The 288,358-nt window shown below is 46.4% G+C and overlaps 1 protein-coding gene across 2 annotated transcripts; it reads left to right on the plus strand.

The window, feature by feature from the left end:
• Positions 1-7,477: 7,477 nt before the first annotated feature.
• Positions 7,478-220,588, plus strand: RBPMS2 (RNA binding protein, mRNA processing factor 2). Of its 2 annotated transcripts, XM_069624709.1 has the most exons (8): positions 7,478-8,120; positions 88,494-88,571; positions 97,015-97,053; positions 105,844-105,906; positions 106,292-106,442; positions 126,289-126,437; positions 158,959-159,033; positions 219,547-220,588. In XM_069624709.1, exons 1-7 carry the CDS (start codon positions 8,070-8,072, stop codon positions 159,022-159,024), a joined length of 597 nt encoding a protein of 198 aa, XP_069480810.1. In that variant the 5' UTR covers positions 7,478-8,069; the 3' UTR covers positions 159,025-159,033; positions 219,547-220,588. The 2 variants fall into 2 exon arrangements, with proteins under 2 accessions (XP_069480810.1, XP_069480811.1); XM_069624710.1 differs by lacking the exon at positions 158,959-159,033 and having other exon boundaries at positions 7,532-8,120.
• The last annotated feature ends 67,770 nt before the right edge of the window (positions 220,589-288,358 follow it).

The raw sequence follows: 288,358 nt of genomic DNA on the forward strand, positions 1-288,358 counted from the left end.
ACAAGTGTCTTGTACATTCACAATGTCAAGAGAAGGACACCCTCCTCTTGATTCCTTTTATAATATTCACAAACACCAGGGGGTATGTCTTGCTTTTCCTGGCCTAGGCACATGGAACAAAATGTATTGTATCTTTACAATGATCACTGTGTTCACAGCCTACCTGGTTCACTATCCCGCTAGGCACTTTGATTTTTACAAAGGTTTTGTGTGTGGTTTGTTACTGACTGTGAATCTCAATTCCATCTTTACTTTTCCTGTTTCTTAACAGTTTGTACCAGTTAACTATCCTGCCAGGTATTCTTGTTCTCGGTTCCCAGACCCCTGTTGTATTGACTTTTCTCTCTTGGGTCCCAGACCCCTTTGCATTGTACCTGCTTCACTATCCTGCCAGATATTCTTATTGTTGCGTCCAAGACCCCTGTGATATTGACTTTCTGCTCTTGGGTTCCAGACCCCTTTGATTTCTTGCTTTCGGTTCCCAGACCTCTTCGGCTTTATACCTGGTTCACTATCCTGCCAGGTATTCTTGTTGTCGGGTCCCAGACCTGCCTTTCTTCTCTTGGGTCCCAGGCCCCTTTGGTATCTTGCTCTTGGGTCCCAGACCCCTTTGACTTCTTACTCTCGGGTCCCAGACCCCTTTGGTTTCTTGTTCTTGATTTGGGCAGCCCTGGTCTTCCACGCCCACAAGAACTGCCACGAGGAAGATGTTTCTGGAGGACACTCCTTATTGGATGCGGGTCGCTCACCTGTACCCAACTGCAGTATAGTCTTTCTGGGTTTCCAGCATGGCTCATGGTTTCCCAACCATTCTCTGATTGCTCACTGGTCTCTGTTGGCTGCTTCTGGGTCTCTCACCCCCGGTCTGAGACCTCTTCCTGCGCTTGAGATCTGTGGTGGCTCCGCAGAGCCTTCCTACTTTTCAGCATCACGTCCCATGCAGACCACGCTCCTCAGCTCTTTCGCTTCAGTGGCATTTCGGTTTCCTGCCTCCAGACACATTCCGACCACAATGAAGTACACCAAAGCTTTTCTACTGTCGGGTAAGTGTCCTGTCTGTGCTAGTTTTCTCAGCTAACCGCTGGCTCTGGGGGCTCCCGGTTCCTCCAGTGAGGATCTCTCACTTAGTTTGATTTTCCCTCTTCTATTTCCCTCACGTCCTGGCCAATAGGAAGTCCACAAAGACTAAACTGCTCAGTATGATAACAGAGGTGTTCTCTATGCTTCTGTACCCCCCCTCGTCTCAGTACTGATCTTGAAGACTCCTAGTGAGTTTGTTGGATCTTTCCTTGTCTCTGTACTGACCTTGAAGGCTCCTAGTGAGTCGGTTGGACTCTTCCTCTTCCCAGTATTCCTTACCTTACTGATTTTAGGAAAACAGATAGGAATATTAGGGATGTGGTGTAGGGGTTAAGAGAGGAAGGCTGATTATGGTTAAGTGGGCTATAGGGATATCATGTTCTCTCCCATATTGTCACTAATGCCATAGGGGGCTCACCTCCCCATGGGATTCAGCCGCTGAGTACCATCCCCAGAGAGACTATTGGGTAGCGGCCTCACCTCCCAGGCTTGATGGCGAGAAGTGACGATATCTGGGATTCGTCACGATAACAAGAGAGAGAGAGAACCAATGGGATCAAATACCTTAGGAAAGGGGGAGAACAAAGAGCTATCTTGCACAAGAAAAAAAGAGTATTAAAGTGAAAGAAAGACAAGACTCTGGGCCTCCTGACATATAGCAGATACAAACCAGAGTAATCAAGGAAAACTATACTCCTTCAGAAGGGCCCAAGCAGGTCTTTGACCAAAAGTATAAGCGACCCAAGAGAGAACCAAAAGAGATCCAAGGTGTAGAACGAAAGTACAACAGCCCTCTGGGAGAAATAAAGAGATTAATACAAGAAGTCACGAAAGACTATTTAAGAATCATATACTATAGACTGATACTAGCAGTATCCTCAGTAGAAGAGACTCATTTTCAGGACCCAAGTTAGTTTTCTTATGGTGGTAGAGTCATTTAGGGTCGTTTTGGACAGCAACTTCTTTCTCTGGACATTCACGACTGACAAACGGCACACCAGTTATTAATATACGCAGGGACTACCCATAGACATAGGAAGAGTTAGGCCTTTTATTTTTGTATTAATAAACAAGAGTTAAACATGTCCTCTGAGAAAGTGTGCCCTTTTCCTGACTCGCCACAGTGGGCCAATATCCAAACAACACCTACAAGCTTTGTGGACCTCATATACCATTTCTCCCCATTTGTACGCTAATGAAAGGTTTTGGTTTATAGGGGGCTCTGCCACCTAATAGCGCTAACTAATAAATTGTCTGGTCCCATTGGTTCCCCTCTCGGCTGCCATGGCAACTAAAATCCCCCTCCACATTCACCTCAAGATGCATCCATCACCATTGCCTGCTGTGCCTTGTGTTCAAGTGCTGAAGGGCTGTATGCACTGCTTTGAGTGTTAGCAACAAGGTGCCTAAAGTATTCCCACTTGAGCATAACATTTAAATGAAAGACCTTTTATGAGGGATCACTGAAGGAACCATTGTCTGGCAAGTTCACCAATAGGTGTCGATGGGAAAATGTTCATCTAAAAGCCCCCAAAAGCTTCAGTTAGAAACCCAAATATGTGCCTGCTATCAAGACCATAAAACTGGGTAAAAAATAAGTTTTCATTTGTTCCATGATGCCTTCTTCTAACTTGCATTTTCTGATGGAACTATACATGTCAAACAATTACTACAATCCGGTGACCACATCACAGTTTATTATGTCACGTGCCCTTACGTCATTAAAGTACATTTGAAATACTGATGGAGATTTTTTATGGCTGCATCACTATGTATTATGATACTTATAGTTTTCCATTCAAGAAGGGCAAAATAACACTACAATCATACTAATTGTTTAACATATTTCAATACAGATTTATATATTTTCACAGTGGCTTATTATGTGATTTGGGCACTTTTCAAGTTATCTCTATTGAACAGAGTATTCTTGAAAGCCCTATATTTCTACCAACTTGAGCTGAGAAGATATGTGATCAAGTGCCTAAATTGCTGTCTAGGCTCAAAGCACACCTTCATCAATTAAATTAGGGGCTCTATTCATGGAATTTTTTGCACGGTTCAAAGTGACTTTGCTCTGCTGAAAAGTGACTTTGCACTGCCAACACAAACCCTGATTCATACAACTATGCATAGTGTATTTTTGCAGTGCAAAGTCTGTGCAGTCATTTTGTACTGCACACGGTTGCTGTTGGTACTCTTGTTCAGAAGCGAATTGTCAGGCATTTCGGTGCTGGACTGCCCTTGGGCAGGACAAAGACTGATGTGTTGTGGAAATGTCTCTTCTGTGAAGGGATGGTGAGCTAAAGAATCTGGTTGAGACTCTAACCCGAGATATAGGCTGGTAGAGAGACACTCCCGAACACCCGTTACTGATGCTTCATATGTTAATGTGAAAATAACAATAATAATTAAGCAATATGCCCCGAGCAGCGGGGGCATTACTGAGTCAGGTAATGCCCCGGGGCCCATAGTTACAGGCCGGAGCGAAGCGAGGGCCTTTATGAAGGCCCCGGGGCATTACCTGACTCGGTAATGCCCCACCGCGAGGGGCATATTGGTATTAGTACCCCGGCCCACAAGACCGGGGTTCTAAAAGCATTTTTTTCAGTCCCGAAACGCTGCAGAAATGGCCTGCGGAAGGGAAAACTGGGTCCTTTTTCCCTTTCCATGGTGGCCATCGGGAGGGGGCGCACTGGGAACTGAAGTGTTCCCTCCGCTTTTGCTCCTGAAATGAAAGATGTTAAGGTAAGTGGGGTGGGGTGGGGATAATGGGGGGGAGAAGGGAGCGAGGGAGTGAAAAGAAAAAAAAACCTACCTGAATCCCCGGCAGGAGACGATGGCAGCCTCCAGCCGTGTGGAGGCTCAAAGCAGGGATGGCCCCGCTTTGAGCCTCCTCGTTGGCTGTGGGGCTGCCATCGTCTCCTGCCGGGGATTCAGGTAGGTCTTTACCGGTCGGGTAAAGACCCAGCGAGAGCCAATCAGAATGTGTTTTACATTCTGGTTGACTCTCGCCGGGTATTAATAATAGGGACTTTATCGCACACCACAAAGTTATTTGTTTCTTAACTTACTCATGGCGACATCTTGTAGATGGCGACGTCCTGTAATGCCACTTACCAGCATCCCAATATTGATACTGTGATGTTACAAACAGTTATGTCGATGACTATGCAGCCTAGAAGACCTATTGTTTTTCCACACCTAACCGCCACACCTAACCTCACAATTCTTGGATCGACCTGGGCAGCGCAATTGGAATTCTTTTGTTTTGTATTTTGATTGAGCTTTTATAGTGCTTGCCGCCTAAGCGCTTTACATAGAACCTGTCACACGTCCCTTCTTTTTCCGCATATGGGATCAATGGAGAAGCGGCCGCCATAGAAATGTTCCGGCACGTTATTCCAACAAACGTCTGCCTGCGGTCTAGTCTATTCCATCATAGCTGCCGCTGGGTGCACTTAGTTCCTTTCAGCCCGGCGGCAGCCGCGTTGCAACTCCACTTTCGTTGTGGTGCTCTGTGTGTTTTCGCTTGGCTTAGGTAAGCCCTCTTTACCTGGCTTGTGCCCCCTGGTGCCCCTCTCTAGCTTTCGTTCTTCGGTTTCCGCTTTGCTCTCCCGGCGTTCTCGGGCGCCTTTCATTGCTTTCTCCCTTCCTCCCCTTTCTGCCTTCCTTGGCTCTCCGAAGCCTCACTTGCCTCGTTGCGCTTCTCTAGCGTTCTACTCGGCCCGTCTCCTTCTGGGCTTTCCGGAGCTTCTTCCGGGTACTTCTCTCCGTTGTGATTTCCTCTTCTGTCTTCTGTGTGTGCACCTCCTCCGGATGCTTCTACGGAAACTGCCGGTATACTTCTGTCATCACGAAGTTGGAATACTTATCAACACGCATTTTTCACGAAGGAATACCTGGGTTTTTTTGCCTATTAGGCTTTTTCCCCAACTGGCTGCTGCGGAACCGGGGCCCCTGGTTTCCAGTATTTCCCCGACAACCATTGTGGCTTTGTTTCGTGACAGACCCTATCTACATAAAAAGAAATCCTTATTCAAGGGAAGGAAGAAGAAGACAACTGAAGACTTCTCGGGTGAGGAGTGGAGTGAGGGGCCTGAATTGGAAGGTGATATTGACAGAGCCATAATGGTACAATGAAATTCACAGCAAGTGGAGCGTGAGTTAGTTGGATAGTAGGTAGAGTTTCAAACGAGATTTGAAGAGAGGAAAAGAGGATATAGAGCATTGAGACAGTGGGAGAAGGTTCCAGTGCTTGGGAGCTAAGAGTGAGAAGGAGCGAAAATTAGAAGAAGCCCATGGGGCACCGGGAGCGGACAAAGGGAAAAGGGTCTGGGAGCTGAGAGAATGAGGCAGAGTGTAAAGAGACCAGAAAAGACAGATGGGGAGGGGCTAAACCATAAAGACAATTGAATATGATACAGAGGAAATTGAACAGCAGACAAGATTCAAAAGGTAACCAACGGAAAGGGAAAAGGGCAGGGGAGATGGAATCACGAGGGGTTAATCTACTGAGAGTTGTAGATGGAATGAAGAGGAGCGAGTTGATATGGTTGTAGACAAAGGAGAAAGGAAGAGCAATAAAAAGGCAGGAAAAGATGAAAGAAGAAATATGGAGCATGTGCAGCCTTCTAGGTAGGAAATCCACGGGACTGGCGCATGTTAAAAGCATGAAAGCAAAAGGAATGAGAGCTCGTCAAAATGTGAGTAGAAAGGGAAAGACAAGAATCAAAAATAACACCCAGATAACATGCTGACGAGGAGATAGGAATAACAGAGTTGTGTGGTGAACCAGAAGAACGACTCGGACAATTGGAGTTCATTCTCAAGAGGATTGGTTCAAATTAAAAGGGTAAAAAAGTCCTAATTGGCTGTGAGGGGTCAGAAATGAGAGACAGGCACCAAGTTGTAGGGTTCTCAACATTCTTTATGTTTATTAAACAAAAAGGGTGGGATAAACGCCTTCCTGTCCCTATTCTAACGAGAATATCCCTACCTGTGAAATAAAACTAAAGCAAATTGACCTTGTGTTCAAATGGTATCTGACCCTCACATAAGCATATACAACAAGTTACTCTGATTCCACCACAACAAATGATCATGTGAAAGCTAAAAATAGCTAGTTCCAATAAAGGTAACCCTTGTACTCAGGAATTAGCTCCCTTCCCCTGAACTATTTCAGGAAGCCTGCTGAAATATGTGGTTCTAATAATGTTCTTGTCAAATGAAGGAAAAGTGTCTTTTCCACACAAAATGTCTTCCTTGATAAAGCAAAATGTCTCATCCACAGAATACTTTTGGCAGCACAGCAAAACATCGAGTCCGATGTGTGTGGCATGTTGAGTACATGTGTGTATTTGTGTGGATCATATTCCCAACACATTGATAAGGAGTCGTTTAAAACTAGGTGCATATAGGCACCTGTTCGTTTGTATTGCTTGTACCCGGTTAGTACAGCTGTCAGGTTGGAATGGATATACCTGCCCAGCCACGATTTCGCATCTCTCTGGAGTGAGTTCGGTATGGGGGTATTTTCGCCGACAAAAGATTCAAACGTGTCAGTAGGTCATTTTAAGAAGACTGTTTAGTGCGTCCTCACCAATATGTTCTGTTTTTGGTGCTCCGAAAATGCATTTGGACAGGAATAGGAGAGGACCCACTTACGAAAAAAACAATAATGACAACAGGAGAGGGTGTATTGCTTGAAGGCAAGAAAACTTTAATTAATGCATGCTATTTGTGCTTAGCACTAAATGGCTTCAAAGCGCTCGGTAACATCAAGAAGATCAGGGCACCTCGGGTCCCAGAACTACAGGCGTCGTTGTAACGGGGGTGTGGCAATCGGTAGAAACAAGAAAACGTACATACATTATAAACGAGCCAACGTGGATAGTCATAACGCGACAAAATAGTCGTGACTGACAATGTCCTTGGTGTTGGCTATTGTACCTGATGCAGTTAAGGAGGGAGACACGGGTGTACGGAAAACGTACCAAATTGATAGTGGTTGATTTAAATAATTAATGATTGGGTGTACTCTTGTTTCCTTTGTTTGCCTTCGAGTACAGTGACATCTACAACAGTTACAAACTAACCGATTAACTCGAACGCTATTGCTTTTATGACGGGGCTATAGTCATCTGTTTGTTTTACACCTCTGCATGTTGACTGTATCTTTCGTAATTGCTGACCGCCTGCTGCAGCACACAGAACAGCACCGGACGCATAATAAACAAACAAAACTACTCCGATTAAGGCACAGAGCCACTGACCGGAGCTGCGGCTTTAAGAAAGTTCAATCATATAAGTTCATCAAAGTTTACAAAGTTTTCGTGGAGAAAAAAAAAAGTTTCGGCTGCTTCCCGTGATTGGGCTGGAGGTTCCCAGGGAGACAGTGATGCAGTGGGGAGGGCGTCTGGATCCCAGCCCAGCTGAGCTGCATTTCCAACAACACAAGCGCCACATTTCCTTGCCCCTTCCTCCCACTCCTTCTCCAATTGATGATCAAATTGAAAAGCAGCCGTAAAGTGGGCTCGCCGCTGCAGACCGGACCGTCCCCTTCTTTGCTGATTAGCACCTTTTTTTTTTTACTCTCCATTGGGGTTTAGCCTCAGCCAACTCCATGTGAGCCCAGGGGCTATAAAGCAGCCTCCCTCCCACTCCTCTTCTGCACCTTCACAGCGCACTTTCACACGCACTCAGCACTTGTAACGTGTTTCTTTACTTTTTTTTCTCCAACGAAGGGAGTGGGAAGGTAAACCAAGCCACCTCTTGGAACTGCACTTGAGGCACACACCGTCTCCAACACCGCATACCCGCACCAGGCGCACACCTCTCCGGGAACCGTCACACACACGACCTCACCGTGACCTTACAGTACCAAGCCTGCATCCTCCACGCGGTGGGGAGAACGCTGCACCGAAAGATAACCCGGAAACTCGAGCACCGTGGACACTCTGGACGGAGCCACAGCCGACCTGTTCACCATGAGCAGCCACAAGCAGGACGGGGAACACCTCAACATCGTCGAGGAGGAGGTGAGCGCGTTCCCCTCTACCAGTATTTTTTCTTGGTGGTTCTACTGTTCTTTTACCTTTACACCCGTGTCCCTTCCGTTTTTTTTTGTTTGCCCTAATTTCTCCCCAGTGTTTTCAAACCGCGCCCACCCGCCTCTTTGGCTCTTGCTTGGCAGCTGCCCTCCTAGGGTCGCTGTCGGGTGCTTTCCTTGATCCCGTCAGCCCCCCCACCCCCAAATTACATATGGTGTTTTAGCAGGAGCGTTTATTGGTGTTCATTACATGTAGGTAACCGCTGTATTACATCTGCCTGCGAAGAGAACTACTTTTTGTGGTATTGTTTCATCACGAGTTATACATGATGGAAAACAAATATGCCAATCCGTCGTCCTGTCAAAAGCGCCCCAAGTAACGGTGCAGGGAGACGTTTGTCTGCATGTGTTGCTTTGGGAACATTCCAGCAACCCCTCTTTGGAGTTACTTTCTGGGGGTATAGCTTGCTGTAGCGAGTTTAACTTTTTTGCAATACGCTGTTGGCTGGCGTTTGTTTTGAGGGTGTAGCTTAAGGGGGCGGGTGGGGGGAGGGTGGCTCCCAATTTGCAACCCTCGCTTCAATGCCTCGGCCGCTTCTCCGCGACTGCATCAGCTCATTAGCTGGCCCTGGGGCCGGTGTGCGCAGCGCTATGCACCGGGCACTAATTGGGCCCGGCTGTGGGTGGCCTGCCACTGACCAGTTTTAGGAGCGATTTTCCCTACGTCTTACTTCGGTTGGAGACGAAAGTTTGCCTGCGTATGTACTTCCTGGATGAGGTGGGGGCAACTCATAATCCGGGCTGGCAATGGCCTCCTGCGTAAAGCCCCGGTCTGAAGCCTTCATCCCTACCCTTGATCTGTGAGAACCGTCGCCCCGGATTGTGTTTAAAAATGTTGAGCAGCCGAATGTCTCGTGTGTAGGGAGCACCCCATAACCATGGCTCCCCATAAACATGGTGCCACAGTGAGGAGTCTGTGCGCATTATCTTAATATTTGAGTACTTTAAGGGAATGGGATGGGTCTCGGCCTCTGACAGTTTATTGTCGTTTACTCCCCTCGAATATTCGCTCAAGGTACTTTGTTTATACAAAGCACAATATGTAGTGTTGTGCTACGGCACCAAAAAATGATCGAATAATATGCTTTCACACCATGCCTACGGTGGTACTATACTACCCCAGAACCAATTCCATGTTTCCCATTAATTGAGGACTACGAAGAAGGTAAAATACACTTTCTGTGGAAAATATACTATTTTTTTTTTTATCGTGCTGTTTTGCTTTGTAAACAAAACATTTTCGGAATTTAAAGTACAGATTGCATCTTCTGATTTTTCTGAGTTATGTAATTTAATAACAAATCTTACCAAATAAACTAGTTGTGCATTCATTAGATTTAAGAAAACCATAAACAGGCTGGCATAATATATCTTTTCATTCGGACTTGAGCATCTATAAACTCTCCAATGCCACATAACTGACCCCTTTTCCCTGACGGATATGGCAAACTGATTAACAACTTTGTGTATTCAGTTGTTTTTGAAGTGTCTTTATAATGTTTTACCATGGTTGGTTGCAAAAGTTAATACTTTGGGGTTTTACTTTTTGGTGCTTTATCAATTATGTCTGGAGAAGTTAACCAAGTGCTACGCAATGGGATGGTATGTAAATCTGACTTTCAGAATTGTGAAGTTGTGTGATCATTTGAGCTTAAATCACTGAGGCATTTGCTTTCTCAGTCCTGGCGCAGAACTAGGTTAACAGGACTAACTATTGAAGCCTTACTGAATATCTAGATCCACCCAGGGGAGAAAGGTTGATCTGGCTTAAGCAGCACAGTACTTAGTTGCCATCTTCAGATTTTGCATATGTTAAATCCCAATTTTGACCTTGCTAAAGCATTTGTGTCCAACCAAAAGTGCCTCAGTCTTCAATTTATTTTGAAGAGTCGTTGTGCTGGCTATAGAATGTATCCCAAAGCCCTCTTTATCCCTTGCCACCACATATGAATTTGCACTTTAAAGGCATGCAACGTACCTTTTTCTGGAGCAGAGAAATGGCAGATAGTAACATGCCCAGAACCTTTGCTTGTCTTTTAATAAAATGCGCAGAAATGGTTAAGAATGCTAACTATTAGGGCTGACTTGGGGAGATGAAGAAAGAGATACAGAAACCAGAAGAGTAGCCAGCTTTTGTCATACTTTCATATCTGCAGCAGTTCCACCTTCTCCCAGATTTGCTTATACTCCCAAAACACTAACCTTGAGGGGTCCTGCAATCTGGCCTTCCAATTTTTTCATATTGTGTTGATGCCTTGACCTGTCCAACACTTTTCAGGGTTCCTTTTAGCTAATCTTACTAATGGGGGGGGTTGGAACCCTCCATTAGGTACAATATTCAGAATCGCATATTGTCAAGTTCATTTAACAAATCTGCTCTTGATAAAATTCGTTTAAGAAATGATCCTTCAAGTGACACATTTCAGTACTTCTAAAATGTCAGGATTGTACTTTGTTTAAGGGGACTTTAGTGGTGCGTTCTGGTAATTTTTCATATTGTCACCCAAATATCAATTGGTTTGTAAAACTAATCCCAGTGCCTTTTTTTTTTTTTCTTTCGTGAAGCAATATTCCTAGACCTATGCAGTTTCTGATTAGGTAATTTTCACTTTACTTTTTAATGCAGTACTACGTTGTGCCCTGCTGATGCAAGCTCCTAGAATTCTTAACTTGTCCTCTAGTCTAATTGGTAGAAAATATTCACAATGGAAAGACATGATTTAAACCTTGTTGTTCACAAGTGGCAACAAAAATTTACAAACTTTGTAACAATGACACAAGTAGAGTTTGATTACCACTTGAAAAACCAAGTGGTGTCTAGCAAATCTAAAAACATAAAATGGTAAGCCTTTTTTTAGACGGTGCTGCATGTTTGGTAGTCATGAATCGAACATGCAGAGAATAACACTTGTGCTTATTCTGTACTGTTTTAATGTGAGAACTGCATAATTTAACCCCCACGTCCACATGGGTATCTGGTCGTGAAATGGTTGTTGTAGAAATCTATCTAAAAACAATGCAGTGTATGAAGTTGGGATCCTCTGGTTTTGATGCCATAATAAATCCTGGATGTCCGAGTGGGTATACTTGCTACCTTGAGAGGCGATTACAATTCGGGGATTATCAGGTTTGCATGTTTCTGTGAACCTAGGATCTCGGCGGTAATCTTCTGTAACCATTGCAGTCTCATGTCAAATCGCCCTTCCTAAATAATTGAAGGGGATATTCAATAACTTAATTTTTACAAAGGTACCATTCCACCTTCAGATTGCTTCTCATAAATACAAGATTCAGAAATGGTTTCAAAGGCATGGGGAACCACTGAGCAATGCATCCTAGGCAAGGATGCTGAATTGGGTTGGCCATGTACATGACCCTTAGTTTTTTTTTTTGTCCCTGGATAATCTACTGGTATAATGCAAGACCACCACCCCCCCCCCCCCAAACCCACATGTTACCGATTCAGTGTTTCTTTCTTTGTTCCTTTGGGGTATATTGTTTTTTGTTTAAAAAAAAAAAACTCACATTGCTGCTCCATAGAACTGTGCCTCTGTTCTGCTTCTATTGTATCTGATTGGTTAGAGACCTATTGGTTCTGGATAAACTGATCTGAAGAAATATTTGGCACTTAGCCCGAAGCCACAAGCTAGAGTATTATCTTGCAGAGGCTGCTACAGGTGTCCGTCAGCATAAAAAGCCATTGTATCCATGTTGCTCATATTTGATTGCATGCATGACAGTTGGGGCATTTAATTGAAGCTGTGCCCAGGGTTTACTTTCCAGTCATAGTATGCATAATTTAAAGCATGTAGTATTTTTCACTGCTTTTAGTAGTAAAGTTAGAGTACTACACTTTCTGAATAGCTCCTTGACCTATTTGGATGCTTCCAAAGGTCTAATATTGGCTCTTGCTGATCTAGTCTTCACCGTGGACTGCGCTTACAAGAACTATATGTACATGGGGATGTCGGTAACTACTTATGCATGTACAAGGAAATTGATACTAGATTGGACATTCTTGTTCTCACAATATAATAAAAGGCCAGATGTGTTTGCCTGATGTAGTCGTGCACAGTAGACTGTCCGCTTCACCTTTAGCGACAGCTAGAGGGAGCTGTTGCCCATATAAAGCCAGATGTTTGTCTGCAGTTCTCTCCTCGTACTTTCTCTGAGATTGAGGGGTGGGTTCACTGGTCACAATTTCAATTTCGAATGTATTTTGCAAGGTGTAGGGGGTCAATAACATGGGGCGTTTTTTAGCGATTACTTGCAATCAATTGCAGTAAATATAGCAAACGGAGCGGCTATATCGCCCACTGGTGTGCATTGGCACATGGAATTTTACAGGAGGTGTGTATGCTGACTGGGCGGGAGCATATATACTTGGGTTATAGCATGTGCAAATCAAAGCTGCCAGCTTTTCGGCAATGCAAGCTTGGCTTGGAGGCAAACTTGCATGAAAACAGAATGCAGCAACATCCCATTTTACTGCTAACCATAATTTTGGCTTAGACTTTAGCGTTTTCAGTTCTAGTAGGCATGATATATAAGGTGGCCTAGCCCAAGATGTTACAGGAATATATTGTGAATATTCAGTAATAAAGGCGTAAAGGAAATGGTTAGGATTCCATGGTTAGTATAATTGTCCTAGTATTTCACAAAATGGACATAACAAGGCTGTAACAACTTGGGTGCTAGCCCAGCTTCGCTTGGGCAATGTTAATATATGATTCAGGGTGCTAAATCATGCTCAAAAGTACAAGCGGTATAGTTGCAATACATTTCCTGGAAGCAACTGCTGCGCTGTGGTTGGAAGGTCGTACCGTTGGCTCCCATTGTCCGGCTCCTTTTTCCACTGGAACAGGAGAAGGTACCCACAGTGGAATGTACTGCAACAATCGTACATCCCTTCAGGGTGATAAATGCAGACACGTGAAGGAGCTTATGCAGGTTCTCGTCAAGCAGCTTTTTCTGCTAGCCAGGCATTCAACCCATACCTACTGCAAAAAAAGGCATTGGTAGCAGAATTTAAGATAAAGGACGTGTACCAGGCTAGCTTTAACGAAGCGAATGCAGATCATGTCCATCCTGAAACTAGTGGTGTGCAACAGACTAGTTTGGATAAAGAACAATAGAGGGACTGATGGGGACTGGGTATGTAGGGGTGTGTGGAACCCAGGAGGGGATTTCAGCTTTGAATGACTGGATGGTAGCAGCGTTTTTGAAACTTGGGTCCCGTGGGGGGTGGGTTGGGGGCAAAAGTGGATTTATAGTGGTGTGGAGAGTGGACAATTTAGACGCATGTGCTGCTAGCTGAACAGGTTAGAAAGGATGATGCACGTGGAGTGTTAGCAGGAGATGTCTCGAGCCAGGTTAGGGTTTGCGAACCAATGCCTACACCTAAAGCCTAGGAATGACAACATTTTGCATAGAACTCCAGCTGGCATGGAGTCGGTGATGGGGGGGGGGGGGGGGGGGGGGAACTACACAGCAGGGAACATGGTAAAAGATGTTGTCCAGGAATGGTGAGGGGCACATGGGGTAAGCATGGTAGTCCAGTTCATGAGTTAGTATGAGGATTTTGGTACTGGTAGGTGAGTAGAGAGCAGATAGTTCAAATAAGTTGATTCAAGAGGTAGACCTGAAGGCTGAGATAGCCGACGACACCCAGCGTTGTGTGATTCAAAGGAATGAGCGTCTGGTGAGAGTGGAATGAATGGGGAGGGGGGGCATTGGAAGCAGGCTGATAATTCGGACATTGGAGGAATTATGCATAAGAAGATTAAGCGCTGTCCAGTGGTGGACTGCAGAGGCCCATGGTTTGGGGAAGGGGCAGCTTTTTCCGTCATCTGTATGATGGGAGAAGCATGTTATAGGGTCAAGAGTAAACTACGAGGGACAGCTCTGTGGGGGGGGTCAGAGGGTTCAGTGTTCCAAGAGATTGCTTATTAGATTTCTAAGCCAATGCCCTTGTCCACAGGTCAGATGGTCTGGAGGAGGGTGCTGTTCACTGCATTTCCCACTGCAACCTCTACAGCTTAGTAGTTTCTGACATTTGCTCACCATTGTAATCAGACATTGGCCAGAGAAGAGTATTATGGAATCAGATGACGTTTTGGTGGGGGTGATCACATACTTTGTCAAGTTGGAGAGCCTGTTAAAAGACGTTGATGGATTTTAGAGTAGTGTGGGAGGAGAGAAACTGGCTGATGGCTAACTGGGTTGTTCAGAGATCAGCCAAGGGCTTAATAATCTAGGGCAACTTCCTTGATGTGGAGTATTCTATACGAAAGGTTTAAGATGAAGAATAGATGGGAGCAAATGAGGTATTGATCATTTGTGGGGCAAATGGGCCAAAACAGGGCGCTATATGGGATGGCGGCTCCAAGGATGGGTACCAGCTTAGTAGGATAAATTGGCAGGAACAAGCAAAGCAGAGCGGTGACCAGTGGGGGGAAATCAAATCGAGTGTTTGCATACATAGGTCTTTTTATATATAATTTGGCACTCTTTAATGATAAAATGAATAAATAGTATGATTAGGCTGTAGAGAATAGGATATCCTTGCAGGAAGGTGGGTGGCGGTGCACAGCCCTTGGTCCATCTGTGGTATTGCAGGTCTTTCTTCAGAAGGGGGGCAGGGGTGGTATGATGGGTTGACTAAACGGTAACAGGAGGGACAGTGTTCGGATTTGCTGGACGAGGAGAGGCTCTGATGTAGCTAGCTTGGGCTGGGTATACTGGTTTGAATTTCTTTTTGAAGATGGGAGGGGAATGTGATGACACGTTGAGGTGGGGTTTAGTGGTACACGTGGGAGGGGTAGACTTTGAGTGGATGTGAGTAGCATTCCTTTTGGGAAATCTAGGGTGGGGATAATCTGTGTGGGCGAGCACTAGCAGGAAAGAGTCTGACATTTAGTTACCATGGCCTACCGTTGACCCTTCAGGCCAAATGGTGAAATTGAAATCTATCTATGAGAAGTCTGGATATGGGAATGGCTCTTAAAGAATTGGGCCACACCAGAAGACCTTTTAAAGCACAAGTGGTCATGATATACTGGCTCCTTGTTTCCTAGAGTAGTCTTCTACTTACTGGAGGACTGATACCCGGGAGTTGTGTTGGCGCTTGCTCAACAATGTCACTCTCCTGTTGTAGCTTACTGTACCTTACTGGCCCTAGATGCAAACAATGGGGGGGATTACACAGCCAGCTGAATGCAGAGGACCCAAAACAAAAGATTAACATTAAGAGTAGATGGTTACCAAGAGTGCCATACATGCTTGCCTACATGCTGGGTTACTGGTGTATATGGGTAGGATTATTTCACGGACTAAACTACTTGGCTAGCCTACTATCATTATTTTTCAACCTTGCTCCATAAGACTCCAGGAGGACCCCATCTGGCCTGTATGCAATTTTGTAGTGATCCCAAGTATGACTCGTGGTGATCAGACTTTAAAGCCTGTAGTAAACTAGCACAAGAGAACAGCAATGCATGTTTTACAATACTCTTGCAAAGAACCAAGTTCTATAGACCTGGAAGTACGAGCAATCTAAAATGAGATGATATTGAATTGTGGTTCCTCTGGGCGCAATACCCTTACAGGCTAGCCAGACTTTTCAGGCCTGCTAGCTTTGTTTAATGCCCCTGTGGTATTGGTTTGATGAAGTTTAAACTAAGGTCTAGCTCAGTCTACGAATTCTAAACCGGAGTTGCTAGTATCTTGTCTAGTTGGGTAAACCACATAATCTCTCATTCTGCTTACAGCCTAAATTTGAAGGTCTACTTTGGGAATTTAGGATCTTTTCAAGAATAGTGCTGTACTTGTATACCACTCAACCAAAATACTTCACAGCCCTTGTTGACCTTAATGTGAAACGTAACAAAGCATGACTTATGCGACTTTGCCAGTAGGTTTATTTGCACCCAGCTAGTGTTGGGTGATGCACATTTATGTTGAATTACTCGTGTCTGCAAAATGATGTGAGTACAGGACTGTTCATGTTAACTTCATTTCTAATCTCTTAAGTGCCCAGAGCACACCCTATGTTCCTATGGTTCAGGGGAGAAAGACCACCCTGACACTAGGTTGTGTAGTAAATTGGATAAACAGCAGATGTGTGGACACTCCTGTCCCAGCACACCCTTGTATTGTAATCGAACAATATCTTTATGTATATCAATAGTTCACAAGAATACTCGTGATTCTATTTCTGTAGTAAATAAGGTTTACTTTTTTCTTCTCATAAACCAGTTGTGAAATTTAAACCAGCCTGTTTTTCAAAACAATCATTCATTGTTAGCTATCCCATATCCAGATATACATTAATCACAATAACTTCTTAGAAACACAGATCATTTTACATAGGTATTAATAAACCAATAATATCCCTTAGGGCTTGCTCTACGCATTTAGGGGAGAGCATTCCCTACATCTGGAATTCCCTACATCAGGAGCGTTCTATTCAATTACTTGTGTTCCACTTTCATATCTAAAACATAATGATTTGGCAACTTGCTCCACTCTTGTCAATGTCATAAATCCTATATTAATCGCATGTATGATATGATTCTGCTTGTGTCTATTTCTCAAAGGTTCCTCCCATCAACGAGCCTCCTATAAATTAACAAGGTAGATTCCATCAGTGTGACCTATACTCGTACTGTATCATAACAAGGAATCTTCATATATTTTAAAGGAGATGAAAAAATAATGCAGTAGCTAAAATACTACATTGGGTCCCACAACTGCGGTTTCTGAAGGTAGTGACTTAATGTGTGATTCCGTATCTCCTTTCTAGCGGTAGGCTTGTTCCCAAATGGGTCCCCTGTCGGTACATTGGTTGAATACCTTTTGGAGCCATCTTGATTCAACATGGAGTTTACCTCTAGTCTAATCTGTGGCACTGGTCACTAATCCACGTTTCACACTAGCTACCAATGCCGCCTCCACTTGGTCCCCTGTGCTTGAAAGATTAGATGAATTCTACTTGGAGCCCTCTTAGCCCAATATGGGTAGCAGAGATAGATATATATATATTCATTTAAATAAGGAGCTTACCTGTCGTCCTATGTCAGTGATTTTAGTCACTAATGCACGTTTCAAACTAGCTGCTAGCGCAGCCTCCAGTTGTGGCCTGTCCATATAAACAGGGCTGTCAGTCTCTGTATGGTAGGTACAAAGGGATACTAAACAATATGGGTCGAAGCTGCCTTTCCAGATACTTATCGATTTTTCGCTCCCCTTTGCCTTTACCGTGTATTGAAACCCAAGATGAGCTGACGTGCCAAAATGGCTGCTTTTTGTTACTGTTGCGTCATGTTAAACTTCATGACCACTACCATCATTACTGCAGCTGTGATACAAGTGTTGACCAACACGAACTGTTACTCCTATTTCTTTGTCCCGCTTCTGTCGATAACATCGTGCCTTGCTTTATTATGCCATATGATCGGGTGTGATGGAAATGTGTTCTGGTGGGGACCTGTGCATGATGGTTCACAATACCATGGACCGCATTAGCTTCTGCTTGAATGTCCAATGTGAATATTATCCTCCACGCTGCCATATGCAGAGTGTGATGCACATTTGCATAGAAGCGTTCTATTGGAAGATCTAGGATGTTGTGCATGGTGCACAATGTACTAAAATGTGCCATCTCTGCATATGCACTGGAGGTAATGCTGTGGTGTTTGGGCAGGTTCTGAAGGTGGTTTTGTATGCAACTAGGATGAATTGGTTATCAATTAGCATTTGCTGTTTATGAGTAATCGATAATGGGTGCAACTTGCACCAGTCATTTCAGGTTGTGATTCTCTACAGCGTAGTTTTCCTTAAGCAGTTATTGATGCAGCCAATGATGGCATGCAATGCCTGGTGGATAACGAAATCTTCAAAACTGATAGGCAAAGACCAGGAGCAAGTGGAGTACAGGAGGTACTTGCAGACTTGGACGTGGTCATTGTTATGCAGGTGTTCATCCAATGTTTGACTGCCTCATCAGGACATTCCTTGCATTGGAATATGTATGTATAAATGCTTCAAGGCCACTGGAAGGTTGTAGTATGCCAGACCTCTAGGGTATAGGAAGATTTAATTTGTCTGGCATGTTCAGGGGATAGGGAAAGTTGCTCAAACGGTGAGAGGGCTGTTAACCAGAACACAACCTGCCACTACTTTTCATTCGAAAGGAGCAGCCCGCAGCTCAATGTAGCAAATCAACTGGTCTAATGGAACTGCAACCTCCATCTGTAACAAAGTTCACCCTGTGCACGTCCACTCAAAGACCAACTGACATGGACACAGTGAACACGTTACTTCCACAGCTGAAGCGCTCTCTTGGGATTATACAAGAACCATTATCTTGGTTCAGCAGAACCAATATATCAGCTAGCATTTAAGCTTTTCCTTGCGGTGTACAGCTAGCAGGTCCAGGCAATTCCATGATGGGGGAATTACCAATTTCAGGATCACTACTAATATTAGTATACCATGGTCTTGAGATTCCAAAACAGAATGAATGTAGAGCAATGCAGCAGACTTGCTTTAAGCACCACTTTGAGTCATGAAATATCACTGATCAGGCTATACAAAGACTGCTTCTCAAAACAAGTAGCCTGATTACGCTGGTTGTTGACCACTCTGGCCTGTCTTGTGCCCATACAAATTGAGCTAGCCTGAAACGATTTAGCATTGGAGTAAAGTACATGACCGAGCATGTGTACAAATTCGCAATGTAAAGTTGTGACTGTAAATACGAGGCTAACTCCATCTTGGCCTAACTTTTCTGAGAGGCTGTTACATTGGCATCAAACCATCGCAGTTTTTTTGCACACCAGGTGGAAAATTTGAGTTGCGATAACTGCTGTAGTTTAGATTTGCAAGAAGCGTCCGGTACCCACACATGTGCTGTTACTTTGACAAGGGGTCACATTAGCAACTTGTTCTGAAATGGTGTACAAATGAGCGGCTTTGTTAGAGGACCTTCTTAGCAGTGACTTACCATGGCAGATGACCACTTGCTATCCTTTAAGCTACTTTCCGCTGAACCAGCATGGTGCCCCATGACTACAAGTGGCACCACCAATGTAGTGGAATAATGAAAAAGATGAGGGGGATCTAAACTGATGTTTGCATGGTGAGACTATTCTAGGCTTCACTTAAGTGCACTCACTACTTATTGGAAGTGATTGATTGGATTCAAGAGCTAATAGTCTTTCATGGCGAGACCTTATTTCTTAAACATTTTCTACACCACCAGAATCTGCTGTAATTACTGAATATTTGACGACCAGAGCCGCCTCATTAAGGAGAATAAACTCAAGAATGCACTAAGAGCCCTGCGAGCCAAGATCTACCAAGTTGATGGCGAGGCTGTTAACTTCCTTACGTTCAAAGAATGTTGCAAGATCCTGGTCTCACCATTCGCAACCAGTATCCCAAGCTAATGTTCCTGAAACTATCTGGGTTACTAATTTTTCCAACCTGTACGCAGTGCCCCTAAATTCTACATCTGTGAATCTTGGAGATGACAATAAGTGTGTTCCTCTCAATTTTGATCTGGCGGACATTCGGTTCTATATTAATAAGATCAGCAAATCAGGTGCCTGTGGCCCGGCAGCCTTTGAATCGAATGTTTAAACAATACCCAGACCTATGGGCTCCCATTCTGTTCAAAATATTTTCTCTAATCAACATCAACAAGTGCCTGCCTGAATCGTGGACTCGCTCTGTAATAGTCCCCATAACATAACATAACATATATAAGAAAGGTGACCGTTCTTTAGCGGCCAGCTATAGACTTATAGCTCTGCTAGACGCTGCGGGGAAAATCTTCTCAATCGCATTGAGGGACCTAAATCAATGACTTGTGACAACTTGAGGGATCATTTTCAATCTGTTTGTTGCTGGCCTCGGAACCAATCCCAACCTTATGGTTCTAAACATGTTAAAATCTAAATATGCGGCAAAAAAAATCAGTTATCGTGCATTTATAGACTTCAAAGCCGCTTTTGATTCCATCGACCGACTCATCTTACATCACAAGTTGTCCAGCCTCGTTACTAACTTTGATAATGCGTTTGCATAATAACACGACCTTACAAGTTAGATTGGCATTAGCTGGAAAACTTATCAAAACTTGCTGAAGCCTCAAGCAAGGCTGTATTTTTAGTGTCTTTCATATTCAACCTGTTGTCTGATTTTCGGTTTAGCATTGCCTTTATTTCAATGTGATTCTCCAAAATTAGGCTCCATCTATTTGTCATCTTCTTTATGCAGACGATTTGATACTCGTATCGCAACGCCCATGGACCTACACAAAAAACCCTCGACTGCCTAGCCTCATACGTGTCTGTTAATAACCTCGATCAACACTCGACCCAAATCATGGTTTGCAGACCTCATGTAAGAACTAAAGTGAAGACTTATAATTGGCACTTGCATAATGTCCCCAAGTCCAGCAGTACAAATATTTGGGCATGATCATTCAAGCAGTGAAATCATGTAATGGACGATATAATGTACACAATTTCAAATGCTCATATCACAGGCTAAAATAATTAAAGCAAAGTGTGCAAAAATCACGATTAAGCATATTTTACAGTTCTATCAGCAGAAAGTGATACCCACCATAATCTCTGGAGTAGAAACTTCTAGACCTAGAGAGTCTAAGTGGTGGATCACTTTGGAGGCCCGCTGTTGGATGCAATTGTTGCATCTGCCCAAGAGCACTCAAATTCCATTAATTCGTCGCGAGTTAGGCCTTCTCTCTTTGGAGTCACAAATCAAATGGATAATGTGTGCCCTGTTAAGGAACTCTATCTTGGGGAATCACAACTCCTGGGAATCTAGGCATCAGTCCTTACATTTATTGGCACAAGATCACACATTTACCAAGTCCTGGTGCAATTTCGTATTGGACGTTCTAGCTGATGCCTTAATTACTTTGGACTTATTGTTACATAATCCGCAATAAGCAAAACAAGTTACATCAGCATGACTGGGTTGAAAACCGCAGGCAGTGCCAAAAATACAAGATTCCCAAGTGTTTGGGCATAAGGCACTCAGTGAACCGGCTGACTATTTAGATGTCTGTCATCGCACATTCGGCAGAAGTCATTGAGGTTTCGCTTAAATCTTTGGCTGACTAGAGAAATCGTGTCTCGGCAAAAATTGATTCCAAAAGAACTTGACTATTGCCGCTTTTGCACAAATAAGTCAGAGCGAAACTTTAAAACATTGTCTGTATATGATGCATCTAACAAGCGATATCCAACAATCCCAAATTGGGCATGCATGTGGCAATAGGGCACTTTCTGGAATCAATATTTCCAAATTGTGACATCAATGAGCTGGCTCCAGATAAAATGCACTGATTGTTTTAGAGGTAGATTTTACTAATAGTACATTTTTGCTAATTCAATGCTTGTATTGTACTTGGTCACCTTTACATTAGAATTGACATTTATATTCTTAAACTATTATATAATTTTGTTTACTTGCGGATGATTGTATTATCCAAATAAAGTGTATAGCAAAAGTGTATAGCAACTACTGCAAAGTTATGGCTTCAAGGCTGAAAGGACCCGAGGCAAGAAGCCTAGCATTGGATGCAAATAGTGGTACTACGCAAATGTACAATTTGCAAAGATGACTAATGGTGTGACATTATGGATGCCATAGCGTGAAGTGTTCAGGAGCAGCATGAACTGCTGTCGGACCACATTTCTTTTGGTGGGACTCGTCCTATGCGATAGGGGGGTTAGGGAGGTGCAGAGCTAAATGGAAAGCTAGCTTGTATAAATCGGTGTCATCCCAAGGGCACTAGACTACATTTTGAGGGTGCTGCTAAACTTTACATGCAGAACACATGATCAATGAATGCTTGCATTTACATGCACCATTTGTCGGATAATTCAGATAGTTAATGCATGTTCACTTGTCTGGCCATGGTGGGGAATGAGCCGAGCTAAAGGACACTCCAAGGCTATAAAACATGACGAGCATTATGCTTAAAGTACGTAGTCTGCACCAAGTTACAAAGCTGAACTGGAACACATCAAACAATTCATAGATGTAAAACCATAATTGGTTCAGATTTTCGGCTAAAAACGTATCCAAGGCTGGATGCCATTTCTGCATTGTTCGGCTCAAATTCTAATGCTGAGACAGTTCAAGGGCTAGGAATTCAGGAACCTATCCCGGCTATGAAGCTCCACCCTCCCTAAACCAGGTGTCCCCAATCCAGATTGGCATAAACGGCATATTGAAGTGGGAGTATTTCACTCCCTATTGAAGGTTGCGGAACAATTTATTTGAAGGAGTAGGTCCCCCCCCACCCCTCGTATAACCGGAAAACACATCTTTGCACCTAGATGCCTGTCGAGTTTTCGGATCAGGTAGTGAGTTTCTCCCTGTGGTACCAAGTTTGGTTTCCAAATATATCCACGGACCTGTGTAAGTGAAGGGAGGGCACAAGATCGGTTTCCCATTTCTTTTTCCTTGGAGTAATTATACTCCTGGATTATTTTTGGAGTGCACTTGACTATTTTTAGAGTTCAAGTGGCTGATGCCCCCAAACCCCCCGCCCCCCCGCCTTGTTTAGGGCTGACTTGACCCTACTGTAGAGGTTCTTTGTGTCCAGACCTAAAGGCTGAACACTTTCTGGATTGACAGACTGGACCCAACAGGATGAACAAGGAATGGCCCCTGGATCTGCTCCATATTCAGCAGCAGTAATGTTCAGAGCTCCCCACTTCTACTGAACAGGTACGTAATTGTGCAATATCAACAATGGCTATGAACATACTTTATGCAGCCTTACCGTATGCAACATTTTTGCAGCTTTGAACTACCACGCCATGATGGGCGCCTGATCATGTTCAGAAACCAGTCCAATGCACGCTAGTCTGAGACGCTCCCCACAATGTGTTTGTACCAGTAGTACAGACAGCAGTCTGCCTATAGTCCTCACTGTAAACCTCAATACCACAATGTATGCTAGAATCATTAATAACCCGGCATAGCAGTTAAAACACGACAGGTCTGTCCTAGACGCAAGCGAACTATAGCAGTATTCCAACCACCATTCACGGCAAAGATCGTTTAAACGCTATTGGCACTAGCAGTTGTGCACTTATACCGCTCATGAATAAGATCTCCTTTCTTCTCTTTACGTTGTCTGTCTATAGTGTGGCCCATTACGATTTACATTTATGTTTGCATTATGATTTTATCTTTCTATTGATGTTTTGTATCGCTATGATTCAGATTCGATTTGAGTTCGACTATCTTTTGGCATTTTCCTTTTTGGAATACCATTTGGATTATCACGCATGTTTTGTCTTTAATTTTCAATTTTAAATCTTCATTCGTCTGACTTCATTATTAAAATGGTATCCACCTCCTTATGTGGGTCTAAATACAACATGGGGGGGGGGGGGGGGGGTGTAACTTTTACCGTACCAACATAGGATTGGTATGATATCCCTTGTACAAACATGTATTGAAACCGTTAGTTCGGCCCCGACGAAGGACCTGCGAGTCCTAAATGCATTGACATGAACGGCATCTGCGCACTAATGTGGTGCAATAAAATGTTCACAGAAAACCATTCGAATTTAAGATGGTGTCTTTCCAAGGAATGATGGTTATTGGGGTGTGCAGGGCCATCAATGTTTTATTTCAGTGTCTTGGCACAGACGCAAATAAGCAAAACTGATACCAACACATCTGTGCCAGCCTCCTTATTACTCCCTCAGGGATTTTCGATCTATCCCTTCTCTATCCAGAGGTTAATGGTGTAAAAGCAAACGGGAGTGTGCCTTACAGACCGTGCGGCAGACTGTCCTCTATCACGCTTTTACACTTTCCACGCTTGCTCCCAGCACACTTCTTAGCTCCAGGCTCAACCCTCTGGTCCCAATACCAGTGTTACTCAGCCTCGACCCTTTATCACTACTACCTTCCTGATAACCCTGACAACTCCTTCCTTCCACCCACATCCCACTCAAACCTCCTTTCACATACACTCCATAACCCTTTCCTTCCAACTAAATGTTACCCTCTCAACATGTACTACTTGAACTCGCTAACAATACTTCACCCGCTTTAGCCTCCACACTAGCTTCTTACTTCCTGCTTGTTTCTTGGTCTCCCCCCCCCCCCGCCCCCCTCCTGACCTTGCCCCAACAACCCACACCTTCCTGCTGCCCTCTAGTCCCCCCCCCCCCCCCCCCCCCCTGCACTTGACCTGAGCAGTCTGGGCCTGTCTTCCCCACCAGAGGTGTTACAGCAAAGATGTTAAATAGCAGGCTAAGACTTGTTTTTCCTCAAAACGTGCCCACTGCAGTATAGTGACTGCCGTCTCGGGGTAGAATGTGAAAGTTGGTGTTGGGCTGACCGTTTCCCTAGGTAAAGTTTAGTCTGTGGGGGATCTGTGCCCCATTACTTAGTCCCTGGTGGTCTAGCGAGCTAATCGGCAGCTGCAGGTGTTTGCTGTCCGTGCCTGGGAGCATTGCAAGGATTCTAGCAGCCATGCAGGTAGTCGGGCTAGATTGTCTGCTCCCCCCCCCCAACCTGGTTACCCCTAGCAGAATGAGGGATGCTAGAGGGTTGCTCTCACTTAGTTGGGTCCAGGTCTGTCATGATGTAGACAGCGTTTGGTGTTGGAGGGCTGCTCTACCCTTGCAAGCTTTGACTTGTTTTTAAATTTGGTGAGCATCTTGTCTGGCATGGTGAGACAAGGGGTACTGAATATAAACCCGCTGGCACAGGGGAAGGGGACCAGAGTTCTACTTCCGCAATCGTCCTCTGGGGTAGGATTAGCACTGGATTTTTGTGGTAGGCCTCTCGCCACAGGCTTGGAGGGTTTACCATCCCCTCTTGACAATGTCACCGTACTTATACTGTGCTTTCACTACCTTAGTGTTCTAAAGGCACTTGCACATTTCAAATCCCGCCAGGGTTTTACCAGACCATAGTCTGGGAATAGGGGAAAAAGTTGAGTAAGGGAGGTTATAGAATGTAGGGATAAGCTCATAGAACACATGGCATGAGGTAGGGCAATATGGGTCTGGTAGCAACTATCAATTTATTTGGCAAGCATGTAGGTAAATATTGTGAGTGTAGCTTTGTTCAGGAGCAACGCTCTTCTGTGCTGGCTTACAATACACTAGAGCTAGTGTTGGAATTTGGTCCTTGTTGGAGGGGTGGTCTTCTCCAAAGCTGGAAGCAGAATGTCCATTGTGCTCCCCACCTTTTAGGTTGTGTATCAAACTTCATTGGGGAACTTTGCACCAACTGTATTTAGCCAGGTATGCTCAACCATTGTGACCAACTGACCCCACACAACCACCTTCCTGCTTGGTGTGACAGTGCTCTGATAAGGGGGCTTTAAAAAAATAAATATCTAGGGGGCTTATGGGGATTCCCTTGTCGGTGCATAAGACGTGTGGGGCAAACCACTAGTGATTGTGGCCCCTGCTCCAATTGCAGGAGTCTGCTTTACCTTGGTAGGCTTTTATGCTTTGCATTATTCCTGGTCAGTTATGACTTGCTGTATGTGGCTTGGTTGCTTGCACCCCTAACCCTAATCCCAGGTGCCCCACTGATCTCCCTACTCCCGTGACCTACTGTCGTTTTGCTATCATGATTTTAACCTTGGTGGCCTAATGTCCGGATCTATGATGCTTATGTAATTTCACTAGATTGCCTCATGGAGCAGGTGGTTTCCAGGGACCTCACCAGGAATCTGCCCCGTGGAAACGCTTTCAGTAGGAGCTAGTGTCACCCACTTTCTAGTTGGTGCCCTCTACTGCATACCCATGTTTTTCATTCCTACCTTGTGCCTGCCCCACGGCCATAAATGGCCAGTTGCTGTCCACTGCCAGATACCTGCCTGCTCAGGGTATCTCAGGACAGCAAACTGCTACATTAAATGAAGGGCACCACAGCCGCATTGACATGCTCCTGGTCCTCCACTAAACTTGACTTCTACACGCCAACAATACTTATACCAACTAAGCCGCTCTGTGGTCAATTGGAATACCATCTCCCAAAAGACTCAATCCTTCACTGCTACACTACAAACCCCCTTACAGATCAGCCCACTAGACTCCATCTGGACAAATGCCTCTACGCTCTTCCTAAGGGGCACCTTTGTAGTTCTGGGCTACATGCATCAAAGCTATAGCTACTTATTGCAAAACTACCTTGCACTTTGCCTCTACCTTGTAACTTGACCCAGTGCCCCAGCTTTCAGATCCACTTGATCCTGGAGACCATGCAGATGGCAACAGTGCATGGTACAAATACCAATAGCCTACCTTCTGTTCAATGTGTAAAATGACTCTTACTAGACGCAAGGGTATTGGTTTGTGTATCTGGTGTCAATTTTTTTATTTGGTAGAGGCATTGGAAAGTCGGGGTTGCACCTCACCTCCCTTTTGCATGCCCCTGACTCGCTTCTGAGACAGTCAACCTGGTAGCCTCAGTACTTCACTAGCCCTGCACTTGGTCAGTCTCATTCGTAATATAGAATGAAACCAACTGTTACCACTTGACATATCGCCTGAAATCTCATCTTACTGCTATATTTTCCTATACTGTAAATGGGAGGGGACTTGTGTGGGCAGCCTCAAATAACTGCGACCCATTTCTAAGATGTCTGTGCAGAGGGAGTGGTGAAGGGTTCTTGGCATATATTCTCCAGGCATAGTGGCTGAACAGTCCCAAATATTCTAGCCTCTAAACCTAGTAAAGGAGGTAAAATGTGGCTGGACTAAGATTGGTTACTCTTAACAGTGTAGATTGTGGTTGGGCGGGTGGGGGCTGTAAGGCTTGCTATGCAACTACCCAGTGAAATACTGCATCTCGGCTGACTGTCAGCCAAGTCTGTCAACAGCAGATTTTACTAATTTTTCCACAAGTATCAGGGATTGTAACAGCCAGTCCCTCACTTATCCTGGGCAACAGTGGGCTAGAAGCTGGCAAGATGTGCTTGCCCTGTAGGTCTGCTGCTCTAGATTGCCCTTGGGCGCCTAACTAGTGTGCCAGTGCATAGAAGCTGTGAACATGTACAGGGCTCGTCACCCATTTAGTTGCGACGGGCTCACCATGTAGTACTACTGTTATCAGAACCACATCCAACCTGTACAATGAAGGTACTTCACTGGGCACTGAAGATTTGTGCTAATGAGATTTTTCATTGCATTAGGAAGTGTTGCGAGGCTTTGTAGAGGGCATGAGCAGACGCCGCCCTTAGCCTAGCACTCCTGGTGTGATTGGTGCTTGACGTCAATTACTAGTTAATCTTGTCCATGTTATATTTTAGGAGAACATTGCTTCCCGTAGGAACCCAATGACCTAATTGGAATGGTATATAGTAACTGTTCTGTTTTTGCATCCAATTTTTACAATTGGGTATTTGGCTCTTTAATTTTATTTGGTTGTTAGGCAAGTATACTGTTTCAAAGTCGCTGATTTGTGTGCTTTTGACCAACTTGCACCTCATGCCTTTGAAGCCTGGCTCTTGTCCCGCCTTGTGGGATTGCAATAAGGTCTGCTAGTTTGTCTCTGAATAACCCACAAGGAGGGGCAATGTCTTGCAGTGTTGCAAAGTAAATTTAATATTGAGAGATTGTTAATACTTACCAGGCACCCAATTTGCTGTACATAATCACCCCCGAGTTGAGGAATCTTACCCTTGATAGAATTGAACACGTAAACACCATCTGCTATAGAGGAACGCTAATAGAAGCCCAAAGATCCAATCTCCATGTGTGCAAGACTAATGTAGGGGTTACTCATAATTCTTGGGTAACATGGCTCCTACCAAAGGGCAAAGACATTTGGTGACGGAACCTGAAACCCTAATCTCCAAAGGCACATCACTAGGAAGTGTGCAAATATGCTCTACAGAACATTTTGTACGAGATGACCATTTGCACCAGTTTTACAGAAAAGCTTATGTTCAGGGATGAAGGCTGTCGGAGTATATGCTGCTGTCCTTAATGCCACCATACATCTTCAAGGCTGGGCACATTTCTCTAGGGTATAAGTGGATAATTTTTAGAACATGTGCCCAAAGACTGGTCTACTTTATTCTCCAGACTTGTTTTCCCCAGTGTTGCATCTCAATGGCCCTTTCTACTGTCTCCTGATTTTCTGGGGTTGCCACGAGTCTTGTGCAACTCTACGCACCCACAGGGCTTATAGTAGCAAGTCTGTTGGCTTGGGAGGTGGTCCAATGTGGAAACATTCCATTGCACGGTCTATGTCCATTCTTGCTTTTCTTCATCAGTACTTTAGCCCTGTAGCTACTTGTATTAGTTCTGTAGCAGTTTCTCTCATACATTTGAATGTCTTATATTTGTCTTGTGCAATTTCCTAAATATCCTTTGATTTTAACTTTCAGTTCCTGAGGCTTCTTACTCCTAGGATTCTGTCAGTGATCAAGCCCTCTGCATAATCTGCAGTCTTCAACTTCCAACCATGCACATAAACTGATTAATACTAATCAATACTTTTTCTGCTATTGCCCACAATTCCTCCGTCTGATTTTGCAATGGTCTTGCTGAAACCTGGTTACATTTCTGGGCCCTCTAAGCTTACTATTACTCCCCTGAATACTTGTACCTTTTTAGTCCGGTTGGACCAAAAAAGGTGGTGTCTTGACCAGGATTGACTTACTTGAAGCTGCTAAAGGTTCGAACTTCACCTCTAGTGAGCTCCTAATTGGTAAATGGTCTGTCTTTCTGTGACTAAATATTGAGCTACTCCAACCCCACCTAGTGTATCCAAGAATTATTTTGTGGATCCTTCAAATGACTTGGATACCCCGCCACACCTCACGCCTCTGGGTGGATTAAAAACTTGACACAACATCACTCCTGAACTGGGGTTTAGTTATTGAATGCATGCCCTACTCCTACAAAAGGCCATCTAGATTAGTATTGCTTGTCTCGGTTGTTCAAAACTACCCCAAGGCTCGGTAATACCTCTACCTCAGCATAGTCACCAAATATTCTTCATAAAGCCTGTGCCTTTGCTACTTCTCATACATTTGTCTTGTTGCATTAAGACTAAACATCGAATGGAAATCTACGATTATTTTTTACAACTCATACCTTGTGCTCTGAACTGAAGAAACATTGACAGATGGCAGGAGTCTGATATAAATGGTGAAGCTCTCGCATCAATGAGTCTCTCTAAATGGGTTTCTACATACTCGCAAGACACATGCAACTGAGACACTTAAACTGGTTGCTGCTGAATGACTATAGACATTTTATGGATACCCAAATCCAACAGTTGGCTTTTAATTAGCAACCTTAACACCACCTCTGAAGCCCAGCTAGTAATTCACCTATTCCAGAATTAGTTTGTCTAGCATGAAGTACGCTCTTTAGTTTGTATTCCCCCCCACATTAATCCTAGCACCATGCAAATGACAAAATTCCATATTATATTCCTCTTCTAGTAAACATTATTAATACTACTTTGTCTCCTCTTGCCCTGAAGCTTCCTTGGGCTACTCAATTGTGTGGAGAAACCTAATCTGGATTCAGACTTGTCAGCAGCTAACAGCTTGCTTCTCATGAAAATGCTAGATTATGGTGTTCCACAAAGTCTAATTGTGAAACGAACATCTACTGGGAATTCCTCTTTCCATTCTCTACATGGCAAAAACCACTTCTAGATGGTGCTTGCTCTGGAATCTGGACAAAGTCACTTCTCCACTGATGCTTGATCTGTCTGCAGCATAGACAACCACCAGGTCCTACTCCATAGACTGGACTCTGTGGCCTTAGTGTTTGACTTTGCTCTTCACTGGTGCTTATCCTTTGTTCTGGATTTAGCAAGTCCAGTCTATGGAGTAGGACCTGGTGGTTGTCTATGCTGCAGACTGATCAAGCATCAGTGGAGAAGTGACTTTGTCCAGATTCCAGAGCAAGCACCATCTAGAAGTGGTTTTTGTGGAGGACACAGATTGGGCATCCACCCTCTGGGAAGTCACATTGGCTTTTTGAAGACATTTTTATGGAAATTCTGAATATAAAGAGCAAACTGCTCTAATGCTGATTTTCAAAACCAAATGTCTTGTCAGACTCTAACCTAAAACTCTTCCCCCTCCCTGATCTGCTTAAGTACCTCAGTCATTTTACATTTGAATCTTATACTTTGAATACTCATTTCTTGCACATATGCAAAGTACGTCAGGATGATAATAGTCGTCAAACATATGTTCATACCAGTTTAACCCATTATCTTTTTAACACCCTAGGTTTAAGGCACTCATGCAAACACACCCTAGTTATATTAAGGATAGCATCTGTCCCATTTGCAGCTAAAAGTTGTTGTATGCTGCTTTTCTGTTAATTGTTGTATAGCTGGTTTGGGGTGGTCTATGTTCTCCACAGGGTTCCTATGAACTTTGCAGCTAATAAGATGTTGGCAGTATGTCTGGTTGGTAATGCCTACATCTGTTTAGGAAACCTTAACCGGCTCCCCTGACCCCTTTTGGGTCTCTGCTCAAGTGTTTCACCCATTTCCCAATCACCTTAAGGGGCCTCTGCACACTCCGTGACCACCATATATGCAACAGTAGCAGCTTTTCCAATCTCGTGTTGTGTAAGATTTTCACAATTTTAGTGTGGACATACTATCACCCTTTGAAATTCTCTATAGTGGGATGCAGTTAACTCATGTCCAACTGATCTACCAGTTGTCGGATGAGGACCCTTTATGTCGGTTACCAGATGCTGTTTTTATTGCAGTGATAACCCTATAAATCCCAAGTGTTTGCAGCAACAAACTTGTCAATGGTGTGGTAGGAAGTGTGCTTTTGCAATACCAAGTGAGAAAAACCTGTATCTTCGAATTCAATCCATTTGAGATTATACCTCCCCCAAAACCAGTCTGAAGTTATTTTAATCTTTTCCCCCCTATAATTCTGGAATGTATTAGTTTGGCTGGAGATGGATTTGTGGTTTGAGTGAATGGTGAGGGTTAAGATGGTACTTTGGGAGGAGCTGAGCGTGGGCTCCCTGTGGCACTTCGAACAACACGTTTGCAATTGGCTCAATATGAGGGGATGGGTTTATTTGCCCCAGAGACCGCAGAACCCTTGCCTCATTCATCACACTAATTGTATCTCCCAAGAGGACCTCCATGTCCCACCCCCTTACCATTATGTAGGTTTTGCGTATGTTGCATTATCCATCTAAAAGGTTTTCCCTACGCCCATAAACACTTTTAGGACAGAGCCCCAGTCCACCCTGTGGAGGGGTTTTTTTTTTTTTTTTTGTTTTTTTTTTAAGTATCAAAGCCAACCAGATGGTGCCTAAACTGTAACCTGTGATAGATTTGATTGTATCAAATTTGGCTACAATATTAAATTGTGGTTGCTGGTACTTTGTGCTAGGGGCCTGTAAGATTGACAAACCTCTGGGTCCATCACAGACTTGGTATACGTTAACCCTCATTTATACTGTTAATCCCCAATTTCAAAACCTATTGCAGCATTTTAGAAACAATTATACGCTTTAAAGCAATGTGCACCTCTGGTGCTTTATTCAACGATTAAATAGCTTGCAGGATTTATTTTTCAATTGGCTATCTGAAATCCTTTTTGTGCCTCTGCAATGTGTCACTTTTTGTTTGGAGTGTGCTGTCAACATGTTTTTGGTTTCTTAGTAAATACCTAGTCATCCCATCCATGGTTATCTCTGACCAGGATATTTTTTTTGCCTAGCTCTTGTATGAACTAGGAAAAACTGTTAATACTAATTTTTAATAGTGCTCATCTGTCCTCTGCCAGATGTTCTCACAGCCTGCTTTGTGTTCATCCATCAGTTTTTAACTCCTGGGCTCTCACTTTGGTCAAGTTTGCTCCCTCTGATAGCAATTTGCCTGACTGGGCTTCACCTGTCTTAACTTTGTTGGTTTCTTGCTGACCTGTCTTGGTGAGTTATTTTTTGGGTTCAAATCCCAACCCAAGGTTTCTCACTCAAAACATTCTTCCATCAGTGGAAGACCATGGATGGTCTTCAACTGAACTGGAAACCTAGGAGTCGGTTGTGAAGGGGTTGGTGGACGACAAATTGGCAGGTGTATACTTATGAAAGGGTCCCAATCGGTGTCTAATAATTTAAATGGAAAGGTTTTTGATCCCTGTGTTTTTGGACAGACAAAGCTCTGTATTGGGAATTTACCGTTTCATCTCATGGTCTGATTTCTTTAAAAGCGGGCTCTATGAACGCAATAACCATATTGTTAGAATCCTGTAATGTGAATCTTCCCATATTGCTAGTTGGTTGCATGGTTTCAGTGCATCTGTCATGCAGGTGTACATGACCATTAATCCCAACCACTGGCTGAGTCTTAGCCATGGTGATGAGCTCCATATCGTCCCCTTCCAAAATGAAATGTATTTAACAATAAAAAAATGGAAACTAACTTCAGTTAAAAAAAAAAAAATGGAAAGGTGGGGATTCGAAAGGAACAGGCCTCCCATTGGCAAACTGATGCTTTTATGGCAACCTTTTCATTTGAGGGGTGGTGGACTGCCAATCCATGCACATGAATAAGGGTGAAGGCTCACAATATCCTGGTCTCTTTGGCCCCCGAGAAATTGATTTGCTTTCTTGTTGGCATTCTTGGGCACCCCTACATCTGCATCTGTCAGTACAGATCAATACTTGAAACCCTTCCTGCCTGGCTAGGGGCACCCTGCTGTGGTGGGTGTGGGAGCACACTTGACTCTGCATTTCTCTGTGGCTGTAGAGCCTCTGGCACAGCAGAAGAACCATCCAGCAGTAGATGGTTCTCAGATATTGTGCCAAGGACATTGGATTACGGGTGACTAATTTTCTACTTAATGTTGCTCTTCTCCTCCCCCCAGTGCCACCAAAGGGTGCTGGCTTTGGAATCGAGTAGAACAGTTTGGCTGTTTGCTTGACCCAAAAGTTGTCAGGCCTATATGGAGGAACTTGCCAAGAGCTTTTCAATTAAGTAAAATCATGGTATTTAAACATCCACTAAGGAATCTAAAATCTTTTGTTTGGCAACTGACTCCTTTTCTATTCTATGTACTTATTTAGGCTCTAAATTAAAAGCTTTTCCCCACTCAGTACTCCAGACCATAGAACTAAAGGTTGTAACTTTGATTGCCCAAATGAGATTTGTTTCCAATATTGTAAGTTCTCCATGCTCCCACTCAAGTTCTATATTGGTAAGGTGGTCCCTCACACTTGGAATGTAATCTGTTGGCCTTACACGTGGAATGGAAAGTAAAATCTGGAAAAGACACTGCTGAACAGTGTCCCCATTTCACGTCTAAGATTCGAACTTGGCCGCCTCTGTCTCGGTGCATGGATGGAGTGGAAATGGGTATTGATGTACAGGCTGATATTGCTCCTCCAAATCATCATTGTATGAGGAAGTTGCAAACAAACTAATGCAACGTTGGCTGTGGCCGATACTGACATAGACACTCTAAGTGAAGGAGGCGCTTCATTGTATGGATTGGATCGGGACTATAGATAAAATGAGGCTATGCAAACTGTTGTCATCACCATCTCTAATGGATAAACCTAGGTCAACGGTCCCAAAATACCTAAGGGAATTTCCTGATTCAGTTGTACAGATTCATTTTTTTGAGATGTGATGCTTAATCTGCTCCCCATGAGGGAGATTCTGCATGGCCGTCATTGGGGGGGGGGTGAGGGGGGAGAGGGCAGGGGGGTGTCTATTTGACACATTTCGGTGATCTGCTAGTCATTTGCTGATGGAATGTTTGGGAACTTGGCCCGAGTACTGAAATTTCAAAGGTTTTTTCATGACACTCATTCACTCCTCCCAATGACATTCTGGAACAGGTTGATTTCGGGAATGGAAATCTTTTTTATTTTGGAGGTGGGTGCTCTTAATCGGACTACCAATAAGGAAGATATGAATCTGAATGTCAAATGCTATGTTCCACTGAAGTGATATGTGGCCAGATGAATTTCCTTTTCCACTTCCTTGTTATGAATTAGTTAACTAATGCTATGATCGATCTTTTCGATGGGTATGAAGACCTGTTCTCTTTTTTGGCTAATGCACAATGAACAAAAAAACAAACATTGGGAAGAATCCAGCAAGACCATGGGTGGTGAGAATGCTTGGTCAAGATTAACTTTTTGTCCAGGCTGTTTTCTGCAGTGCAAATGGACAACAATCCTAAACTTGCAAAAAAAGATAATTTGGTGTGTTGTGCAGCAAAGAGTGTCAAGTGAGCTGACCTTCTATAACCTCTATGAAAGGCATTCAAGACTGTCGACCCTTGTGCTACCTGTAAGGCTGCCCCGAAGAAGACCTTGCACCCTAAACCTCTAATAAGGTCTGTGGATGTGGGACACTGTCAATTGGAATTCTCTGGCCAATTCTTTCTGCAACCCACTACCCAATCCATAGGGAATCCACAGCATATAATGGAGGGAAGATGCTAATGTAAATGGGTACATTAAGTCTTTCCACATCTTTTGGCATAGAGAGGACCAAGTGAACCCGAGCAGCCCTACAGATAAGGGGTGCATCGGTCACTTACTCCCAAAAATTGGCAAATTGAAAAATGCGGAGTAAAAATATGCCCTAGAAAAAAAAGTTAATCTTGCGCTCCTGCTTTCACACTCGCTCCTGCATGGTGGTTTGCTTCACTAGGGCATTTCGTACCACAACAATGATTGGTAAGCCTGTGTCTTTAATGTGCATGAATAACTGGGTGCAAACATTTCCGTTTTTAGTTGAAACCTATTTTACTTGCTTATAAAATACTTGCATTGGAATAGTTTTTACTCCCTAAAAAATCATTTCACTTAAAGATACACTCGCCTTAATCTTATGTGGAGCACTGAACCAGTGTCTCATTTTCGGTATTTGGAAGTTGGGGGTTGCAGCCCCATTTCCCCCCCCCTTTCTCCCTTACAAAGCGAGAATGTATAACTTGTTTGCAAACTGCGCCCAGGTTTTCCCAAATAAAAGCAAGACCTTGGGATCTGGGGGAAGCTGGCTGACATTTAAGCCCCCCTCCCCCCGTCCCCCCCTGGGTGCAAGCATGTCTACTGCATGGAGAATAGCTTTACAAAATGTTATATTGGTGATACAGAACGACTTTTCTTTTTTTGTGGACAGCAATAGGACCTGAATCCCTTTTACAAACCTGGTCTACTTGACTGACGTTGGTTTCTACAGGATTTTATTTTCAAAGTCCAGCTGCTTGGTAAACTATTCTCAAAGATTTGTTTGTGGACAGTACTAATAAATGAAAATCTAAGTCTTCCTTGGGAAGACGAAACCGAATTGCGCATTTGGGACCCGTTCTTAGAACGTGGGAGGGCACATTATGTCATGTGTCAAACTTCAGGATTTAAACCTGAATAATTTGGAATGTAAATCAACTTGGAAACCACCTAGAAGCACAGTATGATCCCTGGTATGTAATGCACAAATGATTTTTGGGCTAAACTCTGTTTAAACTGCATGGATTTTTTTTTTTTTAAATTTATTTTAAAGCTCCTGTTGGCACTTGCATTTTTGATTTGAGTGAAGTAATAGTGGGAACGGGAGGGCACTAAATACTGGACAACTTGGCCATGTGGGAGCGGGGTGTTGGCGGTCCCGCAGGGTCCTGATTGTGGCCCAGGAGGGTCTCCATCATAACACTGCATCAGGCCACGCCCCCTTCCACCTACATGGACCCCAGCCCTGCAATGGTGAAGCCTGCGGGACAAAGGGCATGGGGTTCTGGCATTCCCGCAGGGGTGTTAGCAGACCCACAAGGATGGTTTGGAAGGCCTACCTTTCTTTCAACTTTGAGGTGAGGGCAAGGAGGAACTGGTATTGGTGGGGGGGGGAGGGAATCATGGCCCATTGCTCCATTTGGGGATGGTACTTGTTGCCTTAAGACCCGGAAAGTTTGCTCCTAGCAGGAACTATAATGGCAGTGGACCCCCCAACCCCTCGTACCTCTATAGTCTGCTCTGATACAAACCCACCCAGAGCTTGAGTCCAAATCTCAACGCCAGATCCTGGCAGTGCGATGGTCTGGAGCATCCACAGCATTTCTTCTGGGGCCTGTTTCTTCTGCCTGTTACACTTTGCCCCTAGGGTCCAAGCTATTCTCTTAATCCCATGGGGGCAGCCTACCCCAGTAATCGATTCTGGGGTTAACCTCATTTGCTGTGGGTGAGGAAACGGGGAACCCATCCAAGAACTTGGTTTACTCTCCTGTTCGGAGTCTCGCAGGAAGTTCCACAAATCTCGACCCAAGGAGAGACTGCCTCTCATGAAATCCAACCCGACACCATAGGGATCCAGACACCTTGCTTTTGGCCACTGAATCTTCTATTGGAATAGAACAGATGTGACTCGGCCCTCCCATTGGCACCCTTGGCTCCTGATGTGATCATTTGCCCTCTGTGAGCCAATGCTCTGCCCCTGTTACCCTACTTGCTCACCCTTGCCCCTCCCCTCAATCCGCTGCATTGGACCCAATGGACAGACTGACAGGGCAATTGAGGACCGCTCCCTCCCATTCCCATTTGTAGTTTCTGGAGCGAGATGCTGGCCACAATCTCTGGGACCAGTTCCTTTCTCTGCCTAACACCTGTTGGGGGGGGGGGGGGGGGGGGAGGGGAGAGGGCAAAGCCCTATTCATGGCAGCCATTCCTCTCCACACAAGGAGACTCATAATAGCAGCAGGTGCCCCTGTGCGCTCCAAATTGGCGATTTGATGCCCGGGGAGGAACTGGGAAGCTCCACATTGAGAACTGTCCCTTTGTGGCTAAGGTAGCAATGGTGGGGTGCCTTAGAATGGCTAGTGAGGCCAAATCCCTTGGTGTTCAGTAATGAGCAGATGGCCAGGGATGTAAGGGGTGTATCTTGAAGTGGGCTTGTAATTCGCTGTTGGGCCCCCAGGAATTGCTACAATGCTCCTAAATGGAGCGAACTGTACACCGGCGGGGTGGTGGTGTCGGCGAAGGGAAGGGCCATGACCATACAGCTGTGAATAACTATATATTCTGCATTCCCATTTTGGTTGCAATGATTTGCTGTTTAGAAATGTTGCTGAATGAAGTTACTTTAATTGGTTGTGATTGCAAATTCTATGAAACCACTCCATCTTCACCCTTGCTGTTGGGGTGTCCAGTCATAATTTCGAAAACATAATTTCGAAAGTCAAAAAAGTCGAATCAAAAATGTCAAAAAAACAATGTCGAATTGTTTTTTTTTCGATATTTTTTTTGGGCTCTAGTTTCTATTAAAAAAATAGGTAAAAATAAAAAAAAGGGGGGCTGGGGGGAACCACCATTTCGAAAAAAAAACATTAAAAAAAATTCGACATTTTTTTTTCGACGTTTTTGACTTTCGAATATTTTGTATTCGAAATTATGTCTATGAACCTGCTGTTGGTTGTAAAGGTAAATCAGCCTTCCCTAACTTGGCGACTTTATGAAATGCACAATATACGTTAGACTCGAGCGAATGGAGACAAATGTGATGGGCCAAGTATTTGTGTTGGCTAATTGCACAGGGGACACCCGATCTACACAATGATCTTAGAACTATTAAAGCAGGGCAAATATTTCTTAAATTTGCCTAGTCCACAACTCATGTGGACAGCAGTTTTTCGTGATGGGCTTATATCTGGCAGCAGTCATTGACTATATACAGTAAATGGATCAAGGATGAGTATTGGTGAAATTAGTTTTTATAACTGCACAATGGATATATTATATAATTTCGATGGCTCCTTTCAGAACACATACATGCAAGGACCATGGCAGTCGGCACTACAGTTGCTTGCCAATAGCATTGGTGCCTTGGCGCATCAAAGGGGAGCTTGGGCGGGGGGGGGGGGGCGCCTAATACTAGTATCGCTTTCATTTTTTAGTTCTAAAAAGGGTACTTCAATTCCTCACCTCTGGAAAGACTGACACTTGTCCTGATAGGCCTCCCACTGATTTGGAGGAGGTCCCCCCCCCCCCCCCCCATGGTGAAGCTCTAGACCCGTCATGCTGTAGCACTCGCGTTTGCCGAAGTCGTGCTGAACATGTCCTTCATTTGACCAAGGCCACCATGTGTTTGGGTAGTATTGATGTTGTTAAGTGAGGACAGAGTAACTAAACGCACTTCAGCTGCTTCTGCATTTTTTTTTTTTTTTGTGCTTGACTTGGCTAAAAGGTTTGCATCGTGACAAATGCCTTCTGGCTGCTTTCAATTATTGATGAAGTGCTGAATGTAAAGTAGTCCAGGGGGGCAAGGGACTAGTAACTTTCTGTGAGAATGGATGTTAAAATGCCTGTACACATTCCCATCGTTTCTTTTAGTAACCTTGAGTATTCTCCGCATTACAGGTACAGGCGTCAGTTGTGCCTTTATTGGGGGTGGTGGGGGGGCGGGGTGTTGTAGACTAATGTGGCGTTTTGGGGTGGAAGGCTCAACGGGAGCAAACATTTAAAGGTGGACATGTTTCATCCAATTGCCAGGAAAGGGCTTAAACCTTCTAGCCTTGAGTGCTAGATCTGGCAATGCAGGGGACGTTTCTATGTATGGATCTGCTATTACAATGACACTACTAAATGTTAATTCTTGGCCAAAGGAACCTGGCTTAATTATACAAGAAAGCAGATGATTTCTCCGAGACCAGGATTGCAGCTGCTGGGAAATATCCACTTGAGGCCCATATGAAGGAGGGGGGCGGGGGGCAAGGCAATTAAGAACACTGATGTAGGGCAGGGCATTTCAAAGGCTGAAGCGTGTTATTGGCCGTCTCTGCTAATGGTGTTCAGGAGCATTCTGCCAAAAGAACGGCATGTTGTAGACTTGAAATCATGATCTCATATTCGTAGATTGCTAATTTTTTGGTGCTCCCACCCATTCAATTTATGGACTGGGTGGACCAACGGTAATAGCAGTACAATGTCCTTAAATTGTGAAGTTTCTGAGTTTTATGTTTGCGTGTCCAATTGGGCCAATCATTAGACTTGCTTGATTTGGAAACGAGCCATTTCATTAACAAAGCTAGCTGTGGAGACTTGTGTACTCAACAATCATACAACCTAAAATGTAATTGACTACTCCTAAAATGGCCGCCGGCGTAGGGAGACATGTATGAACTTCGCTCCTGCTGGGCCGTCCAGAAGCACCATAATGAGCACCGACCCAAATGTTACCTACTCCTAATTATGCACCTTGCCACCTCCAGATGCTGCCACAACAAAACACGCCCACCAAGGGGAAAGAGGGTTCATTCGAACAAAACCATAGAATCGATCAGTGGAATATACTGCTCACTGTGAAGGAGCTAAATATGGGGATAGACCAGGTCAAGGAATATAGAAAGGTATTCAATCAATCTTTAATAAACACATATAATTACCATACACATGATAATTATGTGTTTAATGCTGAACATATCCAGTTAAAGTGCATATTATTTTAATAGCCATCCTAGGATGTAAGCATAAGTGCATTGTGCATAACATAATTCAAGAGTACATAATATCCGTAGACAGCAAAAGTCCTCAGTTGGTGCCCAATCTGTATTCAACCAAAGGGATATTTTGTAACCAGAATACAACCAGGCAAGGGGAAAAAGATATATATGCAAAAATTAATTAGGGAAGCTTAAGGAGGTATACAAGGCAACATAACCACGCAGATCAAAATAATCAATATTTTCTGCGGGATAGAAAAGGTTGTACCTTAATCAAGCCCACCAATTCGTTATTGAAAACAGACAAGCGGGGTAGCATCAATATATACTACAGCAAAACCTGTGCTTGTCGCCAATCTGACCAGTAGTCCAGATGCTGCCGGCACGGCAAGAAAGTAGATTCGCCCCAGAGGAATGAACGAAGGCAGCACTCCGGGAGTGAGCCACCCGTGAGTCAGCCCCCCCCCCCCCCCCCGGAGCCACAACGCATCCCAGGTGAGGGAGGCCGCAGCAGGGACCCCATTGGCGCAGGATTCGGCCCTGTGGGGATACCAGTGCTGCAGGCACCCCAATGGGACAGAGGGGAGCGGCGGGGAAGGGGCCCGCTGGCGGTCCCGACCTGCATTGTATACGTGTCGGGAGATCCGCCCTCCCAAATACGCGACCGGCAGATCATTCCGAGGAGAGGAGCAGAGGAAGGCGTCGCCGGGAACCTGAGGCAGGGACTCCCTGTGCCGCAGTGTCCCCAACGCAGCAAGGAGAACTCGGCTGCATGAGCGGGCGGGGGTGATCCGACTCCGACTCCGACTCCTGCTCCAAGGGCGCGGTGGGGGTTCGAATAGTAAGCGGAACGAAGCCACAGGTGAGGGATTCTCTGCTGCGCAGCTACGCAAGCTCTGAAGGCCGGTAGGCCTAGAACCAAAGGGTGAAAGACTCCCACCCTGCACACAGAACCCTTCCACGGAGGGGATAGGAGGGGTGGAACTGGACTGTCATCTGCCAACGAACACATCTCAAGCAGTGGGATTATATAGGGGCCCCCGGCGTGGCGGGATGGCCACAGCCTGCCACTGAAGACAACGCTTTGAAAATAAAAAGGCTTACTACTAAGCAGGCCCACCCCAACTAAACGGGAAGAGGTCCACGGAGGCACCATCAAGTAGGCATAACCCACTCATCCCATAAGAGATTGGTAGAAATTTTGTAAACCACTTACATTAAGGGGGCAATGTCCAAGGGGAGAGGGGTGCCCCCACCAAACCTGCAAGCGGCCACAGGATTCGAGCATTCTGCAAATGTGGGCGGCGGATACCCCAGTGACAAATAGGGGAAGGATGCAGTAGGCCCTCACAACGCCAGTACCACCAACTCTGGTAACCAACCCCCGTCGAAGGACGATGGGTGCGCCTGGTTCGTGGAGCTGCAGGACAAATTCATGTTGACAGTACAGGATCAATTCGCCACATTGAGGAACGACCTGAAGCAGGCAGTCCAAGAGATAAAACGGGATGTAGCCAACTTGGAAGAAAGGACGGACACCCTTGAAAAAATTGTGCAAAATGCTGAAGACTAAGCACTGAAGATTAGTGAAACTGAAGAACACTTGGTACGATTAACCCACAACCTTGAAATCCAATGTGAAGATCTAGAAAATGGGTCCTGCGGATCTAACATTCGCATTAAAAATATGCTGGAGACCATTTTGGATAAGGACCTGAAAAAAACGCAGTGCAGGAAGTGTTCAGAGACCTAATCGATGCACAAGAAGCGGAGTCAATAGGGATTGACCGGGTGCAGAGTGGGCCCAAAACGAATTGGCGAATCTGGGGAAAGACCAAGAGACGTGTTGGTAGCTCTCCTCGTACCTGCAGAAAGAACAATTAAGGAGAGCCAGGCAGTTAGACCAGATAAGGATGAACGGAGTGGCCATTCAGCTTTACCAAGATCTGGCAGCGGTGACTCTTCTAAAGAGAAGAGATGGCCCCACTGACCAGGGAGCTGGTCACGAAAGAAATCTAGTACAAATGGACATTCCCGTTCGGCCTGCTCTTCGAGTGGGAAGGAAAGCCAAGGAGGGTGACAACATGTGAAGGGCTCCACTTAATGGGCATACATCCAGAGGAGGTGGTAGGCGGGGGCAAGTTGGCAAAGGGGACCTACAAAAAAAGTGGGGGGGGGGGGAGAGCAGTCCGGCAGAAAACGGGAGGGGGAAACTCCAAACCAGCATCCGTGGAATAGCGGAAACATTCAAGTAAAGTGAAGGTAGGGACCTACCAAAACCCAATGAACATGGAGGTACATGGATTTGGGAATATTCGCACTGCGGCCCGGTTGGGGATTGGGAATGAATGAACACACAGTAAGGTCTGAGGAAGATGTGGGGTTTAGGACTCCCCGCAAAGTTGGACTCTAGTCTACTGAGGGCTGGGAGCGATGGGCGTAACGCCATAGCGATTAAAGTTGGTTCACTGTTAACGGTTGGGGGGCTGGGGGTGGGGGGGGGGGGGGGAAATTTTACTCCAGAGAGATGGGTTCTCAGCGATCGGGCTTAAAAAAATCCAATCTGGGCTGGTTGACATGGCGAAGCTCAGAATACTAACCTTGAATGTAAGGGGCCTAAACTCCCTGGTCAAGAGGAAAAAAGTAGAACGACATATTGCTGCTCCAGGAAATGCACAGAGCCCAGGACAGGGGGAAGATCTTTCTTAGAGGGTATACTGTACTTGTACAATCAAATGCAGTGGGGGAAAAAGAGTGGGGGGTAATAGCAGTAAAGAGGGGGAGCAGATGCAGTATTCATGGACGGACGGAGGGGAGATGTGCATTCGCCAAAATCAAGCTAGACAATACTAAATTCACTCTGGCATCAATGTATGCACCGAACTCTAGCCAAGACGGCTTCCTGCGGGACGCATTGGAGAGGTTGGAGGGGGTTTGTGAATGGAGAGATAATAGGGGGCGATCTGAATATGGCCTGGCACCTGCGGTTGGACAGGAGTGTTGGAGGGGGGGGTGGGGGGGGGCTGCACGCCTGGGGCAGACCAGAGTGCCCCATCTAAATCCCTCAAACAATGGAATGAATGGCGCTAGGCGATGCATGGAGGGAACTGCAGGGTCAAAACCAGGGGTTCACATATTACTCGCACGTACACAATACGATGTCGAGAATAGACTGTTTTTGGGTGTCAGTAGGGATGCTTGGCAGGGTACAAGGAATGGATCTAGGTCCCATTGTTGGACCATGCCCCGCTCTGGCTAGATGTCTCGACCCCTAGGAAAGGAGGAGGGCTATGGCGGTGGAGGCTTCCGCAGGACTTAATCTCGGACCCGGTGATGGCAGAGGCAATCCAAGACAAAATCTTTGAGCACAGGGGAGGGGGGGTCCCTCTGGGAACAGTATGGGAGGCGTTCAAGGCTGTAATCCGGGGCATATGATCTTCTTTGAAAGCTACCAGAGGCATGGTTGGTAACGAGAGCTGGAAAAGACAGATTTGTGAGGAGCTGTTGACTCACCCCACTAGAACCCTAGAGAAGGGGATGAGTCATTTACAGGGGCAACTGGACCTCCATGGCAGAGAAATCCCTCCTCTACCTCGGACAAAGACACTTTATCAAGGCCAATAGGCAGACAGATATCTTGCAAGGCAACTTTCAGCAAACTAAAAATCTATAACCATCCTAAACATCAAAAATACACAGGGAGAGACACTAATACGCACCAAAGATATTGGGGACGTATTTAAGGGTTCTATCAATTTATATGCGACGGATCACCCAGATGAAAATGACCAAGGAAGTTTTGCATCTCTTCCCCATCCCAAAAATTTCCGAAGAGGCCAAATTAGCGCTGGACGCCCAGATTACGGAAATGGAAGTTAAGCAGGCAATAGCGGATCTCTCATATAATGAGGCACCCATCCAGATACCCTCACCCCAATCCTAACAAGACTCTTAAATACCTTCAAGGACAATGGAAATGTAACCCCATCCATGAATGACGCAACGGTCTTGGTGTTCCATAAACAAGGAAAGGATCCCTCTCTAACAGGCTCATATAGACCCATAGCATTGATTAACCTGGATTCTAAGATGTACAAGAGAATTCTGGCTGCTAGGCTTTCTCCGCTCCTGCCCTCCATAATACAGCCCAACCAATCCGGCTTTATCCCGGGCAGGCAAATGCACGATAATCTAAGAAGGCTAATCCACCTAATAGAAAAAAGTGGGCATTACACACACGCCAGCAATACTAATATCACTAGATGCCGAAAAGGCTTTTGACCGGGTGGAATGGTCCATACTATTTAATGATTTGGAAACATTACATAATTGTGGTCCAAGCCAACTACACCTCCCATTCAATAAGAATAGCGGTTAACAGGGACGTCTCAGACAGGGTAAGGATCACCAGGGGAACGAAACGGGGATGTCCACTCCCCCACCCCCCTTCTGTATGCTAACTTTTTGGAACCATTAATCAAAATAAGGGAAGCAACCGCATTAAGGGGATAGAGCTGGCAGGCAAACACAAGTTAATAGCCTATGCAGACGATATGCTCCTGGCGCTAGCGGACCCAGGGAAGTCACTACCGTATACACTAAATGAGCTAGAGGCATTTGGGGGAGATATCGGGACTAAAAATATGAATCGGATACATCTTGTGGGGGACAAAGAGGTATTGGAGTGGGAAGCGGGAATAACGGGCCTAAAAATTGCAAGAGGGTATCAAATACCTGGGTATAACTCTCACTCATAGGGTGGACATGTTGTATAAAGAGAACTACCCCTCACTATTTGCCAGTCAAAGACACGCTGGAATCCACTAAGGATTTCATGGTGGGGAAGAATCTAATCGGTGAAAATGAACTCTTCCCAAGCTGCTGTACTACTGCCATGGCCTCCTGATAATGATTCCTAAATCTTTCTTTAAGGCACTGTCTAAAACTGTCTCTGCATTCATATGGAGCAGGAAGCCCCCCCCCCCCCCCCAAGGGTTGCAAGAGTTGTCCTCGCAACACATGACAGAGGGGGAGGGGGGGGGGAACTGTCACTCGCACAACTATCATGCGGCACAACTCGGTGTTGAAAGTGGCTGGGGATGATCAATGAAACATCTGGGTAACCCAGGGCAGGGCGGTCGCTAGACCCCCCCCCCACCCCCCAATTAGAAGACGTCTTATGGAAACCCAAACAGCATAGACACCCGAATCTCAGCATTAGCAAGATCATAAGAGCCACTTTGACCACCTGGGACGAACAAACGCAGAAGGGCATCATGACCACGGTGCCTGCCCCATTCCTGCCCATATGTAGAAACCCCCAATGCCCACTGGGACAAGAAATTGTGGCCTTTGAGAAATGGGAGGAGGCTGGATGCAGAAAGATGGGAGAAATGTTCAATGACAAAGGTGAACATCATTTGCGGAATGCAAACTCACCTTTTAACCTCAAGACTAGGGACAGATTCAAATATGAACAGCTCAGACATTGGTTAATGACCCCAGATATAGTTCATGCGGCTTCCAGGGAACTGACCCCATTTGAATAATAGTTCCTAACCAAGTCAGGTGACAAGAAGCTAGTCTCTTCACTCTATAATTTCATCAACACACAGGAGGAGGGAATAAAATGGGCATACATGAAAAGATGTTGGGAGGAGGGGGCATTAGGGGAAGAAATTACACAACCGCAGTGGCAGGCGCTGTGGGCAGACATCCCTATTAACGCGAGCAGTGCAGACCAGGGAAATGTGGATATAGTCACCCAATGGCACTACACGCCTGAGAGACTCCACAACATGTACCTGAATACGCCTGACCGCTGCTGTAGGGGCTGCCCAGAGGTAGGCACTTGGAGGCACATCTGGTGGGAATGTCAAGGGGTCAAAGGGTTCTGGAAGGCAATGATGTGGGAAATGAAAGATGTTCCCAGAGGCGGATCAGATTGGGGGGGGGGGGGAGAGAAAGTGTGGTTCTGTGGTATGAAAGGGCAGTAGGCCAAGAGATACAGTAAGGCACAATGGAGAGGCTTCATGGGCCTGGTCAAAGCAGCTTGGGCTGCAATCGCACAGAACTGGAAGAAGCCTGACCCAATATACACCTGGCTGCAAAAGGTCTGGTCACAAATGGCCATGGATAAAATCATGCACTTCTTGCAGGGATCGAAAGAATCCTTCATGAAGGAATGGGGGGGGTTCTGGAATATTTGCAGTCGGACTATATGGAACAATGGTGTCCGCATAACATCAGAATCACAGATATATTTGCCTCAGTCAGCCCGAAGAACGTTTGGAACAATGAGCTGCATTTCTGGGGGGGGGGAGGGGTAGTACTCAAGGGGCTGGGGGGGGGTTATTTGGTTAAATTGCTTTTGGTCTGTACTATGAAAATGTTTTAAAAAAATGTTGACACTTTATCCCAGAATGGTGTGGGGATGGTAATACATGAAGACCTAGACCTAGAGCTGGGATCTGCAGCCAGCGGTTATGACCACCACCACCATGAGCCCAAACCATTCACTATGCTATATTGATGGGAGTTGTAGTACAAAACATCTGGAGAGCCTAAGGTTGCAGACCCACTGACTTTCTGCAAAACGGAAAAGGCAGAGTGAAATTAGCATGTTGCTAGTCATGGTCCTTGTGTTTTGTAAAGTTGTTTTTTTTGCATGTGGAAGGGCAGTTGGTTTACATGAAACTACTGCGCAAAGATCTCAGCCCATATGCTGGCTACTTACACTGGACAACGCTCTACTGCTTTCAAGCTAGGTCTGTGCTTTAAACAAGGAAACATGTCTGATCAATTTTTAATATGTTGTATTATGACCAAACCTGGAAAACGTGCAGGCATTGATGGTTCACTACTCCCCGTGGTATAAATGCTAACTTCACTTTGAGGTTTAGTATTTCCAACAGGTCATATAGGGCAGGGACTAAATTCCACTCCCACCCCGGATCTTCCAGTGGGGTTGCGTTTTTATAAACTGGTTTGTGATTCAAAGCCACATTAGTAGTGTAGAGGATTGAACACTACTTGACAGCATTGTGACCCAGGTTTCAACCTCCCCACCAGTGCTCTCCTTTTTTTGAGTTGTGCGTTTAATTTTGGCGCAGAGGTAAAAATCAACCTTTCTTGAATCCATTATTGAGCCAGGGATTGGATGTAAAGCCTCTTGCTGGTGCTGGGCTTTCATGAGGCCCAACTCCATGTCATGTTGGGGGAAGCCTGAAAGGGGATGCTTTGCAGTGAGGCTTCGTGGCTGTTTGGAATTTTAATTGTATGCCCTACCCTCCCTCATCCATGACTCTGCCACCCAGTCCTGGTGCACCTCCAATGATCTCTGCCTCAACAGCTGTGAAACTGAGATCCTTCCCATTGGGACTCCTGCTCCCCCTCACTGTGGCCTGCCTCCTTGGGCTCTTCCCCTTACCTTCAACAGAAGCCAGAAACCTTGCTCTTCCTCCTCACGCTGGACATTGCCAAGAAGTCAAACTATCGGCTCTTCCTTCTGTAAGGAATTCTACCTTTTCTGACTTCCCCCCCCCCCCTGAGAGGATCAATTTGACTCCAGCCTTGGTTCTCTAGACTTTACAGCCTCCTTCCACTCTGCAACCTCTTCAGCATATCCAGATTAGGGCAGCGGGACTTATCCTTGGTCTTAAGCCCAGGGACCACATCTCTCCTGCACTAAAGTCTTCACTGGCTCCCGGTTGCTGCACTGATTAAAATCCCTCTGCATCCACAAGGCTGTCTGGGCCAAGGGACTACACTATCGTCTCACTAAATACTCTCCCTCCAGATTCACTCCTCTGGCACCAACTCCTTGTGTCTAAACAGGGCAGGGGGTTGCTCTTTCCTCTACAGGCTCCCTCCTTTTGGAATAGCCTCTCCCTGCGCCTTGAGATTCCAGAAGCTCCTTAAGGATTTCCTCTTTCCTCCCCAGCTAATCTCACAGGTGCTGTATTGGTTTCCCTGGCACTTCCTTCTACCCACATCACTTTCCATCTGCGCACCCTTTACCCTGAAACTTGCGCTACCACCTCCCGCTGCCCAGGCTGTGTAGCAGTCCACCTTCCTAGCACTTTGTACATGGCTCACCCTTGAGCTGACTCCCCAGCGCTTACACCCCCCCCTCCTTCGCACGTTCTGAATACTCACAAGGCATAGTAGGTTCGCCCCCCCCCCCTTGCTCTTAATATTGTACTGTAATCGTATTTTCCACCCTCCCTACCCTGTGGGCGCTCTGAAACCTTATTTTGCATTTTTAAAGCACTCACAGTCCGTGGGCATCGAGGCGCTGTTAAAGGAATTGTTTTGTTTTAGTTGCGCTTATTTATAAAGCGCTTAAACGGAGGTTTCTGAGCGCGGACCTGGGGATCGAACCTGTGGTGCTTCGTGTCATCTTGTTTCCAAGGCGCGCATGTTGCAGCTAAGCTATCCTCCTGGGATATTATAGGTGCCTAACAAATAAATTGTAGAGGGCTAGGAAGTGCTCACCAAAGCCTGTCCTCTGCAGGACCTTTCCCATGTAGCACCACTCCACTCGGTCAAAGGCTTTCATGGAGTCAAGACCAAGTAGGCCCCCATTCCCTCATTTTGTGCCACATGCATTAAGTTGCTTATTATCCTCCCCTGGCACTACCCAACCCCCTTTCATGCTGCCAGTGGTGTCGAGTATTTTCTCCTCAGTAATAGGGACTTCTAATGCAGCCACTTTGTCTGGGGGCAGGCACAGGATGAGAGCTAAGGAACTGGTCGACATGGGATCCCTCCTACCTGAATTAGGCTTTCATAGAATGTGCGGAATTCTTCAGCTATGTGGGCTTCATCTATTTTACCACTAGTTGGTTGTATTACTGCCACCCTTGGCGCACAACAGCCCTCTGTCATCGCAGCGCTGTTACAGAAAGCTTACTTGGTTGCATATGTGCTTGCAAAAAAAGTACACATGTTTCAGGGTGGCAGTATACAATGCAGAGTCAAATTGGGTGGCACAAACCTGTTTCTCAACCCCAATGCAGAGTCCTAGTGTGTGGCTAGGAGGTGAGTGAAAGGGGGGGGGGACAAGGAGGGTGGGGGCAGCACAACATCACAACTGGTGAGGGGCACACATCACAGGCAACTGGGGGGTGGCACACATCACAGGTGACCTTGGCGTAGCTGACCGGTGCCAGGATCGGGCCTTTGGAGGACTGGCCAAGCCTGCTGGCTCTGATTGGCCAGAATAACCAAAAACCAGGACTCAGCCATCAGGGGCAGCTATGGCAACAAAGGCACCATGCACTGCGGGCAGTCATCATGGAATGGCTCTGCCTCGCATGGTACAAAGGGAATGTGTGGGCTGCCTCCAGGTAACACAATAATTCAATAGCAAGTGAACACTGCTTCGAGCACGATGCCAGCAGCATGGAAAGCTGGATGCAGGCATACAAGGTGAGCAGAGAGTCAGTGTTTATTTGCTCCCTTGATCTCCAGGCTAGGATTTTTCTATCGCTCATTTTTCCCCCTTCTCCATGTATTGAGGAACGCCAACTTGCACTCAGTTTGAACTAAGAGGGCTTTCATTTCGGCTCTATTGCTTGCGTTTTTCTGAGGCAGCTGGCGTCAGTCCCCCCGACCCGCTTGTGGTGGTTTTTAAACTTCTATCCCCTTGAATGACTCCCGAACAGAGTCCCCATTTATCGTTGAGTTTGAAGAATTCCCTGATTGACTGAAGTGTTTGGGCAAGCACCTTGTCTTTTACAGCAGGTCATTACAGGACCACCTAGATTCGTGTTCTCCTGGTCCCCATGCCCCTATTCTGATTTTTTTTTTTTTACCAGGCCATGGTCGGACCACGGTATTGATTTAGTTGATTCCAGGATTCTATTTTTCAATGGACTTGGGAGGTAGTCTCTTGAAGGTGTGCACTTTCGAGTAAACAGCGGGTTCCCAACCATGAATCTGAGAGAATCCACCCCACCCAACTCTACTTCTGGGTTCAGGACCATATTGAAGTTGCCTCCTTCTACTGAAGACTGCATCTTGCCCTTCATCCCATCCCAAAATTGGTCCTGGCCGTCATTCAGAGCAAACGCGGAGACTAGGGTTATCCATCGCAAACCGCCCCTCTGGGTCCTTCGACACCACTTCAGGACGAAGTTTAGTTTCCTAGCCACCAGAACTGCCACCCCTTTCTTTTTGGACATATTGGAAGCCTGGAAGACCCGATCAATAGATGGTTCCTTCCCCCTTTGCCAGTGTTTCCTGCAGAAACCTCGTTGGGATCTCTTGGAGTTGGCCCTCTTCACATTTAATGAACCCAGTGCCAGTATAATCTGCTTTAGCCATACCGACAAAGTCGTTGATCCTCCTCGTACTACTAGAATGGACTAGTGTGTAAACTGACCCCTGTAACTTAACCGGCAAGCTCTTTGGAACCCCACCACACTGATGAATGGCCTTGTACAGAAGCCCCTTGCCCCAACCCTTCAATATTGCTTATCACTGATGTGGTTGTCTGTCAGATCCCTGTTGAAGAAAATCGCATTTTCCTTCTGTCAATAGCAGCAATAATCACTGGTACAACAGATTCACTGCCTTTTCAAGATGCTAGAGGCAATTAACGCCAACACATGATTATATTGAAAAGCCCAGAGCAGCTCAATCTAAAGGAACAGGTGAACTTTCCTCGACTTTAGGAAACAAATGCCATATTTCCTTTACTGTACTAGTATCTGAAAGTTGCCAAGGAGTGTTCCCCTGTGCCCTTCTACCTGGAACTGCCCCCAGCTTATGTGCTAGCCTCCAGTATTAGCTGATGGGGCGCAGTAAAAAGTGAGGGACTGTAGTGTAACACTAAATGGGATATTTGCATACCCACAATACTTGCAAGCAAAACCCATTTAAAGCCTCCCGATGACATTCTCATGAATTGGCATGTGCACATTGGCTATGACGTGAATACAAGAACATACCCCCACCGCCCCCCACCTTTACTGTTTTTGTATAGCAGTGATTACCAGGTCTATGCCCCAAAGAATTCAAACTTGTAAAAAGCATTCTAGTTATCTATATATCTTTTGCCAAAATATATACAAATAATGCCAGGCATACTCCATGCCCATTATTCCTTGCAGGCCAAGTAAATGATGTTGCAGTGTTGCTCTCCACTTTGGCAATGCAAAAGTAGGAGGCACGGCACATGACCTCTTTAGAGGGCAACAAGTTTTATAATGCATTAATTATAGGGGCACTACAAAGTGCTTGACACACGTACAAACACTAGGAAGCATGGAATGAGGTTGCACATCCAAGTAGCCTGCTTACTTAGTAACCGACATTTGATCTGACAGTTGGGTTACATAGTCTGGGTGACGCTTTTGCTAAGGCACCATGAGGAACACATTTTTCGTGCTTTAACATCTTATAACCAACAGAAAACAGTGTATGTAGGTACATGTCTGACCTTTTGCAGAGACAAGGTAGGCATAATCAGTTATCTGGTAATAGCTGAACGTGGCCTGAGGTGGAAATTAGTTATTAAGTGTCATTGTGGGAGATATAGGGGTCATGGGGTGTGAGAAGCCTATTTGGCTAATGTGTGCAGGCATATCTTCTGTTCGTGGAGCCACCTTTTTGTAGGTGTATCCAGCTTGCACAGTAGAAAATAGGCTAGAATAGAATATCAAGACTCGTTAGTCCACTTTAGCTTTATTTTGTGAGCAAGGAAATATTAATTGCATGCTGCAGCTAATGCCTTCCTAAATATTTTTGAGAAATTGTCTAGAATTCTTCTGAGCGGCGCACAGAAGGAAGCTGGGCAATTGCACAGCTACATTGCTCTTGACACGTCTATACACTGTACCTGTGCTTTGTGACCTTACTGTGTTACGTTATTTGTAGTGGAATTTTTTTGGGTGCGGCTGACCAACACACGGATATAGGCCCACGCTGGCAAAAATGACAACCTGGAGGCAGCATCCTGCTGCGCAACTCAATCCTTGAAATGGTGAACCTGCTATAGGATAGCGAGCACCATGCTGCTGTGGGGGATTCTGTACACTGATTGCAGGGGGGGGTTAAGGGGCTCCCGGTTGGTGGTCCGGGCTTCAGTTTCTGGCATGAGGTCCCCGCCTGCCTGGAGCTATGCTCATGGTGGCCCTCTTCCCAGGCTAACAACCCCTGATGCTTGGAGACGGTGGGCGAAGGAAAGGGTGTGCAGCAAAGCAGGGTGGCGTGGCCCTGCAGTCCCTGGGGTTGTTGGCAGTGTAGACCTCCCGCCACCCCCTTCCTGAGTGCAGCTTCACACTCCGGTGGTTAGGTTGTTGGGACCTTTAGATCACTCCTACAATTCTGCTCACTCGAGCTGCTCCCCTCCTGCAATGGGCTCTGTTCCTGGCTAAAAACAATGTTTCCTCCTGCCCCTCCAGGCAGGGGGCTGCACCGTATTGGAGTCTGGGGGTGTGTGCCCCGCAGCCCCCTCCGCCCTGAAACAAGACATTCACTCTGGCTCTTCCCCCGGGCCAGCTCACCCAGCAACACTGCAGGCAGGCTTTAGCTCAGGAGGGGTGAGGGGATGCCGTGCCCTCACTCCTCACCTCGGTCCCTGCGACTTCACCTGGGTGGGGTCTCTAGGCTGCCAGGTGTCCGCTGCAGTGCTCCTCAAGCCCTTCCTCAGGCCATGGGCACTGGTCCCTCTGCTGTGGTTCAATCACCAGTACAGACACTGGGCCTTCCCTGGGCCAAAGATTGCGGACCGAATCTCTGCTTTACTGATGCTTCGAAACTCAGGAAGGCTCCGGCAAGGCACCATGGTGTGATCAAGCCTCGGCTGGGGGTGTGGGGGAGAGCAAGTGCACTTCGTGTACAGGTGCTTGTCTGTCTGTGGCGGACTCCTGTTCAAAAAGACCCACTGGGTGAGGAGCAGCACATGTGTTACTCCATACCTGTGCCCCCTGATGGGCAATTTTTTTTTAATCTGGAGCCTGTCCAGGTTTTGTCCACGATCCCAATCCCTTGTGGGATTCGGCGATTTTGGGGGGGGGCAGGGGGAGCTTGAAGTGTACAGGAGGTACATTGTTTGAGATTTGTGGCAGGTTAGGTACCCAGTTGTGTGCTTTGGATTTAATATTGCTTCATGATTTTGATGCAAATTAGGGTGTCTTGAATATTGCTGCACCATCTTTGGTGAATGGGTGTGGTGGGGGTTTGTTTAGCAGAAGAAGCTTAAGCTCACACAATCTGCTGTTATAGGCTGCCTTAGTAGTGAGGACAGATTATTTAGATTTACCGACTGAGCATAGCTCCTTGTTGGATGCACTTGGATCCTCCGCTTCTGAAGCGGTTTTGCTCGTACAGGATGGGGTTGTGTGATGTCTGCAGCTGGGGTGGGGGTGCTAGGGACTCCACTGCATTGGATAGTGCCTTCTAACTTCAGAGTGAACCAGACTCGTTTCATGTAGCAGGCAGTGCTTATCGCTATCCCAAATAACTGATCCACACTTCCTGCTAGGCAGTGCCTCCGATGTGGGCTGAATGAGACTAATGCAGAGTGCTGTTGGGCAAAAATACGGCAGTGGTGCCTGCAAATAAAATGGGGCAGTGTTTCATGCAAGAAGTAGACTGAAGTGACTTGCCCAAGTCTCGATTACCATGCATGTCTGAAGCTGTTGGCACTGGCCCAAGTAACTATGGACACAAAATACCAAAGCATTATCAACATTTAATTGGCAGAGTAAAATATTCTATGACAGGATTTAAATCGGGACGGCTTGAGCTATAGTAGCTCCATGCTTCCTAGAGGTAGCTCATGGTCACTTGATAATGCTGGATTTATTTTATTTCTAAAGCCCTGGAACAGAGGCCCGGAGGCATAAGAGCACTGACAAAGACCCACAATATCAAACGTGTACATCAGAATAGTCTAGGGAGAGAACCTGAGGGAGGGTGGTAAGAGGAGCATTTTATTCCAAAAGGGGTTTTCAGGCTGCACATGAAATTGGGAAGACTAGGGCACAGCTTAAAGTCCAGCAGAAGGGTGTTCCACAATGAGTTGAGACTGGGAAGCCTTCATTTTTCACCTGCACCAGTTTGGACTTTGGTGTAAAAAGTAGACCGGTGTTGTTGGCTCTTGGGCTAAGTCTGTCCGGTAGCCACTTCAGCTGTGCTGCCAGATATGCAAACGGCATGAAATGGGACTCTTTGCTATGGGGTGTCGGGGTCTCAACAGCTTACACTGATCTGTTTTACGCAGACTCATTATGACCCTTAATGCGTTGTTCTGAACTTTCTAGCGCTTTAGTTCTTTTCCTACACCTTGTAAACTGCTGGCACAGTAGTCCAAGCAGCTCCCAATGATAGCCCTGGCCTAAGTGGCACAGCTGGATACCTCAAGGTATGTCTGATTGTGCCAGAATTGTAGAGTTTGATACTACAGCCGATATATTGAGACCTCTTGGCCAATAGTGACTACCAAGGTTTTAGCTTTGGAAGAATGAGTAGGCCTGATCTAGAAGGTGCGGCTTTGGGCCAGGGCCCAAGATAATGGTCTCGGTTTTAGGGTTCTTCATTGCCAGGCTGTTATGGATTTGGTGGCATTGATAAACCTGTTTAATGTAGTCAGCTGAAAGGGAAGACCAGTATCGTCGGCATGATTGGCATAGCAGGTGCCTTAGCATCAAGTTGATCAAAGTGTGAGCATATTGAACAGGGTAGGAGACAGACTTGAGACCTTAGTCCACACTGTAGGATGAAACCCTCTGACATAGCGTCTCCTTGGCTTCACCCAGCTGACTGCTTCTGGAAAGTAGGCCCTTTCTAGCAGTCTGCTGGCTAAGGTGGGATCTACCAAGTCAAATGCAGCCATTGGGTCTAGGAGCTTCAATGTTTTACTCTTGTCCATATTGGTTCAACAGTGTGGACGGTTGTATACGAATTGTTCGTTTTACAGCTGTTCGAATTACAATTGACCTTTTCACAATTGACCGAATTGTGAAGGTCAATTGTAACATATATGTGGGGGGAAACGCCCACCCCCACCCAACACCAACAAACCCCCAAAACATATATATGTCAATTGTGACCCTTTAAATTCAGTCAATTGTTCGTTCGAACAATTTGGGTAATACTGGGTGCTATGCATAATCTGAACCTGATTGAGTGATCGTACCATTGATTCTGTTTGTATGCTATTTTGTCAAACGCCTTCAGAAGGAGAGTTATCGGGTGGTAGCTACCCACCAAGCATGGCTCCAGTGAGGGGTGATCCATGCTTGCTTGGGCACAGACCTTAACTATTTTGGCAGGGCAAATATCAACCTTGCAGATGGTGGGATTTAACCTGCTTCCAGGACCTTGACATCTCAAACGGTTTTGGTGGGGCTGGCTGACGTCGAACACCAGAAGGTGGAAGATTCAAATGAGCAAGCCTAGATTTAATATCCTCTTTGATTAGTGATCTTATTGGACATGGTCTTTTCAATTTGGGTACACCAGTCTGCATCTTTCATGACTAACCTTGCTGGGACAGGTCTTCGACTCCAGACACAAACTGTTTAAGATGAAGTGGCCTCCATGATCCTCTGTTCCTAACTTTTGCAGCGCATATCGTCTCATTGTGCTCCGGCTCTAGTTGGACTTGCCATCAGCAGAGTGATATAACGCAGGGTTATAATTTCCTTCATGTTTGTATAGAGTACCAGCTTTTGTCATCTTAGTATAAGCTGCTGACAATCGGGTGCTGAATTGTACTGATGGGATTGCAAAGATTTGACTCGGAACTCAATAGAAGCCCATGGTTTTAACTTTGCGGAGCATAAGAATGGGACAGCCATCGATCACATTCCATGTAGAGGGAATCCAATTTGGACCTTAACAGTAGAGCTGTCGTGGAGTTTAAGCACATTGGTGGGTGGTCATTGACTGCTTGACCTTGTGAAAGATGTGAGTTATATCTCCTTCCAGGGTAGTAGAAGCTGGGTGCAGTCTGCATAGTTTGAAAAATGGCTTTGTCCAGATGAAAGCACAGCAGCTGAGAGCAGGGAAAAGCAAGCCCCCGAGGAACCCAATGGATGGCGGCGGGATTGGAGCAGGAGCCACCCATGCACCGGAAACCCTGCCAGATTAAACGGTCAGCTGAGTCACTACTTAAGTGATTTGAGGAGGAAGTAGTGATCCAACAGCCCGAAAGCTGCAGATAAATCCAGCAGATTGATGTTATCAACCATGTCCAGCATATTAGATGAAGCTATAGCAGGGGTGCTCTCAGTACTGTGGTCAGCCCTAAAACTTTGGTTGGATGATGGATCCAAGAAATCTAACTGCCTAGTGGCCGCTTTGCCTACCACCCTGAGCAGAAAGGAGTTTGTTGGGTCTGAGGTTGGGAGGGTATTCCGGACTTGGTCCATCCTTTTTAACCGAAGGTGTAAATTAATGCAATCTGGAACAATGTTATGTTTTGAAGGAAGAATTAACAATGAGTAAGTGAGCAAAGTGGGGTTTATTACGCAAGATCTTAATGGGCGGGGGGGGGGGGGGGGGAAACATCCCCTTGACATGTCAGAGTGCATACACTCCAGGGTCTCGAAGTGGAGGAGATGGTTTTGTTGAGGTCCAAACGTTCCCCTGCCTGTTCCTTTTTCTAACATTGGAGGGGTGTGAGACTGAGAACTGGGGCAAGATTTAAATCTGTCCCGGGGACAATATAATTTTTTCAGCAGGGGTGTTGTACATGAACTGATTTTCTTGGTGGGCAAGAAGGTCTGAGTGTTTGGTTTTTCCAGTTATACAAGAGGTGTAAGTAGGAGTAGATTTAAGATGGTTAATTTCACATCCAGGGCATGAGATGGCTAACTGGGGTATTAGTAAAGGTTACTAAACAGTGCAGCAATCTTCAGGATTTGCATCAATTGCTGGCACTATCGAAGGTTCTGGATCTGGACAAAATCTTCAGTGGTCAACTATCCTGTCCAAGTTGGGTGATGAGCCCTCTTGAGTCTGAGGAGAAACGTGCAAGACTGGGGACGTAATCTGAGCTGCATTTGTCAGAAGCATCGACATCCTTGGTATTAAAATGAGGTTGATCAGGTGGTGTCCTGACTTCGGAAATTTCTATAGAGGGCGCAGAGATGGCTGAAGTATGAGTAACCAACCGTTTCAATTTGAAGTTATTTTCAGGTAATTGCTTCCTGTGCTGCCTCATGAGCTGCGAGATCTGAGGGGGAAGACCAATAGTTTATTCTGGAGTGGACAAGATTAGAAGTGTAAGTGTATACAAAAGGCAAGTGATGCAGAATAGTAGCAATGAGGTAACCTATACTTGCGTATGTAGTCATGGAAAACTTGGGCGTATGAAAGGCGATCAGTCAAATACAGCCCAACGAGGCAGGGAGATGTAGTCCACTAAACTACCGTGGAAGTGTGGGCAAATATTTTATTTGACACTATCTCTTTGCAGTAAGAGTTCAGATATAGCTTCACAATTCAGTTAACAGGAAAAGCAAACCTGCGCCCCAGAAGGTCCGATTTACTTGTGTGGCAATGTGCACTACAATAGTGCAACTGAGAATCCAAAATGCCTTGTCCTTGAGACCAAACTTGACAGGTAGCATGACTTGCTGGTCATTACCCATAGTTTGCAAAAGCTGTGATCCTGATTAATACCAACAGTACCAGAATTACTGCTACCCTTAAGCCAATCATTCGAACTGTCGCAAGGCTGCTTGCTCCCCAGTTGTGATGCAACATAGGGTGATTGCCAACTAGGGGTGTCACTAATGTGTTCAAGAAGAGGGCAATCGATCAGCAAATAGTGCTAGTGTAGGATAGTCTTGACTTCACTGATCAATAGATGTTCGTTTAGTGTGCCCATTCAAAATGTCAATAGTATTTGGAAGAGACATGGTTACGGTATTGCTATCCCGCCCTTGGCTATAATTTGCCTCTTGTGAAGGCTGGATGCAGTTGCATAAAGCCCAAGTTTATAAATGGCTTGTACTGGAGGTGCCTGCTCATCCATGTGCATCTCCTGAACTGGTAGTTTCTGTGACGCTATTCTTCTATGCACTCGCACCCTACTGCCTGTACACACATCCACGACTGTGCCCAGCAAGCGCCAGTTAGCCCCACCTTTTTTCTCAACTCCTCACCACTTTGCAAGTGCCTTGGGTTGTCTTGAAGAGATGGTTGGGCACAAATGGAATTACTTTTACTGAAAACGTTGTGTGCCTTTTGTACAAAGATTACTACTCTGGCTTTAATACATAGCTCTCAACTCACACGCTTTTGGCGGGTGTCACCCGCCTTGTAAAAGGCTCTCACCCGCCAAGCCTCCAGCACTCCCATTCATTTCAGTGGGCGTCTCACCCGCCAAAAACAAAATCGGGTGATTTCACCCGCCTTTGCAATACAAATGGTTGAGAGCTATGTTAATATGAACCTTTTAAATGGTGCGTATTGGGTAATTTGCGGTTACAGATGGTTTTCAGTAGCGGCAGTTGCACATGGGGTAGGTCGGAGTGGGTTAAACTTGTATTATGCCATGTGCATGGTATTAATGCCATGTGCATGGTATTACTGAGCCATTGAAGGCTCCATATGGCATTCAAAACCAGGTATCTTTGCAACTAGCTTCAAAGAAAAAGTTCAAACACTTTGTTAGGCACGCCAAAGATGTTTATATTTGATTCAGTTCTTAGAATATCTGTTTTCACAGATGAAATTAAACAAAATTGTCATGTTAAACCCTCAACACGTGTTTCCCCACTTACAATGCAGTGGTTCTTCAGGAGGTAAGCTGTGATGGAAACGATATGCAAAAGAAATTATATACACATAGCATTGTGAACAAGAACACAAAATATAGTTTTCAAATTGATTATGGTTGGTTGTGAAACAGCATAATTGCAGTGTAAACGTTCATTTCATGGCACTTTCATATTGCCTTTAAGATTTCAATTATGTGTAAAATTACATTTCAAATAAAACCATTCATTGACTGGTGCAATATTTTAAAAAAATACCCACAACCAAAATTTGTATGTATTGACTGAAAATATAACAAGTTGGTTCTTAAAGCTTGTTTGCAGCTTGTACTGATAGATCGACTTGACTTCTGTTCATTTTAATAAAGTTCTAATCTTGTTACATGCGTGCTTCTATAAGGAGCAGTCCCTGTTGATGCTAAGGCTCCTTGTTATAACTTGGAGTCCTGCATCATTCAAATTGTGTAAATAAAGATTCTAACCATTAGATCTAGTCTAAATCAATAGACTGGAACTGCTCCTTTATAAACCAAAATGGCTGCTATTATTTGCGTACCGTGATGACGTCATCCACACGCTTGCGTGATGAACGTCATCACATTAAAACCGTTTAATAATGGCGTCTGTATTTCAAACCGTACTGCTTCTCCTGATGGGCATTTTCCTTAACTAACACCCAAATTTAAGAGCGCTTATTTTTAGGCGATTGCCTTTAGAGCGGTGACCTCGTTTTCCCTAGATAACTCATCGGTAGTATGGAACTATAAATTAGCTGATCTTAACCTTGTATGGCCAATTTTGTTTGCCGTAATGTGATGACGTCATCCGCACGTTTGCGTGATGCGCGTCATTCCGTTATGGACGCCATTTTTAAAGTTTGATTCTGTCTGTGCTACTTGTTCTCTATCTACCTCATCCATAAAGCTATGTTTTACAAATGCTTAACCAGTGGGTATTTAGAACTTCAATAAACTTGATATGGTGTGAAATCCCAAAGAATTCTGCAAAATGATTTTTATATAAAAGAACTGATATATTGCACCATGGGATAGTTGTGAATTGGATGCGATAGTTAACAATACTTGGTGTTGCATCATTGCACTGTGATTAATTATACATGTACAAAGAATGTTTTGTCAAAGATTTAAATTACCATCATTTGAGAGCATAGTTGTATAGTGACATATTAGATCTTAGTGAATGTCCTCATTTATAAATGCTGTCTAGATGAAAATCATGCACAACCAAAAAAAGACTTAATTATGCATGCATGTGCTGATTACTGATCGCAATTTTGTTCATAAGAAATGACAGTTCATGGTGTGCGTTTAAACGGGTTTGTGCTGTCCATGGGAAAAAATCCAATTTGCTTTTACTTTACGTAGTTTCTTTTCTCTGCCCCCCTCTGTTTCATATGGTTACTTGTGATATTCTCATTTCTGTGAAGTGTTTGCTAAGTGGATAGCGGATATCATGCATGTTCATAAATCCGAGTTTTGAGTGATCTGATTGTACTCCCTATATATAGTTTGGCACAGATGCATTTGATTGCCTAGACTATATATCTGGAATTAGTTTAGAAAATCTTTAATTTTGTAGGTAGAGGCATCTGCTTTTTTTTTTACATTCCTTTAGTCCATTGGTTGCAAAAGCGCACATCTTGCACGTCCCACATTTGTAGCATCCTGTCAGTTGACCATAATTGATGTTGACCTTTTGTAGTTTTATTTTCCACAAAATGAGAGGGGCACAGAATGTTCAGATTCGGCGCCTTTCTGCACGTTAAACATGGGGTTTCCGGTAAATGGGGAACTTGGATCCTGATCTGTGGCCAGTATGTTCCAAGATTTTTTCAAGGATTTTGCTTCTGTATTGTAAGTTGTTACAAATATGATGGTTTGAATGCTTTGGTTGGCCGCCTGTGTGTTTGTGATTTTGAAGTAAGTAGATCAAGTCTATTGCGTTCTTTGCTTTTATTTTTGGCTGAGGTAAGTAGATCGGTTCTGTACCCTCTATTCAAAAGCAAAGTTTTCTTGCTAATTGCAGGTGTTTGTGCAGTTCTTCTGTGCAACTTTTTTCCTTTTTTGGAAAAGGCACCAATGGAATTTCAGTGCATGACACTACAAAAGACCAGTGACCAATTCAGAGCATCACTTCGCTCTGATTTCGTCCAGCGCTAATTTCAATGTATGGAATAAATGACAAATGCCAGCTGCGTCCATCACAATTACTTCCCTCTAACAAACTTTCCTGATGACTGGTTTGTAGTGTGTAGCTACATGGACTAGATTTCACGGCTTTAATAACTTTTTCAGTTTGGCCCTGTTAATACTTTCCATGCAATTTAGTTGAGATTTCTTTTTTCCCCCTCCACAGGCCATGGTGATAACCATTTGGAGCCAGAAATTCCCTCTTCACCGTATATTGCCATATGCGGGGTTGCCAAGCCCTCTGTACTTGGTATTTTGCAAAAGTTCCATGGACTCCACAGGAGGCTCTTCAGTATGACGCTTTCCTTATGCAAGTTCGAGGAACCATGGTTTTAGACTGCTAGTCATAACATGTTGTAGACCATTAATCTAGGTCTAGCCTTTTGTTTACCTGTTAGTAGCTGAATCTTCTGAACAGTGGCAAATACAATTGCTCTACGCCAACTCTGTTCCGTGTTATTTTGAAAACATTTTTAATCTTGCCTTGGTAAGGGATGGTAGTCCGAATTGCAAACGGTCTACCTTGGTCCAAATATAGCTATCCAATAACTCGATGCAGTGGACTTAATGGGTGGTCCTGATTTCGATTACCAGTACGAACTATCCTTTTATGAGACTACTCTTTAGTTTCCTTATTTATGTGTCACCCTTTTCCAGGGGATACCCGAGTGAGTTAGAAAGTCAAATTGTGAAGAATATTCGGGTTCTGGGTTGTTGAGAGGATTGACAGTCCTGTAAAAGGGTTCATTGAAACTTCATAGTATGAATTGCATTTTGAGCAGGCACGAATGTGATGCAACTGTACAGAATCCAATACTTGTCAAATTCCAACTAAACATGTATATACCAGTTATCCAAGTGAACATATATTAAGCAAAGCAAACTTTAAACTGTCGAAAGGGGTTTCTGCATATTCACAGCCCTAGAGCCTTAATTATGGCTATGTAGTTTGAGGGACAAGGGTTCAACTCTCAATGGTGTTCACTGAAGTGAATGGTGACTTAACTTTATGATCATGTTTGCTGGTCATGTGGTTGTTGGCTTGGTACCAAGTGATTGTAAGTGAGCTGGAAATCGTGGTCGCTTAATCTGCAGCAGGTGTATTTAATTTTGAGGGTTAAAGCAATGATCTCTTTGATTAGTTTTAACCTACTCCACTGCTGTAAACTTGCGATACAAACGTTTTCATTCCAATGGGAGTAGTTCACGATTGGAAATAAGTGCAAAGGGGCATACTTTAGTGCCACAGTAATCCACTGCAGGCAAGCGGGGGTGCAGATGTGGAATTGAAACTATTGCTGAATCTTACAGGTTGTTACTTAAACCACTAAAGACCACAGATGTTTACTTGCATGTAAAATGTAATCTGGGGACACCAAAGCACATCTGATACATGCTTCCGGAGGGAGGGTTAATCAGAGCTAAATATAAAGGTTTATGGATTCAAGCAGTATGTTTAGGTGTTTCCTGGTGATCGTATAACCATGAGTGGCATTCTTCTGTAAGAAGGATGTGGTGTAGTATCAGTCTTGCATTGGAAGAGCTATAGGTGATTTTCAGCTGAAGTGTTTGGGGCAGGCGAGCAAACTGTGTGTAGAGTAAGAGCAGAGTTTTTTAGTGAGGCTGGGTTTGGTCAGATGTCCTGGGGTGTGGGGGGCTTTTCGGTGGGTGGTCTGTTTCTCAGAACTGCAAGGCCATGATGTCCTTGGTTCGTATTTGGGGAGGCGATTGGGGGGGGGGGGTGTCAGGCTTATTACCTGTCCCTTTGATGCATGAATATGGTCTGATTGAGGGAATAACCATTTAATTCAAACACTGTCCATGGAACCTTTAGACTAGGCCGAGCATTTAGGGATTTAGAGTTGGACTTCAACCCTTGTCCATATATTCATGGCTGTCCTATGCATGGGCTGCCTGACCAGAAGTGTGGCCCCCAACATATGCAGCTTGATTTGCTTAAGGGTTGGAGGGATTTCAGGGATTTCTTCCAAGGCACAGCATCTATGTGCATGGAGTGTCAGCATGGAATTGATGCTTGTTGCCACAATGCATTTCCAGTAGCATAGGACTGCTGCCTGTTGCACGTTGAGGCCAGTATCTGAACTTCATGGAGAAATCTGGGCCCATACTGTGTAGGGCACAGTGCAGATTACCTAGGTGTTTGAGCTGTGTGTTTGGGGAGCAGTTAGTTTCTCAGTGTTTGGGTGAGATTACCATCCTTCCAATCTCGGCAATCTTGCTGCTTTTAATTCTACAAAATGCGTTATTCGGACGTGTTGCTGATTGCCCTGCTCACAACACAGCAATGCTGTAAATGCGGCTAAACTGAGTAATTGGTTTCACTTGTTTCTCATCTGCAGGGTTGACCGGGGAGATGATTTTTGACATGGGTCAATGGCAGTAGTTTGCCTGAAACCAGTGCCTCACTATACTTTAAATCGAGGGGGTGCAGCCAGAGACGAAAGGATTGTGGCTGGGGAATACTTTTCTAGCCAATTTATTACTGAAGGCATGCAGAAGGCCACAACATGGCTCTTGGTATCTGTCCAATTCATCATTGTAAATAGTATGGCTCGGTACTTTGACAACCAACTTTTGAAAATCCAGATTAACAAGTTCGAAGCCTTGCGGAATTCGGAGTTGGGGGTATAATATGCCTCCTAGCCCATTTATGCATCTCTCGGTCTTAAATGTTCTAGGAATATATGGAGGTAATTTTGGAGTTTTCAAAGGGTCCCCTTGGTTCAGAGACTGACTACTAGCTTGCTTCATGCCAGTGTACTTTGTCAAGTCCCACTAAATGACTAATTGCTGATTATAAATACCCTAGACATTCAGCAGCTAACTGCTGTTCGCATGGCTGTCACATTTGCATTGGTTGAGCTACATTTTTTCTCTGGCAGATTGCACATAAAATGGCGGACTTGGGAGAAGCTGCCTGTCCAGTAAATGGGAAGCAGATTTGGTCAGTGGGGAGGGGTGTAGTGTTGTGTGGGGTTCTGTTGCCTGGGAGCTTGAAATGGAGAGGCAAGGGAGCAGCTGGGTGTGGGTGCTGCTCAAGAAGCAAATAAGTTGGTTGTGCAGCTTCGAACCTGAATTGCTGCCTCTGTAGCAATTCACACAAGCGTTTAACTGGTAATCAAGAGGACACTAGTGTTCCCCAGATTTGCATTTAAATGTTTGCTGACATGTACCAGGTTGTGAAGCTGATCGCTTTCTAAAATGTGCTGCTCTAAACCTGACTCATTGATGGGACCTTAAAGCCCTTTGTCCCCCACACATGGAATGATTTTACTTTGAGCGAAAGAATGCACGTCACGGAAGGCGTGCATAGTCCCTGTGTATCATAACCTATGGTTTATTGCTATCTTTCACGAGAGGAGTGATTGGCTCTAATGACCACAAAGGTGCTGACAGTACCTCTGTGTGTGGAATTTGGATGGAGATATGTCTTTAGGTTTCCAAATTAAATCGTAATGGGCCATATATCATGGGCGCAAGTTAGTATGTCTGAAATGTAACTTGCATATGGTGAACTAGCAAAATACGTTTTGCCTAAGTTCTGCTCCTACCCATTTCAATAATTGAGGGCTTTTACAATATAGGTGCTTTAAGCAATTTGCCCTTTTTGAATACTGCATAGCTAATGACTGGTGCTGTAGCAATAGAATGCCCCAATTGCTGCAATTGGGGCTGGGGTTGGATTTCATTTGGCTCAATCTGGAGGCCACGGGGATGGATTTACTTAACCGACTTAGAAATCAATTACTTTCAGATTTGTATTGGTCTGAAGGTTTTCTAGTTTGGAAGGTGAGCAATCCATTGCTGGATCCTGTTCACGTCTACTCCTGATGACTGTAGTTCAGTGCGTCTGTTCGCTCTCAGCTGACTTGTCTTTGCTAAAATGAAGGCGGTGGTGGTTTTCTTGCCTTTGCTTTAAGAGGGTTGGGGTTGGGGGTGGGGTTAGGGGGGTGTTTAGGGGAGTGTTTTCTGGTTGCTGATTGACCTGGAGCTTGCTCTACACTGAATTGCTAAAATGGCCCTGATCGTTCCTACTAAAGTGTCTGCATATTCAGTGCTTGCAGGCTTTCTGGACTAAGCTGGTTTTTCTGCTTGCTGGTTCCAGAAACCTTTGGGTCAAGGGCCACCTCTACCCTGGAAGTTTGCTAAAAAGCTTCAACTTTAATTTGGGCACCCTGGTAAACTTCAGATCTGCAGTCGCCTGTTTTGTTTTGACGTCTGGTTAACACGCTGCACGGCCTGATTGTGGGAGTTTGAGGCCTTGCCATTTACTTTCTAAATTTTTAGAGACCTGCCCGCAAGCGTTAAAGCTAACAAAACAAACACACTACATAGTAGGCATTCAGCACCTGGGTATATACAATCCCTGAAAGATAAATATCAAAATGCTGTCTTCGAACAAATTAATTGCAGCTAGAATAATTTGCAGAGATTAGATTAGCAATGCCTCCTATCAGTAATGTAGATGACCATTATCTGACTCGTTTGCCACTGGTCACATCCTGGTCAAGAGAAGGACAGTGTGTAGAATATAGTTGAATGAATATTTAAGATAATCGAGCAGACATGCGATCAGTGGTTTTGCCATTACAAGAAATGGGTAGTCTGACATGGATGAGGCTAAGGGTCTTGTAGGGATTAATCTTTCAAAGCTACACCCTTAATGTCATTTCACATAGGCTGAGAGGCAATGAATTGCATTGTAGATGCTCCATATTTTCTTTGCTGCATTTTGACTCATTGAGATGTAACTCGATGAAGTAACTACAGGTTGAATACCCGTCACTACTTTATGGTACAGGAACAGTGACCACCTAATTGCAGCTTCATGTAGATCTGTTGAGGCAGTTACAGCTCTTATCACATCTGTCCTCCCTCTAGTTGTGCCCTCCGGTAGTGGATGATATTTTGCAAATTGCTGGGGGCTTGCAAGCTGCTGTTACACCCATCAGCAGTATTTGATATGGTAGACCATAGCACACGCTTTTCTTGGCATATGAGAGGTAAGGTCCTTGGGTGATGAAGGATTTGGACAGTTTATAAGGCCTCAGTTAGCACTCTTCCAGTAACCGTACCCAAGCTGTCCAGCTTGTCCCCAATCTGGGAAGCATACAGTATTGGTGGGGTTTTCATGACCTTTCTGAACATGACCTCACAAGCCAACATCCATGCTTGGAGGAGTTTCTTGCATGCATTGAGCCTTGAATGGCTCCAGTAGCAAGTCATTTTGAGCGCTCTGAACCCACTCTTCATCTGATGCCGGGTTTGGCAAGAAGACCAGTAAGGAACCTGGCTAGTTAATGCTCTGTTGCATCTAACAATTTGGCCGAACTCTTTAAAATCTGCAAGGAGCTGGCCAACCCTGCTGCAGTCTCCACCTCTCCTGTCCCCTCTCTGGCCCTCTGCACAGCTCTGGCCTCTCACTTCATTTAAAAAACTCAGGACATTGTAACGCTCACCTGGTTCCCATGGGGGCGCCGCTAGTCTGGATTGCTGTGGCCTCTTCTAGCGTGATGCGCAGGACCTGGAACACCGATTGGACAGGAACTCCAAATCGTGCTTGCCTGGCCCGTAGGAATATCCTTCTGCAGATGAGAAAGGGAATTAACAGTCTGCAGAATAGTGTGCTAGCCCCCCCCCCTTCCCCCTTCGTTCCTCTCTAACTTCTTCCAAACCCCGATTTAAGCTCACCTTATGGTTTGGAAGGATGAACTCTCCATCCTGCTTCTGGTGCAGGGGCGCGTGTTCGTCCAGTTACTTCACTGGTTTTCAGAATGGCGCTGGCAAAATCCACTTTACTTTCCTGAGCGATGCGCCGTAAGTATGAAAGTTCAAAGTTCAAGTGAGGCCCCCTTTATGTTGTCTTTCTAACCTGTGATCTGTCCTTTATTTCAGGTGCAGAATGAAGGCGATGCGGCGAGGGGTTAAACTGCTGAGGTGAGTAGTGATGAGGGCGATCCCTCTAAATGTCCTTATCATTCCCCAGAAATGTCTCTTGTCCTTTCCCCATATGGGCCGGGGTACGGTACCTGCCAGCGGGGCGGCGCCGACCCGAAATGTGGAAGAAAAGCCGGTAAGTATTATGGCTGTTAATCAGGCTTTCCTTCTGCTCACCTTTTGTTTCTTCCTCTCCCCTAGGTGCAGAGATGTGGCGTCCGATGCCAACAGCCGCGATGGAGCTGGGAGATGTCTCGAGGACAGGTGAGTGAAGCGTGGAGCTGCAGCGAGCAACGCAATGCTTTTAAATGGAAGTCTTTCTTCAGGGATGCTGGCGAGAAGATTCCGGATGTAGGTAAGAAGTTTGAAATAGTCCTTGGTTTTCACCTTTCTCTTTCCTTGCAGGTCTTCCAGGTTCGAGGCGGACGTGGCTGGAGTCCAGGAGCAGACACAGTGAGCGTTAAGCTGCAGGAAGCAGAACAACGCGAAGCATGAGCTGCTGTCTGGGCGTGGCTTAAATAGCCTCCAAAGAAGTCCCAGGTTTGTATCCTTCCCTGGCCACGCCCGAGTGAAAAAATAGTCCCTTTCAGGTCTCAGGGAGGCCTGAAGCGTGCAGCATGGTCTGCATCAGGTAAGTGCACAAAACACCTCCCTTTATGAGCCTGGCGCCTATGGCGCCAGGACTGAGTCCAAAGAGCCCCTTATAAGGGCCCGCTGGACTTTTACCCGAGGGCATGCCTGCTTCCGGGGGTGCTGGGCCTGGCCTGGTGCTCCGGGGGTAGGCATCATTAGACATCCTGTCCTCACTCTCCTACTACCTCCCCCTCTATTCCCTGCTCTCCCTCTGGCCCTTCTGCAGCCACCCCTTTCCCTCCTTCTCTGCCTTTCCCCTTTTTTCTGCTGATGAGGTTTCGAGACAAGTCCGATCTATGAAAGTCTCGTCAAAACAGGTCCACCCCTGTTCCTCAAACTCAAGGACCACATCGACTCCCTGGCTCCTGCCATGGCTGACTTCTGCAATCGCTCATTCGCCTCGGGAGTCCTCCCACCCTCCCCCTCTCAAAGCACTCCCTTGTGGACCCCCTTCTTAAACCCTCTTCCTACCCCTCCTGCCCAGCTAACTATTGCCCAATCTCTATCACTCCCTTCCTGGGCAAGCTCCTGGAGAAACTGGCCATCTCCCAGCTTAATCTCCATGCTGAATCTGTTGGTAGTCTTCATGACCATCAGTCTGGCTTCAGAGCTGCCAGAAGCACGGAAACTGCTCTCCTGAATGAACATCCGTGAGGACCTGCTCTCTAACCTTGAACACACCCCCTGTGTTCTCATTTTGCTCAACCTCTCTTCTGCTCTTGACACTGTCAACCACACCATCCTGCTCAACCGCCTCTGTGATAACCTGGGTATCGCTGGTCAGGCTCTGGCGTGGCTGACCTACTTTCCCTCCAATCGACCCTCCCAGGTCCAACTGGGTTCCTTCCTCTGACATCTTTTTCTCTACGTGTGGTGTCCCCCAGGGTTCTAACCTCTCCCCCTGGCTGTTCAACCAGTATCTGGCACTTCTTGCTCACCGCATCGCCGCTCTGTCCCAACTTTCAGTGCTACACGGATGATACCCAGCTCATTTTCAGGCTACCCTCGGCCTCCTCTTCATCTTCCCCTTCCCTCATCTCTGACTGTCTCTGCTGTCCAGGAATGGTGTGCCGCCAACGACCTCTGCCTTAATGCCAGGAAGACTGAGATTCTACTTATCAGCACAACCACTCCCTCCTTCCCTGCAGCTCTCTGGCCGGCCTCCCTTGGCCCTCTTCCTGCGCCTACCTGCAAGGCAAAAAACCTTGGTCATCTTCGACTCCACACTCTTTCTCTCCTCACATATGAGGTCTCTAAGAAGTCACTCTCCTTCCCCCAGAAGCTCACTGTCTCCAGAGCCCTGGTTCTCTCGAAGCTGGACTACTGTAACAGCCTCTATCTTCCTGCCTCTACTCTCCGCAACTCATCCAGAACAGGACTGCAAGACTTGTCCTTGGCCTCAAGCCCAAGGACCGTATCTCTCAGGACTGAAATTCTAACCCTCTGCATTGTCCACAAGGCCTTCTGGGGCCTTGGGCCAAAATACCTTCAACTCTCTCTTCCCAAGTCTTCCTTCTCGAGCTCTTCGCTCATCCACCTCCACTACCTCGGGGTCAGCCGCTGGGGGTAGATCTCTCTCCGCAGCAGGGGCCTCCCTCTGGAACAGCCTTCCTGCCTCCCTGAAACTTGAGGAGAACCATCTCTGGTTCCGGAAGCACCTCAAAACCTTCCTCTTTGCCTCTGCTTTCTCTCCCTCTCCCCTGCTAAAATCACTGAACCTGCACCAAATCTGCTACTGGGCCACTCACCGATCTCAGTCCTTGGCCAAGCCTCTCTTCCCTGCACTGCCTACCTGCACTACGGGACTGTCTCTGTATCCCACAGCCCCTTCTCCCGGCACTTACCTTGCACTTGCCACCAGCTGGCCCTATTAATTATCTTGCATTCTACTAACCATGTACAGCACTTCACGCCTCTCCCCTTCCCCTTTTCCCAGTCCTCTCTCCCCTTGCACTTGCGCGGTCTGACACCTTGCCTAGTAGGATCGTTGTCTGTCTCCCTTTGTCCCCCCGCCTTGTCGTGTATAGGCACGTTACAAATGCCATATCATAATGTAAAGATCTGAAACCATTTTCAGCTGGAAGGGTGCATGTGGAGCACTACCTTGTCATTACGGAACGAGAAACAGTTTTTCAATAAAAGGAGTTTGTAGATTCTTCTAGCTGACATAAAGGCAACCAGAATTGCTATATATTTGAATGCACTGTTGCTATCATGGGCTCGAACGCATTGAGAACCATGTTTAGGTCCTAACGGCTGGGATTGGCTGTCTTTAATGCTGTCCAGAGAATCAGTGGTTTTCCCGGGGTGCAGTTTTTTACCCAGGACTATCTGGTAACCACTGGTAAAGTTGGGGCTCAAGGTGGGTATGGTGATCTCGGTCCAAGGTTATGTCACCGTTAAGGGCCATGGCGTTGTGTAGCCCTCATTCCCAACTGCACCTGCCTCATGAACAGGCAGCAAGAGTGCCTTGCAGAGTTGAGGATTATGGTCAGACAAGCTGGTGGTCGACTAGTGGTTGGACACTCTTCGGTAGTGCACTTGCGCGACCAATCTTGTAAGGGGCATGCCCTTGCTGGAACTGGAGTTTCAATTCACGATCTTGGCAGACCCTTCCCAGATAGGGTGGGGGGCGCACCCTGACAAGTCAGATACGGGGCCTATGGTCTCGGGAGGAGACTTCGTTGCATATCAATGTGCTTGAGTTGAGGGCATTGCACTGGGTCATAAAGTTGTATCTTCTGCGTAGCAGTGATGAGGGTGTTGACAGACAATACCACCACCACAGTCTATTTGAGGAAGCAGGGCAGCGCGCATTCTTGAGTCCCATCAAAGGAGGCGCAGGATGTTTGACATTGGTCTCTAGCGATCAATATGGCACCTTCCATCTGGTGGGGTGGGGGTGGTCTGAAAGTTCAGGCATACACGCTCAGCAGAGACGCTAGTCAGCTGCACGAGTGGAGGCTGAAGACGCACCAGGTGGCAAGAATCTTCCGGCAATGGTGGTTTCCTCCAATACACTCGTTCGCTACGATGGAAAACCGGTGGCCAGCAGGACTCATCCGGAGTCAAGGGGGGGGGGGGAGATGGGAGAGAGACTATTTTCACGTGGACTGGACTCTGCGTATCCACAGATTTGGAGGACCATCCAGTGGATGCAGAAGTGCAGGGTGATTTTGGTAGACCTGTTCTGGCCCAGGCAGATGTGAGTTTTCAGATCTGCTTAATTTAGCAGTGGTAGAGCCGTTTCGTCTAGGAGCGGACCCAGATCTCCTGTCTCAGGACGACGGCAGAGTGTGGCATCACATGATCCAGCATCTCTCAGCCTGGCGGCATGGCTCCTGACAGTTGTCGTCTCGGTATCTCCTGGGAGTGTCCCTGGATGTTGGAGGCAGCAAGGGCACCTTCTACCAATGTCCTCATATGGTCATAAATGGGCAAGATTCTGTCCCTGCTGTAAGTGTCCCACTGAGGTGAAGCCTTTGGACATCCACCGGCTCAGGTTCTCCCGTACTTTGTACACCTTGCACAAGGGGTCCTGGCGTTATCCTCGGGTGCATGTGGCGGCGATTTCTAGGTTCACGAGAAGGTGCCATGCTGCTCCTGTAAGTGATCGCTTGGTGAATCCTTTTTTTGAAAGGACTATTTCGGATTTTTCCCTTGGAGAAACAGTTTGCACCGGTGTGGAGCCTCAATGTAATTCTTGCTGCTTTGATACCGCCATTTGAACCCATGTCGACGGCTTCTTTCAAGTTCCTCTCATGGAAGGTGGCATTTCTAGTGGCAATTGCCTCGGCCAGACTGGTGTCAGAATTGCAGGCACTGGTCATTGACTGACCTTATCTGAGGATTATGAAGGCCAAGGTTCTCCTGACTACTAACCTGCACTTTATCCCAAAAGCGCCGGCTGTGTTTCACAAACTTGCCTCTATTGCCTTACCCTTGTTCTTTGCTAATGCATCCACACCGGCAGAAAAGGCCCTTCATTCTCTGGACATTAAGAGGGCACTGTAATCTGAACTGTACACAGGACTTTCGGCAGTCAAAGAATCTGTGGTATTTGGACCCTCCAACAAGAGGCAGTCTATTTCCAAACAAGGACTTGGGTTTCATCTAAAATTTCATTTTGTCACGCAAAAAGCTGGCAAGCCTTTGAAGGGTGCTCCGAAGGCTCATTCTACATGGTCCACAGCGTCGGTGGCGCTATGTCTGGGATACTGCTGGTAGACCTTTTCCTGGCAGCTTCTTGGGCAGTGCTGCATACCTTCACCAGGCACTGTCTGGGCAGCATGTGCAGGTGGAATGGGTGGTCCTACAATGCCTGTTTCAGTAAGGTAGGCCCCGCAGCTTCAGGGGTTTCCTTTTTCACTCTTGTCACTTGCTGGTTTTGTAGTCTGTGGTGAAGGTTTGCCTATGATGCACCACCACACATTGGTTATACTGCCATGTAATCTATTCACAGCATGTGAATTCATGAAAGATCCAATGCTGGAGAAGGGAGTGGTTGCTTACCTGTAACTCCATTTCTGAATCGTTGGTATCTTTTCATGGATTCACATGCGCCTGCCTGCCACCCCTTTAGGCAAACCTTGATTTGATTAAAATCTGAAGGAAGCTGTGGGGGCAGGGCTATTTATATCGGGTGTCCTATTGGCGTGGCCTAAAGCATCCAAAAAAAGACAGTCGATGGGAGTGTTGCAGTTTTCCATTACTGAGGGCTCCCAGCCTGACTGGAAATATTCACAGCATGTGAATCCATGACAGATGCAAAGCTGGAGAAATGGAGTTAAAGGTAAGACTACTTCCATATGTATGCCTGTAGAGGCAAGGTCCAATGGGACGTACAGTTGATGCCTGAGGGGCTACTGGTTTGTCAACAGTGACCAAATTGAAGCAACTTTCTCCTGTATTGAGTCGTGTGGAGGGTTTGCACGCTGCTTGGATTTTGCGCCTATGGTCTGACAGATTGAACTGAGCTAGGGAGACCTTGGGACTTGACCTCCAGAACCAGGCAGCTAAACTGAGGGATTGTGGGGAGGGATGCCACTCTGTGCTTGCTCCGGTGTAGGAGATTGGGAATCTGTGGCAAGTGGATCAGAGGAAAGGCTCAGGAGTGTTCTGGCTCTGAAAACCAGAACATGGCTGGCCACTTTGGGGTTCTGAAGATTTGTAAGACCGCTCTAGTTTTAATAGAGCACAATGGGTCAAGGGGGGGGGGCAGAAAAGGGAATGCTGACATTCTGTTCCAAGAAATCTCCCTGGAGGCAAAGCGCGTGTTTCCTGTTGAATGTTCAAACAGCTCCACGCTTGGGAGCCCCCACCCTGACACCTGTGCTCAAATTCTGGGACCGAACTTGAGCGTCGATTCCCACTCGTGATTTGCTGAAGATTGGTGACTGAGGGAGCCGAGCCGGCATTGTGTGCGAGCTCCTGACCAGGTATATGGACTACCATGAAGCCAAATGTTTACACCTCGTAATTTGGAATGGGCAGTGCAGACTTGTTCCTGCCTTGTGAACACTGCAACAGAGTTCACAAGGCAGGTCCTGATGCAACTGTTTGTGGATGTTCAGTTGAAAAGCTTCAAGGCAAGAATTGCCTGAAGTTTGAGGTAGTTATGACATGGGTGGGAAGGGGCTCCACATGTCTGGCTCATCTTTAATCTTTTTGGGGAGGAGAGAATGTCCAGATCAAAGATGGATGTGACTAAAATAGTGCACAAGCCTTCTTTTGGTTTATGCCACTAGACAAAATGCAGGCATAGAAACCCACAGGCCTCATCGACCTCATGTCCAGAAGCTTCGGAAACCTCAGGGTAGAGGGGAGATCCTGCCAGTTGTGTGTGGGGGGGGGAGAGGGAAACAGGCTGGTGGAATCCACAGCAAGGTAAGGTGGAAATTTGTTGGTAGCCTGTTCAGATCTTAGGTGATGGTCTGACATGCATTCCAGTAAGATGCATGCCTGACCTGCCCCCCCTGTCACCCTCAGTCGTATTCAGCCAATTTAAATTGGTCCAGGATGTAGAGGCTGCTGACTGGGAGGAAAAACTGCCTCCTGGTTTTGGGATCTTTTCCCTAGGGCTGCTTGGGTCGGGCTGATGCATTTTGTGATCTTGGAAACCATGAACCAGAAAATAACCTAGATTGATAAAGGAAAGGACTTTGTAGCAGGCTGCTTTCGTCAGAACAGACTTTGCTGTGAAGGTACATTGGGTTTCGCTAACTCGTCAGTTCTGTCGTATTTACCTTTGGGAAGGTCTAGAACCTTCTCCTGCACCGCTTTTGTACATTTGGTTGCATGCACCCACGTCTGCTGAGTAATGTCAATTCCCAACATAAGCCCTCGGGCAGAAGTATTCGCGTGATGTGGATTCTATTCCTAAACTAGCACTCTAGCGTCTGACAAGCTGGTATTGATTTTCTGAGGGGGGGGGGGGGAATCTGTTAATGACAGTTCCCTCAATAGCTTTACATTTGCTGCAGAAATACATGAGTATTTGCCTGATGAAGCTTGAGGGCAGACTTGGCAAAGACTGTCTTCACTAGTGCCTTACAGGCCTTATCCAACTTGGAGAGCACCTGTGCTGCAGAGGAAGAGGAAGCTGAGGACTTGTAGCTGCCGCAATGACGACGAGTGGATGGGGGTAAAAATCTTCAGACTCTTAAACTCGACCTGGTATCTATTTTCGGTTTACATGCTGGCTCATGTGTGGCTTCTCACCTTGTGAACTTCTGCCCAACGTCTGAAGGAATGCCTTTGAGACTTTAAGTACCCCTGACCACTCTGGTTTGCGCCGCAGAACCAAAGGCGTCTTGAGATTCAGACCTGATCATGAAAGGCTTTGCCTGAGGACTAGGATTGTCATTTTCGTAGAGCCACCTCTGGTGAATTAGACTGTGAGGGTGGAGCAGGAGACACAGGCTCAGGCTCTTCAACCTCGGATACATTACAGTGGAGGAAGAATAGGCAAAAGTGGATCTTCTGTTGGGAGGTGGAGGAGACTCGGGCTTTGGGACAATATCCCTGAAGAGGCCTGGGAATAGGTTTTGGAAACTGCAAACCAATGCTGTCTCGGTGGAACCAGCCGTCAACGTGCCATGACTCGTGAAGCCTGGTTGACGAAGGACCACTGAAGTATGGATCCATGTAGTGTAACAGAGTGGATATGTGGTAGTGATTTAGTTGGTGGGAGGGGCATTGGAGTTTACAGCAACTTTGAAAAGGGTTTGTGCCTCCAAATGGCAGCGGCAATCAATTGGACCAGGCACCCATATAATTGCCATCGGGGGTGCACACTTGCTGACCCCAAAGGGCCCAACAAAATGGTTGACGCTAGTTGAGCTGCTGTTTTGAGTCTTGAGGTAACCTGTGTCTCAGGTTTGTCGGAGGCAATGGTGGTTTTGGTGGTTCTAACTGGAGCTTTAAATAATGGTTTAGACCCTTCAGCCGCAAACCTGACTAGCCTGCAAGTCCACTCGCCAAGAGGGAGTGTCTCAAATGTTTCAACAATGGTCTGGGCTGAGGCGCGCTAATCCAAGATTGATGGTCTGCAGCAGTGTAGTGACATCACATGAACAAGAGGCAAAAGCCGCCTTGTCTGACAAAAGACCTGACTGCAGTAACGAGGCAGGAAGAGTAATTCGGACAAAGCAGGAAGAAAAAAGCAACTTGGAGTCCAAGCACTTAAGGCGATATGCTGGGCTGGGCTCAGGAAGGTGGGGTTAAAGCCACACCAGGGCCACAAAAATAACGTATAATCTTTTTGTTATTATCAAAGTGCTCCCACCCCAGGATGGAATTCCCACAAGAATGGAGGAAAGGGGAGTGGATTTTAGTTGTACATAGCACCTGCTGACCTGGGAGGATCACGTTACGTTGGGGCTGAGGTAACATCTAGAATTGGTGGCTTCCACCTGACAGGCATGCACTGGGATCATACAATCTAATGCATTGTAAATTGTCAGAATTTACATTTAACGGAAAGCCTTGGCCTCCCAACAAGCCCATACTCTACTGGGGACTGAGGTTTGCACTTGTCTGACCTGCTCCCTGGGCAAAATGCCTTCATAAATTAAGTTCTGCCACATTTATGCATGAAACTTAGCCTGATGGAGGTGATATTCCTGACGGCGTGATCCTCCTGACAGATGTAGAGAGCAATTATGGGGAAGGCAGTATCTGGGTGAGGTGGTCTGTGGTGCCAACATCTTACCATGCAACTTTAGCATGCCTGTGGACCAAACTGAGGGAGCTTCAATCTGGCATGGGGTGTATGCCTGCTGGAACATGCTGCAGACCTCACTCTATCGTAGCAATGTATTCCTCGCACCATAGCCCATCGGGAACACCTGCGTTAGGGAGGAGGTGCTTTGCTGGACGAGAAGGGACTCGCCATATGCCCCTTTGAAGGGGAAAAACAACCCTTGAACTGTGAGGCGTGAAGTCTTTTTGGTGCAGTTTGTGTGGTACAAGGGAGCTGGTCGAGTAAGACTTGAAGACTGGAATTGGTCACTGTGATAAAAGCCAGTTTTATTTTTCTTGGTTCTTCTGGTAGAACCTGTTCCCCCTGATTGACACAGGAATATTGCAAAAGCATTGTTCCCCCGGCATGTGTGCAATTTCAGTGTGGTTTCATGAGGTGAAGTTCAGGCCATTGAGAGAAGTGTGGAAACTGGGTTTGCCAAATGGTTTCTTCCTTGCAGGATGAACCTCCCACATCAAAGCGGACTAGATGGCTCAGGTTTCATATCTGGAGTATGGTATACTTTTTGAGGTCCTACCTAAAATGGGTTGTCATAACCTGGGCATACTGAATTCAGAACATTCTACCTTGGTGAATGCCAAAATGAAGTGTTCTGGTACCAGAAATCATTAAAGCACTCATAAATGGAGCCGGGGGAACACCAAGACTTTACTTAACTTTACCCTCTGAAGAACATGAGATTGCTTTACTTCTATGACCTGTCCCCTCCTCCATACTTGTGGGACATTCTGTCTGACGGGACTGGAGCACATTTGTCAAAGCATCACATTTTTACACTGGACCAAAGCACGTGGCCATAACCCTGCCCTCCCGAGTGCCACCCCACACATCGCCCTTCAGTCCTTTAACATGGTCGGGACTGGATGCATCACCAGGATTTTTTTCTTTTTGCCTTTGTCCTTCCTGCTCCGGTTCCACTGTCTTTTAGTCCTAGTGTTTGGGATTCATGTCCTGTTCATCCTGCGGCTGTTTTGCAAGGGTGGACCCCATTCTATTTGCCTGAAGTGTCTAGGCCCAGAACATTGTTGGGACTTGTGTTTTTATTGCGACTCCTCTCTGGGCACTCAGCGTTGTTTTCGGTGGGAGGATGGGTTTCAACGTGTTCCTCCACCACATTTGCAGCTCTTCATCGAGGAAAAGAAAACTCCCAGTAAGTTCTTTTTTTAGGGTGCCCCAGCCAGGGGACTCCTTCCCAGGGTCTTCCAGGACCGGCACAAGTAGCTCTTCCACCAAGTGCATCCCTGAGGTGCACCAGAGCTCCCTCCAAGGGTCCCCAGTGGGCCTGCCAAAACGGTACATTCTTCCGAGGTTCCCCGTTTGGGGGCTGGAGTTCAGTGTTGTTCCATGGCTCTGGATACCAGGTTTTGCCCTGAGGTCTCAATCTCTGGAGCTTTCCACACCAAGTCGCGACTCGCGGCCCCTCTTGAGGGAGCTAAACATACCAGGTGCCGTCCCGAGGTTACCCTTATTGGGGTTAAATCCAATACCAGCAGAAATCGAGGGTCCCTCAACTCGCCCATGCTCAGGGGTGTGGTGGTACCAGTCGTGCGGGGTGGACGCAGGTCAATTCCTAAGGTGTCAAGTAAACTCCATACATCTGCCAGTACTGCTTGGCTGAGGGTACTTGTTTCAAGGCTCATATGTCACATTGCCTCACTTCTTCTGTGACGCAGTTCACCTCAAAATGGAGGGCTCAATCTACACGGTGGCTATTTTACATCAACATTCAATACAGCTGGTGCTGGGGATTCCTTTTGGAGCTGAGCAGTTTGTTCCCCACGTCATGTGGATAACAAACCTGTTCTGCCCTTCGGTCAATTGCCGTGCTCGGGCACCGCTGCCTCATAGTTTCTCGCTCCCGCCTGGTTCTTTGCCCCTGTTCTGTGACCCAACCGCTAGTGGACCTTATTGGCAACCATTCCCGTTACGTTCATGGGTGTATGCCCCTTACTAGCGGCCTCTGCCCACTCCTTCGTCCAAGGCTGCATTTTTCTATTTTTTTTGCGCAGGGGAAATTTCAGACAATGCATTCTGATCCCATGAGGGTGTACTTTAAGGGTCTTTTTTCCTGGACCTCCTGTACATCTGGCTGATCCTATGCAGGCCAAAGAGGTGGGGGGGGGGGGGTGCTTTCTGGAGACTATCACCTCAGGAGCGCACCAGCCTTCAGAAGGACATCTTGGCTGAGGCCCGCAAGGTCTGGGTAAAACGTCAGCATCTCAAGAGGGTTGACGCTCAATACAAACTTCATGCCTCAGAGTCCACTGGTCCGCTCCATCCGTCAACTGTAGTGGCAGCTGCCACCCTCCAGTCCAAGCCGGCACCCACATCCTCCACTGCAGCGGCCCAAATCCTCCAAGGAGGACAAACCTCTTGACGCCATTGGCAAGAAAGTCTTTTCCAATTTGACGATTAACTTCGTCACGCTAACAACGAGCTTATCCTGGCGGTGGCCAATGTCGAGCTGTGGAGGGAGCTAGCAGATTTCCAGGAATGTGTTCCTGCAGATAGGCTAGAAGACTTCAAAGTCAGTTTATCGGATGCCAGAGTGTTGGCACAGGATCTACTGGAGGCTGCTGTACACTACATTAATGCCTCCACCCCAAGGCCTTGTGGTTGGGGTTGACCACTCCCTCGAAGTGTGGCTCCATGCTACGAAGTTTGCAAAGGAAGTGCAGGACAAGGTGCTGGAACTTCATTTTGATGGTAATGAGTTTGTTCCTCTACAGATGAGGCACTCAGAGACTAAGGTGAGTACTCAAACAGCCAACCACCCCGCAGAGCCAAGGTACAGAAACTTCTAGACCTCAGAGCGGTAGAACCTGTCCCCCTCATGGAGCAAGGGGAGGGCTACTACTGCACTATCCACATCTTTCCCAGTTCATCTTACCTTGAGTTTCTCTTGAGAAAGCAATTGATCACGCCTTCCCACATAGTCCTCTTTTTAAGGGTGACTGGCTCAGCGTGGTAGACTTCCAGGATGCATACATGCACATTCTGATTTCGAGCCCGCATCAGAATCTTCAGGCTCTCCTTCAGCTCCTGTTCCATCTTGGGCTGTCAGTGAATTGGCGAAAATTGTCTGACTGGCTGAAGACCTGATTTTCCTGGTATTCTGTTGGAATACAGTTGGTACCAAGGTGTTCCTAACGGCAGACGGGATTGCGGATCTATCGACCATGTGTCGGCTCTTCCTCCAGTCCTTGCACATGATGGCCTGGTGGTTCCAAAGACTTCTGGGTCTCATTGCCTCTTGCATGCTAGCTCTACCTCTTGCATGTCTGAAGATGAGGTGCACTCTGCTAGCTCTTCAGAGGTGCACTCTGCTAGCTCTTCAAAGCTGCTGGTCTCGGGCATCGGATTCCAAGGTAATGCCAGTTCCATCCTGCATGACAGCGGATCTACAATGGTGGTCCTCGACCAACACGGTTACCACAGACTTCTCCCTTCTGAGGTGGGAGCGATGCTGCGTCATCTTGAAGAATTCGACCTGTGGACGCCTCAGGACAGGCAGTTTCATATCAATTATCTGGAACGCCTGGCTGTGTTCCTGGCGCTCTAAGCTTTTCAACCATCTATCACCAACAGGGTAGTCTGTATTCGCACAGACAATTCTGTTACGATGTTTTACATCAACAAGCAGGAGGCGACCAAGTCGCCTCTCCTTGTGGACCTGGCCATGCAAATTTCAGGACTGGGCCAGTCAGCACAAGGTCTGGCTCCAGGCTGTACACATCCCGTCATATCAATGTAACCAACTCCCTCAGTCAGCAGCCAGTTATGAGTGGGAACAGCGATGGTCCAACATTTTTGGGCACTCCGGGGGGGGGGGGGGACTGCTTTGTAACTTCAAACTTCTTTATGCATCCAGGGACCGGCTCGGTGTCTTCCTTGGGAGATGCCCTCAAGAGTCCTTGGGACAACATGAAGCATTATGCCTTCCCTCCCTGACCAATGTCAGTGGCAACTCTGCAAGCTCAGGACTGCATTGAACTGTACTAGTCCTTTGGTGGCGGGACATTCTGGTTTTTCTAAATTCAGCATCTCGACTAATCAGATTGCCGCTGATACCAACCTTCACCAGAGCAATCCCCAGCTGTGGCACCCCTCCCCTCAATCATTTTTGGCGGCCTGGTGACGGAGTTTAGATCTTTAGTGCAGTTTAATCTGTCCAAGGACAATATGCGCATTATCCAAGCGGCGAGCAAGCCGCCTAGGAAGGCCAATGTAGGAGCAAATGGCCCTGTTTTTCCACTGGTGCTTTAAACAGCTTGCCCAGACATGCTACACGTCAGAAACTGCCAGGTGTGAAGGCTAGAATGGTCGGTCTTCATGTTCTGTCTTGCAGAACTTATTCATCCGTCTTGTAGCCTACCTGTCCATGGACCGCTGTTCCTGCTCATTAACTAATCGTCATCAAAAGGCATTTTGCAGGACTTCATCTCTTCCCACCGGTACACTCCCAAATGGGTTTAAATGTAGTCCTCACCGCTCTATGCCATAAGCTGTTTGAACCCATGGCCACTACTGATCATGGTATGCAAAACCTGATCAGCATTCCTGTGCTTTTAACTTTGGTGACGAGGCAATTTGAGAATGCAGTTCCATGTTTAGGAAACATAGTACAGGATGACACCAACTTCCAGGTGGACTTGATTGTCTGCGGAGGGATGGTAATTACAAGTTGGCACAGCAGATGAAATTTCCTCTGTCCTGGCAGCTGTTCAGGCCTAGCACACCTAATGCCCCAAACCCTAGCTTCCTTAGACTATGCTCTCCTAGTTTTGACATCACCATTGACCATAGTAAGAATTCCAGAATATAGAAGTTTTCTCATTTACAGGGGGAGGAGCAAACGCAAGTAGCTATGGTCTGGGTCACCTCACAAGGAACTTTGGGTTTACTCTAGTACAAACGTCCTAGTTCACCGCTGGCCTAGATCTGAAGGAACTCGACCTCTACCATACCACATTCTATATGGCGGTGTCCAGTATATCGACATGCTCCTAAGTTTTGATGCCAGCAACACACTAAAATCGTGCAACCAGAAGTACCAAGGTCAAGATTGGCAACCTAAAAGAATAGTTTGTAGCCCTTCCATTTGGGCTAAAAACTAAGGGCCTTTTTCATCCACCATTACTTTACAGAGCTGTTTTTATTTACATATGAACCTGTTTGTGGCTTTACCAATTTACAACTTCTGGCACAGCTGCATTCCGAAGTAAGGGCAATAGCTGTGTCCCAAATACTGGGTACTTTTGGGTAGTAAACATCAAACCCACACTGAGGTCTGAAGAGGAGCAATCTTTTCTGCACTTCTTAGCTGTCGGACAATGGTGGGTTAGTGTACATTTGGAATGTGCGCCATGTCCGAGTTCCTTGCTGCAACTGAAGCAGATGGCTCAGTCTGCAGAACTAGTCCAAGATTCCACATGTGGCTCCCTTAAATGGAGGTTGGAATCTTCTCCAGACCTCGTCATCCAGCCTCCATATGGGTGCAGGTCTAGCAAAGGTTGGTTCTCAGCAGAAGCTACCAAATTGGACATGCTCTAGGGATTTGCACTCGCTGCAGGAGTGAGTGCATGGTCCCTGTGATCTTTGCTGGTTTCAACTAGTCAGTTACTTGTACCAAGTTTTCCACCAATTAGGGAAAATGCTTTGACCCGAGGTACGGAATGCTTTCTCCTCTCCAGTCCTTCAGGGCAGGTCCACTCAAATGGTTGCTGATCTGAAGAACTACAAGCAGCCACTTGGGTAGCTCCCTAATAGGTGTGCTTGTTTGCGAGTTCCTCGTTCCATCCCTTTCATAAGCCTGGCTTGAACTAAAGTTGAGCTTGTGATGCATGGGACTGGGATTTGAGGAAATGACTACATGCAGTAGCTTGTGTTTTTGCTGCTGAATGCAGGGATAACTATCCAGTTGTCTAGTTTTGCAGTCCCGAAAACCTCACTCCTAGTCTTCCTTTTGGTGAAATTCTTCAGTAAAACAATCAAATATTCCCCCTCCCCCTCCTCAAAGGGAGAGATCTAGGAACTTCTCCCGAATTACTTTAGCACACTCTGGTGTGCATCCATGCTTGCCTGTCTACTCAAATTGCCAGCCCCCCCTCGCAGTGCTATCGACCGGATGTTTAAAGTCATCTTTGTATCCTTGCATCAGATAAGCCACTTTGTCGGATGGAGTATGTTGCTGAAACGCTACTTTTTCCAGAGTTAATAAGCTTCAGTTAAAATACCCTCTATTTCTTGCCTGAATTTAGTGGGATAAAATGTTACACATTCATATTCAAAAGCTATGGGGTGGAGGCTGTTGAGTAAAGTACTGATGGTGGCATTAAAACCAACTCCACAAATGGTCCAGAACTAAGCAAAGCTTGTGATATCCACCGATGCATGCACAGGATGCAAACTGGGGGGTGGGGGAGGTGGGGTTTAGGGGGCAACACGCCTGCAGGTGGTACTGCTGCAGGAATTGGGCAGTAAGTGCCAGGGGACAAAGGAGGGGTGGGGGGGAGCATGCAGGTGCTAGTTGCTGATCCCGACCGTACAGAGAAACTGAACAGGCTCTGGGTGGGGCACAAGAAGACTGGCTCTGGGCACACAAGCACCGGCTGTCATGTAAAATTATTTGAGTCGTGTCTTGGACAGATTGCCAGTATGGACGAAAGGGGACTGGATTTGTGAGTACTCGTGAAACTTAACCAGTCCATTGCCACTTTGTATTGTTACCATTGGGAGTGATGGGCTGTAACACCACTTTTTTTTTTTCTTCAGCCATACTCCACAAATGCCCAAATCAAAACTGCAAACGCTACTAGTAGCATGAATATCGAGCTAGGATATTACGCTATGATCACCAGCAGGATTTCAAACTTGTGGTCTTTGAATTGGACCCTCTAATCCTTAGCACAGCAATCTTGCGTCTTAGTGGGTCACTGGGAAATGTATGCTGGGGCTCAGTAAGCAAAGGTGGTGGCGCCCCAGAGGATATGCTTTGATTTTGCAGTGGTCTAGTTGGGCAGGAGCCGTGCTCCCTAAATGAGTTTTGTTTTACTGTTCCTATACCTCCTTTCGGGAATGGTTAAATGTGAACGAAGAAATTGAAACTTCAGTGCACTGAACATTCACTTAAACAGCAGGTGTTTGGGGTGGGGTGGGATTGTGTGGATTGTGGTTATGGGGTTTATGGGGGCGTGCCACTGTTAAGGAGCAGAGGTACTAATATGCAGTCCACAAGGAGTTTGTGATGGGCACACTGAACTTTGTGACTTTGGAGGCTAGTTTGGGGCGAGAGAAGGGGGTATGCAAAGTGTTGCCTAGTTGGGTGCTGGTATTTGAACTACTAGAGAAGGTGCTGCAAGACGAGCAGGTCCTAATCTTTGACAAACTATGGCAATCCCGAATTGTTGACCGGGTTCAGTGGTTTGTAATCCAGTTTTCCCCACATAGCATGGACCTTGCAGTCCTATTTCTGGGTTGAGTGGAATTGTGGGTCACACCTATGAAATGGGCAGTTGGTTCTACTCTTGCCAGGCTATGAACCCTCTCCACATTGGCATTTAGCAGTCCTGCCTCTAATCGGTAGAGCCTGCCACAAATGCATTGATTGTTCTGATGGGGTGACTGTAGTAGGAACTCTATATAGTATCTGAAGTTGCATGCATTTAGTTGCGAAAAAACCAAGTTTAGACACTGTCCGAGTCTGCACAGCTAATGCTGTACCCAGTTTGAGGTGTTAATTAGTGTGGTCGAGCCGAGTTGGCTTGCCTTAATCCATTCTTGCAAAAGGTGGAGGCATAGTCTTAAATCTGACAAAGGACTTAGTCATTTATGGTCTCAATTGGAAAGACTAGTTCTTTGTGATTCACAGATTTTAAGCTAGCTTGGGAACCCAGGGATGCAATATAAATTGCTTTTACAAAGCTGTAACTATGCTGAAGTTGGAGCAATGAAATGAAGTTGCTGGGATGCATCCAGCAAGTGTCACAAATGAGATCTATAATGGCAAAACTAGACGCAACTATGCCAGTATCGCATAAGGGACTAGACAGAGTAGATGTATGAAACACTTGGAATGAGAAGTAATATTGTTACACCTTAACAGGCAATGTACTGGCAGCTAGGGTCCAATGGATCTTCAAGATGAGCTACTGTAGGCCATGCGATGCACCCATCACCAACTTACTCTGTTTGAAATGGCTGGGAGGTATTTGGCTCCTGGATAGGGCCTAAAAGATCCTGGTTAGCTTGATACCAGGAGGTACCTTTTGCTCCCCAAGGCAACTGATGAACACAAACCAACCGATCAACTGTCTCTTGACATGCATGGTCGTTTGTAATGTACAGTTATAGTTGTGTCTAAAGTTGCGTCTAATTTGTAAGTGAGCAGTGCTCAGATTACTCCCTATGTTTTAAATTTGGGAGTAAAATGATTTTTTAGGGCGTAATGATCGAAGTCTAGTTTGTATTTTTGTAAACAGTTAATTACAAAAACGCTTCAGTTAAAAACATGTATTTCTTTCCACCTTATTTGTCATATTAAACAGGTTACTACAAGTGATTAATGCACGACTTGTCCAAACGTATCCTTGGCGCTCTGAGGGTGATGATATTGTTAGTATATTTACTGAGTATTTGCTTTATTTTTTTTGGGGGGGGTAAAAAGTGGCTGATGGCACCTGGATCACAATGAGTAACTTCTGGTCAGAGGAACAACCTGACACCGAGGAGCTTCTTCCAGCTCTTGCTCTATGAATTCCAATTTCGATCCTTGTTACTACAAACATACCAAGTATGGTCTGGGAGGCAGGGGTGTTGTACATTAGGCTTTTATATTGGCCTACTACCACCGACTGTCCTGTTGATGTTTTGGAACCCGTTAATTCCCAGGATCCCTTACTATAGACTAGAATGGATAGCCTCTGGTTGCGGAGCACTGCTATACAACACCAGTCACCATCTCCTAGGTATAGTTATTTAAACCTCAAAAGTACAAAAAATATCAAGCACTGTTGTACATGTTAAAGCAGTTTTGCAGATTAAATACATTTCTCCCTGCCTTTTTTAATCAAATGCCCCCCTAGTCACAGCTGTAAATGCAATGTCTTTCATATACATGCAACCTGTCGACATGACGACAAACTGTTTTTGTCTGTATGGTAGGCAGTTCCTTTATCTAACCCCCCTCCCCCGCCTCTCCGCGCGCAGTGCCAGAACCATACCAAGTGCCCCAGGAAGCACAAGTTTTAAAGACGTATAAGTTTTGACTGTAACAAGTCCAGCTCAGTCTACAAATGATCTTGTTAAACATGGAGGCATTTCGGTTCAGTTGTAGCCTGCTCACATTTTGGCTTCAAGCATCCAGTCCACAAATATGCCTTCACGTTTCCTTTTACATGAAATAATTAACTTGTGTGGCAACTATTGCTCTTCAAGCTTAATTTCGAGGATACTACCATGGAAGATGCAATTGCCCTGGTGTAAACTTGATTGCATATCTTTGATTTCATTTAATGCACACTTTGAGAATACGCCAATATATTTAGTATTTTGGTTCCTAGAAAACTTTTCTATAAGTGATGGATTTTTAGCATGCTTCCACACAATGGCCACTTGAATGACTTCGCCTGCTTTTAAATTGACTTTGACTACCCTGATTAGAGTTCAGCGTGATAACCTGTCCATCAAAAGTGTTGTTAAATGACATTACCCATGACCTAAACCCATTTTTTTTCTTTTTATATAACCAAGATGCAGTTTGGCTGCCTTTCTTGGATGCTTTCGTAGTATCGTAATTGCTGCTTGTTTGACTTTGCTTTCTGTATTAGCATTGTTATCTTGCATTATTAGGTAAGGCAGGTTTTAGGAATACTAGCCCAAGTTGGGGAGGGGTTGTGTCAAAGTTTAATGCATTTATGATCCGTCTTCCATAGTTGAATTTCAGCCATTTTTTTTCAAGTGCCAAGAGTGTCCCTTCCTATCCAATGAACATATTGGACAAGCTCTTAAACAGTGCTCCCAGTTCATATTTTCCAAGCCCGTTTATTGGCCTTTTCTTCCTGCAAGAAGTTGTCTTTTGCAAAGGTGTTGATGGGAAGCTTACCACTACACTTCAAACCTCACTGGAACAGTGGTTTCATATTGAATGGATCGTATGCAAGTCTGTGTAGAAAGCCATCCCCATAAGAGTCCATGCTCTAATCTGAAAGTTGATGCCATGGTGTAGCTTATGCCTACAATTGGGGACTCGCCATGCTAAACTCTGGGCAGATCTTGTCGTGCACAAAAGGCTTAATTGTGCTTGGTATTTCCAGACTGCAACAACTTCATTACTTGCGCTACAAATCATTTAACTAAAAACTGAGGTCCATCCCTTTGCCCCCTTCTCTAGCACTGCTCTGTATGCTATTTCCCGCTTTTTGTAATCGCTTGGCAGGCAAAGAACGATGGTCGAGGGTTGCCCAAAGTTTTGCCCCACCCCAAAAGAGGCAGTCCTCTCTGAACTGCTTCTGCACTTGACCACAAGCAACCTCTGGCATTGCCGAGGATGCTTGTGGTCAAGATAAACTCTACACCTTACAGCATCATAGTACACCAGAGTGGGGGACGGGTATACCCAGATGTGGTTCCTGGGCCTAGAGGCCCCTGCTGAGGCCCAACCTGGACAAAAGGTTTTTGGGGATGCTTGTGCAGAATGTGACCAAGCAGTAAGGGCTGGACTCCCCCATTGGGGGTTGGACCATGTCTGATTTGCATATCATTGCCCCCTTAGCTTGGCAGCTGGAGAACGATGATCTGGAGGGTTGCCCAGAGCAATGCCAGAGGCTAGGCTTAATTCTAAACCTTCCAGCTATCACCTTGTTTTGCTACAGTGGCATAAGCAGCACATTGCTTGTCCTAGATATCTGGACTGGTTACCGGTGCTGAAACGACAATTGCAACTGCCGTTGTCGAGGGGTAAGTTGCCCCTTTGGCGAGCAAACGTTTTGAACCTAGCAATTACCCTAACTTAGTCCAGATATGCAGAGAGGACTGGCTGGAAGAAATTCACCATTTCCTGGGTCAACAGGATTCGAGTAATTCAAATATTGCCCAGCCTATATTTTCCCTTTTTATAGAGCAATACAACACCTACATGAGATATAAAACTACAAAAAGATGTCACCTTCATATGGTTTAGATTCAAAACTTCAATGGTATTTGCACAGTGAAGACCTAAGAAGCAGCCCATCTGGTGATGCCCGTGGAATGGTGCAAAATGTGTTCCACGATCTAACTTGATTGCCTTGTCCCGGGCACTGTCTGCCTACAGTCACTGCACCTGAACCCTATAAATTAGTACTGGAAGTGTGGGATATCTTGCGTTTCTGCCATGGCTTCATTACCTCACCCTTGCATAAAAAACGACAATCCAGATTTTAAACCAGTCTTGCCCTTCAGCCTTACAACCGTGTTACAATCATGGAGGCTGGTGTATATTAACTTGGACAAAAACAGATTCTTTCAAGCGTGTAAATGATTGAGAACAGTGGTAGTTTCAGAGGTGACATTATGTCCTGCGTTACTGAAACATCCACAAGATCACTTGAGAAATTGTCCTACACCCCAGTCTCGGGAGGATAGCTCGGAGGCAACGTGCTCACCTTGGAAGCAAGACGCAGAGCAATTTGGGTACAGTACCGAGGCTGTTCTTGGAAACATCTGGGTAGTAAGCGAGTGGTTATAACCAATCATTAGATTTACTGTCTACTTTCCTTTCAGCCTAATGTGGATTTTATGAATTAATGGCAAAAAGTTGGTCGGGGGGGTCATCAATGCAGAGAAGACAGTGAAATGGCCTAGTTGATGTAGCTCCTGGAATGTAATTTGCTGTGAGAATGCTGGCAAGTATGTGGCTATCTTGGACCTTGTGGGACTGTTCCAAGTTAAAGCGGGTTTAGCAAGTCTAATTTTTACTACAATTAGATGGTGTAGTTCCCCAGTTTGCAGGAAGCAGATTTTGATTAGCATAATCACCATGTACATATTTAATACTGAGCACCATGTGTGACCATAACTCTCTATAATTGACCCAGATATTTACTTGATACTTTGTAGCATTGGCCAAACGAGATGCTCCTACGTGAGGCTGTTAGGGTGGTTTAGGGGGAGATTAAATTATATGCTGTATTAAATGAGCCTGATCCGCTGCTAGACTTGCTGGTGAAACGTTTGGTTGTGAGAAGGTGGATCGGTTTCGAACTGCAACTCGTAGGCTCTACCATCTGGCCTAGCAGGATATGAATTGTGGATTTTTAAAGTGGTGTAAATGTTGTCCTTCAGTGAGGGAGTATAAAAACCACTCTGTGGTTGTGCCCATGGGGGAGGGGGAGTGGTAATTGATGCACAGTACACACATTCTGGCACCCCATTTTTAAAGCTAACAGTTACCATTACCACAATTATATAAATGGTGGTTCCACCCGTTTTTTGGAGGAACTGCGTCTCAAACTGCTGCTTTATTCCTAGTTTGGTACACGTTTAAGGATTTACTTTCATGCAAGGTGACCTAAAAATCACCTTCGTTTGAAGCATGGGGGTCACAATTCGTAGTGATGATGCTGAGGGAACGTCTGCTGGCATTTTATTGTGACTTCGTTGTAATGTCTGAGGCAACGGTGATCCTTCGAATAGTGTCTTTGCATTTTGGGACATTATTCTGGGGTTTCTTGGGCAAATCCATTTTTTTCTGCACAGCAAATATCCCATGGTTGTCATTTTATTCCCTTCTTCGAGAATCCCATCTGTGGTTTGGCTTTGATCTGTCGAAACCCAATCCTCTGCATTATGTGCTCTAATAGCTCTGGAGGAAGGGGACTCTGGGGTCTGACCCAGTTGGCGTGCGTTTGACACGTGTATAAAAAACGACTGCTATGTTAATTTCAATCTGTAGTGCTTACCTGACCCTAGGGTTGTGTGCATTGGGACTTTGCCGGTGTTAATTGCTTCTCTAAAATCTAGTGATTTTTCTTTGCAGGTGCGTACTCTGTTTGTCAGCGGCCTTCCAGTTGATATCAAGCCTAGAGAATTGTACCTGCTCTTCAGACCATTCAAGGTTAGTTATAGCACCAACAATATTTAGCATAGGCACGCTGCGCACCAAGCATTGGTTAATATGCAGTTATCTCGTGGTGGGGAGGTAGACTCCATGCATGTGTAGTAGTTCTTTGGGTTACTTCAGATCGTGCTAAAAGCTGGTAAGAGCCCTTTGTGGAAATGCTGATGGAAAATGTAATGGAAGTCAACACATTGTGTTGGCGTTCTTAGACTGGTGGAATGGACCAAGTGGGGTTGGGGGGGGGGCTTTCACAGTGCCAGTATATGCCATGGCTACATAGACCAAATTAGCAGGTTAGTGTGTAAATGAGTTTGTACTGTCAATACTTGTAACAGGGAGGCTCCAACCCACCTCATGCAACATAAATGCAACGGTTGGAGAATCTGAATGACACATCGCTGAGCATGTCAATTGCCTGACTGAGGGAGTTGTGGGGCTCTCCTGTATGATTGTCATCTTCTGACATGCTTTGGCCTGCTTCTGGATGGTGGTAAGAAGGGGCTGGGGATTGGGGCATATTAAAATACCCTCCACTGTATGTAACCTACTTCTGTGCCCTTGTACAGATGGAACCGGTCAACTCCTACTTGGAGTAGCTGTCTGTCTTGGTCTTTTAAATAGAATGACGTGGAGAAACTCATCTCAACGAATAGTTGGCCACAAATATGATGCATTTTGGGGAGGATGCATGCTATTAGAGTAGCGGAGACCATGGTATAGTTTACTCTTGAATAGGAGATTCACAAGAGTGGGCAACTGTAATGAAGTTTGCAAGTTATAGTCAGAGTCTCAGTAGCCCCCCCTGCCTCCTTGGCAGTGGTCGAAATGTAAGATGAGCAGTTATGGAACGATGTTCCCTGTTGGCCTGCCCTTGTACCCTACAAACTCCATTGCTAAGCCCCTCCCACGTGCAATCCAAACACACACCTGCTGTTTAAGGGACTTGACTTCTTCATAAAGTTAATTTCTGGAACAGTTTATGCATCGCTCCTTGTCCTCTGAAGCAAGTGTTACAGTTCAAAAGGTGTTGCCTCCTCTCCCCCTCCTGCATGGTTTAGCCTGGTGTCTGCCTGCTGTTACTAACACAATTCCTTGATCTCACTTCCACACCTGCTCACCACTTGTACTGCATCCTGGTTCCTGCCACTTCCTAATCTAGTCCTGATGCGCTCCCCTCCTGCAACTAGCCTCCATGTACCTGTGTCCCTCATTTAACTTCTCACCTGTACTCTGCTGTTTAACACCTCACTTTAATTCCACCTCTTTAACCCTGTTGGATCATCACGTCCTATCTCCACTGTTGCCACATCACCACGCATCCATTTTACTAGCCTCTGCTTCTTGCACTCCACCCTTCAACAGCCTGCTGCATCTGCAGTCAACACTGAGCAACTTGGGCTGGGTTCTTTGTATACTGTTCCCGTCTCACTCCGTGAGGGTCTACGCCAGTCTTCAGGCAGGGGTGGAGATAAATTGTCCCTCTGTGCACAAGGGTATGCCTTGTGCTCCAGGGGGTGGACAAAGCCTATAATGGTTATTTACTAGCCTGCCTGACCTTTCCCCAACTCTCCCTGTGTAGAACTATGGTTCATGTGTCCACAGCATGTGGATTAAGAGCTGGAAATACTGGGTATGGTTTGTAAATCTTTCCTGTTAAACTTGGGTGCAGAGGTAGATTGAAACATTTTGAGTTCCTGTACTGTCACTTGCCTGAGAACAATACTTCTGTAACTTTAGTACCTGCACCGAAAGCATTCGGGTAGTCGCGATTATGAACTTTGGAGCTGAGTTCCTTGCATGGCTTGCAAGCTTTTCATCCAAGGGTTCTTTATACAATCACTGCTGTTATCTGTACATGTGACAATTGTGAAGACATTTCTGTTAAAGATGTCTGGTTTGAGCTTTAAATCAGCCCAGAAAAGCTTTACTCTCAATTGGGGAGAAGAACAAGTTACTTCTTACCTTGTAACGTTAGATCGATGGGATGTTCCTCCGACTTATTCCTTATCTTTGATAATTTGTCTCCAGCTTGCTGGCCTCAAATTATTTTGTTTCTCTGTAGAGGGCGCTGCGCGTCAATGTCCGGTGTCCCTCGACAACCACCGTATCGGCGCTGACGTCGCCGTGCCCATAAATAGCCACGCACGGCTTCCGTTGCTCAGTTCCGTTTTGTAGCATAAGATAAGTCATGCCTGAATTGGTTATTGCCCTTGAAGGAGCATAAGCTGCAACCACATATTACTGCGGGGATGGATGGGAGGGGTGATAAGGAATACGGCGGAGGAACATTCCATCGAAAGAACGTTACGTAAGAAGTAACTTGTTCTTCGAAGGGATTGTGTCCTCCGACGTATCCCTTATCTTTGATGGACTCCAATTGCAGTGGCATGTAATTGGAGGTGGGAGTAAGAATGTCATGTATCCCTTTTAGGAATGAACCGAATGTAATACGGCTTTGCCAAATCTGGTCTCTTGACTAGTGGAGGAATCCAGGTTGTAACATTTTGTGAATGTATGTGCGGACGACCATGTGGCAGCCGCACATATGTCTCGGACCGGTACCCATCTTTGGAGGGCTGAAGAGGCTGCGATACCCCTGGTTGAATGAGCCCTAAGATTTTAGGGTGGCTCTTTCCCTGCCAGTTTTTAACATTCCAGAATGGCCAAAATCCACCTGGAAATAGTCTGTTTTGTTATGGGTAGTCCCAACTTGTGACCCGAGTATCCTACAAACAGTTGGTCTGCTTGCCTAATCCTAGCCAGTCTGCTGATGTAAAAGCTCAGAGCTCGCCTTGGGTCCAGCCTATGTAGCCTTTCTTCCTCTTTCCCCGGATGGGGAGGAGGGTAGAACGAAGGTAAGGTAATTTTCTGAGTGATGTGAAATTCAGAAACCACCTTTGGGAGGAAATTAGGCTTCACCTGTAGGACAACTTTGTCCTTATGGAAAATTGTGTGGGGGGGCTTACAAGAGGGAGTTTGTAATTTGTTTACCCTTCTAGCAGATGTTAGTGCTACCAATAGGACAGTTTTAAGAGTGAGAAATCTCAGCGAACAAGAGTGGAGTGGTTCGAATGGAGTACCCATTAGGAAATTTAAGACTAAATTTAAGTCCCATAAGGGAACTTGGAATGGTCTTGGAGGATAAACATTAGTTAATCCCTCTAGAAATTGTATTACTAGAGGTAGTTTGAAATACGATGGTTCCGCCGCAGTGCGCTTGAATTGAAAGCGCTGCGAGATAGCCTTTTACAGTGCCAACTTGAAGCCCTGAGTTTGCCAAGTAGAGTAGAAACGAGAACACTGTTGGTGTACCACATGAAAAAGGGTCGATATTCTCTTCTCTACACCAGCTGCAAAATTTGTTCAAACGGCAGCGGTATAAAGACTTTTTTGCTGGCCTTCTGGCCGAAAGCAACACCTCCATGACGTCATCGGAGAGGTCCCAATCCTTGTACCTCACCCTTTCAGAAGCCAAGCATGAAGGTTGAGGGTTCTGATGTCTGGATGGAGAACCTCCCTTCTGTGAGAGAAGATTCTCTTTGTGGGATTGGAGGACAGATGGACATATTTAGAAGGTCCGGGTACCACGTTCTCCTGGCCCAGTCCGGGGCAGTTAGGATCATGGTTTTCCGGAATCTTTGCAACCTCCTGTCATTTGAGGAATAACAGAGACTGGTGGAAATGCGTAAAGGAGTGGGAACTCCCAGTCCACTAAGACGCGTTCCCTAGAGCTCCTCTCGGGAAATTAGAACAGATCGCACTTCCTGTTGGTGCTGGTGGCGAACAGATCCACCTGAGGGGTTCCTGAGCTAGCTCCCACTCGTGGGAGACTGTACTCTGCCTGCTCAGAGCGTCCACTGTCAAGTTCTTCTCTCCGGCTAGGTGGACTGTCGATGGAGAGATTCCTTCCTGAATTGCCCAAAACCAGAGCTGCATTGCCTCTCTGGACAGTGGCAGTGCACTACCTCTTTTGTTGAGGTAGTGCATGGCCACCGTATTGTCCGTCATTATCGGGACATACTGCCCTGTACTGATGGCAGGAAAGCTTTCAGCGCTAGTCTGATCGCTCTCAGCTCTAACAGGTTGATGTGTAGTCTGGACTCTGATGGAGACCAACGACGCTGATGGTCAAGTCGTTGGCATGGGCTCCCCACCCCGTGAGTGAGGCATCCGTGACTAATGTTCACTCCGGCCATGGTTGCCAAAACAGTTCTCCTTTAAAGATGTTCTCTGGATAGGCCCACCATTGAAGGTCGTGGGCTACCTTGTCCAGAATCCGGAGGAGATCTGTCATTCTCCCTGAGAATTGCGACCGCTGAGTTCTCAGTGCCCACTGGAGAGATCTCATTCTCAGGCAAGCCTCTGGCACAAGGAAGAGGCAGGATGCCATGAAGCCTAGCAACCACAAAGTTAAGGCTGGGAGACGTTGGGCATTTTGAAACTTGTTGACCATCTGCAGAATATCTTGAGCCCTCACATCTGGTGGCGAGGTTTTTCCCAGGGAAGTGTCCAGGACCGCTCCAATGAACTGGAGTCTGTGATTTCTAACTTCTTTAAATTGAGGGAGAAGCCCAGTTTGTGAAGGAAGTGGCAGACATAATCTAGCTGGATCTGAACTTGTTCCGAAGATACAGCTCTGATCAGCCAATCATCCAGGTAGGGGGTAGACGTGGATCCCTTCCCTCCATAGACTCGCAGTCACTACCGACCTTAGCTTGGTGAAGACCCTCAGGGCGGCTGTCAGCCCAAATGGCAGAACTCGAAATTGATGAGAGCCGCCAATTGCGAACCTCAGGTATTTCCTGTGTTTGAGATGGATTGGCACATGGAAATAAGCATCCTGAAGGTCCAGAGATGCCAGTCTTGGAGCTGGAGGGCCTGAAGGATCAGAGAGTTACCATCTTGAACTTGTCCTTCCTGAGGAACTTGTTCAAGTCTCGTAAATCCAGGCTGGGTCTCAGTCCGCTGTCCTTCTTTGGTATGGGAAAGTAGGGGGGAGTACCAGTGTTCCTGTCCACTACAGGTACCGGTTCTATGGCACCTTTCTCTAGCAGGTCTATAATTTCCTGCAAGAGGAGCGGATCTGGAACCTTTAGAGAGCTGTGCCCTGGTGGATGACTGAGGGATGTGTAGAAAGGGTAGGCAGTAACCCTGGACAACTGTCTCCAATGCCCAAGCATCTGACGTAATGGCCTGCCATTCTGTCAGATGGTAAGTTAACCTGCCCCCTACAGGTGTTGTGTGGAAAGAGCTCAGTGGTTTGGGGGGCGGCTGATGCAGATGCCGAGGGTAAAGAGGCATCTGCTGCTGCGGCTTTAGTACTTTTGACCCGTCCACCTCAGGTGGATCTCCTTTGGCCTCTTTGAGCCGGCTGTCCTCTGCCTTTCCCAAATGCGGAATAAAGGCGAAAGGACTTTTCCTCTCCCAGAGGTTCCTGAGGGGCGAAAAGGAGTTTGGCGGATAGCAGCTCCTAAGGATTTTGCCGCTGCCTTAGTCTGTAACTTTTCCAGAATAATCAATCTTTTTTTACGAATAACGAAGAGCCGTCAAAGGGCATATTCAAAAGTCTGGCCTGTAAATCTGGAGCAAAGCCAGACTTTCGCAACCACGCATGCCTGCGGATTGTCGTACTTGCCGCCATGGCCCTGCTGATACTGTCAGTGGAATCGATGCCAGTTTGAAGTGACTCGCGCATGGCTTCTTTGCCATCTTTAATGATAAGGAAGGCTTCCCTTTCTTTCCGGTATGCAGTCAGCCGCTGATGACACACTCAGTGTGACTGAACCTGGTGAGCGTACAGGTGGCGTTGATGGACTTCAACGCCATACTACAAGCAGAAGACTTTTTTTTTTTTGCCATAGAATCGTACCTTTGTCATCTCTATCCTGTGGGACAGTAGGGTAAGCGGATCTGCCGCTTGAACCACCAGGCTCTCTGGAGTTGGGTGTTTATTCAGGGTCAGCCGCTGCTACCCTATACTTGGCAGACAATCTTTTATTGACTGCAGGGATAACGTCAAGCGTTTCCCAATTAGATGACATCTTCCTTTGCAAGGCTGCATGGAAGGGGACCACGGGATCCTCCTGTGGACCTTTGTCTAGTATGTCTGTTGGGTCATCCTGTTGAAAAACGGGTGAAGGCGCAGACCAACCCATAAATTCAATAATTCTTGCCATCAGGGTTCTATAGGGTATTTCGGCATGTTCCCCTGGGTCTGGTTTGACAACTTCCACTTCTGGGGAAGTGTCCAGCCCACTTGTCTCATATGATTCCTGTAGGTCTTTCAACCTTCTTTCAGAGGATTTCACCTCTGAGGAAACAGGTAGTGTGGTCCTCTGCAACCCGAAGGTTTCCTGGTCAGAATCCTCCCCTTCATAGATTGAAGATAATCCGGGGTACTCTGACCTCGGATGGTGTAAAACCCATTTCTAAGGCAGGAGGAGCCAAACTCGTCATTGGGTGAGAAAACGTCGATGTCGACGCCAATGTGACAGGCTTCAAAGGCGCCGAGAAAGGCGTCAAACTGGAAGAGGCCTCGAAGAACTAGAGAGGATCGGGATCTTACTCGAGGATGTCGACGACTGTCTCGGCGTCGTGCCGGAGGCTCTTGGTATCACCGTTGGCTGTGAAGTAGCCATGGTTTTCTCTTATCGATCGCTGCATCGAAGAACCCTTTGACAACGGCGTCGATGGCACCGATCCATGCGTCGAAGATGGTGCCTTCTTACCCGATGGCCCGTGGTGCTCTCGGGTGGACTCTTTCGCCGGGTGCGACTTGTGGCGTTTCGATTTTTTTTTTCTTTTTTTTGTCTTTGGGTTTTTCACCCAGGGAATCACCCTCAGCTGTCTTCGAGGGGGTCAAGGCCGCTTTCCCGAAGACTCTTAGCATTTTCTTCCTGAATTCCTCCCACTCAGCCTGAAAGCTGTGTTTTGTGGGGCAGGAGACCCTTTCTGGGGGAAACGGAAGATGAGGAAGGGGATCTTCGTCTCTTCGTGTCTAGATCTCGACAAATGGTGGGAGCTACTTCGAGACCTAGAATGGGAATGCTTTCGACGGCGAGGAGACGAATGCCTCGGCCGAAGAAACTTTCGAGGAGGTTTTGACTGACGCCTCTCTCGAGCTTCCCCTTGCGCTCCTTCAAGGCTTTCCCCGTCATGGACATGCAGTCCTCACACGTCGAACAATGGTGCTCGACTCCCAAGCACCACAAGCAGATCCTGTGTGGATCTGTTATTGACATTTTCTTTCCGCAGTCTCAACATTTTTTGAAGCTGGACCGTGGAGTCCTCGGTTCCGATGAAGAAGCCATTGAGAACGAGTTGGTATTTCGAGTAAATAAAGAGGTTTTATCCGACTGAACAACGATATTCTGAGGCCCACGAAGCGCGGAAAAACAGAACTGATCAACGGATGCCGCGCGTGGCTACGCCGATACGGTGACTGTCGAGGGACAGCAGACGTGGACACGCAGCGCCCTCTACAGAGAAATTCCGTGGCCAGCAATCTGGAGATGAATTATCAAAGATAAGGAATATGTCGGAGGACACAATCCCTTTGAAGTATAGTTCTGCTTACCTCGAGGTATCGGACTTGACGAGACTTGGGGCTTTGGGCTGACTTGCCCAATGGGCCGGGGGTCAGTCCAAACTCGGGACTTGGAGCAAGGTGAGATGTTGATTCTGACACTGCACTAAACATCCACAGGTGCTCAATAGCACCCAATCCATGAATTCAACTGGGGTTGTTTCTAAAGTGTCAACATCCTGTGGTTAAAAACTCCATCTGAAAGACCTGCTTTCACAAAGGCTAGACACCGACTTGTAGTATGAAGGAATGACAAAATACAGGTTTTGCTGTAGGTTATAGTTGTTATATTGGGCTTCATTAAAACAGGTTGCCTACCATCTTGCAGAGTTTCAATAGTTCTCTGCACTCCCCAATGAAGTCTGGTCGGATTTTAACACCAGGTTACCATCGGATACAGCTGCTTTGCTTATGGTGTGGGGCCCCATATATGCTGCGTGCAAGCCATACTGAGCAAAACTGAAGTTGACCTGCAAAGCTTCTTGGTAGGAATGTAACCAGCTAATGCATGTTGCTCAAATGTTTTTAAGTGCAAGACCTGATGGTAGAAAATTGTGTGGTGGTCAAACAATGCCTTGAACTGGGCCTGCTGGTATGTAGTGCTTGGACGATTTGACAAGGTGACATCTAAGCCCCACACCAGGTGTAGCCGTGACAGTCACTCTAGGGTGTAGAAGAAATGGTTCTTGAATTCTTTGCCATGAAAGGAAATGAGCAATGTCACTGTGCCAAGCTACCAGTCGAATGCAGAGCGCCTTAGGTTGTAGGTTATTAGTCTATGCAACCATGCGCTCTCATTGCTGAGTGTTGTGCCTTACATTTTGTGGTCTTCATTGTTTTTGATCCCTTTCACAGGGCTATGAAGGATCCTTGATCAAGCTTACATCCAAACAGGTAAAATTGATTATTTTACATTGACAATTTTGATTTCCTGTTATAATTTCCTTGACTGCATGGCAGGCAAACTTTAGAAAAACCACTTGCATTGTCAATCTTGTGGAAGATCCAATTTCTAATACTTGACCAAATGGTGACCTTTTTATGACATCGCAAAGGGTGTGGCTGCTTTCACCTGTATTTGAAGGTTTGTAGCACTCTTTTCCTTTTCTTGCGTAAATTGGCTTCTTGGTGTCTAGAGCAGGGGTACGACTTTTGAGTTGCATGCTACTAATGGGGCAAATTCCCATGTCCCTCAATCCACCAGACCTCGACCACCTTCCCCCCCCCCCCCCGATCCACTTGCATCTACTTCTGGTGGATCGTAGGCCTCTGAGCAACTCTGCATCGCCAGTCAGGTGTTTGGGGACTTTAGGGTGACTGCCTTGTAGGGGATGCTGCAGGATTGCAAGATGGTAAGGCTTGCATCGGGAGCCAGTGCAGTTCAATGAGGATGGGGGTAATGTGGTCGAATTTGTGAAGTCCTTAGACCTGCTGAAGCTGGCAGGACACATTTTGGAGAGGGGGTTTGTGGGGGGGACGGAACAGTGTGCCAGGGTTGCCACCATCTAGGTGGGGAGGATCAAGACTTGAACAGCAGCCCTGAATTGGTATTTGTCTGCAAGAGTTGATACAGAGCCATCTTTCTTGCATGTGCTGGTTGAAGGAAAGTTGTATGTTGAACCAAAGGGACTTGGCACAGGTGGCCAGCGCAAGGCCTGGATGTTGGGGCGTTTGGTAGTGTTGGTCAGGGTTGAGCTTAAGGTAAGCACTGGACATCCATGACTGGATCATTTTCAGGCAGTCTTTGAGTCTGTAATGTCTAAAATGGAAGATATCTTGCATGTCCTCTGCATTGTCAAGTAGGGTTTAGCTCATGGCGTTTGAAGATCATGGTGAGGAAGGATCCTTGACTGACTACACAGATGGGTAAAGTTGATCTGGACAAACTAGTGGCATTTGGAAGGTACAAGTTTAAACCAGCTGAGACTCTCTGGTCCCCCATGCAGCGACGTAGTTAATCAGTGTCAAATGCTGAGGTCCAGGACCACTAGGAGGCCAGTATGACCAAGGATTAAGGGCATTGTCGATTCCCCCTTGATGATAGCAGTGTCTGTGCTGCATCTGAAGGAGGTTGGTGGGACTGAAGGAGGTGGTTGGGGTTGTTGGCTTAGTGTTGCTACTGCTTTTCAAGGAGCTTAACTAGAAAGGGAAGTTGGGTGATGGGGCAGTAGTGTCATCGAGTTCCAGTGCTGCTTTCTTGAAATGAGGGAGGATGTCTGGTCTTGAGGGTCAAGTGGAAGGTCTCTTGATTTAGAGAACTGTAATTTCAGGTAAGGCAGGAGATTCAGTCGGAATGGTCTTGTGTAGGGTTTAATCCAAGTATGCTGTGGCCTTGGAGTCTTGAAAGTTGTCAAGTAGTTGTGAGATGGGATGTGTAATGTGATCAGTTATGGCATTGGTGCCTGTTGGCAAATGCTGCTATGTTAAGGGTGTAATACATTTTAAACCTGTATAATTCGAGGGGCTGGTGTCCTCCCGACGTATTCCACCTCTATGACTAGTAATGACCACAGCTGTGCTGCTTCAAAAATTACATTGTTCCTCGAGCGTCAACATCACAAGATGTCCTATATATAGGACGCACGGCACCTGTAACCTCAGTTCCGTTTTTTCCGCAAACATGTTGGCTTCAGAATCTCAGTGCGCTCGATTCTTCTACTATGAAAGCGATGTATTCCACGCCGAAGTCGGGCTTTAAAAAAATTTCGGACTGTGGTTCATCAATGTCCATCACGGACCCGCACGACATCTGCCTCTGGTGCCTTGGCGAAAGCCACGCCACCGATGACTGACTGCCAGTCCCTGACATCAAAGGCCTTGCGGGAACGGAAGAAAATAATGGTAGGTAGTCTAAGCCCCATAAGTCAATCTGCTGGGCTTTTGACCGACTACTCGAGGGGCGACTCTCTGCGTCAGTGAAGTCCAGGGAGTCTGAGCGGTTCCCGCCATTACTCTGCACAGTTCGGGCCGCATCTTCAAAAGAAGCCGGCAGGGAACGGGCTTAGTCCACCACTTGCACGCCTTGGGCGGTCTGCATGATCATCGGGTGCCGTCTAGGTCCCGACCGGACAAGGAAGATCGCCGTAGCCATGCCAGATCCAGTTCCTCGACACCATCGAGACTGTCCGAATCTGTGAAGCCTTCGAGGAAGGTGTTGGGCGCCGTGCCCGTCAAAGGTCGCTCTCGGGGCGCCACCCCCAGAAGTTGTCGACACCTCGTTCAACGCCGATTCCCTCAGTGCCTTTTGTGGAGGATTTGCCGGAGGTGCCCTGCAGGGCTGCAGAAGCTCCGAGGAAGGCTTTCAGTAAATCTGTGAGGCCTGTTTTTGAGCCCTACTCTGTTCCTCCCAGATTGGATTTGTTCCAACCTTTTGGATTACATTTCAGAGGTGGAGGAAGGGTCCGATGAGGAGACGGTTGTGCCTCCTGATGACCTTTTGTCTGGTCAGTCCGATGGAAGAACTCAGTCAGTCCTTGCATGATGGCAGTGGTCTCGACACCTCTCCGGAGGTGGAGTTTGGCAGGCCTGAGCCTGGAACACATGCCGAATCCTCCTATAGGCGTCTCATGTCCAGGGTGACGAATAGGTGGTCTGCTCACCTGTTGATTTTGATCATGATGATCTGACCGACATCCTGGACCAAGGTCCACCCACTGACATTTCATATGGCTTTGTAAAGAAGGGTGGCGGTGGCTTAGCAACTGCTGGAAAACTCTCCGGAGCAGTCTTATTAGTTTCCAAAAAAATAACGCCCAGCCAGTAGTGACCCCTGCTACTTGTCGACGCAGCCTACTCCGGAGAGTTTAGTGGTGCAGGCAGCCACGGCCCCTGCAAAGCAGGCTGCGTACCCTACCATCCATCCTGATGGGGACGATAAGCGCTTTGGTGATTGGGCAAAGAAGGTATTTTCTTCTGGAGGGATGGCTTTGAAGGCAGCCAACTCCGTTTGTGCCTTGGCAAGATTCACTCGCACTCTGTGAAATTGTGTATCATTGGCAGCTGAGCATATTCCTGAAGGGGAAGAACGGGATGGTTTTTTAGCCCTCGTGCAATGGCAAGGATGCATATGTGAATCCGTGCAGGCGGCTTTGGACACGGCATACTGTCAGCCGGTCCATGGCTGCAAGCACCATGATACACAGGTTTGTGTGGTTGCAGAAGTCGGGGTTTGCTCATGATGTACAATCCTGGCTTCTCAACATGCCCTTTTGATGGTAGCCATCTTTTTGGCAGCAAGGCTGACGAGAGCCTTGACAGGTTGCAGACCCCCAAAGCTGCAGTGAAGTCTGAGCACTGCAGTACGTCAACCTACGCCTTTTCGTCCTAGGACAGCAATGGAGGGGAGGTTCCTTTCGGTTTTACTCTACCTTTGGTAGATGGAGAGGAGCAGCCAGTCAAAGGGGACACAGGAGTACCAGAGGTGGAAAGCAAGGTACTCTAAGTGCCAAAGTCGCTTGGGCAGTTGCCCATTTTGCCCTCTGGCACTGCCGCATCTGCTCAGTCATGAGGCCATGGCCTATGGTATGCCGGTTACGGGCAGACTTGCGCAGCATCTTGGAGAATGGCGAGCAATTACTTCAGATGTGTGGGTTCTGGAGATCATAACCCAGGGAAGCTCTTTGAAGCGTCCGGATCCATTCCTTGCGCAGGAAATCCTATCCCTGCTGGAGAAAGGCGCCATAGAACTGGTGCCTGTAGCAGAGAGGAACAAGGTGGGGGGGCGGGGAGGGCTGCTTGAGACCCATCATGGACTTGCGTGGGCTGAACAAGCTCATCAGGAAGGAGTTCATGGTGATTCTCTCATCCTCCAAGCCCTTCAGCTTCAGTTGGTGTCTCGACCTCAAGGATGCTTACTTTCATGTGCCAATTCATCCCAAGTACAGGAAGTACCCGAGGGTCACAGTTGGCGACTCACATTTTCAGTTTCGGGTCCTGCTTTTCGGGTTGACCTCTGCCCTGAGGGTCTTCACCAAGCTGATGGTGGTGGCAGCGTATCTCAGGAAAGGGGTATTCACGTCTACCCCTACCTGGACGATTGGTTGACCAGGGCACGCTCTCCCGAGCAAGACCTGGATCATCTTTCCGTCACCTGCCACTCCCTTCACAAGCTGGGCTTCTCCCTCAAGTCCCATTTGACACCTACCCAGCGGCTCCAATACATGGAGCATTGCTCGACCCATCCCAGGGGCAGTGTTCGCCTCCCCAGGTGAGGGCTCGGCACATTCTGCAGATGGACAAATTTCAACGTGCCTAGAGTCTCCCAGCGTTTGAGTTCTTGAGGTTGCTCGGCCTCATGCCATACTGCATTTTCCTGGTGCCAGAGGCCAGGCTGCAGATGAGATCTCTGCAGTGGGCTCAAGATCCAGTGGTCGCAGTTATCCAGCAGGATGTCGGATCCCGTTCAGATTCCACCCTGTCGCACAGTATCTTCTGTGGTGGTCCGTCAAAGGCAATCTGAAGGGTGCTCCATTTTTGGCAACCTTGGCTGGAGGTGACGATCGTGACAGACGCATCCTTCACGGGTTGAGGAGTTCATGCCAACGAGTTGACAGCCAGCGGCCGTTGGTCTCCATCCGATTCCACATCAATCCGTTAGAGCAGCGGGCTTTTCTGCCGTCTGTGCGGGAGAACAATGTTGATCATGACGGACAATACAGTGGCCATACACTACCTCCACAAAAAAAGGGGATGGGGGATGCATTTGGAGTGGTCCTTCCCACTGCTGTATGTTTCCTCCAGTCCCCGTCATTCTGCAAGTGTTGTGGTTATGGAGGTTCGGTTCCCGGATGATCCTCCTTGCTCGGGCCAGGAGAGTGGTACCCGGACCTTCTATCCCTGTCCATCTGCCCTCCACGCCATCTTCCCTACCAAGACGATCTGTTCTCACGGGGTGGAGGGGGGTGGTCGGATTCTCCATCCAGAGGTCCAGTGTCTCGGCCTTCATGTTTGGCATCTGAAAGGTTAAGGTATAAGGATTGGGACCTCCCCGAAGATGTGATGGAGGTGGTGCTTTCGGCCAGAAGGCCCGCAAAAAAAATCCCTGTGCCGTCGGAGAAAGTTCTGTGTCTAGTGCAGGGTACAGAACGTGGATCCTTTCCCATGGTCATTCCTGTTTTTTCTTTCTTGCTTTCTTTAGCCCACAAGGGCCTGCAAGTGGGGTACCATTAAGGGTTACCCTGCAGCGCTGTCTATATTTAAGCGCTCATCTGAGGAATTTTCTTATATTAAGAGTCCTTTTGATTTCAGTTTCTAAAAGGACTAACTAATGGGTTTCCACCATCGCCTTTCCAGGTGCCGGGATGGGATTTGAATTTGGTTTGAAAGTTCCTGATAGGAGCTCCGTTTGAGCCCTTACATTCTTGTCCATTGCGACTTTTCTCCTTTTAACTGTATTTTTAGTTGCAGTTACTTACGTACGCAGAGTGAGTTGCAGGCACTTTCTGCCAAGCCGTCCTTCACAGTGTTCCATAAGGACAGGGTTATCCTTAGGGTGCAGCCTTCTTTTCTTCTGAAGGTTGTGTCGGAATTCCATTTGAGCCAGAAGGTAATTCTTTCAGCGTCTTATCCTCCGCCACATCCTGGTAAGGAAGAGAGGCTCCATAGGTTGGATCCTATCTCTCACAGATGTCCCAGGTCAGAGTGGACAATCAGCTCTTTGTAGGTTATGCTGGAAGGCGTTTAGGTCAGGCTGTTTGCAAGCAGACCTTGTCCAAATCGATAATTTTGAAGAATCTGAGTGTTAACGTTTGGTGGGAAAGGACCTTCCAGTCGGTTTATGGGCTCATTCAACTAGGGGTATGGCGGCCTCCACTGCTTTACAAGGGGCGTTCCGATTTGCATAGCAGCCACATGGACCTCTGTCCATACTTTTGTGAGAAACTATTCCTTGGACTCCGGCCATGGGCAGGATTTGGCCTTTGGTAAGGCAGTCCTCTATTCAGCAATTTGATTGGGCGTTCTAATATTCTAAATTCTTTTCCCACCTCCATACGTTGGTGGTACTTTGGGAGTCTGTCATAGATGTGGAATACGTCGGGACACAATCCCCTCTAAGAACAGGTTACTTACCTTATCTGGTAAGGTTCTTTCGATGGGATGTTCCAAAGTATTACACATCAAACCCTCCCAGCCTGCCCCTCTAAAGAATTTCTTATGCGGTTACAGCTTGCGTTTCCGCAAGGCTTTCTGCAGTGATACTGACAGGAGATTGGTGCCACACGTTCTGGGAAAAACTGAGGCTACGGGCGCCATACGTCCTATATATAACATCTGGTGACATTGAACCGCAACAGAGGCCCTCAAGGGACAACGTATCGCCACATTGCGCCTACGCAGAATAATTTTCCAAAGCAGCACAGCTGTGGTCATTACTTGTCATAGATGTGGAATACATCAGAGGAAAATCCCATCGAAAGAATACTTACCAGATAAAGTAAGTAACTTGTTTGGCTAGCTTTAAAATTTATAGTAGCAAATTTACTGAGCTGCATTTTTAATTCTTGCCAACTAATTCTTGGTGAAATTATGCTACACATTTTTAGGCTCAAATCTTCATGTATTTGTAGCTACTTGGGTAGTGTTTTAATGTTTGTTGCTATGTAATTGGCCGGAGCAGAAATGTAGTTTCATTTGCCCTATCCCTCAGACCCCTCAAGGTGGTATGGGGCTGAAGGCAGGTTATTCCTCGGGATGTGGGCCAGTACAGAACTGTATTGTAACAAAATAAAATGTCCAATTAAGGCTCTATGAATATAGGTACTTAAAACCAACTAATCAAACCCAAACCTACCCATGTGAAGTAAGACCCAGAATATGCGGCAGAGGAACCATTTCAATAGCAATGTCCAGTTCACTGCCGTTAAATATATAATTGGTTATTTAGTCATTAGAGCCCTTAGGCAAGGGGGAACAAACACTTTGAATACAATTTGTGCTTATTCTTGGAGCTCTGCAGCACCCTGCCCGTATTCTAGGTGCTTTGCAGTGGGTCAAGTTAGCATTGTTTGAAGTTAGTTCCCAGTAGATTGCAGACATTGAGTCAGTCCAGCGATGCTGTCCTGTAGGAATGAGTCTCTAATCTGGTGAATACCAGGTAGGTGATGGCTGGTGTAGGGAATACTTAAGTCTGCTTGAAGAGGGTCAAAGATGCAGGTCGACCGGCTAAATAGCTTTTCCGGGTGCTTGCAATGGGTCCAAGCATCTAAAGGTGGACAAATCGTCACAAACTGATCAAAGCTAGACAATGGGGACCAGGTGCTTTCTTGGCCACTTATGCCTGCGGTGGTGTGAAGGGGGAACGGGATCTAGGAACAAGGTACGTCATTTGTTTTGCACTTCCCAAATGGAAGGTATTGGGATTGCTTGCAGGTTCCTGGGTACTAGTGGTCTCTGCTTGCATTAGCCCCGTCCTGCCAGCATATCTCCCAAATGTTCCTCTGGGATGCATGAGGGAAAGGCCTGCCTTTTTTCTGTCTTCGCTTTTAGGGACAATAACTTTAACTTCGTTCCAGGTGCAATCCTTCTATGGTCCAAAGAGGATTCAACAATAGGGGAGGTCTCTGCCCCTTTACAGCAGGTTGTTTCCCTTCTAGCCTCCTGTAAGGGGTCCAGTCCCGGCTTCTGAGGCAATAGTCTGCCTGGTGATGTCATTACCAGATGGCCTTGTCTGTAGGAAGTGGGGCAGACAACGATTTCCCCTCTGAGAATCTGATACTAGAACGTGGTTACTGGAACAAACCATTGCCTCCTTCACTATTTTCCATCCTGATGTGATTGCTTGAGGACTGGCAAAGCCTGTCCTTTGAAGCACTGCTCTCTGGGGCATCTAGTGTTACTGGAAATTACCAAACCTTTCCCAGGGAAGACTAAGGCTTTTTGTGGTTCTGAGCCCACATAGGGTGTTTTGTCCCAGTCCCTACAAACCAAGCCATACCAAAAAGATCTTGCCCAGTATAATTTTGGATCCTCATGACCATAGCAAATTCAGACATGGCTTGCATTTAGGTGCTTGAACAACTACACAATGTATTGTTGGATCAGAGGTGCCCACAGTTAAAAAGGGCAGTCACTGGCTGTTTGAACTTTCGCTTGAAGAGGCGGTCGGCAGGAATGCACATTCTGGCATGGTGCAATCTGAGACAGCTGTTGTGGGGGTTTGGTAGTCGCTGCAGAGTTGCATGCTTGCACTAGTTTTTTAGTAGGTAACATTATGAAGGGGTTTAGATTGGGAAATGTAATTTTCAGAGAATTATCAATGTTTTATATTGCAAATTAAAGCTACGCCCTTGCAGGTGACACTTGATGCAACAATTTTAAACCATATTCCAGATCTATGAAGGAAGGGGATGGATGTGATGTTACAATGCATGCTATGCAGATGCCATCTAAAAAGTGCAGTGGGGGGTAGCCTGAATTTAAATACAAACCCAGAACTTGCCAAGTCTACAATGAATTCTGCTTAAGCAGAGGATGTATATGCAGACTAGCTAAACATGTGAACCAGGAAGGAGTTATTTTTATGGCTGAACCTTATTAGCACAGCCAAATCAATAGTCATTTGACTAAATGCTTGATTTCAATGGCACACCTGCTACTATATGCTGGTGGGTTTAGGATGAGTGCATGGGGGACCTACCTTGGGGTTAGGATATTATGGGTGTTGTAACACTTTGCTTTATCTTCTAGCCCGTTGGATTTGTTACCTTTGACAATCGGCCTGGTGCAGAAGCGGCAAAGAATGCCTTAAATGTGAGTAGTCGCCAGGTGACAATGGAAGTTGCTGCCAACATTGGCAAACCAGTGAGGTATTTAAGTTTCAGTCTTGTGATGAGCTAGTTGGGCTTTGGCCAGTCCAATCCATGAAGGCCTCAAACTTCAAAAAATCAGCGAAGTTGAATAAGCTGGTAACGGCAAAGCCAATATGTAGCTATACATGGCCTCTGCATGTATCCCACTTTGGGGGAATAGGGACGCGAGTGCAGGAGGTTATACTCAGTCAGCCTTGTTCAACATGTAGACTTGGCCAATTTCCTTGCTCTGTATATTGCAGGTTAATTTAAATTCACCATGTGCAGATATTTTACATCAAAGGGGCTTTGGACCGACTGGTATTAATGCATTCCTTTATCTGCAGGGCATTCGCTTTGACCCAGAGAATCCACAAACCCTGCGGCTAGAATTTGCAAAAGCCAACACGAAAATGGCTAAGAACAAGCTAATGGCAACACCAAACCCCACCAATATGCACCCTGCTCTAGGTGCACACTTCATTGCACGGGACCCATGTAAGTGTGCTGCTAATGCTTGATTGTTTAGGTCAGGATGTGACTATTCACTGATTTGGGTGCATGGACGAGCATCCTTTGGTCTCCTTCCTTTCGCAAGAATATGAAAATGTTGGTTGTGTACTGTAATAGAATTGCAGTACAAAGCTTCAGTGAAGAACTGTAAGTAGATTGACTGCGAAATAAGGCACAAGCCATTAAGCACTTTAAATGTTCATTACAATTTATTGCATATCCACATCTGTAATGCAGGGATACTTTCCCTGCAGGTGTGGCAGTAGTGAGACTGGGGCAGAGGTGGGAAGGGCTAGATTGACAGATGTAGTTATACATGAACACGTATTTCGTGAAGGGTTGGGTGCATGCACTGGTTGTCAATGAAGGTTGGTGTAGTGGCCGCAATCTGAGGGTGAAGTAAATTGCAGGTCTTCCCAACATTCAGTTTTAAAGAAAACGAACAGTGGGAGAGTTATGGTAGTTCATGCCGCAAGACTGCTGTATGAAATACAACCTTCACATTGGGTTGCATACTGTGAATTCAACCCATCCTGCATCATTTATGTACTGCTTGCACACACATTGTACCAAATGTAATGCCTTAAATGTTATGAATTAATGCTGACCCATTTTGTGTAACTCTGCAGACCTGTTGCTGTTGGCTCTGCCCAATGTGGTTAGTACCTAGGAGCATTTTTTTTTGTGCCACTAGCTGTCTCCCTTGACGAGTGTTGCAGTGGGGGGGGTTCTTGGACCGGTCAATGGAAGTTTGTAGTACACTGCACTGATGGCTAATGTGCCCCTTTTCAGGCTCCCTCAAATTCTCAAACCTTGGAACTCCTTAAGCTGACAAGAGGACTAGACTGTACAATATGTAACCTTGCTTGTTCAGTCATACATGGTACTGGCTCCGCGCTACACCAGCTGCCTTTTTTTTACTGCTTAATTCTGTAGTTTAAATATTGTATACAGAGCACTTGAGTTGAATTGCTTCAGGAGTCTGTATTGCAAGCTAAATGTTGGTAATCTGGACTATGCAGTGCAGAGATGTTGGCTACATCTCCTAGTTCTACAGGTCTCCTGCAGTGACATGTTAAGTCATTGGTTCAGTAGGGTGTGTTTGGATAAATATGGTTGGTGTGCCAGAGCTCTTTAGTGAACTGAATAGCCTTCTCAGCAACCTGGACTTAAATATGCCCATGTGATTAGAGGAGCCTATACAATTACTGTGCTGGTTAAGAATTCAACAATTAACAAAGTTAAATCACTGTCCTTGCTGCTGTGCAATAAAATGATTAGCTTGGAGGATGCAGGGTTCAGCCTGGCATGCCTTGGAATTGAGACCTTGGTGCCTTCAAGTATGCATTGAGCACCTCATGGCAACAAACGACTCTCCTAGAAGTGTTAAAGGTGTGAGCTCTTATCAATCCTAGAACATTCATCCGAAGGATGTTGATTTGCATGGGAGGGCATGGTTTGAAAACTGCCTCGAATGTAAGAAATTAACAAAATGCAGAAATAAGCATTTTTTCAATCTTGTTGCAGTAATTTTCTTTCCTCACGGGGTAGTCTGCCTACTCATGACCGCCCTGGTTTGGTATAGATTCAGTTTTAAGAGAAGAAAATCGCCCATTTCCTTTAGTAGAATCACTTCTACTAGTGTTGTCTATTACTACTGCATACAAAAAACGTGCATTATGAACCCAATCCTCAAGCTGCAGTTATAACTTAACCCCTATTGGATTTACAACGAAGTCCTGAGAAGAAACATTCACTGAATTTAAGATGGTGCTACATTTCTGAATCCAATGATTAAGGGCCAGATTGCATACAGTTAAACGGATCAAAGTATAATTAATTCTGGGGCAGATTATTAATTCTATAAAGAGCCAGTTACCAGTTGATGCATTAAACTGAATAGGTACAACCACCCAATATCAACTGTTGGGACAGTATTTGGAAGATTCAGGACTTGTTCAAAAATATAGATTCTACTCGCCCAGTTCAGAGTTCTGAAGGCAGTACTACACCATAAATTACTTTAGATAGGACTAATCTGCTTGTATTTAATACAAAATGTCCAATTTTCTTCTGTACCTCCAAGGCTGTGGAAGAGCGGCTGAACCTATAACTTTTTGATTTTATAGAATTATTAATGGTAAACCTGTTCTAGTCTAGTGACAGCAACTCCGTTTTTAAGGACCACTGAAAACAATGTCATTTCATTTTGTGTTCTCCTTCATGAAGGGTTCCAAGGAGTTTAGACTGCACTGTAGACTTGGTGGAGTCTAGTCAATGATTACTGAATCATCCACATACTGTATATTTACACTAGCTAATCAAGGAGGAAAAGAGATGCTGCCCAAGGCAGGGGCATGATTGACAGTATAGATGTTAATGGAGCCAGGGTGCAGCCTTTTCGCAGGCCTCTAAAGGTCGAAATAGGAGGATCCCTTATGTTCAAGTGCACTTGTAGCTGTGGGAATCTTAAGAGAAATTGGATGGGCTGAATTGTCATGTCCCCAAAAGAAGCTCCCTGCTAACAAAATCAAAGGCCGAAGTAAGCTCAATAGCCAGACAGGATGACTATGTGAAGAGTGAGGATTAAGCCATTGTGGGAAGTACGCTGCCTTTGTCTAAAACCTGTGCCTTAAACTAGAATATTCGATTTTAATTGCTCTAAGATAATGGCAGAGAAGACTCGACAGGATGAGTCCAGCAGTGCAATAGGCCGATCGCTCATCTTGGAAAGGAGAATATGATGCAAAAGCTTCCAGGAACAAGGCAATTTACCCTTGGAAATTATGCAATCGTATATATATATTTTTTTTTGTTTGCACTCCAAATCTCTGCAGCCTCTGGCGCAAATTTGGAATGCCGATTTGGAGCCTTTAATTAGACACTATCTAGAGTATTTTAGGATTTCGTAACCACTAAATTGAGCCCACTCCTTGCCTTCAGAAGTATTAGTCGAGCATACAGATCAGAAAAGTATGTAGACCAAGATGTTTCAGTGATGGGATTGAACTGAACCTCAATGAACTGGTATGACTCCCTTCAAATTAAGTACCAGAAACAGTTCTTGAGCTCAGTCTCCAACCTTTAGTTGGCATCATTTTGCAGTAAGAGCTGTTATAAGCCAAATTTTATTTTTAGTTTGCAAAAGGATGCAGAGCCTGCCCGCGTATTTCTTATATACACACACCTCCTCATCTACCTGTCTGTAGAATCACAAAACAGACGATTGTTTGAATGGACATTGGAGAATAAACCTAGTTATATTGGCAATAATGGAATAGGGTACTTAACTAACCCTGGAACGATTCACTCCTGTGAATGTTGCACCAACGATCTGTATGTTGGTGGTATTGTAAATGTCTAGCTCTGTTAAAAATAATTATTTACAGTAGAGGTGGTATCAACAATTAATGTTAAAGCATTTATTGAATAGTGGTTTTGAGGTAAAAATAATCCAAGGTTGAACCAAGTGTAGCCTCTTCAAGTAGTAGGGTTGGGGCAAAGGGGCCTCTATGTACTCTTCCTCCAGGTGAAGGTTATTGCAATAAGGAAACTTTATTTCATGACCTGTAACTGTGAAAAGCTGGATGTCGGTACAGATTTTTTTCTCTGAGAATTGATCTCTTGCTGGTATGGCTCAAATTCCCAAATGGTTCTTGGACCACAGCAAATAAGACATTGGAAGTTTAGCAGCAGAGGCACCAGAGGTGTACATCCTAGACTGCACAGAGCTCTGGTTCATGGATGGATGTGGGTTTGCATGTTTGGTTTTACCTTCAAGCCACTTAACATTCCAAGCAGTGGTGCTGGTGGTGGAGGGCAGGGGGGGTAGCGGGGGGGGGGGGGGGTCTGGAGAGAACACGATCACAGATCACTGCAACCAAAGCTAATGGCTTTATACTTCATGGCATCTTTGGGAAGCTGCATAATTGACATTTTTGAATTATTAAACCGAATACTTGGCTCTGAGCAGATTGGGGAGAAAGAATGCCTGGGGTACTGTTAACGCAACTTAAAACCCAAAAGCAGGGCAGCACCCACTAATTGCAAAACATCCTGTACTTTTACACTAATGAAGACTCTACCTTGAGTCATTCCAACACTTTCCAAATATTTCATCCTGAACTGACCTTTGTCCAGTATGTTGAAACTAGACTTTCTGCCACAGTCTTATGTGGAGGACAATCTCTTCAAGACTTCATGAACCATTTCTAGCCCAACAAGTGGCAGAATTAGACCCGACAGCAATTTAAACTCAGTAGGAAAATATGTAGCCAGTAATGAAGGACTAGAATATCTTGCTATGTACAGACTAGACACCAACAAATCATTCGGCATGATCTGCTTCCACCAAGTAAGCTTACTTGATGCCCACCTGCTAGCCAGTTATCTGGATCCAAGTGGATTTGAGATCTACTGAGTAGATGAGCCCCAGATACTGTCAATGGGCCCATCTGCAGGAGCTGGGGGAATTGGAGTGGTTCTAGACTGGGTTAGATGAATCCGCTAAAACCAAAAAGCACTGGGCCCATTAAATTGGGTCTTTGTTCTACTCTGAAGACTTCCATGATGGTACTTTGAATGTTGACTGTGATACTTGTGGGCAAGAACGAATAGATCTAAAAGTCAGGGACTGGTGTGGATTGGACATGAATGTGGCTGTAGAGTAAGGACATTTTGAGTGTGCCTGGGTGGTACTTGATGATTGCAGCAGACATGGGGCTCGTTTCAGGTTTGCCCTGTTGAGTGCTATCATGACATTCGTCATTCTTCAACATGCTCATCACAGATTGAAAACCTTTAAATGGTTGCAGAAAGTCTTTCCCTTTCCTCTGCCTTGATCTAACGTAGCCTAATGTACACCTGGAGCGCTCACCGGAAGTGAAGTAGGGAGCACATTGGTAAACCAGCTTAGAGGGGTCTCAGAGTACATGGAAGGGTCCTACATTTTGTGCTTGCTTGTGTTGGAAGTGAGTGGGTAAATCAGTCTCTGGGCATTCGCAAGTTCTTATAATGGCCACCTCCTGCCTTTAAACTGCAAGACTGTTTAGTGGTGCAGTGCAAGCTGTACTGTATGCTAAGTAAGGAGTGCTAGAACTGGTAGGAGGATCCAACTGGGTGGAGAGTAGGTGAGGGACGACTGTGACGTAGACACAATACAGTGACTTGGTCTTAATCCCAAGAAACAAATCAACTGGAATCCATTGTCGGAGACTTGTGAAGGTTGCTTACAGGGTGATTTGAAACTGAGGCTGGATCTTTAAAAAGTGTGTACACATTGGTAGTTTTGTGATGGCTATGGTGGATTGAACTGGCAAAGTGACGTAGGGTGCTGGACACTAACATTACAATTTGTGAGGATTAGAGTTGAAAAATGAACTGTATTTGGTCATTGGCATTAGATCTACCTGGGAGAACCACCCGCTACCAGCATAGTAAACAGCTCTGGGTGTTGTGAACCTATAGGCAAACAATACATTGTCCAGTTCCCAGGCCACTGCATTTGAGCAATGTTTGGTTAATTATCTGTATGCAAGAAGGGAAGGGGGACAGTATGGCATATAAATGCTATTTTGTTGGATTCCAATGCTGGAGCTTTTGAACAGTGGTGCAAAACTTCTCAGTCTGGAATCGAATGTCTCCAGTTTATTGGCATGTTGAGCATGGCTGATTTTGGTATCCAAATTAATTTTGACAAAACTACATTGACCAAGTAGAGGCTTTGCTACAAAATGGATGCAAGGGTGTTCCACACTGCCGCTAACCCTGTATAACAGCTGTCTGGTTTCCTGAAGTGTGGGGAGGGGCAAACTAAATATGCTAGTTCATGTGTACCTTTGGGCCTTTGCAAAAGATGCTGGCTGGAAGGTTTAGAGTTAATCCTAACCTTGCATTGCTCGTGGCACCCTGCAGTCCATTGTTCTTAAGCCTTCAAAGCCGTTTCATAAAGGGAAAGACCATATTCTGCAAAAGACCACAAGCAACCCAGACATTTTGTCCGGCCTCATTGAGTGTCCTCGGTGAGATGTAGCTTGGCTCTCTAGGCCCAGTAGACTTTGGGCTTCTGTCTATAGATGTCGGGGACACTTTAAGTGGCGGCTGGAAGAATTAATCTTTACCTCTGTGCATATGGTACGTCCCCTTTCTGTAATGTCTTGGCAGACAGAAGAAGCATGGTCTTGAGGATTGCCCAGAGCTATGCTGAGGTTAGTATTCATTCTAAACCTTCCAGCCATCTCTACCATTGCTTTTCTTTTGAAGCTTTTAAGGATGACTTTATGCCCACCTTAAGGAATACGTTGTTTTATGCTGGCCAGATGCATGGGCCGGTATGGTATCTTATTTGCGTGTCCCTCTTTGCTAGGTCCCTTGGGCCAGCCTGCCTTAAAGTAGGCTAAACTTCAAATCCAAGAGTCAGATTACACACTTGAATCCCATGGGTGGAATTCTGTTCAAGGGCATGCTGTAGTTCCAAATAGTGTGGCTATTCAGTTGGTTAATTTTACTTTCTTGTGTATAAGTGTGCATTTCTAGGTTGGATTATAATTGTGTATCCAATACATTGCATAATTGCGGATGGTACTATTTAATTTTGTTCAATGTATAGTTTTTGTTTTCTAGGTTGGAATAGGATGAAGTATGTAAGTTTGGAGGTTTGTTGCCTGGAACTCAGTTCTTAAGTATATGTGCATGTTTTTGAATATTCCCTAGCATTTTTACAATGCAGTTTTAACATGCTCATCAACTACAATCAACCACTTGGTTATTGATCTAATTGAGGGACGTTTGCCCTGTCTCACTGGATAAGGAGTACCAGATGGCAACTTTATAAACACTAAGGAAACCAGCCTTGAAGTCATGAGGGACTCGACAGCAATTTGTCCATTTTGATTATACATTAAAGTAACCATTGCCTGTGATTCCTCCCAAAGAAAACGTCCCAGCAACGGGTTATAAAGCAGCCTACCTAGGAGAGGTGTAAAAACTAACATATGGAGAATTCCTAGTGTCTGCACAGAATTCATAGTGGCTGCACAGGAGTGCTATATCGTTCTGTTTCTAGTTCAACTGGTGAAGAGCCAGTGCTTTGGATTGCTGCAGGTGTACTTAATTTACCACTTATCCAAATTTTGTGGAGCCAGAGTAGCCAAGCAATGGGACTAAAGTGGAGTATAGCCTGGTTGAAATGTGAGTGCTAGGCACAATGCACACGAGGTCTGGGAAAACCTCTAAAGCTAAAAAGGACAAACGCAACAATATCCTGGATAGCATATTAAGCCGCTAATGGAAGTATGGGCATCAATACACTTGAATTTTATATTGTTACATTCATGGTTTACAAGAAAGCTTGCACAACATACAATTGAGTAAAACATTTCTGATAATCTACTTGGAATCGCATGCTGTGCATATGGTCCGACATCCGGTGCTAACCGCAATTATTGCATCTTGTCTTTCGAGGATCGAAAGGGGACGTTGGCATAGGCGTGCCTGTAACACTAGCCATATTGTGACATGTAGTGTTCCCAAAAATCCTCTTGCGCCGAGGTCCCTCAGATTGTTTTTTCCACCCAGGAAACGGGTTGCCCTATTGCGGAGCTCTTCCATAAGAGATTGTTGCTACCTTATTTAGCGACTGTCCATTATCCCCTTAAAGTCACTTTGGTGCTTCCTGTACTACGCCAAAGACTGGACTTGACGCCTGCGATCCAGCAGAAAAACTGTCCACATGGCCAGGCCCTCTGGCCAGCCTACACAGTAGGGAGAGTGGGGACAGGGTGGCTTTACTTTGCTCCCTAGGTCTTGTCATCGCTGCCTTTCGCTATGGAAAGGACGCTATTTAGGTTTTGCCCCCTCTTGCAGGGCCAGATACCCTTGGAAGGAAGAGTCACTCTCAGTGCAATTGTCTGCCCCTTGACCATGACGAATCGCAGTGTGTGGCCTATAGACTAAGGAGTAGTGTATTAGGCGGTGGGCAGCCTGTGGCATGTTGCAGGCTGGATGCCCCCCACTGCCACACCCGCAGAAGGTGACTGGGGGTACCAAGTGATGACAGGCATCTGTCGGACGCCATTGACCTCACGGCGGACGGTACAAAGTCTGCCACGCCTATCCCCGCCAGGCCTGATGCAAGTCACACTATGGGGAAAACACCCGGCGACAGGGGCGTGCATGATTGCAACACTAAGCACACAACCCCCCAAGCTCGGTTTCGACTGTATTGTCCAAGCGGGCGAAAGCGCCAACGGACCAGTCAAATTTTGACGGGATCCACCATCTTCACGATCGGCAGCCTTCCACCCGCAAGCTGCAGCAGTGTCTTGCGACTGGGCTTCCTAAAACAAAGGGCGTTAACTCCAAAACCCATACCACTGTCGAAGCGTCTCTAGTGGATGCTTTGGTGGTGCCGAAGGGCCCGGTAGGGGAGAAATCTATCCCTAGCCCTCAAATTCAGCCAGCACATTGCCCCGTTTCGCCAAATATTACTGATAGCCTTGCTAGGATTGCTTCGGCAGTGGGGCTGAGGGAGAGGTCGAAGGAGGCAACTAAGCACAAGGAGCCGCCTAGGGAGGTGCCCCGATGGTCGCAAGGACTACGTAGAGTCCTGTGCCTTTGTCAAGTTCTACTGGAGACAAATTTCAATGCCATAGGGAGGAAAGGTTCTGCCCCTAGACTCCTCTAGCTCATCTACATGGACTAGAGAGCAATTTGAAGGGTGTATGGATGGGTTGGAGAAGTTTGTCTCGTTTTCAGAGAATCTTACCCCAAAAAGACCTCAGACTGTGTGCCTGTATCTAAGTTTCAAAGGACTTTGTAAATTCCTCAGGAAGATTTCACTTGCGTCCTCTCTGAGATCCCTATGGACAAATATCAGGACATGTATGACCAACAGGAAGATGCTACCTTTCTACAAGGCTACAATGTAGATGACCAGGCTGGAGGGGGAGGGCACAGCCTCTGGTCAAATGACCTGTGGATCCAGGTCCCCTTCCTTGTCACCCCGGTCAGGGGGTGGTGCTGAACATCGTTCCTTTCGGCATGGGAGGGATGACATCAGACCGTGGGTTCTCAAGACATTCGGTCACGAGTACTGCATAGATGGAATTCGCCCGACCGCCACAATTAAGACTGCCAGAATCATGACGCTGGACCATCTGCGAAACCTGATTAGAGGTGGAAGCCATAGTCGTCCCTATTCAGATAAACCAGGGTATTTTAGTGTCCTTCCTTGTACCCAAAAAGATCTCACCATGCACCCTGTACTAGACTTGCACCCAGCAAACAAATTTACAAAACCTCAAGTTTTGTATACTTACTCTGCAGGAAGTAATCCCTCCGAAGCAGGGATTACATGGCGACACTGGACATGAAAGATGCATACTTCATATTTCAGTGGCCAGCCCACAGAAAATATCTAAGGTTCAAGATGGAGGACAGGCACTATCCATTCAAGGTACTCCCCTTGGCAGTGCCAAGGGTGTTTACAAAGGTCCTGGCAGTAGCGGCAGCACACCTGTGCAGACTTCGACGACTGGCTCATAACCGGGGACTCTTACGAAACATGCCTATTGAACACTTTGAGCACAATAACCCCTTGGTCAGTCTGGGATTCTCCAACTAGAAGTCCAGCCTAGACCCCAGTCAAGTTGAGCAGTTTCTAGGGGCTCTAATTTGGACGAAAGACTGCCTCGTCTTCCCCTGCAACAAGAGGGTTCAGAACATGCTTTTTCAGATCCCTCACTTTGTAGCCAGTCGGGAAGTGACGGTACACAAGGCCATCCGGCTGCTTGGAACGATGGCATCATGCATGTACTTGGTTCCTCATGCGTCCCAAGCAAGTGGCTCAACAGCCAGTGGTGTCAGGACTGCAGACCATGAGATCTAGTAGTTGTCTCGCCAGCCCTCGCTCTCTCTGCAGTGGTGGTCGAGGGAAAACTTCTGGAAGGGTAAGACCTTCACCACCCCCGCAATAGAAGCCACTCTCAGGACAGGCGCATCTCTCACGGGGTGCTCACCTGCTACAGCAGACCGCATGGAGTGTGGTCCCTGGAAGTAGCGTCCAACCACACATCTGTTGGAGCTATTAGCAGTATTCAAAGCACTGAAGGCCGTTCAAACACAGCTACAGGGGCATACAGTTCTCTCCAATGTCTTCGCAGAATGGAGATTCCCAGAGATCGACTTGTTTGCAACTCGGGCCAGCGCCCAATGCCAAGACTAGCCTCCAAGTAACCACAGAACCGCTCCAAGGGGAACTGGCTCTGGATGGCATGGTCAGTGAAATTTGTTACCGCTCCGCCCCCCTTTCCGGCCCGACTCCCCTACTGAATAAGGAACCAGTCCCCATGTGGGCCCACCAACCCTGGTTCTCATCTGATGGAGATGTGTCTCCCCTCCTATGAAACTGCCCTGCCCGTACAAGTCTCGGGACGGAGGAGAAACACTGCACCCATGCCCACAAACTCTGAACTTGGCGGCATGGCTCCTGAGGTAATAGAGTTCAGACACCTTCAACTCTCTCAGATGCATGCACATACTAGCTAGGAAACTTAACGCCCGATATTGCTATTCCAGTAAATGGAAACGCTTTCATCTGGTGCAATGCCAAGAGCGTCAACCCCATTGACTGCTTTCCCACATTGTTTTGTACCTGACTCACTTAGACTCGGGATTGGCTTTCATTCCCTAAAGGGTCACCCAGCTGCTCTCGGCCTACACTGTCACCAGGTGTCATGGTGGAAAATACCGGTTATTAAGGCTTTCATGGAAGGGGTTAAAAGGATTCATCCCCCATTTCAAACCCAGCTCCCTGATGGGACCTAAATGTGGTATTGACCAGGTTTATGGAGTCTCCCCTTTGAACCTATATCTAAGACCCTATAAGACTGCCTTTCTAGTGGTGATCGCTTCTATTAGAAGGGTTAGTGAATTTCAGGCCATTTCGTTAGTCCACAGGGATAAGGTGGTTCTGTGCACTCCTCCTTGATTTGCACCTAAATTTATTTCAAAGTTCCATTTGAACCAATCAATTGAACTATCCACTTTCTTCCAGAACCCCACTAACGTGGCCGAAAAGAAGCTTGCACACGATGTGCGCAGGGCAGTCCTGTTTTACCTGGAAAGACAACCACTGAGCAAGAGAAACCAATTTTTTGTTATAGTGGCAGCTGGTAGAGAAGGGATCCTGTCTCTAAATCAGCAATTTCAAGGTGGATTGTCAAATGCATCGCACTATGCTACACTCTTGCTAAGAGAGAACTGCCCTTCAAGCCTAGAGCACTCTACTCAAGGCACTAGGGCTTCCATAGCATTCATTGCAAATGTTCCCCCTTGAGTCCTTTGCAAAGCAGCAACCTGGAGTTCTGTACACACCTTACGATTGCCTAGACACATCTAGATCTGATTCTCTGGTGGGACAAGCAGTATTAAGACCTTAACTACTGTTCCCTCTCACAGCTCACCTCCAACGCTGGGTACTGCTTGCTAGTCTATGCAAAACATGTGATTCTAAGCAGATTAACATGCATCAGAAGACATGCGTTTCTCCCCATAATGACATTTATGATTGTATCTGCTTAGATTCACATGAGGCCCACCCTGCCTCCCCGCTCGGGTGGAAAGAACCTAGATCTTGCTGCTTTCTCTTTTGTACTCGCTCACAATAGCCTTGGGCTCCCTCATGGCAGAAAAAATATAATTGGGGACTTCAGTGCGTGAGGGATTTTGGTACACTACACGTCACGATGGGGATAGTGTGACAGACTCTCCTATGCCGACGTCCCCTTCGAGCTTCGCAATACTCTGTAGTTACCACTGGATGTTGGACCATATGCACAGCATGTGAATCTAAGCAGATACAACCATCAGAAATGCTATTGCGGTGAGTAATTCATGTCATAAAACAGCAAAAAAGAAACCAATGGATAACCGGTACAGAAAAAGGGCAGATACTGGGTAATTTAATCCATGATTCCTAAAATTGCACATACATTTTTCAATTTAAAGGATATTCAAAAAAGTATTGAAGGCTAGAGTTAAAATTAGTCACCACATGAATCTACACCAAAATAATTCATTGACACTTCAGAGCTGTTGCCACTTATATCCATAAAACAGGAAAACCGGTTGTTTGCAAAATGGGGACATGTAATGACCAGATGTTTCAGTGCTTCTGATGTATCCATAGTACCACAAAATCTACAGTAGGGAGGATTGTGAATTGGCTGTATAATCTTTCCAATACTTGGTCCTTTCACTTGTATGGAACTGGCCTGAAACTCATAGGTCGCATTATTTTCACATGGTGTTGCAAATAAAGTGGAATGCATTCTATAGTGTATAAAATGAGTAGTCCACGTAGGTGGCATAAGTTCCATTACTATCAGTTGTATTATCAGTCATCCCTAAAGACTTTTGACAACTCCTGCGTGCTGTATGAGATCAGACACCCTAATTACATGGAGTACACCTTTCATCCTCAATCTGAAGGAATTAAGAGAAGAAACTGACTTGGCATTCATGTCTTTATTCAGAACCTGATATGCATTCTCGGGAGATCGGACATTTTCCTGAAAGTAGTTGTTTCCACGTATACCAACCCTTCCGAGAGGTGAGGCAAAGTTTGTGTCTAATAGCATTTGGATTTGCCAAAGATGGTACAAGAACCTCTTGCCACAACCTTGCTTTGTATAATTTACCCAAATCATGAAGGGACATGTCAAGGCCATAAAGAATCACTGGTCCTATCTTAGCTAGATGGAAACGACGGATCTGTAGAATAGAACAAATTTGCACATTGTATTCAGCAAACATTTCAATTGAAACGATTCTCGCCTTAGTGTAGACTCGTTTTCCATGTTTCCACTGTAGCCTTGTTAGAGGATATCCCAGATATGTCACTGTAAAAACTTGTTTGACTCTCGGGTCCCATGGTCTGGTTTGATTTGGTACGCCTAGGACACACTAACATCTTATTGATTTGGAGCCATTCGGTAGAAGGTTGTTGGCCAATGCATTATCAGATTAATCTTGCAATGTAGGCCTCAAGTTCTGTCGTACAGTAAAGTCGCCGCAAAGGCCAACCAGTCAAGCTTAGTATTGCCCCCCCAGCCAGGCTGACTAAATTGCGGGCCCCTACACATAAAACACAAGTTGAATAGTATTGGGCAGCCAATTTCTTTTGTTAGACTCTTCGACTGCGAAATTCACACACATCTGGTATCCGCACCGGGAGCAGAAGAACCTACTAAGCAAACTCTTTTGACGCAGGCCATAATGATTTGGTAGGGCAGACTGGATTTGACTTCACGCTCCCCCCCCCCCCCCCCAAAAGGGGGTGTGGTGGTGGGTTAGAGATCAAATTGAACAATACTTGGTCAAAAGCTGTTTTGTGATAGTCCTTTGCCTGTCCCCTAGTCCCGCTAATCACAAGGTCAGGTTGCAGTTCAAAAAAAGCAAATTTAGGCCTCAAGTCATTCAAGATGTAGAAATAGTCTCTCCTTGACTTTCTGTCCCCTCCTTTTCCAAGTATACAGGGGACAATGAAAACGTGGACAAAAGTTCAGGGGAGAGCTATCCCATTCCAGGAGGAAAAGGTCTGAACGCTTACCCCAATGCAAGTTGTAATGTAAGTCATTGGGGGTAGCCTTGGCACCATTCCAAAATCAGCCCTGTGTTCAGTAGGAATTAATCACCCCCTGGAACTATTCTATTAATTTCCCTTCCAAGCTTGAAAAATCTCGATCAAACAATATTCTAGAGGGATTCCAGTAAACTCCATCAGTAAGGGCTACAGTCGGGCCCAACTCTAGCTCGATAGCCAACAGCCATTCATTTTCCCGTTTGATCCCAAGGTTGTGACCAATAGCTATTGTAAGGTCCCCTCTCTGGTTGTCCCATTGCCCCTCTTACCGCTGGATTTGTAATAATGGGTTAAAAGCATGGTTTCTTAAAACATGTAAATGTGAGGCAGTCCCATAAGTGGGTTTGGCCATTAATTTAAATTCACACCACCACTCATTCTGAGATCACCCCACCTTAATTTTGTTATGTATGTTCCATTGCTTGTCTGTTTTAAGGGCCGGTGTTACCCATAACAGTCGTGTCCATTTCCAAAGATTTGCAATTGGTGACATCACATCCCCAGGTGCCCTTGGAGCAGTAACAATGGGTGCCCTGTACACCTCTTGTAGTGGTAAATCTATTGCTGTAAAAGCCAGGAAAGTTTATGCTTCTACGATTTCAATCGGTTCCTACCCGAGAAATAGGTTTATCCCTCTGGCCCCACACCATGTTGGGCACAATTTCCGAATGAAAGTAGCTGACCATATGCTGGTTATTTAAGATGGCCAGTGAAATGGTATACATGTCATCTGTTGTAATAGACCTCATAAGAGGAATCTTTTTGAAAATTTCTAATACACTGGATGTGTTGAGTCTTGTTTGTTTCTCAGATACATGAATGACCCAAGCTACTATTTTAGAAGCACATCGGATAGACTCCCCTTCTCCCCTGGTGTTAGTGGTATAGGGTGTAGAAGTACTGCTGGCTCAACCTCTCTAGCCAATATAGCTGTGTGCAACGCCTGGGTGACGTCGCCTCAGGATTAAGAGGGCGGTTATCATTGGCTTGGGCAATGGAACAATTCGGCTCCACCTGATTGGAAATGGACCCACATCCAACAGCATTGGCTGTCAAATTCACAAATCTGTGAGCCTGTGTAGTACTAGTGATCTTGCCTAAGAGGTGATCTTAGTTTGCTTGATCTGTAAATGATCAGATAAAGCTACTACACTATCTTTAGCTGCACAACTTGCTTTAAGTTTGGAACTTTGTCATCGGCATCAATGAGCTCATTTGGACTAGCTGCACATGTAATATTGGGTAGAGGCTGTAAGGATACAGTCTCTATTACCTGTCCTCTTGCAGATACAAGTCAGTCAATTTATCTCTTCCTGATATTTAATGAATGGCTTTTGTTGCGCCCTTTCAGCCTGCTGAAGGCATTTTTAGTTTTTGTAATATGGTTCTCCTTACTATTTTGCCCCTGTTTGGCTGTCTCCTAGCTAAATCGTTTAGGTTTTCATAATTTGATGGGTATGTATCTCGTGTAGAAGCACCTGTGCAGTTTTGCGTCTGCAACTTTTCCAGATGCACCGCTGCCTCCACTAGTGCCATAGGACTGTCGGATGTATCTACATGGTGCAAATCATCAAAATCAACACTAGAAACTTCAACTAATTGTGTAGGGATAGCCATTACATGAACTGCCATGGCCTCAGTTGGCGGCTTAGATCACGCTGGATAATCTCCAGCGTAAACTGTTTTAAGGAGACCTTGGCATCCAGATTTGTAAGTCTTGGTGTTCTCCTCAAATGTCATTGTATTGCCTTGTGTGCATGCATTGGGGTACCAGCCCTTTAACGAATCCCTCCAAATAGCCATGCGATTCGTAAATTCATTAAAGGCAGTCTGACCAGTTGGCATACCCCCTGATAATCCTGCATGTTAGCCAGTGTTTTAGTGCAAGATTAAGACTACTGTGCAAGTTGGATAATAATGAAGAGACTATATTGTGGGTTAAAACCCCTCAAGAGTGACTGAGGTAGGATGTAAGTTTAGCTGGGGATTTGGTCCCTCCTAGAAGTACGGATCCCAATCCTAGGAGGTACACTTGGGACTCCCTGCAGATTAATAGACTCAAACCAAGCGTGGGGCAAGTTTGAACAACCCGCCCTATCCTTGAGTGCTCTGAATGTCGGTCACCGGCTGCTTGGCCCTAGTTTCCTGCACCACCTTACATAGTGCTTCCTGTCACAGATCATAAACTGTGGGTGCCGGACATACATGCAGTCTGCTACCTTCACCACTGTTGTCCCCCGGATTAGGCAATCTTGTGCTAGTTGTGTGGGTCCTAGCTCCATTAGCCAGCCCTCCCAAAGGATTACTAATATTGACCCTACAGGAGCACAGACACCATACAGTAGCCTATGTCCTCTTGTACCTGAATCATCCAGAATAGAGGGCATGTCTGCATCTATAGCTCCTCAAAAGCTCCCTAGTTGCTGCTGCAGCTAGGTGGAATGACTACTCCATAACAGAACGCTCATGTGACACTCCCGCCCCCTCCCTGTCTCCAGAGGGTGGGAGATCGGGGTAAGATTCCTCACAAGATTTGCCAAATACAAAGACTTTGGGAAAGCAGGATGTAGGAACAAGGGGGGTGGGGGGTGTGAAGAGGTTGCCCAACCTGCAGATTGGCTAGTCGGCAAGATTACTTACCCAGAAGCAAAGCAAACCGTGGTTGGGGCCTGAAGATCTAGTATCTTTATTAGGATGGCTTGGATGTTGAGTAGAAGCAGGGAATCTTACCACCTTCCTGGTGACCATAGTAGGGGGTGTGGATATACATTCCTGCAAACACTCAGTCAGTTCAAATTCAACCCCAGTATTCTCAAATGTTGTCAGATTGTTTTTGGCCAGGCCAAGAACAAGGAACCCTTGGATACCTCCTTGTGTCTATTAGTAGTTGGTGTGTGGATTGAGGTCAGCACACCCTCCCTTTGATGGGACACCTTGCCCTGGCCACATTTGCTAGTCTGCATGTTCTTATAAAGTAAATTCCTTCTGTCACCTAAGAGGTTTGCTTGTTTTAGACACTAGTGTTGGTATATTCCACAGATGAAAAGGGAATCCCACCGGTACTTGTAAACCCCCCCGGCAGTCCCAAGGCAGAAAGCCTGCCGTCACAAACCAGGGTAAAACAGCAAAGTACGAAACCTTGCACTGGGTCCCGGCAGTTCAAAGGCAAAGAAGCCTGCCATCGCTGGCCGGGTAAAAGTCACATGTTGAAAGTGTTCACAGCAAACCTATGTAACCTAAGACACTAGACAACAGAACCCTGTGCTTTCCTTCACTCTTTGACCGCATCTTAAGCACTGGGACGACGAAGGCAAAAAGCCTGCAAGCCGCCCGTGTAGAAAGTGTCGCTGGGTACACTAGGCAGAGCAAATGCAGTATAGTCATGCACTTTTCGTTGGCAAGCAGATTCGCCTTGCAGTATCCTTTTTTTGTTTTTTAGAAAGTGATTGTGTGGTATAGTAATGGAAGAGAAACAGTTACTCTATAGCATGTACACTGCCCACGGGAAGTACGCAAACTAATGCAAAGATGCAAGCGTATGTGAGCCAGCAGCAGTCACTGTAGCCCTCACTATGCAACTTGTAATGTCGCAGGTTTTTGCCGTAGATGAAGGGACTGAAGGCACTTGCACGTTCGCAATGTCACTGGGCCTGTTTTTATTCTCCCTTGTCGCGCTATGAAACACTTGTGTACGAGCGAGATAATATCAGCTAGGTGTCCACCATGCACAACTGTTTCCTGCAACCAACTCGCCCAACTCCTGATTGTTTGGGGTGTAGGAACTTGCAATATGTCTCCCATAAATTAATTGAGGATGTCCCTTTGGCCCAATAGTCATGGGGGGGGGGGTAGCCAGTGACGTTTCAGATGTGAGGCGGTCTGCATAGCCTGAAAGTAAAAACTAATTTACTATTACTCCTGTAATCCATCATGCTCTATCATATGTATCTGAGAACCATGAATTTAGAACGGCGTTCAAGGGCTATTCCAGGAGGGAGACTTTGATTGCCTGAAGACCTGCTAAAAGCATTTTTATAGCCTGGGTTTTAGTAATGCCAGTTCTATCTTTTCAGCACATCCATTTAAGCGAACATACCCTGGGTTTGTAAGGGGCTTGCTGTTTAGACTTTGGGGAAGACTTTGGTATGAAGATGGTGGTAATTTCTGAACCATGGAGAAATTGAAAAGTTCTACGTGTCTTCCTCAGTTGGGGGATTTTTCTGCTTTGTACTGTATTTCCTGGTCTCTAGATTATGGGGTAATGTTGGCAGATCAACCTTCAGTTATAGGGAAAAGCATACTGTAGTCAGACTAATGGATTCTCTAAATATAGTTGGACTTATAAACCTGATCTGTTCTAAATGGTGGCCCTTTCTGAGGAGCAGCATACTTAAGGAGTGACTGCTCATGGAAGGCAACTCAATCCATCAGTTGCATCTATAAAGGTAATCAAACCAGACATTAAAATCTCCAAGGAGTAAAAGGTGATGAATACAGTCAAGACATGCGAGGCAATCTCCGTCCCAGGGTTTCTGGTCTGGAGGCGGGCTGTGCAGGGGCAGGGCAGTGGGTGAATTCTGATGGGGTTACAACGATTGAAAACCAGTCATTTTGGCTTGGCCATGGGTAAGAGAATTGTTTGCCATTGCCACCACTGTTTTGTAGTTGTAACTCTATTGCAGTTTGCTTCTTGCTCCAAATTTTGCTAGTCCTCGGACAGGAACATTTGTTAACATCTCGATGCTAGATTGCAAATTGGCTGGCTAGTAGGAAGGCATTGCATCTTCATCACTTTCTGGCAAAGCCAGCTGGAGCATGTAGAAGCATTTGGCTTTCCACGCTGTCAGTATGTAGAAATGTTACATGTTGTACATCCATGGATCTGGGAGACCTTTGATACCATGTGAACGAGCTGATAGTGGTCTGCTCTTGGCAAGCAACTGCTTCTCTTGCCATCTGGATCATGCCCTGAATTTCAATTACAGGATTGATCCAGTTCTAACTATTAAACTGTTTGAGACCAGTTTAATATGACCTCTATTAGTTATTGGGGCCATTTACCAGCAGAATGGATATTCAATTTTGTCCACTTCAATGGTGTTGGCACCCAGGATAAGGCCCAAGGTGCTTTACATTTGTATTTAGAAGGATGTGAATGGGGTAGACAAAGGAGTTTACTACCCACATCCTTATTGCGTGAATCCCATTTATCGGCAGCTGGGGTAAAGGTCAGCTTGTAAGCTACACGCCAGGCATAGGAGTCTCTCCCAGTCATATTGGTTTTCCACAATTTCTTGCCCAAGAGTAAGTGGTCACTCGTCAATTGATAGTGGAGAGGGCTAACTGGTATGAACCACCCCCAACCTACTCTGAAGTCTGTAATTGGCAGAGTACATGGTCTGAACTGGTGTTATAGATGATGGTGGGGGAGGGTGTAGGAAACTGCTTTCATTGAAAAAGGCACAGGTCAGCCGGTACAAAGTCTTTAGTCCTCTGTCAACTGAAGAATTCCTAAAATTGCTAATGTGAAGGAGCCGCTTGAGAATTAGATTTTTATATGGTGAGCATACGTCTAGTACACTGTAATGCAGACAAAACCAGCCTGCCACTGAAGAGGAGCTTTTTAATTGGACAAAGGGAGTGAGACAAAGGCATGATGGAAGACGAGGCTGGCATCACACCTGGATACAGCCTTGGATGTCTCTTTTGAAGATATAGCATTTTTGCTACTTTACTGGCTTCAAGCATTCTATGGGCACCTGAGGAGTAAGGCCTTCAGTCTCACTGTCATCACTAGCTTATGTAGAGCCCCACTTGATCACAATCACTGGTCTTATGCAACCAAACCCAGTCCACTTGATCTGTGTCACTGGTCTAATACAGTAAATCACATTTCCCATGTCCAACAGTCACTATTGAGTCTTTGTTTTCTCCTCATGCACTACCAACACTTCACCACTTATTTCAGGCATCACAATTATTCCTAACTGCGGAGTCACTCACTTGGAGATGTCTGCTTCTAAACAAGTGTGACAAGGGCTGTAGTTTGTCGATTATGCTGCCCTCTGACCAGAAATGTCTGAGCACTATTGCATGCATTTTGTTGGGGGGGGGGGGGGGGGGGGGGGGGGGGGGGGGTGTGGTGAACAAAAGAACAAATAATAAAACTACAATGTTGTTGTCATTTAGATGACCTGACTGGAGCAGCACTGATTCCTGCATCACCAGAGGGCTGGGCTCCCTACCCACTATATGCTACGGAACTGGCCCCAGCCATTCCCCATGCTGCATTCACTTACCCTGCAGCTGCTGCAGCTGCTGCCGCACTTCACGCTCAGGTGAGTCTGCACTTTGCTTAGCTCTTCAATCTGGTCCATATGACTGAATAAACCTCACCGCCAGTCTTTTTTGTTGGTAACAAATTGGGTTTAGTACATGCAATAGTAGTTGTCTGCAATTCTTAAGATAATCTTGAACAGTGATTTGTCTCCTACGTGAGGTAGTGTATCTTGAGTACAGATGCAATAAAGCAGATGAGTAGATCAAGCTGGAAAACATCTATGCATCTTCTACTCCATAGAGGAGGAAGGGCGGCCGCATGTGAATCTAAGCATGTACAAGCATCGGATACGATTACGGTGAGTAATGTATTCCCTTATGATGCTGTGGATCTGCTTAGATCACATGCTATGCATAGATCAGTGAGCAGTATCTGGATGCGGTGGGTTATGAGAAGGTACAGCGGCAAATTGATGTTTTAGCACCGCTTGTCCCACCTGTGAATCTGATTTAGAATGTTTCAATTAAGTAGTGCTGAGTAAAAATATGTACAGAGCTCCATGTAGCTGCTTTGCAAATGGTGTGCAGCGGGACATTTGCAATAAAGGCCAAAGTAGCTCTTCTACTCCTGGTAGAATAGCGGAGCTGTGTGCATTTCACTATCCATCTGGAGATGGTTTTTGAAACATGATCACTTTTCCCTGGCAGGTGCTATGGAGACTACCAGCTTTCGTATCGGTTTTGTTAACCTAGTAAAGAACCGCCTTCCGAGTAGTTTATTTTTTTTCTCTGAGCTTGAAGGATTTTGAAGGAAAGCTGGTCGGTCAATGGATTGGTTGACATGGAACTTAAATATGAACTTGGGTGAAAACCTAGGGTGTGTTCTTGGTACCAACTCTTCTTTGTGGATTACAAAGAGGATCTTGCACTGACAAATGTATTTCGCAGACTTCTTATGGATGTGATGGCCGCCAGAAAAGCCATTTTATATGCAGGTTTAAGGCTGGACTTCTTCAAAAGGGGTTTTGGGGAGGGGGCGGGGGGAGGTGTTCATTAGCTTTGCGAGTACCACATTTAGGTCCCACCCTGGAGGCAAGTTTGAAATGGGTGGGGGGGGTTTATTCCCATGAATGCCTTAATTTCCACCAGGACATCTTGCTTTCTGAAGTGGTGTACGTCGATGGAGCTGTTAGGTAAATCAGAGTTAAATACTAGCGTGGAGAATGTGGAGCACATTCAATCGGGTTTACACTTTTTGACTGGCACCATGTTACAGCTCTTTACAGTGTCTGGTTTGCATGCCTCGATTTCCATACACCTTGAAGTTGTTTTAAATGGCGCAACTCTGACTTCAGGAGCCAAGCTGCCTAGTTCATAGACTGAGGTGGGTGGAACATAGTTTTCCCCCCTCCCCAATCCCCCCTGTGCTGTGAGCATGTTGTAGGGGCACGTGAGTTTAATTGGTTAGCACAGCTCCAGTTTGCGAAGATGCTGAAACCAAGGTGCGCAAATTTAGGAGCAACTAGGATTAGTCACTTCATCCTAGTGCAACTTGTTCACCAACCTACTTTGTAGGGGGGAGGCATAGGCAAAGTTACCTGACCAGTTCATCCAAAGTGTTCCCCTTGGATCTGTGTTGGGGGAGGGAGAAACCTGGATGCATACTTTTTTGGGGGATGGCCCCAGAGGGAGAAGATTATCGTCTAAGACGTTTTTGTCGAGCTGCCGCTCATGCTCTTTGTGTAGAGTATCTTTGCCTAATGAGTCTGCCAGAGAATTGTTGCGATGTGCTAGACTGGACAGAATTGGAGTGTGTGCCCCCCCCCCGCCCCCTGCTTGTTTATAGGGCAGTGGTGCTGTCTGTGAGGACTTGTACTGTCTGACCTGATGGGTGCCCCTGGAAAGCTTGTAGGCCTTGAGCAGTGCTAGTAGTTTAGGTGTGTGATTTTGGGCTATGATCTGTGTCCACAGGCCAGGCACTGTTGTGAAGTTAATGGGCTACCCACCCGGTGAACGATGCGTCCGCTGTGAGAACTGATTGCACTGTAGGGTTAACAGGTTTTGAACTAGGGTAAGCAAAACCACCACCACTAGATTATCCCACTGACCAGAACAGTTTTGCTAACTACTCTTGCATTGAGTGCATGGGTAGATGCCTGAAGCAATCATCCCGAGCAATCTAATTGCTTTCGGTACAGTTATTTGGTGACCGTTAGATACTGTGGTATTTGCGGGAGTATGTTTTGCACTTTCATTTGACGGACAGATTAGACCCTCTTCTATCTTTATGACTGCTCCTAGCACTGGTTTGGTCTGCTTGGAACAAGACTTATTTTTTTTTCTCTCGTTGATGGAGCATTCTAATTGGAACAGAAGATTGATAGTTTTCTGGGTATTTTGGTTGCAAATTTGGGGGATTCCCCTGTGCCAGTTGTCCAGATAAGGGTACACTGGCTTGACTCTCTGCATAGGTGTGCTGCCACTACCACAATTACCTTGGTTAATACCCTAGGCGCGTAGGCTATGCCGAAGGGTAGCACCTTGAATTGGTAGTGTTGGGTCGCTAACTTGACACACAATCTTCTGTGCGCTGGGAACATGAAAGTATGCATCTTTCAAATCCAAGGTTGTCATGTAGTCTCAGTGTTTTAGCAGTGGGATTACTTCCTGTAGCGTTGTCATGCAGTCTTTTTGTGCCTTGACATAGTTGTTTGCAGGGCCCTGGTCTAGGACAGGGTGCATTTGGTTTTTTGGCACAACAAAGTACATTGAATAAATACCCTTGTTTAAGGCACGATTTGTATGGCGTCCAGAAGTAGCAGTGCTTTGATTTCTTTGAACAGGATGCATTCTTCCTGTGAAGTATTTGTCTTGGCTGATGTTGGCTCTATTCAATACCCCCTGCCACGTTGCAAAGTAACCACATGTTGGACGGGATTTCCTCCTGTGCACGGGTGAAGTGACAAATGCAACCTCCTACTAGAATGGCATGAGAGGTAGCCTGAAGTGGGTGGTCATTGCTTGGGAGGGGTTGAGCTTCACTTGAGCTTCTAGCCCTTCCTTGGCCTCTTTGAAAACAGCACTACCCTTGTGAGGAACCCCAGAACAAATTTTGCCCACCCATGTTATAGTTGGAGGGCCACTGTCCTTAAAACTGCGCATTTGTGCCTCCTCTCTGCCCAAAGGCTCCCAGTGGATGCAATGATTACATTCAAAACACACTGCATTGTCCACGGCTTTCTGGGGCCTGGGTCCAAAATACCTTCAACTATCCTCCTGTAATTACTGCCCCTCTCGAGCTCTTGGTTCCTACCTCCAACTCCCACTGGGTCAGTCGTTTTTCAAAGAAACAAGCCGGGGTAGATCTGGGCCTCCCTTTGGAACAGCCTCCCTGCCACTCCAACTTGGGGAACCTTCTCCGGTTCCAGAAGCACCTCAAGACCTTCCTCTTTGCTTCTGCCTTTGCCCTCCCTCTCCCCTGCTGACCTGTTTCTCTTGGCACCATGCACCTGGCAACCCCTCTGTCCTGCGGGCCTAGATACCTGCTCACCCTACTGCACTGCCTCTGGGCCACCCCTTGCACTGGGGTCTATCTATATCCATACAGTCCCCACCCCCTTTTCTTTCATCAGACCTGTCTGCTGCCTTAAACCCAGCACTTGTGACTTACTGGCTGCACTACCACTGTTTATTGCCTTTATCTATTTCTCCTCTGCTCCGCACTTTCCACCCCCATGGACTTTCCCCTTTTCCTTTCCCATGCACTTGCACATTCTCAATGTCACTGGCCCTAGTAAGTTCTTTTGTTCTCCCCTGTCGCACTCTGAAACACTTGTGTACGAGCGCCATATAAATAAAAATCAATTTGAGGGTATATAGCTCCTTTGCGTTTTTCAGTACATCTTCAACTGCTTTGCCAAATAAAGCATTCGGCTCAATGGGAATGTTCAAAAGGGTAGCTTGGGTCTCCAATTACCCCGACTGGTGGAGCCATGCATGGCGTTTATTAGTATGCCTTCTGCCCTGATTCGCCCTGCATTGTCTGAGTCGAGGTAATCTTTAAGGATGCAGCTCGCTAACTCTCTCCCTTAGCGATGGTGTCTGAGCTGTCTTTAGGGGCTCTGAAACTGTATTTGTAGGGCGATCTCTTGTGGCAATTGTTGCTGGATAATAACGTATTAGCTATTCATTGATGGGCAGCCGAGGAAGCCACTTTTCTACCTAGGGTGTAAATCTTGACAGAAGGGGCTTTGACAGAGACTAAGAAGGGGGCAGGGGTGTTCCCCACCCTCTTTCTAGTGGTGGTGACTGAGTTAGGCTTTACCTGTCAGTGTATAAGGAATATGAAGGGTTGTCTCCCCATGTTTGGGGTAAGCAGTGAGGGCTGAATATCCATTTATTTCAATCGATCAAGATGCATAAACTGTGCTGCAGATCTTTTATTCCACAAGGATGCCCTCCACCAAGTCTTATTGATCTCCGCTTCTGGGGATCTGCTCTGCAGCCTTGTCTTTGTAGTGCAGTTGGTTGTCTACCGGCAAGTCGGCCACGTGTGTCGTGTGGTCTGGGGATTGGATTATGTAAATGTTGTCATAGCATTGGTCAAAGTCCCATGTGTCCTCGGTCTGTATATGAGCCAGGGTCCTGTGAGCCTTTGGTGTCAGTCTCAAGACGCAGGTCAAGATACTTATTGCTAGCCTGCGTTATGTCCAGACGGGCTTGGCTGCAGGCTGTTTGCTGCCTCGCCCTGTGGGGCCCCTGAATGTTGTGGAGGTGTTAATCGAAGTTATGCTTCTCATGACCTTGTTTACCTGCTCTGGGGTTCATTGGGAGGAGCTTGGGAACAGTGAGCAAGTGTAGCTGTAGGTTCTGGGGCAGGGGTCAATTTATGATGCATTGCACCTGAAAGGATGTTTGCAGGGGTCGAGTAATACCTACTTCGAAAGGATTGTGTCCTCCGACGTATTCCTTATCTTTGATAGATCATCTCCCAGCTTGCTGGCCTCAAACATTTTTTCAGTAGAGGGCGCTGTGCGTCGACGTCCCTCGAGCCGATGTCCCTCGATGGCCTCTGTATTGACACCGACGTCATCACGCGCATAAATGCTCGCTCAGCGTCCATTGCTCAGTTCCGTTTTTCAGCGCTTCGTGGGGCCTCGGAATATCATTGATCAGTTCTTCAGTCAAATATATCAATATATTCCTTGTGAATACCGACTCTCTCGATGGCTTCCTCACCCGAACTGACTACTCCACGGTCCGGCCTCAAAAAAATGACACTGTGGAAACAAAATGTCGGGTGCCTGGGAATCGAGCATTGTTCGGAGTGCGAGGACTGCATGTCCATGACGGCGAAAGCCTTAAAGGAGCGTAAGGGGAAGCTCGAGGGAGGTAAGGCAGTTAAAACTTCTTCGAAAGTTTCCTCGGCGGAGTCGAGACATTCGTCTCCTCGCCATCGCAAAAGACATTCTCGTTCTAGGTCTTGGAGCAGTTCCCATCACTCTCCGAGATCTAAGCAATCGGAGGTTGCAGATCCCCTTCTTCGTCTTCCGTTTCCCCAAAAAGGGTCTCCTGCCCCACAAAACATAGCTCTCAGGCTGAGTGGGAGGAATTCAGGAAAAAGATGCTAGGCGTCTTTGAGAAAGCGGCCTCCTCCTTTCCAGACCCCCTCGAAGACTGCTGAGGGTGATACCCTGGGTGAAAGACCCAAAAAAGCCGCGAGTCGCAGCACCCGGCGAAAGAAGCCACTCTAGAGTGTCACGAACCCTTGCGTAAAGGCAAAGTTGAGTCTTCTCCATCGTCTAAGATCCCTTCGACACATAGATCAGCGTCAACACCGTTATCAAAGGGTTCTTCGACGCACAGGTCGGTCGAGTGGACACCGTCGACAAAGGATAAACCCACAGCCAGTGGCCATACCCAGAGCCTCGAGCACGAATGTCAACAACCTCGAGTAGAATCGAGGCCTCTACCACCTTTCTCGAGGCCTTTTTCGATGGCTTTGAAGCCTTTAACGTCCGCCGTCTACGTTTTCTCAGCCAATCATGACGAATTTGGCTCCTTCTGCTCGGGAAATGGGATTTATGCCCTTTTCAAGACCTGATCACTCCAGAGTCGTCTTCTATTTATGAAGAAGGGGAGGATTGGGATCGGGAAAGACCTTTTGAGTTGCAGGGACCTGCGACTCCTGCACAAGAGGAATTTACCATTGGGGAAGGTAGGTTTGAAGACCTCCATGCTTTCCTACAGGAAGTAAGTGGGTTGGACACTTCCCCAGAAGTGGAATTTGCCACACCAGACCCAGGGGAACATGCTGAAACCCCTTATAGAACCTTGATGGCAAGGATAAGAGTTTATGGGGTGGTCCACACTCTTGCTTTTCAGCAAGACGATCTCAGACATCGTCTTGCTTCTCAGCAAGACGATCTCAGACATCTTGGTCAAAGGTCCACAGGAGGATCCTCTAGTGCCATTTCATGCAGTATTACAAAGGAGACTATTGGCAAACTGGGAAACACTTGAGGTAATCCCAGGGGTTAACAAATTGTCAGCTAAATATAGGGTGTCTTCAGCTGACCCTGAATATTTATCCCAACACCCAACTCCGGAGAGTCTGGTTGGTCAGGCAGCTACTTCAGCAGGTAGTAAATCGGCTTACCTTACTGTTCCACAGGATAAGGATAAGAGATATGACTCTATGGCCTAAAGTCTTTTCCGCATGTAGCATGGCGTTGAAATCCATCAATGCTACTTGTATGCTCGCTAGGTTCAGCCACACACTTTGGGAGTGTGCTTCATTAGTGGCTGACTGCCTCCCGGAGGGAGAAGAAAGGGAGGCGTTCCTAAACATCAAGGATGGTAAAGACTCTATGTGCGAATCCCTTCAAACTGGCATCTATTCTGCTGACGGCATCAGCAGAGCCATGGCGGCAAGTGCAACAAACCGAAGATTTGCTTGGTTACGAAGTCTGGTTTTGCTCCAGATGTGCAAAGCAGACCCTTGAATATGCCCTTTGACGGCTCTTCTTTGTTTGGTAAGAAGGCGGATGACAGTTTAGAAAAGCTACAAACATCTAAGGCAGCAGCAAAATCCCTAGGAGCTGCAATCCGTCACACCATATCGCCCCCCAGGAACCTCTTGGAGCGGTAAGTCCTTTCGCTTCTATTCCGCATTCGGAAAGGGCAGAGGACAGCCGGTGCAAAGGGGTCAGAAAAAGAGGTGGACAGGGTAAAAACACAAGCCGCAGCAGGTGCCTCTTTACCCTCAGCATCTGCATCAGCCGCCTCCAAACTGCTCTGAGGACTCTTCACAAAACACCAATAGGGGGCAGGTTAACTGAACATCTGACAGAATGGCAGGCTATTACGTCAGATGCTTGGGCATTGGAGACAGTTGCCCAAGATTACTGCCTGCCTTTTCTATGCATCCCTCAGTCATCCACCAGGGAACAGCTCTCAAATTTCCAGAACCGCTCCTCTTGCAGGAGATTGTAGACCTGCTAGAGAAAGGTGCCATAGAACCGGTACCTGTAGCGGAGAGGAACAAGGGCTGGTACTCCACCCCCACCGCCCCCCTACTTTCTCATCCCGAAGAAAGACTGAGGACTATCTTGGACCTACAAGAATTGAACAAGTTCCTCAGGAGGGAGAAGTTAAAGATGGTAACTTTCTCCCAGATCCTTCAGGCCCTCAAGCTCCAGGACTGGCTGGTATCTCTGGACCTCCAGGATGCTTATTTCCATTTGCCAATCCATCTCAAACACAGGAAATACCGGAGGTTCGCAATTGGCGGCTCTCATTATCAATTTCAAGTTCTGCCATTTGGGCTGACCTCCGCCCCGAGGGTCTTCACCAAGCTAATGTCGGTAGTGGCTGCAAGTCTAAGGAGGGAAGGGATCCACGTCTACCCCTACCTGGACGATTGGCTGATCAGAGCTGTATCTTCGCAACAAGCTCAGATCCAGCTAGATTATCTCTGCCACTTCCTTCACAAACTGGGCTTCTCCCTCAATTTAAAGAAGTCACAAATGATACCATCACAGACTCCAGTTCATTGGAGCGGTCCTGGACACTTCCCTGAGGAAAAGCCTCGCCACCAGAGGTGAGGGCTGAAGATATTCTGCAGATGGTCACCAAGTTTCAAAATGCCCAACGTCTCCCAGCCTTCGAATTTTTGAGGTTGCTAGGCCTCATGGCATCCTGCATCTTCCTTGTTCCAGAGGCTCGCCTGAGAAGGAGATATCTTCAGTGGGCACTGAACTCAGTGGTCACAATTCTCGGAGAATGACAGACCTCCTTCAGATTCCGGACAAGGTGGCTCGAGACCTTCAGTGGTGGGCCTGCCAGAAAAACATCTTGAAGGGGGAACTGTTTGGCAACCATGGCCGGCGATCAGTCACGGATGCCTGTGGGGAGCCCATACCAATGACTTGACCTTCAGCGGTCGTTGGTCTCGTCGGAGTCCAGACTACATATCAACCTGTTAGAGCTATCAGACTAGCGCTGAAAGCTTTTCTGCCATCTGTACAGGGAAAAAAATGCCTTGATAATGACGGACAACACGGTAGCCATGCACTACCTCAACCAGAGGAGTAGGATCACTGCCACTGTGCAGAGAGGCAATGCAGCTCTGGTTTTGGGCAATTCAAGAAGGAATCTCTCTATTGGCAGTTCACCTAGCTGGAGAGAAGAACTTGATGGCGGACGCTCTGAGCAGGCAGGGCAGTCTCCCACGAGTGGGGACTTAGCTCAGGAAGTCATTCAGGAGATCTTCGCCCTTTGGGGAACCCCTCAAGTGGATCTGTTTGCCACCAGTACCAACAGAGTGTGATCTGTTCAAGGGAATTTCCCCCAAGAGGAGCTCTAGGGGACGCGTTCGTAGTGGACTGGGAGTTGCCACTCCTGTATGCGTTTCCACCAGTCCCTGTCATTCCTCAAATCATCAGGAGGTTGAGAAGATTCCGGAGAACCATGATCCTAATTGCCCCAAACTGGGCCAGGAGAATGTGGTACCCGGACCTTCTGGACATGTCCATCTGCCCTCAAATTCGTCTTCCACTCAAGGAGAATCTTCTCTCACAGGAGGGAGGTCAGGTTCTCCATCCAGACATCAGACCCTCAACCTTCACGCCTGGCTTCTGAAAGGTTGAGATACAAGGATTGGGACCTCCCTGATGACATGGAAGTGTTGCTTTCGGCCAGAAGGCCAGCAACAAAGTCTTTATACCGCTGCCGTTGGAACAAATTCTGCAGCTGGTGTAGAGAAGAGAATATCGACCCCTTTTCATGTGGTACACCAACAGTGTTATCCTTTCTACTCTACTTAATTCAGGCCTTCAAGTTGGCACGATCAAGGGCTATCTTGCAGCACTATCAAGCTTCAAGCGCACTGCAGAGGAGCCTTTGTATTTCAAATTACCCTTAGTAATACAATGTCTACCCTCCAAGACTTTTCCAGGTTCCTTTATGGGACTTACATTTAGTCTTAAATTTCATGATGGGGGAATCCTTTCGAACCACTCCACTCTTGTTTGCTAAGATTTCTCACCCTTAACTGTGGCTTTAACATCTGCTAGAAGGGTGAGAGCGAATTACAAGCTCTATCTTGTAAACCCCCTCATACAATTTTTCATGAGGACAAAGTTGTCCTACAGGTGAAGCCTAATTTCCTCCCAAAGGTGGTTTCTAAATTCCACATCACTCAGAAAATTACCTTACCTTCATTCTATCCACCTACCCATCTGGGGAAAGAGGGAAGGCTACTTAGGCTGGACCCAAAGCAGGCTGTAAGCTTTTACATCAGCAGACTTGCTAGGATTAGGCAAGCAGACCAACTGTTCGTAGGTTACACAGGGCACAAATTAGGACTACCGATAACGAAACAAACCTCCAGATGGATTATTTTGGCCATCCTGGAATGTTACAAACTAGCAGGGAAAGAGCCTCCTCAAAATCTTAGGGCTCATTCAACCAGATGTATCGCAGCCTCCTCAGCCCTCCAAAGAGGGGTGCCGGTTCGAGACCTGTGCGGCTGCCACATGGTCGTCCGCACATACCTTCACAAGATTTTACAACCTGGATTCCTCTCTAGTCAAGAGACTAGGTTTGGCAAAGCCGTATTACATTTGTTTCATTCCTAAAAGGAAACATGGCGTTTTACTCCCACCTCCAATTGCACACCACTGCTATGGGAGTCTATCAAAGATGACGAATACGTTGGACACAATCCCTTCGAAGAACAAGTTACTTCTTACCTTGTAACTTTCTTTCGATGGATGTTCCTCCGACGTATTCCTTATCGCCCCTCCCATTCATCACCGCAGTAATACTTCCCTTGTGGTTGCAGCTTACGCTCCTTCAAGGTCAATAACCAATTCATGTGAACAACTGTTAACGTCAAAACGGAACTGAGCAACGGACGCTGCGCGATATATGCGTGATGATGTTGGCGCCGATACCGAGGCCGTCGAGCGACATCGGCTCGGGACGTCGACGCGCAGCGCCCTCTACTGGAAAAAAAATTCCGAGGCTAGCAAGCTGGGAGATGATCTATCAAAGATAAGGAATACATCAGAGGAACATCCCATCGAAAGAACATTACAAGGTAAGAAGTAACTTGTTGTTTTTGTTCCTTGTGACTTTAAATCGACACTCCTAGTCTGTTTCGCGACGTTCTGGCCTTCAGTAGGATGTGGAATGTTTAAGGCGCTCTTTAGCTTTATCCCAGGGCCATATTAACCTTTGGCATCTGGTTTGGGGGCCTGTCATGTGGTGACTGCAATGGCCCAGAGGACTGTTCAGACCCATCCCTCAACTGGGTGGCTTATCGGCCGATGGCAGGGCCGACTTTTGGCTGTGGTGGATGTGCTTGGTGTGAACTGGTCCTTGGAGCAACCTGGTGTCCCCGTAGCAGAACCGCTGCCAAGCCTGTTGGGGGCTCGCACACGGGAATGTGTCGGAGGTTCCCGATTGCCCTCTGCGTCACTTGGACGTCGCTGCTGCCATCGCTGGAGGCCCCTTTGGCCATGGCAGCCTCGGCCTGCATGGTGTGGTGGGCCCAGCATTGTCATGTGGTCCTATAAAGTTTTCAGCCCGAATAGTTTGCAAGACTTGCACACTCTTCGGCCTGGTCCCTAGGGGAGACAAACGTTACACACAATCTTTCCAGGGAAACTTCCTGTTACAGGGAGGACAGAATTGAGTTTTCCATCATGTATAAAGGTGGCAGCCTGGCGAAAAAGGAGTAAGGGGAATATGCATTCTCTAAGTGAGGTTGGAATTTGAACCACCCCAACCCCCCCCCCAGTCTCCCTACGGTGCAGTGCTGAGGCCTGTTGGGCCCTTGAGGCCGCAGGCAAGAGTTCGTTGAGACAGTAGTGGCTGTTGGCGGCGGATGGTTTTGTCCTTGAAGCCAGGAGATATTGTGGTATATGGTTGTCGAAAGGACAGTTTCAATTTTAGTTGTCAGCCACGAAGGAACTCTGATATGCGTCTGATGGTCTAAAGGACGTAGATGTGTGAAGGACTATGGGTAAAGTGGACCTCCTACTAGGCATAGTATTACTGGCACACCCTGTCAACAGCCCTTTTTTCGAGTTTTGAAGGCATGAAATTTAATACTCAGCGGCTACCACTTGATGTCAGCCTATGCATAGCTTGTGATCTAAGCAGATCCACAAGCCTCAGATATATGCAAGGACACCTCCTTGCTATACTCCCTTTCCTATATAAAATGGTGCTGTTAGTTTGCTGGCCACGCCAAAACAGTAGCTTTATCATTGTATAGCAGTTGGTTGACAAATTAGTTTTGAAGGGTCATCTTCCCCCTCATAATACGCCACACTATTTCCCTCAAGATGCAGTCCAGAGACCCGCAAATAACATTTCCTCTTCGACAGCAGTGTATTTCTGGTTCAACGAACAGCCGAAAGCTTTGATCGACTGTAGTCTTGTTTCTGAAACCCTGCCTGGAAATGGGACAACAGCTTTTGCTGAAAATATTTACACTATCTAAAAGATGGCACAGTAATTGGCAGGTGAGTCCCTTCCACCTTGTCTACATATAGGTACAATTACATTTCACCAAGAAGCGGGCACAGTACCCATGTCATTATTGCATTGGACATTTGACATCTTCCCGTGATTGTTTCTGGTCCAGAAACCTTTCCACTTTTGGCTTTCAATTGCCTCCAGATTTCCTATATATTAAATGCAAGCATCTCACCCCTGCAATTTACAATCTGATCCAGTTGCACATTCTGGGTTTGGCCCACAGCAGTAACCAGGCATCTGCTGTGATGCAGCATTGAAAGCCAAGTCCCCATTCACCACTTCGCCTGCAATCAATTTCCAATAGGAAATGTGGTCCCCTTCGTATGCCAATTCATCCCAGTTGTCATCCTTCCTTATAGGGACTTCACAGCTTAAATAAGGGACCAGGTTTGAATTGGAGACATCTGCAAGATTTTCCAGAATTGCATATGTGGTTGACCTAATCCTTCTAACCCACATTGACTTGCAGGTATGGCCAGTGACAGTAATGGCTTCCACCACATCTGAGGCTTGTACTGATAAATTTGTCTTATTGAATTGAAAGAGGACACTTGCGTTATGATCACTTGATCACTTTCAGATCTTTCGTGAATCTTAAATTTACTCGCCCAGTCCTTGGCTGAAATAAAAATATATAATCAATGACGGCAACACCCTTGTGACCTACCAAGGTAGGTTTCACAGACTGATCCTTCTAAGATTCTGCCATTACAGGCCCCAAGTTCCAGATTGTAAACAATGCATGCATCATCAATAGCAAGTTGATGAACCCTCTTGGGCAAACTTTTACCGGGGAGGGAGGAATATCCCAGGCACTATCCTGATCTTCCCACAACCCTGCCAGTTCCCTTGTAGGTTGCTTAGTTGCACAGGTTTTCAAGTATTTGGGCCCTCCACAGATTTATCAGTTTTGATCTTTGTTCCCCTCATGCTTCCAAACTAATGGAGACACTTCCCGGCTTCCCAATTAAGTGCAGTGTGTTTTACTAGAATGTATTTCTTTGTCCAGCTTTTATTCTGTTCAGCGTTTTGGCATTAAGCACTTGTACAAATACAAAAATGTTTGTTTACTATGGGCCCATACATGTCCCTTTCATAGTTGAAACTGTGACCAGTGCGATCATGGACCATACTTTGCTCGAGTATCTAGCCCATCCGCTAAGAGGAGCAAGGGGTGTGGCCTTATCAAGAGTACGCAACAGATGACTACTCTTGAAGCACCCCTGAGAATTACTGGGCTGTTTTCATAATAAAATATGGGTGGCAACACATTTAATTAGCAAAAATGTATTCGCATAGCCTGGTTCCTCCGTACCATAACAGTCTAATTTAATTGGACCAAAGGTGCACCCCTCATTTGGATACAAAAAGGGATTTGTACCTGGCAGGGCCATTTTGAAGGTTTCCCTCTTGCTTCAATTACTGATTTTCCTTTTGTAATTGCTACCGATCATGGCAGTGCATGATTTATGTAATTTTGGCAATTGTAAACTTGATTTACAAAAGCTAATACAAATCCAGGTAAACATTTCTAGGGAACAGTCAATTTTAAATGTGAATTTTAAAATGTGTACCTGACAGTTGACAGTTGAAACTGTAAGATTAATCTGTTCAGATGTATATAAAATGTATTCCCCCCCTTTCAACCCTGAAATAAAACTGACTTGCATTGCCTACAGTCCTATAGGAAATTCAATGTGCCCTTTGGGAAATTGGTGAATGCCAATGTACACTTTCTTTTTCCTCAATCCTATGTGAAGACTAGTTGCCTGCAGGCACCAGTGAACATTGTAATCTCCCTCTGAATTTGTTAATCTTGTGTCGTGCATAGAGGACTAAAATGTCCAACATTTTCTTTGCTACATAGACACTGATATTCAAATTTGCATTTGCCAGGCTGTAAACGGAGCTACTGAATTGTCGGTTTGACCAAAAGCAACACACAACTTTGCGATGAGCATTCCTGCATAGGTGCTCAAATCTTTCAGCAGTTTGAAACAGTTTGCAGGAATTGCTACTTTTTCATTTAACTTAAACCAGTTACCTATATTTTATTTTTTCCCTTCCTGTAGAGCCATGCAATATTCTTGCTGTGCCCATCTTGCAGCAAAACCTGGCGTGTGGGTGAAGCAGTTTACCACATTTATTGGGTCTGCTGCTTTCTGCTAGAATTTTAAATTTCTAGATGGCATAGCAGTCCCTGTGGTGGGAGCAGTAGTGCACAGCAACCATTTGAAACGGGGATGCATGTACAGCTATCCATTCGTAGGCCTCCTTGGGTGGCTTAGTTTCCCACCAGCCATTTTCTGAACTTGGCTAGGTATGAAAATGCTTGGAGGATGCTCCCATATGTAACTTCTCCCCCCCTCTAACAAGTTCACTTAATTGTCATTTGAATTGTAAATGGCGAATTTAATACAGATGGACGACTTTAAAACTAGTGATCTTCATGTAAAAAAAGCATACAGCACCTGTTGGTTGCATATTGGTGGATCAAAATTGGCACACAACTGTGACGAGAGGAATGTTTCCTTGCTGGCAACTTGGCCATTTAATCATGGTTTACTCCACAAAACTGAGTACTGAGTGACACAGCGTGCTGCCCGGTAGCACTTATTGCTTGATTTTCAAAATTCTATTAATCATGGTTGATCTTGGGGTAGCCGCCTTGGGGCTTGTCATCTTACCAGTGTGAGCTAGCTGGGCCATCTGTTGCCCTCAGTCACAACCTAGCTAGCTCCTAGAGGTACTGACCAAATGTCTTTGGGAACTTCAGAGCAATAGCATTTGTGAAATCTAGCAGACATCGTATGTTTAATCAGGGAGCCTTTGTGGTGAAGTTAAAACTTGATGGTCCTTTTGTTGCCTACAATTGCATGTTCAGAGGACTCTAAAGCAATATAGGATTTAAAAATGTAGTATGCCACAAACCGGGACTCTGTTCCACGATGTAAAGTACCTTGTGGAGCTTGTCTCAAATGCGCACCCTCCACTAGCCATTTACGAGCGGTGATCGTTTCATGCAGTAAAATGCAGAGGGCAAGTAACTTTATTCCTGGCTAGTACCTTGCAACTTGCAAGATTTACCCCAGATAAACAATTGTGAATGCTTCCGTTTCCACCAAAAGAAACCTTTTTGGTTCTCTGAAAGGTACTGTGCATCGCAGGTTACTAGTAACCTCGCATAAGTGGAGGTACTAAATGGTGGCAGTTGAGCAGGTTTTAATACATTTGACCTGGGGGGTGCTCATGTGGGATGCTATAGAACAGTTCCAAATGTATTGAAAGCAATTGCACAACTTGCCTGAACAGAATGCCAGAACATATACATTCTATTTACTCATGTAAAATAGTTACCCTAATTGGCACAATAAGAAATGTAAGATTCCTTTTATTAAACGATAAAATATCCCAATAGAGATGGACAATCTGGCTAAGCTGAGACTGCTCCATAAATGAAAATTAAAATAAGCTGATATCTTGAAAGATGAGGCTTGGCAGAACCTTGAAGCAGCTGTAAAAAGTGAATTCTGACCAACTTGTTTAAGGAAGATGCTGACCAAGAAGGGTCAGCTTCCTATGTTGGAAGCTCAATGGAGGCATGAAGACCGAAGACCTAGATGGCGACCCAGTCCCTGCCCAATGCCCCAGAGGCACCCCACCACATCCGAAATTGAACTTTATGTTCAGCGAAATAAAGGGCCTGAACTCTACTGCTCCAGGATATGAAAGGCTTAGTGGTCGTCTTACAAGAAACACACTTGTTGCTGCTAGACTTCACACGTCTCCGTACACCAATCCAGTACCTTGCTTCTAATGGGACCAAAAAGGGGGTACAGCCATCGTTTTTGCCAGGAATGTGCAATTTAAGGCACTAACACATTGACTGCTGTGTATCGCCCCTCTGGGCACAGTAAAGACTTTGTAAATAGACAGATTTATTGTTCCATGTCAGTTTATGCCCCAATGAAGGTCTAGATGCATTCTCTAAGTTTCTGGGCAATTCCCTTCTTCCGTTTTGAAGGCCAAATAATCATAGGAGACTTCAATGGGGTCTCAGACCCTTTGGGGGATAGATCTCCTGGCCCCCTCTGACTTTAAGCTCACCACAAAACATCTCCACCTATGCCAGATGCTGGGGGTGGTAGACTCTGGGTAGACTCGTGGAGGGTGCTTCACCTGGGTGAAGGACTTCTCATATGTACACAGGACCTCCTCCCAAATAGACCTTATGCCGACCTCCCACAAATCCTCGCCTTTGTAGACTAAGTAGCCATGTGAGCAAAAGTGCTCTCGGATCATGCCCCAGTTGAGCTGACTCTTCTAGCCCACAATCCTGATCCACCTCTGCGAAGCAGCTGGAACCTATACAATCTCATCCTGAATGAGATGCCGCTGAGAGACTCTATTGCTAAAGTGATTTGGAACTTCTTGCCGGAAAACCCGGTAGACACGTCCCCAGACAATACCTTGGATGCCATGAAAGCAATAGTGAGGGGAGAACTGATCGCACATGGGAGGGCATATCGTAAAAAACGGGCCCACACTGAACTAGAAGAGGATCACAAAAGAGGGGTTGGTTCCAAAAGACCCAACATGCTCTACAGACATCACAGAAGAATTTGGAGACCCATTATGCAGAGGAGACGGCGCACTTACTGACCAAATCCAAGCAGGGCTACTACACGAAGAACTAAGTGAACAAACTCTTAGTGGCGAAATTGGCTAAGATGAAGAACACCATAGTGGGCCTCTGTGACCCTGCCTCCCCCCACCCCCCCTGCCCCCAGGATTGGGTGCAATACGCTGATCGTGATAAACTACAACTCGCAGCGACCCAGCTCTCAAACGATGTCTGCAGTGCCTTGAGACAAGGCAGAACAGACAAAATACTTGCAGGTTGCCACCCTTCCACAACTTGATGAGCCCGACGGAGGGATTGGGCCCCCCCGATCACAGGTGAGGTGGAGGCTGTCATGAAGTCTCTAAAGCCTAGAGCCACAGGCCCTGATGAGTTCACAATGTTTTACAAACTGTTCTTCCTCCAGCTGGTAGCCCCGCTAACGGCCCTCTTTAACTCATTTGGTATCTCTGGCTCCATCACCCATCCATGCAAGAATCCAAACTGTGCTCGTGCTTCAATCTGGCAAAGATCCCAGGGAAAACTGGCCCATCTCCCTAATAAAAATGGATGCCAACACCTATTCTTCTGGAAAATCGCATGGCCACTGTCTTGCCCTCTTTGGCTGACTCTGATCAGACAGGGTTCATAATGCATAGATCAACTGGAGACTATCTTCGTAGAGCTCAAACTTGGAAGACATAGCGACCCAAAATTCGCACGAACTGGCCCTGCTGGCATTGGATGCCTCCAAGGCCTGACAACCTATGTAAATACCATGTAGCGTCACAATTGGCACGTGTTCAATCCTGGGACATGTATACTGGGCCCCTGAAATGGATGGAGCTAGAGCAGTCCCACCTCACACTACACCAGTTTCCTTCCACACATTCCACCTCCGCTACGGAAGACTTGGGCTGGGTTCTTGGCATCCACCAAACACACCCTTAGTGTATGGGATTGGGCATAAAACACAAGAGTATTCCCACATGGCCTGGGGCCTCTTTCCTTGATTTTCCACAATCCATCCTCTTCTCCTGGGTCCCACCCTATGAACTTAAAAAAAACTTGGCTGCTGGGGGGGGGGGGGGGAGGGTGGGGTGCGTGGGGGCGTGCTTGAATCCCTGGGGCAATGTCCAACCCTGAACTTTTGAACGATGTAAATCGACCTTTCACCTGACTGAAGCGGATAGGTTCTCTTACTCGCAACTCCAACATTGGTGTTCTCATCCCCCAGACTCGACAAGTAGACACGAGCCGTCAGCCCTCTGGTACTTGCCTTACAGGGACTGCTGCGTAGGGGAAGAATCTCCACGCTCTGCAAACTGCTGTAACCAGACACCCCCCTATATGGCACAATGGGAGGCAGATTTGGGACACCCTCTGGAAGACCAAATCTCGGTCGACATATAGTCTACCCACTCCTCTTCCTTTTGCATCACTAATCGGAAATGCACTAATAAACTGCGCCTGCGATGGTACTTTCCCCAACCCGCCTGCATCGGGTCAACCAATCAGTTGATACTCCATGTTGGTGCAAATGTGGGCAGCCCGGCTTGTACTTCCATATGTGGTGGACTTGCCCCAACATACAATCATTCTGGAAATGGTGCATCTCTGCTATAGAAGACATCACTCATGTGATAATCCATAGGACGACAGATTATCTTATTTGGCATGCCAGAGAACTACCCAAGAATGGGGAGAAAGGCAGGCCAATCTCCTTACACCACTCCTACTGGCAGGAAGAATCTCAATTGTTAGCACTTGTGCTATTGGACTTGCAGGGCCGATAGCACAGCGAGTAGAGCACTTGCTTTGACATCTATGCAGAGCCTGCTGATGCAGGTTTGAATCCTGGCATGGCCAAACTCCGCCTTTCATCCTTCCGAGGTCGATGAGCACCACACATCTTGGGTAATGAGCAGTGCTCGGATGCCTGGGTGTTTGTAGTTCAATATAAATGCTAAATTAGTATTTGGAAATCCACTGAGCCCCCTCTATGATGCTATGGTGGATCAAACTGACATCTTGGTGGCAGAAAAAGTTAGTGGCTGAACCAGTTTAGACATTTTGGCCCCGCTTTTGGAATATGACTAACTTCCCGGTGTTGACCCACAAACCTAGTCCAGCCCAATTGGCCCTACAGCAGGGCACAGAATTAATCAAGGCACTCTTGCTCCACTGAGCAAGGGGGTGGATTAGGGGAGGCTCTGATCTGGTGGGGTACTGGGGAACCTGGATTATGATCACTTTTAGCTGTGATTTCAGGTCAAATTGTATTTCATGCATGTCTCCCATGCTGAGAATCTTGTATTGGCTAATGCAGTCTCTTGTGAATATGCCTCCTCCAATCATCCATTGAAATTCACCATTGAAGTAAGGTGCTGTCTGCTCCCAATGGGAAAACACCAGATCCTGAGCAAGTGTATTACTTGCCAAATAGAACTGCGGTGTGCTGCAGCGTTTGTGTTGGGACACTTTTAGTTTTTTGGGAGTGTTGATTCCCAAAGGAGGTGCTCAACGCACATAATGGCGACTGTGTACAAGGCAACCTTATATCTGAGGATATGTGGGTCTCCCATTTTAGCCAACTTTATGGTAAGAAACAGGGATAGTTTGAAGACTATCAAATCCCAAACAATTGGAGCTTTGAGTTATTGCAAGGATGATTAAGGTCACTTCCTCTCGGTTAGGTGTCTGGGGGGACTTGACCATTTAGCAAATGTTTAAACGATCTCCAGATGTCTGGGCTAAAATACTAATTTGGTTTAAAGAGACATCCACAACAGCTCAAGGAAAACTGTTTATTATCCAGATATTTTATAATAGTGACCATGTTGCCTACAAATCTGCCAGTCAACTTTATATGCAGACTTTGTCTCGCTGATGGGAAATAATGGCCTTGAGTAATGTCTTATATGATAGAAACAGAATGTGGGGGGTTTCTTAAAGTCCTGTGGGCAAAATCTAGCCTGAAATGAATATGGTGTCTATGGCAGTCGATCTAGTTGATCGCAAGATATTATGGACCACTGGATAAAAGGGGCCTTCCGGAGGGACATTGAACATTTTCGTTTATCTACATTAAGCATCAATTCTGGTACTATTAAATAATGAAGGCATAATGACAAACAATGGGCTGCAGTAGATGCATTTTTCCTCCCTGGGTCTTGATTTTATACATGGCTGATCTGTTAAAGGCCTCTTTTGTAGTACCAAAAATAAGCTGATTAATTTGATCATACACAGATTAATGCTTTTACCTGCTTCATCTGGGAAAATGACACTCCAAAAAATGTTAAATTCTGCAAGAAAGATACTTTGTTGGTTATAAATAACAGGATATTTGTTATTTATAGTTCCCTCGTACACCGGTTTCAGAGCATGACCAGGCAAAGGGAGGGGAACAGGGGAGAAAAGAAACAATCTTACTAGGCCAGTGACATTGAGAACGCGCATGGGGGAAAAGGGGAGAGTTCATGGGAGGGGGGAATTGCAAAGTGCAGAGGGACAAGATAAATAAGTAAATGCAGTGATCCAAAACAGTGGTAGTGCAGCCTGTGAGTGGCCAAGTGCAAGGTTAGTCGGATGGGGTATGTGATAAGTGCAGAAAGAGTGGGGAGCCTGCATTGGTACAGATGCAGGCCCCAGTCCAAGAGGTGGCCAGGAGGCAGTGCAGGAGGGTAGCGGGGTGAGCAGGTACCTGGGCCTGAAGGGCAGAGGGTGGCCAGGTGCAGCAGTGCCAAGAGAAAGCAGATCAGCAGGGGAGAAGAGGGGCAAGGGAAGAGGAAAGTCTTGAACCATCTACGGTTCCAGAAGAGGGAGGCACCAGCCGAAGACTGATCTGCCACCAACTAATTTCTTTGAAAAACTACTGACCCTGAGGAAGCTGGAGGAGCGAAGGTCTCGAGAGGGGAGGGATAGTTGAAGGTATTTTGGACCCAGGCCCCAGGAAGCCTTGTGGATGATGCAAAGGGGTTTCAATTTGATCCTTGCAACCACAGGGAGCCAATTAAGGGATTTTTAGAGCTGGAGAGATGCAATCCATGGGCTTAAGGCCAAGGACTAGTCTCACAGTCCTGTTCTGGATTAGTTGTAAAGGGCGGAGAGTGGAGTCGGGTAGATTTAGAAAGAGGCTGAGAGAATTGGAGCTTGGGAGACAGTGAGCTTCTGAGGGAAGGAGAGAACTTTTTAACTTTATTTGGGTTATCCTAATTTAGCTTAGCTTTTTTTTTTTAAATCCTTCATTTTATGTTGCTGCACAGATGGCCAAGGTACACGCACAATACGCTAAATTTTCAATCTCCCAGTTTTCACATTTTATATAGGTCAAGGATTCCGAAATGTATATGGGTTAGACATTTGGCCACTGGATTTTAAACTTGCTTGTTTTGAGGCAATAATGAGGCAAAGAGTTTTGTACTTTATCCCCCAAGCTTATCGATTGCAGCAATCGGATTTGAATTGGGCCTGCAATCTCTGCAAAGTAGGGTATGGTAGAAAGTTGGCTGCATACCAAAACTTCACCAACAACTTGAGTTTGGAAAGCTGGAGTTGGATAATGAATGCTCTGAGAATTTGCTGATCATTGTACCATGTTAAAAATGCTGGTCACTAACATTAGTAAGGTCCGAGATTATACAACGATTGGATTCCTTTGAGATTTGTTGTACTTTTAGTCTCATTTAAGCACTCATAAAAGGGTAGGGAATGTCGAACAATATCTGAGGTTGTTCCCAGATAGATCATATAGGAACAATTGTATGCAGTTTAGACTTGATGTACTTCTAATGAATGAGATGTATTGGGAATCGGTACCAGATATAGGATTATTGTAGACCATATAAAGAATTTGTTACATATTAATATTGTGCCCAGCACTTATATTTTGATAGTTCTACACCAGCTAGCCTGGGTAGATTGTGCCAACTTGTGGGTAAATGGAAAATCGATTGCAAGTTGGCAGTGTTAGAGTTCTTAAAACTCTATTTTGTGTAAGCAGATTTGGGGGCCTGTAATCACCAAGATGGCCAATAACCTAATTCCTTGTAGCTGGAAGGAGTATCGCCCATACTTTAAGAAGGGCGATTGACTGGACCTAGATGTTACCGCCTAACTTTGATTCCTCGGTTAAATGGCTGGGTAGGAGTGGTGTATAATCGACTGGGCACAACCTTTCTGAGGAACAATAGATTCAAGAGTGGTAGGTGGCGGGGGGTACTGTGGAGCAGGTACTTACCTTTGGGTTAACACTGTAAAAGTATGCCCAGGGACATCAATGACCATTGTACCTGAGGTTTATGGTCCAGTATTCGGCATGTGATGTGAAAGGGCAAATTGTGGAATACCTTTGCTTGGACTGCCTTGACCTGCTAATCTCATTGCTGGGGGGAGATTGCACAGACTACTGGGTCACTGTGTTGCATGGGTGTGTTCTGGCCCAGTTAGTAAAACATTACGTCCGCGATATAACAGAATCGGGAGGCTTGTCGAAATTAATTTGTCTCAAGGATTTACTATTCTGGATCAGACTTTGGTCGAACCCAAAGCTACTTTGTCTGTCCTAAAATGCCCTGGTTAAGTTCACTAAAAGGAATTAATCTCTTGGTCTTTCCAACATGTAAGTCCGTCCCCCTAATGATGCAATTCTAGTTCTCTCCAGATTTTATAGATCAGATATCCTACACTTTAGTACTGAGCTGTGGAAAATCTGAAATCTATTACTTCACACTTTCATCAGTCAAAACAAACTGAGGATTGGTTATTGAGTCTGAAGGTGTGCTGTTCAGTTTAAGGGCCAATGCCCATTGTGCTGTTAAGACTTACACATGCTAATGGTCCTCATTCGAGTGCGTACTGCCTTTGCGTTGATGGCTCTTGGGGTGACCTTACTCGCTTATACGATCGTGTTCCAAGGACCAGGCTTTAATTCTGCTTCTAAGAAAGAGTAACTTTAAATACCTGTTCTGGGATGGATAAACCAGCAGGTTATGCAGTGTACTCATTCATCGAAGGAACCTTATGAAGTATGTGGGCAAGTGTTTACTACTGTTGGGAGTATAATTGTTCTCTTCTGTATTGCATGATTATTCTTTTGATGGTTTTGAACCTTCAGTTTCGAAATAGTACCCATGTGAAGGTTTTCCTGTTCCTTGAATGGAGCAAGGAGCTAATGTACGGGCAGAGTATTTTCTAGGTTGAGTAGAAGGATGCATTTCTCAGACCATGTTAAGTGAGCAATCCAGGGATCTCCAGCAAGCCCTCTGAGCCGAAGCGTCACTACCAGATGGCTTTTGCAAAAATTATGCTTTAAAATGGTGGGAGCCAATGCAGTGTTTGAAATATATTCACTGAGGGAGTATAGTTGCACAGTGAAATGCTGACCTAAAGGTCTGTGCACTGGCAACAACCCTTGGGCCCTTTCCCATGAATGTGGCATTCGCACCTGAACAAATCTGAAGAGGTTACAGGAAGTTGAATCTTTGGTTCGCTGGACTAAACAATGTCTGTTTTATTTACAATCACAAACTAATGTTACTATGCCACTGTTTCACCATACTAGGATGACATCCCCAGGAAGAGACTGGATCTTGAGCATGTTGTGCTGAAGCACACATTTTAAGTGAAGCTGGACACATGGCAATAAGCACTCATTCTGTACATGCTCCTGACCCCCCCCCCCATGCTAGTCTTGACCAATGAAACACTGATGTGGGGGGGAGGAGGCTTAACAGTATCAGTGTTAGTAACCCCCATTTGCTGGTCTCCCTTGACTTAATACCAAAAGGAGATTAAGTGCACCCTAATAAAAATGAGGATGGTAATTGAGCCTGAGCCTTTACAAAAGTGTGCTAATTAAAGACAACTACATAGGAAAATGGTCTGCTCTGGAGCACTTTGGCCATGCCTGGAATATGGTGTAGCCATATTGCTGCCTTCTAAATGCCCTTGAGCATATCCTGCATCTGAAAGACCACCAATGCTGCATTTGCCTCAATGTTTGGTACAGAAAACCCTTTCTGCTTATAGCATAGCTTAGACTGCCATGTAAACATGGCCAGCTATAGACAGTTTCATGGTGTGACCAGTTTAACATCTCATATACCAGCTAAGAACTTTACTTTGGGACCAAGGTTGACTCTGATATTCTACCAAGACACTGACTCTGCAAGTTACTAAAATTGCATGACATCTGATGGAGAGCACATTTCAGGAAGCTTTTACTTTTTGTATGGCTTGGAGGTCTGTGCTGCAAGGTTTTAGTTGGATGTGCAGACCAAGAGGGATGATGCCCCTGCCCCCCCCGTATGCCACAGTGACATCTAGGGGTGGGGTTTGATGCACATTCTATTGAGTGTCCACCTCTGTACAGGAAGCCTAGTTACCTTTGTCACAGAAGGCTTAAGGAAAAAAACATATGCTTCTAACATTTATTAAAGCTTTGTAGTGAGTTTTGTCCAGTCCTCCCTTACCGAGGCATCGCTACACTACAGGTTGGTATAAATATTCTAACCTACTGTTTAGGTTGTTACTGCTGCCATCTTGTGGATCTAAAGATTTCCCTTCTCTAGCATAACTTCCCTCAGGGACTTTAACACTCACTACACTAGCTAGTGGTTGGTGTTTATTACTAGGATGTGCTGCATGCTCTTCCATCTCATGCCCATTTACTAGTCGCTCTTTCCTGATGGATGGCATTTCATCACTACTCCACCCACTGTACTCGACATCCTTTGTCTTTTGTGGTCCTTTTAATACCTCACTCCTTTGCTTCCTCTCCACCCTGTTACTACACACCCACACAAATACCACTCCACCACTCCACCCTTCCAGCCACCCTCTTTTCACTCCCACAGTTTATCCACTCTCGCCCTAACCACATTTACCACACATGAATTTACAACACAGTTCTGCTTCCACTCACAAATACCTTACCTTCTTAAATTACTACCACTCTTCTGACTCTACTTGTCCCTTGGTCTACCACCTCCCATCTCTGATCTCACCCAAACCCACCCCTTTACTTGCTGTCCTCCCCTCACTAACCTGTTCTTCTCCACCTGGGGGGAGTTGGATGCAGAAAAGTTTATGCTTAATGGGTTAAGCCCACAACAGGTGTGGGAAGGAGTAGGGTTATTGCCCAGAAAGCTGAATGACCAAATTAATGTCTCCTTGGTCCCAGCTCACCTATGGTAAGTGAGCTTGGCTCAGGAGTTTTGGCCTTTGTCTTTTCCCTTGTTGTTGTGGGACTCTGTGGCTGTGGCACATTGCTGCAGTGCACAATGCAGTTTTCCCTGCTGCACCAGCTCTCTGCGGCAGAGGGATATTCTGGGTCTGGGCCAGATGGTGGCTTGTGAATAAGGTAGCACTGGAAGTCTGCTGGTTCCTTGCTAATGCTCATTGCCACTCAATCACTGATTCGGCGGGGTGGGGGTGTGGGAGGGTTAGGTGCGTGGCGGTAAGCAAAGTCAGATGGGCATATTACTCCAGAGGCATGAGGATGGGGGTGGGAGGGGAGATGGGGGGGGGGGGGGGAATTGACTGTCCCTACAACTACCCCCTTTCCTCCTCGGGGCTAGGACTGGCTCTGGCACACTCCCTGGTAGGCCTCTCAACCCTGGCTAACATGGGTTCCCACCCCCCTCTAGACAAGGCCACAGTACTATCCTTGTCCATTTCTGCCAGAACTCTGCCTGATCCACTGGTCGCTGATATTGTAATTCCCAAGTCGCCACTCGTATTTTCCTTGTGCAATTAATGGAGGAAAAGGTCCTTCTATGATCTCTCCCCAAAGTTCATTTTCACACTTATGCAGTGATTCCATGGAATTTGGACTTGGCCAAACCAGTTTAACGGTCCATTGGTTGAGTTGCTCCCTTCCCATTTTGACTAATCTTATAGGATTATTAATTTGGGAGCTTGACTGTGCCTCGTACAACACTACTGTTGGGATTGCAGCAGTTTAAAATTGACCCTTTACTGGGCAGTATATGCAGCAATGGACCCCGCTCCTGTAGTTTTTGATGTCTACACGTTTTTGATAGTCGGCTGACATCCCTGTTTTTGCCAGCGAGTCCAAAGGCCTGCCTTGCACGTTCTTCCCTTATTGCTTTAATCTCTGGCATTTTGGGCTGCCATGTTATCCTTTTCCACTAAAATGCTCAGTGCTCTCCAATTCTTCTTGCAGTTACTATCACAGCTACCTCTGTCCTTGACATGTGTAGTGGCTTGGTTATGGCAGCCAAAGTTAATTCAGTTTGTAGTCCTTCAGTGTGCTATGGCCACGGTGGGGATCATATATTGACTTACATTGTCTTGTAGCACTAGTTGCAAGATGTTTTAGTGACCGATTTTTAGCCCACTTCATGATCTTTTAAGGGATCACGTATGCTTTCCAGAGTGCCACATTGCTGCTTAAGTAATGCCACTACTAAAATTAAAGCCTGTGGTGGTAAATGTACAGTTGGCATTGACTGGGAGGGAAGTGATCTTTGTTAAAGGGACCCAGAAATTACAATAGGATGCATGATTGCAGGTCTTTTCAAGCCTAATTCTACATGGCAAATTAGGCTGACAAGCTCCATAGTCAGAAAATGGGGAGGGGCTGCTGGGTTGATTGGACTGCCGCTTGGAGAGTAAGCAGTGCTTCTGTGGAAAGGGAGACTGTCCCAGGTAGTAGGTGTAACCCAGGATTTTGGGTAAGGCTGGGAGCAAGGCCTCATCACCCAGACAATTAGGATTGCGAAACAAAACGTACCCTGACCTCGTACAGTACTGAATGGGTAGGCCGTAGAGCTGCCTAGCATGTGGCTGTTGACTAAAGGACTGGGTGGGCATGAGACCAAGCGGGAGAAACTGCATGGAAGAGGTTGCTGGGTTGAACATGAGATCCGGCTTGGAGTAATGCTGAGGGAAGTCTACCGGGACATCAACAGTGGGTATTCCGCCTTTGAGCAGTAGATGAGAAAATGAGGGTTTGGACCTGCATAGGCCCTGCGCGGCATTCAAGTAGCAATTGCAGTGCCTTCATTAATACAACTCTCCATCCCTCAGTTTCCTGGTGTTGCAATGCTGTACTCCTTGAATGTTTAGACAATATTTAAAGTGTTGGGGACTAGGAAGCTGCATCCTCACTAAAAACCCCTGATCCACTAAATTTGGTGGCCTAGTTTACTGGCAAGTATATCTAGGGATGGAAACGTTAAGGGAATGTGACAGAACTTTTAACTGCTTACCAAGTTTCCTTAATTGCAGCAGAAGTTGTTTTTCAAAACCAGGCCTGCACTCAGGATTTGCTGCAGTGAAGCCACGCTAGACAGACCACATGTGTGTGGACTACTCGCCATGAGTCTGCACAAAAAGATGGAAGTAAAGACTCCTTCGACTAGGCAAGACCATGCTGAATTGTTGCTTGCAAGATCCGCATTGACCATGCTGAATAATTACTGCCAATGCGTGGTGAATTGGTTGACGACTCGCAACAGGCCAAACTTCCTTTAAGCTGAAGTGGGAGTCTTAGTAATTGCATCCGGGGGTGCTAAATAGGGGAACAGCTGTTGAGGTAGGCGGATATATGGACCAAATAGTAAGAAACCTAAACTGCAATTGGATTTTGGAGTGCCTGAAGGGGAAAATTGGTGCAAACTACAGAACTTGGTGATGGTTGATTGCAAGGTTCTGAAAAACAGACTATTGCTCCTATGTAGCAAGAGCTCCAATGGAACCCTGTTGAAACACTTCCCTAGCCCCCACAGCTACTGGAAATTCAGACTCGATCTATTACTAATTTTGAAGGTAAGCTTTCTTGTTCTGGAGTAGCCTAAAGCCTTACAAAAGCTCAGAGGCTGCTGAGGCAGCGGAGAGCTTAAGCATTAGGTCCACTAATCATAAGGTGATGTGTTTTTGGGGGGTGGGGATCAGAGATCTATTGAGCTGCTGGGTCATGAGGTAAGCAGCAGCCCAGCATTAAGGTATGCTTTTACAGTGGGGTTTGAGGCAACAAGGTTGAGGGCACAATTCAAATGTAGTTGAGTCTGTGGTAACATTTTAGGAGTGGGTGGGGGTGTGCTGTTAATGTGTGGAAGTGGGTGATTGTAGGTGGTGGTTTGGGGATGACTGAGCTGGGGGGGACTGAATTGGCTGGGGGGTGGCTAAGGGGGCATTGACAGCTTTGTGAATTTCAAAGGCCCCTTTCCTTCATACGTATGGGCCATCCCCTGGAACGGGACCAGAGGGTCTCTCCTCCTATCTCAATTCCCCCCCCCCCCCCGAGCATCTATCAGATACCCTATATAGTCATCCTTTGCAACCACTCAACTGTTGCTCAGTTGCATGTCTGAACAGCAGACATTTTAGTGTGGAAAAGATGGGCATATGGAGGAAGCGAACTTTGGGATAACAGTACAGATGCCACTATGAGTAATGTTGTTGTACTACCCTCCCTCCAAACATTTAAAGATTTCAAAGTACCAATTTACAATGATTATCTTTTTAACAAACCAGTTTCAGAGCAACGCTGTCTCCACTGCTCCTTGGCCTGCAATCTAGTGAATAGTGTTGGAAAAATGTGGTTCAAAAGTCGGCTAAGTACTATTGGCATGTGACTGTGGTGTATCCAAATCTGACTTTGCCCTCCATGGGTGTGCGTGTAGCCCTTGTGGTGTGACCAGATACCCCCTGCTGCCAAGGTCCCTAATGTTATGAGTTTTTGCCATGGTAGAATTTCAATCACTGGCAGCATCCAGAGTGATGGGATTGGATACAGCTAATGATGTATTCATTAAAGCGAGGCAGAGACTTTCTTGGGCATAAACATAGTGTACGTTCTCAGCACCACCTTGTCTAAAAGACAGTATGGTTCCTCTGAGCACAGTACCTGCAGTTTGCTTATTCTTTGAGCAGAGGTGGTGAACCAAGGAAGTGGTTTCCTTACGTCACTGAATGGCGATTGTTCCCATGTGCTCATAAGGTTCTAGCAGGAGTGCTGAAATACCAGTCCTGAGGGTGTGGCCACTTCCTTGGAGAACAAAACCACAAGAAGCAATTAAAGTGCCTCTTGACCACTGGATTAGCAAGAGGGTCATCAGGTTTTAGGTGATACCCCCACTATCATATCTCCACTAGGTCTTACAAATGAAGGCCTTTCCTCCCTCTCCAGAGGGTAATTTTCCTGTTGCACCCACCAGTGGCAGAATCTTGTCCACTTGCTTCTAATTTGTCCCCTAGTAGAGCCTTTAAGATCCAAGTGTCCATGAACTAGATCCTCTGGAACCAGGCTGCAATGAAAAGCGACAGGATTGGGATGCAGGACATAAACCCCCTTCAGAATAGTGCATCTTGTGCCCACTTCATGTGAAACATCACTGTCTGCAGAACAGTCTACTCAACCCTGTAGTTGGGGTATAATGGCAGTCATTGCCTGGAAAACAGCATTCAGTTCAGAGATTGAAATGCCCCATAGGTTGTGGAACTTGCACTGTTCCAGAACTGCAACCCACACTTAACAAGCACATCTGTTGGCTGACTGGCTCCTGCGACCACTGTGCAGAGGTGAAGTTGAGTCGGTCTAATGGATGTTCTCGCCTGAGACCACCAGAATGCATGAGGCCCTTGGGTATGATTTGATCCAACTCCTTTCATTTGTGAATTGACACAATATGGCAGGGGGGGATTGGGGTTGGGTGGGAGCCATCCTCTGTGTCCTAAAAGACTAATGTTCTGTTTGGGTTCCATGGTTCCTTTATGTAGAGTGCAAACCCAACTGCACATAGTGAGCCACCTGACAAGGAGTTGAGCCCCCATATCGGCCAATTCTTATGACACTGACACGGAGACCCTGGCTGGTTGTCTCAATTGATTTGGGGGTATCAGTGGGGTGAACCGAGCTAGCAATTTAGCTATCCTGCCAACCAGGTCTCTGCGGCTCACTGGCGCCCTGTGTATGCTTTGGTGTAATTACTTTTTTTTAATAAAATGCTGGTTAGTGCTCCTGGTGCTTGCAATCTTGGACGCAAGCTCCTAGTGTAAACTTGTATATTTAGTTAGTTGTCTGGGGCTGCATGGTAAAATATGCATTGAGGTTGCCCAACAAGAAGGTAAAATACTTTTCCTCATATTGCTGCGTGACCGGCTCAAGCCGGTTTGACTTGGTCTGTGGCAAGCAACCTGCGCCTGAACCTGTTACTCATGGGACACAGTAGAAGCATTTTGGGTGCAGCTGTGGTAGCTGGCATTGGCTCGTCTGATGTAGAGAAAGGGACTGGCAGTTGGGGCAGAGCATATGGGGAGGTGCAGTGTTCAGGCAGCTCCCTGTAGCTGGCATGAACAGAACATTCTATTGATGCTACATGCCAACAGGCACCAGTCCATACTAGTTTTGTGGATTATTGTGGCGGAAAGGGGGCGCGGTGTAAAAGTACTGCTGTTGTAGGTGAATGGTCATGTGACTCATGTAGGTGACCATGTATAGTGTACTTGTTGTGGCTGGGAAGTTTTGTGGAATTCTAAGTCCTCTTTCAAGCAAACCGCTTTAGCTCCATCCATTTTAATCATTATCGCAACCCAAATGACAGTGATGGGTTGGCAGAAGCACTGTAGTTCAGTGAAAAACTGACTGATCATGGGGGTGACGAGTAGCTTTCTGCAACACTGGAAGCAGTGATCATGAGGCTATGCTGAAAAGGCTAGACCAAGAACTGGTACATCTACTCAGAGGCTCTTGTGAGGCTGAATCGGTCAATGTTGCACTGCTCACTAGGTTCGAAGACTGATTTGTCCAGTTGAAGGGCTGCATTAGTAGGTGACAGGAATTTGGACTGAGGTTTATTGCAAACATCCAGCTTTATACCATCTTTACAACTTAACAGCAGGTGATGAGCGTAGAATTCATTGTGGATTTTCGAAGTACAGTTCCTGTAGGACACTAGAGGAAAACGCTATTTTTTAGCCCAGAAGAGGAATTCCAGTGATTGTAATAGGTTGCCTGACTATGGAGGAACAGTTTGAGCCATTTATAGGCAGCTGTGTTGAATATTCGTTATCAGATTAAGGGAGGACCCAAGTATGGGAATCCTTGAAAAGGGCCATGACTCCACTGGCCAATCTCTTTGCTGAACATGGGGTCAAGGCCCCTGCAAAGGTTACAGCCAATATTATACAAGATACGATCTAATTGGGACTTCATGCCAACAAAGCTGGCCTGATGGGGCTGCAACCTATGGCTATCCAGAATTTCCATCCACTACTACCCAGCATAGTAGTCAATTGTAAGTAATCGTGGGATTTGAAGTCTGGCCATCTGAGCCACAAGTTGCAGAACCCTGGAATATAATAAATGGTACAAAAGCCAGATTGGTGGCTGGCTGTGCAAGATGTGATTAGTGTGGCAAGGGAATGCCAAGGATAGCATTTGAGGTCTTTCTGCTGGTTCTGCGAGTGGTTTCGGGACTAGAGTGCTACTATAATCAATGGGTGGATAAATGATTAATCTGGATGAGATGGTGATGAAACACTAAATGAAAAGGAAGGTTGACTGGGCAGTAACTGGAATTTGCTATTTTGGAAGTGTTTGGTAGACCAAGTATCTGCGCGTGTGTTTGAAAAATGCCTTCACATGTTTCAGGATCACTTCTAGCTAGGTGCTTTTTGCTCCACTGTGGGGTAGTAATCTAGCTTTATAAACCTGCAGTGAGGGCCGTTATGGGCCCTGAAGACCGGGGTATGAGGGCCCATAATGACGGTATGGCCCAAGGGCGAGGTCTATAAATCTATTAGAACCCATGGGCAAATGCACAAAGTTTATGTAAAAATATTTGGTGCTTTATTCTACGTTGAATTTTAAGTTATTGGGACCCATTGCTAAAGAACAGTAAAAAATATATATTTCGAAAAGAACCATTTGTTTTTTGGGGACTTCAATTCTAATTTATAGTAAACTATTTGTTTCATCCTGGAGCTCACGAGAGGTGGAACGGCGAGACAGTGGGGATTAAGTGGGCACAGAAAGAGGCGAGTGGTGGTGGGGAGGGGATACAGAGGAGTGGGTGGGCACAGATGAGCGAGTTAGTAAAGAAGCAAGTCGTGTGAATACTCGGTGAGTAGTGAGTGGGCACACAGGGTCCGTAAAGGGGCACAGTAGGAGGGTTGGAAACATGCCCTCAGAGGGAGGAGTTGGCAGGTGTGAATGTGCGACAGAGCAGTGACCGGAGGAGTACAGAGTTGACAAGCGAGAACCACATAAGTGAGGGATAGCAGAGCAAGGATAGTTGAGAGGGTGAGTGCACAATGAGGGAGGGAGGCACAGCTGGAGCTGAGTGAATGGGCTCAGAGTTGCAGGGGGAGTGAGTGACAAAGGGGGTCCCTATTGTACAGCAAACAGACGCAAAGCAACTTTTTTTTGTAGGCCTAGTTAACCCAGCTTTCAGGATGACGGATTTATTTTTTAAAAGTGACTGTATTGTATCTCCAGCTAAATGTTACCCTGCTTACTCGTAGACCTCCATTAATCTTAATCTTGTGCAATGGTTGGTAGATTCTCAATAGGCTGAGCTGTGGGTCTGTGTATGGAAAAGGTAGGAGTAGGTACACCAGAATGATCTGGCAAAAGGGTCAAAATCATTAGTGGTCAGCCATCCTGTATTGCTCTACGTGGATAAATAAGGATTTGTGTACATTCTGCTGATGTGGTGAAGTTGCAATTTATTCGGTCCTGGAATCATCTGAAACCACATACTAAAGAGCAAAGTGGTGCTACTAATTCGCAGAATATTGTTATTACAGCATGCAGACTGTGCCCTAAATTGCGTCCAACTCCTGCATGTGCTGTAGTGTATGAAAGCTGTTGTGCAGATACTGTTTTAAAAGTCTCGGTCCACTTCACTAACGCATCATGTTTGCGTCTCTTCCAGATGCGCTGGTACCCTTCTCCATCCGAAGCTTCACAGCAAGGATGGAAGTCTCGTCAGTTTTGTTAAAGCTCTTTAGTAAGTATTCTGGAGTTCTGGAATTGAATATTTGGGCTTTAAATGTGCACCTTTTAGAAAATGGATGGTGCTAATAGCCCCATACAGTAGGGACACCCCCTTTTTAACATGGCAACATGTCCAGCAATGACCCAAAATGGAAGCTAAATTCTCATGTGGCTCAATTGGGTATGCATCAATTTTTGCAGTATTGATGTGCCTTTTCCTTGGGCCATTGGGTCCAATTTTCTTGGCACCTTTTGTTAATGAAGGCCTATTTGTATTGCCCATCTGTTTTTAGTTGGGGCTGCAGTGTATACTCAACCTTTTAATCTATGCCGATCATTTCTCTAAACGCAACTTTACTGACCAACTCTATGCTGACTGTATTTGTGTACTTCTACAATGCTTGCTTGTCATGGACAAAGTACTAGAGTCCTTGCCTACAACGCCCCAATCCACTAGAGTGACAACTGCAACCATTATCCTTTTCATTCCTCTATTCAAATTTAGGCCATGGTTTTCTATGCAGCAGAACCAGAGCATAGTACTCGAGGGCCCACTGAAGGGCATGTTTGGGTGTTGGAGCTGCATGAGGAGAAATGTGATGCTGCAATTTTTGGTGCTTGAATGTTTGACCATGTGCATGCAGGACTTATTTTGGATTTACATAAGCGGCACAACTTTAGCGGGGTATTGGCAGAACACAGGATTCCAAGTGATGAGTCTCAATGTAGAAGTTGATGGATTGGGACAATGTTTGGGCCATATACGCACAATTACTGACTCGGCATGGAGGCAGCACATCAATCTTGTTTGGACACCGTGACTATGAACAAAGGAGCATGCCCAAGAGACTCCTGGAAAAATTGCAAGAGTTGAGTGCACATCCAATATGGTCTAAAGTTAAGTTGGTAGCAGTCCCGGCCTCCTGTGGAGCTGCTGCATCAATATCAAACTAATTCCGATCTTCCAGCAATAAGTTAAACATCACTGTTTCAGATTCAGCATGGAATCTGATGAATGGGTGCTCATCAGCGAGGTCTGGAAGCATATGATTAACTGGGCTAGGTAAGTGCTCAGACTTCCGAAAACCAAGAGACCCAGAGTGGTGGTGTTGCAATTGTCGCTGGCGCACAGTCCTGCATGCAACTATGCACAGGTGTGGTTTTTGTTTTGTTTGGTTTTTTTTGTTTTTTTCCTGGAATTTAGGCCTAAGGCTTTGATGTTTACTCACAGTAAGCCTGTTCTTTCTGGAAGATGTAAACCAATATTAGCAGAGCTTCTGCATCTGCTTTTGATGTTAGGGGCGTGCTTTGTGTTCTTACTTCAGAAAGTAGCCACTTTGATGGTGGCATACATTTTGGAGTTTGTATTCAAACCTTCAGTTTAAGATGCGCATCATTCTGACCTGCTTCAAGAATTTGTATAAGCAATGTTTTTGCATCTAATGCGAAAACATTTTGATTTAAAAAAAACTTGGTGTCCTGTTAAATCACTGGGAGCATAGGGTCGCTTCCCATGCTCTCCTGAGCTCCTTTGAGCTTGTCAGACTCGAAGCACTTTTGTAGAGATGAATTTAGCACTGCATACAGAATGCACACACTGCATACAGAATGCATGCATACACAATAGTCAACATGCTTTGCTCACTTTACCTGTGACTAAAGCGCATATGTGCCTAATCGCACATTTTTAAGCATAGGCACATTTTCCATGAATCTACCGTAAGGCCTAAACACAGGTAGATTGAACAGCTTCTGCTTTTGGGGTTCTGAGTACTAATGCTTGAATTTGGGCATTGATATCAGTATTCCGTTTACATGTATATGTACAGGTAGTCCATGATGCTCTAGTGAACTCTGATTTCGGTTTATTCTCAATCGCCCGTCCTACCATCTCCTCTAATATTGCAGTATGGAAAGCTGAAGTCTTTCAACCAAGCGAGGAGACTTTTTTTCTGTGACTGAGATGAGTCTGTCGGAAGTTTAAGAATGCATTGATTAGCTTGGATTCATGGAAAAACTAAATTTGCACTTCACCCATCACGTGAGACCACAGGGTCTGCAACCAATGCATTCCACAGGAAAACTGATTAGTGACCAGCTTGTTTAAAGTAGAGTTGAATCTCCAGACACTGGAAACATGCAGGAAAGAAACTGGGCAGCCTATGCCAGACTGCATAGTTTCAAATTGAAAGGCACTAGTCATGCAGGTCACTAGCCCATTGGTGAAATTAATGGTCGTGCATGACCCCTCAACCATATCCAGTACACATTTGAAATGACCCAGTAATTCAACAGATGTATTGCGTCCTGTACCCGGGTTAAACGAGGAGAATGTAGTTTAGTTCTGGCTGTAGTAACACTTGTGTGAAACTGATAGATGGAGAATTTGAAATGTAACTTTCCAGTCACCCAAATCCTGTAATCCTAAACAAATATTCAGTTTCCCTTAATGTGGCAAACTGTCATGAAACAATGACCACTAAGCTTTAGTTAAGAGCGAATTAAGAAAACTGGCTAATCTGGATGTGACCAAGCAGTCCAGGCTGGACAGCACCTTTGGGGGTGGGGCCAAGCCTGATTTGCATTTTTCTGGTGGTTGTCCAGAGCAATATCGGAGGTTAAGATTAATTAAACCTTCCAGCCATCCCATTTCTGTTTTGCTTTACTGTTTACTACGGACTTGCAAAGTAATTACTGCTTTCCCACTTGACCCGATTTTTGGATAGATCTCCATAACTCTGCTTTTGTTTTTACCAGCTGCTAAAATGACTTTGAAGTGTGCAGTGTTACGTTGTATTTGGATATTGTATTTAAATCTTCTGGCTAACGTGCGGCTACGTTTTAAAAGATGGAGCCTTTAGCTCAGTTGCACTCCTGGCAGTTCTGTGATTTAGATTCCCCCCCCCACCCCCGAGGAAAAATGAATCGATTGCTTTTACCACAAATCTGTGAGGGAGCCCCCCTGCAATACCCCTACCTTTAACCTAACCCACAACCCACATTTGCAGTAAAATTAAGTGGGGGGGGGGTGTGTGTCAGTGAAGTATCCCTTGATCATCTGCGATGGAATCACCTCCTGGCAGAAGACCAGGGTAGTCTTGAGGAGAGGTCAATATACAGGCCGGCCATAGCTTCAGTTTCCTCATGCAGAATCCAAATCACAGGGATGGAGCACAGATGGCAGTAGGCGGAAGATGTTTACAGGAGTGAGCTGCACACTGGCAAGTGCAGCTGCATCTCTTCCTGTGCCTAATGAGTGTCAACTTGCTTTTGTTTCCTTATTGAATCCTGGCTGCATTCATAATCTGAATGATGGGTACAGAACACTCGCGCCGAAACTAGCTACCCCACAGTATCAAGGTCTTGAGCGATTAGTTGGATTAGTACAAGAGCAACCCCTTCTTGGAATAAAAGGTGTGCCCTCCAGGCAAAATCCATTAAGTCTCTCTGCTAATAGTTAATTGGAGTATTGGAACTAGTGGGACTGTTGAGGCAGTGCGACCACCTTGATTCTTATCACCATGAACCTCTCTAGCACTGTGAAGTGAGTGAAGGCCTAGAGTAACATCCAAATATGGCAGTAGGAAGATGTCCCTTGAGGATCAGACCTTTCTCCCAATCTATGACCTGTAGGACTAGCAATACTTGTGACCTACAGCAAATAAATCCGACTGCCACAAGATGATGTGCAGTACATTCTGGTGGAGTTGCCAATCTTCAGGTGAGTGGAGATGTTATCACTTACGGTGCCCTGGGTAGACAGTGCCACAGGAGTACTATAACCAAAGCTTGACTGCTATCCTGCACTGTAGGTGGAAGCAGGTGGTTCTCCTGAATGGCCACAAATTGCAGTGGTGGTTGTGCATTTTTGTAACTCATTGGAAAAACGGGACTTTCTAGCCAAATTTTTTTGCAGCCCATCTGTGCTCTTCGCAGGTGAACATGGCCTTCGGTCTGCAGGAGAAGAGTAATGTGATGCTCCACCAAACTCATTGGTTGTCAAAGGTTTGAGGTGATGGTCCGCTGAAGGAAACCCTGCAGAGGTGGTTTAGAGTACCCAATGAAATCTGTAACCAATAAACTCCATTAGCTTGGGTTGTACATCTCGAGGCTGGTCCATTGACTGGACAGCTAAAACTGGTCTGCCACATGTATAGTGTCAAAGGCACTGCATGAATTCATCAGACGCAGAGTCTTTGAAACAAGATTGCAGTTGGTTTCTGGACAAAACGGTTCCTGTTGCCAACAATCCATTGAGGATGCCTTCCCTCCCCATTATCCAGAGAAACCGAATCCATAACGGGTGCCAATGTCGCACACCATCTAAACACTCCAGTCAGGATCCAACTAGTGGATCAAGAGGTCCCAGCAACATAATGCCCAGCCCCTCTGGTCTTTAACTTCCTCTGTGGCATCTAGAGATGGAGGTGCTTGGTACTCTAGAATGGATGAAACGCTGGTGGGAGCCCCAGGCATAACCCTCTGACAATGTAATTACCCACAGGTATTTTGTGCCCACGCCATTGTTGTGACGATCCCCCTTCTGGTAAGGAAAATGTTTTCAGAAGGGTAATGGGTAGATTGCCAGGGCCTCAGTAAAGAACATATTCCGGCTACATCCCATCATTACACTCCTTAAGCAAACACTGATGCTTGCCTTTGCTAAAGGCTGTGGGGGTGCTGAAAAGGTGGCACAGACCTACACACGGTTTGTCTTTGGACTAGTTATTTGTTAATGCGAGTCATGAAGTGTTTTTCCATGGCTGAGTTGTATCTCTCCACCTAATGAGCCTTCCTCCATTCCACTGATTTTAGCAAAAAGCCCAGAGACCGAATCCTCCTTGGGAGGGGCTGTTCAAGTTGAGCCCTGGTGAAAGGGGCCCCTAGCGTTATGAAAACCAGGCAAGTCACCACACATGATAGATATGCCAGACACGAGGTTGTATTCCCAAAGCTAGGGTTTATTGCAAAGCAAATGGTCTCAGTTGGCCAACTTGGTCTCACGCCCCGCGATGCATCTCTAGACCTCGAGGGACGCAAGAGAGCAAATTACGTACAACAGTTACATATTTACAAAATGCATATCATACAATCAGCTGTGACATGTTTAACACCCCCCCCCCCCTTATTGGGTTTCTTTGAACTCGGTTTGATGACACCTTCATATATCTATTCTAGTAACAATATGCAACCTTGCAAGTGCGGAGACATTCTTTGTTGAACAGAACACAGTGCTTCTGTTCTTGTAAGCGAGCTACATACGGGGGGGAAGAGTCGCAATCCAGACCTTGCTATCTATGAGGTTCTATTTGTGTCCTGGGAGCCGACACGCTCTACAGGGCTCGGAAAAGGGGAGCCGTAAGAAGAGCATAATTCAAGCCTTTAGCTGCTTTATTCTAACATATTCTACCATATAACGAGACTGGCTGGCAGCTGTGAAATGATTAGATGCCCTGCGGCTCTGCTTCAAGGCTACATTCGGGAGGGAGCCGGGCATTCCTCCCCGGAGCTGCCTACATTGTGTTTCAACAAACTCTTATTACGGCCTTGTCCTTTCACGTTCAGACAACCATGTTAACAGTCGAGCATTGTAAGCAGAAAATGTGCTCCGAAGCAATGTGAACAGAAAGCAATGAGCCAATTGTTAGAAAACAAAATGGCGATCCTTGTTCCATCAAAATGGCCGTTCATTGGTAAAACTCAACCTGTGTTTCTATCGTTTCGTACATGAGACGGTTGGCCTTCGGCCACCAAAATACGTTTGCCGTCAATCATGAGAGGTATCCATTTTTCTAGACTGACAAACCCTCCTTTGGCCGTATGCCAAACGTCTCATTTGTATCCTCTGATGACGATAAGTCTGAAGCACTTAAGTCTGAATTTTGCATGCTACTATAAGCATCTTCATTAATATCTATAGCCATTAAGTCTTTCACTGTTTTCATTTCATTTGTCTGTCATCCCGGCCATAAGTTTGTTTTCTTTTTATCATATGCATACATCCCTTAGTACTTCCCTCAGTTACCTCAGTGCAAACAGCACGTTATGAATATTCCAAACACTACCACTAATATCGCAATCAACTTCCATCCCCAAGAACGCAGTATCCCCCAAAACCAGGACTCTGTCCCCCAGCCCCCTTCTCAGTAGGGAGTTTGGAGCTTAGGACATGCATTTTCTTTATTGCTTCAAAAATCGTAGGGGAATAGTCATCTACAAATACGCAGTGCACTGATCCCACAATCTTGCAAATTACCCCATGATCAACCAGGATTACATAGAGAGCCATTCTATTTTGCAGCGTCATTAACCTAATTCCTTTTTTCTTCCAACGTCATGTTAAATAGTAGATCTGTCATTGTGTTTATGGTATCTTTTAGTATTCTGGACAGCTGCCTTATGTTGTAGGAGTTCACTATCTGGCACAAGAATGGAATGAATGATTTTTGCTACGTCCGTTGCTATCAAAACACCTTCGCTACTCCTTTTGGTTATAGATCTGGATAACCTGGCCATGTCTGCTGTTTCTAAGAGGAACACTCCCGGGAACAGTAGACCTAGATAACATGTACCTCCCCAGTTTCTGGGCAGCCAAGGATATGCTTTCTCTCCACATATAAAATGATCTCCCACATATACTGGTTCTTTTCCATTTTAGTACCACTGTATTCATGCATTCAGTAAATGTTCCTACTAAATAGGAGCCTTTCTTTTTTAGACAAAAAGGGACAGTTCTTGGGTTATAATCCCCTGTGTAAGAAGGGGGAATCGCATCTTTATTCCCGTCGGTTCTTACACAACATCATCACAGATGTTTTAACTGGTGGACAATCTCTCGTTTATTTTGTGTTATTTTTCATACTTTTTGGCATAGGTTCTGGGATCATCACTTGTGCTTTGTGGAATATGGAACAACCCACAGGCCTCATAATTTCCTCAAACTCATTCATGTTCTGTCTAATTGACCCGTATTACTCTTGTTCCACTTCCCATAAAACATTGCACTTAAAGATGCACTGCATGCAGAACTCAATGGTAATGGTTGTACATACCACCCTATTCCTTTTTCCGCATGCTGTGGTAAATGGGCGCATATCCAACAATTATTTTTCTTTAGAATTGCATGCGTCATATTCATGAGTAATAGCGTATTGTTCCCATACCCTTCTGTCTCTTCCATTGGGGACAAGGTATAAGTAATCGCCTGAATCGGGCTTTCAGTAGTGGATATGTTAACTATTGGTAAAAACATTCCCAATGGGTGTATACTCCACATACCATAACACCAAGGCTGTCGTTATTGGTGCTACCACACTCGTGAAGCACATGATTATTGTCAAAGCCAGCATGCAATTAATTTTTTTACCATCGTTTTCCCTACGTTTACAGTCTTTATAACCAACTCATTCTCAGCAGTGGTGCAGGAGGAGGCTGAAACCGGTCCCGACATTTTTCTCACTGTCCTTCTTCCTGACAAAGTTCGTCGTGGATATCTCTTCGTCGCACTTGTCCGGATGTCAAGTTCAAAAGAATTGTCAACAGTTTAGTCTGCCAGCCTGTTGAAGCCTGGTTTGTTTAGTCGTTCTAGGCAAGATCACTTATCCTCTCTCATACTGCTCAGAGGACTTCTGACCAGTTCTCTATTGCCTTTGTACCATGTGCGCCAGCTTGTCTGCTCTGGTTCAGGACACATGTACTTTTTATGATCGCACCGAGGAGCCGGGAGCCTTGAATTGTCCGATTTGCACAATTCTCACGCTTCTCTCCTCTACATCTCGTTCCTTCTCCGTCCATGAGCGGAACCAGAGGTTAGCATAAACACCAAAGAACTGTGGATCACTGTCTTTCGAGGCCGCAAATCAGATCGCCTCACTCCTGGTATTGTGTGATCCGTGAACCGTGCCGGTGCACTTCCAGATCCAGGCTTAGTCAGCCTGCAGCGCAATGGCTGATGTGCGCCGCAACAGTGATGCGGATTCGGTATTTGGCTCTGGCGCAATGGCAAGTGCTGGTGGCCGCCAAAGGGGTACACGTTTAGTATCTGACGTTATTTGCAATGCCGATTTCGTGTTGACCAACAGTGATGTAGGTTCTGCTGGGCAGCGCTGGGGCACTCTTTGCCCTTCCCCCGTTACTGGCAATCTTTTCAGGCTTTGTTTCGAGTTTCACTTCCCGCTCAGACAGATTTAGCCGCAGTGGACTGGCAGCAGTTTCTTTCGTTTCTGGGACCGCTGTCTTTCTGGTCGTCCGGATTGGGCAAGTCTTTCAGTGAAGATGGGATCTTTTTGGCATGAGTGGCATGGATTCACGACTTCCTCCCATCCACCCGTATTGCCGTCTGCGTTGCCAGAAGCACTTGATGGGGTGGTGGGGGCGCCACCTGGGTGCTAACGACTATTTTCTCTCAAAGTTCTTTAGCAGCACCCAGTCGGCTGGCTACAGCGCGGGCCCCGGACCAGTATATCTTAAGGGTAGAGCCTCCTGCACCTGCTGATGAATGCGTTAAAAGGCCACAATAAGTGTTAAGTACAGGATGTGCCACTTCACTCAGTTGCTTTGGCTGAGGTTCGCACCAAACATTCGCCGGCCTCCCCATCGCAATCTCATACGGGTAGAGCCCAGTTCTTGCCTGTACATACGTACGCATGCAGAATAGCGCTATCGGTAATGCATCCACCCAACTCAACTTGCTCCCTGCACATATCTTGCTAATTTTTGACTTGAGGATTCTGTTGTGTCTCAACAAGACCGGCTGAACTCGGATGCCTCGAACTATGAAATCTCTTATCAATCTGAAGACCTGCACATATCTGTAACAGCACTGCGCCCACAAAATGTGGACCATTATCTGACCATGTGACACGGGACAAGCCAAAACGGGAAAAGTATTCTTTAAGCATTACTTTTGCCATACTCATTGCTGTGCAGTCTTTTAAAGGATATGTCGCTACCCACTTGCTGAATGCACAGATCGCCACTAAGACATATTTCAAGTTTTGCACCTCTCCATGAAATCAAAAGGGATTACCTCAAAAGACAGAGGGCGGGCCAAAACTGCCTATTGGAGTCACTGTCCCCTTTCCTACATTGTGTTGTAAACACGTGATACAGTTCTGCACCAACCTCTCTGCATTCTTCTATGTTTACATTCTGCCATACCGTAGATGGGTGCTGTATTTTTTTCGCACAGATGTGAGTAGGGCTGTGAGCCATTGTGACCATTGCAGTCACATAAGAATTTGGCAACATCCAGTTTTTAGTTCCCTTGGCCACCCAACAACCCTCTAAATCTAACTCTGCAGAGCCCTCTTCCCACCCTTGTATCATCGGCCGTGGCTTCGGCCTGCATCTTTCAGTGGCAATTCCATCTTCTATCATACAGGGTACTTCCTCAGTCTGGACTTATCATTTTATTATTCAAATCAGTGGCAGTTTGTTTCGCAATTCTGTGTACAAATGCGTTTCCCCTCTCCCACTTTGCTCGTTACCTTTTTATGTGCCTCGCATTTCACTATTGCTAGGTGCTTTGGAAACGTGCGTGCAGACAGCAATCGTACAATCAAAGGGCCGTGTTGAATTCTGGCCCCATGTGATGTCAAGACCCCTCAGCCCAGAGTCGACCAAAGTTATGAACCACCCCAAAAGCATACTACCAGTATAGATATTCATGTTCAAATTTTCAGAAATCTCACAGGCGTTGGTCAATGCTATTATTTCTGCGGCTTGTGCCGAGTTGTAGGGAGTTCTTTTGCTTTCTACAACGCTCTCTAGGGTAATGATAGCATAAGCGCAGTTGTCGTGCAATCAGGTAGTTTAAAACAAGAGCCGTCACAAAATAACTCCATCTGGCTCCTTTTGTGGGATGTCACTTAAATCAACTCTCCCTTTCGTTTCTTCCTCGGTGACCATTAAGCAATCATGGGGTGGTGATTCGTTGTCACCAATTTCTTTTATGGGCAGTGGCATTAATTCTGCAGGATTCAAAGCGCTACACCTCATAATTTGGATATGGGGCGCGAACAAGATAATCTCATATCTTGTCAGTCTAGCAGAGGTGAGGTGTTGCGTCTGTGTCCTATTTAATAGGACATCTATGGCATGTGGAACCATCAGAATTAAAGTATGCCTCAATACCATCCCTTCTGTTTGTTTCACTGATACAGCAGCCACCGGGACAGATCGCAAACATCATGGTAGTGCGCGTGCTATAGGGTCCAGCGCAGAAGAAAAATAGCCGCACGGCCCATTTCGTCCACCTTGTTGCTGTGTCAAGCTAATGCACATCCTTCATTCTCGCAGACTAATCTAAACATTTTCATAATTGGGCGTGCCCAAAACTGGAGCAGAACATAATGCAGTTTTCAATTGATCAAACGCTCTGACATTCTTCATTCCACTGCAAAGGCATCACCACATCCTTCTTAGTTAATAGCACCATTGGCTTCACAAGTAACGCAAAATTACCAATCCACTGCCGGCAATAAGCAGCCATGCCTATTATGGCTCTGACTCCTTTCTGTGTCTTTGGAATAGGCATACAAGAAACAATTTCTATGCGTTCTGGCGTTAGCCTTCTCCCTTCTTTCGAAAGTAGGTAGCCCAAATAAGCTACCTGCTTTCAATTATATTGAAACTTCTTCAAACTAGCTTTATGGCAATGTGCCGCTAGGTGTCAGTAATACGCTGCTCTTTTTTTACAAATCTCTTCTGTATCAGCAGCGATCAACAGATCATCTATATATTGCAATAGTACACACCCCACTGGTAACTCTAGCATGTCTAGCTGCTCTTAACGCTCTACTGTAAATCCTCTTACTCTCCGTATAACCTTGTGGAATGCGCGTGAATGTAAATGATCGTCCCCCTAATGTGAACGCGAACAAATAGTTACTGTCCTTGTCCACCGGAATACTAAAAGTTTTTGATCAATTACGCTAAAGCATTCTGCTGAGGCGGGTATCATTGTCAATATTGTAGTGATGTCTGGGACCAAAGGAAATTGTGGATCTATTACTTTGTTTAGCGCGCAAATCAATTATGAAACGATATGGTACTTCATCGCCTCCTTTCTTAAACACTGGAAGAATCGGGCTGTTACGTGTACTGCCTGTAATTTCTTCAATTACCCCTAATTTCACCAAATCTGAAACCATCCTTTCTCTCCGTTAGCTGAAATTTTATACTTGGGAATTCTTGGCAGTGTAACTCCTTCTTTCAAAATGATCCTTACTGGCTCTATCTTCAAGCGTCCTACATCGTTGTCAAGCAGCGCCCATATACAGGTTGGCACTTCTCTTAACTCTTGGCAATGTTCTGACATGAATTCTGACACAGGGGCATCTTGTGGCCAAATCGTTAGAAACACCCTGTCTGAAGTACAATGTATAGTCGCACCTAGCTTTTTCAACAAGTTCAATCCCAACAAGTTCTCCCACAATTTTCTGTTAGGAGAAAGGGACAATGTTCAGTGAATGGTCCTATAGTAACTGGGACTGGTTGGGACACTGGGTTTATGACTGGTGTACCTGCGATCCCTACGGAAATATTCTTTTGCCCTGACAGTGGTATATCCAGAACCAGGTGATAGTCTTTTGAACTTTTGCGCTCCTGTATCTACAAGGAAGCGGTGCTCCTTATTCCCGACTCCCATTTCTACGTAGGGTCCTCTGATTCACGGGAATAGACACTGGTTCCAACCCCTGCCCTGGGCTGTCCTATTGGGGAAATAACACATCATCCGATGTGTAGTCACTACTATTACTGCAATACGTATTTGGCTGCGTATTGAAAATGTTCCCATTCTTTCCTCTATTTCCCTCACTCTGATTCCCATACTGTTGATTTTGCTGACCCTGGTTAGGAGCACTTTGGTTTTGGGCTTGGTTTTGATTACCTTCATTATTGTGGTGCTGCTGCATACTATTCCTGTTTGGTCCATTCGCTCCTTGGTGCCCTCTGTGCTGTCTTCTCTGACCGGGTCCATTTCTATTCTGTAAATGTGGACATTGCACTCGCCAGTGTCCTTCCTCCTTACAGTATGCATACTGATTTGGTCCCAATGGCCCCCCATGCATATTCAAATTACTCCTCCCTTGTGCGTTCCCTCTTCCTCTGTCCTGTTACTTGCTGCAGTAACACCCTTGTTTTCAGATTTACTCTCTCTCCTGGTCCTTTCCCGCATTCACTCTTGTCTCAATATTGGGCCATGTGCAATACTTCACCCAGCGTTTTTGCTTGCCATGCACTTTCTGATGTCATGATTAGGTTTTGAATTGGAAGTCTCAACCCCCTCACATATTTATCAACAAATAGCCTCTTCGCTTCCGAGCTTACATCCTGCCCACTGAAGTCTGCGAATACTTCGAATCTATTAAAATCTGTTGCTAACTCATCCTTGTCTTGCACACATGCAGTCAACTTGTCCCATTCAATTCTTTTCTCTGGGACAATTTCTTTTAATTTCTGTATTATGCGGCTGGTAATGTTACCATGTTTGCTCCTGGTGTCCCTCCAATCGCTTTATTCCTGTCTTCTATTACCAAGTCTGCCCACGTGGCGACATAGGCCGTTACGTCATCCACCTTTCTTATTTGCTTCCATATGTCTGTTTGATCACTGGGAATATTAGGTCTGTCACCCATGGTAAGCACGGATGATTGCAGGCAGGACTCTATTTTCTTGTAAAATCCTGCAGGATTCTTTCTTATGTCAGGAATCGTCTGCTTTATGTTCATCTCCTGTCTGGAAAAGGGGACATGCACGTACTGGGCGGTATAATGGGCTGGTGTTAGCTACGGTGCCCGTTGCGGGAACCTCTGTTTTTGGCACAAAGGTAGGTGGGACCTCCTTCATAGGGAATGCCCCACTTACTGTCCCTCTTTCTCTCATGTGTAATAATATTCCAAGATCAAGTGATAGGGCTGTCTCTCCTGTCCCTTGCTCTAGTGCTCTTATATACTGCCATTATTTTGGGTGGGCTGGCCTTCGTCGTTTTTATATTTTTGTCTAGTAAATGTTCAGCCATCGACTGCAGTGCTTTTCTCTTCATGGGCATGGAATATTCATCAAATATCTCATGCATCTCCATTGTGGGAATACTGGCATCCGACATCCATCTGAACGCTTCTCGTATACATACTTTCAATTTTTCGCCCCTCTGTACTGACGACAACGAATCTCGTCGCTGTATATATGGCTCTACCGCTTCCTTTCTATTTCTCCCGATATCCTTACCCCTGTACCCAGGTGCAGTAAACATTTCAGCATATTCATTATCCAATTAATTTTTAAGCTCCAAGTCCATACACATGTTCCCTCACTACTTCATCTTTGTCTACAGCGTGCTAATGCATTTAAGTCTAACAATTGCTGTGGTGGTGATTTCCCAATTAACTGTTTCCATCTCTCCACCAAATATTCACCCATGCATTCCAACACTAACTGTCTTTGGTTGCTTGTCATACATCGAAGCCAATGCTGCCGTCCCATCATTCCCGTCTATATACATTTCTGCCTGTTGCTGCAATTCCACCTTCCTTTCTTTGCTGATCGCACTGCGAGTTACCCTCGTGCATCCACTTTGTTCAGTCCCGCCTCTCGCCCATGCGGTTTCAACTTCAAACCCTGGAGGAAGGGACGGTACCGAGTCTTTATCTAAGGCGAGAGGGGCGGATGGGACAATGGGAACGGGGAGTGTCTGCGCACGTAACCATTCCTATTAGCCAACCAGGCCCACAGCAGTCTGTGGCTGTGGGAGGTCTTGAGCTGTGGGAGGTAGAGTTTGAGCTACGGGAGGGGCTTGAGCAATAGTTACTGAAGTGCTTGGCGTCGCTTCTGATCTTGGGCCTTGTTTTGTATGAATCAATAGGTTTTTCCATCACTTCATCTGCTATGTTCAATTCTCGTTGTGGGTATATTTTTTTTCTATATTTAACTGGTCACGTCTACCTGACCTTCTTAGACTCAGTCCACTCCTTCTTCCGCTACTTCACCTTTTGATTTATGCCTGCGCGCATGCTTCGCTCTACTTCTAAATCGGAGCATTGCTTCCCTTTTCCCATCCTTAACAATATCAAATGCTGCGGGCCGCGCTTTCTTTCCAATTATCTATTCTCGCTATCTCAAAACTACATGCCAAGTCTCTCAGAATATTATCAGTCCCACACCATACTTCACATACATCTCATACGCCAGCGTTCCCCCAGGTGGTGCAATTTGGCCATCTTCCAAAGATTGTCTACCACAGCGGGAAAAACCCTGCTAGAGTGGACAATACCCCAGGCATGTTTCAACCTTACCTAGGGCGTTTGATTTTGCAAAGTCAACTCTCAACCAATATCAGGATTACTTTGAATCGGGGTATGGCTCGCCTGATGAATCAATTTGTCCTCAGGACACAATTCGTCTGTATACTGATGTAACCAATGACTTGTCTGCGTTTCTTGGCTTCTGCCTTGTTTTGGGTCCCTCGACTCCTTGTTCTCTAGCCAGATACGTCGATCAGGGATCAGATGCGTGCAGATTTGCAAAGGAATCTAATCACTTCTACAGGGCGCCCCGAACACCTTGATCCCGGCTCGATAGTCCCGTCCTCGTCCTCCGCATTTACTCAATTACATCGTACATGATGGAACAAGTGGAGGAGGGTCCCTATTCGGGCGCCATCTTGAAAGGGGTCTCTAGAGGTCCCTCGCATTATGGAAACAAGGCAAGTAACCACACATGATAGATACGCCAGACACAAGGTTGTATTCCCAAAGCTAGGGTTTATTGCAAAGCAAATGGTCTCAGTTGGCCAACTCGGTCTCACGCCCCGCGACATGTATCTCTAGACCTCGAGGGACACAGAGCGAATTACGTACAACAGTTACATATATACAAAATGCATATCATACAATCGGCTGTGACATGTTTAACAACCCCCCCTTAATTGGGTTTCTTTGAACTGTTTGACACCTTCAAATATCTATTCTAGTAACAATATGCAACCTTGCAAGTGCAGAGACATATTTTCTTTGTTGAACAGAACACAGTGCTTCTGTTCTTATAAGCAAGCTACATACGGGGGGGGGGAAAGAGTCCCATTCCAGACCTTGCTATCTGAGGTGCTATTCGTGTCCTGAGAGCCGACACGCTCTACAGGGTTCGGAAAAGGGGGCCGTAAGAACAGCATAATTCAAGCCTTTAGCTGCTTTATTCTAACATATAACGAGACTGGCTGGCAGCTGTGAAATGATTACGTGCCCTGCGGCTCTGCTTCAAGGCTACATTCGGGAGGGAGCTGGGCATTCCTCCCCGGAGCTGCCTACGTTGTGTTTCAACAAACTCTTATTAGCCTCGCGGCCCTGCGGCCTTGTCCTTTCACGTTCAGACAACAATGTTAACAGTCGAGCATTGTAAGCAGAAAATGTGCTGCGAAGCAATGTGAACAGAAAGCAATGAGCAATTGTTAGAAAACAAAATAGCGATCCTTGTTACATCAAAATGGCTGTTCATTGGTAAAACTCAAACCGGTATTTCTATTTTGTACATGAGACGGTTGGCCTTCGGCCACCAAAATACGTTTGCCGTCAATCATGAGAGGTATCCATTTTTCTAGACTGACACTGGGACTCCTTACTCAGAAGGGCACTCGTCTCGGGCTTTGCTACAAAAAATTATTGCCAAAACATCGGTGAACAGTCACTGTTGCACAAGTATGAGCCACATCAATGCTGCTGTGCAAGGTATCCAGTTTCATGAACAATAAGAATGAAGGTGAGAGCTTGGGTGCTCATGATAGCCATGCTGGCACACTGTTCTAGTCGGCATACAGGACTCTGGCATTATTGCAATAACTGGCAGCACCGCTGCAGCAGGGTTGGTGACTTGACTGTGGTCCGTATCAAGACTGTAACTCCCAGGTGCAGCTCGTTACTTCAGGTAGTTCGGCACCCCATGTATTTCAGTGACATGGCTTGATTGTGCCTCTGCTGGTGGATAGGTGGGCAAGTTCAGGACATTGTCCGTTTTTTTTTTTTTTTTTAGTGCCTTGAACCATAAAGATAGTTGAGCTGGACATTTCCTTTTTTGGCAGGCTGCCAATTCAGTCTTAAATATGACTGTTCAATCAGTGCTGTGCAATAGTGACATTTTAGCATGGCACACGACAGTCGCCAGCCAATTTGCTCCAGTGGAGCAAGGCCAGGGAAGGGGTCGCTACTAAGGGTAGCATAGTGCTGACTTAATGGCATTTATGTTCAGTAACATTTTCTCCATTTGTCCATCAGTTTACTATGGGAAGGTTGCTTGAATATGTGGTTATTTCAAACTGCTCCACTTGCCAACCACCGATTCAAAGGAAAATATTGCTTATGTTCTTGGACCCAGTGTTAAGTCTTCCACATGACAAAGGTAAGCAGCCCTTTCAATGCTGCCTTTACTGCAGCCTTCCCTGTACAGTCCCTCACATTGTGACTGAAGCTGCACTTTTCCAACACGAATGCTTATCAACCAGCAGTTTCACATTGGCACGATCAAGACCAGTGTGGTCCGATTCTCAAGACTAAATGGGTACCATAAATTAAGCCTCACTAGAAACTGGAAACTCCAACTGCAAGATCCACCAGTGCTTGGAAAAACTTCAAAGGATCACTTACGAGGCCACCATCTCTTTCAATGTGGATAGGACCATGAGTGTGAGCAAGTGTTTGGTACCTAGAATATGGGTATAATAAACCAGTATCCCCGCCCCAAAATATCTGGCCTCAGCTGATGGACCACATGGGTCAGAGGGCTAGCTTCATTTAAGTTTTGGGAGGGGGTGGGGGTCGGAATAAGGGGTTTGAGGGTGTTTAGTGATGGGGAAGAAGGGCTTATGTTGTCTGGCTAGCCCCTATATATCCTGCAGTAAGTTGTCCAATGCGACCAGATGGTGGTGATCCAAAAAACCCACAGTAGAAACGTATTTAACAGCTTGTCAGTACACTTTGTATTAAAGTTTGTAGGGACACAAAGTAGTGTGCTTGACCTTTCTAAATATTTGTATAGGAAGCTGCAGGCTCTGTATGGGCTGTGTTTTGAATGGGATGCCTGGCTGAAGGTATTGAATGAATCCTAACTTTTGCATTGAAACCAACTCGTAACCATAGTTACTGCCCTGCCATTACAGAAGGGCAGATACCCTCTAGATGCTGTGGCCCCGGAAGCCTGAGGCACAAAAGTGCTGTGTGCTGTACATTTGGCTTCCCTGCAGTCTGCTGAGGCAGTGTGGGAGGGTGCTGATGGGGCAGAGGGTGCAGTGGAGGGTAGTAACCCCCAAAAGGATCCAGGAGGGGGCAGTTTACAAAAGGAGCATTTTGATCTGGAATCAAGTTTCAGCCTTTTGTAAAATGCATTCGAAAATGTATCCAAATTGGGCTTGGTCCTGCCACAAAATGGACAGTCCAAACAGAAGCCGCTACTTCTGCAGCAGACCACAAGCAACCAAGACCTGTTGGCTTACCGGTACAAGGCGTTAAACTAAGATTCAATATGCAGGAGCTAAAAAACCAACGGTGTATTTTTTTTATTTTGCATTTTTAAAGCGCTCACACAGCCAGTGGGCATCGAGGCACTGTTACAGGAATTGTCCTTTTTTTACAGGTTTCGAAGCGCGGACCCGGGGATTGAACCTGTGTTGCTTCGTGTCTTGCTTCCAAGGCGCGCATGTTGCCGTTAAGCTATCCTCCCGTTCCATAGCCCAGTAGGCAGGAGCTACCGATGGGTAACCCGGAGGGAGTACCCAGTGCACTGCAAATCTAAGTGGCACTTGTAATGAATCATACAAAAATAGTGTGCATCTTGTTTAAATGTATACCAGATGTGCCCTCATTCTTTATAAGCTTTTTCAAATACTCAAGTAAATGTCACATGCATGTTTGTAAAGCACCAATTGGCTGGGGGAGCCAAAAGTAGCTCCTGGTAGGTGTTGGTTTTAAGATGACCAGGGTTTCCTAGATCACAAGAGGGAGCTTAACTCCTAGACCCCCCTCAATTTTGAGACCTGCAGTACCATCTCTAAGATTTAGTGAATTTGTATTCTGCTCTTTTATGGATTATGCTAAAGCTGAAGTCTAAATTCACGATCTAGTAGCAATATAAACATCTGAATTGTTATGAATGCAACTCCCATAAATACATTCTGCAACTAGACACTTTATTTAAAGTGGTGGCGTACATATTCCTTCAGATTGATGCAAACCAGAACCCATCTTCGAGTATTTTGTTTGCTTATATAGCGCGCCGAACCCAAAGGCATCTGGGCGCTTTCCTTAGATGAACAAGTTACTTACCTGGTAACGTTCTTTCAATGGGATGTTCCTCCGACGTATTCTTTATCTTGCTAGATCTCCAGCGGATTTTTTTTTAGTAGAGGGCTGTCCCTTGACAGCCTCCATATCAGCGCCGACGTCATCATGCGTATAAATAGACTCGCGCAGCATCCGTTGCTCAGTTCTGACGTTTAACAGTTGCTTTACATGAATTGGTTATTGACCCTGAAGGAGCATAAGCTTTAACCACAAAGGAAGTTTTACTGAGGGGATGGATGGGAGGGGCGATAAGGAATACGTCGAAGGAACATCCCATCGAAAGAACGTTACCAGGTAAGAAGTAACTTGTTCTTCGAAGGGATTGTGTCCTCCGACGTATTCCTTATCTTGATAGACAAGTGGTGTGTAACTGGAGGTGGGAGTAACATTGCCATGTTTCCCTTCAAGAATGAACAGAGTGCAACACAGCTTTGCCAAATCTAGTCTCTTGGCTAGAGGAGGAATCCAGGTTGTAAAATTTTGTGAAGGTATGTGCAGACGACCATGTGGCAGCCGCACATAGGTCTCGAATCGGTACCCCTCTTTGGAGGGCCGAAGAGGCTGCAATACCCCCTAAGATTTTGAGGCTCTTTCCCTGCCAGTTTGTAACATTCCAGAATGGCCAAAATAATCCATCTGGAAATGGTTTGTTTTGTTATCGGTAATCCCAATTTGTGCCCTTAGTAACCTACGAACAGTTGGTCTGCTTGTCTAATCCTAGCAAGTCTGCGAATGTAAAAGCTCAAATCCCGCCTTGGATCCAGCCTATGTAGCATCTTCCTCTTTCCCGGGATGGGGAGGAGGATAGAATGAAGGTAAGGTAATCTTCTGAGTGATGTGGAATTCAGAAACCACCTTTGGGAGGAAATTAGGCTTCACTTGTAGGACAACTTTGTCTTTATGAAAAATTGTATGAGGGGGGGGGGGTTTACAAGATGGAGCTTGTAATTCACTCACCCTCCTAGCAGATGTCAATGCCACTAATGAGACAGTTTTAAGGGTGAGAAATCTTAAGGAACAAGAGTGGAGTGGTTCAAAAGGAGTACCCATCAGGAAATTTAAGACTAAGGGAACCTGGAATGGTTTTGGAGGATAGACATTGGTTAATCCCTTCAGAAATTGTATTACTAAGGGTAACTTGAAATACGATGGCTCCTCTGCAGTGCGCTTGAAGATCGATAGCGCTGCGAGATAGCCCTTGATAGTGCCAACCTGAAGGCCCGAATTTGCTAAATAGAGTAGAAAAGATAACACCGCTGGTGTACCACATGAAAAGGGATCGTCTTTTCTCTACACCAGCTGCAAAATCTGTTCCAACGGCAGCAGTATAAAGTCTTTGTTGCTGGCCTTATGGCCGAAAGCAACACCTCCATGAAGTCATCTGGGTGGTCCCAATCCTTGTATCTCAACCTTTCAGATACCGAGCGTGAAGGTTGAGGGTTCTGATGTCTTGATGGAGAACCTGACCTCCCTTCTGCGAGAGAAGATTCTCCTTGAGTGGAAAATTAATTGGAGGGCAGATGGACATGTCCAGAAGGTCCGGGTACCACATTCTCCTGGCCCAGTCCGGGGCAATTAGGATCATGGCTTTCCGGAACATTCTCAACCTCCTGATCATTTGAGGAATGACTTGGACTGGAGGAAACGCGTACAGAAGTGGAAACTCCCAGTCCACTACGAACGCCTCCCCTAGAGCTCCTCGGGGTGGAGGGGGATCAAAACTGATCGCACTTCCTGTTCCTGGTGGTGAACAGATCCCCTTGAGGGGTTCCCCGAAAGGGTGAAGATCTGTTGAAGGGCTTCCTGAGCTAGTTGCCACTCGTGGGAGACTGAGCTCTGCCTGCTTAGAGTGTCCGCCATCAAGTTCTTCTCTCCAGCTAAGTGAACTGCTTGGATTGCCCAAATCCAGAGCTGCATCGCCGCTCTGCACAGAGGCAGTGATCCTACGCCTCTTTTGTTGAGGTAGTGCATCGCCACTGTGTCCGCCATTATCGGGACATTTTTCCCCTGTACAGATGGCAGAAAAGCTTTCATTGCTCTCAGATCTAACAGGTTGATATGTAGTCTGGACTCCGATGGAGACAACGACCGCTGATGGTCAAGTCGTTGGCATGGGCTCCCCACCCCGTGAGTCAGGCATCCGTGACTACTGTTATCTCCGGCCATGGTTGCCAAAACAGTTCTCCTTTCAAATTGTACTCTTGACGGGCCCACCACTGAAGGTCTCGAGCCACCTTGTCCGGAACCTGAAGGAGATATGTCATTCTCCCTGAGAATTGCGACCACTGAGTTCTTATTGCCCACTGAAGAGATCTCCTTCTCATGCGAGCCTCTGGCACAAGGAAGATGCAGGATGCAATGAGGCCTAGCAACCTCAAAATGTCGAAGGCTAGGAGACATTGGGCATTTTGAAACTTGGTGACCATCTGCAGAATATCTTGAGACTCCACCTCTGGTGGCGAGGCTTTTCCCAGGGAAGTGTCCAGGACTGCTCCAATGAACTGGAGTCTCTGTGATGGTATCATCTGTGACTTCTTTAAATTGAGGGAGAAGCCCAGTTTGTGAAGTAAGTGGCAGACTTAATCTAGCTGGATCTGAGCTTGTTCCAGAGATACAGCTCTGATCAGCCAATCGTCCGGGTAGGGGTAGACGTGAATCCCTTCGGTCAGACTTGCAGCCACTACCAACATTAGCTTGGTAAAGACCCTCGGGCGGAGGTCAGCCCAAATGGCAGAACTCTAAATTGATGAGAGCCGCCAATTGCGAACATCAGGCATTTCCTGTGTTTGAGATGGATTGGCACATGGACATAAGCATCCTGAAGGTCCACAGATAATGCCAGTCCTGGAGCTGGAGGGCCTGAAGGATCTGAGTTACCATCTTGAACTTGTCCTTCCTGAGGAACTTCTTCGGTATTAGGAATTAGGGCGAGTACCAGCCCTTGTTCCTCTCCGCTACAGGTACCGGTTCTATGGCACCTGTCTCCAGCAGGTCTACAATTTCCTGCAAGAGGAGCGGATCTGGAACTTTCAGAGAGCTGTTCCCCGGTGGATGACTCTGAGGAATGCGTAGAAAAAGCAGGCAGTAACCTTGGGCAACTGTCTCGAATGCCCAAGCATCTGACGTAATAGCCTGCCATTCCGTCAGATGTTAGCCTGCCCCTTACTGGTGTCTTGTGAGGAGAGTCCTCCGTGATTTAGAGGCGGCTGATGCAGATGCCAAGGGTAAAGGCACCTGCTGCAGCTTTTGTATTTGTACCCCGTCCACCTCGGGTGAATCTTTTTTGACCTCTTTGAACAGACTGTCCTCTGCCTTTTTCAAATGCGGAATAACAGCGAAAGAACTTGCCTCTCCAAGAGGTTCCTGAGGGGCGATATGGCGTTTGACGGATTGCAGCTCCCAGGGATTTTGCTGCTGCTTTGGATTAACTTTTCTAGGCTGTCATCCGCTTTCTTACCAAACAAAGCAGAGCCGTCAAAGTGCATATTTAAGTCTGGCTTGTACATCTGAAGCAAACCCAGACTAGCAACAACGCCAATCTGCGGGTTGTAGTACTTGCCGCAATGGTCCTACTGATACTGTCAGCAGAGTCAATGCCAGTTTGAAGGGATACGCACATTGCGTCTTTACCATCCTTAATGATGTTTAGAAACGCTTCCCTTCTCCCTCTGGGAGGCAGTCAGCCGCTGATGAAGCACACTCCCAAGTGTATGGCTGAACCTTGCAAGTGTACAAGTAGCATTAAGGTTTCAACGCCATGCTACATGCAGAAAAGACTTTCTTAGCCATAGTCGTATCTTTTGTCATCCCTGTCCTGTGGAACAGTAGGGTATGCCGATCTACTGCCTGAAGTTGCTGCTTGAACAACCAGACTCTCTGGAGTTGGATGTTTAGACAAAAATTCAGGGTCAGTAGCAGATACCCTATATTTGGCTGATAATTTCTTGTTAACCGCCGGGATAACCTCAGGAGTTTCCCAGTTAGCCAATAGTTTTCTTTGTAATGCAGTGTGAAATGGCCCCACAGTATCCTCCTGTGGGCCTTTAACTAAAATGTCTGTAAGGTCATCCTGTTGAAATGCAGGTGAAGGTGTAGACAACCCATGAATTCTATAATCCTTGCCATTAAAATTCTGTAAGGGGTCTCTGCATGTTCCCCTGGGTCCGGTTTGGCAAATTCTACTTCTGGGGAAGTATCTAACCCACTTGCCTCATGTAAGGATTCTCGAAGGTCCTTCAACCGATTTTCCTCAGAGGTAAATTCCTCTGGTTCCGGTGTTGTGGTTCTCTGCAACCCAAAGGGTCTTTCTTGATCCAAATCCTCCCCTTCATAAATTGAAGACAAGGGTCTGAAATCAGATCTTGGAAATGGCTTAAATCCCATTTCCAGAGCGGAAGGGGCCAAATTTGTCGTAATTTGTTGAGAAAATGTCAATGTCGTCGACGCGGACGTTAAAGGCTTCGACGTCCAAGATCGGAAGAGCTCGAGAGGATCGGAATCCTACTCGAGGTTGTCGATAATATTCTCGAGGTCGGGTTAGAGGCCCTGGGTATGACACTAGCTATGAGGTAGTGACAGCCGTGGGTTTGTTCTTGTTCGGCGTCGATGAGCCCTTCGATAATGGCATCGATGATGCAGATTTATGCATCGAAGGGACTTTCGTCGATGGCAGTGCCTTTGCTCGAGGGTTCATGACGCTCTCGTAGTTTCTTTTGCTGGGTGCAACGACTCGCGGCATTTCGATTTTTCGGGTCTTTCACCCAGGGTATCACCCTCAGCTGTCTTCGAGGGGGTTGAGGCTGCTTTCTTGAAGACGCTAAGCATCCTTTTACGGAATTCCTCCCAATCAGCCTGAGACTCTTTCCGGGGTAACAGAAGACTAGGAAGGGGATCTTCGTCTCTTACTCGAATGTTTGGATCTCGAAGAATGATGGGAACTGCTTCGAGACCTAGAACAAGAATGTTTCCTGTGTCGGCAAGGAGACGAATGTCTCGACTCTGCCAAGGAAACTTTTGAAGGAGTTTTAACTCTTACCTCTCAAGCTTCCCCTTACGCTCCTTCAAGGCTTTCGCCGTCATGGACATGCAGTCCTCGCACTCCGAACATTGGTGCTCCGATCCCAGGCACCACAAACAGATCCTGTGAGGATCTGTCAACATTTTCTTTCCAGTCTCGACATTTTTTGAAGCCGGGCCGTGGAGTCGTCGGTTCGGATGAGGAAGCCATCGAGTAAGTGTTGGTATTCTCGAGGAATAATGAAGAATATATCTGACGAACTGAATAATGAAGAATATATCTGATTAACGAACTGAGACGCGATTCCGAGGCCCATGAAGTGCAGAAAAACAGAACTGAGCAACGGACGCTGCACAAGTCTATTTATACGCATGATGACATTGGCGCCGATACGGAGGCTGTCGAGGGAAATCGACGCGCAGCGCCCTCTACAAAAAAAAATTCCGCGGCCAGATCTATCAAGATAAGGAATAAGTCGGACACAATTCCCTTCGAAACATGGTTACAATAATGTACAAAAACAGTAAATGCAAGGTAGATAAACAGATGTACAGGGTGCAGAAATGTACAAAAATTGCATATTTATTTTGCCAGCCTACCTTTTAAAATGGATTGAAATGTGCATTTTTAAGACTATTTGCTTTACAAATTGGATTAGATTTTGATATTAATGTTGCAAAATTAGCAACAAGTTGCCAAATCATGACTATTGGTCCCATAACATCAAGCCAGTAAGTGAGTTGTAGACCTGGAGAATTCAGTCTAAACCAGTTCAAGGGCATCCGGTCAATTTACACTGCTTAAAATGGCCCTCAGTACATATCTGCTCAGTGGAGTAGTCGGTTGACTTCCATAATGGGTAGATCTGTTTCCTGGACAACATGGTCTCTAGCTTGAACAATCTTTTCCCTAAGTAAATTGGTCCAGCCCCCTAATTCCATAATGAATCCTTTGCATGTGCTGTGACTAGATTGCCTTGGGCCCTTCGTCTACCCCTACTTGGTCCCAGAAAGATTGGACCCTTCTTAATAACACTCCACTTGTAATAGCGTGCCACTGGAATGTTTATAAGCCTGCCAGGTGATGTCAACGGACTCCCTCTAACATTGTTCCTGGTCCAGTTAGCAGTGTAATACCTTCATTAAATGTTCAGGAGAATTGCAAAAAGTTCGGATTTACAATCCATTTTGTCGGAGCACATGACCGATATATTCAAATGGGTCTACAATTTGCCCCATCGCATCCTAACAAATCGAGCATGTGAAACTACCCAGCCATTTACAGGCTGTAGTGCTAATGCATCACTGGGCACCACCAGGCTTGACGGAAGGGGCCGGAGCAGCTAATTGAGTCCATTTGAATGATCGCAGAGATTGCATTATTCCACTTATTAAATGTGTTACTTTTTGAGTTAAATTATCATGTGCCTGCTAGAGTACCAATAGTTCCTGAAACTGTTCTGGTGGTGTTGCTCTACAAACTAGGACTCTGAACAAAGGACAGACTTCATATTTAAAAGTTGTCAAAAGGATTGTGATCCGATTAGTATTAGTTGCCAGATTTCTGGTCCATTTTTGTGGGGATGGTTTCTGGCGGTAATGTGCACCCTCTGAAAAGGGACCGCTCTTCCACCATGCATGCGCTCTGGCTAATTCACAATGGTTGACTGACCATGTATGTCTCAGAGGGTTAATTGCTACCAACAGCAGTTTCTTTCCCATCATGTTGGTGACACTTTCCTGCATATCAAATGCAGCTGAACTTCGGAAGCGTGCTTAAGAAAATACCTTCATCCAAGGTCTCTCTGCAAGGCCATAGTATGGTAACTCAATTTTTTTTCTATTAGATGGGCCCTTAGCCTATTTTGTGATTGCAGAAAGTGAGATCACTAGGTTATCAAAATCCCACATCACTAAGCCTTTGAAAAGGCTCAACCACCCTTGAGCTTGTGTTGGTCTTCATTGGGTTGAGCCAAACATGGCCTACAAACACTGACCCTCAGGGCAGTATGGGCCTTTTGCCACTGAAGCTGTTTGAGATGGAACTTTGTATGCTGCTGTAAGTGTTCACTCTGGGGTGTATCCCATCAGTGAGGGCAATCCCGACATGGACCTATCTGATCTCTTCCTAGAGGCATTGCGGTGTCTGATACAAGTACATGTCTGGGGTTGTTCATGGTGTTCTTGTTCAGGGGATTGTCTGGCCCTTTGATAATACCTTTGTGGGTGGGGACCAGACTGATTGCATAGTTCTCCTCTGGTACAGGACAGTATGCTAAAATATGGTTGCAGACCCTCCTGAGTGGGAAGCATTCTATAGGAAAGGTTATGCGAAGGTCTTAGTGGGGCTCTCACAATTGTTTGCAAGTATTCAGACACTGTCCAGTACTACAGACCATTGATTGCTTCACAGTTGAAGGCTACAAACTCTTGGCTGGAAGGTATGTTTTGTGCTTGGTGAAAATGTGGTTCGGCATCTACCAAACATCACTATCGTGCATGTATCTGAGCAACGCATGGCACATGGATTAAGAAGCATGTCACTCCCTTACTTTGGCTAATCGGCCACCTGGTCAGACATCTTCCTTCCTCTTAGAGTTGGCGGACCTCTCCTCTTCCCTCCTGGTCTCGACCACTCTACTCCTTCTTGGAGACTTAAACATCTACCTGGATGCTTCCTGTCCTTCCCCTGGACTTTCGTGACCTGACTTTCTATTCTCCCCTTTGGCCCGACTCGCTCTGCAGAGCACACTCTGGATGTTCTGATCTCTTCAGACCATCCCCTTTCATTCCCGCTCACCACTCCTCTCTCCTGGAGCTAACACTTTCTTCTTCCCTCCCAGCTCTCCCTCTCCACCCCATCAGGCCAAGCCAACTTCAGCAGTGCCACCTACCTTCTCAGTTATCTGACCCATGAAGCGTGTGGCAGTTGAGGCTTTGCCGCCACGCTCACCCCTTCGTCCCCCTTTGGCTGACTCACACCCTGACACAGCCCTCTTTATGCTCCACTCTGCTATATCTGATAATCTCTGTTCTTGCCCCTGTCATGGGGGGGGATCAGCTTGAAGCCCGAAGCCAAGTGCAACTCCTGGTACGACACCCACCTAATCACCCCAACCCAAGTGCAGAGTGGCTTAGAGGAAATTGCATGCTTACTGTACATCCTCTGACAAACTTGCCTGTCGCCTGCTCTGTCCGCACCAAGAGAGCCCACATCCAAGCCTGCGTCTGTGGTGTTCAACAACTCGGCCGAACTCTTTAAAATCTGCAAGGAGCTGGCCATTCCTGCTGCAATCTCTAAGTCTCCTGTCCTCTCCCAGGCCCTCTGCATGGCCCTCGCTTCTCATTTCATCTGTAAAACTCAGGACATCCTGCCCTCTCTTCCCCTCTGTCCCTTCTGTGGCCACCCCTTCTCTGCCTTTCCCTGATGAGGTTTCTAGACTAGCCCTATCTATGGAAGTCTCTAAACAGGTTCTCCCATGTTCCTCTAACACCACAAGGACCCCTGGCTCCTGCGTTGGCTGACTTCTGCAACCACTCCTTTGTCACTGGAGTCCCGCCCCAAACCTCCAGCACTCTCTTGTGCACCCTCTTAAGAAACCCACTGCCGACCCGTCCGGCCCTGCTAACTATCGCTCAATCTCATCCCTCCTTTCCTGGGCAAACTCCATAAAGTTGGCCATCTCCCAGCTTAATCGCCACACAATCTATCTCATGATCATCAGTCTGGCTTCAGAGCTGCCAGAAACACACACGGCTCTCCTGAACATCTGTGACCTGCTCTCCCACCCTGATTCCAACATGACCCTGTGTTCTCATCTTACTTGATCTCTCAACCATGCCATCCTGCTCAACTGTCTCCATGATAACCTGGGTATCACCGATCAGGCCCTGGCTGACTTTCCTCAGATCGACCCTCCCAGGTCCAACTTGGGTCCTTCCTCTCCTCTACCTGTGGTGTTCCCCAGGGGGTCTAACCTCTCCCCCTGGCTGTTCAACCAATACCTGGCACTTTTGCCCACTGCATTGCCACTCTCTGCTCAAACTCAGTGCTATGCGGATGACACCCAGCTCATTTTCAGGCTCCCTTCCGCCACCTCTTCTCCTGACTGCTATCCAGGAGTGGTGTGCCACCAATGATCTCTGCCTTAATGCCAGTAAGACTGGGATTCTCCTCATTGGCACACCTGCTCCCTCCTTTCCTGTCACTCTCTGGCCGGCCTCTCTTGGCCCTCTTCCTGCTACCATCTGTGAGGCTAAAAACCTCGGTCAACTTCATTCTCCCTCTCCTCGCATCTCTAAGGTCACACTACCAGCTGCACCTCCTCGGAGGTATTATTCCTTTCCTCTCCTTCCCCCAGAAGCTCACGGTCTCCAGAGCTCTGGTTCGCTAGGCTGCACTTCAGCAATAGCCTCAATCTGCCCCTCTACTCTCCACCCTCTGCAACTCATCCAAAACAGGACTGCAAATCTTGCCCTTGGCCTCAAGCCCAGCAATCGTATTGCTCCAGGACTGAAATTGGTGGCTGCAATGATTAATTTCAAAACCCTCTGCATTGTCCACAAGGTGTTCTTGGGCCTGGGGGCCTCAATACCTTCAACTCTCTTCTGAAATATCTTCTCAAGCCCTTTGCCCATCTGCCACCATCTCCCTCAGGGTCAGTCGCTTTGCTAAGCAACGGTTGGTGGCAGGTCTTTCGGCTGGGGCATCCCTCTGGAACAGCCTCCCTGCCTCTCTGAAATTTGAGAACCATCTCCTGTTCCGCAAGCACCTCAAGAACTTCCCCTTTTGCTTCAGCTTTCGCTTCCTCTCCCATGCTGAACTCCTGGCTGAACTGATATTGCACTGGTTGCCTGGGTACCCTCTGTTCTTGGGCCCAGGTCCCCTCCCCGCCAGTTACACACCTGCACTGCTTCCTTGCACTTAAAGGGGGAGGTGGCTGTGTCTGTATCCCTAGAGCCCCCTACTTGACACCTGTTGTCTGCACTTTCCCCTGCACTTTGTATTTATTTTACTGTTATCCTAGGTACTGCGCTGCCCCTCCCCTTTCCCTCCTCCCATGCACTTGTGCGATCTCAATGTCACCTGGCCTTGTAAGATCGCAGTATGTCTTCCCTCTGTTACCCCCTCCCTTGCCTCGTCGCGCCTTTAAACACTTGTGTGCAGGTGTTTTTAAATGCCATATCACCAGCATCTGGGAGAGGAATTTGGACAGTTTCAAACCTGCACCCAGTTTCTGCTTGGGGATGTGTCCTTGAGCTCGTACATAAACATTTCACTCAGCTAGACGGTGGCTGCCAGGTTTGTCCCACCTTTCTCTTACTGTTGGACCTCTGAGTTAGACTAGGCTGTTGGCACAGTCTTTGGGGAGCTTGTCATAGGTTTTATCTTTAACACTGCCATGGATCCTTTAACAGTCAGGCCTGTGTTTTACTTGGAACTCGTTCACTGAATATGAAGGTATTGGATTGCTTTAGACTACTTTTGCATGCCTTGCAATTGGGAGTTTTCTTTTTGGACATCTTGTGCAGTGCACATTCCTAAACATGGGGTTTCGGGTGTTACCCGCATGCAGGTCTAGTGGTGTTTGAGCTTGGCACTCAGGCTCTTAACATTTGTTGGGGGAGGGGATGGAGTTTAGCAGGAAGAAACTGATTTGAGGCGACAGGAATGAGCCAACCTGAATACGGCGTGCATGTTTAGTTTCACTTTGGGTTAGGAAGACTACACCCATGGGTGGTGTTGCCAGAGGTGGGATTAACTCTAAACCCAATTCCCAGCACTCGCAAGAATGGAGACCCTTTTGCAGAAGTGCATGAAGTCAAAGGAGCCTCCCTCATTCCCTGCTCCAGATGGATACCAACAGTAAACCAACGTAGACAGTACATTATGGCATTGCAAAGACAGGTTCGGTAGTATCATGGTTCTGTGGGCATATGTCAAGTGCAGGATTATTAAACCTTGTAGTACTTCATGGTCCGTGTCCTGCCTCCCTGTGTTTGGCTGCTCCTTGGTACCCTGTGGCCCTCATATACTACTGTAAAACCTCTTGCCCACGGTTGCCACCACAAAGTACTCCTCTCACTGTGTCCCCCCCCCCCCCCCACCTGGTGTGCTCTCGTCTGGGGCATACATACTTTGTGCCTCCGTGCGTTCCAGGCGTACTCCCCTGCCATACTGCAGTTTCTGCCAGGGACCATCTTGGCAGATCAGCCGACCAGACCTCCACCCTTGGACCCTGAGCTGTTTTCCAGGCCATTGATATCCTCGATTTTGCTAGTATGCAAATCGAGTCTTTAATTTTGGCGGTATGCGCGTTTTGTCCTTTGCCTCTAGGAAATAGCCCTAACTAGCAGAATTCAGGTGGCCACAAGTGCATTTGGATGCCCTCTTGTCTCCATCACTGCCCCAGAAGTTCCGGATGTGTGGGCACATCTGGAACATGTGCATCATGTCTGCTCCCTCTCGTGTCACCTCAGGCAAACCTTGTACCCCTCCCCATTAATCTGTGGGATCATATATGCCCGGTGTATTGCATACATTGTCATTTTAAACCTGGCGTTCCTAAAGACCTGTTTGGTGTATGCCAGCGCCACCTCCCATTCTGAATCTGTGAGCACACTTCCTGTATCAGGTTCCCATTTGCCTCACTTTCATACTTATCGTGCCTAAGCTGCCAAGAAGTAAATCGCAGTCAAGAGACCACGTGCCTTCCTCCTGATGCATCGTACGTGGTATCCAGTGTCGTTTTCATAATCCTTGCTTGCAGGTTCTCCCATTTCTCCAGCATTGGATCTTGCTGTGAATATTTCCTGTCAGGCTGGGAAACATTTAACTTTTTTCCTATGGAAAACTTCAACTCTTTGTCATATTGACGTCTTTATGGGTGCTTTAGGCTGTACCAATAGGATGTTCAATATAAATGGCCCCACCCAGCGGCTTCCCTTCAGATTTCAACTGTTGTGACCTTATGTTCTCTTGTTTTTTTGCTCTTTGTATTTTCTATGCAGCTTCAGTGCTTGTGTTTCAAGCCTCATCTTCTGTGGGCATTGTTCCGGCCATGCATGACGTGCGGCCTCGAACACTTATGAAGGGGACGGTCATGCAGTACTCCAGCAAGATCCCTCGACCTATGACTTTGCCTAGAGTCCAGAGGAGTAGACTCAGAAGTTCCTCGACCCTTCGGTGTTGGGCCTATGGCCGGCTGTTCCACCCACATGGGGTGGCCGGGGGGTTGGGGGGGGGGGGGGGGCTATTCCACCTCAGTATCCATTGGGTAACCCGCACTCCCTTCTCAGTCGTTCCTCGGACAGTTGGATGCCCGGCTCCTGGTACACAAACCCTGTTGCCCTTGGGGCAGTTCTTACCACCAGTTCCCCAACAGGAGGTGGTGGGTGCCTCCTGCCAGGGTCAACCATGGAAGTCTCCCCAGGTTAGGCCGCCTGTTCCATCGCCTAGAGTATACACCCCTTGTAGGGATCAGGAAGAAGGGGAGCTGGTGGAGTCTGAAGACTGTTTCGTCATTGCCCAGCCAGGTGGATTCCTGGAATACAGACCCAGAGGTGGACTCCAGCCCAAACCCTCTCTGCCGGACGATGTGGGTGCTTTTCATGCCATGATGGCCAAGGCTTGACAGGAGTTTTTCCTTGCTCCGGAAGAGGAGTCTAGACTGTTTTTTGTTTGATCATATGGGGAAAAGGCAGAAGGCTGTCCTTGTCCACATTTTGGACCATGTGTGGCAAGAGGGTCGTCGCACCATCCTTTCACAGAGCCTGCTGTCAAGGGCTGCTTGGAGAAAGTTAAAGGCACCTGAGAATGCCATGTTGCAGCCCACTCGAGTCTGTCAGCAGATGCCAGTCGGAAATCACGTAGCCAGCAGAAGTGTGAGATGCCCCCGGACAATGAGGGCCGTAAGCTGGATGCTTTTGACAAGAAGGTGCTGATGGTGGGGGAAGACTGTGAAGGTGTTAACTTATTGGCCATCATGGCGCACTATGACAAATGTGGCACAGATTGGCGCCGCTGCTGGACCATCTACCTGAACAGCAAGGGAAGGAGGCGATGCTTCTGGTTTATGAGGGGGAGGAAGCCTCCCATCATACTGCAGTGTATCTGGCAGAATCCGGGTGTAAGATAAATAATTGGGTTGTCCTCCGGCGGCAGGCATGGTTGTGCAAGTACAGCACAAGGTGGTGGACATGCCTTGCGAGGGGAGCAGCTGACTGGGGAAATGATTGACAAGGATCTGAAGCATATGTAGGATTTGGATACAGCAAGGTCCCTGTTGACACTGCATGGTATGCGTGTCATTTTGTCGCTTTTGCTCATTTCGGGAGCCTTGGACACCAGGTTTGCAGTATCTCGCGATAAGGGCTACAGTCGCTCCAGCTATTCCGTCGGCTCAAGGACTATCAGCAGAAGAGGGGTTTATCCTCCTCTGCTAAGGCCCCCCAGTCCAAGACTGCTACAAGGGCAGTCTACTTCGAGGGGTGTGGCTCAACATTTTCGACAAGTTGTTTGATTACGACGGACCATTTGGTGCTAGGAACAGTCCAATATGGCTACTTGTTGTGAGTTCTGGCAACCACCACTCCCTATTCCACCAGCGAAGGTATCACAGCTGCATCTACAGATCCTGCAGCAGGAGGTGCACCTGATACTTTAGAAATGGTCTATAGAAAAGATCCTGCAGACGGAAAAAGGACAAAGTACCTATTCCTGCTTTTTGTAGTTTAAAAAAACTTAACGGAAAATGGTTCCCCATTCTGGACCTAAGGCCAAAAGTCAGGATGCTAATGTTGCAGGATGTTATGCGAATGGTGCAGCCTCGGGAGTTTCTGGCATCATTGGATCTAGAAGATGCTTCTTGCCATATCCTGATGCACCCACAAACATTGCAGGTTTTCTACAGCTTGTGGTCGGCAACGAGCATTACCAGTTCCAGGTTCTCCCCTTTGGCCTCAAGTCGGCTCCCAGGACGTTACCAAGTGCCTGGCTCTGGTGGCAGCTTACCTCCGCAGGGACACCATGTCTATCTGTACCTAGATGGTTGGTTGGGGGTGAGTCTCCATGCGGCTATGCTCCTGTTAGTGTCTGGGCTTTGCAGTCAACTTCGCCAAATCTTGTCTGATGCCCTCCAGTGACTTTTCTAGGAGCTCATTTTCAGACTCAATCTGGTGACTCCATCGTTAAAAAAGATAGGGAAGCTATCTAGGGCGCTATACATGTCTCTTCTTGGCACCATGGTGTCCTGCATCCCACTCATCCCGGATTGTTAGCTTTTAATGCGGCAAGTGCAGGAGTTTTCTCGCTTCAAGATGGTCAGTTCCTGGTCCGACAAGGTTCTCATATCCCAGGCACTTGCAGGCGCCCTGCATTGGTGGACTTGCTCCGACAACATAGTGAGGGGTATGCCTCTGGTGCCAGTTTAGTATATGATCGTGACACGCTTCCTAGGTGGGTTGGGGTGCTCAACTCAACCAGTTTCAGGTCAAAGCCTATGGTCCCTCAGAGGCTTCCTTGCACATCAACATTCTGGAGTTGAAGGCAGTAAACTGGGCACTAAGTCTTTTCGGCCCCTCATTCAGGGCTCTGTGGTATGAGTTCTGATGGACAACACCACAACTGTTTTATCGCTGCAAACAAGGGGGCACGCATTCAGAGAGGCTCGGGTGGTCTGGCACAGGGCCATAGCGCACAAGATTCATCTAGTGGCTTACTATTCGTCATACGATCAAAATGAGCAGACGGAAGCTCTCAGCAGAGAATCAGTTCAGATGCACGAATGGTGGTTGAAGGACGGCCAGGATATTCAGGAAATGGGGGGGGGGGGGGAGGGGGGTCGTGCGGGCTCCCCTGCTGGACTTATTCACCAGCCCAGAAAACGGGCAGTGTAGTCTCTTCTCCAGCAGGCTGTCTCATCTGGACTCGATGGGACGTGGCGGGGGAGGGAAGGGGGTGCCGATGCATTCGCATTCCCATGGATGGGCCTGTTTGCGTACAAGTTTCCTCTGATCAGGAACTATACAGATGGAGTGCAAGGTGATCCTGGTGGCCCCGTTCAGACGGACCTCGTTCTCAGACCTTCACCTAGCAGGGGACAACCCTCTTCATCTGGGGTCAGAGCCAGATCTTGTGTCACAGAATGAAGGAATGGTGTGGCATCATGACCCCGGCTCCCTCAGCCTTGTAGCATGGCTCCTGACCACACCAAATTTGCACATACGAATTCCATGGGACTGTCGCTGCATCTTGGACGCAAGAGTGGAAGAGGTTCTGTGCCTGGTGCTCGCAGTAAACTAACTTGTGGCCTTTACAGGTTTTGCCGCCGCAACTACTGTTTTATCTGCTGCTGGTGAAGGGGGGGGGGGGGGGTAGTGGGGGAAGGGGGGGAGACGGGGAGTCTGGCATTTGTCGTCCATAAAGGTCCACGTGGCTGCCATCTCCAGGTTCATGAGGCAGCGCAACACTCCTCTGTTCAGCGACAGATTGATTAAACATTTCCTCAAGGGCCCTTTCAGGACGCCCCCAAACCCCCAAGAAGTTTTCTCCAGTCTGGAGTCTCGGCCCTCATGAAACCACTGTTTGAGTCAATGTCCACCGCGGCGGTTAAGTTTCTCACGTGGAAGGTTGCTTTTCTGGTGGTCGTTGCGTCTGCCAGGCGGGTTTCCGAGCTTCAGGCTCTGGTTCTCAACCTGCTATTTGCGTTTCATGCTACAAATCCTACTTTATTCTGAAGATTCTGTCGATGTTCATGAGAACACTGTTAGCCTTTCCCATATTTTTTCAAAAGGCTACCATTCCAGCGCAGAAAGCACTACATTCCTTCTATGTCGGAGGGCTTTGAAGTTTTATCTGGCCAGGACTCAGTCCTTCACGACATCGAGACAGCTATTTGTGGCTTTCAGCCCCTCCAACGGGATTTCGAAGCAGGGCCTTCCTCATTGGGTTTTATCTGATTTTCCTTTTGCCACGACAAGGCCAGCAGAGCGTTGCAGTCAACTACCAGGGCCTATTCTAGGAGTTCCACGGCACCAGCGGCGCTGTGGGCAGGCATACAGCTCAGTGACATTTCCCAAGCAGCAACATGGGTGGTGCTGCACACTTTCACAAGACACTGTCTGGGTCAACTGCATGCAGAGGATGTGCAGGTGGGGCATGCAGTCCTATGCCTAATAAGGTAAGCACTGCTGCATCTGGGGTTTGGTTTTAGTAATGCTGTTGATCTGAACTACGAATGCATGTTTTATATTGTGGTTCATGATTGCCTGGGGCATGTTTGTCTGTTATGCGCTTCCAGGTTATCTTGCTGCTATGTAGTCCATTAACCGCATGTGAATCCATGACGATCCAATGCTGGAGAAGGGAGTAGTTTCTTACCTGTAACTACATTTCTCAAGCTTTGGTATCTTTCATGGATTCACATGCACCCTCCAGCCTTCCCCTTCCATTTGGCGAGGTTAAAATCTGAAGGGAAGCCCCAGGGCTATTTCTACTAGACTTCCTATTGGTGCAGCCTAAAGTGTCCGTTTTCCGTAGGAAACCTGCTATATTAAAGTTACTGAGGTTTCCCAGTTGGACAGGAAATATTCACAGCATGTGAATCCATGAAAGATACCAATGCTGGAAAAATGGAGTTGCAGGTAAACTACTCCGGTCCTCCTGATCCTGAGTCATTCCCAAGTACAGCAGGAATTGGCCTTCATGAATGCCATGTTTGCTCACCAGGGTGACAGTTGATGATTCCATTGTCTCCCACTGTGGCCACCCCTTTGCTTTCCCAGTGTTTCTTGTATTGTCCACCATGCCCGGTTGTTCTGACTCCTATCCGGGGGATATGCACTGAGCAGGGTTCCCGTGTCCCCAGAAATGTCCATGCTCTGCGCAAGATTTCCTTTCCCAGTTTCAGGAGGCTGGAAGGTCTGGTCAGATGTGTCCCTGCCCAAAGGATTTTGTTGCTTCAGCAGTGGCTGCAGTAATGCAGTGTCTAGTGAGGCCTGGTCTCCCAGCCAGGTTACCACAAATTGCAGTTACCCTTCCAGATAATGGCCCTTGAACTGGGGCACTCTTATCCCACCCTACTCGTGGTGCCTCTGCAGGGTGCTCCAGGCAATCCTGTTGCTCACATTTCCCCCCCCACCTCCTCTACAGGAATGTTCTGGTTATCGTGTCCACTTGGAAAATGCTTTAGGGATGGTGATAGCAGAAGTACAGCCCTGCCCGGTATCCCCAAGGGTAGCCTTTTCCAGAACCTCAGCATACCCCTCTTCCTGGGCCCTCATTGTGTTGACTCTTCGGGACTGCCACAAATTGATAAGATATCGGAAAAGTGCTGATCTCACTGTAGGCCTAGGTGCAGTAATTGTCGTGCAAAGTCCCCTAAAGTGTGTTAGCAGGAAGACACCGGATTTCCTGCGATGTATTTTAATCGAAGAGAGGGTGGTGAAGTGGTTGAGGTGCAACAGGTTGTCTTCAAGTCAGCTTATGTACAATGGCATGTCATCTTCGTACAGTGAAATCGGGTGTACTGCCCCATCTATCACTATCCCAGCCTCTTTGTACGCTTCCCTGAGAAACGCAGCCAATGGTTCCAGTGGCAAAATGTACAGCATATACAGTGGCAGCCCTGCCTAGTACCCTTGTGAACCTCCCAGGGCTCCGAGACCTGTCTGTTCTAACACTCGTCATGGGTTGCGTGTAAATCAGTTTAACCCATCTCGGGCTTCTCCGAAGTGTTCCAGGGTGGCCAATCCCAGTGGACATATTCACCTTCACCACGCCTAGCAAGGCTATTGCGTAGTCACCCTTCCTCTGGTTTGTTCTGTTTATGACCTGATGTAGCTGCCGCAGGACCCCATCTGGTCGTCCTGGATCAGACCAGCTATTGCTTTCTTGTTTCTGTTTACTAGCAACAGCACTTAGGATTTTGCGATCCAGATTTACCATTGAGAGCGGTATGATCTGCAGTCCATGGTTTTTCCTTGCTTTGGGACTAGTATGATACTTTCAGGCTGTCCGGCAGCGCCCTCTGATCGTGTGCTTCCATGACTTCCAGCAGTCTGGGGGCTAGTGTAGTTTTGTAAAATTCCCCTGGGAGTCCATCTGGTCCCAGGGTCTTGGCCGTTGTGAGGTCCCTAATTACCTGGATTTTGTCACCGGTCATTGAAGCGTCCAGTTCGGCGGCCTGTACTGCTGTTAATTGGGGCAGACGCAGTTGGGCTAGTGCATCGACATTTTGCTTTGGTCGTGTCCATGGAGTATAGGGATTTTCCAAACCTTATTGATCTTGTCCTGGCTATGTCCCTTCTCTTGTCTATGGCGCTTATGTCCCTTGGTTCTTCTGTTTACATAGCCATGCCGCAGTTTCCCAGGTTTGTCTCCCTCTGCATGTAGTCTGTGTACTTGGCAAAGTCCAGTCTTTCCCATTCGCCAATGCATTTTTGCCTCCATCTTATCTGCTCCACTGGCTCTCCCCCTGTTAGATCTTTGCTACATTACTTCAGCAACATGTCACCCTCAATCACTTCAGGCTGTTTAATAATTCTTACAAGGACGCCTGTCTTCACCATTGCCGTCACGTATGACTACCTTAAACGTGTCCCATAGGGTGCTTGCCCGTGCCACACTATACATATGGGAGACAAGGCACTATTCTAGCTGTTCGCCCAAATAATCATTGAAAGTGTCATCCATTAGCGCCTCTGACCTCAGGTGTGTATTCTAGGTCTCTGCAGTGTGCCCTGCCATGTTACTGTTAGGGGTGCATAGTCGGAGTACACTGGCCATATACTTGGTCTGTGTGAACTTTCCAAGAGGCTCACTCCTTGTGAAAATGTAATCTATTTGGGCGTGTACCCCGTGTGGGGCTAAAGCGCAAGTGTCTGTGATTCCCTCCCGACATCCACCAGCCTGAGGTCTTGCAGGAGGGTGCCCACGGTCCTGGCCGGCAGTGCTGGCTTCTTGTGGTTCCTATCTGACCTGTCCAGGGTAGGATCTAGCGTGCAGTTGCAGTCGCCGCCCCAAAACCATGTGCATTCCTTGTACGTGGGGAGCTTTAAGTTGCAGTGTCATGATTCGGGGCATATGTGTTGATGAAGCAGACGTCCCTGTCTTCCAATAGTCCAAACATGAAGACCAGTCTCCCTTAGTTTGTATTTGAATAGCTGAAGGGAACTGTAGGCGCCAACCAAATAAGAACTCCCCTACGCTGAGTAGGGTGAAAGTACATACTGCCTACCCATTTCTGAGCCAGTACAGCTTGTCTATGGTGAGGTGCGTTTCCTGCAACATTGCAACTAATTTGTTTCCTGATCGGGTAGGCGTGCACTTTAAGTAAGTCTCTGTAGTTCTTGAGGCCACTTTCGTTCCAAGTGACTATTCGCAGCCCATTAGTTGCCATGCCAAATCCCTAGACCAGGGCCACCCTTCTCCAACCGCCCTGCCAGTATACCCGCCGACCCTGCCCACAGCTACTTATCTGTCCATCCGTGATTGCCATATTGTAACCTGTCCCATTACCCAACACCCCCCTCCTCACCCCCTTCTGTCTGCTGCATAGTCCTCACCGGCGTCCACCCCCACCTTTAGGCACTAGTCCGAGCCCTTCTTCTCTCAGGTGCCTGATAGCATCTATCATTCCAACAATGATTTTGAACGTTAAACCATAGCCTAGCGTTGGCCCGCTCGGCTCACTGCTTATCCTGTACCGGCCTCCCTCCCCTCAGGTAGCATGCAGTACATCGATGGCTAAAACACCATCTTAGATTGTGTCCAGGGCGTGTCCGTCTTAGCCAGCAGCAGACATTCAGGCACCTTGGCTGTCCTGTGCCCTGGTACTGCCTGCCCCGCATTTTGTTCCAGAAAGTCATGACACCACACCTTCAGCCACACAGGGGAGGAAGGATTCAGATGTGTAGGTAGCAATCCTCTCGTTATCTTGCTATAGGTCAGTGTGACCAGGAGCTACAGTATCCTTTGCGTAGCCATCCAGGATTGGGCCTCTTCTGTTAAATAAAGCGCAATCTTCCATTGTGCACTACTTTCAGCTTGGCTGGGTAGATCAGTATGTATCGCATATTTCATGGCGTAGGGGTTCCTTGGTGGGGCCAAACATTGCTCTGCACCATAGGACCAATGCTGTGTAATCAGGGTAGATTGCCAGTTTTGAAGAACCCTCATAGTGCCCTCCTCCCTAGAGAAGGCAAGGATCCTCTTTGTAGTTCATTAGCCTTGCAATTATCGGTCTCAGAGGCGTGCCTGGTCTTTCCCAAGTGACCTGTGAGCTTTCTACTGTGAAACCTTGCGTGAGGGTGCCCAGGCCGACTTAATCTCTATGTAAGATGTGGGCTCTCTTCTTCCTCCTTCCAGAAGACCGAGTATCCAAACAATGTTTGTGTCCTCTGCTCAGTCTTCCAGGATTTTCACCAGTGCAAGCATGTCGGCTACCTGGGTTTGTGTGGCAGCAATGTTAAAACTCCAGATGGATAGTTATTTAAAGTTGGTGAGTTAGAGATTTCTAGTTTGGTTAAAAAGCGGCAAGTAAGCATTTAAGTAGGCTCTTCTACCGAGGTACTATATTTAAGTGAAGGATAAAAGCAGCTGAGGCAGTATCTCTAAACCGTTAACAATAATGTTGAATCCACTAGCTATCACAAGGTTTCCAGGTGGCCATTGGCTATACTAAGAACATAAATGGTAATTACAAAGGGTGAGAATCTTGAATTTGAGAGTGCAGCTGCAAAACTATTCTGAATTCAAAGAACTTTAGAGCTCCAGTTTTAAATCTACCATACCTGTTTACATGGCTCATCAATTTCATGGCAGCCTTTCATGGGGGTAAATGATCATTACTGTGGCATAAATTAGTATGTTGGTGCATCCCTTTCACCGAGGAAAGCAGGTGAGCGCTAAGCCACTGAGACCCTCCGGGCCTCGTGTTTGGTTGGGGTCCATTTTGCCTCCATGTGCGCCCCCTCCAGGCCAGTGTGCACCGGTCCCTTCCCCAGCCCAGACTTCCTAGTTCCCACCTCCCTAACCCTCCCACTCCCCCTGATTGGTCCATTGTCCCTCCCCTGCCTGTGGGCCTAACGCCTGTGCCTTGCCGGCACTTCGAGGAAAGCACGGTGAGTACATCTTTAGCCCAAGCCCATTTGGGCCTCCACCCGGCTGCTAGATCCATTTGAGACTCCCAGGCCCTTTGCTCCCCTGCTACCGTCCTCTCCCACCCACATAACCTCTTCCTGGTTTGCCTCCCGACCTCCCACCACGCCTTGATTGGTCCCCTCAACTGTCATCACTGATCTTCGCAGGGCAGCCCTCTGCCCATGCATCCTCTCGTCTAAGGGCCCCCAAGGACCAGGGCGGCTCCAACAGAGGTGGCTCCAAGAAGTATCAGCAGGTGTCCGCAGGGGAAGCCAGTAGCCAGCTGTCAACCATCAACTATAAGGACCAGTAAGGTAGGAGTGGCCCTGGCTTAGGAGTAGAGCAACCACTCTACACTAGAACCCGAGCCACTGAGCGAACCCCTATTAAGCAAGGAGACTACTCCGCACTGCATCTCTCACCACCCCCCCCAAATTAGTCAAAATTCAACCATAGTTTAATATTGGACTAATCCGGCCTACTCATCCTGTATCCATTTGCACTGAGATTTAGATTGCATTGATAGGCCTCATAACTGCATTGTATTATATCTAGATTGCATTGATGGGCCTTTCTCCCACTATAAAGGTCTCTCAAACCTAGCTGGGGTTCTGTTGCCAATTGCACTGTGTGATAGATTACATTGATAGGCCTCTCACCCACTATACAGGTCTCTCAAATCTTGCTGGGGTTCTGTCTCCAATTGCACTATATATTAGACTGCATTGACAGGCCTCCAAACTGCATTGTTTGATATCTAGATTGCATTGATGGGCCTCTCCCACTATACAGGTCTCTTAAATTCAGCAGAAGTACTGTCCAGATTGCATTGTGTGACATTTAGATTGCATTAATAGGCCTCTCGCTTACTATACAGATCACTCAGGTCTAGCAGGGGCTCTGTCTCCAATGAAATTAGATTGCATTGATGTGTGCATCCCCACTACACGGGTCTCTCACTTGCTGACCCCCTCACTCTAAAGTGAGTGAACCCACTAGGGAACCACGGTGGAGTGAAACCCCAACTAGGGGCTCACGCCTCATAAGGCATAAATCCTAGCTGCACTCCTCTAAGCCACTCTGCCAACTAGGAGATACCCTTCTCACACCCACATAGCTGGCTCACCGCAGTGAACCGCATCCAGGGAAACGGACCCTAAAGAGAACCCCCATTAAAACACAATATATAACCCTTATCCACCTCCCCTAAGCCCTCTCAAGACAGCGACTGAACGAGTCAGCAACATCAGCCAGAATACCACCTACAGACGGAGCCCGAACCAGTGACACCCACTACTACACTACAAGACAACCTGACCAAAGTGGAACCAGCTGGACATCACCAAACCAACTAAACTATCAATCTTATAATGCCGCGCAAATGACCCATTCCAAGGGAAAGAACAAGAGAAGGAACACTCCAGCACAACAAAGAAAGACCACTACAGAACGCACCCCCACAGACGGGAACAAAATCGAACCAACACTGAGAAGAGGACAACTGGTCACCACAGCAAACCAACCCAAGGCTAGGAGCAACAACATCAAATAACTTAACACAAGCACGTAGAAGGATGAACAAACGCACGACCAACGTAACACCCTACATCACCAAAGCAAGAGGAACGACAAATTGACAAACGCAACTCCGGAAGACGAGCCTGATGAACAAAAGGCCAAGACCGAACCTAGAGGATCTTTTGAAGACGCTGAAACCTACAGTCCAGCAAGTGATCGACCAGGAAGGAAACTAACTCCACAAGAAAGTCCAAACCAAACACCTCCATACTCCACTGCAATCTAATAAACGCAAGATCCATGTCCAAACACTCAACAGATCTTTGACTTACTCGATGACAACGGCATTGACATCCTGTTCATCACAGAAATGTGGCTGGACGACAACTACAAAAAAACACTCCAAAGCTGCCTACCAACCGACTACAAATGCCTTCGAATAAACAAAGGAGGCATCACAATAGCATTCAAAGAACACCTGAAGTTAATGGATGAACCACTCAACATCCATTCATCCGGGTGTACAGACCACCTACATGATGTCCTAGAAGCCATCACCACTTGGCCATCAACCGCAAACACCTAATCATCCTAGGGGACTTCAATATTTGGTTTGAAGACTGTCACACCAACTCCCATAACTCACTGAACAACTCGCCACCATGAAACTACGATGGCTAGTAAAAGGGGCAACACACGGCAGGACACACCCTCGACGCAATTTTTGCAAATGAAATTCATCACCACAGCACGGCCGATACAAATGCTGTGGAGTGACCACCTCATCATCCCCCCTTCATGATCACCATGCCAACCCAAGTAGGCACCCAACCTCAAACTCTCAACCACCACCAAAAGAAACTGGAAACGCGTCAAAGAAAGCAACCTATTCGAAAAACGAATTAACCAAACCCTCTAACTACAGAACTAGAGATAGCTGACCTAGACGGGAAAGCGGAACTACTACACAACTGGATTGCAGACACAATAAATAAGATCACCCCAGAAAAAACGTTCACCCCATCAAAAAAGAGCAATGGCAAAATGGTTCACACCACTGTTAAACACCATAAAAAAACAACAAAGATGGAACTGGAATGGAGGAAAGAATACAACCCAGACAAAAAAAAAATTGTTCCAAAAACAAATCCACGCATACAAGAAGGAAATTCAAAAGGCGAAGAGAAGGCATTATGATGACAGAATCACCAACACACAAAGATGTTTAACATCGTTAAAGAGATGAGAAACCCACCAGGCTGCGATAACACCCCAAACCCACGACCTGGCAGACCATTTCAAGAGAAAAATCGATGACTTCCGACAAACCATACAACCTAACACAGAACCACAGCACAAATTCACTTTCCTGGAATATCAACAGATTATTCGCAATGCTGGTAAAACGCAGCAGGAAATCTGGATCACCCATAGATCCCTGTCCCCTGGACATCTACAAATCGATCCTCCCACAAGGAACGCCAGCAGAATACTACAGAAACCATCACTAGCAATAGGGACTGTGCCGAGGATCTTCAAATCAGCCTATATCAAGCCACTGCTAAAAACAAAGTGGCGACGTAGAAGCTCTCCAACTACAGGCCAATCTCAAACATTCCCTACCCGGCGAACTCCTGGAAACCTACCTATATAAATTTACCCAAGAGCACATAGAAAAACACCACCTGCTAGACCAAGCTCAAGTCGGTTTCAGACCATCAAGAGTAACGGAAACAGCACTACTTTCCATCTGGGATGACCTTAAAACTAACGCAGACTCAACCGCAGCCCTTGTTCTACTCGTCCTCTCCGCAGTCTTTGACAGTTAGCCATGACACCCTGACCAAAAGACTAGAAGACATAGGCATAACAGACACAGCACTACTCTGGACTAAATCATTCCTAGCAGACCGATGGATTAAACCCTTCAAATCCACTCCATGAGTTAACGACTGGAGTACCACAAGGATCCTCACTATCGCCACTATATTTCAACATCTACCAGATCCGGTCATCAGATTCTTAAAAAAAAAATGCATTACTTGCTACAAATACGCCGATGACACTCAAATCTACAAAATCAAAGACCACAAAGTGGATCACTCAACTCTATTTCACTGTCTGAGAGAAGTCTTCAACTGGATGAATACCAACAACATGAAAATCAACCCAGGAAAGACTGAAATCATGGTCATATACAAAGACCAAGGGAATGAAACCGCCATCACATGGCCAAAGGAAATGGGAACCGCACCAACACCATCTAAGGTAGTAAAGAATCTAGGGGTTCTGATGGACAACACCCTAACCCTAGAACTACAAATAAACGCAACAGTGAAGAAATATTTCTTCCACCACATGGCAAGAATACTACCTTTACTCCTTCACGCACAAAACACTCAATCGTTGCCCTCATGTCAAGAATGGACTATGTAACAGTCTCTACCTTGGAATACCTCCTGAAGAAACTTCAACGAATCCAAATTGCGGCAGCCAGACTACTCCTCAAACTATCCAGAAGAGACCACATCACTCCTGCCCTAAATACACTACACTGGCTCCCAGTAATCCATTGCATCACCTTCAAAACCATGTGCATAACGCACAGGGCAATCTGAGGACAAGGAGCAGAATTCCTTCAAAAGAAAATAAGTCTACAAACCAAAGAGACCCCTCCGATCCAGCAACGTTAATCCGCCTAGAATTAAAACCATACCTTAAGAAAAACTTTGAGGCACCTCCTTCTACCACTTAGCCACAAAAACCTGAAACTCCATCCGAAAAGATGATAAACATGGAAGATCACTACAAATTGAGAACATTACTAAACCTGGATCTTCAAGACCACAGACTCAACCGAAATCCAAAACCTGAGAAAAAGGATGACTAAACTGGTAAGGACACCGACACCAGATACACAGGTGACAGCCATGGAGACGGAGTCAACCACCCCAGACAATCCCACCAACAACCTCACACCCCCCCTCCCCAGTTGCCCCCAGGTACCAAATGTCAATTGAATTGGCAAGATACTGACAATCACCACACTAGTTGAGTGGTGGACATTGGCAGGCGCTCTGGCCACAAGAGTAGGAAGGAAGGACCAGTGGGGTTGGGAGGGAGGCTGGTTGAGGGGGGGGGGCAGATGTGAAAGGGACATTGAATGCAAGATGGGCCCAGATAAGTGGCGCATCAGGAGAGACTACACAAGCCCAGCATCTCAATTCAGGATAGAGATGCCAACTAACCAATTCCACTAACAATTTCCCCCTCTGCACACACCTCAAACTCCAAACCAAACACAAATCTACAGCACAACAAACTTCACTATATTGCAACACAACAAAAAAACAGACTCCCACAACAGTACACGACTACTACCGGCTGCAAACGCCCCAGGCACAGCCAACGGACCCACCGGGCTGAGGCCGCCAACAGCACATCACTGCTCTCTTGCACTTTTCATACTTTCTCCCACTAACTCTCCCTCCCTTTTTCAGAGCCGCCAGGGGACCACTCAGGTGGTGATAGTGCATAGTAAAAATGTCCTTTGACATTAACATCCCCCTTAGGATTATTGTGACTAATAAAGGATTGACTTATATTCTAGCATGGATACTTTTTCTGCCTGCTTTACCACTCATGGATTAAAGCCAGTGTCTTGGCTCCCATGTTAAATTTTTATTTAGCTGATCTTCCTAAAGAATAATGGGCAAGACCTTTCTACCAAGAATAGGTGGTACTCCACCACCCTTGATATGTAAATACTAGACCACACACTGATTGGCCTACAGGTGCCCTAAATGATTTTGAAAACTATTGAATGCAAATTAGTTGACATGGAGGATGGGCCATCTATCACAAGGGCAAACTACAAATGTGGAAAATTGGAAGGAAAACAATTGGATAACATTGAGACCCGGGTGCAAAGATTAAAGTTACAAACTACTAGTCGCCTCAATTCCGTACGTGCACACAACTATTTACTTGCCAAGGGCCCAATATCCTTAGCCAAAGGCTAGTGTACATTTTGTTCCCTGGTTGAGACCTACGAATACTTGGGTATATTACCAACCTGTGAGAAGGGGACCTTTATTTTGGTAAAACAATCCATTAACCTGCAACACAACCACATACAAAAATAAACCTCCCCATATCGAACTACAGCATAAAATGAGGTATGTTAAAACACCATAAGTTATTGCACACCTATCACCATTAACCACCTCTAATGCATTACTAAAATGGGCTGTATTAGTTATGAACTTCACAATTCATGATAAAATGCATAGCATCCCTTCGTTTTTAATAAGGGCGGACCTTAGTCAGTGCTTACTTTAATGTACAATCCAATAAATGAATGCCATAATTCTGCTCTTCCCCAGGTGGCAAGGACAGACCTTTTCCTGGGCAAGCCAAGGCGTTCTTGATTTCAAAGGAAGCACATTTAACCTCGTCAAAGGAATAAGTCTTTGGGTTTCAGGGTACTTCAGTACAACAGGGACTTCTACCACTCATCTATAGATGTTGGAGAGTAATTTCAGTGAGCTTAACTTTGTACTTCTCTCAGAGCATTCAATTCTAATGCTGCAACTCTACATATAGATCTACGCTGGCAGCATGACAAGTTGCCAAATACCACAGCATCCTTCCGCTTTTATTCATTAACCAAATTCCAATATTATGCCAACTCTTGGTACCTTTACTAGAATTGAACATGGAATCGCGCAGATCTAGTTACATTCAAGCATTTAATTGTAAATTCAGAAAGAATGCTGAGAACTTCCTTTTGACTTTGTAAAGATGAACTGCACATACCTAGCTCATTCCTTGCAGCATTCCCGGGAGTTCTAGTGGGCAAGCCTGTAAATCTTCTGCAACAGAGTTCATTATATCTAGGCACCCACAGGGGGCTGCACCCTAGATCTTTGCTCCATAAAGAACAGCTGTGTTGAATTTAGAGCCAAGAACCTGCAGGCACTTTTTTTCTGTCAGTGTTTTGCGCCAAAATTAGTTAAAGCAAAGGAGTGCCTGCTTACGCACAGCCTTTATAGGACTACTTCAACCACCACTGGAGAACAAGATGTATTCATTCACCACCCCTAAGGGTTTATTCCAGTCACCATTTGAAAGATGTTTTCCCTTTGCCGAACAACTGGTTTTGGACAAATGTAACTGAAGTCCAAGGCCCCTAAAATATTTAAGCGTATTCCAAGTTCTGCTGTAAACCATCTGAAGTAAGATCAGATCTGCATATGACGGGGCACCGATTGTCGCACCATTTAGGAGGGGGTTCTCGAGCCCTGAGTTACTGAATTGGGATTAAAATCATGGCGCAAGAGCAAACGGCAAAGGGGCCAAATGGCAACCTTGATTTACCCCTGCATTAATCACTCGCCAGAGTAATTGTCTACCCCTTGCTGATGTATTTCCATAAAGCTAATTAACTGGAGAGGCGTTGGCGGAATGCGGATTCCTCTGAGCTTTGACCACAAGGTTTCGGTCTACCAAGTCAAAGGCCCTTTAAGGTCCAGAAAGGTGACCCATCTACCAAAATATTTCTCCAGTATTTAATATAAAACATTGGTCAATTGTGGAGAAGCCCCCTACAAAACCTGTCCAATGTTACCTTCCCTGATTGTGGTAACACAAGGGTTCCAGCGATGGCGTTAAAGGCCCGAAGCAGGACCAAGGTCTGCCAGTTCACTGAAGTGCTAAACACTTCAGGTCTTAGTAAGCATCTAATTTGCCCCTCAATTTCAACCTGCAGGAAAAATACCCCAGTGTGTACCTCCCCTAATGAAGCCTGTCCTGCACTTGCACCTCTGTGACCTAAAGCTCTTTAAAATGTGAGATCCACTGATCTGAGGAGATTCTCCCCTTGCCACCAGCGAACCATTTTCATTTTTCTTTCGGCTATTAATGTATCAAAAGGTCCCACTGTATTTCAGTAAATATATATCTATATTTTTTTAAGGCAAAGCTGTCCAGGAGGGGAGTGCTCATGCAGGTAAGCATAAAGAAGATCCTGCTTTTCCCACAGAGCATTACTAGCAGGCTTGGTGCCACTGTCTACAAAAAAGGTAGCAGATGCCCCCCTCGAAGAAAATGACATAACCTGCTTGCTCAAAGGAGGTTTACCTGACATTCCGGTGCTGGACTGCCCTTGTGGGCCGGACAAAGACTGATATGCAAATGGATATTCCTCCTTTGTGAAAAGTACAGTGAGCAAAAAGCGATGGCTGCTGACTCTCAAAGTGGGGGGGGGGAAATACAACGGGTTATCATGCCATGCTCTTTCTAGAGGGGCACCTGCTGTCTTTTTTGCATTGGTGCCACTGTCTATATGTCCACCGTGGACAATATTATAAATGACTGAACACCTCACTACAGAATTTTGTAATGTGCATAGCCAGTTAATTTCAAAGATGTCAGTTCTCTGAATTGGGGAGAACGGAGTCCAAGTTTCAGAGGTACTACACTTGGATACAAGTGAAACCCCAAGCTGCCACTTTAAAAGTAGTGGATTATGATAACTTTCTGGGTGTTCTAAAGAGAAGCAGTAATCCAAGGGTTCTCCTCTGGCCAACTTTGGAAGGGATTGGTGGGATATTCACCCCTCCCCACCCCCCCTTTCCCACACTGGCATATAACTCGACAAATATTAATAAATGAGTACATTAAGCAGCCAATTGCAGACAAACCGCCAGTTATGCCTCTCTTGGATATCCACCTAATTCGATCAATTATTTATCTTGCAGAGTCCCTTCATTCGGACCCAGCTTGGCATTCAAATCACCTACCATTACCTCACCCTCTTCGTTGTTCAGCTGATCCTTTGACAAAAAATGACTCCCCAAGAATACCAATTTGCTTAAGCTTGGCAAGGAACATGCATATTTACTCACATTTCACTGAATATAAAAATGGTTACCGCTAAAGAGACTAGATTATCTGAGCATTATTACAGCCAAGGTAGTAGGAGAAAGTACATTGGCTTGTATGTTGAGAAATCCAAGAACACCAGATCATTTAAAAGGTATTTAAACTATATGGGTGATTTATCATGAGGGGTTTCTTTTAATCTAAAATTCATGCATAGTTCCAAAAATACTATATGGTCTCGATTTTCACTCCTTCTGCGGAGCACTGGCTACAAGTATTGGAAGGAAACATTGGGAGATCGATTCCTGGTTTACCTCCAAGTGTTGCATGCAAGTGTTGCATGCAGACTTTGGCTTCACTAAGTACACTCCTGGCAATTGAGGGGATCCTTCTACATCCAAGCTTTCAAGAATCCACTATTCCCATTCTTAAAAATACCAGGAATGCTTTTGAAATTGCTAATATAGAATTACAAGTTTACATTTGAAGGAGCCAAAAGCTACATTGACAATTGAAGGCCCTATTTGACCTTATCCTTAAGTGCTTATTAAAATTCTAAAAGCTAAAGCCTGCTTTTGGGATTGGAATGAGAACCTACAGACCAAAAGGTTTACACAAGGCTTTCATTATACTAGGCCTGCAGCCTCAATCGTGTTATCAGAAATCTGGGTACATTTCTGATCAGACTGAACGTATTGTATTGCCTAGCCTACTATGAAAGATATTGGTAGAAGAAAGAAAATGCCCTCTGCTGAGGTCTACTGTAAATTTGGTAAACCTCATTCTATAATGGGGACTAGCAGACGACCTACTGGCATCTTGTAGAAAGCTGACCCATATGACTTCTATTTTGATAAATACGTAAGAGCTGAGTAATTAATGATGCAGGAATTCTGGAGAGGAGTTCCGCAGGGCAGCAACTTAGCTTGACAATCCACTTACGTTACAAAATTAAATACCTTTTTAAAATCAAAATGTTTAAATGTATCAAAACTATGAGGACTTTTAATGAATTGGTATTGTAGTATCAAATGCATATTCAGTTGTTTGCTGTAGAACTCCTTGCATCGATGGAACTTATTTATTTGTTGGAAAAGTTGATTATTTTAACTGATGCACACAAAGTGAGGCAGCTTTTTTTTTTCCTTCATCCTGATTCCTATTTAGCCATAGGGTCACTTGTTTTAGAGAGCCAGTGGGATGGGTGACTCCTACAGAAACTTGAAATGTATTTTCTTACACTTGCTGTGTTCCTTCACCACCAACACTGTTCCATTTGGAGCCATCCTCCGTTTTACGAAATGTCTTCCAACCTGCCCCAGGGTTGGGCTGGAAGTTTACTTGTAAACCCTTACAATTACACACCACTCCTAATATGGTATGCTTCAGGTGCCAACACTGCATATCTACCAACACATGATGTGTTCAATTTATTGCCAGCAGCTTTTCCCACCTGCCAATCTTGGTTGTAATTTTCGACCGTGGAGTCAAATCAGCAAACATGCCAGTTCAGGTTTCACGAGCCTAGTTTTAAGACCCACCCCTAAAATGGAAAGGCCTGCCATGTGCAGTAAGGACTAGAACCTTGCTTCGACATTTCCATTATTTTATTTCCCCTTCTCTCGAGTACAAACCCTGGGCCATAGCTCAGTGGAGGGCCTATGCACAAACGTGTACCACAACTTAGCCTATTTGTGTGAGAGATAAATGTTTTCCAACAGAAAAGGATGGTCTATCTTTGCCTCTATTCATGTAGCAGTATGGCTCAGGATCTGTGCTTCAGAAGAAACCAACTACAGGAACTGTCAAAGCAAGGTTCAATTGGTCTTTATTGAACTCTTTTCATTTTAGGGTTGGGTGGAAATCTATGCGGATTATGTGCACATGGCTGGCTGGGAATTGTACTGCAGAGGGGATATCTGTTCAGGTCCAGTGTAAGCCCAAAGGGGTGCCTGGTGGTTGGGAAGAAGTCTAGCCCACGAGTACTCTACCTTTTTTAGGCGTAGGTGCTTCCTACACACTTGACCTGTAGTTTGGCGGTATAGAGTTGGAACAATGGTTGAGCACCCACATGTTTAATATCAGACAGTCCCCCCTGCCCTATAAATGACCAGCTTGGCTCAAAGGGCAGCTGCTTCCCCAAGCAATGATGGACCCATGGGTGGAATGGGGAGGTGGTGGGCATTTGTTTGGCACCTGCCACTTGGAACAATCGTGCCTTTTACCCCAAAGCACTTGAGGGCCAACACTAGTTGCCCTGACTCCACTAGCAGTGTGGCACTTGACAGGGGACTCTTAGCCGCAGCAATGAAGCTGCCTAGTCATCTTGACCGATGTCCTGAAACCCACATGACAGTACAAGAGACCAAATTCACTGCAGTAAATGTTGGAATCTCGAACTGGTGAAGTGCCTGATGCTCACCTGACTTTGTTGTTCCTGGCAGCTGAGAAGCCCGCCCGCCCCCCTCGATGCAACGGATTTTTGTTCCACAGTGGTGCATCTCTGGGACAGACCAGCAAGTCCAGTTGTAGGGTGTGGGTTGTGATTGGAGGAATTGGGCTTGCTTTAATAAGACTAGTGGACATTGATGGGAAGAATATGGAGAGGTTGGTTGGTGCAGTGCAAGGTAGGAGCAGGAAAGTATAAGGATGCCTGGTTGGCCGAGGGTAGGTGGTGATGCACAACCTTGTCAAAATGAGTGGAGCCTTGAAAGGTCAGGCATACTACTTTGAAGGTGGAGCCATAGGTATGGGAGATAGATGTGAAGTGGAGACTCCTGGCTCAGGCGAGGCTGTTGGATATGCAAATTGCCTATAATGCAAAGGCCAACCAAAAAGGGGTAACTTGACTAGATAGTCCTGCATACGGGACTCAAAAGCCTGCAACTGGATGCTCAAAGCAGCAACCAATAGATGTGACTAGGCACACTGGATGACCGATTTTATATGATCAAAAACACAAGACCTAATGGTCAACAGAACAAATCCTCACCCTTGATTCAGTTTGTACATATTTCCCAGCATTTGGGACACTAAAGTGACTCTGTAGCGTTACATTGTTACTGTAACAGTCTTTGAGCGGACACAGCTTCACAAAATTGCATCAAACCACCTGCTCTCCATAAACAGTTGGAAAGTCTCTTCACTTGAAGGTGCTCTGTCTCAGTTGGATTTCATGGAATCAGATTGCTGCTGTTGCATCTGGAGTGGCCTGAGAGCCATTTGAGTGAAGATCAGTTGTATGTCAGAGCTGGCCTGATGCCTTAACTCGTTTTCTCAACAAAAAAAAGATTGGGTGCCAGGTGTAATGGCTCTGGAATTAAGGTGCAGGGGAGCTGTGCGTGAATCATGGGTGGGGAGAGAACAGCATGGAGCTGTCGTTGTGACTGTGCATGCAAACCCCTCCAGACAGTCGTCCTCCACATGCCTAGGGATCCTGGTCTTCCAGTTACAGGTACATTCTAGTTCTTGATGTGCCTCATGTTGGGGTGAACAGTGGTGCATTGTCTCCCTTCTGACCAGCTTTTTGGTAAAATGATGCATTTAGTGGGCTGCTTATCACATTTTAAAGGTAAATCCTAGCAGGGGATTGGTAGCTTCTAAATCTCATACTAGGATCCAATGGGGATGAGCACAATTCCTTCCTTCAGAATAGAAACTAAGCATGCTGGAGTTTACTAAATGCTTGAAGCCCTCTTATGTCAGAACTCCTATCCTGCCTCTTGAAGTACACAATACTGACTAATTTCCAAACCTTTGCCAATCACTTTGCTATCGTGCCTCTGTGGTTTGGGCAGGTTGGGGGAGGGGGTCGAGTAGACATATATATTTTTTTTCCTCTCCAAATAAAAGGCAGTAGGTTAAACCTCATTGGGTGTATTCCAAATTACAAAAAACTAGCAGAAGTCTCTTCACTCAAACAGAATGGTGCCCAGCTGGTAAGCTACTCCTTTTCCCCGGCTAGCAGTCTTGTAGGATCCAGTGATTCACATTCAGCATAACTCCTGCTAATTTGGGTTCATATGGTGTATATTTCAGCCTAACTCTGTCCTCTGGGAAACCAGACCACCAATTTTGTTGGGACTTGAATCAGATGTTTGCTGGACCTGGCAACAGGGCTATAGAAAGGAAATCCAATAAGACCTTAACTTGACTGAAGGAAGCAAATCTTTTGACTTGTTTATTGAAATTCATATATAGAATCTGATCTGTTGGCAAACTAATTTACCCTGCAGAAGTAAATATACATGTTTCATTTGTTCAACTTGGACTTGCGGCATTTCATAGTCTGTTGGGACAAGCTTATTGATATCTAAAGTTACATCGCTTTCTTTTGAGAGGGTTATAAGGTTTTAATTTTACTTTTTATTGTCCCAATTAAACTCCATATACAGGAGTGGGAAGTCCCCCACCCCTCATTCTGATTAGTCTTGTGTAGTTCCTGTATTGTATTAACAGATTCTGTCTTGATTCACCTGTGCAGCCACGCTCCTAGACTGGTAGGTACAGAATAACATTGACTCTACTAAAAGTGTAATTTGTACAGTTGGAATGTCCATTTTTCTTACTTGATAAGCTTCATAAGGTTAACTTGGCAACTCTTGAGGATCGTTGCCTATATCCATAACAAATTACCTTTATTGACTTCACCACTAGCATCAAATATCCACTAGCATCAAATATTCGAAATCCAGGTTTGTTTTGAAATGTTTGTAATTTGATGTTTCAAAAGCTCTGCCAGATTCTTGATGCTGGTTCTACAGGACTATTGAGGATCCACATATGATAGGATTACGATTCTGACAGGACTGGGCAAGGCTGGAAAAAAGATGTTAAGTGGCTAGATGGTTCAGTATACATTGTCTTTAGCAGTGTATATACCTGCCCATACTGTTCCCTGACAAATATATTCCCATCCTTTAGAAGAATCTCACCCTGATTCACTTAATTACATTTTCAGGTATGCCAAGGCATTACTCTAAAGGAGCTTCTAATTTATCAAATCCAGTGTGTTGCCATGAGTCTTTGTACACTGCTAAATCAAGAACAGCAAAGTTAAAATGCGTTGTATGCTTACCTGACATCAATGCTATGGGTGAATCTGTGCTAACCTTTTCAGATTTACTAACTATATAAGGAACATCGGAAAAACGACTGCATTCCCTAGTTGCTCTTCATGCAGGTCACCAGTCATTCAATATATTCACTGACCGCGCCCCCACACAACACTGGACATTTTTGTGTGGTGAAATAAGTTTAACCAGTTTTTATATGGTCTTTCACCTAGTAAATGGTTCAAATGTATTGCATTACTGCCCTGTACCTTTTTGTATGTAGATATAGGACGTATGAATTCCCTCTTCCCAAATGTAGCATCTGACAAAATGTGCCCTCTAAAAACAATCTAGGCGTAATGCTGCCATAAAGGTGAATATGAATATTCCTGTAACGCCAGTTCCATATGTCCTGGTAATTACTTGCATAAGATGCAGCTTTTCTAGTTTTGACCTGGCGGGCCCAGGCACTTTTTTTAAAGCCGTAGCTGGGTCCAGTGGTGCTTTTGATATATATTGCCGGTCAAGTGGCATAGCGAGTAGAGCGCTCACCTTGACATCCGTGCAGAGCCTGCTAACGCAGGTTCGAATCCTGGCAGGGCCAAACTCAGCCTTTCATCCTTCCGAGGTCGATAAATGAGCACCACACAGCGTGGGTGGTAATGCCAAATTATATATTTTTTTTTGTTTGTACAATCTGCTTTGTTTCACGGTGTGACCCGACAGGAATTCTATCTAAAGATCTTGTCCTGCCATTCTGGCCATATATTGGTTGGTTCTGCGTCGCCAAAATATTTTTGTTCTTCCAATGCTACTAATCTGTAATCCTTTGCTATTCACCCTTCGACCACTGACTTGTGATTCACTGAGTAAATATACATGAGTTCTTCCTACAATGCATCAAAACCGCTGCCTCTAAATTTGACTACACTTGCATTTTACAATGAACCCTCCAGCCCCGAATGTGCAGAGAAGAATGTTTAGATAATTTGTTCCTAGTGTAGCCAAGCATGCTGCAACTGTCTGAATTTTAATGTGCTAACGTTCGAAAATGATCAAGATGGGACACTCCATCTACCTATTAATGGGTCTGTAAATGTATCCAGTCCAGCATTTGTACCTTAGGCACCACAAACTGAGCTGCACCATCGCTTCATCCACACCTGCACGATTCAATCGCTTTACAGTATCTTCCCAGCATGCTACAACAAGAGCCACTGCCTCAAAACCTACTGATCACAATACTTTGTGAACCAGTTTCCCATCCTAGCCCACTAATACAAAATCATTGTTCTCACTTGTATGGCCTACCTTGAGCTACTCAGTTTGGGACCCCCTATTGCAATCTTCTTTCTAGTTAAGATTCCAGGGATTGCTCAACCCCATATCCCCAACTTTCCATCCATACACCTTATTTCATTGGATCCCTATGCAGCCTTTGGCACTGTGGATCACATTTCTCCATTTCTTTGTGCCCTTGCCCTCTTGGCTCTACAAATACTGCACTTGAAGGGATTGCCTCTCGCAGACCACTCCATCTTCAAGATGGAATGGAGGCATTTGCCACCTCAATTCTATACATGCAAGCAGCAAATAATTTGTTACTTGTTGATCACTAATGGGGATTGCAAATTTTGCACCATGAACAACCTATGCCACGCTACTCTGTGAGTGTTGGCTAAAGGTTGTCTTGGGGTCCGTCTCATTCGCATTTCCTTCCTGGTCTCATTTTCTCTGATGCCCAAATCATTCTTCTCACCACAGCTAGATGGAAACCCATACATCAGTCTTATTGCAATCTACCCCTGGACAGCTCAAAGTGGTCTCTTGCTTGGTTACTCTACTGATGTGTTATGTATATAGAGGCTAAAGTACTCCATGCCTCAAATGCCAACCCTCTCCCCAATTTCCTTTTCTCCAGATATTCACAACTCCTGCCTTGCAACCTCAGTGTGCTTTGGTATTGACCTGAAACTCCAGTTAATCATTGCTGCCAGGCTCAAACATCAGAGAAATGTGCTTGCCCCTGACCTAGCACTCCACAAATAACCTTCTCTGCAACCTCAGCAAGCTTGGCTTTTGAACTACCCTACTTGTCTTTCCCCTACTTCTGCACTCTTAGCAATTCTCAACTTTGCTACTCTAACACTTTCAACCTACTGGTTCCCCCTCCCCCCTCCGCCCTCTTCTACAGATGGCTAAGTTACTGCTCCTAGTCATTAAAGCAGTCTGTAGTCTTGTCCCCATCTTCCCGACTGGCTATCCGCCACTGCAGCCCATCTGTGCCCTCGCTGCTACTCATTCTGTCTATATGCACCACTCCACTGTCTGCAGCACAAGTCATTTCATCAGTGCACAAAACTCACCTTTCTGTTTGAAGGGCCGCTGCTGCTTTCCCCTCATACTGGAGCATGCAACACCTCCTGCATGCACTGCTCGAGCTTAGTCATGTCAATCCACATCCAAAATTCCTCTGCAGGCTTGCCCCTTATATCTATCTCAGTAGCTTAAATTGTATCATCCATCTTTGGCACTCTGGTCTGTGGATACATGTATCCTTAAAATTCTCCTGGGCCATGAAGTTTCAAGAGGGGACTGGTGTCTCTGGAACGCTGTACCATTTCTGAAATCTTTCAGTTATGTGAAAGGTTAACCTTTTGTTTAAGGGCATTCTTGACCTCAATGCAAGACCGATTTTACTTTGTCAATCTGCGCCCAAATGCACTCTTCCAGGTATAGGCCATGGAATCTATTCCCATACTATCGCCTGGTCGAATTTATTATTGCAATGCTTTTTGTAAAGACACCATTCCTGTAAATGTCTCTGCTTTTTTGTTGCTCTGAATGCCATTTGTGATTGAAATGGCCACCGGCTCTGTAAACTTGTGTTGGTGGTTATTGCATGAAGCACACAAGTGACAATGGAGGAACAAAATTCAATTTCAAATAGTTTTTGCTTCAAAACACTGGGTTTATTTGATTTAAAAAAAATTCACCCAAGTCACCACCTTTCCCATTAACCATGTTGTGTAGTTTGGGCTGCATGTCCTCTATGGGGAACATTTCGTCTGTTTAAAGCTGAGACAATTGACCAGAATCATGCACTGAAAAGAACTTGCTAATGTCTTGCAGAACATCAGTTTAATCTTGGTCTTGGCTGTTTGACAGTTAAACTGACAGAGGGCTGTTTTACAATCTTCAAATTATTATTCTCTATGCTCTTGGCTTATAATTCAGTCAAGAGCAAGCACTTAATCCAACCTGCCATTGTCAGATTGGTTAGTTAACGTCCCTCAAGATGCCTCCCTCAATCTTGCCATTGAACGTTTAATTTCCTTTTTTGGTCAACCGCTCACTACATGCTTTTCATACCTTGCCTGCAATATTTCAGATAAATGATGCAGATTTATTTGTGCCCATAACGGCCGTAAACTGACCAATTCCTGTATGACCAGCAAGGGTGTGTTTTGAAAACGATGTCTGGTTTGAAATGTGGTCTGGTTGGAAGTTACCCTTAAAGGTGTGATTCCCCTTCCTTGGAGCCGACTGCTCATTGGTACATAATTGGGCATCTTGGGGGTGACAGGCATTCGGGGGGGTGGGGGGCGAGGGGTTGCATCACCCAATACTCGAATCGGGAAGGGGTCAAGGTGGAACTGAGGCATACACCACATGATCGCCCCATGACTTGTCCATTCTGGTCAAAATTGCTCCTTCACCAGATTTCCTTGTTTGACTTCTGATCTGAGAAGAACCTTGTTGGCCGCCAGCACCAAAGCAGCTTCTACAACCCATCATGAGTCACCCCTGGCCCCTCTGGTAGGGGCTCAGTTTTCAGGCTAGTCTTCTCCCTACAAATATGACGAAGCAGTAGCTGAGCTCTGCCTTCTCCCAGGTTCTTCAAAATCTGTATCTTTGAAGCAGCGACCGCTTTTCCCTAGATGCTCTAGACTGTCAGACTACGTCATTTAGTACTGATGTCTTCTGATGAATCTCGTTGAGAAAAAGTTTGCCCTGAAAGTGTCCCCAGCCTGCTCATTTTGCCACACCACAGTTGTTGGCTAGATGTTCTAACACTTCCCAGCCCTATTCCTCCACACGTGTTGCTGTAGCACCCTCGTTTTACTGCAGTATGTTCTACCTCAAATAGGTGCCTTATGCACTACAAGACGCCAAGATCCAGGAAATGCATCCCTGCAAACACCAGCCCAGTAATCCTATTCCCTGCTGTAGGTATTTTATGGTGGGCAGCACTGCTGTGGTGGTTGCACATCTTCTTGACCAACAGTCTTGAGTTTGTTCACCATCTGCTTAACCTCTATCTGCTAATGGCATTGGACTTGCTACCTTCCCTGCAAGGCTTCTGGCTTTGCTCCTACCTGCAGCAACACCAGCTTATTCCTCTGCCTCATTCTGATGCCACCTGTCATGTGAACTCTTTACAATGCACACTAGTTCAGCCCTCCCCCTCAATGGTCTTGTCTGCAGGTCCTGCCAGCCCCTGGTAAAAAAAAAAATAAACCCCATCCTTTTGGTCAGGTAAGTAATTTACAGCGGGACTTAGTCATTTCACGCAAGCTCAAATATCCTAATTTGTATATTTACATTATACTGATATCCCATGAAATATTAGTAGTGCTTAACATTTACATTATCCTTAACACTAAAGCCCATACAAAATGTGATGTAAAGATATATTCCCACCTCCCTAAGTGGAGTTACATTTTGGCACTCTATCAATTCAGCAACATGATCCTCTTTTGGTGGCAATCTGGCAAATTAATGTATACATGCACTGGGAGTCAATCTAGTATTTGCCCTAGAACCGCCCTTATCTGTATTAAGCCTGCTTTTAAGTAATTTTCACTTGATTAGACTGAATTCAATCTCAATCCTGCTGAGTCATGATCAAGGAAGGTATTGTATGCTTTGGGTCTAAAGATAAACCCCACGGATGTCCAATGCAATTATGTAAAGAATTTAACCGTAACACATGTTCTGTGATTTCAAATCAATTCTTGGAGCACCATTTCCAAAAATGAGAATTTAATTGGGAAAGAAACAACCTTCAAGATCCACAATCAAAGTTACAATAGTACATTCATATTCACACGTGTGTCATATTATCTATCCTTATCACAGGTTGTCACAATTAAACTACGTGTTTCGGAAATTAAATTTCCTTCATCAGGAGTAGTTGCTGAATTCATGTTTTCTAATACTCTGGCATCTGTATAATAAAATTGTCTATCAATATTGTCACTGTTCGATAACTTTAATTGTACTTCTAGCAAATATGGAGACCCTACCTCTCATGGATGCCCCAGCTCATCTAGGTAAAAATTTGTTCTCAATCGCGAAAATTTCTTTCTGATAGCGATTGCTGATCATCCGTAGATGGCTGATCATCCGTAGAAGTCACCTAGGAAGTTAAATGGGAACATTCATCTAGTTATTCTGGCAATGTGTTCAAGTTTGCCAGGAAAAGACAATCAGTAAGAGGCCCTACCTCTTATAATGGGACTGGATACCAGCATAAAATGGTGAACAGGATACTGTAGTAAAAGCTGTCATGAACGTATGCCGTAGGTAGCTGGCATCCTATGAGTTTTCGATATCCACTAGACCGGCAAAGATGCATAGTTGTGCTTGGAATCAAATTCATAATTATTTAAGCTGATATCAAGAAACGTAGAAATGTAAATAGGCCTACCTCGTCTCTAGGTATTGATGAGTATACTCCATCACCATAGTGTAAAGTCTCAATATGATGGGCAGATAAAAATCTATAAAGAATTATAGTGTACTTAGTCAATTCTGTGAACACGATTATGGTATATCTAGACTGGGTTGGTACCCTATAAATGTTACCTTGGGAGAGTCGCCGGGAAGTACAAATCTTAGAAATGAGTGTTCAGAAGGTCTGTCTCAGTCTGTGACTGTCAGCCTCTATCAGTATAAATGCATGTGATTAGAATGTGCGCGTGCACTTGGAAAGCCCAATTCATAACACTGTACTGCCTAGTCAAAACTGAAGCATAGTGGCTGTGGTGCATAGTGTATTGGTGCCATAGTTTTCAAACCAAGGCTTCATTATGCTGAAGGCATACAATGTTTCCAGTATATTCAAAGCATTTGATTATTTGAAATCTAGGTCTGCAACCGTTGGCTTTCCAGATGTGACTTTGCTGCATAGAGCCGATTGGCAATGCAGCCTAACACATTTGGCAAGCCAAAGGTTGCCAACCATGACATATTGCATAGTTAGCTGTAATACAATTTTATATGTATAAATCTAGTTTTACTAGATTAGGTGTCCATTAATAACTTGTGCTAATTTGGCTTTTGCTGGGATGTGTTGGAAAAAAGGGGGTGAGAAACTGATCTGTCTGACGTTTGAGAAACAGTAACGTCCATGCGGAATACCCTGATCTAGCAGGTAAAGGAAGGTTACAGTAGATTCAACTGAGCTACTATGGTGGTGGAAGCAGATATTGGTCAGTGCCTCTGCATTTGTTAGTGCTTATGGCTCCACTAAAGTTAGCAGGAAAGTTGCTACACCTGGGTATTTGCAATGCAATTATTTTGGCATATACACGCTTTGTTTATACAATTTAGAAAGGCGTTGCTTGCTTCTCTGCTCTAATGATTGTGACTAGTAAGTGTCAGTAGACCAGATAGACAATCAGTTGAACCATTATTACCTCTCCCTTCTGCCACATAAGGCCCACTTGACGACATGCAACACACGAGCAATTCAAATTTAACATTTGGAAAAGACAAACATTTTGGGTGTGAAGTACATCAAAGCTCCAATAGAATTGATGCCTTAAACATAGCAGTAAAATGCAAACCATTATGATTAAAATAGACCGATTACAGATGACACACATTTGACATTTCAGCAAATCAAAATGCCAGCTAGCTGCAAAGTTAAGCAATTATCACTAGGGCTGATGTCCATGAAAACCTGTACCCTCTAGGACCATCCCTAACCTTTCCTTCTGACATTTCGCTTGCATGACACCTATGGAGAAAACCCAACATTGTCTGACCAGGGCAAATGTTTGTCATAGTTAAAAAGTGAATGTTAATTAAGAACCCGGTAAATGGTCTACAGAAGGGAGTGGTGGGCTGCACCCTCTGCCTGTTGCCACCCCACCAAGGCAGCCCAATGAAAAAATGGTGGTTGCAACTTTGCTGATCAGTGTGCAAAATCTGCACTCTAGTGATATTTGACTCTTGGTGAGTGGTGTACTGCGTGTATGTGTAGAACTGAGGTGACAGTTACTGTTAAGGGTTGGTGAGTAGTTTGTAACTCTTGCTCCCTGCTGTAGATGGCAAACGTGTTCCTTTTTGCCCCGGATGGGCCAATCCAGTTTAGTATTTTACAGTCTTAATTTTGCGCAACGCTGTAATGAATTTGAGTAACTGGAAAGCAGCTGGCTTGTATAGAATGTTTAAATTCTAAGAAATGGCCTGGGTAGCAAGCTGGTAAGCTAACATTCTACGCTGTGTATTGAAGTGTGCTGCAAGAACTTGCTGTTGGGTGTAAGTAATACTGTTTTTTTTTCTCTTCATAGATTCTCTTCTTGGCTTGAGTTGCCTGTTTTGCATTTGGTCTTGGAGGAGCAACGTGCCAGGGATGAACCAACTGTCAATCTGCCAAGGTGCAACCTGTTCTGTCAGAACACCCATTCCGTTCAAAATGAGGATTGTGCCTCCTGCCTTGATTATACCCAGGCCCTGTACTGAAATTAATGTAGTGAACTACATTTGGACCAGTGATGAGATTCATCAAATGTAAAGATTAATTTGTCCCCATGATTGTATTTCTCCTTTTGCTGAGCGGGTGTATTACAAAGCTCAATACAAGAGCTTTCTTCATTATTTCCACCAAGGCACTGGTTTCGGACTGTTTTCTTGTTCTACTGCATAATGTTAATGCAGCTCTGCTGAAAGAAAACTGAAGACCATCTGTTCTGCATGTTTTTTCTGGCATGAATTAAGTCTACTTATCTTGTGTTTGTGTTTCTAGTGCAATGTAACCGTAGCAAGAGGCCTAGGCCTACTTATTGATCCGTCCAAGTTATCTTGCTTCTGTGAAGACTTGGCTTAAATATGTTAACTGTTCCCTGAGCTTCCTCTAATTTCCAAGTAGACTGAGAAATCCAGAATCTCTACAGTATAATGCACTGGATTTTCTTTCTTTTTTCCTTGTCGGGTTTAGTATTCTTCCATCAACCAGACTACTTTTGATTCCTTTCGATTGGATAGATTCCAGTCTTGCCAAATGCCATCCTTATGGGAATACAGAGCAAAAGTATAAGTATTTTTGTACCGTGTGTAATAAGGAACTATTTATGCATCATATTTTTGTTTGTGTGCAATTAATTATGTATGTAATCTGTAAAATAAGTTTAGTTGAAGCTTAAGGAAGTCTGTAATGGTTTTTGTTAAGCGTGATATATAAACTGCAATTTTTATGTTGTGTTCGCATTCTAAGGTGTGCAGAAGTGCTTCAGTATTAGCTACAAACTCTTATGACTGAGAATGAGTTGCTACATTTTGATCCTTTGAGAATGTGAAATTAGATAATATATATAAAAATGCAAAAAAAGAGGACCACATTGTCTTGTCTTAATTTAAAACAGAACTACCAATTTCTTAAAAAAAATAAACAATGTGGTACTATCTTTTGTAATGAAGATGGCTTTTCAAGGTCCGATTCTATAGTGGTCATTTGGTACTTAAACTTCAGGAACCATAGAACAGTCACTAGCCACCGTGGGGCTATTGGTAAGTAACAAGGTAACGCCTTCCATGAGCTACAACTGATAATGCAAAATATGGAAATCTAAACTAGATTGTGGCAGGTATATAAGGGAGATGAACGACTTGGTACAAAGGGGAGGCCAGTTGCTCTCGGGCTTTCTTAGTCTGCAGCGTCTCCTCACAGGAATCTGTGTGGACTTAGACTATCAATTCCCTCGATCAAACTGGATTTTATTTTTTCCAGACCTAGGCATGATTTGCAACTGACATTGGCTCTCGCTGCTATGGTGGATGGGTGCAGCGAGAACAAAGTGCACGTGAGGCATCACTGCTGTAGGATTAAACTTGATTATACCTGTACGCATTCAACATTCTCCCCAGTTGTCCCTGTTCTATCAACATTGGGGAGATTGCTAAGGACTCCCTCTTACTGAAGAGGTCGGGCTGCAATCTTGTGCTGACACAATGTTTTGAAATGACACTAACACCTGTGATTTGCTGCTTTACAGACTATTGTCCGTACCATTATGGCACAGGCTTGGGGTGGAAAATAGCTGTTTAGATTGGCAATGGTGCCAAGCTTTGTATAAAGTTAAGTCAAATCCTGTTCTACACAAAACCACCCCACATAGTTGTATTGGGCATATTCTGAGGTGTTCAAAAAAGCAGGCGCGAGGCGCGCACTCCAATTCCTGGCCAATATATTACCTGAACAAGTATCCAAAAACAATCACAGGGTTCAATCCCAATATTCTGAGGTGTAGCTTGGTAAAAGCTGGACCTATGAGGCACCGAAGGCAAAGCCCTCATTTGCCTGTCAGCTGATGCTTCACTGTTTACCACACTAACATCCAGGGCAATCTTCAGCCCCTACTCCAAGAATGGGGTTTCTTCATATGCAGCAAGGTCTATAGTGCTGTCCTCTAGCAGAGTTTAATATCAGGCTCGAAGTCTCTGCTAATCCTCCACTACTGGGTTATCATACGTACTTCTGACTCTGGTCTTGCTCGGTTGGCTGATGATCCATCAAGTGCTAGAACTTTGCTTGCTACCAAGCTCTTGAATGAAGACCTGGTTGTACATTGCTTCATTTAATACTCCTTTCACTAGCCTTGCCCTGAGTGAGACAATCTTGCTACTTTTCTTTCCAAATTCACCAATTTTGTCTGACATTTTCAAAGGCACAGTGGTCTTTCCTGCAGCTAAGATCACATATCCTAGGCTCCCCATTAATTTAGTGACCTTCATAATGTTTCCAATGTTGTCTCTGATAAATGCAATGCCAATTAATCTAAATGTTTACTTTTCAATTGTGCCTCTGCATAGTAGCTGATCACTTGGATCAAAGACTTTGAAAGCTATCTGTGTAAGGTTCATCTTGCTGCATGCTGCCTCAGTGTTTGTGTTAAGAGCAATATTTGGAATATTGCTTATCCCCAAAATGCAATCTCCAACACCTCCTGACTATTTGGACCCAATTACCTCCATACACAAGTGTGATCATCTTTCTACTAGGCTTCTGTCAGACCCTACCTCCTGCCCCACAATCTGTAGGCGATTCTAATGTAAAGAAGGTGATGGCTCCAAGAGAGCCTTTTAGTCATGAGTTGTAAAAATCAAAGGCGTTCCAGGGACCTTGTGAGGGTGATTTGGGATTTAATATCTACTTGCATTTCATAACCCATCCCTTCTATACCCCATCGTCTGACAGTACTGAGTGCAGTTAGTTCTGGATGTGAATAATTGGAATCTCGGCTGTGGGCCATGAAAGTGCATTTTTGACATGAGCCCTGATTGCACATAGTTGCTCTTTACGGTAAGCAGCATCTCAAACATTTGCTCTTACTTGGCTCCGAAGTCGGCTCGTCACTTGATCATTCCCATATCTGGCACAAACACTTCCCAGCTTTACAGGACACCACCTTGTATTGGGGTTCCAGTGTTGTAAAATATTCAATGGGAGATTTGTGAGGATCAATCATATACTGGGAAACAGCAGTCGCCACCAGTGCTCGGACCAACACCCATTACTTGCTTGGATGGTAGACCATGTTTGTACTTTTCACAATCCTTTCTTCACAGAGATGCGCCCTATGATCTTTCTGCAATTTCAACCGAAATCTCTTCCACCAAAAAACATGCACTGTAAACTGGACTTCTTTAGCTTTCGCTAATCACTTTGCAACAGAATGTAAGTTGCTCTGGAGCTCCTTGGGCACTGTGCTTGCCAGGCCCAATGTGAACTCTACCCATGGTTGGGTGGGTTTATTGTAATTGCATGGTCAGGCGCTAGACTGCAAGTGTCTACATTGTCCTTTATTTATCCAGCAGTAGCCCAAGCTCCTATCAATTTCTCCAGTGACGAGATGGCTTTCTTTACTAGCCTAAAAGTTTGGTGGCCACCCTCCTCTGTGCTTGTTCGCCACTCATTCATTGTACCTTGTCTGCCAGAGTCCAATCTTCAATGCAACATTGGAGCATTCATCCCATTATACTCGTCCTGTTATGTCAAAGGCTTAAGTCGCCCTCGTGGCTCAACCTGGATTTGTGAGTGGGTAGCCACTATCACATTGAGCTTCACCTATCCATGCAGCCTATTTCACAATAGGCTAGTGGCCACCTAGGTGTGTGCGATACTTCTCTGACCCTTTGCAGCCAAAAATGGACATTAGAGGTTTATGATCTGTTTTGAAGACCAACTGTTTGCCCCATAAACTTAATGAACCGTACTATAGCACACACTAAACCAAACCTCTGATACGGTTGCAAAATAAGTTGAAAGTTACTACTAGCACTGACACCCATTGCTCAATGAAGTGCAGTGCATGACACAAGCAACTGTGACAAGTATCTATTTTAAGACCGTCCTGTAGTAAAACTAAATGTAGGAAGCTAGAACTAGGTGGACAAATTGCAGAAAGACTGCTCTTTAATGCGTGCATTTATCGGGAGCTCAATCGGTCTTAAGTGTCAAAGGCTGAGGATGCTCGACCCGCCCACATCAGGCCAGTTTTTTTAGAAACCACAATTGCAATATATTTTGCATATTCAGTAAGGGAGTAGTTTCTTACATGTAACTCCATTGTTCATGAGTTGGTATCTTTGATTCAAATGCTGTGAATATTCCCATTCAGGCTGGGAAACCCTGGTAACTTTGACTTAGTAATTTTCCTATGGAAAAAAGCTGACACCTTGAGTCCCATCAATTACGTTGTGGGTGCTTTTGGTAGCACCAATGGGACGTTGGTGTATAGCTCTGCCCCAGCAGTTTCCCCCTCAGATTGAAACCACTCCAGCTGGAGGATGTCCCTTAAAGGATGTTTGCCTGAGATTGTATGGGAATCCATGAAAAATGCAACGCTGGAGAAAAGAAGTTGCAGGTAAAACTACTATCTTCTCCAGCATTGTATCTATCATGGATTCACATGCTGTGAATAGACTTTGTAGCAGTATAAATGCTTGGAGGTACAAACCAGGCAAACACAAATTAGATGTATACATTAATGCGAAAAGAATGCATCTTTTAGGTAGAGAACAGGAACCACCCCGGAAGCTGCAGGGCTTGCCTTACTGGGACAGTCTCTGGGTGGCTGCACATACTCGGCATGTTGCTGGTGTAAGCAGTAAGTGTGGGGCACCACCAATGTTGCTGTTTGGCAAATGTCTCTGATGGGTACCCCAGAGCGGCTGTGGCTCTAGTGGAGTGCGCTCTGGGGGACGATTGTAACGGCCTGTTGGCATTTTAGTGCCAGGCAGAAGGATTGAAATGCCCTGGTTTGATATGGATATTCCTTTGTTGGATGGGCCAAAGGCTATAAAGTTGTGTAGTGGATCTAAAAGATTTTGTGCGATCAAAGTAATGTTTCAATTACTTTTTGACATTCAGAGTGCAGAGCCTTTTCTGTGAAGTTGCATTTGGAAAAAATGTGAGTAGTGATGGTAGCATTTTATGAAACTCAGATGGTACTTTAGGAATGAAATGTGGGTTAGTGGAGAGAATCACTTGTCTCTTATGAACCATAGATAGAGGATCCATGACCAAGACTTGGAGCTCTAAATCCTGTCTAGAAGACATAATGGGCACTAAAGTCACCTTCAAGTTAGAAACTTGATGTGGGTTGTTGGCATGGGTTCGAATGGAGGCTTCATAAGTCCTGCTAAGGCCAGGTTACGGCTCCATACAGGTGCTATGCTTTTCTTTGGTGGAAAGGTACAGAAAAGGCCTTTTTAAGAAATGTTTGATTAGCCCGTCACTGTAGAGCAGGGAAGATTGTTTTCTGTGTAAATCTGGCGATCGCAGATAAATGCACCTGATGCAAGATCGCCAGACCTGCTGTAGCTAATTTCAGCTGATGAGGTGTTATAGGTAGCGGCTGCAGATCACGTTGCTGTGCACACCATGCACAGAATCATTTCAATTGTTGGCTATAGGAGATGTTGGTGGCTGGGGCTCTAGCTGCTGCTAGAATGCACTGGCAGTCTTACGGGATAGTCAAATGACTGAATTCGGAGTGGTCAGGAAACACGCTGTTAACGAGAGCCAGGGTTGTGATCAGAGATCCTGTTCTGGGATAGATAGGCCTGAGACCCTAGATGAATAGGATCCGTCCACTGCCAACTGAAGCAGATCTGAGAACCAGGTCTGCCTGGACCAGTACTGGGCTACCAAGATTCGCCTGCAAGGTCCCTTGTGTATTTGTATGGTTTTCCTTATGAGAGGAAAAGGAGGAAACGCATAGGCAAACACCCTGTTCCAAGGGAACGAAATGTGTCCCCTTGAGTCTGGGTGCAAAATCCTTTCTGGCACTTTGTTGTTGGGTCTGGCAAGCTCCAGAGGGGGATGACCCCATTATGAGAAGCTTGGCTATCTGGATGCTGTGCAGTTGCCACTCTTGTCTGTAAGGACTGACTCCCTGCTGAGGGTATCTGCTTGTTATGGTTCCGAGGTAAGTGGAAGATCTGAATTGGAATGTTGTGTCGGATGGCCCAATGCCAGATGGTCTGTGCTTCCTGGTATAAGGCATCTGATTGTGTCCCGCCTTGCTTCTGTAGGTAAAACATTGAGGTTGTGTTGTCAGTGAGGAGGCGTACCACCGAATTCTCGATTAGGGTAAGAAAGGATTTGAGAGCCCAGTGCACTGCTTGTAATTCTAGTACATTGGTCCCTCAAAGCCTTACTATACATCAGAGGCCTTTGACCTGGTGCTGGTCTAAAAGAGCACCCCTCAGTCAAAATAGAGTTCAAAATGTGGCGCTCATTGGCAGTCCTTTTGTGATATTGAAGGGGTGTGTCCACCATTTCAGTGGGTCTGTTAGAGTCCGGGAGATATTTACCTTGTCTGACTAGGAACCCTGGATTTGGGACCATCTGGTTGCAAGAAACCCTTGCACTGGCTGCATGTGAAGCTGACTGGCAATCCGAGAAATGCAGGAGGACATGGTTCCCAGAAGAGCCATGTATGAGCGGACTGACTAGCTTGTTCAGTGCGAATGAGCTTGCTAGAGTTAACCAATCTTTTGACTTTCCATAGACGGTTTGACCAGATTGTGGCTTGTAAGGAATTGTGCACACAGGAAAACCAAGCTCTGAGGGAACTGTACAGGATTTGTTCGTTTAATTGATTGTAATGCCCAACTGTTGAAGCAGCATCTGTTTGGTTGAGACAAGATGAGGTTTGTTGATACATCGATCCTCGAATTAACCAATTGTCCAAGTACGGGTAACCGTGGTGGCCTTGCTTTTGGACAAAGGCTGCTACTGGTGCCAGGCACTTCGTTAATGTTCAGGGTGCCGATTTTAGGCCAAATGGTAGAACCCAAAATTGATAATGGCTTTCGCCCATTAATCCGAGGTATTTTTGGTGCCTTGGCAGTATTGGCACATGGAAGTATGCATCTTTCAGGTCTAGGACCTGTGAGGAATTCCTGTGGCTTAACATCTTATTACCTCTTGGAGTGTTATCATTTGGAATTTTTGTTTTTCCCTATTTGTAGATCCAGAATGGGGTGCCACTTGCCATCTTTAATTTTTTTTGGACAAATTACCTTGAGTATACTCACTTTCTTCTTAATGAGGAAGGCACTTTTTTAAGCATGTGATGTATCTCGTGCTGTAATATGTGATGGTGTAGGTGAGATCTTTTTATAGGGGGGATCGGGAATTGTGGGTGCTTAATATCAAAGTGGCCGTACTGAATTGCATCTAGCCCCTACCTGTCTGTTACTGTTTGCCACTTGTCGAAGTAGAATGCCACATTGCCCTCCCACACCTCCCCACTTGACTGCCCTTTCGGCGGTCGTGCCTTATTCTGCTGACCTCTTTGGGAGGTGGAATAGCAGCACTTTCTTTGCCCCTGGTATTTGCTATTGTGCCGGAAGGATTGATAATTGCGCTTGTAGCACTGAGAATATCTGTCTACTGTAGCCCTTTCTGTCTCTGGAGCCTAAGAATTTTGTTTTGCCCGAGTCCTCGAAAGGACCTGTTTTGAAGGGTAGGTAGTGAGAGATCTAGTTGTGGAGTCCACCTTCGTGGCTTTAAGGGCTTCATAGTTTTTTTTTGCTAAATAGATTTTCCCCTTCGCATGGCTTATCGATAACTTTGTGCTGTGCTTCTTAGCAAGTCTGTGTAGCATAGCCATGCCTGGCGTCTAAGGACTACCCCTGTTGCCAATCTTGTTCAAGACTGTTTTGACCAGGTCTACAGCTATGTTGATGCTGCGATTCAAGGCTTCTCCTTCTTGCACCAACAGCATAGCCTCCTTTCTCTGCTGTTTCCGGCAGGTGTTCCAATAAAGGTGCCGAACAGCGCCACATTTCTCTCATATTGAGCGACTATAGCCAGGGCATTGGCTGCTTTTGCAGTCGTCGCCCCAATGGTCTTTCCAAAGGCATCCATTTTTCGATTGTTTTCTGGAGGAGTGGCACACTCCTTCGGGTCTTGCAGCTTGCTACTGCTGAGACCACTGACTCTGGAGCAGGTTGTGAAGTGAAGCATTTTGGAGTAGAATATGGAGCCTTAAACTTCTTCGCCAATCTCTTTCACCACATGCTCTGTAAAAGGATGTTTCATGGTATGGAGGCCCTTCTGCCACACTTGATCCAGAATGGGTATGAAACACTGCCTTCCTCCTTTTACCCATATGGTTGAAGAGGAAACTATCCTTTTTCTCCATCCAGAATTAGGCCAAATCCCTGGCATGCTTTCGACATCATGCAGTGAAAAGCTCCGATATCGTCTGCTAGTGAAGGCTGAGCCAGGCTAACTGGTGCATCTTGGTCCGAATGTGCGTGCACTGTCAGCTCTCCTTGGAGAGGAGGTAGTGGAAGTTGTATCCCACAGATCAGTGTCCTGGTACGTGTCACCCGCTTCCCTCCTTTGTGGACTAAATGTACATGGAGGTCTACTAGGAGTTTGCATTTTAGGGCGTTTGCCCTGGTTTGAGAGGGGCAAGTTGCATCCCTTTTTGTTTGTGTGGATCTCATATGGGTGTATTGTTGAAGATTGAGGAAGAGGAAGTCTGGCCTCAAGCTGACCTAATAGACTGCAGTGTTGTAAGGACCTGCATGGAAAGCAGGGATTGTGGATTTATAAGGGAGTACTGTCTGTGTACCTCCTATTCCTGCTGATGTAGAAGGTAGAGTAGGTGTCTGAGACCTTCGAGGCATGTCTACCACTGTAGCTCGTCCCTGAATTAGATTCTGAAGTTCCTCCTTCAGGATTCAGGATTCGTTTCAAACACATCTTGGCATTCATATGGAGGAGGCTCGAAATTAGATGTGATCTCATACCGCAGAATGTCTTCTCACATGACAACTGGGGCGGGGCCATTCCCAGTGAAGCCTGGTCACGCTGTATCGTGGTCCCAGTTGGGGTTTTTAATATACCCTTAAGGGGACAATATTGGCTTCTAATTTTGAAACGTCCAACCTGGTGGTTGATGGACGCGTCCGCTTTTCAGCAGGCGATTTCTTGTTTTCTTGGTTGACGGGGTGGCCGTCAACTGGAGACGAGTCTTAGACCATGACGGATGCTGTTGTGTTCTATGCGGTTGATTACATTATTTCTCAAAGTGGCCCTGAGGCATACGGGTGCCAAAGAGAATGTGTGTCCGTTAGTCCGGAAACAGGTTTGATTAGACACTCATTTAAATAGAAGGGTTTTAAAGTTTTTTTTCTTAAAAGCATCAATGATGGGCAGTTTCTCACATCTGGAGTTGGAGCATTCCATTTTGCAGGGGCCGCAACCCAGAAAACACCACCTCTGACCATTTCCAGTGGGGTTTTTGTGATTTGTAGCAGTCTTACCATTTACAAGAGAGGATCTGCACCTCTGGTTTGTCTGCCAATCTATTTGCAATATAATAATAATTTAGCATTTAGATAGCGCTATGAACCCTCGGGCATCTGAGCACTGCTTATTACCCACGGTGTGTGGTGTTCTATTGACCTCGGAAGGATGAAAGGCTGAGTTTGGAACCTGCGTCAGCAGGCTCTGCTCTAGACAGATGTCAAAGCAAGTGCTCTAATCGGACCGGCTAATCATAAGCTGGGAGGGAATCATTAATAGCTTTATAGGTGATGGTGAGCAACCTGAAATCAGTCCCCTTTTTAATGGGTAACCAATGCAGTTAACGCCTCATCTGACACGTGTGAACTTTGGTAAGCCCACGATCGCTCTAATGGTACTATTCGAAGGGATTGTGTCCTCCGACGTATTCCTCATCTTAGATATCTCCTTCCAGCTCAGCAGGCCTCGGAAATGTTTTTTCACTAGAGGGCGCTGCGCGTCTACGTCCTCCGAGTCATTGTCCCTCGACAGCCGCCGTATCGACGCCGACGTCATCCTGGCTACAAAGGCTGCGCACAGCGCCCGTTGCTCAGTTCCGTTTTTCCGCGCTTACTCAGTGCCTCGGAATACCGTTGTTCAGTTTTGTCAGAGTTAAACCCATTTACCTCGAGTTATTCGATCCGTACTCGATGGCTTCTTCGTCGGAACCGACAACTCCTCAATCCGGCTTCAAAAAATGCCGAGATTGTGGGAAAAAGATGTCGCTGACTGACCCTCAGTTTGTCTGTGGTGTTTGGGAGCTGAACACCATTGTTCGGAGTGCGAGGACTGTATGTCCATGTCAGCTAAGGCCCTGAAGGAGCATAGGGGGAAGCTGGAGAAAGGTAAGACTTTTAAAGCTTCTTCCTCGACGAAGTCGAGACATTCGTCTCCTCGTCACCATTCGCGCTCCAGATCTCGGAGTGGGTTTCATCACTCCTCGAGATCGAAGCACTCGAAGAGGAGACGTCGAAGATCCCCTTCTCAGTCTTCCTCTGTTTCGCCAAAGAGAATCCCGTGCCCCACGAAACATAGTTCCCGGGCTGAATGGGAGGAATTCCGCAAAAATGAGCGTCTTTGAGAAAGCGGCCTCGACCCCCTCGAAGACTGCCGAGAGCGATGCTCTGGTCGAAAGACCCGAAGGTCAAATACGCCGTGAATCGCAGTACCCGGCGAAGGAAACCTCTCGAGCGCGTCACGAACCCTCGAGTAGGACTATGACCTCCAAACCTTCCTCGAAGGTGCCGTCGACTAAGGTTCCGTAGAGGTCGATGTCTTCGACGCCGTTGTCGAAGGGACCTTCGACACTCGAGTGTCGACTCGACGCCAGCTTCGACACCGGTGTCGACGCCAAGAAAAGTCACGGTTATGACACACCCAGTGACTATCCCCAGGTCCTCGACGTCGATGGCTTCGAGATTGTCTAGCAGAATTCCAATTCTGTCGAGGTCTTCGAGGCCTCCGCCTTTGTTTTCGACGCCACGCTCGAAGCCTTCGCCATCGGCGTCGACTTTTTCGAGGCCGATTATGACAAGTTCGGCACCCTCTGCTTTGGAAATGGGGTTTACACCCTTTGAGTTCAGAACAATTGAGAACTGTCCTCAATTATGGAAGAGGGTGAATTGTCTGACAGGAAGACACATTTGAGTTGCAGGGACCTGTAACCCCAATTAGAGAGGAATTTCCCTCTGAAGAACGCAGGTTAAAGGATCTTCATGATTCCTTACATGAGGCAAGTGGGTTAGACACCTCCCCTGAGGTGGAGTTTGCTAGGCCAGACCCGGGGGGACATGCTGAAACCTCCTATAGAGTCTTAATGGCCAGGATCACAGAGTTTATGGGGTGGTCTGCACCCTCACAATCTTTCCAACAAGATGACCTCACGGATATTCTTGACAAAGGCCCACAGGAGGATCCTGTGGTGCCTTTTCATAAAGCTCTTCAGAGGAAGATTATGACAAACTGGGAAACCCCAGATGTCGTACCGGCAGTAAATAAAAAAACTGTCTACAAAGTACAGGGTATCCTCTACAGACCCGGAGTTTTCGTCTAAACATCCATCCCCAGAAAGTCTGGTGGTACAGGCAGCATCCTCTACCGATGTCAAGACGGCTTATCCTACCGTCCCACAGGACAGGGACGATAAAAAATGATACTATGGCAAAGAGTTTTTTCGGCATGTAGCATGGCATTAAAATCTGTTAATGCTACTTGCACCCTTGCTAGATTCAGCCATACACTTTGGGAGTGTGCTTCTACAGCGGCTGACTGCATCCCGGAGGGAGAAGAAAGGGATGCGTTCCTGAATATTATACAGGACGGTAAAGACGCTATGTGCGAATCCCTCCAGACGGGCATTGGATTCGGCTGACAGTATCAGCAGAGCAATGGCGGCAAGTACAACAACCAGGAAAAATCCCTAGGCGCTGCAATCCGTCAGACACCTTTTCGTCCCACAGGAACCTCTGTGAGGGGCAAGTCCTTTCGCTTCTACTCCGCATTCGGAAGAGGTAGAGGACGACCGGCTCAAAGGGGACAAAGAAGAACTACCCGAGGTGGACGGGGTAGATCTTCAAAAGCCGCAGCAACAGCAGGTGCCTCTTTACCATCTGCATCAGTCGCCCCAAAACCACTCTGAGGACTTCCCTCACAGGACACCTGTAGGAGGCAGGTTGACTCAACATCTGGCGGTATGGCAGGCTATCACGTCAGATGCTTGGGCATTGGAGACAGTTGCCCAAGGTTACTGCCTACCTTTCCTACGTATACCTCAGTCATCCACCGGGGATCAGCTCTCAGAAAGCTCCAGATCCGCTCCTCTTGCAGGAAATTTTGGACCTGCTAGAGAAAGGTGCCATAGAACCGGTACCTGTAGCGGAGAGGAACAAGGGCTGGTATTCCCCTTACTTTCTCTTTCCAAAGAAAGACAGAGGACTGAGACCCATCTTGGACTTGCGAGAATTGAACAAATTCCTCAGGAAAGACCAATTCAAGATGGTCACTCTTTCTAAGATCCTCCAGGCCCTTCGGTTCCAGGACTGGTTGGTATCTCTGGACCTTCAGGACGCTTATTTCCATGTGCCTATCCATCTCAAACACAGGAAATACCTGAGGTTTGCAATTGGCAACTCTCACTATCAATTTTGAGTGCTGCCATTTGGGTTGACCTCTGCCCCGAGGGTCTTCACCAAGTTAATGTCGGTAGTGGCGGCAAGTCTAAGGAGGGAAGGGATTCATGTCTACCCCTACCTGGACGATTGGTTGATCAGGGCTGTTTCTTCGGAACAAGCTCAGATCCAGCTAAATCACGTGTGCCACTCCCTTCACAGTCTGGGCTTCTTCCTCAATTTAAAGAAGTCACAAATGATACTATCGCAGAGACTCCAGTTCATAGGAGCGATCCTGGACACTTCCGCCACCAGAGGTGAGGGCTCAAGATATTCTACAGATGGTTACCAAGTTCAAACATGCCCAACGTCTCCCAGCCTTCGACTTTTTGAGGTTGCTAGGCCTCATGGCATCCTGTATTTTCCTAGTGCCAGAGGCTCGCCTGAGAATGAGATCCCTCCAGTGGGCACTGAGGACTCAGTGGTCACAATTCTCAGGGAGAATGACAGATCTTCTTCAGGTTCCCGACAGGGTGGCTCGAGACCTTCAGTGGTGGGCCTGTCAGGAGAACATTCTGAAAGAACAGTTTTGGCAACCCTGGCCGGAGATAACAGTAGTCACGGATGCCTCACTCACGGGGTGGGGAGCCCACGCCAACGACTTGACCATCAGCGGTCGTTGGTCTCCATCGGAATCCAGACTACATATCAACCTGTTGGAGCTGAGAGCCATCAGACTTGCACTGAAGGCGTTCCTGCCAGCTGTACAAGGGAAAAACGTCCTGATAATGACGGACAACACGGTGACCATGCACTACCTCAACAAAAGAGGAGGCGTAGGATCACTGCCCCTGTGCAGAGAGGCAATGCAGCTCTGGTTTTGGGCAATTCAAGAAGGAACCTCTCTATCGGCAGTTCACCTAGCGGAGAGAAGAACTTGACAGCAGACGCTCTGAGCAGGCAGAGCAGTCTCCCACGAGTGGGCGCTAGCTCAGGAAGTCCTTCAAGAGATCTTCGCCCTTTGGGGAACCCCTCAGGTAGATCTGTTCGCCACCAGCTTCAACAGGAAGTGCGATCTGTTCTGCTCAAGGGAATTTCCCCCGAGAGGAGCTCTGGGAGACTCGTTCATAGTGGACTGGGAGTTTCTGCTTCTGTACGCATTCCCACCAGTCCCTGTCATTCCTCAAATGATCAGGAGGTTGAGAAGATTTCGGAGAACCATTATCCTAATTGCCCCGGATTGGGCCAGGAGAACGTGGTACCCGGACCTTCTAGACTTGTCCATCTGCCCTCCAATTCGACTTCCACTCAGAGAACCTACTCTCACAGAAGGGAGGTCAGGTTCTCAATCCAGACATCAAAACCCTCAACCTTCACGCTTGGCTTCTGAAAGGCTGAGGTACAAGGATTGGGACCTCCCTGATGATGTTATGGAGGTGTTGCTTTCGGCAAGGAGACCAGCAACAAAGTCTTTATACCGCTGCCGTTGGAACAGATTTTTCAGCTGGTGTAGAGAACAGAATATCGACCCTTTTTCATGTGGTACACCAATGGTTTTGTCCTTCCTACTATATTTGGCAAATTCAGGCCTTCAAGTTGGCACCATTAAGGGCTATCTCGCAGCGCTATCCATCTTTAAGCGCACTGCGGAAGAACCATCCTTTTTCAAGTTACCCTTGGTAATACAATTTCTAAAGGGGTTAACCAATGTTTATCCCCCAAGACCATTCCAAGTTCCCCTATGGGATTTAAACTTAGCCCTAACTTTCCTGATGGGCACACCTTTCGAACCACTCCATTCTTGTTCGTTACGATTCCTTACCCTTAAAACTGTTTTATTAATAGCACTTACATCTGCTAGAAGGGTGAGCGAATTACAAGCTTTCTTGTAAACCCCCTCACACTATCTTTCACAACGACAAAGTTGTCCTGCAAGTGAAGCCTAATTTCCTCCCAAAGGTGGTTTCTGAATTTCATATCACTCAGAAGATTACCCTACCATCTTTCTATCCTCCTCACCCGGGGAAAGAGGAAGAGAGGTTACACAGGCTAGACCCTAGAAGGGCTTTAAGTTTTTACATCAGTAGACTAGCCAGGATAAGACAGGCAGACCAGCTGTTTGTAGGTTACACAGGTCACAAACTGGGGTTACCAATAACTAAGCAGACCATTTCCAGATGGATCATTCTAGCCATTCTGGAATGTTATAAACTGGCAGGAAAAGAGCCCCCTCAAAACCTTAGGGCTCATTCGACCAGAGGTATTGCAGCTTCATCGGCCCTCAAAAGAGGTGTGCCGGTTAAAGACATCTGTGCGGCCGCTACTTGTTCGTCTGTCCATACCTTTACGCGATTTTACAACTTGGATTCCTCCTCCAGTCAAGAGACTAGGTTTGGAAGGGCTGTACTGCATTCTAGTCATCAATAGAAGACAGCATGAAGTCCGTACTCCCTCCTCCAATAATAGAATACTGCTATGGGAGCCTATCTAAGATGAGGAATACGTCGGAGGACACAATCCCTTCGAAGAACAAGTTACTTCTTACCTTGTAACGTTCTTTCGACGGGATGTTCCTCCAACGTATTCCTCATCGACCCTCCCATCCATCCCCGCAGTTCTACTTCCCTTGTTGCAGCTTACGCTCCTTCAGGGTGATTAGTTTAGTCCAGAAAGCATTATTGTGGGCTATATAACAGAACTGAGCAACGGGCGCTGCGCGCGGCCTTTATAGCCAGGATGTCGGCGTCGATACGGCGGCTGTCGAGGGACATCGACTCGGAGGACGTCGACGCGCAGCGCCCTCTAGTGAAAAAAATTTCCGAGGCCAGCAGAGCTGGAAGGAGATATCTAAGATGAGGAATAAGTCGGAGGAACATCCCGTCGAAAGAACGTTACAAGGTAAGAAGTAACTTGTTCTTCTACACCACTTGTAGGCATTGGAAAAACCAAGCTTGTAAAACTCAAAGTAAAGAGCCTCAATCAATTTTTGAAGAGATGATGGCTCAAGCAATTGTTTTCCAACCCCTTTGGGATACGAAAGGGCAAATGTGCGAAAGAGGTCTGATAATGGGCCGAAGCTGCTACAGACAATTAACATGAAGATATACACAAGGTCTGATGAAATGCGACTTAAGATTTTTCTTTTTTCCTTGGTTGGGATGACCGGGTCTGCAATGCAGAAAGATGCATACTCTGGGACAAGTTTGGCAAGTCTAGGTCTGGAGCCAATGATCATAAGCTCAGTATTGCCATGATTAAACGCCATCCAGCTCATGGCCATCCACTCTAGCATAAGATTATATGCTTCTGATACTGCTAAGGTGTGCTTCTCATAGTCACCTGTAAGGGGGAATAAGGCACTGTGAATAGTGGGCATATTTTGAGAAGCAAATTTTGGATTATTTGAATATGTAGGAGAAGGGGGGCTGTAAAGAGATGGTATGGAACTAGGGAGTATGTGGCACCATGTGGGACACCAGAATTTACTTAAATGGGTTCTGCTTTTGCACTACAAACCTGCATAGTTCTAATTCCTAGAGAAGTCATCCATTCCTTTGCTTGTTCACTAAAGTTTGCCACTTCTTGCAGTCTATCTAAAAGGAGGGGATGGTCCACTAAATCGAATGAGGGTGATAAGTCCAAGGACATCAGCAACATAGTTGTGCCCTTATTAACGTTACAGCAGTGCTGAATCCTAGCTGAAAACCAGACTGACCTTTGTTCAAGATAGGATGCTTTCTTATATGGCAGAGAAGTTGTTCATACGCCACCCTATCCATGATCTTCACAATGAAGGGGGAGTTGGAGATGGGCCGGTAATTAGTTGTAACCTTAGGCTCAAGGTCATGATGCTTTAACAGTAGGTAACCCAGGAGCCCTTCAGTCTAGTGGGAACTCAACCCTCTTTAAAAGAAGCTTTCACAATCCTGGTAATGGAGCTAATCAGAAGCTCAGCCAGCTTTAATGGCTGTGGCTGGAAGCTGATCCCGTTTACAGGTGGATGCCTTAAGTTTAGCTAGAATGGTATGAAGTTAATCTTCCAAAATGCTCATAAAATTGAACTTGGGTATGGACTGTGAGAAGCTAGATGCGTTTTTTTTCCCTCTGCATGGTCTTGAGCGGGTCTGTTAACCGTAGATTTAATGTTTGTTAAATACCATTTTTATTATCTTGGATGTTATTGCTTCCTGGATTTGGGTACACCATGCCTGGTCTTTCTCAATGGACTTCTGATATGTAACATTCAGCTTCTCAAGTTCTGAGGATTGAAAAAAATCTCTTTGCAGTCATGTTGCTCATTTTGAACATGAGCGTCGTATAACTCACTTTTTGCTTTTATAACGGCCAACTTAAATCTGTTGGCTGCTCGTAGGTATATTGTCCTGTCCTCGTTCTGTTTTCTCTACTCTAAGTGGCGAAATTCATTCTATGAGTATCTAAGTTTCTCTGAGAATCAATTATTTTTGTTGTGACTAATAACCTTCCTGTTTTTACAGGAGCTATTACATCAATAGCTTTGGATCCAGTATCCAGAAGGGAGTTTGTTAGTGCCTCCACATTCGGGGGTGGCGCTAATTCTTCTTGAGTAGTGACTGGCATCCAGTCCCTCAAGGATTCATGATTTACCTTCAAATTCCTAGACAAAATCCAATTTTGTTCAGGTATAGTCAGCTTGCTCATGGTCCTGTTGTCCAAACCGAATTCAATAAATGTGTGGTCTGACCAAGGGCATGCTGAAATGTCTGGGGTATTTATCTTTAAATTAAGCGACCATACTTAATCCAATATATGGCCCTTAGTGTGTAGGCTTGTGTAGATTTGTATATTTGTAAAGCGTGCCTGACCTGAGGGCATCTGGGCGCATAGCTTGGGTTACAGGAACAAAATTAAAATGCAGTTAGAGAGCATACAGTACAATTACAGGAACATTTACAAGCTGAATTTACAAAATATCTATACAATGACCAGCATGCAGTGCGAGGTTACTGGCAAGTTACTACAGATTATGAATGAATTATGTGTTGTATTGAATCTACAATACATCTATGAATGAAGGCTCAAAGGCAGGGCAAGGAGCAGGTCATGAGCAGAGTAGTATTAGTGATGGTGTGGCGTATTGGGCAGTTCTTGAGCGAGGAGCCATGATTTGGCTTTATGCTGGAAGGCACGGAAGGAGGGTTCTACTTTGTGTAGTAGGCAGAGTTCCAAAGTTTTGCTGAGGACAGGGAAACTGGCGCCCCCAGATTTCTGTAGTTCCATCTAGGAATGGAAAGGCAGTGTGTTTGAGCTGATCTTAAGTGTTGTACAGGGGTGTGTGGGGGAGATCTGGCATGCCAGGTAGTGGGATGCTTTCTTAGCAAGGCATTTGAGTATGAGGGCGATGGATTTGAGCGAGACTCTGTGCTACGGAAAAGCAGCGCAGCTTGCGTTGTGTATCAGATGTGTTGGTTTCTAGGGATGTTCAAGGTGGCTCTGATAGCATTATTTTGGGTGACCTGAGGTTTGCAGAGGTTGCGTTGGCTGGTCCCACGATATTGGGCATTGCAATAGTCTAGCTTGGCCATGAGTAACGTTCTAGCAAGGATAATGCAGTTGGTAGTGGTAAGGAAGGGGCGGCAAGCTGTAATGAGCTTACATGTGGAAGCAGAAGCAGATGTCACAGCATTGGTTTGTCTCAAGGGTTAAGGAGGAGTCAAGGTAATTGCCAAGAGTTTTGGTGACATTGAAGACCTTAATGGTATTGCCGTCAATGAAGGTTTTGAAAGTATGGTTAAGTTTGCTAAGTCTGTTAGGGGAGCCCAGGATGAGGAGCTCCGTCTTGTCGTTTTGGCAAAGCTCATGTTGCGCCATCCAGGCCTGGATGACCTTATACACGTCATTTAAGGCTTTAGTGTCTGCAGTGTCATCACCCTTCATAGGTATGAGTTTCTGGGTGTCGTCAGTGTAATTTGTGTATGTCACCCAGATAGTCAAGGATGTCAAATAGAGTTTTTTTAACACATTGTAGAGCGTGGGTGATGCACAAGAACCTTGGGGGACCCCGAAGAGAACTAGGGATGGTTCGGAAGTGGCTGCAGGTGAGAGAAGCCTCATGGATCCATTAGCCAAAAATGAACTGATCCATGAAGTAGGATTATTGGAGAAGCGGGCAGACGATTTAAAGTGTTGACACAAGATTTGGTGGTTCACAAGGTCAGACGCAGCTGAAAGATCAAGAAGCAACAGGGCGATCTTGGCTTTGTCTTTCAGTTACTCAATTTGCATTTTAAGGTCAATAAGGGCAGTTTTGGTTCCATGCTTGGGACGGAAACCTGATTGTCTAAGACCTAGGAGATTGTTGCATTTAAGATGATCGTGAATCTGTAGGTAGGCTGCACGATTGAGGATTTTCAGAAGGAATGTCACTGTTGTGATAGGCTTGTAGTTGGAGGGTATGTTTGGGTCCAGTGTAGGTTTTTTTTAGGAGGGGCATGACCCAAGAATCCTTGAGGTTACAATGCCTGTACTGAATGGTGTTAGCATGGACCGCAGTTGCCGCGTACAGCAGAGTAACAGACCGCACCGACGGAAGGCTGCAGATGTACAAGATTGAGAGCGCCTTTTACAACCTACTCCAACCTGCATCAATGCACCCATTTTAATTTCCTGAATACCATTTACTTTGGTGTTAATGTCGGCTTTGACACAAATTTGGTCGTTGACTGGTGCCTTGATGATGACTTGTGGCTGGAGGAGGATCTCTGCGATTCTGAAGAGTGGTGTTTTTTGCTGCTAGTCGAGGTAGACTTTCAATGATGTTGAGGATGTTGTAGCCGGTTTTGTTTTGTTTGTCCATCGATAAAGATTTCCGGGATGTACCCTTGGAAGAGTGTTAAGACTCTGCATGGGACTTTTCACCACTGGATAGTGGTCTCTTTACCGTCAGTGTTTGGCCTTATCGTGCCCCGAAGACTATTTTGCCTCACCTGCCCTTTGCTGCTTAGCCACTGGCTCTTCGGACCTGCACCTCTGTCTTGATGGTGACCTACTGTCTGAGTTAGTGGTCCCACTCTGTGACGAGCCAACCTCCAATGCTGGATAGGCCCCTTCATTGAGCCAGCAGATAGTGTTGGTTCCTGTCTGTAAGGGTCTTCTGAGAGAACCCTTGGCAGATGTTGTATCCATCAGCCAAATGGTTCGGGTATAGACAGTAAAGACACTGTGTCTGACCACCCCCCCTTGCCGGTAAAGATTATTTAGGCAGCAGGTCTCACATGGTCTAAATAAGGACTTCTTTGGTCCTGAACTTTACATGATGGCTGAAAATCAATGTATTTTTACGTTGGTAGCACCGAAAGTTGAAATTTGAAGGAAATATTTTCTTGAAGAAATGTAATCTTCTCTCCAATGTGAGAAATCCCAACAGCTTGGAACATGGACGAAATATGAAGGGAAGCAGCTGGGGCAGAGCTATACACTAGACGTCGAATTGGTGCTGCCAAAAGCACCCACTATGTTGATGGGACACTCAAGGTGTTGTTCCATAGGAAAATGACTGTCAGTTACTGGGGATTCCCACCCTGACTGGGAATATTCACATCATGTGCATCCATGAAAGACCCAATCCTGGAGAAATGCAAATCCCTGTTCTACCGGCTCTAGCCATTTACAAACCTAAAGATCAACCCCCATTCGGAATGTCAAGTGTAATGGCTAGTACATTACACTTAACATTCCAAATCCATCACTGTGCAGACAACCTAATGGGGCAATTAGTAAAAGTGAAATCGGCACCTTGTGCTAACTTCCTTTACCAGAACACTGACCTCTTAGCATTTTAGACCGCTCCCAGACATTGGAGCTGCCTCACCTTGAAATATCTTTCCAACTATTCATTCATTTCTGTTGTAGCTGGGGGGGTGGAGGGTGGGTTGCTGAGCCTGAGCAGCGAGCCAAGATGGTGGACTAGCTATGAGCTCTGGGTGGAGTGGGTGAAAGTTAATATTCTCTGGCCTGCTTATAAAGGTTCTAATGCAATCCTTGGAGAGGTAACTTGAACAGGAGCTAGAAACGGCTTGGGATGATCTGGAAGCTGACATTAAGCAACAGGCTTACCAGTGATATAACATTACCATGGCAATTCAGGAGCGGAGGAAATCACTGCTGTGGAGGCCCAGCTGCTCATGCAGTGGCTGTGTAACTTGAAGGTAGAATCGTGCAACGTGCAGCAGTGCACCTGGCCCTATTTTGACTGGGTGGTGGATCTGAGTTGTAGTCTTGTGGGGAGGTGTTATGAGGAACTCTGCAGGTGAGCTGGAGTGCACTGAGGAGCAGTGGCAGTGGAGATGGCACCTCTGGCAGCCTGTTCTTGTTACTGGGGCTGCAACGTCTTCGTGTTGAAAGGTGAGGTTGCAGCACTCCTAATGCATTGTATGGACTTCAATGCCCCTAAGTGCACTGGTTGGTCAAGACGTCATTGGGAGCATGATGGAATAGTGAGTGGAGTGTCTTGGTATTGAAGATTGGACTGCTTGTCTGATAACACTATGGAGAGGTAGTGAAATAAAGATTGTTCCTGAATCTACTGTAGAGTGACTAGGTTTAAATTGCTACATGGGCTTTAGCTGTGACCTGAACCATAAGTGAGGTATCTGGCTGTGATTGGGTATACTCTGACTGTCATTATCTACTCACATGGACCCTTGCATGAGGCTTGATGTCAGTATCTGAGTGATATTCATAGGTCTCCCTTTGAAATGGTCCTGGATGCATTATTATTGAATAGTGAATTGCACTCAGGGGCCAAGATGACCAAGGGATCTGGCTCTGAGAAGGGCAGAGCTGTGGATAAATGTGCTAAGCCTGTATCGACCATCCACTTCAGTCGGCATTAAAAAACAACCCTCTGAATACACAGAATCTGGGTGCAGGCAGCTCTGTTGTCTTACAATGTATGCTGGAACATATTCACCAGGTTTTTGCCTCTGTGAATGAACATTCTCTGTAATGATAGTTTATCTATTTTATTTAGTGTGCATTTGTAAGGCGCATATTATTTGTAAGGTGCATGTACATCAAGAGGTTGGTGGGGGCCGGGACACAGAAGGGCCCTAGTTACCAATCCCAGTGACTAGGTTTTGGCAAGGGAGGCAGAGGGGGGGAGAGGGGGAGGTGGAGGTGTAAAGGAAAGTCTTGAGGACCGACTGGAATTTGAGGATATCTGGTGCAAGACTGCGAAGGGGAGGCTTTTCCAGAGGAGGGAGCCAGCTGAGGAAAGATCGGCCACCAACTTGCTGTTCAGAGAAGCACTTGACACACCGAGAGTTGGTGCCAGAGGAGCATAAAGATCTGGAGGGAGAGTATTTGGCGAGAGCCAGTTGTAGATAGCATGGTCCCCAACCCCAGATAGCCTTATGGATGATGCAGAGATTGGACTTTGGTCCTTGCAGCAACCGGGAGCCAGTGGAGTGAGAGATGCAGTCCTTGGGCTTCAGGCCAAGAATAAGTCTTGCAGCCCTATTTATTTTTTTTATTTTAATTATTTTTATTGGAATTATAACCATACAATATTATAGTTACGCAGAACTCTGAGAAGCAAATGATGACCCCACAATACCATCAAGATGGTTCTGGCCTAAACTAATCTTATCGGGATAATGTAATAACGAGGACAAATAGGCAATGGTAAATAGTGTATGAGAAGAACATACGATACAAGTTCAGTGAGATCTGCAAGGGGAAAGCAGATAAAGACGAAAAATGAGACGAACAAGGGGAGACAGACAAAATACAAAAGTGAAATCTGAAGGTTAAGCGGGGAGGGAAAAATTAGAGAAAACCATATAGTATTGAGTGCAGTTTTAGCATAATAACAATGGCAACAGAAGGGCTAAACATGTGAAAAATAGAAACGTGAATTAAGTACCATGTTCTGAGGTGCTGAAGCAGTCCAAAAAGCGAATGGAAAAAATACCATTTTGCATTGTATTTGAGAATAGTGTTCTGATGGTTGGCCATACATAGTTCCAGTCTTTGCAAATGGCAAATGTTGTTCCATCCTCAAAGGGAGCACAGATTCTTCCAATTGGCTGTAATGAGTTTTAATGCAATGATAATAAATAAGTTTGTTTTGAGGTGTGCCACCTACTGGAAACAACCGCTAAACTTCCTACTACAATATCCAAAAAAATAGCGTTACATCCACCTTAAATATTAGTTTAAGATAATTCCATACTTCCTGCCAAAATGAAAAAACAAAACGACAGTGAAAAAAGATGTTTATATGAGGAATGGGTGTAACCACATGACCAACATTTGTCATCTGAACCATTCTTAGATTTAGGTAACTTTTTTACGGGGGTAATAAACGCTATATGAATGAAGAGAAAATATTGTTATATTGGCAGAGAAATGTTTCTGGTTTTGGAGGAAATTAATGACCATGTACGATCATCTAGAGCTCACCCAAAATCAGTTTCCTATGTATCACAAACAGGTTTAACAGCGGGTTCAGAAATTAGAGCCTTCTAAAAAATTTAGAGGCTGCAAGGTCAGAGACCATAATAGCCTGAGGAGGTCTGGTTCAAGGATATTATATGAAAAGAGGTGGAGAGCACCAAGACGAGTTGACTAATTTGCTATAAAAGTTGAAGTCACCATTTGGTATGGTGAATAATTGTTTAAGTTGTTGGAAGGGCATGATAGACGGGCCGTTAATTATCTGTTGGATAAATGGAATGCCTTTTTTTTGGCCAGGATTTCCTTCTCAAGACTCTATTAATAACAATGTTTCGAGGGGATTGGGTCCTCCGACGTATTCCATATCTATGACATGTAATCACCACAGCTGTGCTGCTTCGGAAACTTTTTTCTGCGTCCTGTGTCGATGCGCTGTCGTCGAGGACCTCGTCCGACGTCATCCGATGTGATAAGTAGGACGCACGACGCCCGTAGCCTCAGTTCCGTTTTTTCCGCGAACGTGTTGCTTCGTGAATCTCGGTTAACGCCTCGACTCTTTGGAGTTCTGTTCTTCTCGGTTCTTCGAACCTGTTCATTTTGTGCAAATCCTTCGTGTGAAGAGGTCTTCGACCCCGCGTCCGGGTTTCAAGAAGTGCGGGGAGTGTGGGTCCAAGATGTCGGTGACGGACTCGCACGACGCCTGCCTCTGGTGCCTCGGGGTGGCCCATGACACGGATGACTGTATCGACTGCCAGTCGCTCACGTCCAAAGCCTTACGTGAACGTAAGAAGTTGTCGGTAGGTCGGGTGTCCAAGCCCCGGAAGTCGAAGTCTGCGGGGCTTTCGACGGATGATTCGAGGGGTGACTCTCCGCGTCATCGTCGGAAGTCTTGTGGGTCTCCTAGGAGTCGGTCTCGCCACTCCTCAGCCTCTTCGAGGCATTCTCGGAAGCGCCGACACCGGTTGTCTTCCAGGTCCTCTTCGGAGGACTCTGCCCGGCATGTCGCTTACCCCACTAGCCGTGCGACGCCGGAGGAATGGGCTTCCTTCGGGAAGAAAATGCTGGCGATTCTTGAGTCGCAGGGTACTAAGCTGTCCGCGCCCCCGAGTGGGGTCGGTCGTGAGAGGTTGAGAGACACCGCTCGCAAGAGTGGTCGGCACGAGTCACGGGAGAGGTCCCGTTCGGACAAGGAGACTCGTTCTCGACGTACCCGTTCCAGGTCCCGGTCCTCGACGCGTTCGAGACCGTGTGCACCTGTGAGGTCTTCGAGGAAGACATTGACGCCTGAGGCGTCGAGGGCGTTGACAGGCTTTCTCGAGGCTCCGAGGAAGCCGTCGACGCTCAGGTCGTCGAGGGACACGCTCGGGGCTCCGGCTTCGAGGGCTGTGTCGACGCCGCCGATGCTGGCGGCGCTGCATCTGACGTCGATTTCCTCGACGCCGATTCGCTCGACGCCTTTCGTGTCGGAGGTACCCCGTGGCACGGGGGAACCCCCTAGGAAGGCTCTGGTTAAGAACAAGCACTCTCGGGTGCCTTCTTTTCGCCACCTGGAATATATTTCAGAGGTGGATGAGGATTCTGATGGCCTGGTTCCTAGTCAGGTTCCAGATGAAATTGTCTCGGGCCATAGTCAGTTTGACGATTTGAGGCAGTCATTGCATGATGCCAGTGGAATGGACACCTCTCCGGAGGTGGAGTTTTGTAGGCCTGAGCCTGGCTCTCATGCTGATTCCTCGTACCGGCGCCTTATGGCTAGGGTTTCTGAGTACTTGGGATGGTCTGCTCCCCCAGGGGAGTTTGTGCAGGATGATCTGACGGACATCCTTGATGTTGGTCCCCCAACTGACCCGGTACTGCCGTTCCATATGGCTTTACAGAGAAGGGTGGCGGCGGTTTGGACTGCTCCGGAGAGTCTCCCGGCGGTGGGCAGATCCTTGTCGTGAAAATACCGTCCAGCCAGTAGCGACCCCTGCTACTTGACCAGGCACCCCACTCCAGAGTTTGGTGGTGCAGGCGGCCACGGCCCCGGCAAAGCAGGCGTCGTTCCCTACCATCCCTCCTGATAGGGACGACAAACGTTTTGATGGCTGGGCGAAGAAAGTGTTTTATTCTGGTGGTATGGCGCTTCAGGCGGCCAACTCCATTTGTGCCTTGTCTCGTTTCACGCACTCTCTGTGGAACTGTGTTGCGTTAGCGGCTGAACATATTCCCGAAGGGGACGAACGGGATGGTTTCCTTGCTTTGGTAAGGATGCCATGTGAGTCCGTTCAGTCGGGTTTGGACTTGGCTGAATGCGTCAGTAGGTCCATGGCGGCGAGCACCGTGATGAGCAGGTTTGCGTGGTTGCGGAAGTCGGGGTTTGCTCCTGATGTGCAGTCCCGGCTCCTCAACATGCCCTTTGACGGTGAACACCTTTTTGGCAGCAAGGCTGACGAGAGCCTTGAGAGGTTGCAGACCTCAAAAGCTGCAGCGAAGTCGTTGGGTGCTGCAGTTCACCAACCTCCGCCTTTTCGTCCTAGGGGACAGCAGTGGAGGGGTGGTTCCTTTCGCTATTACTCGTCCTTCAGTAAAGCGAGAGGAGCTGGCAGTCAAGGAGGCCAACGCAGGGGTACCAGAGGTGGACGACAGGGTACCCGTGGTGCCAAGGCCGCTCGGGCAGTTGCCTCTTTGCCCTCAGGTAACGCCGCAGCCACTCCCACTCAGTCATGAGGCCATGTCCCATGTTTCGCCGGTTGGGGGAAGGCTGGCGCAGCATCTTGTAGAGTGGCAAGCCATTACTTCAGATGTGTGGGTTCTGGAGATCATAACCCACGGCTACTGTCTTCCCTTTCGGCACAGGCCTCGCGACAATCCACCGGGGAACCTCTCTTTGCAGAGTCCGGATCCGCTCCTTGCGCAGGAAATTCAAGCCGTGCTTGAGAAAGGCGCCATAGAACTGGTGCCTGTAGCGGAGAGGAACAAGGGATGGTATTCCCCTTATTTTTTGATTTCGAAGAAAGACGGGGGATTAGGACCCATCATGGACTTGCGCGGTTTGAACAAACTCCTCAGGAAGGACAAGTTCAAGATGGTTACTCTCTCGTCCTCCAGGCCCTTCAGCTTCAGGACTGGTTGGTGTCACTCGACCTCAAGGATGCTTACTTCCATGTGCCGATCCATCCCAAGCACAAGAAGTACCTGAGGTTCGCGGTTGGCGACTCGCACTTTCAGTTTTGGGTCCTGCCGTTCGGATTGACCTCCGCCCCAAGGGTTTTCACCAAGCTCATGGTGGTGGTGGCAGCGCATCTCAGGCAAGGGGGATTCACGTCTACCCCTACCTGGACGATTGGTTGATCAGGGGGAGCTCTCCCGAGCAAGTCCTGGATCATCTGTCCGTCACCTGCCACTCCCTTCACAGGCTGGGCTTCTCCCTCAATTTAAAGAAGTCCCATTTGACACCTACACAGCGGCTCTAGTACATCGGAGCAGTGCTCGACACTTCCCTGGGGCAGTTTTTTCCTCCCCAGGTGAGGGCTCTTCACATTCAGCAGATGGTGCACAAGTTTCAGCATGCCCAGACGCTCCCAGCGTTCGAGTTCTTGAGGTTGCTCGGCCTCATGGCATTCTTCTGGTGCCAGTGGCTCGCCTGCGGATGAGATCTTTGCAGTGGGCACTCAAGACGCAATGGTCGCAGTCCTCCGGCAGGATGTCGGACACGGTTCAGGTGCCGCCCTCGGTCGCCCGGGACCTTCTGTGGTGGGCCGTCGAAGGCAACTTGATGAAGGGGGCTCCATTTTGGCTTCCCTGGCCGGAGGTGACGATCGTGACGGATGCATCCCTCACGGGATGGGGAGCTCATGCCAACGGGCTGACAGTCAGTGGTCGTTGGTCTCCGTCGGAGTCCAGACTCCATATCAATCTGTTGGAGCTGAGGGCCGTCAGGCTAGCCCTGAAGGCTTTTCTGCCGACTGTGTGAGGAAAGAGTGTCCTGATCCTGACGGACAACACAGTGGCCATGCACTACCTCAACAAAAAAGGGGAGGCGATGCAGCTCGAGTTCTGGGCCATCCAGCAGGAAGTTTCGATCTCGGCAGTTCATCTGGCCGGAGACAAACGTGACGGCGAACGCTCTGAGCAGGCAGAGCGTGATCTCTCACGAGTGGGAGTTGGCTCAGGAGATTCTCCTGGAGATCTTCACCCTTTGGCGGACCCCTCAAGTGGATCTCTTCGCCTCCAGTGTCAACCGGAAGTGCGAAAGGTTTTGCTCGCGGGAATTTCCTCCAAAAGGAGCCTTAGGAGACGCCTTTGTGGTGGAGTGGTCATTCCCGCTGCTGTACGCGTTTCCTCCAGTCCCTGTCATCCCGCAAGTGCTGCGGAGGTTACGGAAGTTCGGTTCCCGGATGATCCTCATTGCTCCGGCGTGGGCTCGGAGGACGTGGTACCCGGACCTTCTCGACTTGTCCATCTGCCCTCCACGTCGTCTTCCCTACCGAGACGATCTGCTCTCACGGGGGGGGGGGGGGGTCAGGTTCTCCATCCAGAGGTCAGATCCCTCAACCTTCACGCTTGGCTTCTGAAAGGTTGAGGTATAAGGATTGGGACCTCCCTGAAGACGTGATGGAGGTGTTGCTTTCGGCCCGAAGGCCAGCAACAAAGTCTCTGTACCGTTGCCGTTGGCGTAAGTTCTGCGACTGGTGCAGAGTTCAGAATGTGGATCCTTTTGCATGTGACATCCCCATGGTTCTGTCCTTTTTCCTTTCTTTGGCCCACAGGGGCTTGCAAGTGGGTACCATTAAAGGTTACCTGGAGGCGCTGTCCATCTTTAAGCGCTCGTCTGAAGAGTGTTCTTACTTTAAAATCCCTTTAATTTCACAGTTTCTGAAAGGGCTCACTAATGTGTTCCCTCCGTCACTTTTCCTGGTGCCCGGTTGGGATTTAAACCTTGTTCATAAGTTTCTTATGGGTGCTCCGTTTGAGCCTTTACATTCTTGCCCTTTGAGGCTGTTATCTCCGAAAACTGTTTTTAGTTGCGGTTACTTCCGCTCGCAGAGTGAGTGAGTTGCAGGCACTTTCAGTTAAGCCACCCTTCACTGTATTTCACAAGGACAGGGTTGTCCTTAGAGTTCGTCCTTCTTTTCTTCCGAAGGTAGTGTTGGAATTTCATTTGGCCCAGAAGGTTGTTCTTCCGGCATTCTATCCTCCTCCGCATCCTGGTAAGGAAGAGGAGCGGCTCCATAGGCTTGATCCTAGGAGAGCTTTAAGCTTTTATGTTTCACGCATGTCCCGGGTCAGAGTGGACGATCAACTCTTTATTGGTTACGCTGGAAAGCATTTGGGGCAAGCTGTGACGAAACAGACTTTGTCTCGCTGGATTATTTTAGCCATCTCGGAATGTTACCGCTTGGCGGGTAAGGACCCACCGGCTGGCTTGCGGGCCCATTCTACCAGGGGTGTGGCTGCATCTACTGCCCTGCAGAGGGGTGTTCCTATTCGCAACATCTGTGATGCAGCCACCTGGGCTTCAGTACATACATTTGTACGTCACTATTCATTCGATTCCATCCGAGGACAGGATCTGGCCTTTGGCAAGGCGGTCCTTTGCTCTGCTATTTGATTGGCTATTCTAAATTTTGATTCTAAATTCTTTCCCTCCTCCTTTCTCTGGTACTGCTTTGGGAGTCTGTCATAGATATGGAATACGTCGGAGGACCCAATCCCCTCGAAGAACAAGTTACTTTCTTACCTGGTAACGTTCTTTCAATGGGATGGTCCGACGACGTATTCCATATCGCTCCCGCCCTGCCTTCCCCGCTGCAGAATTTCATTTGCGATTGCAGCTTACGTTCCGCAAGGCTTTGTGTCTGACTGGCAGTTGACTAATGTCACACGTTCTGGGGGAAAAAACTACAACTGAGGCTACGGGCGTCGTGCGTCCTACTTATCACATCAGATGACGTCGGAGGAGAGGTCCTCGACGACGGCGCATCGACGTCATCGACACAGGACGCAGACGCCGAAAAAAGTTTCCGAAGCAGCACAGCTGTGGTGATTACATGTAATAGATATAGAATACGTCGTCGGACCATCCCATCGAAAGAACGTTACCAGGTAAAGTAACTTGTTCTTTTGTTGTGCCAAAGCAAAGGGGAGAGATTTCTATTGGGACTTTTGATATGAGGAAAAAGAAAAATCTTTAAAGAAGATGTAGAGGCTTTGATGGGGTCAGATATGGCTATAGAGGAGTGGTTAAAAAGATAAATGAGATCAGCTAACTCATATGGGTAAGCCAGATGTTTTTCAGAGTAAACCAAGACACAGTATCTGAGGTATAAGCAGAGGAGAACCAGCAGTGGAGTTGTTTAATAAGGAAAGCAGAGTTAATTTGAAATCTGGAAATCTAATCCCACCCATATTGTAAGGAGCCTTTAGTTTAGCAACAGCAATCCATTTGCATTTGCCAAAGCCCCAGAGGAAGTTAAGTAGGATAGAATAGATGGATTTAACAAGAGTTAGTGGAACAGGAAGGAGCGGTAGGTAATATAAGATAACGGAGGGAGAGCATACTTTTGATAGTGTCCAGCCTACCCCACCATGATGGATAAAAGGGGGTCCATTTGGTGCTTAAGTTTTTAAGTTTGTCGAACAGTATTTGCGTATTAAGTTTAATGGTATCTTGTATAGTTGGGGCAAAACGAATACCTAAATATTTGATAGTCATTGCACCATTTAAAGCCAAAGACCTCAAGATCATGTTTGAGACAGTAGGAGTTAAGGGGAAGAATCTCGGATTTGTCTCCATTGAGTTTGTAACCAGAAACTAGGCCGAATTGGTGGAGGGTATTGAGCAAATGAGGAAGGTGGAGTTTAGGATTTTGATGAAGATGAGGATATCGTTGGCATATGCAGCAGATTTAATGTTTGTTGGATATAATGAGCTCTAACAAGGGTTCCAGAGAGAGGATGTATAGAATAGGGGAAAGAGGGCATCCCTGGTGTGTACCTCTAAGTAAGGGAAAATAGGATGAGAATTGACCATTGATAGTGATAGATTTGGGGCATGAGTAGAGAAGTTTCACAAAGCAGATACATTTTTGACCACAACCATGCCATTGGAGAGAATGAAACCTATAATCCCAACTCTCAAGGTTGAGGGCTTTTTCTGCATCAAGTGCAATGGCTGCATAGCCTTGTCTGTCTTTTATCTTTGGAAACGATATAGAGGGCATTCAGAAATAATCTTGCATTAGAGGGGGTGTGTCATTTCTCATACCCTACCTGATTGGATTTAATCAAAGCCGGGAGGGAAGACTCTATTCTGTTAGCGAGGATTTTGGCAAAAATCTTACTCTACGTTGAGGGATATAGGACGATAATTGCAAGGTAGCGTGGGGTCTTTGTCAGATTTAGGGAATCAAATTAGAAGAGCCTCAGTGAATGACCCAGAAGAGGATTTTCTAGAGATTAAATGGGAAAATAGAGATTTAAGTTTGGGTGTGTGGGATTCATCGAGAGTATGGTAAAATTCGGCAGAGAAGCCGTCTGGACCAGGAGCTTTGCCCCTACCCAAGCTTTTAATGATGTGAGAAATCTCAGTAAGTGTAATATTATCCAAGTGAGAAACGTCAGTTGTAGTGTAGGATGATCTATCAATATTGTTAAGAAATGTATCAATATTTTCTGAAGTCACTGAGGTGTTGGGGGTATATAGATTATTATAAAATGTTTTAAAACAATTCAAGATATCCTTTGGATGAGTATGCAAAGTGCCTGAAGTATCTGTAACATGTGATATAAGTTAATTTTCTTTCTTAGACTTGAGATAAGCAAGTGTCTTCCCGGCTTTATTGACTGTTTGGTATATTTTAGTTTTGTATTTCCAGCGGCCAGATCATGGAGTACCTTGTTGATGTGGAAGCTTAGGGCAATGACCAGACCAAGATTCGTGATGTTAGAATTTTGATAGTAGTACTGCTCAGCAGCTGTCAACTGACTGTATAGATCGTCAATGTTTTTTACCCGCCGCTCCCCTGAGTAGGCAATAATGTGGCATCTAAGAGCAGCTTTAAACGCATCCCAATTGTTAACTATAATGGTGTCATGATTTTCTGCATATAATTGATGTAAAAAGAATTGGACTGAAATAAATTGTTGGTCTTGTAATAAGTGGTTATTGAATTTCCATCGGGAAGGGCTATTGATATCATCGAAGTTAAAGGAGGTGCTAACAGGGGCATGATCAGAGATAATGTTGGAGATCATGGATTCGACTATAGTGCCAGTGAGATTTTTGGAGGTGAAGATGTAATCTAGGCACGATAGTATGTTATGTGGAGAGGAGTGAAATGTGTAATCGCGTTGTGTGGGATGGGAATGTCTCCAAGAGTCTTAGACCTGTTTCAGAGACAACCCAGAAAAGACTTGATTTGGTGGATTTAAACATGCAGTTAGATTTCCTGTCCAGAAACGGGTCAAGAACTTAATTTGCATCACCACACATTATAAGATTGGTAAAGCTATTTTTGACAAACATTAGTTTAATAGATATCCAGAAATCGGGATCAGGTAAAGTTGGCCCGTAAATGTTAAGAAGAGATACTTGTATAGAGTTAACCAGAAGCTTGACCCACACCCAGCGACCCTCAGAATCTTGATCCAAAATCTTAAAGGGTACTTTTTTACTAATTAGTATAGCAACACCATTCTTCTTGGCAACAGCAGGGCTAGCAACAACCTCTTTGACCCGGAGTGATTTAAACTTCAATGCTTCTTTGGTGGATACATGAGTTTCCTGTAGGCAAGCTATGGATGGTTTAATTTTATTAAAATGTGATAATATTTTACTTATTTTGATGGGGCTGTTACTGCCCTTGATGTTCCAAGTAACACACTTAAATATCATTTGCGTATTTAGGTAATTTTAAGAACTTAATATAAACCCATAGTAAGAGGAAGGCGTTAAGGTACCAAGAGGTGTGATACCACCAGGAAACAAGCCATTTTAACAATGTCAAAATACATTAGAATACCTTTTAGTTTAGTTTCTTTATTTGTACCACACGCTAAACACTGAGGTAACTGGGCGCCAGAGACTTGGAGCAGGTTACTACACGTTATAGACATACATACATGAAAATGACACTATGTGCAGGTGACCGGGTTACACAGTGGTCAGAAGGCAAACATGGGGGGATGCAGTGAAGCGACAAAGGATGAAGAGTCAAGCAGTGAAGGAGTTCTTGTTGGCGAGCCAGGACTTGTTTGCGGCTCAGAAGGTCCAAAAGGATGGTTCTGCTTTAAGTTTCACAGGTATAGCATTCCAGAGTTTGGCTGCTAGGACCGGGAAGCTGGAGCCGCCTGTTTTTGAGGTAGAATTTAGGGATGGAAAGGCAATGAGAGTACAGCGTTCGCTTTGGTTTGTCTGAGATGTGCTTGCTAAACATATCTGCTAAGTACTTGGGGCATCATTAGAGAGGCACTTGACGATGACGAGCGATCCGAGTGTGATTCTGTCTCGTACTGGGAGCCAGCGGGCATCTTGACTAAAGCTAGAGATGAGTGCCGTGGGATGCTCATAGCTGCTCTAAGGGCATTATTCTGTAGCACTTGCAATTTGTTCAAGTTGCATTCCGAGATGCCAAGGAAGAGTATTGCAGTAATCTATTTCTGAGAGTACTAGCACTCTGGCTAGGGTAATGAAGCTAGACAGCTTTATTTGTGTAGGCTGTGGAGGAGGCTGTGGAATTTACTTGTTTTTTGAGAGAGAGAGTAGAGTCCAAATAAACCCCTAGGGTTTTGATTTTTGGCCACTGTGATTAAGTTACCATCTATGTTGATAGAAGTGTGACGGGGGTCCAGTTTGTTTACCCGTGGTTGGGATCTGACGAGAAGAAGCTCAGTTTTCTCGTTGTGGAGGCATAAGCAGTGTTCTGCCATCCAGGCTTGGATCTCCAGGTAGAGGTTGTTAATCCGTGTGGCGTCCTCTTCGTAGCAAACGGAGAGAGTGATGAGAACCTGAGTGTCATCAGCATAATTTGTGTAGCTGACACCCAGGTTATCTAGTTGGTCGAACAATAGCTTTGTGAAGATACTGTATAAGGTTGGCGAGATGCACGAACCTTGGGGGACACCACAAAGGATTGGGATGGGGTATCGTTAACCAGGAGAAGGATACAAAAAGAATACACTTGAGGAATTGGGGAGAGGGTCTGATCCAGAACTGCATGAGCTGAGGTAGAAAAAGGAGTTGAAGTCTTAAACAGATAAAATAAGCATCTCGGCATATGAGATTGCAGTGTAAAAAAGGGGGTCAGACCTTGAAGTGGAGAAAAAAACACGAGGAGCAATGCAGCAAGGGCATGAAAGACGGTACATAGCGGGAGAGGGACGCCACAGCGGCTTCCATCCCACCTTAGTTTCGATAGTATAACTTCAGCACTTTGTGATGTTCAGCAGACAAGGAGAGCAAAGACAAACTTAAGTATTTGAAGGATTCTTTGGGGAGGATGTGTCCATGCTTTCGGTCTTGATAGAACGTATAAAAGCTCAGCTGGTTCATCGAACATGGCAGTGCAGCTGTTGTGTGTAACCTTTAAGGAGCATAGATGGTATAGGCCATATCGAATATTGAGTTGTTTCAGGGTAGGGCGAAAAGAGAAGAACTCCTTTATGCGTAAGGCCGTGCTTTTAGCGACATCCTGTGAGATATATAGTTTGCTACCGTGCCAGGTCAGAGATTCTTTTTCTTTGAATGTAGATCGGAGTTGGATCGGAGTATACTCAAGCAATTACTATCTTGTAGTATTTGTACTACCAAGCCACTCCACTGCCAACTTTGCAGTCTTAGGAGGGCAGAAGATCCAAAGCCTGATTCTGTATTTTGGCAGTGCCCTAACCCAATGCCTAGCTTACACCAGAACAAGTCATTCGGAACTTTGTGTTTCTGCCAGACTAATGCTAAAGGCATACATTTATTCTGTGTACTCCAATTCCCTGGGAAAAGCTTTGTGAGAAAGGATAACAGGAATTGCATCTCTAAAACTATAGCTAAAGATTTGCACTGCCTTGTGATTCAGCTGCATAATTGGCAACTTGAGTTCCCTTGGATGCAGCAGAAACCAGGCCTAATCAAAAATGGCAACAATGGATTCCAAGATGGCCGTTAGCCCGTGAGGATGCATATATCGGGTTCTCTGTATGGGCAGGAAACAAAAGGTGTAAATCTGCAGTTAACTGAAGCGAAAACCACACTCAGTCATAAATCAGTAGCATATCCACCAGAGAAGAGAAACAAGGAAAGCTAAAAGTATCGCAAACGCGACACCCTATGAGCTGCAGCCGGTGGGCAGGACTCGTTGGGCGACAAATGCACCAAACAGAGCTGGGCATGTAGTAACTGCCAGCGCGGAGAGAAGACTCAGTGGACGGCTGCTGGAGATCACTACGTGGAGCAGCGGTGTGTGAAGCCAGAGTCCGCAACCCCCCTGCCCCCACCCAAAATACAGAAACTCAGTCGGGAGAGGGGCTTCCGTCCCGAGCAACTAGGAGCCAAACTTGACTTTGGGTCTGAGGACTGCAGCTGAACTGGGGGTAGCAGCGACCAAAATTCACTTTTTGGATCTTGAACTATATATTCATAACAAAATCCACACCACTTTGTACACCAAACCAACAGCCGGTAACAGCATCTTACATGCAGCAAGTCACCACCCCCCCACATATTAAGAACAACATCCCCTATGGGCAATTTCCAAGGATAAAACGGAACTGCACTGATAAGAAAGAACTGACTAAACATCTGCAATCAGCAAAAGAAAAATTCCTGGATGGAGGATACAATAAACTACTGACAACAGCTAAAAACAAAAGCAAAGAACGCGAGGGACAAGATCTACTAATTTCAAAATTAGGCATAAAACAAAAAGAAGCCAATCAAACTTCGCAAACCATAAGATTTATTACAACTTACAACACAGAAGCCAGAACTTTGAGGAAAATCCTAAATAGACATTGGAATATTTTAATATTTTTTTCTATGGATCCAGATTTGAAACCCTACCTAACAGATGCCCCTTGTATTACCTACAGGAAAGCACCTAATCTTAAAAACATCTTATGTCCCTCGCATTTTGTGGAAAGCAAGAAACAAAAAGGACTACAGCAACTATGGACCACAGGTAAACTTGAAGGATTTTACAAATGTGGGACTGTAAAATGCGTGTATTTGCTATCAATGGACTTAAAGAATGCGCAAAATCCAATGGAAACAGATACAAAATCAAAGACTTTTTGAATTGCAATTTAAAATTAATAGTTTATGCAATCAAATGTGTGTGCAAAACTGTACATAGGAAGCACAATAAGATTGCTGAAAATCTGTATTTATGAGCATATTCATTCACTCAAATTGAACGACATTCGCTACACACTGAGCAAACACTTTTTGGAAAGCCACAGAAAAGATTATCTCAATCTAATCAGATTCTATGGTATTGAACAAGTCAATCCAACAGAGGAGGAAATGGGGAAAAACTACTACGCAGAGTCGAAGCAAATTGGATCTTCTATATGGACAGTAATAACACTGGCCTAAACTCTCATTAATTGGGCCAGTTCTTATGAAGATATATTTTTTGTATATTCTATTTTTTGTACATGAGTGTTACTGCATCACTAATCATCTAGGTCGAAGACTTAGGAAAATAATTTCAGAGTATCTACCAACAACCATCTATGATGAGATTTTTACTCAACTTATAATATCACAACAGTGAATTGCACTCTCTTAGTTGTAATTTGTTTACCAATACAGAGATAATCAAGAAGCCAATTAAGGCTAAATACCATAAATTGAGGCCCTATATCAAACACGGTTGTCTGATATACACCATTTATTTCTAATAAGTACTTTATGACAGAGAATCAGTGGGGTAATCATTGGAGATGAAATTTGATTCAAAAAGTGCTATTTGTAAATTTACATTATGATGAGGGGTATTCATTTGGTAACACCATAGATTGTGTAGTAAATATTTTGGAGAGCGTTGGCATGTAATTAAAAAGACTTAACTATGCATTTATAATCCATGCATAGTAGTCCCCAAGCCGTTCAAATTATTTGAATCAGGGTAGAGAGTATTCACAACTCTTAACCGACACACGCGCTAGTTAAAAAGGTGTCCGCAACGCAATCACGGCAATTACGTGATCATGTGCGTGACGTCATCACGGCGTGTAACGTAAATAAATGGCGCCCATTTTGGAAGCATAATCATCAGTTCCTGCTAGATGATTGCCATATCCAGATGCTTCCACAAGAATTTGGAGAAATCCAAGGTAATTACCTCTAGCTAGAGTTAAAAACTTTTTAATTATAATTGAGAATTTGTTCAACACAATATCACATGGATGGGTCAATAAGACTATTTATCCATATGTAAGTTTGTTATGCGTTTCACAATCACAAGGGTATCCTTTGAATTTTTAGGTTTTCTCAGGAACTGTACAATACCTAAAGAATCAAGGAGAACACTTGGTCTTTGACCACCAATGAGGTTTATGATTTATCCACAATACGACTCTACCACTAATTGTCTTCAAGAACGATGAAACTAAGTAAGCACATTATTTAGATTCCCCCTTTTTTTACTATGTGGGAAATTACCAATCGCGCAGACTGTAGTAAACCTAAAGATGGTTTTCACTTTAAGTAGACCTCCAATCTCAGATTAATACCCCTTCCCAACAGCTCTTACATTAACAAAGTATCAATTTGACATTATGATCTCTTGTTTATTTGTAACTTGGGTGCAAGTAACTCATCTCCTTTAAAAAGAACTGTAAAATTACTTAACTACGGAAATTACTAACATATGCAGATGGTTTGAAGCTTATAATGTTTTCTTGTTCACCATTTTCTATTTTTTTAGACAATTGGCATATTTCAATTTACCTCCCGATGAAGCACCAGAATTACGGTGGGGACACACGTGTCGAGGAAAATAACACACAATTTACATGTAATTAAGGAAATAACACGCAATTTACTTATATTTCTCAAAAATTGAATATCTGTGAAGTAAACAAAGATTAAACATTTGTTTGGAGCACCTAACAAGTGTCTGCATTCCTCATTTAGGAACCAAAGCAAGTATGTGTACATAAAGACAATTTTGTATCCATATCGGAGGTGCAGAAATCAGCCATAAATAAAGTATTTCGTTTAAGTACATTCCCCTCATGCCAGACAATTCTTGATTTGTTATTAGTCACAATGCACAGTGCCTTATAGTATTTCCTGGGCGCCCCCCTTGAGGGTGAGAGGAGAGTAACTTCCAGCATCTTATGATCACTAAAGTTGGTGTTTTTTATGTTAAATTCTTTTACGTGATCGATAAGGGCTTTTGACATAAATGTATAGTCAATAGTTGGCATCCGCTTACCGTCTGACCATGTAGTGGGGTCCGCAACTGTAACCTGAAGCGCATTTACAGAACACATGCCCCAATTTGTAAACATATCTTGCCATATTGTCCTTGGAGTATCTTTCTTTTGCACCCCAGGGGACCCCGCAGTATGGTATTTTGGTTATGGAGGTGGGTGGGGATCAATCCTAAACCCGGCTCGCGGGCAAAACCATTCACTCTGTGTCGTGATTTCTGCATTTAGATCACCCGTTATAATTATCTGTGCCCCTGGGGTATTGACCAACCACACTTCAATCTGGTCATTTATCTTCCTTAAGGTACAAAAAGATTTGGTTGGGGGTTGCAATATATATTTAGGAGCAAGATGAATTGATATGGTGATCTTAATTTTAGCTCCAACATTACGGCCAAAACTCCTTTAGACACATGTACACACTTTTTAAATATCAGCACCATTTCTTAAGGCAATTATCAGCCCGCCTACCGGCCTTCCTCTCAGCCCCTTAGTGGCTAGTTCTGTATGTTCATCGAAACCATCTAATCTCTGGGGAGAGGTCAACCATGTTTCTTGGATGTATATTATCGAATATTGACTTAACATATGGCATAATTCCGGAGAGGCACATAAATCTGAGGAGCCTCCAGAATTCCAGGATATTAAAGAGACCTTCTACATCTGGCTAAAGTTGGGTTTTTAAGACTTGGAGTTGGGAGATGGAGTCTGGTAGACTGAGAGCAAGCCACCTCCAATTGCGGTCTTGCTCTATCCCCTGTGCATAACTCCCACCCCTGTGTTCGGCCTTCCCGCCCTGTTTCACTTACCTTAAGGGATCGATTTGTTTGCCATGCTGCAGATTAGAGAACCCAGAGCTAGCATTTAGGAGATCATATCCTAAATTGTTAAATTGATTTATCTCTGCTAATAGTGCGTCGTAGATTACACAGGATGATAGGACCAGGTGCACATGATCGTATCGGTCAGGATGGATAAAATCAACCAGTTTTATATCTGCAGTGTTAATGAGTCTGAGACTAGGGATTTCATTTAGGAGAGCTAATACTCTCCACCTATTTAGAGAGTCTGGACCACCACATCCAAACATGTAGTAGAGTCACACTAGGATCATCCGGGAACCATGGTTGCCTCCATTGGACAGTTTTTAAACACTGACTTGGGTGCCCTTGATTCCCTTGTAGTCTGAATACTAGCCGAATATGGTACTGGTTGCTCCCCAGGCCTAAAGTCATTAGAAACACTAGTCTGACTTTTGTTATCGTGCCCCTTTGACTCAATTGGAGTCATTTTGATTACATTGGGCCTCATTACAACTGTGCCAGTCCGGAAACACCGGTGCCGGTAAGCCTACAGGCACAATACGACTCTGTGGGCGGGTGCCGTACCGCCCGCCAGGGTCAGAACTGGCGGGCAGAACGGCACCCGCCCGCAGTTTCACAGAAGCACCGGCACTGGTTAATGGTGCCGGTGCTTCCATGGTCCCCATTCCCATGGACTCCTATGGGACTCCATGGGAATGGGGACTTACAAAATTACTGGTGCCTGACTTTCCAGCCACCAGGTTCGGAATGCCCCAGTGTTACCGGGAAGTCAGGCACTGGTAATTCATTACGGGTCCGGTGGCAACCTGCCAGTTTTACCAGCACGGTTACCGCCAGAAACGTAATGAGGCCCAGTGTCTAGTTCACCCATCCCATGCATCTCGGGCCGCTGATTTCTTAGGGCGTCAACAGTCGTTTTTAGTTCAGTGACTTGATCCGACATTAAATGATTCAAGGGAATCCTCTTTACCCCTTTTGGGAAAAACACTTTCCCACCCGGTGCCTCTTTAATTATAGGAGATGTTGTTTTAGCCCACTGGTCAATCATACTTCTCACTGTGTTCTTCACCATTTTTCCCATCAGTTTAGTACACATGTGGCCCTACCTCTGGCTATTAGTCTCGAGAGATCTCCATGGACCAATTTCGACGGTGGTGCTATTGTCATTAGTTCTGGGGTCGCTTGTTCTAGGATCACTTATCAGCCCAGTCTCAACCTCCGCAGTACCCTCCATGGTCTCCCCTTTTCTTCTTGTTAACAGGTTATAAATACCTTTTTCTGAATTATGGTTTGTCTCGGGAGGATAGCTCAGGGGCAATGTGCTCGCCTTGGAAGCAACAAGACACAGAGCACCACAAGTTCGATTCCCCACGTCCGCGATTAGAAACCTCTGGGTATTAAGCGCGTTATAAATCTATTATATCAGACTCATTCCCCAGGTTAGATTTGCTTTGTTTTTCTTTTTTCCCTTTGTGTTTCATTGCATTTGTCAGGAAGTCTGTGGCATCAGTAAGGAGGCCCTGTAGTAGCCTGTCCCTTCAGGGAGAGGTCCCACCTCCCACATCCGACTGTATTTTGCACCTAGAAATAATTTTGATGGTATCCAGTCATTTTTCCGAAACACAGTTTCGAATACAAACTTTGTGAATACTTTGTCGAAAAGTAATTTTTTTCGAAGTCATTTTTTAAAAAAAAAAAATGTGACTATCATATTGAATTTTTTTCAAAAAAATGACTAGGGTTGGGGCTAGGATTAGGGTTGGGGTTAGGGCTAGGGTTAGTTTAAGTGTCAAAATAGGGTTAGAGTTGGGGCTTGGGTTAGTTTAAGGGTTACATTAGGTTACGGTTTAGGGTTGGGGTTAGTGCTAGTTTGTGTTAAAATAGGGTTAGGGATTGGGTTAGTTTAAGGGTTACATTAGGTTAGGGTTTAGGGCTAGGGTTGTGGCTTGGGTTAGGGGATGAGGGGTGGCGTGGGGGTTGGGAGGAACCCCCCCAATATACACAAAACATTAAAACGTTACAAGGAGCTGGCCAGTGGTGACGTTTTAACGTTACAAAAAAGCACTGACATGCTACTTTTAACATGTAAAAGTGCATTTCAATTGAAACCAGTCCATGTCTATTGTCGATGGATTGGTTTTGAAAGAAATGCATTTTTTCATGTTAAATATAGCTTGTCACAGCTTTTTTTTCTCTCGAAACTTTGTTTTCGAATGTTTTGTCATTCGAAACTTTTTTTTCAAAAAAGTCACTGTAAACCAATTTCGATACAGTCCTCCACCTCACTTGCTGAGGAACACTTGTAATTAATATTAACAAGAGTGTCCGCAATCTCCTCCCTTACCATATTTTGGCACAAATTTATCAAGGATTTATTCATACCTTTGCAGGGGTCTGATCTTTTCATTTTGATCTGTTCTCTGACTTTATTCCTTTTCCTACACTTTTTAGTCGGATTGGGACTATCCATTAAAGTGGATATAGTTTGTAATCGCACAATACGGTCTGGGAGTCGTCCTCCAGTTTCTGGTGCCACATTGTGAATATTATTATTTTTTTTCTTGTGGAAACTTCCCTTAGTTGTCTTACTGTTTCGGCTTCCAGACATGAGGGCATGTGTAAGTCTACAGTATCAGGAACAGGGATTTCCAGAGCAATCACTTGGCCTCTTGAGATATTGAAATTAAATAGTTGAGTAGTGATGGCCCTCAAACACTTTGTATGTTCCTGTAAATTCTGATCAAATAAAATCTTGTGACCCTTCCTCCCCCCGAGCCAATTGGATTTGCCCCTTCCTCCAGGGTTGTGGCTGGCACTTGGGCCGTGAGAAAGGAGGCATTGAACCCCTCTCCCTGTCTCAAGGGATATTGAGACAGGACCAGGAGTGAGATTTCGCCTGCACCAAAAATGGGGGCGGGGGGTGTCCATGAAAGATGAATATGCCAAACCAGTGAGAGATTGAGCCTGTTGAATACTTTTAATGGGCCGTGTCTCTGGGAAAGGCGGTGGAGGAGAAGCCGCTGAGTCCAATAGGAGCGGCGGGAGCTCCCCTCCTTGATGATCAAGTATGACCTCCGTCAGTTTAGATGGAGAGGGGGGTGAAGGCGGCAGGGGAAGAGCCTGGGATCCCGCCATATTTTCTTTTTTGGGGTGAACATAAGGGGAGCAGAAAGAATATCATGATACATAGCCGTCCTGCCCGACTTCTCTTTCCTAATTTGAATGTTTGGTTTCACATCCGAAAGAGAACCTGAAAAATAAGAGCTATTTCCTTAAATACAGAGTTTACAAAATATCTCATCTGAAGAGGCACGAGTGACACCTCTCCCCACCAGCCCACCAAACAGGCACTCTTTGGCCCTGCGGGATGCACGCGCTTGGGTGTGCGCTGCCCAGGCCTAATAAAGGAGAGTCTTACAATGGAGGCGTGGTTTCCAGTGATTATAGGCTGCTGCAATGTCTTGGTATTCTGACGGATAAAGAGAGTAAATGTAAGCGAAATACACTCTGGAATAAGCCGAGTCACTCATGGGAAGTCCTTGAAGTCACTGTACATAGCAGCATCCAGTTCCTTGGTGTACAATTATCTGTGTGTATTCAGACTGGCAGGAACACAGCCCAGCGTCTGCAGGCAAACAGGCACTCGTGGGCACTGCGGGATGCTTTCTGTCTTTCACACCTTTGATGTAGGAGTCAAGGTTATCACTGCCGCTTCTGTGCCTCCCCAAAACTGCCGTTCACCCGGGAGGGTGGCTGATAACCTTGCAGCACTCAGAAGACTCTCCCTTCCAGCTGGTCTGTCCTGCACAATCCTCACGGCCTTTCGGAAATAACAATTTCTCACTGGGCGGGTCTCTTGCTTTCTGCTCCTTCGGATTAACCCCTCAGTTTGTCGCTCTCCTTAGCCTGGTTCGACCTTTGCCCTGGACGGACTGCGCCTTCTCGTGCACCGCCTTGCTCAAAGTGTGTCTCAAGGTTTCACCTTTTAACCATGTGGGGAGAGTGAATGGGTATTAAGCTTACGTGATTAAAGTTAAGTGCCTGGCCCTGTCTGATCTTGTTAGAGGGACATGACCAATGTATTGCATGGGTGGTAATCCATTCAGCTTTAGACCTCCTCTTCGTCGGCTCAGTGTTTGTGAAGGGGAGGGGGATTTGGGAATTTTGAATATCCCATCAAATAGAATTGGATAGGGTATTGGAAAGGGGGGAATCGGGTGTCTCTCCCCCACAGGACCCTTCATCCAGGTGATGCTCTGAACTGGTCCACCCCCAGGGTCTGTATCCAAAGGCCATAACCGTGCCCTGGCCAACTGCGCACGGGATCCCCGGTGTCTGGGAAGTTAAACACCCTCTGGTATTTCACACTATGCAGGAGGATGGTCCCTCCCAGGCTACATTGCTCTGAGCTGAAAAAATGCCCGACATCCATTTTTACTTCACATGGGAGTCCGGTCCTCTCTAGGGATGTGCGTGAATCCCCCACGGTACTTGGTCCTGGTTCCCTGTGGTGATGCTGACGTTGCTGACCCACACGAATGACAATCACATTTTCTGCTGCTGCTCTCCCCGGCCTCCAGATTGTGTGTAAGTGGTTCAGATTCCAGAGGCCAAGAAAAAAAAGTCCAACCTTGTGGATTCCAGGCCAAAAAGGCTGTATCTGTCACGATCCCAGTAAGGACACAAAGCATATGCATTAGAACTCGAGGCACATCCTCCCATGACAATGTAGGGAGAAGTTGGACATGCAGGGTGGCTGGCTGGCGCAGGCGTTTGATAGGAGCTGCCTTGACCCACGCCAACATGCCCGCCAAGACAGATCCCATCATGGAACTTAAAATGGCCCCCGGCAGACCCGAAGATCCGACATCCCTGGTGGTCTAGTGTTAACAGGGCGCAGCCCGAGGCTATACAGCCATGCCCTGGGCCATACCCTGTGCTTGGCATTTCTTCTGCTACTTATCAGAGCAGTGTAATGCTTACCGCTCCTGTTGTTCCATGTGCGGTGCACACCCAGACTTATCTGCAGCCATACTTACCCGAAGACTTCAACGTAAGACTGATACTCACTTGGAACCGTAGCCCGGACTCACCTGCAGCTTTACATACTCGAGAACTTCTTCACTAGAGTTCAGTTTCAAGTTTCCGTCCAGATACTCACGTGGAACAGTAGCCGTTCAAGGTCCACAGCAATTGCAGATCCTGAAACGAGAAAACAATAGTAAGAGGCTGAATTTAACTGCCAATTCCCACCCAAGTTTCCCATTTAATACAAACTTACCTGAACAAGCGATCAGCCGCCTTGCTCATTCTTCGTGCAGCGGCCAATCCAGCAAAAGACATTCCGCGAGGTCCGCACCTGGGGGAGGAAGAGAAAGAGACTTGTCGCGCCACTCGACGAGAGCGAACAACATGAAACAAGCAGCGCTCCGCAAGCTGCTAAAGCCTCCAGGAAGATGAGCAGCGTTCTACAAAGACTTACCTTCATACCTTCAGCATGCAGTGTGTCGCAGCTGTCCTGGACCACTACTCACAGTGAAGCAACTGGAGTCAGATGCTTATCTGATATCTCCAGCCCACCTTCTTCATCCAAATACGGTGAGCACCAGCGCGCCAGCCAGCCTATCTAGAGAAACACAAGGGGGAGGTGGGAAGAAAGATGGGGAACAGGTGTTGAATATTTGCACTTACTTATTCCTAGGTCTTCACCCAGATCCCTTCGCACAAATTACCAGAGGCTCCGAGTTCTACCGGGACCCTCCCAACCTCACTGTTCCCTGGGCTTTGGTTCATCAGCGGACCAGTGCGGGAAGGAGTGGCTTGGGCATTCACCATAGCAGACTTAGCCTGTGGGGGCAACGCTTCGTAACACTCTGGATCAGGCACTCGTGCAGGGCACCAGAGGTAAGCGTTACAGTATCCACAAGGTCGGCCTTCTGTTTTCGGCTCTCTCCTGGTCCCTTAACTGTTTCAGGCTCTGGCCAACTCCATCTGCGGTCTAGACACTGTGGCCCGGAAGCCTGATGCACAGCACAGCCACTTCTGTGTGCAACCTTTTGTGCCTCTAGCTTCAGGGGTCTGGGCGTCTAGACCGCAAACAGAATATGGTTTTGGGACAGGTGTTCATATCTTCATGTTCGCAGATGAAAGTCCACACTGCTGTGCCTATTGCCTCAAGTGCTCTCGCTCTCCTCTTGTTCAACTGCAAAGAATGTTGGGTGGGTGTCACATTTGTCTGCCGATTCACAAGGGGCTTGTGCTTCTGATCATAACCTTTTTGAAACCAGCTCCTCTTCTCACCAACAACTGCTGTTTTTACCAGGTTACTCACCGTAGTGACCACCTTACTCCTAGTCCATAGTCCCCTTTCCTCCATACTTGTGGGACGTCTCTCCGTCCTGTGGGACGGGACCGGAGCACTTTGTAAAAAGCATCCAAATGTTTCCAAAAATGTGTCCTTCCTCTCTTTTCTGCGCGGGGCCCGGCACGCGGCTGTAACCCCGCCCACCTTGGCTCCACCCCGCGCATCGCCCCTCAGTCCTTTTCTTTGCCAGGTCAGAGACCCATTACCAATAACAGAGGAACCTTATTAGAGGGGTCGGCAGGCGGGCGTATGGAGGAAAGGGGACTATGGACTAGGAGTAAGGTGGTCACTACGGTGAGTAACCTGGTAATACTCCTACGTCCCGTCCCCTTTCCTCCATACTTGTGGGAGATTCCCAAACACTCCTTACAGGAACTACGGGTGGATGGAAATACCCCTTACTGAAAAAGGTTCTTCAGCACAGCCTGGTCAAACTGAGCATCAGCTCTAGAACTCATATCGAGGCAGTAATGCTTACAGAAAGCAGATGGAGAGGCCCAAGTAGCTGCCCTAGTGATGGACTCCCAGGGAACATACTTCTGAAAAGCAACCGCAGCTGCCTTGCCCCGCACCAGGTGTGCATGAATACCTTTAGGTTGTTTCAGCTTTTGGACAGTGAAAGACTCCATGATGCAGGCGGCAATCCACCTAGAAATAGTTGCCTTAGACGCCTGCTTGCCTTGAGGGTTGCCGAAAGTCACAAAAAGTTGAGAAGAACTTCTAAGCTCGGAAGTCCTATCCAGGTAGAACTTAAGAGCTCTTCCGACATCAAGACAGTGTAGAACCCTCTCCGCCTCAGAGGCGGGGTTTGGAAAAAAGACTGGTAGGGAGATCGTTTGATTCAAATGGAATTCGGTCACTATCTTCGGCAGAAAAGCCGGATTAGTTCGAAGGACTACCCTGTCCTTGTGAAAGACCAAGAAAGGATGCTCCACCGACAATGCCTGGAGCTCACTCACTCTCCTTGCCGATGTGACGGTGACCAAAAAGGACACTTTCCAAGACAAGTACTTGAGGTCCACAGTAGCCATTGGCTCAAAGGGTTTATGGCACAGCGCCGTCAGGACAACATTCAGGTCCCATGGCGGGTACGGATTACGAACTGGAGGGTAAAGGCGTGTTAAACCAGCGAAATGCCTCTTTACCACTGGGTTAGTCAGAGAATACGAACACTGATCCATAGTAGGATTAGCGGAGACCGCTGAAAGGTAAGTCCTGCATGACAGAACATGAACCACTGACTCTGCTAGCGAGCACACGAAGGACAACACCGTGTCAACCGTGGCCCCCCCTTGGATCCAACTTCTTCTCTAGACACCAATGACAGAACCTGAGCCATTTACTCCTGTACTGAGATCTGGTCGAGGGTTTTCTGGCTGCCTGGATAATACGCATGTTATCCGCAGACAAATTCAGATGCTCTAAGGACCTGAACTCGGGCACCATGCCGCCAAGCTGAGCGATTGTGGGGAGGGGTGCCACAGCTGCTGCTCCCCCTGGTGGAGAAGATCGGGAGTTACCGGTAACCTGATCGGCGGATAAACCGACAGGTGTTGGGGTTCTGAGAACCAAAACCTGGCCGGCCACCACAGGGCTATCAGTAGAAGAGAACAGTTCACCGAGTTCTTCAACTTCCAAATTGCCCAGTGAACTAGAGGCAGAGGCGGGAAGGCGTAAGCTCTCATGTTGTGCCATGGAATCTCTAGGGCATCCCCCAGAGAGGAGGCTCCCAGCCCCCCTCTGGAGGCATACACAGGAAGCTTCTTGTTCGCCGCCGTCGCGAAGAGGTCCACCTGCGGTGTGCCCCAGCGCGAGAAAATCCCTGAGTGGACCTCTGCCTTCAACTCCCACTCGTAGCTGACCACTGTCCGCCAGCTGAGGGCATCTGCTGCGAAATTCAGCTGGCCCAGGATGTGCACTGCAAGCAGCCAGACCCCATGAAGCACGGCCCACTCCCAAATCTGGATGGACAGGTCCACGAGGGGGGGAGACTTCGTTCCCACCTGCTTGTTGATGTAATACATTGACACCACATTGTCCGCTCTTATGCGGACCACTTTGTTGACAATGACTGGTCTGTAGGCCCTGAGCGCCAAGAAAATCGCCAGAAGCTCCAAATGATTTATGTGCAGGAGCTTGTCCTGAGGCGACCAGAGGTCCGAGACCTGAAGGAGATCTAACGTCGCACCCCACCCGAGGAGGGAGGAGCCCGTCGTGATCGTCACCATAGGGACCGGGTCCTGAAACCCCGCGCCCCCAGACAGATTGCTGAGAGATGACCACCAGTCCAGGTCCACTCTCATGGAATCCGGAATCATCCGCATGGAGTCTGGGTCCACTGCCTGATGCCATGAATTCCGAAGGGCCATCTGGGTCTGTCTCATTTTGAGATGAGCAAGAGGAAGAGCCAGCACACACGAGGCCATGAGGCCCAGGAGCCCCTGGAACCACCAGGCCGACATACTCTCTGACTGTGCAAACATCTGACACGTGGCCAACAGATCCGCCATTCTGTCCCCGGTCAGGTATACTCCGCAGTCGATCGTGTTCCAACGAAAACCCACAAAAATCAGGTCCTGAGAGACGGTCATGGAGGATTTCCACCAGTTCACTGACAGCCCAAGATGGAACAGGAGCTGAAGGAGAGACTGGAGGTTGCCCGCTGCCGCCAGCGGACAAGGGCTGCATAAAAGCCAATCGTCCAAATAAGGATACACATGGATACCCTGAAGACGAAGATAGGCCGCAATCACCGACATCATCTTCGTGAAGACACGCGGCGCCAGCTGAGGCCAAAAGGAAGCACCCGAATCTGGAAGTGCTCCTCTCCCAAAGAGAAACGGAGGTACCTCCTGTGTGGAGCCCAAATCAGGATATGCATGTACACATCCTGAAGGTCCACCACGCTGAGCCAATCGCCCGCCTGCAACGAGGAGCAAATCTGGCCGGGCGTGATCATCTTGAATTTCTCTTGGGGTAAGGAAAGCTTGAACTGGGAAAGGTCTAGGATGGTGCACAGGCCAGCCTGGTTGGGTTTGGGCACCGTAAAGAGCCGGGAGTAGAAGCCCTCCCCTCGCTCCCAAGGGGAACGGGTTCCACAGCTCTGAGGAGCAGAAGTTTCTGAACCACGGCCCTGAGGGAGGGTGAGCCTGACAGCTGAAAAGGAGGGTTGAGGGGTGGGGTAGGGGGTAAAGGTAAGCGGAAGCCCGCCCGAGCGACTGACAAGACCCATCTGTCTTCTGTGATGGTCTGCCATGCCTCCCAATGAGACGCAATGCGTCCTCCCACCGGGGTCTCGTGCAAGCACGGAAAACCCTCATTTGGCAGGTTTATCGGAGGCGGTGCCACCTGAACCTGATGAGGAGGCTGAGGAGCGGGAGAAATACTGCGTACGCTGTTGTCTACAGCGGTTATTCCCCGCAGGAGTATCCACTCTGCGCGATTTGCGGTCGAGGAAGCCCCTGAAACCAGAAGAAGGTCGACTCTGCGATAAAGGTCTCTGAGGTTTGAAAGGAGCTTTAACCAGAACAGACAATGATTTAGCCGTCTGAGTGCTATCCTTGGTTTTGGTGAGCTCTATATCAGTAGAAGAATGAAAAAGCTCCTTACCATCGAATGGAAGGTCCAATACTTTGTCTTGCACTTCCTTTGAAACCATAGTGACATGCAACCACGCTTGCCTCGAGGTATCAACCCGAGCATCATGCCCCGAGCCGAGGTGTTTACGTGATGAGCCGCAGCCTCCAGGAGATCCTTGGCCAAGACCCTGGCATTGGAAAGGCCACCTCTGAAATCTTCCAACTTCTCGACCGGAATGTGCTCCTTAAACTCCGACAGACCTTTCCACATCCACATGTTAGCTCCCGCCAAAATCAATTCGGCATTGGCCTGCCTGAGCTGCAAGGCCAAATTGGCAACGATTTTCCTCCCTAGGGAGTCCAGGAGCTTGCCCTCCTTTCCCAAGACCTGAGTAGCCGTCGCGGAAGAGGATGCTGCAGGTCTGGTCAGCAACGTGGCCGCAGCCACCACTGTGCAGGAGGCAGGCGGACAAGACGACAAGGCCACTTCCTCCGAAGAGTGCAGCCTGTACCTCGCATCAATCTTTTTATTTACAAAAAGTCCTGAGTGTGGCTTCTCCCAGACTCTTCGGACCTCGGCCAAAACATCCTTCTGCAGGAAAAGGCGGTACGCTCCAAAGGAGACAGGGTGAACGCCCGAGAAAGCACGCCCTCCTGTGGAGCAGGTGCCTCGGGAACCGGGACATCTAAGAAATTCATCATGTCCAGTACCCGGTCATGAAAGGCTCTAACATAGCGGGGAAGTCCTTGTTGTCCTGCTCGCCTTGAGGGTCATCTGACAGATCAGGATCCTGCTGAACCATGTCAGGCACTGCCTTGTCCACTGGGGACAACAGTGGCAAAGGCGGAAGAGCAGGGGGAGGCACCATGGGCAAAGGAGGCGCCGGCGGAACCACCAGAGGAACGGGTGGAGCCGGGGGCGCTGGTGGACAAATTTCCTTAAAAAGCCCTTTGAAATACTCCCTCATGTGGTCGGTGCGCATAAGCGCTTGAAATTTACCGAAAAAAGCGTCCTCAGAAGATTGCTTCGGAACCTGAGGAGGCCTCTCATGAGGTGGACAAATCCAGGGACGTAACGGAGAAGGGTGCCACGCCGGGCCCTCTGCTGACGTATCCACATAAATCAAAGGGGCCGCCCCTGCAGGCAACGAAACATTGTGCAGAAGAGGCATCCGGGCGTTCCAATGATAAACGGGCCGGTAAGGAAACGCACAAGTGACCTTAGGTTCACCCAAAGGACCGAACCCTACACCAGAGGCCGATGGCGCCGTTCTAGGGGTAGTACCTAAAATGGCCACCGTGGTCGTGGTGGGATCGGCTGCCATTTTGTCTTCATCTGAGGGGAAGTGTGGCACGTGAGGAGGTGAGGCAGGGGTCCCCGTCAATGGATCAGGGGTCTTAATTTTAGCCTTAACATAAGGAACCTTGGCAGAGCCAGTACTATGAGGCCTGGAATGTTTCTGCGACATACCAACCGCCAACTGAGCCTTCGAAGGAAGGACCTCGGCACTGCCGTTAAAAGAAGAACCTTGCTTCTTTGCCCCCTCAACAGATCTGGTATCACCACAAGAGCGGGAACGGTGAGAAACCGCTTTCACCGACGGGGCCCTTCTGAGGGGCCAACTGTTGGTAGCCTTAGCCTCTGTACGAGGGACCTCGGGCGTAGGCCCGGTAATAGCCTTATCGGCACAGGCCTCGAACATCCATTCGGTAAACACAAGCCCAGCCAAGGCCTCGGGGCGCACCTCGATCTTGTTTTTGAGGGAAGCCGAAAGAGAGGCTTCAGAGCAAGCTCCGGTACCCTGTGACTCAGCAGAACTGGGGCCTCAGAAGTTACTCCGGTGTACACAGGCCCCTTACGGAGACCCTCGGAGAAAACTCTGGTAGAATTATTAGGCCCGACAGGCACCTCAGGTCGAACCCCGGTGACAGAGCGATCAACGCCCCTCCCGGCTTGAGAGGAACCTGGGAAGGTATCCCCCGGCCGGGGTGCTCTGAAAAGTAAACAACTTACCGGGCGTTTCTTCTTCTCGTCAATGAATGCCTGAAAATGAGATGGAGGAGTGCGTCGGAACACCACCTTCCACCGTTCCAACCGACGTTGAAGAGCCCGGACCGAAAGGGAGTCACAGTAAAAACAGGAGTCCCAACGGTGTTCCGGACCCAAACACTCTAAACAAAGAGGATGGGGATCCGCCCTCGCGAAGCGACGATTACACGAGGAACAGTCTGGAAAGTCTAATTTAAAAGACATAGACAGACTAGAAGACGAACCCTAGCGAGAGCCAGAGAGGAAAACAGGGAAGAAAATCTTCCGAGGATGCAAGTGCGTCCGGCCCCGATCGAGCGGAGAAAAGGACTGAGGGGCGATGCGCAGGGCGGAGCCAAGGTGGGCGGGGTTACGGCCGCGTGCCGGGCCCCGCGCAGGAAAGAGAGGAAGGACAAATTTTGGGAAAAATTTGGATGCTTTTTACAAAGTGCTCCGGTCCCGTCCCACAGGACTGAGAGATGTCCCACAAGTATGGAGGAAAGGGGACGGGACGTAGGAGTATCAGGATTTCTCTCATGCCTCGATTTCCAGCACCCAGGTCTTCTAACTGCATGCTGGTTGCAAAGGAATTGTTCACACCTTCTCTTACCCCTGTGACAGGGTAAGTACCCTGACATTGTCGAGCAGGATGAGGACACCACTCAGCTTGGGGTTGGAGGGCTACAAGGGTGGAAGCAAGAGCCAGTTCTACCCCAGAGGGGAGAGTTGGGAGGCCTCCAGTCTCTCTCGCTGCCATTGTGCCATCCTGCGTGTACAGAGTATCACTGTCAATCGGCTCATACCTGTCTCTCCGAATGGTGGTCAGTGTCTTTCTGTCAGGACGAGGGAACAGCCCGAGAGAGACTCTGAAGAACTGCCTTATGACCATAAATCAAACCGGAAGCACAACAAATCGAAGCCGCTAAGTGACACAGCCCAGCAGACCAATGTGGGTGTCAGCGCATATGCAAAAAAACCTGCAACCCGCTCCACAGAGACTTACGCTCACCTGTTAGAGCCTTGCTTCGGCTCCCCGACCCAGACCTAAAATGCAACAAACCTAGGAAGCTCTCACACAAACTGGGCCATTAACTGTTAAGCTCACTGCAGCATGCTGCCATTGACAAACTCAGGAAGACGCGCACAAGTGAAAACAGTGGGGCTTCAACACCCTTTTATTTTGTTTATCAACTGTACGCCTCCCAGTGGGGGCAATGGGGGGATGAACAGTAAGAGGTGGATCCGGGGCACCAGAACAGGAGGATAACCAATGGAAGGAGGAGGACAAAAGAAGTTCCAGGATAAATGAAGATCAAGGAAAAAAGAAGTTGTGGGTTGTTTGAGTGAGGTCAGACGAGGCAGACCAAGAGACAAGCAGCAGGAAGGGGGCGTTGCATAGGAGAATGGATGTGTATTATTCAGGCAGTGTGCAAGTAGAGATATTGGTTGGTTAGAGAAAGTGGTACTTAGTTTGAATGAGCATGTGTAGGACTGCAATGGTACAAGAGAGTAGGGAGGGAGTGAGAAGGTGACAGAGTGAAAGGAGGAGTGATTCAGGGAGAAGGTGTGAGTGAAGCGGCAGCACTGTGGAAAGAGTAGTTGTAGTGAGGATAGGGGAGAGTAGTAGTAGTAGGGAGAGACAGTAGGTTGAGTAGAATGGAGGTGACAAGTGAGAGTGACAGAGACATATTGGGAGAAGAGCATTGGAGTGTAGAAGACCAAGTGGGCATAGTGTCTGGAAGGTACACACCCGGAGTTACATCACCTTGGGGCTTCTACGAGAAGGGATCCCTAGATTGTTCCCTGAGGGGGTTGACACAGATTGTCTATGGGCCTCATTACAAGTTTGGTGGTAGCCTTGCTGGTAAAATCAGCAGGCTGCCGCAGAACTTGCACATTTTTCCAGTGCCTGGTGATGGGGAAATACAGGGGCATTACAGCCCTGGCGGACCCTGTATTTCCCCATTGCCAGACACAGCGCAATTACAGCACAGTAATACCACTGAGAATTGCCTTTTTCCTGACGTGTTTACCTCCATCTCTGAGCTAGGGGTAAACGCGCGGACTCGAGATTGGGTGGTGCAGGAAATGCAGCGGTAACACCGTTACTGCCACATTTAAGGGCTATTGCCCAACTCGTGATGAGGTCCTTAGGCTAGAAGCAGGAGCTAAATAGCTCCCAGCTATTTCGGACCCTGCAGTATATTCTGTTACAAATAGTAGAAGGAAAGGCTTGAACCTTCAGATAGTAATATTAAAATAAATAAATAATAGTGCGAGAGAGAGCGAGCGAGCGAGACCCCTTAGTGAGCCCCTTTGCAAATTTTCTATTAAAAAATGTCAAGCTATCTTCGAGTTGGTATAGCGCCATACAAAACATAACCTAGTAACCTTTCCAAAGCATCATCCAGAAACCCCAAAAATGCCACATCAAGCCTCTTCTTCATAGCCTCAACCAGCCCCCCTCTACAGCAAAGTGCAGACAACATCCACAAATCACCAAGCAACACCCCCACTAAAAAAGTCCCATCCAGATGCCCTCACTAAATAAGCACCACCTAGACTGACACATCAAATGTCCAGACCACTCTACAAAGTCCTACACAGGCCCCTTCTACATCATTTACCATGCCAAAGCAAGCCCATTTGCAAGGTCTTTTTAGATGCTTTCTACAAATCCCATACAGACCACCACTAGCACAAACAACCAGCCTGCCCTCTTTCATAAGGATCCAGAGCAAAAGATCCAAAAAGCAGTTTGCACAGTTCTATATAGACCTCCCTCCACAAGGCCTCATGGAAAACCCATCCAACAAAGTCCTATCACTTCAAAGAAAAATCCAGTTTACTCTACAAAGTGCAGTACAGATCCCATCTCTACAAATGAAAATGACCCACCAGATGCCATCTCTACAAAGCCCCATACAAATAAACACCATATATACCACTGCAAAGCACCATCCATAACCCCAGTAAAAAAGTCTCATCCAAAGCCCAACTAAGAGTCCAATCCAGACCCCCCTTTAAAGCCTCATCTCAACCCACAATCCCTTTTTATAAAGCACTATCCAGGTGCCTTTTACAAAGATGTATGCAGACCCCTTTTACAAAGCCCTGTCCAGAGCCCACCTTGACGATGCGGTCTCCTGAATCCTATGCACTATCCTCACTGAGAACATCTACAAAGCCCTGTCAGCCATTTTGCAAATATCCACCAGTTGACCCCTTAAAAATATAAACCATCTACACAAGCCCTAAGCAGTCGCCTCTGAGGGAAGGGAAGGTATGGTGTTATGGTGTGGATTTACAATCTTCTAAAACTAAATTAATGTTAGCAGCAATAGGGCTACGCTTTTAGAAAGTGCTCCATCCGAGTATTCATTTAGAAAGTGTAAACCCAGCTTGTCACACCTGCAAGCAGTCTGAAATTGGCATACATTACTCACCGTAATAATTATTCTGATGATTGTATCTGCTTAGATTCACATGCTGTGCATATAGTCTGAAATCTAGTGGTTACTGTGGAGTATTGCACCTTTTTTTTCAAAGCTCGAAAAAAGGGACGTCGACATGGGCATGACTAACACTATCCCTAACGTGATGTGTGGTGTACTCAAAATCCCTCACGCGTCGAGGTCCCAACGGTTGTTTTTCTACTGCTGAGGAACCTTGCCGAATGCGTGAGTGAGTACAGAAGAGAGAAGGTGTAAGATGTCTATGGGCCTAACTCTAAGTTTGCCGGTCCAGAAACAAGGGTGCCAGTAAGCTCAATGTGTTTGCCTGCCGTGACCGCTGTGTCCGACAGGTCTGACCCTGCCTGGCGCAGAAGCCACGGTAGGCAAACACTTCACAGAAGCGCCAGCACCTTTAGCAACAGAGCCAGCGCTTTTTTCAAGGTTTTAGATTACTATCCTCCTCACATCTAGGCTTCTTTCTGCCAAGTTAAGGGGGTTTTGGAAGAAAGTGGGAAGATTGATTTACATGGCGAGATTAATTTAGGGTAAAAATGTGGGTGTGCGTGCAAAACTACCTTGTCCTTGAGAATAGTTACAAAGGGATCTTGGACTGAAAGGGCCTGCAGTTCACTAACCTTCCTTATTGAGGTAATAGCTACTAGAAAGGCAGTCTTATAGGTAAGGGCCTTAAGGCTATCCTTATGCATGGGCTCAAAGGGATTTTTGGGGGATTCCGTACTTAAATCAGAAGTCCCTCAGCAATGTTGACATCAAGGGTCCGATCGTATGCAGAACCGAAAGCAAGCATGTATGTACATGGAAACAAGCTGTATGCATTTATCGGTTCTGCATACGATCGGAACCTTGATGTCAACAGTTCTGAGGGACTTCTGATTTAAGTACGAGGCTCCCGGGCATGCAAATAGCACAATGCCGACCAGGAAGTAACGTACACACGCTTCCTTACCACATGGATTGACACTAATGGGGATCTTTACTATCGGATGGGATCTCCTGTTTCAACTCTATCCAAATAAGTAACCTCGTAAAAGACACATCATGTAATGTATGTATTTATAGCCCTGATGAAAGTGGTTGAAATTTGGCAACACCACTGAAACCGGTAGGCTTTTTCTTTCCAAACCTATCAGACGAGTGACAACCTTTGAAACTCAGTGGAAGTTTGAATAATGATCCTCCTAAAGAAGATAACATGAGGACAACTCCGCACTTTGAACCGAGTGCCCTAAAAAACCTGGAGGACTGGTTCACAGAAGACAGGAGAGCTGAACAAAATATTACAGAATTTTCCAATACTGTGTTTTGAGAAACAAAATATAGAACACAGATCCATTCTGACATTTTTTAAATGGTTTTCGTTGGTCAGAAATACAAAAGAAATGTTTTTAAATCATGTGGATAGAGAAATGGAATAACATTTGTAAAACGTTTTTTCATCTATGAAGCAGTTTTAAACAGGAATCCCCTAAAAATCCTGAGGAGGGGGAACCAAAAACATAATAACAAAAAACTTAAAAAAAATACCCCATATATAACAGACTCACCGATTCCTCTAATGTGTGAATATAATTAATAAGGGTGCACTCAGATGTAAGACCCCCTTCTTGGTCCTTTTTAGTGCAAAGTGGGCTCAAAGGGAGCCACCATTAGCCTGGTGAGGACAACACTCAAGTCCCATCTGGAAGTTGGGTTGGAAATAGGCGGTTGAAGTCTCTTCATGAAGGCCTTAATGACAGGAATTTTCCACTAAAAAACCTTGTTCTGGGACGTGGTATATGCAGAGACAGCTGCCAGGTGGACCTTTAGGAAATTATAAAAAAGTCCTCAGTCTAATAGGTTTCTTAGATAAAGGACAAAGTGCCTCATTCCGAGGTCAGTGGTAGCATGCTGGTGCCACTCGTGGGTGTTGCCGCTAACCCTGAAACACAGAATCTGCCGCCTGATTTCCCGGTGCCACCAGGATATTACAAGTCCTGGCAACGCTGGAAGTCAGGCGGCTGATTCAGTAACTTCCCCCATTCCCGTGGAGTCCCATAGGACTGCATGGGAGTGGGGAGACGGAAGCACTGGCACTGCTGCTAACGGTACCAGTGCTTCCGTGAAAAGTCTGCCTGCGGGAGCCGTTGCGCCTGGCAGGTCTGACCCTGCCTGGCAAAACGGCCTCTGAAGGCAGACTTATAGTGTGGGGGTCTGGAAACAAGGGTGCCGGTAAGCTTACTGGCACCCTTGTTTCCGGACCACCACACTCAGAACGAGGCCCAGTATCTTTAGGGCAGCAGTCAACGGGATTGACGTTCTTAGTATTGCACCGGATAACAAAGCCCTTCCACTTGTTGGAGTAGCAAGGTCTGGTGTTGGGTTTTCGTGTTTCCCTGAGTATGTCCATGCATCTCTGGGAGAGTTGAAGGTGCTCAAACTCTGACTTCAGGAGGCAAGCTGCTAAGCTGAGTGTTTAGGGGCACGCATGCAGTGTCTCTCCCTGGTCTTGAAACAGCATGTTGCACGGTCATGGCAGCTTCCTGGGAGAGGAGACTGACATTTCCATGAGATGGGAGAACCAAGGCTGTCAGGCCCACGTTGGTGCCACCAGGATCATTGTGACCTGTTCCTGGTGCATCTTCTGCACTATCCTGTTGAGAAGGGGAATCAGGGGGTAGGGGAGTGGGGATTTGGAAGTGTTGGCAAATCTCCCGGACCATGTTATCCAGAGACCGTTCCCTTTGGAAAGTTTCTGAGTGTACCTGGAGGTGTAATCTGGGCATTGGGCATTCTCCAGTCAATCTTTGCAAAACTCCAAACTGTAAAGACGTTGAGTAGAATGGGCTCTTGCTCTGCTGAGCACATCTGCCAGAAGATTGTGTTCCCCTGGAACATGTTGAGAGGAGGAACATGTTGTGTTTGAGTGCCCATTTCCAGATGTTCTGGGACAGTTTGGATAGCCATGGAGAGTGAGTGCCCCCCTGTTTGTTCAGGTAGTACATGGCCATGTTACTGTATGTAAGGACCAGAACTGTCTTCCCCTGACGTTGTGCTTGGAACGCTTTCAGGTTTTTGAACACTGCAAGCAGTTTCAACGGATTGATGTGATTGGGCGCTACTGATAGGCACCACACGCTGTGCGCTGTCTATTGAAGGAGGTGACTCCCCTCACCCCCCCAATCCCCACCCGGACAAGAGATGAGTCTGTGGTGAGAGTGGCTTCTACTTGCGGGCTGGTGAAGGTTTTCCTCTGCAGAAGTTTTCCCTTTCACCACCACTGCAGAGACTCAACAAGGGCTCTTGAGACAACCACTAGATTGTCGCAATGCCTGCTGGCTGACACCATTGGCTCGAAAGCCACTCCTGCATGGAGCGCATGTGCAGACCAGCATGACGAACTAGGAAGACACCATCCCCAGCAGCCGAATGGCTTTGCGAACGGTTACCCAGTGACTGGCTACATAGTGAGGCATCTGGAACAGCATGTTTTGAACCGTTTCATTGGAGGGGAAGACAAACCAGTCTATTGTCAGAATAAGGGCCCCCAGAAACTGACTTGGCTGGGGCAGGCTGAATAGGTGATCCTCTGTTGCCTGAGTATTTGCTTGGCACATTCCGTACGCGTCCCCTGTTATGAGCCAGTCATCGAGGTAGGGATACACAAGGATGGACTGCTTGCGCAGGTGAGCCACTGCTACCACCAGTACCTTTGTAAACACCTTTGGGGCTGAGGCAATGCTTAAGGAGAGAACTATGAAATTATAGTGTGCGTCCTCTAACATGAACCTGAGGTACCTTCTGTGCGTTGGCAACATTGAAATATGAAAGTATGCATCTTTCATGTCCAATGTGGCCATGTAGTCCCCCTGCCGCAGCAGTGGGATTACCTCCTGAAGAGTTGTCTTCCTGAACTTTTGTAACTTGACATACTTGTTTGCAGAATGCATCTAAAACAGGGTGCATGGTTAGATCCTTTTTGGGTATAAGGAGGTACTCCGAATAAATACCCTCGTCTAACTAGAGATGAGGGACGACTTCGATGGTGCCCTTTTCCAGCAGGACCCCTCGTCCAATAGGATGCGCAGATGGTCTGGTGACAGTCGCCTGCTTCTGAGTGGATGGCAGTGGGGTGGCCGGAGAACTCTATGCAGTACCAGTGGGCACCGGTTTTGAGTACCCACTAATCTGATGTGATCCCCTCCCATGAGTGGGCAAACGGTGCTAGACTTCCCCCGACCAGGGAAGTGCGGTAGGGTAGCCGTACCGTTGGGCCCTTGGAGGAAGAGGTCAGGGAGCCTCTAGAAGCAGTTTCTACCCCTGCCTTTCCCCTCACGAAAACCTCTCTGTTGAGATTGGAAATTACTGGAGGAGCCATGCCTGGAGGCCCAGTTGAACCCTCCAGTGCCATAGTGTGCGTGGGGAGAGCAGCAGAAGGACTGCCCTCAAAAGGACTGGCGGACGTTGGAGTTGCGCACTGGACAAACGGTTTAGCCGAGATCTGGCTGAGTGATTTTAGGGTCTTGTGCTCCTTCTTAGCTGTCTCCAGAGCATCAGCAACCACTTTTCCAAAAAGTTCAGTGTCCTCCACTAGCTTGTTGATCAAAGAAGCCTGAGACTGGTTTGAACCCCAAATTCTTCAACCAGGAGTGGTGTTTGAGCAGGGTTCCGAGTGCAAGGACACACCCCACAGTCTCAGCAGGGTCCAGGGTGTTTTTGAGGATATTCTGGGTGACTTGTCTGCCCTCTGCAACCACAGCCAAAAGGCAGGTGCAAATAGGTTCCGGACATCCTGAAGGCCATCCTGGACAAGGCCTCACTGTAGCTCGCTAGGAGTGTGGTGTTGTTGGCAATCATGGTGGAAAATACTGCAGAGGTGGTAACACGCTTACCCAGGGCGAACAACTTTTTTGCAGACTTTGTCAGGAGGGGATTATGACGAGGACAGCGGTACCCCTGCCCTCTTACGAGTAGTGGTAACAACCAGAGTCCGGGATAGCGTGGGGCCTGATGTAGAGTGGGTCTGAAGGACCCGGGCGAAATACAAAATTCCACATGTGTGAGTGATGGTGGGAGCAATGAGGGGGACAGAAGCTTCTTGACTGAATTCAGCAAAGGAATGGTTCTGCTCACCGGGGTCTGTTCCTTAAGGATATTTTCAACGAAGTCTGAATCAGGGACCGCTTTGTGTGTGGCAATCTTAAAATGGTCACCAGCCTTCTTCAGGAGGGTGTTGAACATCATCTAGTCGTCTATAGGCGATGAGTTACTAGTCTAGGAGGTGGGAGGCGCATTCAGAAAAATATTGTCAGGTTCAGTGTCATGTGGCGGGGTGTGCCATGTGCCCTGGTAATCTGCAGGGTTCCAGTCTGGGTCCTGGTAGGTGGGATCCTGCCCGCCCTGGCCATGGTCTTGGACATAGAAAACATCTTGGCTAGGATCATCTGGGTCATCCCAAAAACATACACTTGAGGGTCCTGATGGGATTCCTCCAAGGAGGAGAATCTGTCACCGGGAGAGTGAAGCCTCTGGGACTTAGGATGGATGGGGCACGGGTCCACATCCATATGCCTCTTCAAAATGTCCTCGAATTGGCCTGAGAAATCAATCAACTCTGCCATTTTGCTCATACGGGCCTCAAACCAAACCTGTCCCTGGTCCATTCAGAGGATCTAGAGGGGAATGGGCCATGCAGAAGGAGCTGGGTCATGAGAAGAATAGCCCTCAGAGAAGATGGGGGCCTTCCTAGGCTCCAAAGTGGGCAAGCTAGCCATAGAAAGCTTCTCCCAAAGCTTCGGGAGTGTTTTCGCCGAGTGGACCCGTTTTGGTGCATCATTCGGCGCTACCGTGTCAGAAGTTGTGGGTTTAGAGGGAGCGCCCGCTACAGAAGGATATTTAGTGCCTTGCGTAAGTGGTAGCGCAGAGGGCGCCTAACTGGGAGGTTTGGAAGGCCCAGTCGAAGACTTCGATGGGCCTGTGGGCATGGAAACTTTCATTGACGGGTCCACCAGGGAGAGTTTGGGGGTTGTGTGCTTAGAAGCATGTGGTGCGCAAGTGTCCCTGCCGCCGGGATGTAACTTCCCCATAGCACTGCTGGCGGCATGCCTGTCGGGCTGGGGATGGACACGTGGAAGCACAAGGGCTCCACAGTAAGTTCAACGGCCTCTGAATCGGAGCCATGGCTGCCAACGGATCACTAATCTGAGGCGATGGAGCCGGTGGGGTAGTGACTCTCGGCCTGCATGGACAGGACAGTTACCCCCGCCTCTTTTTTACATCGGAGGCCATAATCACTTCCCCCACATCCCGGGAGCATAGTCTGGGTTCCCCTCCCTTCTTCCAGTGTGTTTCTTATAGGCACATCCAATCGAGCCTGGACCTCTTAAACTCACGTACCACCATAGATCTTTTGGAGGGTGAGTTGAGGCCCCAGACGTCAAGGGAGCCTATCCGCATATCACCCAGGCCAGACATCTCCTTTTTCCCAACGGAACCCTTTGTACCCTTCTCTCCTGAGACAAATCCATTTCCGGGACCCTTTCAACTGGGTCTCGACATCACATCACACCATTGATTTAAACTATAAACTTCTGAAGCATAGCACACTTTTCCCACCTCCCATTCCCCCTCCCCCTTGGCATCCAACCTCACCTGGAACCATCTCCCCGACGAGATTGAAACACCAGTGGTCCCCCCACTACCAGATCGGCTCAACCCAATTCTCCTTTTTGAGCCCCCACTCAGTCCTATCGTCCACTTACATAAACCTTTTCTGAATGTCTTTCCCCCTCATCCCTTTGAAACATTGAAACGCTATGATCTTCTCCCCATTCAGTACCCTGGCTCAGGAGGCTTTCTGGAGTCCGGGACTTTACATCTATTCTGGCCCTTTATGCGCCAACGCTTGTCTTCCTGATCTTTGCCTTCATCTGCCGACTTTTGTTCCGTCTTCTCCCAGGCTTTACACGAGGGCTTGTCGTGGTCACAAGGGAGACACCGATTGCATCAGCGATGGATGTCCTTCCAAGGGAATTTGCTGTTGCAAGATGGCCAAAATTTAATTTACAGTCACACCCATGTCGACGTCCCTTCGAAATAAAAGATGCAACACTCCCGGTTACCACTAGATGTCGCATTATATGCACAGCATGTGATTCTAAGCAGATTCACACAGTACACCCTGGTTTGGAGTGCTGTTTCGCCGCGGGCCAGTTTGGTGCACCCATTTTGGCAGAGAAACCTTTCTGGCGCCGTCGATTTGGCGCGAGGGACGATTGGACGTTGCTGACATTGCAACCACGTCTAAACACCCTTGTGCCAAACAAAATGGGGGAAAAACGCCAAAAACTGGCCCGCAGCAAAACTTAGTGTCGCCCCTTGTCCATGGCATCTGTTTTCACAGCACAGTAAAGCGCAAAACAGAGTTCATGAGTACCCTTAGAAATATATTAACAAGGCATCAATGAAGGCTGCGAGACCTTAAAGACCATTTCCATAACTTCTGTTCATTCATCTTGCTCTGAGTTTAAGAGTCTGCACATTTTCTAATGAAAGTTGCATTACATGAGACATTTTTGGCGGAAAGATCAACAACCTTCATACAGTTCAAATCAGCAGTTATGGTCAGGTTGGCCATGGATGGATGGTGCACATAGGGTTAATTGACGGCTGAGTTAACATCTATACATCAGAGGCCTTCTGCCCATAGTATTGCCCTGTGCACTTTTGGCTAGTTCCAATAGTAGTGCCATGTCACTGTGTAAGAGTGCCAATCTGTTAAAAGTCAAGAAGTGGTATGGTTCCACCCAGGTAAAATGTGCTGTTGACTTGTTAGTGAGCAGATAGTACCTTTGGCTCCCTCATATGCTGAGTTTGGGTTTTCAGGGCAGCATTTCGCCCTCTAGTGAGAGTTGACCACACACTCTTACGAACATTCATGAACATCTCATTCAGCGAAACATAAACTGCTCAATGTTTTATAATGACAGGGAATACATAACGGATGCTTGTACAACATGAGCCCTAGCTGTTTATGCTATACTTACACTGCAAGATCATCCGTAGTCTGCTGCAGGTCTTCCTAATTTAGCCCTTAGATTTTACAAAAGTCTGGTCTCTGTCAGGGTGCTATCAGTAATGGCACTCTGTCAAGAGTGGCACAGGGTACCCAGATAGATTTTGGGTGGCTGTGCCGAAGTATGGTAGCAGATAAGCACACATAGCAGGGAGTTAAACAAGAAAGAAGAGTAGGAAACTGTAGCTGTGAGCCAAAAGGGGCAAAAGATACAAAGGTACAAACAAACTGGATTCCCTCTTGGGGTGTATGCTGAAATGGGAAAGAGTGTTCCACGAACCTTAGGAAACTCCAGCCTTCTGCACAGATTGCTATAACAGAGGCCCACGCTGTATGCTCATGGCTGGGAACAACAGCAGTGGGTGTCTGTAACACTGAAAACGCGACAAGGGAAGGGGCAGAGGTTGCCTGCCGGAAACCAACAGGCAAGCTCTGTACAAAGGGATTACATAAAACACATGAGAAGACAAAAACAGATATATCCAGCAAAAAGGAAGTCAATGAGCAATCTAGCAGAAGGAAATGAAGGAAAGGCAGTTAGACTGAAGTAGATAACCTAAGGTGGATTACAGAGGACTCAAGGAAGAGAACAAGGGAGCAGCAGTCAGGAAAACAGAAGGGCTGCAAAGTAGGAAGCAGGTCTGCAGTCAAGAGTGGCACTAGGTGCAGACAAACTGTAGTGGACTGCGGAGGACTGTAGTAGGCTGCAAGGCAGGGAGTCCAGAAGAACAGGACAGAGAGAGATTAGTAGTAGGCGACAGACAGAGAGCCCAAAAGAATAGGGCCGCGACGCAGGGAGCCCAGAGGAGCAGGGCCGTAGGTAGCTAAGTGTAAAACAGGCTGTAAGGCAGAGGAGTGTAGCAAGCCGCAAGGCAGGGAGGCCAGAGGACAAGGGCTGTAGGCAGCGGAGGGAGACAGGCTGCAAGGAAGGAGCCCAGAGGACACGGGCTGTAGGCAGCGGAGGTAGCAGGCTGCAAGGAAGAAGCCCAGAGGACAAGGGCTGTAGGCAGCGAAGAGGTGCAGGCTGCAAGGTAGGGAGCCCAGAGGACAAGGGCTTGGAGATAGCAGAGTGTTGCAAGCTGCAAGGTAGGGAGCCCAGATGACAAGGGCAGTCGGAGTGAGGCAGGCTGTAGGCAGGGAGCCCAGAAGACAAGGACTGTAGGCAGCCGGAGTGAGGCAGGCTGCAGGGCAGAGAGCCCAGAGGACAAGGACTGTGGGCAGCCGGAGTGAGGCAGGCTGCAGGGCTGGGAGCCCAGAGGACAAGGACTGTAGGCAGCCGGAGTGAGGCAGGCTGCAGAGCTGGGAGCCCAGAGGACAAGGACTGTAGGCAGCCGGAGTGAGGCAGGCTGCAGAGCAGGGAGCCCAGAGGACAAGGGCTGTAGGTAGAAGGCAGCGGAGCGAGATCGGCTGCAAGGCAGGGAACCCGGAAAGGGCACTGGATCAAAACAGGATAATGCAGCAACAGGAACAGCATACAAAGCAGCGGGTCAAGGCAAACAGGAGTGGGGAGATCTCAGGATGCAAGACACTGTGCTCCTGCAGGCAGCTGCTTATATACAGCCCTGCCCTGTTCTGAGGCAGGCTAATTGACAGCACCTGGGGCGGCACACCTGATGACAATCTGCCTCCTCCCTTTCTGGTCCTGAGCAGGTGGAAGCAGCACTGGACGCTAGGGCTTCTGGGGATTGTAGTCCCAATAACGATGAATGAGAATAGCCAGGAATTGAGGACTGTAGCCAGGTGCATTATGGTAAATGTAGTTAATTGAATAAAATAAGAAAGAACCAAAGTTTAGCAAATGGAAATAAAAGACCAAGGCGTGAAAAAGAGTTGTTCAAGGAGTATTAGGAGGATAAATGAGTACCAAGTAGTCCATGATGGTTGCCAATGCGTGTGCCAGTGGCGTGGGCATGACAGGTGCCTGCTCATTTATTTATGAACCTGCACCTGTAACTCATGCATGTTACAGGTGCAGGCTCATAATGTGTATAGTGCACTTCGTGGTCTTCCCGCGCCGAAATGTCCCTGTGCCCTGGCGGCTGTGCCGAAACATCCCACAGCGACATGTCTCTGCACCCTGCTGGTCGTGCAAATCGATCACGGCCAAATGTCCTGCTCCGGATTCACAAGCATCAGAATCTTGGTTATATCTGGAAGATGGCCTTCAAACGATTTCTTGCAGGCATGGCTAGAACCGGGAATTCAACATTTCACATTGCAGGGTTAAAATTTAAGATTCTATGAGTAGGAGCTAAAAATAGCTCCTAGGTGTCTGCCATCACCCAGTATGCAGGAGCTACCGCTGAGGAACCAGGAGCGAGTAAACTGTTTGCCCATTATGTATGATACATTACACTTTAATGTGTTATCTATGTGTCCTGATGTTTCTTTATTAAAATTCTAAAACGCTCAAAGTTTATGTCAGATATTCATGTTTGTAAGCCACCCGTTGGCCCGGGGAGCCAATATCTCCTGGTAACTGTTTGTTTTAGGCGAACCAGTCGCTCCTAGAGTAGAAGCAGGAGCTAAATAGCTCCTAGAAATTTCTAACCCTGCATTGGTCTTTTTTGGAATAGAAATGAGCACCCCTTTGAAGGTAAAGAAACGGGTTTCCATTGTTACCTGTATTGCCCCATGGTCTAGTAATAGAATGTGGTTTATTTCACATTTATTTACAGCGCACAAAACCCAGAGGTATCTAGGCGCTGCTTACCTAAGTGCTTGGATAAGAATACACAGTGGGATACATACTGAAAATCCTCTCCTCTTGTTGCAGGGGCTACATCAGGCATGCATACGGGACAAAGTAGGCGTAGGGATACATACTGGAAAGCTTCTCTTGTTATGGGGAGCTACATCAGGCATGCATACACGACAAAGTAGGTGTAAGGATACATACTAGAAAGCTTCTCCTCTTGTTATGGAGAGCTACATCAGGTATGCATACAGGACAAAGTAGGCGTAAGGATACATACTGGAAAGCTTCTCCTCTTTTTGCGGGGAGCTACCTCAGACATGCATACATGACATACAGGACAAAGTAAGCTAGGTAATGCAGGACTAATAGACCTCCACACTGATTATGGGAGCTACATGAGCCTTGCAAATGAGATGCAAGGGGATGGGTGAAACAAAGGTAAGGTGGATAAACCTGCAGAGAGAGAGGTGGGATCACATGTCATATTTCGTTATTAATCAAGATATGATAAAGGCATGCGTAATGGATTACTTCACTTGTATATGAGGAATACAATTTAAATGTCAGTATAGAATGTTAATCTTGAGGATATTAGCATGGTTGCAGAGAATGGAGGTAATATGTTAGGTTTCCAGTGAATATGCAAGGAAGAGTCTTGACAGAGGAAAGGCTGCGGAGTTCAACAGATAGTTATTTTGATGAGATATCCGATGTCGCAAAAAGAGCACATTGCATTGTGCACAAAAGGCATAGATCGGGGTTGTTTCTAGCCATCCAAGTCAAATGCAGGAAGCAAAATGCGTTGGTGCTAAACAGCAATCTTGGTGTAGTCAGGGGTTCACATGGGGGCCGCATCGTGGAGACCGCGCAGCCATGGATGAAGACAGGTAATACGTCCTGGTAAGATCTTAGCACAAGAAGGTGAATGCAGGTGAGAGATGGTGGGTGAGTATGTCAGAGAGTTAACGTGCAGACTTAAGATAATCGGAAATTAGATGCCGTTATTAGACAATGCTGTGATAGCAGAAGGTAAATCCACGTCAGTATAGCTCAGGCACATAGCATCAGGGTGATGAAAGGGGGTGCCGGGGCACAGTCGTGAAGAAGGCAGGATGCACGACAGGCAAGCAGAGAGTGAATAGCCCGGCTTGTAGAAGAGTGCTAACAAGTTACAGCCACTCTTACCTTAAGTGTAAGTCCGAAGCAGGATCGTATGCTGCATGCGAGGTAATAAATACAGTTGGTAAGGTAATACAGTTGGTTGGTGGGCCGCCAAGGGTAGACTGGCAGAAGACAGGGGGCCTTAAACCCAGATCTTTAATGATGGGCCCGGCTTCGCCTCACGGCTCAGTCGGGTCTCAGTATTTGCTGGAAACAAAGGCCAATCAGGTGGCTGGATGCTGTCGGGTGCCTGGCGGCGGCCATCTTAATGATGCTACGAAGTCAGCCTTAAGTGGATGCTGAAACAGCAGACTTTGTCCAACGATGTTAGGGAGGCCATCCTTACTGCACAGCTGATGCCAAGAGACAGTAAATATATGGTTAAATATCAAACTATATCTGGTTCAATATACTGGCCTACGAGGAGATATAATTATAATTGCCGAAATTCATTTAATGGCAACTAGTTTCTGTGACTCATGCAGCTGTCATAGCTTTTGCATATTGTCATATGGGGCTGGTGGATTGAAAACAACACATTTTGGGCCCATAATAACTGGACTCTTTTGATCTTAGGCAAACTGGGCAAAGGGGGAGTCTAGAGTAGCCCAGGATATAACCCAGAAGAAGGTTTCTGTCATTTTGCAAGTGCCTAGGCTCGCCTTACTTCCTGGAACCCCTCATAACTTACTGCAGATAAGGCATCCTAGGAGTCGACACAGGCAAAACTCTTGTTACAAATTAAAGGATTGGTCACTTACAGAAGGCTTGATGGAACATGGTAAATGACTATATATGACCCACCCTTTCATTAAATCATCTTGAAGACTAATTTTGAACCAACTTGAAGGGGGGGGTTTGCTGGAACCTTGCTAGGATAAAGTCTGGCCAAAGTCCCCAGCCATGCTTCCTTGTCAGCACACACCTTTCTTGAAGAGAATAGCCCTGCTACATTAAAGAGTTAAAGGCAGTGTACCATTCATTATGTGCCTGTTTCACCTTTATGACTTAGATTACTGTTAGGTTAATAGTCATGTGGTTGCTGAGTAGGAGTTTAGAAACCATTACTCATCCCTGTCCTCCTACAGAGCAACAATCATTGTCAAACATGTATATTGCCATAGTAGCGTCTTGATGCATTTCTAAAGGGGAGCGGTGCACTCTACAAATGAATTTCCTATCTACCAACATCTCCTGTGCTCTTTCACACAAGTTACTATGGTTATCTGCATCGTGTTCACAACCCATGCACGTCTTCAAACTCTACCTAAGGTCACCCACTCATTAGCAGTTAGACCGCGATGCATGCCACCATGCTGGGCCCCGAAAACCTACCCCTGTCCCACCACACGTATCACTGTGGTAATTATGTCTGCCAAAACTGTTCTGCAAAGAGTTGACTCAGCACCTACTAATCACCCACATATACACATCTCATGTTCACTTGCAGGACATATTTCTCCAAGTTAATGTTTGCTGCTGAGATCTGTATTCAGACTGCAGATCTCATTTTTAACGATCAATGTTTTCAAAATCTTTGTTGGGTTGATAACTTTATGTACCATTAAAATTGTTAATATTAACACTGGTGCTTTAAAGCAAACTTGCAAGCTCTACAGAAAACAGAAAACATAACTTATTAGTTATGTCTATTTTACTATGATCCATGCATAGTGCCTTTGAACATTGTTATACAATTTATACCATGCACTGCTGCCACTTGCATGCCCTCAAGGTGCTAAAGCGGACCTGAAAGATGAGGTGGGTGAGGTTAGCGGGAAGAACAGGGAAAATCCAAACGAGTTTTGGTATGTTTAGGGTAGAAATTGGACCGGAACAAGATGGAACAGAGCTTCGGCACAGTTTGTCTTGCCTGAGCTGTGCTCCGTCCTGAGGGGCAAGGCTAGCCCAGGAAACTTCCTGGACTGTTCCTGAGCTGAGCCCTCACCCAAGAGCAGCCAGCACTTCAGAAGACTCAGCATGAGAGACTGAAAGTACGATCAGTACAGAAACAGCCAAAGCCTTGCATCAAATTTGGAAGCTGTCCAAATTGATATATATGTCATGCAATTTACAAACATTTTTGGATTCCGGAATGTTGGTCGCTGAGGCAGCAGCTTAAACCTGCAGCTCCCGGACCCTCTCCTATAAAAATAATTTTAAGATAATGAACACTAAAAAGAAGATTGAGGTGGCAGAAAACCCAATTCCTAAGAATCCCAAGCAGACTACAGAGATGGCTGAAATTCCCAACACTCAGGATATTTATACTCTGCTGCTGAATGTGGCTCAGGATGTGGTTGAGGTTAAGACATCCTGGCTGATCTTAGTCAAAAGGTGTCTCATCTAGATAGCCGGGTCCCCAAACTGGAGCCGGCTCAGTCTCCCTGGGGTGGAGATCACTGGAACATACAAAGCATTCAATAACTTGAAAACAGAACTCCAGAAACCAAGGGATAAGTCTCCTGAACTGGATTTCAAATTGCGTGGAAGGAATCTAAGGCTGGGTGGGGTGGAGGAGAGCGGTGAAGACACTGAAAATATGGTAACCTTTACACAGAAAATCATTTTGGATTTCCTTGGACCAGATTTAATTTCAAACAGTGACATAAGACTTTGCTTACAGAGTTGGGAAAGTCTCCACGTCCAAAGCCAGACGGATATTAGTGGTTCTTTTCTGTGAAAAAATCCTGCACCCGCGAATGGGCAATTACTGGGGTATTCTGGCCCCGCCGGACCCGGTAATTGCCCTTTCGCGGGTGCCGGAATCGGGTGATCCCCATTCCCATTTCAGCCCCATATTGCTCAATGGAAATGGTCAGACCTGGCGGAATGAAAGGCACCCGTGAGCACAAGTCGGAGTTTGCCGGTGCGGATACAACTGTACTGGCAAGCTTACAGGTACTGTTTTATCCAGACCGGCAAACTCGTAATGAGGCATTGACTTAAACATCAACAAAATGGTGCCTGCTTAACTAGACTGTTAATGAATATTACTCGGGACATTACCGTCATCCTCGAGAATTAATTTCTATGATGGCTGAATGCTCTTCCACATTTGGAATAAAGGAATGGAACACAGAACGTGCAGCCACGATGTAACACAGAAGACGTCAGCCCACTTATGAATGCCAACAATGAAGTTGATCGTAAAA

Source organism: Ambystoma mexicanum, chromosome 11 (genome assembly GCF_040938575.1).
Source record: "Ambystoma mexicanum isolate Mex_15411 chromosome 11, UKY_AmexF1_1, whole genome shotgun sequence".
NCBI lineage: Eukaryota > Metazoa > Chordata > Amphibia > Caudata > Ambystomatidae > Ambystoma > Ambystoma mexicanum.

Bases quoted from the DNA above. Each gene is read 5' to 3' on its own strand.
- RBPMS2 (XM_069624709.1), top strand. From the start codon at position 8,070: ATGAGCAGCCACAAGCAGGACGGGGAACACCTCAACATCGTCGAGGAG. The intron at 97,054-105,843 runs GTAAAATTGATT...TTTATCTTCTAG, and splicing joins TCAAGCTTACATCCAAACAG to CCCGTTGGATTTGTTACCTT. The intron at 126,438-158,958 runs GTGAGTCTGCAC...CGTCTCTTCCAG, and splicing joins CTGCCGCACTTCACGCTCAG to ATGCGCTGGTACCCTTCTCC.